General features: G+C 45.4%; 3 protein-coding genes and 1 long non-coding RNA gene across 22 annotated transcripts in view; 3 read left to right on the top strand and 1 right to left on the bottom strand.

Moving 5' to 3' along the window:
- Positions 1-460, top strand: part of LOC121820971 (uncharacterized) — a 7990-nt gene extending 7530 nt beyond the window's left edge. The window contains exon 4 of the long non-coding RNA XR_006061639.2: positions 1-460. This exon is cut by the window's left edge and continues 2330 nt beyond it. This is a non-coding gene — a long non-coding RNA (uncharacterized LOC121820971).
- Positions 461-112637: 112177 nt separating this feature from the next.
- On the top strand, positions 112638-198508 carry Tmem150c (transmembrane protein 150C). Of its 8 annotated transcripts, XM_076546707.1 has the most exons (9): positions 135110-135248; positions 136842-136945; positions 176496-176585; positions 178863-178916; positions 179008-179040; positions 179131-179198; positions 187420-187547; positions 189961-190138; positions 196312-198508. In XM_076546707.1, the coding sequence occupies exons 2-9, from the start codon at positions 136878-136880 to the stop codon at positions 196518-196520; spliced, it is 828 nt and encodes a 275-aa protein (XP_076402822.1). In that variant the 5' UTR covers positions 135110-135248; positions 136842-136877; the 3' UTR covers positions 196521-198508. The 8 variants fall into 8 exon arrangements, with proteins under 8 accessions (XP_076402825.1, XP_042113617.1, XP_076402826.1 ...); XM_076546710.1 differs by lacking the exons at positions 135110-135248; positions 136842-136945 and adding an exon at positions 112638-113017; XM_042257683.2 differs by lacking the exons at positions 135110-135248; positions 136842-136945 and adding an exon at positions 118598-118691.
- A 9840-nt stretch (positions 198509-208348) lies between these two features.
- Enoph1 (enolase-phosphatase 1) lies at positions 208349-249628 on the bottom strand. Of its 3 annotated transcripts, none has more exons than XM_076546714.1 (6): positions 249024-249628; positions 228669-228770; positions 227265-227467; positions 224934-225066; positions 221208-221331; positions 208349-209325 (listed from the first exon to the last, which is right to left on the bottom strand). In XM_076546714.1, the coding sequence occupies exons 3-6, from the start codon at positions 227423-227425 to the stop codon at positions 209189-209191; spliced, it is 555 nt and encodes a 184-aa protein (XP_076402829.1). In that variant the 5' UTR covers positions 227426-227467; positions 228669-228770; positions 249024-249628; the 3' UTR covers positions 208349-209188. The 3 variants fall into 3 exon arrangements, with proteins under 3 accessions (XP_076402829.1, XP_006975440.1, XP_076402828.1); XM_006975378.4 differs by having other exon boundaries at positions 248995-249396; XM_076546713.1 differs by lacking the exon at positions 249024-249628 and adding an exon at positions 238784-238806.
- Positions 249629-250098: 470 nt separating this feature from the next.
- Positions 250099-254881, top strand: Hnrnpdl (heterogeneous nuclear ribonucleoprotein D like). 10 transcript variants are annotated; one of them, XR_013043044.1, is made up of 9 exons: positions 250103-250681; positions 251517-251685; positions 251770-251931; positions 252313-252444; positions 252547-252661; positions 252905-253075; positions 253403-253494; positions 253850-253954; positions 254621-254881. XR_013043044.1 is itself a non-coding variant. In XM_076546700.1 (8 exons), exons 1-7 carry the CDS (start codon positions 250221-250223, stop codon positions 253471-253473), a joined length of 1281 nt encoding a protein of 426 aa, XP_076402815.1. In that variant the 5' UTR covers positions 250103-250220; the 3' UTR covers positions 253474-253494; positions 253850-254881. The 10 variants fall into 10 exon arrangements, 7 of the variants coding, with proteins under 7 accessions (XP_076402819.1, XP_076402818.1, XP_076402817.1 ...); XM_076546700.1 differs by having other exon boundaries at positions 253850-254881; XR_013043042.1 differs by having other exon boundaries at positions 250104-250681; positions 253403-253954.
- The last annotated feature ends 33477 nt before the right edge of the window (positions 254882-288358 follow it).

Raw genomic sequence — 288358 nt, 5'->3', positions numbered from 1 at the left:
GAAGCTGAGGCAGGAGGATTTCGAGTTCAAGGCCAGTCTAGACTACATTTTTTTAAAAAATGTGGTTCTTCATTAATCTTTTTTTTTGGGGGGGGGGGCTCGAGGCAGGGTTTCTCTGTGTAGCTTTGGAGCCTGTCCTGGAACTCGCTTTGTAGAACAGGGTGGCCTGAAACTCAGATCTACCTGGCTCTGCCTCCCAAGTGCTGGGATTAAAGGCGTGCGCCACCACCGCCTGGCTGGTTCTTCATTTATCTTTATGAGAGTCAGTGGGCTATCACTTCTTTCTATGTTCTATCACACAGAAATAATGATTGTTAAATAGGCGAAAGTGAGTGCTTTTGAAAGTACCTTTAGAGATCAAATTTGAAATATGCATGCTTTTTCAAGGTCCACATTAGAGTGAACTCTTTTTTTTTAAATTCACTTACCATAATTATTAAATATCTACCATATATCAGTCATTCACTGTGGTCATTACAGTGACCAGTAGTCACAATCCTGCCTTCACAGGGCTCTTCCATCTAGCTAGACAGTAGAATTATAACCTCCCAGTGAAAATTTTCAGGGCTTTAAGACAGGGGGGCTGGAGAGATGGCTCAGCTGGTGAGAGCATGTATCGCTCTGACGGAGGATTGGGGTTTGGTTCCTAGCACCTACATCCGGCGGCTCACAATTGCCTGTAACTCCGGCTCCAGGGAATCCGACACTGCACTCCTGTTTACATCTCACACACAGATATCACACACACACACACACACACACACACACACACACACACACACACACATAAATAAAAATAAAATTAAAAAAAAAAAGATTCTGGGGTCCCATAACAATGTCACTTAGACCTAGGTGAAAGTTGTTTATGTGGTTGGCGTAGGGCTGCTTCCATGACAACATATGGTGCTCCAGTGGGAACACAGTCTAGGAGAGTAAAAGAGAGTGGTATGGTCTGACAGTGTACGGAGCGCCCCCAAACACTGGCTAGTGCGGTCAGTGGTTTCTTTCCCCTTGGTCCCCTCCTGGACTCTTTCAAATATTCAAATATTCAATAGATGAATATCATTCATCTATTGTGTGTGTGCACGTGTGCATGTCTACATGCGTATGTGGAGTCAGAGGACAGCTTATGGAGGTCTGTTCTCTCCTCCTTTCATGTGGGTCCCAGGGATCAAGCTCAGGTCATCAAATGCCTTTACCCATTGAGTTATCTCACTGACCCTTGACTGTACTTCTTTAAAAAAAAAAATTAGTGCTTTCCTCCGAATTTGCAATGTCTTTATAACTACTTCAAGTGTGCGCTCACATGTGGGTGGCTGTCACAGGGCAAAACGTTGGGTGTCTTCCTCAACTGCCTGCCATCTTAGTTTTCACTAAACCTGACTCATGGATTTGGCTAGAACAGTCGGCATCACACCCAAGGGATCCTCCTGTCTAGCTCCCCAGCACTCGGGTTACAGGTTCACGCCATGTGCACAGCTTTTATGTGGGTGCTAGGGATCTGAACTCAGCTCTTCATGCATGCATGGGAAACTCTTTACAGACTGCACCACAAACCCTGGCCAGGTCAATAGTGCAAATTATAACATAATATCCCAGTGTCTCCCTCCTGTTCTTTATGACATTGATGCCATTCCGTCAACTTCTTCATAACCTATAATCACCATCTGCATTGTTGCTTTAAGTGTTAGGTCTGTTAAGAATAAAAAAAATAGGGGCTGGAGAGATGGCTCAGTGGTTAAGAGCACTGGCTGCTCTTCCAGAGTTCCTGAGTTCAATTCCCAGCAACCACATGGTGGCTCACAACCATCTGTAGTGAGATCTGATGCCCTCTTCTGACCTGCAGGCAAATGCAGAGAGAACACTATATACATAATAAATAAATTAAAAAAAAATAAGAAATAGGAGTCTCTGGCTGGGTGGTGGTGGTGCACCCCTTTAATCCCAGCACTTGGGAGGCAGAGCCAGGCAGATCTCTGTGAGTTCGAGGCCAGCCTGGGCTACCAAGTGAGTCCCAGGAAAGGTGCAAAGCTACACAGAGAAACCCTGTCTCAAAAAACCAAAAAAAAAAAAAAATAAATAAATAAAATAAAAATAGGAGTCTCTATTTACTTCCACGTATTCTCTCTCACATCTGGTTTTTCTGATTTTCCTTCCGTTTGAAATCTTTCACCATGTCTTATAAGGCAGGCAACGAATTCTTTCATTTTTGTGAGAAGTCTATCTTCCTTTTGAAGAGCAGCCCGCTGAGTATGGAGTCCTGGGTTGGTGGTTTCCATTTTCCTGTCAGCACCTTTGCTATTTCACTCTTTGTCACTGGTGTTGAAATCTGGTGCAGTTTTCCATCCCTCCCGTGAAACAGGCCAAGTGTTCCCGTCACCGTCTCTTCAAGGTTTTCCTCTTCTCTTCGGTTTCCTGCAGTTTGGATGCTCCTGAGTGTGGGGTCTTTGTATCCTGTCCTGCGTTCCCTGAGTGTTCTGTACAGGCATCCTGGTGCCCGAGCTCAGTTTTGAAGGATCTGTTTCTAGTTCCAGTGTCTCATGAATTCCTGTCTTCTTCTCCTTTCGGCGTTCCCACTAGACAGGCTCTGCCCTTTGTGAACGTCCCGCAGCCTAGACTCTGGGCCATCGTTTCTCTTTCTTTAGTTCTGAGCTCAGGGATGCCCTCAGCCAGTCAGGCTGCTCTGCTGGGCTGATTAACCCCCCCCCCCCCCCCGAGGCTTTTCCTTTGCCACAGCGCTCGTGACTCCTGGTCCTTCCCTGTCATCTGTAAGCTCCCCCCTCTCTGCTTAGGTGCCCATCTGTTCCTACGTGCTGTCCATTTTTTTTTTCTTGCAGCTGTTACATATTAATCATACTTGTTTCAAATTCCCAGTCTGGTCCTTCCAGCGTTTCTGGAAGGTTCTGATGCTGGCTTTGTCTTCTTGGGCTCTTTCTTTTCCTTTTATAATGCACTGTATTTTTTTTTAAAAGCTGGGCATTGTATACAGAAAAAAAGGCCCCGAGTTGGACAGGGTTTGGGGTTAAGTTTTATACTCATTGGCTTGGGCTGCATTTACTATTTGGTGTAAGCTGTTATGTCAATTGGCTAAAATGTCCTTGGTTGTCCTTGATTCTGTTCTCTTAGTGACTTCTTAAATATGGTGTAGACGTAGTTTCTTCTGTGCACAGTCCCCTCGCCAGTGTAGGAATCCTGCTGAACTGCTAGTCACTGGGGTGGAGAGGGCACATTCGTTAGTGAGAAGTTATCATTTGGATCAGGATTGTCCCCCAGAGGCCCCCGTCTCCAGCCTATGGCTCTCTTGGGAAGTGGCAGAACCTTTAGGAGGTAGGGCCCAGTGAAGGAGGTTAGGTCACAGAAGAGGTGCTTAAGGGTGGGTGTATAAAGACCCTGGTACCTCTTCTCTCTACTGTGCTTCCTGGCTGCAGTGAGGTGACCAGCCTCCATCACCATGATGCCGCAGGCCCACAGCAATGGAGTCAACTGATTATGGATTGCATCTCTGAGACTTTTCTCTTATTAATCTGATTATCTCAGATATCTTGTCACAGTCATGGAATGCTGACAGACAGACAGAAGGCAGCCTATGATTAGGTCTCTGTTGTATTGTGTGCCTCAGTTGGGTTTCTTTTTTCTTTTCTTCCTTCCTTCCCTCCTTCCCTCCCTCCCTCTTCCTTCTCCTCCTCCTTGACGAGGTTTCTCTGTGTAGCCCTGGCTGTCCTGAACCTCACTCTGTAGACCGGGCTGGCCTCAAACTTATAGATCCACTTGCCTCTGTCTCCTGAATGCTAGGATTAAAGGTATGGGCCACCATGCCAGGCGGATATTTTTCTTTGTCCAGGTTGGTTAGGCTTTGGTAAAACTCTTGTTGGTTAGGCTCCTGTAAAACCGTTTCTTTAGGGGACAGGACTTATTAAGGGGAATGGAGAACCCTGACTGGATTTTAAAATGGCTGACTTCATCTACTCCTGAAGAAACCCAAGGCCATTTTCCTGAGATTTTCATAGTGAGACTTTGACAAGATCCTGCAGGTAAAATTTATGAACATGCTGGGCTTCCCTAGGACTGGACACTCTTGTGGATTTAGCTTTTATCATCCACCCTGAGGGCCGCCATCCATCACTTACAACATAAGTGCTCTTTCTCCTGGCTCCAGATGCAGGCCTCTGTCCTGGGGCTATAAGCCTCTACACTGTGTTCATCTTGCTAGTTTATAGGGCTGTCGTATGACCGTAAGACTCCAATAGGTATAAGCATTTCTGGCTTTAGTTTGTTTGGCTTTTATTTACTGTGAAGGTAGAAAATAACCTCTAAAAAATGCTGGGCCAGAATGCAAAAGTTATAGTGTGATTTGCGAATGGACCAAACTCTACACATAAATACACCAAGGGAATCACATAACCATTGGCTATGAAATTTGGTGTGAATATAATAATTACAGCAATAACAGTATAATAAAAAAGCTATTAGTGCTACCTACATATAAGTGCTAAGCATTATCCTTCCCTGCAGGGGTCCCTGTCCTCATGGCACATACGTTACAGTGGGAGAGAGCACCAATAAACACGCAAACAATTAATCACTGGACACACCCAGATGAAGAAGAACACGAGGAATTTGAGGACAGCCATGTGACATTGCAGGAAAGTGGCTTCTTTAGAGAATCGTCAGAGAAGACCTGGTAGAGGGTACCTGAAGAAACAGGAGCAGGGAAGGAGCATTTGTGGAGTTGGGGGCGTAGCTCAGTTGGTAGAAAGCACTCTGTATGATCTTTAGTGCCAGATAAACCAGGCATGGTAGCACATACCTGTCTTCCAGCACTTGGAAGGTAGATGCTGGGGAAGCAGGAATTTACATCCTCAGACGCATAGTGAGTTTGGGGTCTGGGCTACATGAGATTCTGTCTCCGGAAAAAAAAAAGGGGGGGGGTAAAAAAAATAAGAAAGAAGAACATTCTTGTAGCCAGAAGGAAGAGCTAAAGCAGAGTCTGGGATGGCCAGCCCACGTATAGGGGAGGATGGTTTTAAAGGAGCCAGAGGGGGTCAGAGGCCACGCCCATGTAACACTTTGTCGGGAGTTTAGACATTGTTCTGAATGCCCTAGGAGGGCATGAGAGGGGAGTGACAGGGTCCATGAATCTCATTAGCATGAGCGAGACTCAGACCCTGTCACAGGACCCTGGAGATTTTGAGCTACGTTCAGGGTCACCAACTATTCCCTAGGGCTAGACTTCTGTGGGGTTGTGCACCAAGGAGGAGCCTACACACGGAGCAGGACACTCAGCGCAGCTTGTGTTGTCCACAGCAGCACACTACCGCCACCGTCTCAGGGTCCAGAACCTTCCTTCAGTGGCTCTCAGATCTGAACTCACGGACTCTCTTTCAGGTCTGGCACCTTCCCTAACCACAAGCGTAAGCTCCACATGGATAACTTCCGTTAGCATGCTAGCAACAGTCTGTGGTCCTCCTTTCCAGATGGGTGGGGGTCGTTTCCTCCTCCAGTAACCAGACAGTAGGTGGGCCTGACCCAGACTCCTGAGACGCTTTCCGTCCTGGGTGACTAAGGAAGGCCCCACCTTGTCTTCCTCCACCGTGGCTTGCTCTCCTGGGGACACTGGGAACAGATGGTAAGGGCAGGAGTACTGTGTCCTCCACAGTCCCTCTGTCCTCTGTTCAGGGCGGTGGTGATGAATCAAAGCATCACGCCAGTTTCTGACTCCATCCCTCGTAACAGGGGACTCCGACCGATGGAGTGGGGTGAGAGCGGGGAGAGTCGGAGCACCCGAAGCTGCTGGGAGAGGCCTTCTCTGTGTGTGACATTTTCCGTCCGTCTTTACCTGTGAAAATGAACTCCCCTTCCTACTGATACAAAGGTTCCCTTTAAAGTAGAGAGCAAAATGATCACACCCCCGAAGACGTCTCTCTCCCTCCATTGTTGGAAATCTAGGTCAGTGAAAATAGGTGAGATAAAATCGCCCAACACACTGTCACAAGAGATGAAAATGTGACCGCTAAAGCTGACCTGAAGAAAGGGATGCGTCTAGGCAGCCTTCTCTACGGAGGGCCGAGACTTTTCTCTTTTCCTTAAAAAGAAGAGTTCTTTAAAGATTTTTATGTGTCTTTTGATTGTCTCCATCCCTCCCCACGACTCCTCCCAGGTCCACCCCCTTCCCTACCCACCCCACTCTGTGTGTCCCCCCACACCCCTTTTTCCTTTTAAACCATCAGGACTGATTTGTCCTCTTGGGTGTGTGACCATTCTCAGGAGTGTGGTCCACCCACGAGAGGCCACAGCCTTAAAGAGAACCAGCTTTGTCTTTTGTAGCGGCTGCCAATTACCAGCAGCTCCTCTGACAGGAGTGTGAGTTCGTGCCCACTGCCCCCCGCTTTGTGCTAACCTTTTCCTTCCCGGTCTGATTTATTCCACTGTTTTTGAGGCTATTTTGAATGGTATTGGTTCTCTGATTTTTTTCTTTGTATCTTCTCAGTGTGTATAGCAGGGCTGCTGTGTGTTCGTTCCTTTTGTGTCCGGCTTCGCTGCTGAATGCATTTATCAGCTACAGGAGGTTCCTGGTGGGCTCCTTGGGGTCCTTTGTGTTTAGAGTCATACCATCTGCAAACAGAATATTTTGACTTCTTCCTTCCCTATTTGTATCCGCTTGATCTCCTTCCCTTCTGACTGCTCTAGCTAAGACTGGAACAGGACGGGGCAGTAAGCATACCTGTTTTGTTCCTGGTTTTAGTGGAAACCCTTTACATTTGGTCTGTTTAGTAAGATGCTCACTGGTGTGTCAACGTTTTTATGTTGAGATGGGTCTCCTGTATTCCTCGTCTCTCCGGGACTTTTATCATGAAGGGATGGTGGACTTATGAAGAGGACTTTTAGGGGAGTTGCAGATGTTAACCCCGTTACCCTGCACTGTCTTGCCAATTCCTTCTGCTAGAATACAGTTCAGGGTCCTGAGCGCCGAGGCTTTTTAACCACAGAGGGAATGAAGCCCAAATGTGTGGTTTTGTTGGTGTCTTCTTTTCCCAGCTCGTCTCCCACGGTGTTTATGGGTGTCAGGGAAGACTGCTGTAGCGCAGTCTTTGACAAACAATTTTTTCTGTTCCTGCCGCCTGCCCTTGGGCTGAGTTACACACTGTTCCTCACAGACTCTCTCCCCTTGGTTGCTGCTCCCTAGGTCTCCCAGCCTGCGGGTGAGCCTACATTCTGCATGATTTCTCCCATGGCTGCCCCCATTTGCATTTTTTTCTAAATCAGATCTCATTGTGATAATTTTTATTCATATTTCTCATCTCCGTAGACCCGTAAGTGTGACTTCCCTGTCCTCAATGATGTCTGCTGCACCTCCCAATTGAGAAGCAGCTCAAAACGTTATTAACCAAATGTGGAACCCCTGTTTCTGCTATTAATGAAGATGCTCAGTGAAACTGGGTCTCCCAGACACGGGGGCTTTCCACTGGCCGCGCATCCCCTCCCCCATTAGACACCATCCTCCTCCTCATTAGCTGGTTTTCGCCAGCAGTCCCTGTTAGCACAGTTCAGGCTTTTCAATTATCCCGCCCCAATTCCTCCTGTTGCCAACCTCAGGTCCCCTCGCAGGAGTGGTCCCGGGTGCTGGTGCTCTGCCTTTTTAAACTGTGAAGATACACTATCTGCAACGTCACTGAATAAACAGATTTAACTGATGGGAAAACTGAACTTCATGACGTATGGACATTTCTAACCTTGCATTGGAAAAATTATTTTAAAAACTAGAAACATTTGATTGTTTTCGTCCACGTTCCATTGAGTCGTTCATTGTTTTTGTTAGCTCCCTTGAGGGCACGTGAACCACTACAGCTTCTGAGGAATTAACATGGAGAGCTGTGTAAGAAATGGCTCTTGTCATAGGGGCTTACAGTAAGGACAGTCTCCTACAAGACAGCATGGACTTCAATTATTCAAAGGCTTCACACTGTTCTGGCTGCAGAAATATGAATACAGGCTGGGATAGCTGGAGAAAGCCTAATGCCGCACAAGGTTCTGAAAGGGCCCTTTGAAACATAAAAAGGATTGATCTAAGCAGAGAGAGGGGGAGGGTGGGGGAAACAACTTGGGCAGAGGTAGAGTGACGGCCATGTGTGGTGTGGAGTGACAGCGTGGTTACAACCCTGTCTGACTGAAGAAGCAAACTGACGGGCTTCAGTGTGGCTCAGATCCACTCAGCACGACATTTGTGCGTGCGTGCGTGCGTGCGTGCGTGCGTGTATGTGTACAGGTGTGTGTGTGTGTACAGGTGTGTACAGGTGTGTACAGGTGTGTGCAAGTGTGCACACGTGTGTGCACAGGGAGGCCAAAGGATACCATCTGCAGTCTTCTGTAATTGCTGTCCAGCCTGTTTTTAAAGACAAATTTCCTCACTGAACTGGGAGCTCACCCATTCAGCTAGATTGGCTGGCCAGCATCTCCCTAGGGTCCCTGTGTCTCTCCCTCCTTGGGGCTGGGATGACAAGCATGTGGCGCTGTGCCAGGTTTTTCTGTGGGTGCTGGGGATCTGAACTCAGGTCTACATGCTTTCTTGGCAAGCACTGTATTTTTTTTTTTTTAGATGAATCTTGAAAGATGCGCAGGATTTATCTAGACAGGAAAAGCAGGAAATGCAAGGCTGAGGGAGGGACCACTCCTCACTTGCTGTGTGACTGCGTCATTGCGGCCTGGCTTACTGAAGGAGTCAATGGATGGCGATCGCATGCTGCAGACCCAGCACTCCATGAGACATGTTTTGTTGTTACATCTTGAACTCACTGTGTTCAGAACCAAAGTCAGACCCCCAAAATGTTTCTCTTCTGTTTCCTGCGAGAAATGTGAGGTCACCATGATTCCACCATCTCTGTAGCCATCCCTTGCCAAGCTTCTGTCCAATTCCTTTATTTCTACTGTGCACCTTTCTCGTCTCCAGTTCAGGCCACAGTCCTCGGCTGGGATGCGATTCAGAGGTAGAGTGCTTGCCTGGCAGGCATGAGGTCCTGCACTGAAAACTAAAAGCCTCCCAAATGGGTCTTTTGCCTTAGTACTCACCTGCCTCATGTTACAACTGGGAAGAATTATTGAGAATTAAACCATTCTCTAGCAAAAGAAACAAAGCATTTCAGTGCCTTAGCCTTGCACATGGGTTCAAATCCAGCCTTCATGTTGTGGTCTAGAATCCTGTGCACGTTCAGGCTTTTGCCTATCAATTCTCGGCTTTGACCCCAATTTAGTGTACTTCAGTTCAATGGTGATACCAACCCAGTGTTCATGGCTCAGTCATCCATTGGCCCCATTTCAGATACAGATGGAAGAGATCCAGAACAGTAATGGAGTCTCTAGTCCGCCCATACTTCTAAGTAGTCGGTGATGAACCCAGGGCTTCCTGCAGCCTGCTAGTTTCGATAATACTTGACTGGAATGGCTCAGACCTCAGGGAAGCGATCCGATTTCTTACAAAGGCTGCACCTCAGGCAGCAGTGAAATCACCTCAGAAGGTAAGGCCTGGAAGAGTCCAGGGCTCAGAGCTGCCACACCTTGTCCCTGTGGGGTCAAGGAGCATCATCTTTCCCTGCACATCGAAGTGGTCACCACCCAGTAAGCATTAGCAAGCTTTAGCGTCCAGAGATTTTATCGTCTTTTGTTGCTTAGGCGTGATTGACGCAATCGTATGTCAGGTGATCAGATTCAATCTGCAGTCCCCTCCCCTTCCAGTGCCAACCTTCTCGTCATCTGATTCCTCTTTCTGGTGATCTGTCCCCATCTTGAGGCTCTCTAGGGGTCCCCTTGAGTCACTTCTTTAGCATGACGAAGACTGTTCTGGGCAATTAAGCAGCCCGGGCTTCTCTGAGCTAAGAACCAGAACAAAGACCACATTTGTTCTTTATCAGCATCTTTGTCTTCATCCCGTACCATCTTTCCTTAGCTCTGTGCTGCAAACCCATGACCTTCCAAGTCCTTCCTTTTACTCTGATGGCTTCACCGGCTCTCCCTCACTCTCATGCCCAGCTCCCCTCAACCTGAGGATTGCCGGGTGAGAAAGGCTTAGAGTTCCTCATCCGTGTCCCCGCTGATATTCCCCGCAGAGCTCACTTATCTGCCTCGTGACTCCAATCTCAGTCTGCATCATACTTGCATTTACTACATCGGCTTTGTGCTTGTTTTATCTTCCATACAATAGAGATTCCCTGAAGACAGAGTCCTGATTGCGCTGATCCTCTTGTCTGCCAGCATAAAACCAAACATAAATATTTGTCACACTGAAAGCCAAAATGGTGAAGAAGGGGGTAACGGGGCCAGATCTTCAAAGGTGGAGAGCACTGATTGCTGCAAGTTCAGCTTTGATCAGAACAGCAGTCTGGGCGGGTTGCCACATAATAAGCGAGAGCATGGCAGGTGTTTGGGGATGTGAGCGCTAGGAGGATGTCGGCGGAGTACCCGTGCGTGGTGCTGATGAAAGAACTGGTCGGGGAGGCGGTGGGAAAATCACCATAGGAGCCGTAGACGTGGACGAAAGCCCGAGACTTCACAGAAGGATGCCTTTGAAATTTTTCTCTTCAGTTTTAACTTTCATTTTGAAATCATTTCTGTTTAAAACTAGGGTTTGGACACTCCAAGAAATGTAAAAGCCTCATGAAGAACGTCTGTATCTCTTGCCCCTAGACTGATGATGAGCACCTCATCACATTTGCTTATTCTTCTTCTCACATTTGTGTGCACATCCATTCATCTGTACTTTTGAAATCCTTTGAGAGTGTTATTAAACATCATCCTCATTCGTTCCTGAGAACCTCAGAGTGCATTTCCTGGTAACAAAACCACTTAACATATACATAGCACTTACCAAGCCCAGTAATTTAGTGATGCAGTACTAATCAGAGTCCCGGTCCAAGACCCAATCTAGGGTTACACGTTATAGTGAGTTGTGTTGTCTCTCTATGATCTTTTAGTCTGGGGCAGTTTCTCAGTCTTTTCTTTATTCTTATGATGTTGACATCTTGGAAACGGACCGGCCACGGTCATTTTCCTTGTAGAACGGCTCAGTTAGGCTTTACTCATATTCCCTTATTATCGGACTAGGAGTGTGCATTTGGAGCAGGAATGCAACTCTAGCATCTCATGCTCTTCTCAGCATTAAGCAAGAGGTGTGTGATCCCATGCTGTCATGTGTTGGCAGCGTGAACTTTGATCACTTGGTAAAGGTGGCCTCTGCCAAGTTTCTCTGCGGAAGATGCCTAAATTTTTCCTTTTGTGATCAGGGGGCGAATTATGCGAAGCCTCCATGTTTAATGTACTGTGAGACCATGCAAATATTTTATCTTCATCAAATTTTTACCCAATAGTTTTAGCTTACATTGGCAATGCTTCCTAAATCAGTCATGCCCATGAAAGATGCAAAAATAAGGATTTGTAGCTATCATTTCTTCAGCATCTGTTGGTTGGCATTCTCCTGTAGGGAAGTGTTTACATTTTTTGTTGTTGTTGCTTATTTTGGGCCCACTGACTTCTTTGTTAAATGGATCATACTTAACACCTGTTGTTATTTGTTTTAATGGCCCAGTTGCCCTAGTTTATCAGTCTGAGGCATTACAGATACACTCATACCTCACTTTTGGCCTAATCCATTCAGACTATTTTCCCCCTTTCTTTGTAGTGCTGAGGATTAAACGCAGGCCCTTGTGCCTTGTAGGTGGGCACTTCATCTCAGAGCTCTGTTCCTAGCCCAGCCCATCATTGTTCAACCTTCCCTTTTCACAGTAGCATATGCCAATTCCTCATGAACTTTCCTGCCCTCATTCTGCGGCAGCTTTTTCTTCCAAGTCCCAGTTCCCCTGAGTGGGGAATAACATTTAAAGCCCAGGGTCTGGGAGCCAAGTGTGTTTCGTGCTATTGGAGGCCATTGTTTCCTAGGCCATTGCCTTCATTTTGTTTCTTGTTGCTATGAGAAAATACCCTGCCAGAAGCAGACTAAGGGAGCAAGGGTTTATTTGGCTAACAGTTCCGGGTATCAGTCCGTCATTGTAGTCAAGGTCGTAGGGACTTTAAACAACTGGTCTCATCCCATCCACAGTCACGAGCAGCGAGCAACGAACTAATGCATGGGTGCAAGTGTTCAGCTCACTTCCTCCACTCAGAACCCAGGATCCCTGCTCAGGGAATGGTGCCACTTGCAGTGGGCTAGAGCCTTCCACCTCAGCTAATGTAGTCAAGATAATTGCCAAGAGACAGCCCCACAAGCCACCCTAATCTAGACTACCCTTCACTGAGACTCCTGTAGGAGTAACCAACTGTCTTATTAAATAAGAAACACAGAACCAATGTAAAACAGAAAGCCGAGAGGTCAGAGCTCAGAGCTAAAATCTCACCCTTCCTCCTGCGGTGTCCCAGCTTCCCAAAAGAGAGCTATATCCTGTCTGTCCGTCTTTTTATAGTATTTTGTTCTGCCTTCTCATTGGTTGTAAACCCAAACACGTGACTGCCTCGTCACTGTCTGAATGTACAGCCCCCCAGGTCTTAAAGGCATATGTCTCCAATGCTGGCTGTATCCCTGAACACACAGAGATCTGTGGGATTAAAGGCGTGTGCCACCACCGCCACACTCTTGCTATGGCTCTAATAGCTCTGACCCCCGGGTAACTTTATTTATTAACATACAATCAAAATCACATTTCAGTACAATTAGAATACCGCCACAGACTCCTTTAAGGCAAGTCTAGATTGTGTCAAGTTGACAGTTAAAACTAACCATCAGAGCCGTTGTTTTTTCTATCTAAAGTAGAGGAGATCTAGCTCAGGGGCCTGGAATAACAGCTGCCCCTCTGAGCGACAATTCCTCCCAACTTGAACATGGAAATTTTCATCCAAAATATTTTTATTGATTTTTTTTTATTCTTTGAAAATTTCATACATGTATACAATATATCTTGATCCTACGCACCCAGCCACTCCTCTCAACTCATCCCTAAAACATCTCCCTCCAAACTTGGTCTCCTTTTCTTCAAAACCTGATGAGTCCAGTTAATACTGCCCATACCAGTTTGAGTGTGGAGTCATCAACTAAGGCACGAGTACCCTATCAGTAGCCAGTCCCCAAAGTAAAGTGACTCTCCCACCTCCAGTGGCCATCAACAGCCCACAGTTCCTCTGCTAGAGCTGAGGCTTTGTGACACCCCCCCAACCCCCCCCTCCCCCCCCCATGACTCATCCCTAACCGGCTTTAAGGACCAGACAGCTCAAACAAGTAAAAAAGATACTTTCTGAGAGCCAGCCTGGGTCTGCCTAAGGGTCTTAGCAACAGCAGCTGAAACATGATCTGGAGATGACCTGGACCAATGAGAGGAAGCCATGTCACACCAGCTGATGCATATTCATCAGACCTCCCCCCAGGGTGGGGGGGGAGGGTATATAAGGCTTGCCTCTTCCTGAATAAACTGAGCTTGTTGTTTCGACATTCTCCTGGCATCTGTATGACTTGACTGTGCCTACTTGGCCCCTGCCCCCAAAGGGAACAACAGCAAGGACCCTGCTACACCCCCCCCCCCCATCCATCCATCCATCCATCCAAGCCACTTTCAGAACAGTTTAAATGTTTTTGTGGGGCTGGAAGGTGGCCCAGTGTGTAAGATCCTGTGTGAAAACATGAGAACCTAAGTTTGAATCCCCAGAACCCACTTCAAAGACTAGGCACAGTGGCACACGCCTGTGACCCCAGCACTAGGAGTGGGAAGAGCACACAGATGGAAGCCTGAAGCTCACTGGCCGGTGGAGTGGCAGGACTGATGAGCTCAAGGTCCAGTGAGATACCATGTCTCAAAAGTATAAAGGTGAAGGGTGATTGAGGAAACACACCTGTGCTGGTTTGAAAGAAAATGGCCCCCAAAGGGAATAGCACTGTTAGGAGGTGTGGTCTTGTTGGAGTAGGTGTGGTCTTGTTGGAGGAAGTGTGTCACTGTGGACCTCAGACTTTCAGGTCTCATGTATGCTCAAGCCACATCAATGAGACAGACCACTTCCTGTTGCCTGTGCAAGATGTAGGACTCTCAGCTACCTCTCCAGCACCATGTCTGCCTGCATGCCACCGTGTCCCACCATGATGCCAATGGACTAAACCTCTGCAACTGTCAGCCACCTCAATGAAATGTTTTCCTTTATAAGAGTTGCTGTGGTCATGGTGTCTCTTCACAGCAATAGAAACCCCAAGACAACACCGTAGGTTAACCTCTGGTTCCTGGTGCGTATGCATACACTTATGCACATTAACAAGTACACCCCCCCTCCCAATAACATGCTTTTAAAAAGTATCCAGGAGTGGTTTCTACCATTAATTCTAGGAAACTGAGGCAGCTGGATTACTGCAAGTTTGAGGCCAACCTGGGCAACATAGTGAGTTCAAGGCCAGTTTGGGCTACAGAGTGAGACTTTAAAAAAAAAAAAAAGTATAAATGATGGGGACTGGAGAGATTGCTCAGAGGTTAAGAGCACTGGCTGCTCTTCCAGAGGCCCTGTGTTCAATTCCCAGCAACCACGTGGTGGCTCACAACCATCTATAATGAGATCTGGCGCCCTCTTCTGGCCTTCAGGCAGAACACTGTATACGTAATAAGTAAATCTTAAAAAAAAAAATAAAAGTATAAATGATGCAACATCCCTTTACTTCTTGGCAATCTTGAAATTCTACCTTTTAAACCACTCAGGTTGCCTTTTAAACTCATGTGCAGCTTCTAAAACCTGCTGTAGGCTGAGTATCCTTTTAAGACAAGTACTAGCAGGTGGCAGCTTCCCTCCCGGAACCACCGCCTGCCAGATGGTGGACACATGTGCCAGGCCCTGATGGAGACTTTCTGGACTAGTTTTACAGAGTGTAAGCATCATCTGTAAGTGAATTAGTGCTGACCCGGTATGAGCAGTGGGGAAGGCATTCGAAGTTCACCACAGTCCAAACAGTACAGTGTTGGCACGTGAGCAGGCCGGGATTAAGTTCAGACCCCCAAGATTGATTTCCAGTGACTTACAGCTCCCAGGAGATGTGCACCTTGCCTTCTCCTATTTTACCCCTTGACAGAACGATGCCTTTGCACTCAGAGTGCCGGCACACTCATGCACACACACCCTTCCTCTCCCAAACCTGCCTGTCTCAGCAGAGATTTTGACATATTGCATCTAGTTCCTTTTTCATTACTTACTGGAAGCACAGACAAGTTATGAATAAAAGGAATTCCCTTTGGCTGGGTTTCGAGCCCACCTGGAAAGTTCTTATGGACTTTTAAGCAACCAGAAAATTGAATTAGAGAACAGAACAGCCACACTGTGTCTACTCAGGAGCAAACATCTGTTTCCACGGGTGCCAGGGGAAACCCAAGCAATGATTCGTTTTCATCTCCTGGAAAGAGGCAAGCTCAGAGCTGTGTGTGGCCAGAAGCCTCCCTCTTGCTCACCAGTGGAAATGACATGGCCTTATAACACCCATGGACGACTGGACAGGAACACACAGTTTGCTTCCTTTGGAGGCAGGATCTCACTGAAGCCCAGGTTGAGGGGTGACATGTGTCGAGAGAATCTCTGGGTGATCAGCTTGGGTCACTGGGGTCCTTGCTTATGGACATTATCCATGATAGGTAGTACAGTCATGCAGGTTAGGACAGAGGACTGGTTTAAGACAGCACTTAGCACGTTAGCTGACGTGATGGTCATTAGTGCTGGGAAAACAAATACTGAAGGAAAGGCACAGTGATGTTAGCTGATGATGGGCTTGCTGAATGAATCGGTGCTTCATGCTGGTTCCACGGGACAGGGCCCACCCCAGAGCTGTGGCTATTCTTTCATATGCCTTTTTTCTTGATTTTGATTTAATTTTGAAAAACTTCAGGCCCAGGTAAGTTTCAAAGAAGGTATATTGAACCACTCTATAATTTTTATCTATGTTCACCAGATTTTAGGCTTTGGTTGAATTTTGAATGTGTGTGTGTTGTGTGTGTATGTGTGTGTTATAGTATGCATAGAAATACTTTTTAAAAAGACATTTGAAAGACAGTCACAAGCTTGCTACCTTTCCTTCTCAATACTCCACATCTAAGGACAAGTGCATTCCTACATAGCACAAAACAACAAACTAGGAAATTTAATTATTACATGACCGTTATCTACCACACAGTCCATATTCAAATTTCTCTTGAGTATTTTAGTAACATCCATCATAACTGCTTGATTTTTTGAAGATCTTTATTGAGGATCATTTTCCCCCTTTATAGTCCTAGGCATAGAACCCAGTGCCTTGCGTGACAGCCAAGTGCTTTAAACAGGGAAATTTGTTTCAGGAATATAGAAACTTTTTCAAAAATGATGTATTTCCCCAATATTATAAAAGAAAAATCCATACATCCAGCAGACAATTAACTCCCCCTCTCTCTCCAAGACAGGGTTTCTCTATGTAACAGTCCTGGCTGTCCTGGAACTCACTTTTGTAGACGAGGCTAGCCTCGAACTCACAGACATTTACCTGCCTCCGCCTTCCAAGTGCTGGGATTAAAGGCATGCGCCACCATCTCTCAGCCTTATCAGAGAAACTCCTATTTGCAGTAGATGATAATTATCACAGAGAACCAGAGATAGCCAAAACATGGATAAGAAGAAATTGCAGAATGCTCAGCCCTAAATAGAACATGTACACTGTACCCCCGCCCCTCCCAAGGAGGCTCAGAGATCATTGCCGAAGAGGAGCCAGGCAGAGTGCGAGAGCCAGAGACAGTGGGCAAGATCCTGTGTGAAAACATGAGCACAAGGAAGAGGAGTCCTCTGGACACTGCAGGGCAGCTGTGCATATGAACTCACAGTGGTTGTGACACCATCCACAAGACCTGTGCAAGCCCATGCCAGACCAAATCTCATCCTGGAGATGCAGGGGAGAGGAAGGGACGCGCTGGACACTAAATCCCACCCCTGTCTGAGGAGCTCCTGGCAGCTGATAGTTGCTGGGAGGGGGAAGGGCGATTTTCTCTAAGATTGTAGCCCTTGGTAAGTTGACCCTGCTCTAGAGGAAAGTCACTCATCCAGGACTACCTGGGCAGCAAACATTGGTCTTGATAGGTGTTTTAGTTCCTTTTCTATAGTGGGGAAGCACTGTAACCAAGGCAACTTGTAAAAGGAAGGGTTGACTTGAGCATACGGCCTCAGAGGGTCAGAGTCCAGGAAGACAGAGCAAAGGTGTGGTGTCAGGGGGCCGCTGAGAGCGCACACTGATTCCTAAGTGGGAGGAAGAGAGCTAATTCAAAGTGACAGATGCTGAGCATGGCTTTTGAAACCTCAGAGCCCACCCCCAGTGATATGGTTTCTCCAGCAAGGCCGCATCTTCTAATCCTCCCCAAAAAGCCACTAACGGAAGACCAAGTATTCAAGCATTTGAGTCGATGGGGCTATTCTCATTCAAACCCTCACAATAGGTTTAATTTCAAAAAGACACAAATTGGGTGGTGTAGCTGGAGAGTTTTTTCTCCGGGTCCCACCAAGCCCCGGCAATCCAACAGCCCACTTATAAAATAAACACACAAACGCTTATATTATTTGAACTGTTTAGCCTAATGGCTCAGGCTTCTTGTTAACTGTTCTTATATCTTAAATTAACCCATTTCTATACATCTATATTTTGCCACGTGGCTTGTGGCTTACCGGTGTCTTCACATGCTGCTTGTCATGGCAGTGGCTGACAGTGTCTCCTTGACTCAGCCTTCCACTTCCCAGAATTCTCCTCTCTCCTTGTCCTGCCTATACTTCCTGCTTGGCCACTGGCCAATCAGTGTTTTATTTATTAACCAATCAGAGGAACACATTTGACAAACAGAACATCCCACAGCAGGGTGGAAAGGGAGGGGTGGGTGGGTCTGGGAAGAGCTAGGAGTTTGAGTGAATATGATCAAACAAAGTCCTCAAAATTCTCAAAGAACTAGTAAAAATATTTTTTAAGTCTATATGTAATGGAAATTTAGAAAATGCAAACTAAAAAGAGAATCACCTAGAGACTCATACCTTAGAGAAGACACTATCAAGTTTGTCTTATAGATTCCCTTCATTTTCCTGTGCTTAAACACACATTTTGTTAAGAGTTGGTTAGTGGTACACATACTGTTTGGAAATCGCTTCACTGAACTACTCTGACCATTATTCTGTCATGGCACAATATCCTGTTTTGTTAAAATTTTAGCCACAAAACTAATAGGTAGATTTTTCAGTAATTCAGAGTATAAGATAAAGCAGAAAAAGCATTTCTTTTCATCTCCCCCTATAGCTGGAGTTTTCTGGTCCTGCCTGGCCCACGGTCAGGACAAATCTTTGTCACCCGCCAGTCCTGCAGCTGCTCAGACCCAACCAAGTAAACACACAGAAACTTATATCGCTTACAAAATGTATGGCCGAGGCAGGCTTTTTGTTATCTAGTTCTTATATCTCAAATTAACCCATTTCTATTAATCTATAAGTTGCCACGTGGCTCCTGGCTTACTGGTACCTTACATCTCACTTTTCATGGTGGTGGCTGGCAGCATCTCTCTGCCTCAGCCTTTCTGTTCCCAGAATTGTCTTCTCTGCTTTTCCTGACTATACTTCCTGTCCTGCCTATACTTCCTGTCTGGCTACTGTCCAATCAGCATTTTATTTACACAGAGCGATATCCACAGCATTCCCCCTTCCAATTTTTCTCTCTTGAAGCAACTTCAAGACTTAACTATTTCTTCCCGGAAACTGTTTATAAGTACATGTATACATTTTTATATATCCATAGAGAAACACAGTTTCTGTTATATGAATAGTATTTACTTGATCAATATGTCACAAAGTAATCGGTTGACATGTATTACGCAGCCGTTCAGAGTTTTTGCCAAATTCTCAATACAGTGACTACGTGTGGTCAAGTTTTTGTATACAGCCACAATTATGACTTAAGCCAGCTTCCAGAAGATGAACTGCTAGTTGAAAGGATACTCAGAATGGAAGAATTTCCACCGCCAGTTTGCCTTTTGTGCAGTTTTACATTCTTACCAGCAGGTAACACTGAAAAAACAATCTTTAAATAGGATTTCACCATGTAGCCCTGGCTGGTCTGTAACTTAACATATTGACCAGGCTAGCCTTGAACTCACGGAGATCTGCCTGCCTCTGCCTCCTGAATGCATCATCTTGGGGGCAGCATTGAATTCTTCAAAACTTGGAAAATTGAAACATAAGACGTCTGTGGGAGCTATACGTTAACCTGCACTGTCCAGTGTGGTAGTGACTGGCTATGTGTAGCTATAAAATACCTGAGATGTGGCCAGTCTGAGAAACATGCTACGGGAGAAAAATACATACCAAATTTCTAAGACTGGACACAGGGAAATAAGGTAAAGTTCCTCAATAATAATAATAATAATAATAATAATAATAATAATAATAATAAATAATAATAATAATTCTTTCTCTGTGGTGTGTAGGTACGTGTGACTATGAGTGTGTGTGTCGGGGAGGGTAGCTAACAGAAACATGAGCAGACTTCCTCTGTCTCTCTCCACCTTAGTTTTAGAGACAGGGTCTCTCACTGAATGTGCACCTCAGCAATTCAGTCAGACTGGCTGGTCAGTGAGCTCCAGGGATCTGCCTCTCTCTGCCCCCAGGCACTCAGGTTTTAGGGGTGTGCTACCACACTCAGCTTTTTACGATGGGCTCTGGAGATCTGAGCTCTGGTTTTCATGCCTTTATAGGAAGTACTGAGTCCACGGAGCCATCTCCTCAATTCTCTTATTAATAATTTTTACATTCATATTGAAATGGTAATATTTGGGATATATTGCACTAACTATATCACATTGTTAAAATTAATATGACTTACTTCCTTTCACACTCTCAGTATGGCTACCAGGGAATTCTTAAGTACACGTGCAGTTTGTATTATATTACATTGCACTTCTATTGGCCATCATAAAGTCGGACCACAACATGGCTTCTTCCTTAGTAAAGCCTGCCACCATCATGGTACCCTGATGTTCTCAGTTCCTGCTTCTGTCCCGCTCACTTACCTGCCAATGCCACAGTTATTCCTTAGAGCCAAGGTCCCTCCTTCACCACTCCAATACTATCTCAGGAGTAAGCAATCAACGTGTGGAGGCACCCGTTTACAACCTAAGTGTGGGTTCACATCAAGACTGCTCTATCAGAACCTACTGTTAAATGCAAACTCCAAATTGTAATTTTCATAATTTACTTGTTATTTTAGAATGTCTATGAATTTAGGCTTTCAGCCTTGTGACTGATTCAGGGCTACGTCCCTTTCAGAGTGTCCACCCAGGGCAGGCACAGATGGAATACCCCCATACGTGAGAGTCAGGGCATCAGTGGGAATTGGTCAGCTCTGTGCCTCTCTATTCTGTTCTGTTTAGTGACAGGAAGGTGATGGATTGGTGTCCATAGTTTTATACTAGAGCAGTGAACATTATACAAATTTGGGGAGGAAGGAAGTTCCTGAGGATACTCTAGGACTCTGGCTTCTATCCCCATCGCCTCTACTTCTGAAGTTCCGTTTGCTCATCTTGATCTTCTCACATCCCCAGCTTTCCCTTCAGCCTGTCTCTAATGTCCACACTGACTGTACCCCAACACACCCCGGGCGTGCGCACACACACACACACACACACACACACACACACACCTCTTTCCCCGTCACAGATGCTGTCCTCAGGTAGGCGCTTTTCTCCTCCACCAGCGGCTTCCTGTTGTTACCAGATCGGAGTGAAATGCAGGCAGGCTGAGTGGGGAGAGAGAGGCCCATGGGTCAGGCACACGACTCCTGTTTCTTTTCTCTGTTCTGTTATTGGCTCACAGGTCGTTCTTTGAGTCCCTGTCTCACTGTCTCAGCTTTACCGTTATAATCACAGCAGGAGCAAAGGTATACCTTGAAGTATTTGGGGCTCAGTTATGTGCTTATTTGGAATGGGGCCCAAACCTTTCCTTCATCCCATTCTTACAGTCAAAAGCTTCTGAAAGGAAGCCATCCAGTAAGAGGAATTAAAATTAATTCCTTTGTTCCAACCTGTCAGCATCACGCCTTGGTTTTGTTGTGTTTCGTTTCGTTTTGCTTTTGGATTATGCTTAATTAGGGGAAAACAATGTTTCTAGCCCTATGGAATGTCCTACTTAGGGACACAGATGCTGATATTATTTAAACTGTTTGGCCTAATGGCTCAGGCTTCTTGTTAACTGTTCTAATATCTTAAATTAATCCATTTCTATAAATCTCTACCTTGCCATGTGGCTCATGGCTTACCGGCATCTTCACATACTGCTTGTCATGGCAGCGGCTGACAGTGTCTCTTTGCCTCAGCCTTCCACTTCCCAGAATTCTCTTCTCTGCTTGTCTCATCTATACTTCCTGCCTGGCCACTGGCCAATCAGTGTTTTATTTATTAACCAATCAGAGCAACACATTTGACATACAGAACATCCCACAGCACAGGATGGCTCTAAAGATTAGCCTGTCTTCCTAGGTGTGCAGAAGGGCAGGGAACCCACAGAGAATGAGAGAGATGCTGCAATACAGAGCATGCTCCGAGGGAGCACAGAGGATCGGCTTCTAACCCTCACTGCGAGGGCAAAGGGTGGAGGGTCGGGGTAATTGAAAGCCTCATGGAAGGAACTGGTCTTTGAGCCAAGACCTGAACAATGAGGAAGTGGTCAAGAGAAGAATATGTATGTCAGAAGGTTTTTAAGATGTCAAAAGCACCATCATAGATTATTTAAACACACACACACACACACACACACACACACACACACACACACACACACGCATGCACGCACACACACATACATACACACACACACACACACGCATACACACACACACACACACACACACGCATACACACACACACACACACACACACACACGCATACACACACACACACACACACACGCACACACACGTACACTATAGCAAATGAGGAAAGTAATAAACCCATGTGACTAGCAAGCTGGAGCTTGATGTCCCCAAAGCTCCGGTTATTTGCTCTGTGTTCTCTTTCAGTCACATCTGACTGTTTGAAAGACACAAAAGCCCCTTGGGCAAGCGTTCTTGTCCTCTGGTAATTATTCAGCTGACAGAACACAGAGACCCATGGTCCCAAATAAACCTCACAGTCATTAACTGAATGAAAAAACCATCCAAGATACACAGACTGAACTGAAATGCGGATCTTCTCATATTCACGGAACTGGTTTTCCCAGTTGTACCGACAGGCCGTGTGGACCAGACAGGTTCTGTACAGGAATCGAAGTCATTGCATGTTGGGGGTGAGGAGCAGGGGAGGATCTGGGCCTGTCACATCAGCTTTCAGTCCTTGTTACCCAGGCTGAGTGGCAGGCTTCCTGGCTGACAGATCAATGTGCATTGGGACATAGTCCAGGGCCTTTCCAGGGACGTACCCTAGAGTTCCTTGCCTGATGAACTCCGACCTGCTCTTTTCCTTCTCTCTGTGGGCAACAGTTCCTGGTCCACACTGGAACGCTCAGTCTCTACCTTCTTCACTGTCCTCCCAGGGTGTGAGGTTTATGGAAGCATACGGATCCAGCTCAGAGCCTGTTGGAGATTTTCCCGGGTGTGACTGAGACAGAGGACCTGAAGGGCCTGCTTCAGTTCATTAACACAAAGTTGCAGTTGAGTGACAGCTAAATCTCTGCTTAAGCATCTTAACAACAGCCTACCAAGGCAAAGCATGGCAGAGAGCCAGGTTTACAGGCCTTTCCATCACAGTGCCTAGTGGAGGAAGACAGGATCCTTAAGAGTAACAGGAAAACACCAGAGCTCAAGCTTTAGACCCTGGATTCTCCTCTAAAAGGCCATTCACCAAGGCTCTAAAACAAGTCGTTAATTAGACTATGTCACGATTTGCATCCCAATCCAGTCAGAAGTGACAGTCATTTAGCAGAAGGAGAACACAGGGAGACTGTATTTGGACCCTGGAAGGCAGATCTCCTGTCTCAAAGGAGTGTTCTTCTCAGAGGCTGAGCAGATTACAGGGCCACCAAGGACCTTCTGGGGCTTTTATACCATGCCCGGGTTCTTAGGGTCTTAGAATTCCCTGCTCAGGTGGCTGGAGCCAATTCCAGAGCCTACATCAGTGTCCTTCATGGCTCCATGCATCCTGAAGGATGGCCAGGTGGTAGCATGCTTACTCAAGGCTGGATAACCATGCAATGGACAGACCTAGATGCAGGAAGAGGAGGGTGCCCGCCAGACTAGGGGCTCCACCTGTCCTGAGTGCTATTTGAGGCCTCAGCTCTACAAATGTTGGGGTTAACCTGGAAGTGAGTCACACATAAGGTTGAGATAGGTCTATCAGTTAGGAAGCGTTTGTTTCCCTACGATTAAAAGCATTCTGCCAGCACATTGCTGTAAGCACCGTGCTCTGGACTTGGGGTAGGAAAGTCATGAAGGGGTGGGGCAGGGGCAGGGGCGGGGCAGGGACAGAGCAGGGGTGGGGCAGGGCAGGGGCAGGGGAGGTTGATTGATGGATTCTAGAAACGGGTGTCCAAGAGGGCAAGAAGAGCACAGCACCAGCTCTGTGGAAAACTGGGTCCTCTTTCTTCAACTCAGCAGTCTTGTCCATGTGACATCCGCTCTCCGTGATCTCATGGTCCACGTTGTCCACTAAGCTCTAACCCGATGCTGTCTGGTGGGAGCAAAGAGACACACTTCTGAACTGTTTACTCAGGAGACCCGCACAGTCTGCCCACTCTACTCTTGTTGAGGCCCTCAGAAGAAAAGGGAAACGTGTTCTCTTGGCTGATAGATTGTGCCGTTCAGTAAAATCTTGATTTTGTTTCTAAGGAAGAAAGGGGGAGCAGATGTGGGGTCCCCCCCCAGCAAGATCTACCTGACTGCTCTCCTTTAAGCAGAGCGGTTGGCTACATGTTACCCAGTCATGTGACATGATGAAGCAACCGGAATGTCATCTCAGTTTTGAGATAGCAGGGTGAGGATTAAACCAACACACTATTCCTCTTGCTCTTTGCTTCTCCCCTCCGTTCCAAGTTAGGGGGAGAAATTCCTTCAGCGTTCACAAGCAGATACCACCATGTCCATTTCTGAAGTAATCGGGGAGGCTGCCAATCCAGACACATGGTGATGGGATCAATTAAGGAAATGAATGGGATGATGCAGAGCAGAAACTTACTTCTAACACCCCAGGAAGAGATGAGGATGCCTGATTTTACCATCCAGGACGAAGGGTAGTCAAGAGGCTGTGTCCCGAGACATCATTTAGCTGCCATGGTCCAGTAGAATCCTCACTTAGTCCTTTGCGATCCCCAAGGGAGGACAACCTTCCAATGACACACTCTTGTTTTCTTTGTGAAGACTATTTCTAAACAGCAGTTTAGGGCTGAGGAGATGGCGCAGTGTGCTAAAGTGTTTACTCTGTGAGCCTGAGGACTCAACTCCAAATCTCCAGCACCCATGTACATGGCTGCACATGCCTGTAATCCGGCACAGGGGGCAGAGACAGGGGGCTCCTCGGAGCTTGCTGACTACCTAGCTAAAACGTGGAGCTTCCAATTCAGTGACAGGCTTTGTCTCAGGCACCAAGACAGAGAGCAAAAGAAGAAAAGGAGGAGAAGACCCGATGTCCTGCTCTGGCCTCCACATGGAGTGCATGGGTGATATGTGTACCCTCAACACACACACACACACACACACACACACACACACACACACACACACACACACACACACACTTCCATACACCGTTACCCCACACATGTGTAGCATTCCTGTTACCAATGTTCTTCATTCTCAGAAGCTACAGCTCACATCAGGGTTCAGTCTTGGTGTCGTGTTCTATGGGTTTGGCCACATCTATAATGGCAAGGTCGCCTGTTCAGAATCACAGAGTGTTTCACTGCCCCAACAGCCCTGTGTACTGTCGCTCCACCTCTCATACCCCCACAGTGCCTGAAAACATGCATCTCGTGTCTCCATAGTTCAGGCTTTGCCAGAACGTTGCACACGAGCTGGACTCCTCTTGGAAGCAGCCTGTCAGGTCTCCTTCTTTGAGGGAGCAATGTGCATTTAGGGTTCCACCAGATCTTTTCATCACTAGCTTAACACATCTTAGCACTAAATAATGATCCACATACTGGTTCAGATGTGCCTCAGTTTATTTATCCAGTCACTAAAGGACATTTTGGTGGCAATTGTTAATGAAGTTACTGTAAACACTCACATACTGTGTGTATGCATGCGTGCGTGTGTGTGTGTGTGTGTGTGTGTGTGTGTGTGTGCGCGCGCGCATGCATGCGTGCATGCGTGCGTGCGTGCGTGCGTGTGTGTGTGTGTGTGTGTGTGTGTGTACATAAGTTTTAGACTCATTTGAGTAAATGCCAAGAAACACCATGTCTGGGTAATATGGTAAGACAATATTTAGTTTCAGAAAAAATAGTCGAGCTGTCTTCCAAAGTGTCTGCATCATTTTGTTCTTCTACTGGCAGTGAGTGGGAGGGTCTCTTGTCCCACATCCTTGTCAGCATTCAATATCGTCACTGTTCTGGATTTAGCCACTCTAGCTGATGTGTGGTGGCATTTCACCGTCACTTTGTTTTGCCTTTAACTGGATGGCATATGACTTATGGCCTCTTCCCATGTGATAATTTTCCACTGGTGTTTCTTTTTTAGTGAGAGATATTGTGATATTTGGCATGTTTTTAATTGGTCTGTAGTTTTCTTTTTTTGAATTATTTATTTTTTACATATTTATGGGTCTCTTGTCTGTGTGTATGTCTGTGTGTCTCATGCATTCAGTGCCCATAGAAGCCAGAAGATGGCGTCAGGTCCTCCAGACATGGAGTTACAAGAGCTGCCGTGTGGGTACTGAGGACTGGACCCAGGTCCTCTGCAAGAGCTCCATGTGCTCTTCATCTCGGAGCCATCTCTTCAGTCCCCTGCTTATTTTCTTATTAAGTTTTCAGAGTTCTTTGTGTATTTTGAAAATCAGTTCTTTATCAGATGAGTCTTTTATAACTGTTTCCCCTAGTGTCTTTGGTGGAGGAGAACAGTTCCATGTCAGCGACTGCTTATCGATTCTCTCTCAGATTCTATTTGGTGTTATAAATCTAAAAATCATCCATCAGATCCAAGGTTATTTAGGTTTGTGCCTTTGACGTTGTCAAATAGTTTTACAGTTTGGTGTTTTACCTTTGTGTCTGTGGCTAAGCACAGATGTTTGAGTATGAACATGTTTAGTTGTAGTAGAAAAGATTACATGTATGTGTTCTATTTTATTGTGCTTGCTCCTTTGTCTTACTCATTGACTATTTTTGTGGGTCTATTTTTGGACAACATTCTGCTCCATCAATCTGCTGGTTTGTTTCTCCAGTACAGTACTATCTTGATGACTGCAGATAGACAGTACATCTCGGAGCCAGACGGTGTTCATCCTTCACCGTGTTCTTTTCCTCCACTTTTGTGGTGGCTAGTCTGCCCTTGATTTGCTCACACAGAGGCTATAGAATCATTTTGTATCTATGAAAGATGTTACTGGGCTTTCAGTTGCAATTACAGTGACTGGATCAAACAGGAAGAGGTGGTGTCTTGACGATACTGAACCCAGGTACCCATAAGCATGGGGCATCGTGGTGTGTGTATGTGTGTGTGTGTGTGTGTGTGTGTGTGTGTGTGTGTGTGTGTGTGTGTGATGTTTTATAAAATTTACAGTCAGTGGTTTTATTTCTAGGACTACTAATGCTTCAGTGGTTCTGTGTTTTCAACTTAAAATCCCCCTTGTTTATTGCTGGTATATAGAAAACCGATTGAACTTGGTGCATGAACCCTGTAGTGACAACCTTGCTCTAATGTCTGCTTATAAGTTCTGGCAGGGCTGTTATTATTATCGTTCTCTTACATCCTATACAAAGACAACCATGCCATCTATGAACAAAGATGAAGTCTATCTCGACCAGTATACATTTCTTTATCTTGTCTTATTTCATTAGCTAGGACTTCCAGTATAACATCGAAAGTGTGTACTGAGAAGGGACACCCTGCCTTGCTTCTGGTCTTCATGGGAACTTGTCCTTTTTAGGACATTGAGCAGATAGAGGAGGCTTCCCTCTCTTCCCAGTTTACTGGTGTTTAACTTCATCAGATACTTTTGTGTGTCCCCCCCCCCCCCCGCCTTTTCTCTTTGGGTTTTTTCAAGACAGGGCTTCTCTGTGTAGCCCTGTCTGTCCTGAAACTCATTCTGTAAGACAGACTGGCCTTGAACTCACAGAGATTTGCCTGCCTTTGCCTCCTGAGTGCTGGGATTAAAGACGTGTGCCACCACCACCCAGCTTGTGTTTGTCTCCCAATAAGATCATGTAATTGTCTTTCTTTGCCTGTTTCTGGCTTTTGCAATTGATTTTCCAATATGGACTCAGGCTTGTGTATTTAAGATGAGTCCCACTTGGTCAGAGTATATACCATCTTTAGATAATGGTGTACTCAATCTACTTATATTTTATTGAGACTTATAGCATTTGTGTTCATGAGAGGTATTTTTTCTTGTAGCTGTCTTTTTGTAATATTTTTCAATGGCTTTGATATTATGGTGGTAATGCCTCATAGAATAAGTTTGGAAGTATTCCCTCAATTTTTATCTCCTGAAAGATTCTGGCATAAATAGAGATTTACTGTAAGTTGGCAGAATTCTCTAATGAACTTGACTTGGCCTGGTCCCTTTTGTTTTGGAAAGCTATTGTTAATTCTGCCTTTCTTAGTAGCTGTAATTCCACTGGGAATGTCTGACTCTACTTCTGTGAGTTTGGTGAGATTGTACCTTTTGTGATTGTTTTAATGTCCATGCGATCTTTAGTAACGGCACATCTTTGATAGTAATAATGCATTTGTTCACTTTGGGGAGCCCATGAGGCCAATTGCTTTTATTGAGCTTTATTCAAAGAACAAACTTTGGATTTTGTTAATAATCTCTATTGATTTCTAGAATTTGCAATTTCATTTGATGCTATTTTATTGCTTTTAAAGACTTATTTTTATGATTTTAAAATTGTGTGTGTGTGTACGAGCATGCAAGAGTTTGTAGAAGACAGAGGTGTTTAATGCCCCGGAACTGGAGTTATAGATGGTTGTGAAGCCACCTACTGTGGGTACTGGGAACCAAGATAAAAAGCACTCTAACTGCCGAGCCATCTCTCTAGCCCCTCTGTCTGTCTGTCTGTCTGTCTGTCTGCTTGCTTTCAGACAGGGTCTTGCTGTATGTGGCCTGGAACTTACGAGCCTACTTCCTCAGCCTGTAGAATGCTGGAATTACAAGCGAACATCACTGTGTCTGGTCCCCTTTTATGATTTAAATGTTCTATGAGTATAGTGTCTTTCTTTGAATAGCAGGTCAGTTACACTAAAAAAACAAACAAACAAACAAAAAACCACTTTAGTGGTTACCCTAAAGTTTATAATGTGTAATCTGAGCTCACTTTGAGATGGTTCTATTTTGTCTCACATCTAGTGTTCTTTCTTCAATGGAGACATTTGAATTCCTCCCCTCACCCCTTAGGTCACTGCTTTTACTCATTTTCATATCCAGAAGCACACAGATCCCGTCTCTCTATATAAACAGACATTTGTAATCTACATATGCAGATAAGGATACACAGGAGATCCATTTCTGCACTTATACTTCAAACATCCTGCTAGACCAACAAAGGACAAGACATTGGGGTTTCTTTTACAGTCATGACCCTTCTTTGGTACTTTGCTTTTCCCTCTGCAAATTGTGTTTCTGACCTGTGTGTTTCTTTCTGACTCATTTTCGTGTTTTGTGAAAAGCAGATGCAGGCAACAGACCCATCAGTTTTCTATGTCCGAGAATGTTTTCATTTATTCTCCATTTTCAGGGAGAGTTTTGTTTAATGTTTTGCGATTTTAAAGCTTTAAGTACTTCAGCTTACTGTCTTCTTGCTTGCTCAATGACATATATATATATATTTGCTCCCGTAGAGGTAAAGGTGTTTTTATTGTTCCCTTCCGGATGATTTCAGCATTTTTTCTGTGTCTTTGGTTTCTTTTGTCACCCTACATATAAGATTACTTATTTCTGTCTGCCCATCTTCTCCCCACCTCCATTAATCCTGCTCTGTGTTCTCCGTGCTTCCTGGAAATTCTGTCATTACTGCTTCTGCTGTCTCTCTTGCCTCTCTCTTCCCTTCTGCTGCTCTGCTGTCCCCAACAGCTGGTTACATCGTGTGCAGTTGGTTCAGGGCTCTTGAAGACTCTTTTCCCAGCCGTGTCTACAAATACTAAAAGCCCATCAAAGATCTTCATTTCGGCTGCAGCATCATTTCCGGTTGTTTTCGTCCCGCAAGGCTGTGATCATGATTTCTGTCTTTCTGCATGTACTCGCCGTGTGTTCTTGCTTGGTGCCTGTTTCGTGCCGCGGAGCACCTCGCTATTAACCCAGTTGCTTTCGATTCCCTGCACACTAACTCTACATCTCCACTGCAGCTCCTTCTGGTGCTTGCTCTGCCTCTTCCCACTGCTTTTGTCTTCAGGGTGCCTTGCACTTTTTCTTTTGCTCTCTAGACATGATGTACTGAGTAGAGGTTTTATGGAGGCCTGGCTTTTGGTAGCGTAGAAGCCAGGAGTCAGGGAAAGGGAACCTTCTGTAATTCAGTGACGAGGCCTTCGTCTTGGTGCACCTGTGCCCTTGGATTGTGAATGTCACCAGTGTTACTCATTTTTTTTTAGGTCTTCTTTTTTTTTTTTTAATAAATATTATTATTTTTACTTATTTATTTATTTATTTATTTATTTATTTATTTATTTATTTATTTTTAATTCAGAGCTGAGGACCGAACCCAGGGCCTTGTGCTTGCTAGGCAAGCACTCTACCACTGAGCTAAATCCCCAACCCCTAGGTCTTCTTTTAAAACAAGACAGAATGGCCTAGAGTTGAGTGTTCACTCCTCACATGTAGAAGATTGTATCTAGCTTCAGCTGGACATTTCTCTTTACCTAGGCCAAATAGATTCTGAGAAAGCACTAGCATGTCCTGGTAGCTAGTTTCTCTTCTGAGTGGACATTGTTAAAGAACAGAATGAGCTGGTGTATTTAAAAATGGCTCCCTCCAGAAACTGAAGTACAGGGCCAACTCGGGTCTGCACCTGGTCCTCTGCATTTAGAGTATAGCTTCCAGCTTAGTATTTTTATGGGACTCCTGAGTGTGTGAAGGAGTGGGTCACTGATTCTTGTGCCTTCTCTTGGGCACAAAGAATCTCTATTCTTTCCGCTGGTTTGCCTTGTCCAATTTCAATGTGATGGTTTTGTTTTATGTTTGGTTCTATTTGGTTATTATCTCTTAGAAGAAGCCTGTTCTTTTCTAATGAGAGACAGAAAGATCTGGAGGGGAGAGGAGGTGAGGTATGAAAAATGAAAAAAAAGCCCCCCTTTTCCTATGTATGAGGGAAAATTTTTTGTGAGTTCTACTATGGGAACCTACTCAAGCTCCTGGAATTAAAAGTCACAAAAGCATGAGGGCCACTTGTGGCTGGGTCACCTGGGAGTATCAACTCCCACATATATGTCCATCTATCTTATAGGAACTCATCAGTTAAGTTCAGGATTTTCTGCATCAGCAGCAGTTTCTGTAGAGACGTCTGCTCCGTGTGTTGGAACTTTCTGAGTCTTCCTGCTGTATTCTAGTTCAAGGACAGCACTTTACCCTGTGACCTCATTTATTTCTCTGGTCTAAGACTTGCTGGATTTTCAGCCTGTTCAGCTTTTTACTTTAAACCTCCACATTTGCCTATGCCCTGGGTATATCCCTGTGCTGTTGAGCATGGTATACCAGGGTGGAGCCAACTGGTATACCCGAGACAGAGCAGTCAAACCATCTGCACCAACACATCCTTGCTTCCCAGCCTGGCCAGCATTGTCTTCTACTTTGGGGATCCCTGTGGGGATCCCTTTGGGGAACCATTTGGACACTCATAACTATCATGGCCCCATCTTTCTTGGGCAACTCCTCTGCTTTTAATCTTGATTCTGTGTAGGTCTCTTAGGAAAGCTTCTCTTCCAAGACCATTTACTGTGGATCCTTCCCTACCAATGGTTAGTTGATAGGATATTTCTTATTCAGACAGCAATTTTGAATGGCCGAGCTTGGCTGGTTATTTGGATTTTGTGGAAACTATAGACATAATCTCCAAAGGAGGCTCGAATGATGAACATGCAGACACCTAAGTGTGTCTTGAGACTTAGGGGAGGTGTGAGACTGGAGGCGTCTCCATGCCCATCTTCCAACGCCACTTGCCCCTCAGCCACTCTTGGCTTTGCACACTGCCTGTTTCCTTTGAGTCCTGGGCTGTTCCTGCATTAGGGAAACCAAATTTGGCTCAGAACCAGTTCCTTGACATCCCGTCTGTGTACCTAGAGTTTAATGATGGATACCAAGCACTATGTGGTCCTTTCTCAGGGAATTTCTTATCCTCACTCTGTTTTCTTCACAGGTTACTTATTCAGCTTACTATGTACTTACTATGCTGAGCATTCATTGTACCCCAGATGCTGTTGAAGATGCTGGGGGGCTGAACAGTGAACAGGAGAGCAACATTCAGGAAGCCATTTGGTCTTTCCTTTTAGAGCTTCTCACCTTGGATCTGGGATACAAGAGGAGGATGCTCCAGCAGGCATCTGCCCACCACTGGCTGAGTTTCTCTGCTCATCTCCTTGTTTGGTCTGTCCCATAATTCCAGCCCTGCAGCAGATCTGTCTTTGGGTATCTGTCCCATCTGTCTGTCCTGTCTGTCTGTCCCTTTGTCTCTGCAGCTTTCATTTGCTCGTTTGTTTGCCCTGCCGGTCAGTTCTGCTCTTTGTTTTGCTCCCTTCTCTGCGTGGGGACCTTTTCCTTGACTGTCACAGTGTGTTCTCAGTCCCATAATGCTTTCCTCCCTTCCCAGCTCTATTAGAGGGAAACCCGCTTGAACCATCGCTCGGCGGCCCTGCTTTTGCGTCCGATGAGAAGACAGAGGGTTTCTGCTTCTCACCCTCTGTAGTCTCTCCTCACTTCACCATCTCGCTTTGACGTAATCTTTCCAAACATCCCTATGAATGTAGCTATTTCTTCTCAGTCTCCTGTCCCCTTTGAGGGGGGCAGTCTGTCTTTGGTTTCCAGTCCTGAATCCCAGACTCATCCCCATTCCACTTAACTTCACGTCTCTGCATCTTAGCCTGGCTCTACAAAAATGTTGAGAAAAAAGTCATTCTGTTTCTTGAAGTATTTCCCCTGCGCCCAGATAGAGTTGTCAAAGATGAAAATTCCAAACAAATTTGGCTCCAAAGGCTTAATAAATACCAGCTATCAAAGTGTATCCTGTGTCTCATCATTCCTTTCTGTTGAAAGTGGGTGGAAGAGGTGAAACATTTCTTTCACTACTGTTATTCAAAAGATTCTTGGTTTTTTGAAGGAGATTTTGATTGCTGTGGCCAAACAGCTGAATCATCTTGAGTGCAGGACAGAGATTATTTGGTACCCAGGTTACAGCCTCAATACAAAAGTTTCCCTCTTAGTGGTTCAAAAGTCAGGCAGACGTCAGTGTGGCAGACAATTCAACAGCTTGTTTTGACTTTTAAAAAATTTCCAAGTCAAAATGTCACTTGCCTCTCTCTGTGTGTAAGGGTAATTTCCATACTGGAGCTTTGGGAGTGTGTGTGTGTGTGTGTGTGTGTGTGTGTGTGTGTGTGTGTGTACACCAATTGCATTAATACTCTCTTTTCTTTTCCCACATTGTCTATTTCTGTGTACAAGAAATTCCCCTGGAGGGATGAGAGAGTGCATGGGAGAGAGTCTTCAGCAGGAGTCAGGGCGTGCGGGCACTGGTGTCTGTGGGGTGCTATCCCACCTTCACTGTGATAACAGTAAGAGCATCTTCGTCCATCACTTAAGTAGCCAGTGACAGCCTCATTTGTTAACTGTATACTTACATTTGTTCTTTACACAAATTATTCCTGATCCTTTCCATCATTTGCCATGCAGATGATGGTACTTGGATTCTGGACCTGAATTATAAATACCCTAGCGCTCTACTGCTTTGATTAACCAAGTCAAAAGAGCAAGTGAGTCTTTTCACTAAGCTATTCTCTTTCCAATAAATACTTACAGACTAAAGAGGGATTACTATTCTAATCTAGCCTGGATATTTTCTTAGAATGCAAAATCCTTCCAGGCAGGTAGATGGCTTTAGCTCCAAGCCTTCAGGCAAAGATTTGTAACAACATTCACGAGAGGCTTTATTTATTCCTTATTTCTTCTCTAAGATGTTAGATGTGGGTGAGTGAAGAAGCTTGCTGCTAAGCCTGGGTTTGATCCTGGGCACCTGCATGTTGCTAGGAGAGAAGTGACTCCCGAAAGCCGAATACTGGTCATCATAAAAAGGACACAAAGAGATCCAGGTCAGTTGTGTTTATTCTTGAGAATACCTCAGTGTTCAGGCTTACAGAAGGAACCAGCTAACCACAGGCTGACCGCGTCTAGATGTTGCTGTTGCTCTCATTAGCGTGGGTGCTCCCCAAGCTTCAGTGGCTGGCTGCTGTTCCCAGATGTGGAGCCCGGGGTGCCGGGGCAGTTTTCTCCATACTCAGCCCTCAGCTTCCAGCTGCCCAGGCTCAGGCTGCACCCGAGTCTGGCTCCCCTGGCTCCTGCTGCCCCAACCCCCCGACTGCTCGTCTCCCTGTTGTGGCTTATTGTAAGAGTGTGGGTTTCTTTACTGTCCTGTCCAGGATCAGCCTCAGCCACGGAGCTTTGGCCTGAACCTTGGGATCATGGTTCTCAGCCTACCTGTCTCCTCCCCAGTTGTCAACGACCTTTGGAGCAGTAGAGAATTCTGGACAAAGAGGCTCTCCTGGCTCTTCCTTAAGGACCTAAAACTTTTTTTCTTCTATGACTTCTTCAACAGTGGTGACTTGTTGTCTTTCTGGGCACAGTTTTCTTGTTTGTTTTTAACCCTTCTCCAAACCTGATTTCTTTTTATTGCTTGCCCAAATCAACATGCTTTTGTCTCATCCCAGGGGTCAGGTTTTCTACTTTCTTTGGGTGGCGCCATGACTTTTGCCTGGCGGGAGACAGCTCTGGGGGAGAATGCAAGACTTCCTGCTGGCCCTCTAGCACAGCCCGCCACCCCTGCAGGACTGTGCAGCCAAGGGCAGGTCTGGTCTCACACTCTGTCCCAGCCTTTCCTCTCATGATCCCGAAGTGGGGGTCAAGAGGAAGGAGCTCAGAGCACGCACTCCGCTTCTGCCGGAAGAAGGTAGGACGGGCACAGACTCTGCTCTGAGATCCCGCCTCAAGCGACCCAAACTCTGTATGTAACAGCAGGCACTGTGGTGCTGGTTCGCGCCACACGTTCTGAAGAATCCGGCTGATCCCAGGCTGGGAAGAGCAGAATAGAGAAGTTGTTTAAACAAAAGGCACTGGAAACCACAGTGCATTCGTCTAAGGAAGAGGTGAACGGGGTCACTATGAAACAATTTGCCTCACAGCTTCTTAGTTTTTCCAAGAAATGATTTACGAGGTTAACGTCCCTGTGACAGCTAGTTTTTGAGAGTACTAAATGACTCTGGGTTCTCCTTTAAAATGGAAAGGGTGTGATTCACGGGTATTTGTGCAGTTCAGGTACGTTTCTCTCTTCACTGATACAATGGCTGGGAGCCACTTATTGTGGAGACCCACTGCCAGTTGCCAGTTAAAGTGAAAATCTTGTCTTCCAAGTGACTTTGTTGATGGCTGTCCCAGTGCCCCAGATGGAGGTTCAGATCAGCCACCTGCAGGCTGTCACATCGGAGCTTCTGAGAGTGATCTTTTCCTCTGACACCATATTTTTGGATTCCTTGGTCCCATGTTGTTCTCTTACATCCCATCAAACATGTCACGGGAGCCTTAGGGTGAGCTGTATGGGGTTTTCTTGGGCCCAGTTTACACAGGAACACTGAAGAAGCCAATTCCTTCTAGTCTGAGAAAGCCTAGGCAGAACCGTCAGTCATTTTCTTTTTTCCTTATTCATACAAAAATGTCCCCCTGCCAGGAGGAGCCCTCAACCAAGAGGCTGTGCTATGACACACTTTATGAGGGGCATCAGAAGTACGTCTTCTCAGGGTGCACCATTTAGCTGCCACATACTCACTAAAGCCAATGCCACATGTCCCTCCCAGGTCCCTGGAGTTATTCTGAAGGTCATACCCACAGTGAGACGAGGTGAGAACATGGACTAAAGTAGCATGGGAAATGAAAACATCAAGGCAGCTTATAAATGGTATGATGCACGAACAGAATCATCATCTGGACTGGTCTTGGGATATTAGTTCACTTAATCAGTCCCACATGGGGAGGCAGCTGCAGAAGTATAAGATATGGTCTCAGAAGGAAAGTGTCCATGTGTTCATCCTCTCTTTGAGATTCTGTTTCCACAGTGATAAATGACGATAGTGATAATAGCTCCCATCTAAAATAGATGAATAAGTTACTTCATACGGGTCAACTTACTAAGGAGGTGAGCATGGAATATCTGTGTTTTTAACTGCATATACAGCTGTAGATGTAACCAACCATCTTATTAAATAAGAAACACAGAACCAATGCAAAGAAGAAAGCCAAGAGATCAGAGCTAAGAGCCTTATCCGTCTGCTGCAGTTAGCCTCTTCAGCAAAAGAGAGACCTCTCCAAAAGAGACCTACTTCCTGTCTGTTTGTCTTTATATAGACTTTCTGTTCTGCCTTCTCATTGGTTGTAAACCCAACCACATGACTGCCTCGTCACTGCTTGTCTGTACAGACCTCCAGGTCTTCTATGGTTGGTATTGAGATTAAAGGAGTGTGTCTCCAATGCTGGCTGTATCCTTGAACACACAGAGATCTACCTAGCTCGGCCTACCAAGTGCTTGGATTAAAGGCATGCACCACCACCACCCAGCTTTTGCTATGGCTCTAACAACTCTGATCCCCGGGCAACTTTATTTATTAACATACAAATAAAATTACATTTCAGTACAAATAAAATATCACCATACACAGCATTATAGGGTAGCTATTTCACATATGAAGAGTTTAGGGTCTAAAAGGTTATTTTTTTATGGCTTTCTACTTAAGACAAAATCTTACTACATAGCCCAGACTAGACTTGAACTCATGAACCTCCTGACTCCACCAGCCTGGTTCTAGGATTATAAACATGCACCCAGCTTCCATTTCCACTTTTTCTCCTGAAAGCATGACTCTTTTTTTTAAGGTTTGTTTGTTTGTTTTTATGTACATGAAGGGGGTTGGACACATGGGGATCTACATGGATGCAGTAGAAACCAGAGGCATTGGATCTCTCTGGATCTAGCGTTACAGGTGGTTGCGAGATATCCACCATGGGTCCTGGGACCCAAACTTGTCTCCTCTGCAAGAGCAGTACATGCTTTTAACTTCTGAGCCATATTCTCAGGCCCTAGATTCAACTTCTTAAAAATCATCCCCAAATGACTAAGATCCATTTAAGCTACTGTTGTCCAGACTCATTTCCATAGCTATAAGCATCAGGGGTCCCAGGAAAGCTTGACGTCTTGGAGCACTTCTCTTCTTTACTTTCTGCTGCATGCCTTTCTCACTGTGGACCTCTGCTGTCTACAGAATCCTTGTTACTGGAACGCAAAGCTTGGGCCCTGACCGCCCTACCCAGCTAGCTTTGGCCACTGGCCTTCAATATGCCAATTAAAAAGGCAGGCAATAATGAAAAGCAGAAAAAGGAGATTTACTCAATGTGACCACAATGGGAAGAAGAACAACGAGGTCCAACGGCAGCCTCCCCATCAGGGGTATTGGCATAGCATTTTTGGGTTAAATGGAGGGCAAAAAGAACAGTGGATAAACAGTCCTGGTCATGGTATGGTCCTGACCAAAACGGACTTAGCGTTGTCGCAGAATCTGGCTCCTGGTCTGTTCTACAGGTTGCCAACACTTTGTGAAATCCCTTTCTAAGAGACAAGTTCTTCCCCAGGTGGGCACCAAGCTTCAATTCTTTTCTCTTTTCCAGCATGAGACTGCTGAGGAAACCCCAACTCCTTGAGGAATTTCTAGTTACTGTCTCTGTAGTTGATAACTGAAGAAAGAGGCATGGGTGCCTCTTAGAACGTCTTCACTCCTGCAGGGATGGTTACAGCTTCACCGCCATCCAGCCACCTGCTGCTCTGTTGCTCTGAGGGCCTGCATGTGCAAACTGTCAGCCCCTGGAACTACCCTTGGCTTCCAGCCGATGTCTTAAGTTCCCTCCTGAACTCCTGGCCTTCAGCAGCACTGGAAAGGTTAGGCTGAGATCATTCATTGCTGCTAACATTTAGCTGCGACCTCAGCAAGTTGACCTTTTCACTTTTCCATTCTCCACTCTTTCCTTCTAAATCCTTGTTTACTCCTTGGTCTTAATTTTTTTCCTGTTTTGCTGCAGCCTCCTTGCAGCATTTAGCGTTGTACCCCTGCCTTGCAAATTTGAAAAGTTATCTTCGACTTTTGCTTCCATCCGAAACACATGCCTCTTTCTAGCTGTGTTTTAACAGATACTCGCTGCTTCTATACTCTTCAAACTGACCATGCACTGATGTTCATAAAACATCCCAGACTGAGTACAAATCCTGCTCTCATATTCGTGAGTAACCAGCAGCATGTGGCTGCTAACACCATCTGCCACAGTGAGCAGTGTGGGTGTCCTAAACTCTGTTTTGTTCATACCTGTGACCATCTTTAATAGAAAATTTATAAGCAGAGGTATTTCTGTACTAAGAGAGACAGTAGACACAAAGGGAGGAAAGAGATAGTCCTGTGATCTTATATCATGACTGGTAAGTAAAGACATAAGAAGACAAAACAGCTAGAGACACCACATTCCGCACATGAAAGTGTTACTGAAAACCTTGGAGAGGCCCACATGGGGTGCCATATAATAAGAGGAATATTGAATAATTTTAAAACAGAATCTCAAGTGCTGTGGGATGTTCTGTATGTCAAATTGCTCTGATTGGTCAATAAATAAAACACTGATTGGCCAGTGGCTAGGCAGGAAGTATAGGCAGGACTAACAGAAAGGAGAACTGAGAGAACAGGAAGGCAAAGGGAAACACTGCCAGCCGCCACCAGGACAAGCAGCATGTGAAGATGCCGGTAAGCCACAAGCCACAGGGCAAGGTATAGCTTTATAGAAATGGATTAATTTAAGCTATAAGAACAGTTAGCAAGAAGCCTGCCACGGCCATACAGCTTGTAAGCAATATAAGTCTCTGCGTTTACTTGGTTGGGTCTGAGCGGCTGTGGGACTGGCAGGTGACAAAGATTTGTCCTGACTGTGGGCAAGGCAGGAAAACTCTAGCTACACTCAACAACCAGATGTTGAGAAAAGCACAAGAGCATGCAAGCTACCCAGGACCAGAGGTAGATTCTATTAGGGAAGATCCATCCTAAAAGGTCTTTAAGGTGCCTGTCACATTGATCTCTTAATTGGGAACAGGCGCTAACATCATTTAGGAGATGGACTGAAATTGGGAAATAGATATAATCCATTTCCATCATGGAAATCCAGAGATCCAGTTCCCAAGCTATCCATCAGGAGAAATTCATGTCTAGACTGGAGTCTCAATGACACCCTCATAGAGAGCGTCTAGGTTAGTGGTTCTCAATCTGTGGGTCACAACCCCTTTGGGAGGTTGCATACCAAATAGATGTTTACATTAAAATTCATAACAGTAGCAACATTGCAGTTATGAAGTAGCAACAAAAATACTTTTACTGTTGGGGGTCAGCACACCATGAGGGACTGTACTAAAGGGTTGCAGCACTAGTGAAGGTTGAGAATCACTGCTCTGGGAAGAGTGCTCATTTAGGAGAGAGAACAAGGAACTAAGAGTCAGAGCTCTCTTCTGACCTTCAGCAAGGACTTTCCCAGACTCATGGCTTTTGGAGACCTTCCCTTAAGCTACCTAGACAGTTTTTGTCTTCTGTTCTCATCAAAAGTGACACTCTCAGATGATTTCATCAGAAGCTGAGACATTCCCTGCCAGCAAGGACCAAGGGGGATGGAAGTCCTTGCAGAAGTTTTATGGAAATGACATTCCTTCTGTCTATTCCCGAGTCCATCCTGAGTTGACTCTTTTTGTCTGCGTGCTCATAAGGGCTGTGGAGTGAACCCAGGGCCTTACTTGTGCTAGCAAGGATTACCATTGAGCTACGATGCCCAACCCCATCAATAATATCAATTTCTGTCTGTGTTCCAAGTCCTCTGGTATGGGTCTTACATGTTCCTTACTTGGTTTGTTCCCAAACAACATAAAATCATTGTCATTGTCAACAGGGATCACTGAATTTTTTCACACACTCTGAACAGATAGTCAGACATCTGGCCTTGCCTCTCTAGACAGCATTGGTTAACCACAGAACTATCAAGTGTCAAGTTGCAGAGCGCCATGGGGGTCATAGCCTGCAGAGGCTGCCATGGGGTGGCTGCCCAGCAGGATGCCTACAGGATAAAGAAGGCTCCCAATGGAGGCCCACTGTCTGGATAGCTGATGCCATCCAGCCTTGAGAATGAAAATTCACCCTCCTCTCTCTCTCTCTCCTTGACTTAAAGACATGTTTCCATGGGCTCATAAAATTTGACAAATTAAAAGGAGCATGGGCATTCTCCTTCTTAGGGAAAGAATGCCTCATTGCAGACCGCTCTAAGAGTTGAATTTTTAGTTACAATGCTACATTTACAAAGGCTAGAAAGGATCCCAAGTGGGTGAAAGAGAAACCAGAGCAGGCCCCACCCACCTAGCAGGGAGGAGCTGTGACAGAGGTTTTCTTAGGACCCGGCACTGGGTGCACTTCTCTTCACACCGCCTACTTCCTATAGGAAGAGTGAGACTCACTGAGAAGGAGCCGGTGTGAGATAATGCAGTTTGCCAGAGCGTGCTTCTCTCAACAGAAGTGCAGGGCCGGCTGCCACCATCTCCCTCCTAGACGGCTTTTAGCTGCCTTCCGTGACCGAGACAGTCAGAAGCCATTACCGTCAAGAGACTGGAAGAAACTGTGTGTGTGTGTGTGTGTGTGTGTGTGTGTGTGTGTGTGTGTGTGTGTGTGTGTGTGTGTGTGTAGGGGTCTGTGTGTGTGTGTGTGTGTGTGTGCATCTGTGTATCTCTTTGTATATCTGTTTGTGTCTCTCTGTGTGTATCTCTCTCTCTCTCTCTCTCTCTCTGTAGGTGTATGTGTCTGTAGGTCTGTCTTTCTTAGCAGACAGAACTTGAAAGCTTTTTTATTTAATCTAAAAAAATGCACACATAGACTTTTTTGTTTTCTTTTCTTTTTGAGATTATAATTTGATTACAATATTTCTCCCTTCCCCTTCCCCTCCCCCATATACCCTCCCTACACTCTTTCAAGTTCATGCTCTCTCTGTCTCTCTCTGTCTCTGTCTCTCTCATTATTTGCTATTGCGTGCATATAGATATGACACATAGACTTTTAAGTTCTGCTCAGTGAAGAACCTGGAGTTTGTGATGATGAACTGTTCATCTGACGGAGCAGCTAGATCACATCCTGAGTGACAATGGTTAACTTTGGGGCAAGTACGGAAGATTGAGCTCTCAGAATCCCAGGTGGTGATGCGGGGATTTCTGGACACTAAAGGCCAAGTGTTTCCAGAGAGAAATAGAAAGTAGAAAACTCTCTGATGTGGGTACTCAGGCAGAGGGTGAGTCTCAAAATTGTAAAGAGTATTTACCAGGCACTTTCTCCCTCTCAGCCCTTCATGCCTTCATACCAGGAGAGAGGGCAACAGGGAGGAAAATAAGATCAAACCACTCGTGTGTGTATTGAAAGCGGGGCCACGTTGTGTTTGAAGCCGGGCTGATTCACTTGAAGTCTGAGACTTTTTACTGAATCGCCAACAGCCTGTTTGCGTCCCCACTTCCTCTATTCCTGTGGATGACTGTGAGGGAAAATGTCTTGTGTATAAGTAAGCAAAGCGTACATGTGCAGGGTTCCCCTCAGCACGTCACCTAGAGCTTGCTCTCAAAAAATACAGGGCTTCTCCTAAGTGGCATGCAAGGTCACCTGTCACAGTGGTAAGTTTGGGCTCATTGCTCCCGTGGCACCATCACACTGACGTCCGGTTGACTGCGCATGAACACTAGACTGGCCTCGGTGCCTGTGAAACCTGCACCACACCTGTCTTTGCACGAGGCAGACTCGGGCTCGGCCTCGGTGTTGTCTTATGGATGACAGAACTGGGGTTTGCAGGCCGCTGTCAGGCCAGGGCACATCTTCTTCCTGCTGAGCCATGCTTTGGCAATACAGGGAATCCCATCTCTCTCCTTCCTGTTCTTCCACTTCGCCCAGTTGTTGACTGGCTTTGCTTTTATGTTTTATGCTTCATTGAGGTTCTGAGTTCTTCAGAGTAAAAAATTATGAATTGTCCACTGCTTGTCAGTAGCTTCCCCTTGGGAAAGGTTACAATCGTTTCGTCCATGATGTGGCTACAATCACTTTATCCTTAGATCCCTCTGCCACATTCTTCATGCTCAATCATTCTGTCCCTGTCGCTCTGCACTGCCTCTTTGTGACACCGAGGCTTTGCTCATACTAATTCTTGCGCTGAGCCCTGCTCCCTGGTGTCATCCTATGATCCATGGTGGCAGCAGCACCCGGGCTTCTGCTGGACGTGCAGCATTCCTGGACCCGGCCAGACCCAGTGACCTAGATGTGACCTCTGGCTTAGGATAACCTGGCCACACATCCACATAGCCCATTCTTATTCTTCAAAACCCACCTCCAGGAAGCTAGGGTCAGAAGCATCCAAACTGTGGTTCAAAGACTTGTGCGTGGGGAGGGCAGGGTTTTCAGGAGCATCTCTTCTCCCAGCTGCACGCCTGTGTGAGGCAGAGTTTCTTCATAGACTTCAGCAAAGACAGTCTGTTGCAGCACACCAGCTCCAGAAACAGATGTGAAGATCCGCTGTGCCTGAGATTCAGAAGATCATGTTCAGATATGGTGGTGCATGCCTGTACACTCAGTACTAGGAGATGGAAGCAGGAGTTGGAGGTTAGCTTCAGCTGACTGGTGAGTCTGAGGCCAGCCTGGGCTAGAGGTGACCCAGCCTCAAATAAGCAAGTATCAACAACAAAAACACAACTCAAAAGTAAATATATAAAAAACAGTGCCACGTTGGGTGGTGGTGGTACACGCCTTTAATCCCAGCACTCGGGAGGCAGAGGCAGGCAGATCTCTGTGAGTTTGAGGGCAGCCTGGTCTACAGAGTGAGTTCCAAGACAGCCAGGGCTGTTAAACAGAGAAACCCTCAAAAAAAAAAAAAAAAAAAAAAAAACAGAAACCAAAACCAATGAAACAAACAAAAACAACCAAACTAATACCAAGAAAAAAAATGCCACTCTTCACAATGAATTTTTTTATGAACTTTAAAAATGTACTATCTTTCATGAAATAAATATTGCTTTAATGGGTGGTTGACTTAATATGCATCTATCTTATGTTATTAACAACTATATTTTATATTTAATATTTCATGGATTACTGAAAAATTTCTGGGTTTAAATTTTCTACATAATAAATATTAAAGGCTGTAGTCCACACAAAAGCACTTTGGAGTACTCAGTATTTTTAACATGTAAAAGAGTCTTAAGATGAAAAGTTTGAGATCCATTGTCCTGGGATTAGCTAAGCATAGACCACCACCTAGTGAATCTAGCCATTGAACCCCATCTGTGGTTCAGCAGAAGGAAAGCAAAACTGAAGTTACAGCATGCTGAAAAATGGGAAATGCTTGGGGGTACCCATGTAATGTTTCCAGCTGGTGGTATGGCCCCTTTACCCATGAAAATGAATTTCCTTCTGAAGAAGTGATTGGAAATTAAAATAGTTGGAGTGTTGTAACAAATCTCTGATACCTGAGTATCTTAATCAATCTTAACTAAGCTAGCTACAGGGTGGGTTCCTCATTATGGTACTTCCTGTGCTAATGGACTTCCCCTGGGTTAAGAAATAAAACACACATGTCAACCCTCTAGCGCCTCACCCACAACCTTCATGTTCTTGATCCGCATACAAACGGAATAACCTCAGATCTCTAGTTTTCAAATTCTTCACAGATTAGGAGAACTGATTTCACAGGGGACAGAGAAAATACAGGAGGTGGGAACACCGGCAGATGGAAGTGGCAGCTCAGCTGTGTCTATGTGATATTAAGGGTCAACAGAATTTGCTAAGCAGGGGTTGGAGAGATGGCTCAGTGGTAAGGAGCACATTCAATGTGGACTTAATGCCAACCACTCTTCAGGGACTATCCAAGCTGTCAGTACTAGAGGGGGTCTAAAATAACCCCCTTCCCATATCAGGAGCCTGTCTTCCCACCATGCAGTGGGCATTGTCAGGCTACCCAGCCTCTGTTGTGTGAGCCAATCTGAAAAAAAACTTCATTTATAATATAGATACATTTTACTGTTTCTGCTCCTTTAGAGAACCCTGTCTAGTAATTCAGCTTTAGACTCTCATTAGTATCTGAGAAGGTCAAGTTTATTATTAGGGCAGGAAAGTGACCAATGATATTAACATATTATACATGTTGAATACACACACACACACACACACACACACACAAATATGGGGGCAGGGTCTCACTATATAGTAACTCTCAGACTCACTGTGTATTCCAGACTTGAACTTGTGGCCCTCCTGCCTCAGTCTCCCATGTGCTAGATTGCAGGTGTAATCCCTGCTCACAAATACTTGTTTTTGTAAGTTTATGTGACTGAGCATGTCAGCTGTCAACTAGCGGGAAAACCTTGGGTCTTGGCATAGTTGCAGCAAAGTCCACCGAGAACGTGTGACATCACAACAGAAAGCAGACCAAGCAGAGAGGTCTCCTGCAGTTTGGAAGAACAGCACAGCTTGAACACAGAAATGGAACCCATGTGACATGTATGGAGGGTATATCTTTTAAACATGGAAGGAAGTGGCCGTGTTGGATTCGCCCATTGACGTTTGCCCCGGATGAGAACAGTGCCCATCTACCTAATCAGCTCAGCTGGAGTGGGCTGACTAACCCTGTTACAGCTCGAATGACTGTTTTGACTCTTTCCCCTCGGAGCCTGGCTGGCTGCTTATCACTGATAGAGGTGACAGAGTTGGTCGGCCAGTGGTCCCTCCAGCACAAGATCTTCACATACATAGACTAGAATAATCGAGGGAACACACACACACACACACACACACACACACACACACACTGTTATCTAGTGTCACTGTAATTATGTCTCCATTTTTTTACTGCCAAAGAAATTGGGGATGACAATCTCGTTTTCAAAAGGATCACACTTTAAATTGAATTAAATTTCTTCTGTAAATCCTAAAACAAAGAAAATCACAGTTAAATAACAGCACCATCATCAAAGAAAACAGTAGTTCTGCTACAAATGCATTCCCTTGATTATCTAATCTCTCTGACAATATGATAAGAACCGTAGCTTTTGCCCCCAGAAGAATGGAAACCCACAGACAATCACATTCAATTTCATGGGTCCCAGATTAAGAAAAGCTGTTATGTCTTTTCCTGCAGCGATCAGTTTATCTCAGAAAGGGAGGGTGAAAACAGGATGAGGTTCCCAGGGTGTCGGGAACTGGAAATGCAGCCACTTTGTTTAAAAATTTACTTTGCGAATGATTTTTGCTTGTTTCGGTAATCCTGCGCTCTGTGCCATCAGCAGTTGGGCTACTGTTCATATAGTTTATTGAGAACAATTGATAATAAGAGGGAGGGGAGAGAGAAACAGAGAAAGGAGAAGCAGCCAGGAAAAGCCAGGATGATCCTGGAGGACAAGTGACCTGAAAAACGCTTCTTTATTCTCCCCGGTCAGTTGAAGCAGACAGATCAAGCCAAAGGGACGGAGAGGACACAATGGTGCCATTTCCCCACTGCTCGGAAAGGTTCTGAAACATGCTTTGGCTTGCCATCTTCCCTCCTGCAGCTGGAGAGGAGATGCAGCCAGAAGACCATGGCTGTGCCTCTAGAGATTCCATGAACGGAGTTCCCTCTGTGGGCATGTTTACTTTGTGTAAGTGATGTCCAGGGTTCTGATGACAGCATTCAGAGGACAGTTTGGACACAGTCACCGTTTGTGCTTTTACTTAAAGACACCGCACATGAAAGACAAAATCCTTTCAACATAAACGGTCCGGAGAGTCAAAGCTTCTCTGCCAAGCTCCACAGATGAGCTTCCATCTTAGCTGTGCACACGGCATATTCCACCCCAGCCCCACCCCAGCCCACCCCAGCCCTACCCCAGCCCACCCCCATAGGTGATGCAGGGAAGAGGATGCTCCATTCATTTGCAAACTGTCAGAGTGTCCATTTTGTCCTATAAATAAATGTTTAGTAAGCACTCGGGTTATTTTTCCTGATGCTCAATAAGATGCAAGAATTGAAAGGAAAGTGAGTTTCTGGTGATGCTTTAAGTGAAATCACAAAAGCAAACGTGTTTAATCAAGATTGTCCTGGCAGCTCATTGTTCATCATTACGATACATCCACAGGGCTGTAATCTTGCTCCCACCCATTGAGGTGTTTGCGTCTTCTCACATTTCCTCAGGCTGTCCTCTCTGGAGGCTGGCAGGTGCTTCCTCTTTACTTCATGCTCTAATACATCTCTCTCTCAAGATCTCACATACCACCAGCTTGGGACTGCCATGCTTAGGGGTAAGCAATCAGTGGGAAAATGCTACAGCAATTTCTTTTCTCACCAAAAGAATGATGAGAGTTTTTAAGCTTACCAAATCCAGGTTGGAGGTGGGGGAGAATTCATTCATTCCAGACTTCATTTTCATAGAACACAGTTTGGGTCTCCAGGCTGTTTCCAATGCTTCTGTTCTCTTCACTGCATCTAGGGAAAGATTCCAAAGAGCCAAAGTAGCCAAAAGGTTTAGCATCCCATGTACATTTGCACAGGATAGCCAACCCTCTTGGATCGGGGCCCTTGGTGTGTGACAGTATTTGGTTGTATGAAAAAAGTGGGATTTTTAATTGTTTTAGTATTTTTGGTTTTGTTGAGACAAGGTCTTACTGTATATCCCAGGCTAGCCTTGAACTCATGATCCTCCTGCCTCAGCCTCCCAACTTCTGGGATTACAGGTGTATACTACCCTGAGGTTCAAGAAAATAGACTCTTTGCCCTGAACTAAACTCGGAGGAACATCTTTCTAACTGTGGTATCGGTGTGGTAAGAAATGGCAAGCTGCTGGGAATGTGTCTGCCATGCAGCATAGATAGACCTTCCTCCGGAAAGCAGCTTTGGAATCACCTGTAAGGTGGTGTGAGTGCTTTTGCATTTCTGATTAAATATGTGAGTCTCTGGTTTCCAGTCTCTGAGGGTAGCCACTACATTCTGTGGGTCATTCTTGTTTCTGTATTTACCACCTTCTCTCTAGTCTTGACCTTGTTATTTTTCTCCTTAATTGATCTCAAAAGTTTTCTCCTAGTTCAGGGCCAAAATGTTCTCAGGAAAACAAACCTTGGTTTTACAAAGTAAAACTAAACACATGATGGTTAAGTCTCTATACTGTTTTTACATATTCTACTGACTGGAGAACAACCCAGAAGTTCACGGTCAGAAGCGGTTCTTTTCAAGGAGGGATAGGAAATGTCTCAATGAAACCTGTTGCCAGCAGTATGTAAGAATACCTTTACAGGTGGTTAGCTTTATGTATACAATCTTGAATGGACAGCTCAACAGATAAGCTTCTCATAGAGTCCCGGAACAGACTGCTCCTTTATTATATATGGTTGTGTCTTTAAAAAAAAAATCTTGGTACTTAATCTATTTGCTTTACTAAAATCACTGCAGTGATTTTATTTTTGAGAAGTTAGGAATTCATCATTTATTAACCAAGGTATTATTTAGTCAGCCCACAAATACTTAGGAGCACTTTCTGCATCCTTCATGGTGGCCAGAGTCTGCCTGTTTACCACCATATATCTATGAGGCAGGCTTAGTTACCTTAGTTTTCCTGGGGAGACACAACACACACATGTACTAACCCCAGATGGGGATCCCATGATAGACCAAAGTATGGACACCACCAAAGTCCATCTTGGTGAACCATGAGTTTTATTGGGATTACTTACAGGAATATGGGTGAGGGGTTACTTACAGGAGCAGAAATGACTCATAGACAGCTGCCCACCCCAGCACAGGTGACTGCTCACAGAGCTGGGAACCTGGAGCACACTGCCCAGCCTGCAGACAACTTAATAATTTGGAGCATGTCCTTTCCAGGTGCTTTGGTTGGTCTAAACCTCTTCCAGGAGCTCCTCTGGTTTCTGTCTCTTCAAAACAGCTGGTCAAGTCTCAGAGTCCTCTTTGCAGCTTGTCTTGTCTGAAAGGAACTCTCTGCTTTTATTGCTTACTCTGGCTGGGAGGGGCCTAGTGAGTCTGGTCAGCTTCAGGGACTTCCTGGAGCTATTTTGAGTTGTTTGCCTTCCTGCTTAAGTGGCTTCCTGCAGGATGGAATGTTTTATCTGGTAGGAAACTGTTATACAACAGTCACCTCAGAGGCTCACTCAGAAGTTCATCTGGAAACACCCTTAGGATCGATGCCCATGGAAGAAGCGATGAGAACAGAATGAACGAGAGAAGAAGCTCGTCTCTGTTCAGTGCAATAGCAGAATCAACCAGCACTATGGGACTCGGTCCAGGTGGTGGTCTCCCACCTTCATTCACTGCGTGGTCATTAGTGGAGGGACTGTACCTAGTGTAAAGTGCTTCTCTGCCAGTGGCAGCAGTGCCAGCATCTGGGAATTAAGTGCTTTCATTCTGAGAAGGGGTCGGTGTGGCACATGACAGTGTCCTTAACGTGTGCTTTCAGCTTCTCCTGAGAAAAGTCTTGATTCAACTGGCGTCAACAAAGAAAAGGCTCAGGGATCCAGCAGACCCAGACTGGTTAGCACAAGGGCTCTGCAACCTCTTCAAGACCTTTCCAGCGTTCCCTTCTGTCAGCTTAAGACATCCATTTTGTTTCCCAGGATGCTTCAGAGCCACAGTGGGTGGAACAAGGGGTAACTGTATGAAACAGGAAACCATGTTGGTCCCTGTGACTTTTCTGTTGTAGAAAATAGTTCCTCCTATCTTTCTTTCTGTCATGACATCACCCAAATGTTTATCATTCCCAACAAAAACCCTGTTATTTACTAAACAGTCATAAGTCTCCTTTCTCTTCCTCCCCCTCCTAACTTCTCCCTGAATCCTGAATAGTATTCTACTGTATGGACAGATAAACTTTTGTCCATGCATCCATCGATTGGTGAACACTTCGGTAGTTTGTGCATGTTGACTATTACGAATAACGTTGCTATAAACAGAGGTAAGTGCATATCTATTCGGGTCTCAGCTTTGATATACATCAGAATTACTGAGCAATGTCATCACTTGAAATTGAACTTTTCAAGAAAGTGCCAACATTTTTTTTTGCAGTGGCTGCACCATTTAACATGCCCACACTCCTAACAGCATGTGGGCAAGCACTGTGATTTCTCTAGACCTCATCGGCATTTGTTATTTCCTTTTTAAGAACAGTCATCCTTTCTCTCACACCCTGCTAGTCACTACTGTGCCACATATCCTTTCTAGAATTAATTATTGACAAAGTAGATTTGATCACCATAGGCTTTGAGCCAATGAACTGACTTGGATAGGATCAACATTCCCTGGCACATGGCCATGAAGAGGACAGATGAATGCCTGAACAAAACCAGTGCACGTCAGAAAGCCACACAGTACAGGCATCTATGTTTACAATGTAGGAAGGTCTTCAAAATAGAAATGCTCGCTAGAATTCAGTGGGTCTGCCATGTGTTCCCAATATTCATCCCTTCAAAATATTCTCCGGTTGCTTTTAACACAAAGTCAGAGCTAAGAACATTGATCTATACATGGGACTTCCCATTAACACAGCAGGTAGGAATATACTGGGAGACTGGAACATTACAGAGTACCTTTCCTGGGCCAAGGGGACTGAGGAAATCCCTGAGAAGTCATAACCAGGCCAATGCTTGCAAGAATTAGTCACCCAGGAGTAAGGAAGCATGCCATAGACTCACAAAGCAGGGGGATGTGGTTCAGGAGTAAGGAAGCAGCTCGGTCCACCTAGAGTTTGCCTGGAGTTTGACCACGAGAAAACAGAATTTTCACTTATACATGAACACCTTATAGCGGAAGGACAAGCGGGTCATCCTTGAGTAAGATCCCTTCACTCCCGTGACCTTGATGGCGAGCTGGGCAAGGGTTGTACTTGAGGTGGTAAGCAGAGGTTGGAATTCAGAGACTGAGCCTGTCTCTGGCTGCGCTCTGTACCAGTGTGACACAAGAATCTCCTGAGATCTCTCTGGACCACTACAGCACCCTTGCAAAGGAGAGGTAATAAAACTGCTTCTTGGGCTGTTGTGGAATTCAGATGGGAAAGCTCGTGTGCATGGCGCACAGTAATATGCTGCCATGTTCCAGTGTCTGTTCCTGTCACCTCCTCTATCTGGAGCACCCCTTAACTCCAGGCATCCATGTCACCGTCCCCTGCTTGGAATCCCTGGCTAACTACACAAACAGCACCTCTGACTTCTGTAGCAGGACTCTTAGAAGGTCTCGCCAGTTCCTCAGCTGATCCTGTTTCCTCAGACTGGAAGCCTCTGAGTTCTCATCCAGAATGAATCTCAGCTGAACTGTGCTGCTCAGAAGCCTGAAAGCTTAACCAGCTAAATGCTTCTAGTTCCTGGTCCTCACGCCTTATATACCTTTCTGCTTTCTACCATCACTCCCTGGGTTTAAAGGCTCACTTTCTGGGATTAAAGGCGTGAGTCACCATGCCTGGCCATTTCCAGTGTGGCCTTGAACTCACAGAGATCCAGAGGGATTTCTACCTCTGGAGTGCTAGGATTAAAGGTGTGAGTGCCACCATTTTCTAGACTTTGTATCTAGTGGCTGTTCTGTCTCTGACCCCAGATAAGTTTATTAGGGTGCACAATATTTTGGAGAACACAATATCACCACAGACTTCCGGTCCCGAGGCTGAGCTCTCAGGTGCTGCTCCCAGCCAGCTGCTCTTCCCCATGTCAGTTAATAGTGTCTCCACCTCCAGTGTCTCCCTTCACCCCACCTCTTCTCTCCAACATCAAACTGCCACAGACCTTTCCAGACCGCTTCCCCTTGCTCCCTCCCCACCCCTGCCCCCATCACTTGTTTCCTGCCAGCATCCTCTCCTGAGGGTCCCTGAAGTCTCCTGAGCCTTTGTGTTGGGTTTCCTCCCCCATACTTAGCCATATGGATAGTGTCTCGATTTCTTCCAGTCTTCACTGAGAAGCCACAGTATAACTTAGGCCTTCCCTAGACACCTTATTTCACAGTACTTGCCCTTCATGTATCATATTGTCCTTCATTGTCTCTCTTTCTTTTCTTTTTTTTTGTTTTTTTTGAGGGTTTCTCTGTGTAGTTTTGGTGCCTGTCCTAGATCTCGATCTGTAGACCAGGCTGGCCTCAAATTCACAGAGATCTGCCTGGCTCTGCCTCCTGAGTGCTGGGATTAAAGGTGTGTACCACCACTGCCCAGCTCACTTTATTTTTTGAGACAGCATCTTGTTCTATAGCCCAGGATAGCCTTGAACTCTTGATCTTTCTGCCCCAGCCTCCTGAGCGCTGGACTCACAGCGTGCCCTACCATGCTGAGGTTGTTTATGTTTTGTGCTGATTTGGAGTATAACATCTATCTGATGGCTAGAGAACCCCTTTAGTGGTGAATCATACACTGTTTTTTTTTTTTTTTTTTTTTTTTTTTTTTTTTTTTTTTTTTTAAGAATCATGCTTCTAAATTTATTTAAGAAATCCTGGCTGTCTCTTGAAATTATTCCAGTAAGCCTGACTATTGGGTTGACAGGTGGAGAGGTACCCAGGAGCTAGCTCAGTCTCACGGCAACAGGATAACCGTATCTCAGAGATGCATGGGGTTGGTTAGCATAGCGTTGGCTGTTTTACATGGAAATCCTCCCAAAGTCTTCCGAAAGGTTGACTACTTCCTACAACATTCTGCCCATCTCATTTCTCAAAACTGCACGACTTGACTCACTTTTGTAGCCATGTGGGCTCGTGACCCCACCCCTGCCCCACAGATCTGGTGCCCGGTGACGGTGTGGTGTTCTTCCTCGTAGGTACTGTAAGAGCAGCGTGGCGCTCATGTGCTTTGCGCTCCCTGCACTGGTGCCCTGGCACTTCTGGGGAGAGACTCTGTGGAAATCCTACTCCTTGGCTTCCATCTGCAATGCACCATTGCCCTCAATTGTACCTGGCTGGTCAACAGCGCTGCCCACATGTGTGGAAAGCAGCCTATGACAAGCATACCAGCCCTCGGCAGAACCCACTGGTTGCTCTGGGGGCCATTGGTGAGTGGGGTGTTGAGAGCCAATGGGGGAATGGCAGATGTTATTGACTTTGTGGGAGGGAAAGCTTTATGGCTTTATGGCTATAAGAAAGAGAGTGGAGGAGTGTGGAGAAATTGAACTTTGACCACGGCATCCTAGCTCTTAGACAAGTCGGGCAAGTTCTCTGCTTTATGGTTTTCTTATCTGTCAGTTGGGAAATAACAATGTCTCCCTCGTGGAGCACATAAACTGCTCAGTGCAGCACTGGAGCGTAGAAGATGATCAATACATGGTATAATAGTTCATTTCATCATGAAAATTTCCCTTTCTCTCAAACAGCCCTGACTACTCGAGACTTGGCTATCCAGTCATTTGTCAGAAAAAAAAAAAAGTCTTCAAGCAGGCGATGGCAAGAGAGGAGGTTCACGGGACCACAAGTAGCGAAGAAGAGTCAGGCAGTGAAGAGTCCAAGGTAGGATCCATCCTGGCTCCTCCATTGCCTCTCTGGGCTCTACCTGGCTCCTCGGCATTTTGTGTTCTTATCTGTAATAAGACAACAAGCAGCCCTTCCCTCCTCCCTGGTCACCGGAGGGTGAGATGAGTTAATGCACGGCGCTTGTAGAGGTGCTTAGCCCTTCTGGGGCGCTGCCTTCAGTGGCGGCTTTATGGTCTTCCGTGAGTTGCTTGTCCCTCCTGTGCATTTCTGTCCTCATTTTAAACCGGGGATGATCACCGCAGTTAGCTGAAAGGCGCGAGGGTAAGAGGACTTAATACCGAGCCCTGGATGCCGTGCTCAGCATGCAGTAAGTGAGTCGTAAATATTAGCTGCACCTCTCCAAATGCACCTCGGGCTCTTTGGTGAAGCTGAGCATCAAGCAGAGATCAGGCCGGGAAGGGAGGTCCTACCGCCGGGTAGGAGCGGTCTCTGCCACTCGGTGGTGAGGTACAGTTACCGGACCGTCAATCATCCGGTTGAGATCCTGGGGATCCTGCGGTCTCGTCAGCTTGTGTTGACAGCGACAATATAAGGCGCGGTGAACACTAGCTGTAGCTGTGCGGTCACCAGGCGGGAGGGGGAGGGGCTTTGGACTACAAAGGGAATTTTCTCCCCTCTGCGGCTTTCCCCTCTCTCCTTGAATCTTGAGTGGACTGAAGTAGGGGGTCCACAGCCAGCGTCAATCCTGGGTGCAAATGAAAGAGGGGCACAGCATAGACTGTGATGTCTTATATAGGCACATGTGGGTCAGGCACCCAAACAGCATGGCTCTGGCACAGGTCCTAAAGAGCTGGGCACTGGCTTTAAGTCTACCCAGACCAGCCGTGAAGGCCCAGGCACAACACAAAAAAACAACAACTGTAATTATAGATGAAAGATAAAGTGAGGAATAAGGGGGGAATCTGAGCTTCTCCGCAGTTAACAGCAGTCATTGTGTGAGCTTCCACTCCACCCCAGTGCCCAAGAGAAATGAAAATGTGCGCCATTAAGAAACGCAAATGCTCACAGCAGCATTATCATAGCAACTAAAAAGGGGGGAAGAACCCAAATAATGATCAGCGGACAGAGAGACGTGTACAGTGCTGTATATCCACACAGTGAGAGACTATCATCAATAAAAAAGAATCAAGTTAAATGTATGCTATGACGGGTGAACCTTGAGAGCGCCGTGCCCCATGAAAGCAGTCAGTCACCAAGGACAGACTGCTGTGATTTCATTTGCATGGACTGTCCAAAATGGGACTGCGGAAATGGCTCAGCCAGTAAAACTGCTTGCTGTGCAGACAGACAGACAGACAGACAGCCCGAGCTCAGTTCCCCGGACCCACAGCAGCAGAGAACCTAAAGTTACCCTCTGATTTCCACATGTGTGCTATGGCGTGCATACAACCCCATCTCTCTGCACACACACAGATGCACAGTTACAAACAGCATATCCATGAGCTGTCCAAGGCAGTCAGATCCATAAAGATGGAAAATAGGACCAGTGGGGGTACTGGAAGGAGGTGGGGGTAATGGCTAAGGAGGGTGGGGAGGGTGTAGGAGGTGGGGGGGGGTTTCTTGAGGAATACTGAAAATGTTCAACTCTATGAAAATTCTTAAAATCATATTTGTACTTGGAAGTGGGAATTCTGTGAATTATAACTCAGTGAAGCCCTCTCTTAAAGGATATGAACTGATTGTGGGGAAATGAAAATTAAAGCCAAAAGGAAACAGTGCTTCGCTTTAGTTAGTAAGACTGTTTGCGCCGGGCGGTGGTGGCGCACGCCTTTAATCCCAGCACTCGGGAGGCAGAGCCAGGCGGATCTCTGTGAGTTCGAGGCCAGCCTGGGCTACCAAGTGAGTTCCAGGAAAGGCGCAAAGCTACACATAGAAACCCTGTCTCGAAAAACCAAAAAAAAAAAAAAAAGACTGTTTGCGAAAAGATGAAAGACTAGTGTTGGCAGGAAAGAGAACCCTTGCATGCTCTTGGGACGCTTCCTCCCTCCCTCCTTCCCTTCCTCCCTTCCTTCCTCCCTCCCTCCCTCCCTCCCCCTCTTCCTCTCTCCCTCCCTTCCTTCCTCCCACCCTCCCTCCCTCCCTTCCTCTCTCCCTCCCTCCCCCCCTCCCTTCCTCTCTCCCTCCCTCCCCCCCTCCCTTCCTCTCTCCCTCCCTCCCCTCCCTCCCTCCCTCTCTTCCCCCCTCTCCCCCTCTCTCTCTCTTCCTTTCTTTCCTGTCTCCCCTCCTCCTTCTCCTCCTTCTGTAAATGAGTTTAGCCATTGTGGAAAACAATATGAAAGATTTTTATAAGTTAAAAAAAAAAACAGAATTACCATATGATCAAGCAAGTGTGTGTATATCCAAAGGGAATGAAATAATTGCTGGAGACATCTGCACGCCCATGTTTATTGAAGCACTATTCACAACAGCAAGATACTGAATGGATGTTCACCAACGGAGGGCTGCCAAAGACAAGAGGCTCCGTGAGTGTGTAATACACAGTGTTCTTCAGCCTTAATGAAGAAGGGCGTCCTGCCCTACGCAGTGAACCTGAAGGCCATAACACTTGGGGGAGTCCATCAGCCACAGAAAGACAAATGCTGCGGCATCTTGTGTGTATGTTGAACCTCAAAGAGTGGAACTCAGAAGCAGGGGGCAAAACAGGGTCACCGGGTACTGGAAAATGTAGGGAGGGTGAGAGGTATCGGAACACACACACACACACACACACACACACACACACACACACACACTTCCCATCAGATAAAAGAAATCAATTAAAATATCTGTTGTATAATATGGTGGTTATAGGTTTCAACAATGTATTGTGTTCTTGAAATTGTTGGTTTTTTAGTTTCTACCACAAAAACTAAAAAAGTATGGAGGGAATGTGCAGGTTAATTGGCTCAGTTTAGTCATTCTGTAGTGCACATTCATTTTCAACATGTGTTGTTATATGTGATGCATATGTTTTTGTTATTTAAAAAACAGAAGAACTCTCTCTCTCTCTCTCTCTCTCTCTCTCTCTCTCTGTCTCTCTCTCTCTCTCTCTCTCCTCTGTTCTCTCTTCCTCCCATCATCTTTCTCTCTCCCTCTGCACATGCTCCTTCCCTAGGCTGGTTCTCTTCTACCCCACCCCACCCCTCTTCCTCCTAATAAAGCTCTGATACAGAAAGAAAGAAAGAAAGAAAGAGAGAGAGAGAGAGAGAGAGAGAGAGAGAGAGAGAGAGGAAGGAAGGAAGGAAGGAAGGAAGGAAGGAAGGAAGGAAGGAAGGAAGGAAGGAAGGAAGGAAGAAAATGAGAAGAAAGACAAAGACAATCAAATGAGCAAAGCTCTCGGGTCTCTCGTGAAGATGATTTTCGGGAACTGTAGGGAGGAAAACAAGTCAGTCAGAGACCGGAATAATGTTCAGGAGACCGGACGTTTAAAGGCCTGGCCCTTTCATTCACTCACCTGTCTGAACATTTTCATTTCCCCCACCCAAGCTTGAAGGAAGTCTTGCTGTAGCAAGCCCACCCACAGAGACCACTTTCCTTTTATGAACACATGTCAAAATAATCACCTATTGTCAGCCTCAGAGCATTTACCTTGCGAAGGGCGGCCCCGAGGGAGCAGCGTCCTGCCTGCCGTCCACACTGGGAAGCCAATCTTGTGGAGCTGTGGAACAACTGCTGTGATTTTTTTGTTCAGCTTAGCCTGTCTGGCAAACTGAGTAAACGCTTCCAAGAGCTGGAGCCAAGTCCTTTGCCCAAACGCGCAGTCTGAAACAGCCTTAAACAAGCTAGAGCCTAAACAAGGATAAAACTTCTACGCAGGCATCCATGTTTACGGCTGCTCAGTTAGCAACACCCAGGAAACAGAGCCAGTCTGGATGTCCATCAGCAGATGGATAAAGCAACGTGGTCCACAGACACAGTGGGATTTCATGCACTTACAAGGCAAAGTGAACTCATGACCTTCACAGGAAAATGATTGGAACCAAACACTATGATAAGCAAAATAAGCTAAACTTGGAAAAACGAGTGTCCCATATTTTATTTTATATGTAGAACCTAGATTTAAAATATGTATGCACAGGTGTGTGTGTGTTTATGTACATGTCACTCATAAAACTAGAAAGGGGCTCATTACAAGAGGGGAGATTTTCTTTCTTTTTATTTATTTATTTTTAGGAGGGGAGATTTTAGGGGAGGGAGGACAGCAGTGGGCAACCGAGGACATTCAATAAGAAAGCAAAGAGGGGACTAACAGGAAGGGGGGTGACCAGCTGGAGCAAGGCAGAGGCCGGAAGAGAAGGCAGAGAGGGAGGGAGCAGTTGAGAATTAAATAATGACACATACGTATGAAGATGTTATAACGAAGCCCAATGCTTAGAGTCCTGGTCTAAAAAGTGAATTAAAAACAAACGCTAACGGCAGGCAGGGCACAGCCACGGGGTGACTTCAAGGCACACTTGGTCTTCCAGGTGAAGGCTTCCACAACTACCACCACACGTTTCCCTTCGACTACTCTGCAAGTGAGTTTGGCTTAAATTTCAACCCGACCACCTGGTTCATTGACTTCATGTGCTTCCTGGAACTGACCACTGACCGCAAACGGGCTACCAAGCAGATGATCTGTTATGCCCAGATTGTGACCCCCAAAGAGACCACCGAAGACCTTGGATGTCCAGAATGCAACAACAAGGTTTATTCTGTAGATACAAGTCTAGACAGGGAACTCATCCCTACACCCAATACAGTGAGGCAGGGAGGAGTTGCTCTTTCTTTGTGTGGCTGGCTTTTTAAAGGCAAAAACCACAAGCCCTTCGAGGGGGTTGTGGGGGTTTGCACGGGTGCAACTTGGATTGGTTTATTTTTATCTCTGTTCTCTTTTAATTGGGTGAGGGTGTGTAACCTTTGAGTTTACTGGTTGGTGGTTACAATGATCACTTTGGGGGCAGTCCAGCACAAGTCCCAGGTTTTGTCCTTGAGCCGCCATGGGGGCTGGCTGGCCAAGCACGTACTGACTGTGGGAGCTGGCTCAGTGGTCCAGGCTCTGTCCTTGACTCATGCACATAACTCTAAGTTGGTGAGGGGTCCCAGACAGTAAACATCTGGCTGAACTTTGAGCAGTCAGAGTACGTGCAGAAAGGGAGCTACAGAAAGGACTATGTCTTTTGTTCATGGCCCTCCCAGAAAGTGCTTGCTCAAGTCTCAGGAAACTGAAATTGAGGCCTGATCTCTGAGAGAAGACTGAGCAGCCCTTATGGCATCTGTTTGGTCCTTTCAGATCGAGGCCCACAAAGCCAAGACAGAAGATGGCAGTGCCTGAAGCCTGCCGAATGCTGTCCACAGTGGCTACCATGACAACCAGCTAGCAGCTTTTGTCTCTACAGTGCTCTTGTTCATTGGCTTGTAGGAGGGGGTAGAAGGTGGGGAGGGGATGAAATATATATATGGTCTGGGAAATTGTATTTGTCTCAAATAATGCCAACTATAACTGTCAATGAAAAAAATAAGTCAACATTAAAACTATGGTCCAGTATTGGAAAGTGGATGTGTGATTCATCAAACATACATTGTTATGTATTTGTGCTCAAACATGTTAACCTGGACAGGATGAACATGGGATTGTTTTGGTGTGGCCTAGGAGGTATTTCTTTTCCTTCTCACCCATGAACACAGCAGTGCTTCTAATCACACTGTCTGAAGGAGCAGAGAGGCGGGGCAAAGGTTCATCTGTGAGTGACAGCCGTGCTCCTGGCTTGCAGCCACAGTGTTGTGTACAGTTAAAGAAAAGGCTTAAAAACTGAAGATATAGAAAATGGGTCTTGAAGCTGGGTGTTGTGGTGCACACCTTTAATCCCAGCACAGAGGCAGAGGCAGGCGGAACTCTGTGAGTTCAAGGCCAGGACAGAGAAACCCTGTCTTGAAAAACCAAAAGAAAAGAAAAGAAAAGAAAAGAAAAGAAAAGAAAAGAAAAGAAAAGAAAAGAAAAGAAAAGAAGGGAAACGTCTCTATTATTTTCACTGTGCTATAACTTGTGGACCCTTTTCCTGTCTTTAGTGTAAAAGAGATGGTGTTTGGGGCTGGTGCAGTAACCCAGAGGGGAGGAAAGTCAAAGCACTTTCTGAGTTCGACCCTTGGGATCCACAGGATGAATGGACTGAATCCCACAAATTGTCCTCTGACCTCCACATCCACAACATGGTACAAACACGTGTGAGTGTGTATGTGAACCTATGCACCTGCACGTGCACACACATGATCACTTGTGTGCACACTCAGTGAATAAACATAATCTTAGAATGTTTTAAAAAGGGATGCATTCACTGCTCAGTCCACTCTATCAATCAATGCCTATTTAGATGTTTGAATTCCTCTTTGCAATTGCCATTTTAAAGGTGTATAAATCAGACATGCCAGACATCAAATTAAACACAAATTAAGCTTTCATTTTCATGTTTATACACCTAATTTGTATTCTAATTGATCTCAGCCACTGACGCTTGTTACTTCAGCTACTTCTACTAAATAAGTGTATTAATTTTCCACACTAGGCCATCACCACTTAATAACCAACAGTTCATCTAGAACTCTGTTTCCTAATGTGTCATGTGCATGTGGCCGTCATTGATTTTGCAGCAAAATATAAAGTGATCATTATGTAGCTTCTAGATTAGAACGATTTTGTATGTTAATTTGCCTTGTAAAGAGCATGTTGAATCAATGTGACAGCATGCCTGTTGTGTTAGATGTGAGGTTGAAAGGGAGGCCTGGCCATGTTGGCATCAGAGTAGGTTCAAGATAACTTCAGGAAAGACAGAGGGTTTAAAATTTAACTTTTTAGAAAAGGTCATGACACACCAATTAGGAATTATCATGATGAAGTTCTTCACCTAGCAGGGGTTATTTGACCATTACTAATGTGCAAACCACAAGCAATTTACAATAAATGATTATTAATTCATTGGTGTTCTTGTTTGGATATTTACATGCTATTTAGGGAATCTTCTCTGGGTGCTTGGTGATCACTTATGTTTGGCAAACTCTAGATTACCAATGGCCTCAAGACCTGGCATTGCCCATCCCACCTGCCCTTTGGCATAACCAGGGGTAAAAGTCAGCGTGTCTGTGTAGAATGGGGACCCCCAGTGGTGATATTATTCACTTCTTACCTACCGACACTAGCACTTACTCTATTTTTAACTAATAAATGGGAACCTGGTGCCACCTGTCACCAAGAAGAGCATGATGGACATCTGTTTCCTCCAAGCTCTACCAGTGGTGCCCAGAGGTAAGGAAAGGATTCATGATCTCACCCCAGTCCTTGGTCATCACATCTCTATCCTCTGCCCCCAATAGGAGCCCCTGACTCCTTGATTAGGAATGTTTTTGTGAGTCTTTGATGCACAAATGCCCTTGTCCATTAGTAGGACAGCATTACATTTGGAACAGCTACTTGGAAATCTCACCTCACCAGAGGAGGTTATTCCCCTACTGGTCCAACAAAACCTAGAGGCCCATGCCTCTGTATCTGAGTGGCATCTCTACAGAACTTATCAATGTCCCAGGACTGGCAGGGGTTGGAGAAAGAACTGGACAAAAGTTAGACCAGCCTAAAATCATCAGGATGTTCCCAACCCCACCTAGGACTTTCTAGAGAGCTTGTTGCAGATTTTGAAAGGGTCAGTCCAAGGCAGAGGACTACTCACTCTCCCATGCCGCCTTCTTCTTCTTCTTCTTCTTCTTCTTCTTCTTCTTCTTCTTCTTCTTCTTCTTCTTCTTCTTCTTCTTCTTCTTCTTCTTCTTCTTCTTCTTTTTTTTTTCCAAGACAAGGTTTCTCTGTGCAGTTTTGGTGCCTGTCCTGGATCTCACTCTGTAGACAGGGCTGGCCTCGAATTCACAGGAATCCTCCTGCCTCTGCCTCCCGAGTGCTGGGATTAAAGGTGTGTGCCATGCCCTCTTTAATCACCATCCCTACATGGCTCACTGCAGAAACACCCGTTTCTGAATCTGGTCAGAAGGAACCAAGGGAAGGAAGAAGCTCTAGTAGTGTATGTCCCCGGGTGTCATGGTGACTACACGGAGCCAGCCTGAGATGGTGGAGCCAACTCAGAAGCACTTCATATCCCCCATTCTACTACCCGCCAGCCGTGGGGTCTCTAGGAAAACCCACCTTTCTGGATCTAATGTCCTTATCTGCAAAAGAGGGAACTAAGCCAGGTTCTGTCTAAGATCCACTCAGTTCTAATATTCATCAGCAGGAAGAGAGATGAGGATATGTCTGACTTCTCAAGGTAGTGCCCACTTCTTTCTGGAACCTGGATCATCAAAACTCAGAAAAATAATTGTGTCTTGGGAGGACACAGACCGAGGCTGAAGGAACGGAGTGTGCTTGGTGGAGAAATCAATCTGTATTTCATTCATTCTGCAATTGTGATGAAGCAATAGTAACCCGCCAAGAAAAGCTCCCGGATGAGGAAAGCCAGAGGGTGTCCCGCCACAGCCCCAGATGCGGCATGGAGCCCAGGAGACATCAGCAGAGGGTGAGTGGTGCTGGCCGCTCAGATGCAAGCTGCCAACAGGTGTAGGGCAAGGGGCCACAGACCGGCAGCCTCCAGGCCTAATCTTGGTGTTCACTAGTTGAAATATATCATTCTGGAATTCTCTCTGTGTGAAGAAGCCTCAGCATTGAAGAGCAACTGTATGTGTTGGTCCGTTTTCACCATAGTGACAAAATACCCTAGTCAACAGCTTAAAGGAGCCATTTTTATTTTATTGTATTATTTTATTTTACAGTGGCGGTGGAGTTGAGACAGGAAGACACTGTGACAGGATTCCTGCAGCAAAAGCTGTCCCCAGGGGCTACGCCCTCCAACCAGGCCCCACCCCACTTACACAATCCGTCAATTTCTGAATCCACTGAGGAGGTTGAAGCCTTGTGGTCCATTCACTTTGCCCAAACCCACTGACTGGCCACCAAGCCTTTATCAGTGAGCCTTTGGGGTACACTTCACCCCAAAACTGTAGCACTGTGTCACCCAGCATAGTCTTTGTCTCTGAACCCTGGCTCCTCCTGCACCTCACTCACACTGTTCCTATCCCGGGGTTCAGTTGGGAGCTAGGATCTGTGATTAGGGAGGTCGGAGCTCACGGCTAAGGTAGCTTTGGGGTTACTTGTGTGAGGTTCATTTCTTTATTTCAGTCCTGTCCCCAGACGCGGGGACCCTGAAGTACAGCTGTGTCCTCATTGGCTGATGATGGGGAAAATGAGGAAGGAAACACAGGTCCCACTCTAACCTCTGCGATGCTTTGTTTACGTTTCCGAATTTCCAGGAGTCAGTCAGACTCCCTTCCTCTGCGTCAGGGCAGGGCTATAAATGAACTGGAACCTTTCGTCCATCCGTCTGTCCATCCCTCTGTGTGCTTGCTGCCATTCCCCTGCAGATCTCAGTGACCAAGGCCCCACCCCACCCCTACCCATGGGAGTATTCCTGACTTCTAAATTTGCAACATCGGAAGCAGGAGGAAGGAAGCCCTGGTCTCAGGCACCTGGGGACACAGTAAACCTGGAGCAGCCTGGTGGCTCTGCTCAGCCTCCAGCCGCCTTTCTTCCTCTCGCCCTCCACAGCATCCCCGATCCCACGTGGGGAAGGGCAGGCAGTCGTATCTTGATGGTGACTGTCTCACAGGATTTTGAAGTTCTTAGGAACGCCTTGACCTGAGTCAGGGCACCCTCCCTTTCAGCCCCTGACCTGTGTTTCTGAGGGAAAAAGCCTCAGGTTACTTGTCCATATTATTCACGATTTGGGGTCTATCTTGCGGTTCCCACCCTTCTATTTTCTCTCCTGCATGAGGAAACATGAAAATGCAGTTATTGGCAGACATGTCAGAAGTTGCTGGGCGATGGTGGTACACGCCTTTAATCCCAGCGCTTGGGAGGCAGAGGCAGACGGATCTCTGTGAGTTCAAGGCCAGCCTGGTCTACAGAGCGAGATCCAGGACAGGAACCAAAACTACACAGAGAAACCCTGTCTTGGGGGGGGGGAGAGGAAAAAAAGAAATGTCAGAAGTTGCTTCTCTGCCAATAGGCCTGTACCATCCATGGATAAAGCTACAGGGCCTGACTTGAATGAGGTATAGTTCCACTTTGATTACTGAATTTTAGGTTCACAGCCCCGGTCTCAGGGAACCTGTGTAGATGAGCAGCTCCCAGCTGAGGTAAAGGAGCAGGAGAGCTCCACATCAGCTCCTTGAATCTGCAGTTGCTGCTCACAGATGCAAGGACAGCTCCACCAGACTTGATGGGGCTCCTTCACTTCCCACTTCCGCCTCAGAACTAAAGGGCACTTAGGCAGCTAGCATGGGAAAGTGCTTTTTCCAGAGGTGCCAAGCAGTGAGTGCATCCATTTACACGGTTCTCTCCAGCTCCTGCTACTGAGCGACTGTGGCAGGATCGACATCCTGAAAGTCAGGGCCTTAGACTATGCACGTTTCCATTACAGCCGACCATGCAAGCGGGAAGGGGCAGTCTCAACATGGATGGTTTGGTCTGTGGGGTTTCAAGGCACCACTTAAAAAGTGAGGACTTCACAAAGCTTAAGGAAAAACATACAAAAACTGTTTCTTCATTTATTGTAAACAAAAGCTAGAACCAACAATTGCTTAGGTTTCTTTTTAGCTCACAAACTATGGGAAAAATATCCAAGATAATCAACTTACCGAAAGGAAATATTTATTAGGGCTGACAGCTTTCTCAGTCACAACCCAGGATTGATTAGTTCTGATGCTCTGGGCCTATAGTGATACATCGTAGCAAGAATAAATAGACAGAAAAGGCATGCCATAGCCAGGATGCAGAAGGATACAAAAGAGCTGGGCCTCTACTGTCCCCCCCAAGAGCATGTTCTCATTGACTGGAGACCTCCCACTGGCCCAGTCCTAAAGATTCCATCCTCATCCATACCAGAGGCAGTACTAAGGCTCTGACAGTCATGTATTCTGAGGCACAGAGTACTAACTACTAAATAGAGCTAAAGCACTGTTAACATAGAAGATTAACTCAATTGCAAGTACCCCTGTTAATGTCCATCTTACCTTTAAGTAAACTAAGTCCTTGGACGTCATAGCAATCTGACTCCCAAATTGGCAGTTGCCAGGCCCCTCCATTGGGCCTTGACCAGAAGACTGCCAGCCAAGCAGCCTCTCTCTGGCAAGGGGACACTGCCCTCAGAGCAGCCCGGCTGCTTGGAACTCTCCACAGATGAAGGGAAAAAGCCTCCCTGCAACCACAGCTGCCTGGCCCCTCCCCCAGGAGGCGCTCTTCAAGCCATGGTTTTTCAAATCGCTTGTACTGGACTTCATTCCATCACAACTCTCAGTGAACGCTGGCGCCCGTTTTCCTCCAGGCTAGAGAGGGAGCACTTCCTGTGATCAGCGCAGTCTTTCATCTACAGGGAGGACCATGCTGCCGTTTGTTCAGGCCGTCACAGCCCTTCTTTGGTATGAAAGTCTATGTCATGACTGGGACAAACATTCTCACTGTGCTCCATCCTGATTATAACAGCAGTCAGGTTGAGTCAGCCCAGAGACAACCCCTGCGGCTGCAATACTACCCCTGATTCATTGCTTTCGCGAGTGCCTTTTCCTGACTATTTTTTTATCTTTGTCATTAGTAGAGTGAGCAGAGGCGGTAATGCAGAGCGGAGGCAGTGGAGGCAGCAGGACCCCCAAGGACAGTGGCACCAGCAGTGAGGGAACAGCGGGAGAGTTCCAGAGAATGATTGGGACTGGGTGCAGAGGTGGCAGAGATGACGAAGGTTGTGAGGAGCCGAAGCAAGAAACCGTGGGCCTTAAAAACTGGGAGAATTCCGGGAGCTACACGCTGTCAGGACCAAGGATCCTAATACCCTGAGTATAGCTGGAGTTTTCCTGCCTTGCCCACGGTCAGGACAAATCTCTGTCACCTGCCAGTCCCGCAGCCGCTCAGACCCAACTGAATAAACACACAGAGACTTATATTGCTTACAAACTGTATGGCCGTGGCAGGATTCTTGCTAGCTGTTCTTATAGCTTAAATTAACCCATTTCTATTAGTCTATAAGTTGCCACGTGGCTCGGGCTTACCGGTACCTTACATCTCGCTTTTCATGGCGGCGGCTGGCAGCGTCTCTCTGACTCAGCCTTCCACTTCCCAGAATTCTCCTCTCTCCTTGTCCTGTCTATACTTCCTGCCTGGCTACTGGCCAATCAGTGTTTTATTTATTAATCAATCATCCACAGCACCTGAGCCTGTGAGAGGTGAGGGCCCCAATATCTGAGGATGTTCAGGACCTAGAACTAGCAGGTATTGCCTGCTGCTAGAACCCCAGGGTTACTGTAGCTGCTAAGTACTGGGGCTATTGATGGTCACAATCCAGAGGACAAGGAGCTTCCATCCTGAGTGTCTAGAACCAAACATCAATAGCTTTTAAAACCCAAAGCAGCAGGCCCTGCCCCTCAGGTTAGAGATGTGACCCTTTGAGTCTGCCAGTCCAGGGCCTGGGCATTGGATACTCAAGGACCTTGGATTGCCAACACTAAGAGATCCTCCTCATTTACTCATCATTTCTGTCTGGTTAGAGCAAAAGGATCCCAGGCAGCTGATTACTAAAATTTCAGATCCAAGGTACAGCATCCTAAGTCTGGCTCCCCATCTATCTTACAATGTAAATACACACAGTTCATCCTTAATAATCACTAGTTATTTAAGAGACTTCTTAACTAGTCCAGCATTGCATGAAAGTCCAAGTCAGTACAAAGTTTCCTGTTGGGGAACACTTGGCTGTTGTGTGCTAAGAGACGTCTGTGGGGGCCCACAGAGGCTCCTGAGTAAGGCCTTACATATTTTCATAAAAAATAAAATGAAAGCATGGCTGACTTGAAAAATCACTAGTAGAACCTCTGTGAATAGTATTTCAGACAGATCTCAGAAATGCTGTCTGCTACATTAGTTTTAGGGGGGAAATTGACCAAAAAAGAAAGAGAAAGAAAAACGGAAGAGAGATAAGGGAAGGAGAGAGGGAGGGAAGGAAGGAAAAAAAAGAAAGAAGGCTTCATTTGAAAGACAGCATTTCCCTAACTACACACAGTCTTAATCACATTTGGTTCAGTTTTCTAAATGTAACTACATCTATAAAACAGTGCACTAAGAATGTATTTCTCCTGCTGAAGAGCCGTGCAGACCATGAAGGTCTACTAGTTAGTGTTTTACTAGTCACACAACAGGGCCTCAGAGTTGGAAGGTTCTTGTTACATATTTACTGGATGGATTAATGGATGGATGGGTGGATGGATGGATGGATGGATGGATGGATGGATGGATGGATGGGTGGATGGATGGATGGATGGATGGATGGATGGATGGATGGATGGATGGATGGATGGGTGGGTGGATGGATGGATGGATGGATGGATGGATGGATGGGTGGATGGATGGATGGATGGATGGATGGATGGATGGATGGATGGGTGGATGGATGGGTGGATGGATGGATGGATGGGTGGATGGGTGGATGGATGGATGGGTGGGTGGATGGGTGGGTGGGTGGATGGGTAGATGAAAGGAGGGACATGTGGATAGATAAGGGGTGGGTAGATGGATGGATGAAGGGAATGAGTGGATGGATGAAGAGGTGTGTGTATGTATGGATAGATGGATGAATGGATGGATGGATGGATGGATGGATGGATGGATGGATGGATAGATGGACAGATGGATGAAGGGATGGATGACAGGTAGATGCAATTATATAGCAATGCAGAAGGATACTGTTTAGCATTGCTTTATCTCATCTTTCATTCATTTCATGAAATGAGAAATCTAGGGGCCCTGGTGGTACAGACCCGTAACCCCAGTTACCTGGGAAGCTGAAGCAGGAAGACTACAAGGCCCTCCTGGGTTACACAGAGAGTTGAAAGCCAGACTGGGCAACTTAGTGTATTGCCCTATCTCAAAATAAGAAATAGAAATAAAGGACTCTGGGCTGGAGAGATGGCTCAGAGTTTAAGAGCACTGGATGCTCTTCCAGAGGACCCAGGTTTGGTTCCCAGCACCCACATGGCCACTCACAGCCATCTGTAATCCCAGTTCAGGGAGATCTAATGTCTTCTTCTGGTCCGTCACAGAGGCAAACCCCTCATACACATAAAAGAAAAATAAATCAATCCTTAAAGTATACGTTTAAAAAATAAATAAAGGACTGGAAATATAGCTCAAGAATATTTGTTTAGCCTTTGTGAGGTCCTGGCTTTCATTTCCAATACAGCAGAAAACAAATGACAAGCCCTGGGAGAGTCCCCCAGGCTTGTCTTGTGCATAGGCATATTCCAAGTTCTTCCAAGTTCCCAAGCGAGAGCCATGTAAAAGGCCCTTGAAATTTTTGTTTGGGCTTTTGTTCTTTGTGAATACGGTTAGGCCATACTTTCAGAGAACTACTGGCCCAGAAATTCAAACTTAATGAAAGTAAATACATAAGAAGAAAATTATTTGTGTTATAGAAGCATTTGTTACAGGTTTCTTTTCACAGAAAGCATGCCACAGCTTTTAAGGGGCAGTGTGCTGGGAATGCAGAGACCCCAGTCTAGATCACACCTCCAGGCGGTCAGGGCTAGAGCCCTTACAGGTCACCCTTAAGCCACAAGAACAGGACTATATCCCCAGTAAAGCAGGCTAGGACAGAGCCACAGACTGGATGCCTTCCCTCTAGGTTCTCAGCTGAAATCCTAGCCCTCCAGTATCTCAGCATGTAACTGCATCTGGAGATATGGCCTTTAAAGAGCATTTAAGAGAAAATGAAGTTTCTGGTGGAAGCTCTAGTCAGCCTGAGTGGAGGAAGACCAGTGCAGGCACAAGAAGAGGGTCATCTGTAAGTGAAAGCGGGGATCTCAGAAGAATCTGTAGATGCTCTGGCCTCCAGCCTCCAGAACCAGGAGAGATAAATTCCTGTGGTTTCAGCGGCCGGGTCTGTGGTATACATTATCACAGGCATATACATAGGGAAAATCTTTTTAGGCTTCCTTCTACCATTTGATAAAGTTATAGTGCAGAACTTTTCAAGTTGGAGACTAACAGAAGACAAAGAGAAAAGATGCCCCTCACCCCGACCCCAGGCGGCTCAGCTGGGGCTTTCTCCACATCCTGAGGTGGTGATTCCTGGACAGAGCTGCCTGGCAGACCCCCACACTCCAGCCTCCCAACAGAAAACAACACTAATCCACGTTTTGTTTTTCTTGATGACTAGAGTAGGAATATGCAAGGCAGAAAGTGGTTGTTACTTTGACTCTTAAGGGAAAAAAAAAATCCCTTTTCAATCTCCTGCCTCACCACCTAAATGCAGTCAGACCATTTGGACATTGCGGTTGCTTTTGCAAACACAGCAGAAAAATAGGCAACTTAGAAAAGCCCTGAGCCTAGTGCTCCATTGCCAGCACTGCACCGAAACCAGAGGTGGAGGCAGGAGGATCATAAGTTCAAGGTCATACTTGGCTACAAAAAAATAAAAGGCCTTGGCCCTGGACTTGTGAGTGAGTGAGTGAGGGGTGGGAGAAGAGCCAGCCACTGCCACAGAGCGCGTTCCTCCACGGAGATCAAACCAAGCATTAGCAGCAGCAGCAAACCAATTTAATACATTACTTCCCTTTAATAGAAGTGTAAATCAAATGTCTCACTCAATCAAACCGCGTTAGGAGAGAAGCCCTCCGTCAGCCCCGAGTTCTGCTCCGGCGGGCCCATATCGAACTGTACTGGCTGAGTACTGTTTGTATCATTAAAAAATTATCGTAACTGCTGACTGCCAGAAGTCATTTGCCTGGCATTGTCCACCCCGGCACCAGAACTAATGCTTCCTGTGGCTGTGGATGTCTGGGAAATAGCATCCCAAGATAAAGGTCTGCAGACGGCCGGAGAGAGTGGGCTGACCCGGAGTGGAAGGGTAAGACCTGGGAGTAGCAGGGTGGGGAGGGGCAGGGATGCACAAGGCTGTGGTCCCCCCCCTGCCCCCCGCAGGGGATCAGGCCAGACCAGTGACCCCTAAACGTGGCCAGAGTGGGTAGAATATGGACTGCATAGTGGGCAGATGACTAGCATGAGGAATGCCCATGATTCTGATTCTGTTCCTCCTGTGGCCTCCCACCCTAGGGTTTAAGATTCAGGAAAGCAGAAGTGCACACACTGTGGAGTAGGTTGTGAGTGAGCTGCCTCTGCTTCTCACTTCTCAGTGTGAGCAAGTGCTCCGCTTCTCAGTGCCTTTGCAGTTCCATGCCCCTCTTCCCTGTTAGCCTCCCCTCCTCGACCTCCTCCCCCCACCCCTTTCTCTTCTCCCTCCCTTCTCTCCCTCCTTCCTCTCCTCTTTCCCTCCTATTCTCTTCAGGCCTCTCCTCTCTCCCTCCCCCTCCTTTTCTCACCTCCCTGCCCCCCCTCCCCCAGCCCTCCCTGGTATTCTGTCATTAGTTCCTGAGAACCTTGCCTTGCGGGTGAGAAGCATCTCATGGAAGCTGGCCAGTGTCTGGAAAGCACACAGCTGGAGAGAAGAACGTTCTGGCTGCCCAGAGGCACCTCACTGTACCAGTGGGCTGATGGGGAGGAAGAACAGGGAGTTTCTGTGGGCGGAGGGAGGAAAGGTGTGAGCACTTAGACCTCACCCCTCCCCATGTCATGATCAGGCTGCTGTTCCTTGGGGCACACAAGGGATGGCACCCCTCTTTGCTGGCCCTACTTACCCTCTGCTCTCTACCCTACCCAGTGCTGGTGAGCAGCCGCCCCCCCACCCCCAGACAGCCATGCAGTGATGCTTCTTGGGTCTTCTTTCAGGAAAGAACGGGGCTGCTCTGCAAGGCTGCACACACGGTCTACCCTCCAGCCTGGTCCCTTGTTCTGGCTGCTGCCTGGCCACACGCTTGGCCTGGCCATTTCCTCCTGAGCAGTCTCCTCCTATACGACCAGCCCTCTCTGTTTCCAGCTCCGCTCTGGGGTGGCTGGACTCAAGTTCAGTGTGAGAGGTGCTCAAGGCTCCCTGGCTCCTTCCTTTCACACACGTCAAATCTGCACCAAAGACAGAAGGCTTCTCCTTCCCAGCTTTCTCTTCCTCAAAGCCTTGCCCACAATAAATCTAGCATCTGCTTCATGGTCGTTCCAAGAGCATGGCTTTTTAAAAGTCAAATCTTGTCTTTATTTGTTGACAGTTTCATATGTGTAAACACTGTGTCTTGACCGCATCTCCCGCCCCCCAGCTTCCCTCTCCCACTTTGCTGGCACCCCAACATTCTGTCCCCTTCATGTGCTATCCTTTTTTAATTAATTAACTTTTCAGCCCACCGAGGCCGATTAGTGCTGCCTGTTGGAATGTTGACCCATCTTTGCTGCAGGGTGTCTTTCTGTACGCGGTGAACATCTGTGGCTCCCATTGGTTAATAAATAAAGCTGCACTGGCCTATGGCAAGGCAGAATAGAGCCAGGTGGGAAATCGAAGTCGAGAGAGACGAGGAGAAGAGGGCAGAGGAGTCAGGCTGGCGGGAGGAGAGGCTGCTGGACTGTGGGCAGTGAGTAGCCCTGGTAATGAGGAGCCCAGGTCTGCGGCTCTTCTCAACAGGACCTCAGAAAAGCCCTTTGATGCTAATCCGTTGGAAGAATCTGTCCAAAGTCATCAGTTCATGGAGGAGAAAGTCACACCAGGAAGCTCCACAGTTTGCTCGTTAATCCTAGCGCCCAGACTGCCTGAGAAGTGAACTGGGAGCCCAGCTGTTTGGCTCCCCCAAGCCTGGTCCATGTGATGAAGTGGGCACGATTCTGATGGCTTACGTTTAGGGTGCAGGATGGCTCGCTAATGCACTTTGAGGAAATTGCTAGGATAGTAATTCGTGTGTGCATGCATATGTGTGAGTGTGTATGTGTGAGAGAGAGAGAGTGTGTGTGTGAGTGTGAGAGAGTGTGCAAGTGTGTGTGAGTGTGAGAGAGTATGTGTGTGTGTGTGAGAGAGAGTGTGTGTGTGAGTGTGAGAGAGTGTGTGTGAGTGTGAGAGAGTGTGTGAGTGTGTGCGAGAGAGTATGTGTATGTGTGTGTGTGTGAGAGAGAGAATGAGTGTGTGTGTGTGTGAGAGAGTGTGTGTGAGTGTGAGAGAGAGAGCCTGTGTGTGTGAGAGAGAGAGCCTGTGTGTGAGTGTGTGTGTGAGTGTGTGTGTGAGTGTGAGAGAGTGTGTGTGAGTGTGAGAGAGTGTGTGAGTGTGTGTGAGAGAGTATGTGTGTGTGTGTGTGTGAGACACCATGTATTTTCTCATTCTGCCATGTGCCACATAATATGAAAAACAAAATTATCTCATTTCATAAAAAGAAAGTGGCACAGAGAGCCTGAGCACCCTGCCAGCATTTTCTAAGGCTGTTGTAATTTCAAAGACATTGTTCTGCTAACAAAATACATTTGTTATTGGACCACACATTTTCTTTAGGGTTCAGAAAATACGATCCAGTTTTTCATGCAGCATTTTCAAGACAGCAGTAAAGACAGGGAGAGGGAGAGGGGAATATGGCTGGAATATTTCTCAACATTGAAAACACTGATTCATTTCTGTTCTCTCACTTAGCTCGTGTCTCCCCACTCAAACGCTTAGGTTGGTGGTTGTTTATTGTCTTGAGCTGGGAGGACATAAGAAAATGCCAGAAGGGCAGAAAATTTTCCCAGTCTCTTGGCCTTAAAGCAAATGCCGATTCTCAGGCACTGATGTCCCAGGCAGTCATTCAGAGTTGGAAGGCGTCATTTGGATCCTGCTCTCCAGGATGGACTGAGCTGTCACATTGACAGCATGGAGGCAGGATCGGTTTTCTGAACAAGTCTCATTATTGCTACTTTGCACATTTTTCCCCCTGGAATAGCAGCAACATTTTAGGAACTCTTCAGGCTCCATGTCTGACCCAAATGGTCTTGATCCTCTCGCCCTACCCTAGTCCCTTTCTCTAGGTCCCGGGTCTGACATTCCAGCTGGGAAGAACCAGCCAATGGGAACCACTCATTTCATGACTCCCTTCCTGCAGAGGCAGCCTGTATTCTCCCTATACACCTCCCCTCCCTCCTCTTCTTACTCTTATTTTCTTCCTCTCCTTCATCAGTTAGGGCTCCCAGGTCTATTTCAGTTGATTTCCCCAAATCCCCATTGGAAACTAAGTTTCCTATTTTCACCTCCCAGGGGCAGGCTTCCCTGCTCCATCCATCCACAACCACCAGGGTCAGAGAAGAGGTCACTGTTGTCTTATTGGGCACCTTGCACTGGCATTTCCAACCCATTACTCTATATGCAAAACTTGTGCTTCTTGGACGCCCCCTCCCCCGACACCCCCCCACCCCCCCACATACACAGACACACACACACATACACACACACACACACACACACACTCACACGGCTGCCATCTCCTTCCTCATCCACAGCTTAGAAGACACATCCCTTTATGCCAAGTACTCTGCCACACGTCACTTATGTTCTCTCATTTCAGCCTTCAGATCATCTTGTCTACGTGTGCAACTTCCTCGTGCCAGTTAGAGTTGGTTCGGCTGGACAGGAAGCACTCAGACAAAAGGTTCAAATAATGCTGCGGAGAGGGTGTGTGGGGTCTTCCATACAGAACAAGGTTAGATGCAAAGTGGATCAGGGTTAAAATGGTGACCTCACAGTCACCCAGAGGGTCCACACTTCCCAGAACAGAGTCACCATCAGGTAACCAGGTCTTTAAACACATAGGCTCGTGGGAGACAGTTCACATTCAGACCACAACACCTGCTTCCATCTGTTCTTCCACCACGTGGAAATATATGGGAACCAGGCCTCTTACCCTCTGTCTTCTGCTATGAGATGTTGTCCAGCGTTGGTCCTCTAGGAAGGCAGTAGTTCAGGCCTAGGTATGGTGAGGGCTTATTGAGGAGGATGCCCGTGAAGATGAAGGGCAGGAGCAGCCAGCGAGAACACTGAGCCATGGCACAGTTACGACCTGCTGAAGGCTTGTGGGAATGAAGGATTCAGAGGAAGAGCCCCCCACTTGTGTTTGGTTCTGAGAAAAATCTCCACCCACTTATTAGAGAGTTTTGAGCCTGAATTGCTCATTAGCCAAAAGCTGTGTTGCACAAAAGTAATGGTCCAGATCCAAGTGCCTCTCTCTGTTTCACTTCCTGCCCCCACGTCCCCTGACATGTTTGTCTAGGTCCTGGATCATCTGTACACCTCTCCTGAAGTCTTAGCCAGGAGCTCACTTTCTGGCCTGGAGTGTATTCTGTCTTCTCTGGATCCTGGCTTCTGTAGATTCTCAGCTGACCCAGGAAGAGGAAGTGAAATGGCACATCAGGGCCAGGGGAATGACCAGGTGCTTTGTGCCTATGACATACATCACAAATACTCAATAAATGTGCATATGATGGACGTGTATTTTGTTCCCACCACTCTGTAAGTCCTCTGAGGATAAGCTCTGTGTCCTAGTCAGCTACATGCTCTACCTAATCACTCATAGGGATAGCGACTGAGATGCCAAGCTAGGAAAGTTGATCTGCTGATCTCTTCTGTCCCAGAAACACTTTGTTTTGAAGTTCCTCATTTCAAGCTTAATAGAAAGCCAGTTATACAATACATAACAAATAAGTGTTGGTTTAGCAGAGGTGGGTGGAAGTCTGTTTCCTTCTCAACTGTCAGAGACATGGTGATAGTAGTAGACATGGATGGAGAGAGAGGTGGGGACAGAGAGAGAGAGGGGGAAGGAGAGAGGCATATGAGATTGTGGTTTCTCCCTCTAGTCCCTTCTTCGCCTCCACATGTCCACCCTCAGATGCTCCATAGACCAGAACAGACCGATCTTATCACCGGTGAACACATTGTGCTGCCCTCAGAACTAACTATAACCTACCGGGTAGTGCAGAGGCATGCTGTCAGATCTTAGTGTCTCTCTCTCTCTTTGGTTGGTGATTTTCAGGGATCCATGCCCATCAGAGGCTGAAGGACTTGGTACAGATCCAAAGCCAGCACAAAGACTTCAGCTTCTGTGAAGGCAAAACCTCAGGGTGTTCTCTAGAAAACAGCCAAGATCAACAGTGAGCATGAATCAGAGACTGCAGCAGAGGATCCCAACTGCTGTGGGATGCCTTTCTGCATTCCGTGAATATGTGTTGCTATGGTTGGTTTATACATCATAAGGATATATTGGCCTATGGCAAGGCAGGTTAGAGGCAGGCAGGAAATACAAGCAGACAGGAAGAAGAAAGGCAGAAGGGAAGAGATGTGAGCCAGTCACCCAAGAAGCAACATGTAATGGGACACAAGTAAAGCCACGGAACATGTGGCGATACATAGATTAATAGTTATGGGTTAATTTAAGATATAAGAGGAGCTAGCAAAAGGCCTGCCATAGACTATACAGTTTGTAAATAATTTAAGCCTCTGTGTGTTTACATGGGTCTGAGTGGCTGCAGGACCAGGCAGGACACAGGAAAACTTCCAACAATACCCAACTCCTAACTTACAATAAGGAACTCATGAATAAAACCCTAGAATCTTGCCAGGACGAAACCGAAAGTTTCTTGCTGTCGAAATATCAGGGTAGAGCCTCTGGTGAGTTCAGACTGTAAGAGATTAGTGTCAGAAGACAAAGGGGGGGGGGGACTTGACAGTGGGACAGTAGACCACATGAACTGCAGGGTCTGCGAAGGTCTGGCCCCTCTGCTTAGATGGCATGCATCTCATCCACAGATATCTGACGGGCCAGCAGTTGCGTGCTTCTAAGCAGAGATGTTGACAGCCAGACTCTTAGGACCCAAAGCCAGTGCTGCTGTGGGCCGCAGGAATATATCATAAGAACTCAGCTGATTATGGCAAAGTCACTACCTGGAGGGATCAGGGAATTCCTCCAGAGGAAGCCAAATCCCAAGGAGTTTTTGGTGTTACTTTGCTTGTTATATATCAGCTGTCTTCTGTTATGAAAATCATGTGTGCCTTCATAGTTTTTCCAATTGACTTTCCCCTAAGAAGGACTAACAGTATAGACTGATCACTCTCTGGACATACACATTCCAGGTATTTGGAGAACAGCCTCAGGAAAGGCTTTCTCTGGAATCAGATTATCTCCCTTAGCCACTTTCAAGGACTACAGGAAACACCACCCAGGTGGGTGCCCAACTTCCGAGGACTAACAATGATAACAGCCCACCTGCAAGTCTCCTGACTTAAATTCCACAAGGAGACACCAGCCAGGGGGGGCACCCAACTTCCGAGGACTAACAATGATAACAGTCCACCTGCAAGTCTCCTGATTTATATTCCACAAGGAGACACTGCCGGGGGGGAGGGGGGGCGCCTAACTTCCGAGGACTAACAATGATAATAGCCCACCTGCAAGTCTCCTGACTTATGGTAAATTCCACAAGGACACACTGCCTAGGAGAGGTGGACATTAAGTAATAGCTTTACACAATTTAGCTTGGACCCTCCCTTTATATACGGAGACTTCCAGGGCACAGGGAGAGAAGAGAAAAGAGAATGGAAGAACTAGATGGGTAAGAACTTGAGAGGAACAAACTGAGATGGGGAAGAACTAGAATGGAGGGCTAAAAGAGAGGACTAGAGGAATGAGATGGAAGATGAGGAAAAGCCAGATGGGGAAGAACAAGATGAAGAAGAGCCGATGAGAGAGAAGGAGACGGGAGAGGAGCTGATAGGGGAAAGAACTAGATAGATGAGAACCTAGAAGGGACAGAACTAGATGAAGGAATTAAGATAGAACCTAGAGGGGACAGTAGATAAATATAGAGAAATCAGGCAAGAAAGGAGCTAAACATGAGAGCAGAATAGAAGCTGTGTAGAGAGAACTATCACAGAATAATAAAGTGTATGAACTAAGGAGTTTCATGTACATAGATTCATTTCTTCTCATTAAAGATTAGTTATCAGCTGGTTGTAGATTCTTCCCGGACCCTGGGAGGGGACTATCGAGGGGCTGGACCCCCATAGTCCTCGATACAGTGCCACATGGACCTGGGTTTCCTCTGCTCCGATTCAGATTCAGCATGCACTCTCTAATGATAGCTTGATTCCCCAACAATCTATGAGTATTACAATCTACGCATATATTACATTTCTCATTGTAGTTAATACCTCAGCCTTTGGTTTACTGCCCTCGTAAGTGAGGCCGCAATGAGTCTTTCCTCAAGGCGGACTGGTGTAGTTGAACATTTGAGCTGAGGGCAAGACCTGAGAATACTGACATTTCATGTTAGCCAGTGAAGCCTGTTAGATGGGCATCAGGTCTGCCTTTTACTGTGTCCTCCTGTCTCCTGAAGAGCTTTTAAAGATGCCGTCCTGAGAAGAGCTGCATAGATAGCTGTCTACTGTGAATGTCTACTAACAAAAGTGCAGTAGAAAAGTCAGTGGTGTGTGTGTGAGGTGCATGGTGTGTGTGTGTGGTGCATATGTGGTGTGTGTGTGTGTGTGTGTGTGTGTGTGTGTGTGTGTGTGTTATGGTCTGTGTGGTGATTTGTGGTGTGTGTGTGTGGTGCATATGTGGTGTGTGTGTGGTATGGTCTGTGTGGGGATTTTGGGTGTGTGTGGTGGTGGGAGGAATGTGAGGTGTTTGTGTGTAGTATATAGTCCTGATAAAGGTATCTTTCAAGCAATACTAGATACCTCAGAGTCATTTGTTAAGGTTACATGATTTTATTCCTGAAAGTAATTATTTCTCAAAGCAAATGTTGGGTGGGTAGGAGGACGGGATGGGACTGAAGTTGTGTAGCTCTGACTCTGTGTTCAATAGCTCGTGGGTGCTGATACCAGGTGCTGAGTTCTCAAGTCAGCCTGCTTTTTCACTATTGGAAACATGAATTTTCCAGGTCACTCACTTCGCTTGAAATATGACTTAGGGAATAGCTAAATTCAGAATACAGCTTGATGGATTTCCCCTGAACGAAATGAGAGTCATCTGTTTTAAATCCTCACACTTGAAGATATGGCTTCAGCAAAGGAAATCCTGGTAACTGAGACATTTGAAGACTCACCCTAAGGTGTGAAAAGCTTCTTTATTGAGTCTCTCACGATACCTGTAGGAAAATGGAGACTGTGAACAGTAGTTAACTCACAATTTTTATCTTTGCAGAACTGAAAATCTGGGTAGTTTTTGTGACTCACACTCTTATTAGAATAATTAGTTGAAATTCATCTATAAATATCTTTGGGGGCTGCTAACAGTATCCAGTATCTGTGAATTTTGTGAAGAGGTACGTCAATTAACGCCCAGCCTGGAAACAAAATGACAAGCTAATTTTTCTAGTACCTCCCCTTCAGATACAGAAAACACTGATTATTCATATTAGTCAAAAACAAAAGCTATAGGAAGGTACAGAGAAAGGTCTTACCATGCAGCCCTGCTGCAGTCAGGGACTGGGTGGGTGAACTACAGAAGAGCCATGCTGTACAGGTTTCCTTGACAACTGTTCCCATGGAAGCAGTGTTCAGAGATAGACAAAGCAATGAGAAAGATTAATTGATGATCGTGCCCCAGTATCTAGAATGGCATCATTTAACAACACTGTGGCACCTACTTCTAAATTTGGGTGACTGGGTATTTTAAACTTTGCTATTTAGTGGAGTTCCCCCTTCGTCTTTCCAAAATAAGAACTCGTCTTTAAAAAATGGGTAACAACCACAATTAAATTGCTGCCTTGGGGGGGAAAAAAATCTATCCTATGTCGTCACTCTCTCTCATTTCAAATTAACAGCCCCACCCTGGGGAGTCCTGAAGGGGGTTAGTTCTCAGAGACTTCACCGCAGCATTGTTAAACACCTCCTTTGCATGTGTGTGTGTGTGTGTGTGTGTGTGTGTGTGTGTGTGTGTGTGTGTGTGTGTGTGTGAGTGATGTGTACCTCCGTGATCCTGGTGTCCTGCCAGATACCTGGAAAATAATTCTTTACCTAAACCAGTGCGTAAAATGTCAGCACACATTGAGACAGAGAAAATAACAGTACCACTGAGGCAGGCCCTCTCCTGTTGGCTGCGGAACACAGACATCTCAGTCAGCAACTCCTCATGTGAAGAGATCTGTGTGCAAACAGTGGAAAATTTGAGGAAAAAAAAAAAAAGAAAAGCAGGGGTGGAGTCAGAAGTGCCGAGGATGGTAAGGGTAAGCAACACCAAGAAACCCAACAGATTGGAATGAAAGAACCTTGGAAGTGTTAAAATGGTATTCAGTGCTGGTATAGGAGAGATCAGAGATGTAATTATCCCAACCCTGAGAAGTAAATACAGAAAATAAGAAGCCAGGGGGAAGTATACCGAAATAAAGACTTAAATTAATAGAAACACCCTAAGAAATGGCCTTTCTCTTTTCTTGTTTTCTTACTGGTGTTTGAGATGCTTTTCCCAAATGTGCAATTACCTCAGCCGAGTGCAGGAAGAAATGAAAATGCAGTGTCTACAGGCTCCTGTGAGGAAAGGCAGCCGCAGACAGAGGGCGGCTGGAAGGAGCTCTGTCACCTGTGCAGCTCTGGGGCCCCAGGAGGCCTGGAATGCCACAAACTCATCAACTCCCTGTACTCAGAGCCTACAAACAACACTCACATGCTGTTTCCTCTTAAGTGAAACAAGCAACCTATCCCTCTATGGCCAGGAAACAGCAGCAGCAAGTCCACAGGAAGTCGGGCTCTGTGCATCGTGGGGAGACATGGAATGGCCAGCGTGGTTTGGCCTTGGCTTCCATCAAAGGCAGCGTTTGAAGCCAGAGATGTGTCTACACTACAGGCCATAACCAATGCTGGCCTGGCTCTCTAGCCATCCTGTGTCATCTCAACCAGAGTATGAAGGTTACAGACAGGCTGGCTCTCCCCTTCTGAGAGGCGGCGTCTCAACTCCAAGCATGTCTTATAGTTCAATCACTCCCCCAGATTATCGATTCCCCTCAAAGAGAAAGACTCAGAATGGCTTTTGTTAGCTAAGTCAGCTCTGGCCACAATATCACTGTCAGTCTGTTGATTCTACAGCATTACGATCAGAGGTTCTTGTTTGTTGCCGCCACTAATTGGAACATTTTTAAGCCTGACGTGTGTATAAGGGAATAACCCTGTTCGCCTTGATCAGTGTGTAGCCAGCAAGCCAGCTGATTAACATTCCCTTATAGTTCTCATCGTGCTCTATGCTACGGACTCAGCCTACAGCAAGGTAGACATCAGCCCCACAGCACCTGGAAGCCCTCCACCCCACCCCCTTACAGCAGAGCCCTGTTAAGAAAGGAGGGGCAGATAGAGTCTTCCTCGCAGGGCTGCATCACTGAGGAGAGACAAGAGTGAAGAAACACCAAGCTGGATTTTCTTGGCATGGTGGTGTGAAAGAACAGAATGTTCCAGAAACATAAGTATAGAAGTGGGAAGACGGGAAGGGTCTTGGAGTCCTCATAAAGTCCCCACCTCGTGTGTGTGTGTGTGTGTGTGTGTGTGTGTGTGTGTGTGTGTGTGTGTGTGTGTGTGTGTTGAGACGGGGTCTCAGTGTGTAACCCAGGCTGGTCTGGCACTCAGAGGTGCCCTCAGCTCCTGAGTGTTTGGGATTCACAGGCAGCAGCCACCATGCCTGCCATGGATGTGTTGACTTGATTCTTAGGGCACAGGAAGGGGATGGAGGAGTCAACCTCTGTACCGTGTCTTTGATATTCTGACTGTAAATGCCTGATCGTTGCCCTGTTATATGTAAGCAATTCTGCACCCTGTTTCCAGTACTACAGGAACCCACTTAGCCAGTCTTGTTCCTTACCACAGGGGTTTACAGGACATAAAATAGACATTGGGCTCTAAGCAACACCTAAAGACCTAATAAAAAAGTTACACTTCACATATGTATTCTCCTTTTGTGGCAGAAAGTGTTTTTTTTTTTTTCATTTTTGTTTTTGTTTTTGTTTTAAGACAGCATCTTGCTCTATAGCCCAAGCTAACCTGGAACTCACTATGTAGTCTAAGGTGCCCTTGAACTCTTGGTGATTCTCCTGCCTCAGTCTCCTGAGTGCTGAGATTACAGATGTGCTTTCACCACATCTGGCTTCCTCCTCCTCCTCCTCCTCCTCCTCCTCCTCCTCCTCCTCCTCCTCCTCCTCCTCCTCCTCACCACCCTCTGTCACTGTCAGTGTTAGGCCTCAGTACTGGCTCCTTAGGTGTGTGGAGTCTGGAGCCGGGGTCCGCCCGTAGCCCTGACACGTGCTTCTTCCCTGTGCAAGCTGGAGCAGGTTTCTTGTTTCCCTGCCTTGGTTTCCTTATATGTAAAATGGAGCTAACAATAGCATTTCATGGGGGTTTTGGAGATGGAAGGTTGTTCCAGGCCTGCAGCTCATGACTCAGAATAGTGCCCGACACACGGTAATCGTCATCGTCACTGAGGTAATGCCAGTTGTCGCTAAGAGGATTAGAATCAAAGGGGTTGCCTTCTGACAGACACCTAGGCAAAGGCATAAAGCACCTAATGCAGCCACATAGTGGTGAATTTAGAAAGACTTCCAGCGACACTGATGAAAACCAGAGTAGGCAATCCCTCGAAAGGGATTTATTGCTACCTGATTTGTAGATCGGGGTATTACTCTGCCCAGAAGCATCAATTAGATGAACACTTAATTTACATCAGATTATTAAAGTAATAACTTCACAGCACAAGATTTGAAGACAAAAAAAGACAGAAATCAAAGTCACTCATTCCTCTACCACTAAAAATAATTACTACTGGGGCTGGAGAGATGGCTCATCAGTTAAGAGCACTGGCTACTCTTCCAAAGACCTGAGTTCAATTCCCAGCACCCTCATGGTAGCTCACAACTGTCTGTAACTCTAGTTCTAAGAGATCTGAGATCCTCACATAGACATACATGCAGGAAAAACACCATTGCATGAAAAAAAAAGGCATCTTCAAACCTCCGTATTCATGCTGTGGTATGCCCTACACACACACACACACACACACACACACACACACACACACACACACACAAATAATAAAGAAACAAATGCATATTTAAAAATAGTTATTACTAACATTTTGCTACACAATTTTGTGTGTTATGTGCCACTTTCTCTAGAGTTTCCCCAGTGCGCACGCGCACACACACACACGTATGTGTTTATTTTTCAAAATCAAGGACTTTCAAGAAGCTCATATATACTAGCTTCCATGGTTGCCACACAAAGTCCCTCAAACTAGCTCACTTAAGACAACAATTCATTCTCCCCCCGTGCTAACACAGCCTGGAAACAAGATTCCAGCAAGGCCTGGTGGTCTGGGGGTGGGGTGAGGGGGTGGGGACCCTTCCTCGCCTCTTTCATCCCTTCAAGTTCCTGGGCTTGCAGCGGCGGAAGCCCCGACCTGCCTGTTTTCACATGACCTTTTCCCGTGTGTCTATTATGTGTTCACAGGACCTGTGAGGCTATCAGTCACCGGATTTCATTCTCAGCTCCCTGTGCAGTATGATCTCTTCTTCACTAGCTCATCTGCATATGCCCCACATTCCACAGTTCCAGATAAATCCAGCCTGGAACACCACTCGGCCAACAGAGCAGTGCAGAATGAAGACATCTGACTTCACCCACATAGCACGCTGTTCATCCTCCCATCCCACAGTGGCCCAGAGCGCAGGCAGTATTGGAATGCCCTTTTCACTCTGGCCTCTAGCCCAGGCTGTGTAGTCCAGCTTCATTCCAGACCTCACTCCCTTGAGCGTCTGTTAATTGACGTGGTCAGGTGTGGTGCGCCGGGGTGAAATTTGTTGCTTCTGTTGTTATCCAAGACCCACGAGAGGAAACTGGCCCTTCTAGAGTCACAGAACCCATAGCTCGAATTTCACCAATGCACCAATTACATTTAGCCTCAGAGTCAGCTGCTCTGGTAACCACAGTCATTGTAGGGTCACGTGACCTCCCCCAAATTGCTGCCCTTCCGTGGATTCGTGTCTGCTTGTTCATGGGCCCAGGGTGCGCTTTCATTTTCCACATTTGTTTATTGTACAGCTGACCACCAGGCCATCTCTATCCACCTTCAATGTAAAGTTATTTCAAGACACCTTTGTCTGCCCCGGCGATGGATTTACTTAGGGTCCTCCCGATTTACCCCAGAGAAATTATCTAATGATGAACTTCTGGAAAAGTTATCATCTCAGCCTCTTTCCAGGCAGATCATCCCGGGCTCCTTCTCCTCCGTAGAAAACCTGCAGAAGCAGTGGGCGAAACTGTTGGCTCCACAGGAAAGGCGCTGTCTGCCCCTGGGCAATGGCTGTCTGTCCTCCGGTGCTTCAGGTAAACAATGGTGGTGTCTCACTTTCCCCCAAAGGAAGAAGAATGTGTTTGGGGGTCCTGCAGACCCAGGGGCACCTGCTGAAGTTCTCAAGTCTCCTCTGCTTTAGAAATGGCGGGTCATTGTCTTACACAGGCTGCTTCCCTTTCTCGTGAATACATAACTTCCCTCACGTTTTCATATCTTGAGGGGATTTCCCACCATGAATCAACTGGATGGAAATCCTCATTCATTAACTATAAATATGTTAGGCACCAGTGTGCTAGCCATTCTTTCAAGCCTGGTGGGATTTGAAGGTCTTTTCTAGCCCACACTTAGTGCTGGTGGAGAAGAAGAGCAAACAACCCCAGGAAAGATGGAAGATGGGGCTTGGATGATCGCTCAGTGGTAAAAATGGTGCCATGAAAATGTGAGTCTCCACGACCCTTGTGAAACCCAGATGGGTGGGGCCTGTACCTAATCCCAAAGTCCCTACAGGGAGACGAGAATCCTCAGGAGTTCCCAGGCCAGCTCACCTGCTGCATGCAGCAGTGAACAACAGAAAATCCTCAGAAATGGTAGATACCTGAGCTTGTCCTCTGATGTCTACCTTCCGACTGTGGCTCACACATTTACACACACACACACACACACACACACACACACACACACACACACACACACACCACTGAAGCGGCACTAGACGATGTCACCGCTCTTTGATGTCACCTGTCCCATCTGCCGGACTGTGAAAGGGTTTTTAGTAAAGCAAGTCACACCCACACATGGATTTGTCTCTTTTGTTTCCTGTTTTGTTAACAGAATCAGCAGAAATCAATTCACACTGCGAAATTCCTACCTAGAGCAGTGTACATTTTATAAAGGAAAATGATAAATATGCTGGGTCAGAGAATCAACAGCCACTCACAAAAAACAATTAAAAGTGTCCACTCCACACCCCGTGAGTCCGTTGGAAAGGACGGCCGTGAGGACTGAAGAGCAGTGGGCAGACCACATCCTGGTGAGATGTGGCGGAGGGTGTTCACAGCAGCTTCTGTTTTGTTGAGAGATTCCAGAATTTTATGCTTCTCATAGCCCCGTCAACAACCAAGTTGGCACGGAATGAAAACTAGCAGAATTACCTAGACTCTGAAAGCAAATTTCGGCAACCTCCTAATTCAATTTCTTTACTGAAGAGACCCTGCCTGTCTGCAAAATGCTGTCCTGAATTTCAAACACATAAGTATTTTTGGCCCACCAAGAACCAAGTTTTTCACAATGTAATGTTTTAAATGGCCACATGTCTAAGTGTCTAAATGTTCTCAAGCTGGATTCCTGCACTTTTTAAAAGTGTGTGCGTGTGTGTGTGTGTGTGTGTGTGTGTGTGTGTGTGTGTGTGTGATGTGTGTGTGTATGTGTGTGGTGTATGTCAGAGATGTGTATGTGTGTGACAGAGAGAGGTATATGTGTATGATGGGTACTGTGTGTGATGTGTTTGCTGTGGTATGTGTGTATGTGTGGTGTGTATGTTGTGATATGTATATATGGGGTGTGTGTGTGTGTGGTGTGTATGTGAGAGATGTGTATGTATATGATGTGTGTGTGATGTGTGTATATGGTGTGTGTGTATGTGTGTAAGATGTGTGTGTATGGTGTTGTGGAAAATTATTTTTAGATGTGTCACATTCATTTATGGTATGGGATATTTGTTTAATGATGCAAAGATGTGTTGCATTCTTTTGTGTTGCATTTGTTTAACTCTGTGAAGCTGTGTTACTTTGCCTGTCTAAAGCACCTGATTTATCTAATAAAGAGGTGAAGAGCCAATAGCTAGGCAGGAGAGAGAAATGGGCGGGGCTGGCAGGCAGAGAGAATAAATGAGAGAAAGAGGGAGATGGAGGAGAGAAGAAAAGGAGGAGAGGAGGACACTAGGGGCCAGCCACACAGCCACACAGCCACACAGCCACACAGCCACACAGCCAGCTACAGAGTAAGAAGGAAAGAAAGGAATATAGAATAAACAAAGGGAAAAGCCCAGAGGCAAAAGGTAGACGGGATAATTTAAGAAAAGCTGGTTAGAAAGCCAAGCTAAGGCCAGGCATTCATAAGTAAGAATAAGACTCTGTGTGTGATTATTTGGGAGCTGGGTGGTGGGCCCCAAAGAGTTAAAAAAAAAAGCTATAGTGTGATGTGTTTGCCATGTGCGCGTGCGCGTGCGTGCGTGCGTGCGTGCATGTGTGTGTGTGTGTTTTCACCTATCTATTTAGGGTTGTGTAACAAACTACCTCAAAACTTGGTGGCCGAAGACAGAAGTCACATTTGATTATTCTTGCTGTCTGTGGACCAGGACTTGGGCCTTCGCTGGGTAATTCCTACGGTCTGTGTCACAACAGTTCAGTCATTCAGTGGAGTCCAGCTGGTGGCTGATGGGATTGGAGTGACTGGGGAGCTTCCATCAATGTGTGACTCCTTGATGGCTAGAGAGCCCGCCCCTTTATCACTAAAGAGGTCTTTCTAGCAGGGTAGGCGGTCTCTGGCCTGGAGGCTCAGGGCTCCAGACCAGCATGCCAGTAAGCAGGGGGCAGGCAGGAGCTGCTGTTCTTTCATGCCCAAGCCAGGCCCTGGTATAGAGTCTTGCATTCTCTTGGTCAAAACAGTTCGAGAGCCCACTAGGGTAAGTGGAGGTGATACATACACCTTATACCTCAAATTAAAAAACATGTAAAAGAATACGTAGGCCTGAGCACATAGCTCAGGGAGAAGAGGTCCTGAGTTCAACTCTCTAGCAATAAAAAAGAAAAAGGCATCTATATTCACTTTTCATTTTCTACAGTACACACTAGTTGTTCTCAACCTGTGGGTCGGGACCCCCTTGCGGTTATTCCTAAAAACACCCTCACACTTACATGTCTTTGGTGGTCCCCATGTTTACGGTGAGCAGCAGTTAGTACAGAGACTCCTAACTGCTCGAAGTGCTGAGGATAAAGGATTCTGATGTGCTCGGTCCTAAACCAGGAGTCTATCACCTCCTCAGAGGCCCCTAGAACATCACAGAATACGTTTTCAGGACTAAAAAAATCCCAAAGCTGTAAAACAGATTCAGATCCCTGGTCTTCTGTCTCATCCCCCTACCCACTTCCTCTGTATAGATAATGCTTCAGTACTTACATCGTTTATCACTTAAAATATGAATATATAGGCATATGTATATGTACACATATTTTTCCTACTTGCCCCATTCCTACACAAATGACAGTGTCTTTCTATGTTCTGACTCTAGTGAATGTATTCCTAAACTTGCTATGTAGCCCAGGTTGGCCTCACACTCTTGGCTGTCCTCCTGTCTCAGCCTCCCAACTGCTAGGATTCCAGGCATGAGCTGTCAAACCCAGCTATTCAATTTGTCAGCCCCTAGGGTAGACCAGCTCTCTCTCTCTCTCTCTCTCTCTCTCTCTCTCTCTCTCTCTCTCTCTCTCTCTCTCTCTCTCTCTCTCTCTCTCTCTCTCTCTCTCTCTCTCTCTCTCTCTCTCTCTCTCTCTCCCCTGTGCGCGCACATGCACGCAGAACTGTTATTATTACGGAACCACGGGAGAAGTGGGTGGGAAGGTAATGGTGTCAGAGAGAACTCTGGCGCGCTGAAGCCTGAGCACTCCAATTCTCTCATTAATGAAAAGGAAAGAATTAGCGCTCAGAGACATGGGGAAGTGGGTGGGCGGGCACCCAAAGGAACGTTGCCTCCTGTCTAATTCTGCCCAGGCGCGGCTCTGCCTCTACGGATGCCTTTACTACGGACTGAACTGTATGGGATGTGAACTCCGAATCACACCGCTGAGCTCCAGCTTTGCTCCTCCGACCGTAGATCGGCATCTTCAGGGAATACGCCAGGAAGGAAGCGCGGGTCGGTGGCTGGTTAGGGTTATTGATAGCACTGTGGTTTAACACAGAACGTTTTGTTTCACGATCGGGTTTTCAAAATTCTCAAACATATCATTACACCCACACCAGGAACACAAAGAAACAGCTTATCTCGGAGCTAAGAGTGTGAAGGAGGCGCGACTCGCAGGGAACGGAAGCAAAGGGCGGGCGCACTTTCAAAGAGCTAAGTGAACCGTTTCCAAAACTCAACAAAGATCCCAGCTTCGAGCACGTCTCAGGTCTTTCCTGTGTAACCAGGCATCTGTTAAAGCTTTCACAGGGGGGGCCACCCTGCCCTATGTATGTCCCAGTGGTCTCACCCATCATGGGTGTTTGGACAGATTCTTCGGGATTCAGAAGCCCGACTGTGTAGCACCACATGTCAAAACCTTTGAACCTTGACACGTACAAGAAATAGTGTCCTCTGACCTTCCTCTCAAGGATTCCGCTGACCTACGTGGATAGTTTGTGGGTCTGTCTGTTTTTACTTCTTCTTCCTTGTTTTTGTTTTTTGTTTTTCAAGATAGGGTTTCTCTGTGTAGCCCTAACTGTCCTGAAACTCACTATGTAGACTAGGCTGACCTCAGACTCACAGAAACCCACCTGCCTCTACCTCCCAAGTGCTGGAATTAAAGGCAAGCGCCATCACCGCCAGGGACTTCTTCCTGTCTTAAATGACTTGAGTGTTTCTTGCACTCATAGTTTTATTAAACATGGCATGTTGATATATATATGTTTGGTTTTTCAAGACGGAGTTTCTCTGTGTAATAGCCTTGGCTGTCCTGACACTCTGTAGACCAGGCTGGCCTCTGCCTCCTGAGTGCTGGGATTAAAAGTGTGTACCATCACCACCGAGCCCATGGAGAATATCTTAAGGAGCATGCCGGTCAACTGTGGGGAACATGGGTCAATGATTCAGACAGCTTCTGAAGAGGACTACTTGGAGAAACTAGAAAACAGTATTTAGCTGTTCTTTTTTTTTTTTTTTCTGTAAAAGAAATTTTAAAGGTGATTTTAGAAACAGTACCCAGTCTACACACTTTTGCATACTATTGATTATATTCTTGAGGCAGCCTCATTAGGCCATCTTCTCTTCCTTCCCACAAACCAACCTGACTTTAGGCCCTGTTGGTGCCGAAGGCACCATGGGTTCCTTCAACCCTGCCAACAGAACCCTGGACCTTCAGCTCTTGTGCCCATGGTAAGAGTGACTTCCTTCTCTTGGGCCAGGAGGCCTTTCGGGAAACTTCTGGACCTTAAAAAGATGCAGAATGAGACTGTCTTCGGGGGCCTCACCCCTGCATCGGATGCCTAGAACTGTGGAAAGCCTCTTGAAATTGTAGGAAAGGAGGCAAGAAGAACCCGCGCAAGCCGGAATGGTAGTGGAAAGTGGAGAGGTGATGTAGACTCAGTCAACCGAGCCTAGGTCTGCGCTACTTTAGCCTCCACGCTATGTGACGTAACAACCTTGCTATTTTAAGCAGCTCGTTTTGATGGCCAGGGTTTTCTATTCTTCACAGCAGAAGGCAACCTAAATCCCATGTCCACCTATACAAGCTTAGGCTTGGTCCTTTGGCTTCAAGGGGACCACCTGCACCCGGGTGAGCTCAAGTCTATTTCTTCCTAAAGCTCCGGATGCGGTCCTCAGGGTCACCTGAACACTGAAGTCACTCGGCAGCACTAAGAATGTGTTATTCTGGTCTTCACCCTGCACTTCTGACACAGTTAGCCTAACTGGGATCTGCAGCGTAAGACTATATTTCCAAAAAGCGACTAGGCAATTTAAACCTGAGAACCATTGCTCTCTAAGGCCCAAAGGACACAGAGGGTACATTTGGGGACACTGCTGTGGTGTCTTCCTGTCCCCTACCCACTGTTCTTAGGTCTTCTCAATTAGTAAGTGAACCAGGAATTCTAGTTTACCTACGACAATGCCAGTTTGTAACTGTAATTGAAAAACCCTTTATTCTTTAAAAAAAAAAAAAAACTGTTCTTATTTAGGTGACTAGAGGACTCTAATCAAGATTCTCAACACCACCACTCCCCAGCCCCAGGATGGTATGTACCAAGGATCCTTCAGTTTGCCAAGGTTTTTCCTAAATGTTGGGATCTCAACCATGGAGACTTGATTTTAGGGCAGGTTGTTGGTTTGGAAGACTCTCAGACATCTCGAAGAAAGCCGTCTTTCCTAGGTCCTCGGTGTCCTGATTTGTTGCTGGTGCGCATGTACTCCCACCTAAAGGTAAGGGGATGTTCTAAAAGATTCCTGGGTTCGCCACCCCAGGGGTCCCTGTCAACACATCCTGTTGCTGTCCTCAGAACTGGGAGACAAAAGTGTGCTGCAGAGCTGCTGAAGAAGGGAACTCTTGATTGGCGGCACTGGGATGATGCTCAAAACTCTGAAGAGTATCGGAGAGAGGGAAGCACATAGAAAGCAGCACCCAAGGGGGAGATGTTCAGCTGCCCTGCCATAAAGCAATGCAGTGATGGCAGCTTGTGTGGACTTAATGAGATGTCGTGCAAGTAGCCAAGGTGTGGGCAGGAGACGGAAGCTGACCACCTACGAGGGCAGGCCCAGATCAGAGAGATCGGTGCGTTCCTGGTGACTCTAAAGAAGTCTTGGGGGACTGCTCATTGACTGCCAGGAAGCTGTGATGAAGACCCCTAAATGAAATGGAAATACTCAGGCTTCCCTCATTCACTCTCTTTGTGGTTTAGATGTTTAGAAGTTAAAAGTTAGAAAGATTATTCTGTTACAGGACAAAGTTAAGGGCTCTTAGAATTGTCTAGAAACGTTGATCAGTCATTGAAGACACTAAAATGTGAGGTAGAGGATGGCTCGGTGGTTATGAGTGCTAGCTGGTCGTCCGGAAGACCAGCACTTTTATGGTGCCTCACAACTCTATGTAACTCCAGCCCCATGGGACCTGACCCCCTCTTCCAGGACTGTATGCACACAGTGCACAGACACACACAGGCAAAACATCCATACACACACAAATAGTAACAGAACTTTTCAAAGAGACTTAAATGTCAGAGAGCTTAGGAGTTTACATTAGGACTGGAAACTGGATGTTCCAGTTTCCTGCTCTTATCCAGGGACAAGAGCTCTCCTGTCCCCTAGGAAAATACCGGAGCTGACTAGGGGCCGTGTCCATTTGGCATTGCTGTGTAATTGACTACTCAAAGCCAAGTAGCTTAACACTGTCTCCACGGTTTAGTTGCTCATAATTTTGATATTAGGCCAGGGATAGGTTGGTGCTACCTAGGGATGCTTCATGTAGCATCTGCTGGGACACTTGATTTTCAAGCTGACTAGTGGTCAGGGGCTTTGATTCTTTTCCATGAGAAAAGTGGCCACTTAGGTCCCTCACAGCACGGAGAGCAGATTCCAAGGATAGAAGAAAACTGCATGTATGCTTTATAGCCAAGGCCCAGGAGAGGCATGTATATCACTTTCACTGTCTTCATATCAGGCCCAGACCACATGCAGAGAGATGGGAAAACTCTGCCTTTCAGTGAGAAAAGTAACAGAGAATGTGCACTCACTTTAATGGACCCCCATGGATCATGGGAAAGGTTAAAAGTAGAATGTCAAACCAGGCATGGTGGTGCATTCCTTTAATCCCAGCACCCAGAATCAGAAACAAGTCAGTCTCTGAGTTCAAGGCCAGCCTGGTCTACAGAGAAAGTTCCAGGACAGACAGGGCTATGCAGAGAAACCCAGTCTTGAAAAACAAAAACAAAAATAAAAAATAAAAAAGTAGACTATCAGAACAGATGACAACTTCAAGGCTGTTAATAAGGAAGTGTCTGTCCTTACAAGGAGGAAGGAAAAATGAACTTGGGGAGTTTGTTTCTGGCAGTTCACTGATGAAGCAACAAAGAACATCATTATCACCATCACTACCACAGTTCATTGCTCACCTGCTCCTACTGAATTTGCACAGCCAGATCAACAACAGCAAGATGCATACCTATGTGTGGAAATGAAACAAACAAATGAAAAGATTGACGTGGCAAAGAACTTGAACCTGGAGAGAGCAGGCCTTTCCTTATGTTTGAAATAGTCTAGTGGAACTTAATACAGACTCAGCAAACATGTGGTTGATACTTTTCATTTTGTGGATACAAGCTTGAATCACCCTCTTATTTAGAAAAAACTCCTTACTATGTATGGCTGTTGGGTCCCTAGAGATTTGACCCCTTCAGGGAAAGATGGAGGAAAAAAAAGACTTCATTTCCTTCCTTGGAGGAGAGTGTACACATATGATTCTGTCTCTCAGACTCCCTCGGCCCAGGATATAGACTCTGGTCTAGGGGACCGGAGAAAGGGTGGATAGAATTCCTTTTTACTTTTGGTTTTAAGAGACAGGGTTTTTCTGTGGTTTTGGTACCTCTCCTGGATCTCACTCTGTAGCCCAGAGGTGTGCCTAGACGTGCCTCCTGAGTGCTGGGATTAAAGGCATGTGCCACCACTGCCCAGCCGATAGAATTTTGAACAGTAGATGTGGAGGGATGTGATGATGGCTTTAAAAAAAAAAAAAAAAAGACAGCCAAGAGCAACAATGCCAGTCTCAGGGGTGTCAGAATCCCAGGGAGTGCCATGTGTTTCTTAAGCACCACCCTCCTCAATCTCTTGTTCCTGTTGCTCTTCAAGCCTGACAGGTTTTGATGTCTCAAACCCTTCTAACAATTCCTCAAGGATAAGCAAGGTTGCACTCCATTGGCTGAAGCACAGACTGATAAGGGAGCCGCCTAGTCCAGAGTGGACGGTAGTGAGAAGTCACGGCACAGACAGGGAATGGCACACAGGACATCTAGAAGGAAGCCCATGGCTCAGATATAGATGTTAGGTTTTAAAGTACGTGCTCAGGTTGTGGGCATGTGCAGGAAGACACAACCACTCCCTGATGGTTGTTTAGCAAATATGCAGTAGAAAGGTGAGTCTACTTGATAGTTGGAAAGGAAAACAGTACTTATTGAAAACAGACAGGAAAATATATCCTGACTGGAAAGTCCACATGTGTTTAGCTTTCTAGTAATACAGTCATTCAAATTACCTGAAGCATGAAGGACTGGCTGAGGGTTCGGAAGGTTTGTGGTTACTACATCCTAATGATGTTGGAGGCTAAGGTCTTCTCCGCTTTCTGTTGCTCTAACAGAATGCCTGAGGCTGGGTAAAGAACAGCAGGTCATATGGCTCACAGTTCAGAAGCAGTGGTCCAAGAGCACAGTGCCAGCCTCTAGCGGGGCTTTCTTGCTGCTATCACGTGGCAGAGGACATCAGTGTTAGAGAGGGGAGCACAGATGCTTCCCCTTTCTGCTTCTTACAGAGTCGCTTATGCTACCACACAGGCCTCACTCTCCTGACGTCTAATCCTGATTATTTCCCACAGGCCTGACCTCCAGGTTTCCAGCTCGTGAAGTCTGGAGGACAGTGCCATGCACTGGAACATAGACCTCGGACTTTATTTGGTTGGTCCAATGGAATAGAGAATGCTGGTGTTCAGGAGCATCCCTTGGCCAGGGATGCATTCAAGGATGCAAATCTGGTGGCCATGGGTGAGGTGGCCAGTGAGGACCCTGCTGAGGGCCCGGGTCACTATGAAGTGTGCTGATGGGGGTAAAAATGGGAAGAACCAGCGTGCAAAGAGGAAATAGGGATTTGTAAACTGACGGCTCCCCTGCTTCAAACACCCACAGAGCTGACTTTCAGCACGCGGCTACACAGTCTCTGTGTTTATAAATACACTGTATTTACATACAGCGGAAAGAAAGATGTAACACTTTCATATGCTGCCATAAAAATAATTCTCCTCAACTATTTGACTGGAGAACTTGCTCCATACATTAGTTAAAAAAAAAAAACAAACCAGGATAAGCCGTCAGAAAGTAAACTCTGTATCCTTCTATGAAAGTACTTGTGTGTGTCATGTATTTATGTGTGTGTATGTATCTATGTATGTGTATGTATGAGTATTTGCATGTATACACACACACATATATATAATGCAGTATACAGCAAAAATCTTAAACTTCAAAGGATTTGTCAAATTCCTGAGGAATCGGACTGCTTCCTGGAACTCTGTTCTTGCTGCAGTTGGAACTGGTGATGGACACCAGGGAAATTCATTCACTGAGTGTGTCAGCGGAAAATAATCTTGGTACTTCCCGGGGCAGTGACATTTTGGAGACTCCTTAAGAACAAGTGAAAGCAACCACGTGATTTGCAACTTTCCTCCCATAATCCGGTCAAGTCTGTTGATTCTGCTTTGTAATTTAATTTGGAACTGGAACCTGGTCACTATGACCCACAAAACTCAATCCCAAACTACCCTCCGGGTATATCCCATCAGAGTTAGCCCCTGGCTCTCCCGGGAAGAGAGAGGCTGGTCATCATTGTCTGTTTCCCAGTCTCCCTTCTCTCCCTTTGCTAAATCAACACACAGCAAGCAGGTCCCTGACTCCTGCACCAGCCACACTGTGACCAGATCCAAGACTGACCTACACGGTTTTCTTCTTCCGGAGTTTGGAATTAGGACTCAGTGACGCCGACAAGCTGTTCAAGCGTTGGGTCTGAAGACTGTGGGGGAACTGGTGGCCATTTGAGGGGAGCCAAGGAAACAGAGAAAGCAGGGTTTATCCGCAGCAAGAGTAGGGATGCAGAATGGAGGATGCATTCGCCCAGAAGGAGCAAGAGAGAGGAAAGAGGAGAGAGAGAGGCACCTGGGGGGGGGGGCAGGAGAGGAGGGGGAGACTCTTGGCTTAACTACCTGGTTCCTCTGGTATTTCTCCTTCCAGCTCCGGGATCTGGTGAAACCAGGGTGTACCTCCTAACCTGGGGTCAAGCTATTTCAGACAGCCTTGAAACACCCCTGCCTGACTTTCAGAAGCAATTTTTGTACCAAACATTCTTGATCAGCATTCTATGGTATTTAATCCATGCTCGGTCTTAGCACTATCATATCACATGGTAGCTGGTAATTCTAGGGCTCAGTTTCCTGGCTGGCTTTGAGCTTCCTGGAGGGTTAGATGCCTGCCTGCTTGTCTTTTGAATCCCAGAACTTAGAAGAGTGACACACAGCAGACACTCAGCAAATTATCTAGAAAGTACTTTTCAAGTTAGGAGTCAACCTTTCACGTCCTGTATCGATCCTGTCTTGGTATGCCTCTGTTTTCCCATTGAGTTTTGACAACATATACATCAAACACAAGCTATTGCCTCTGACCCATCAGAGCCTCTGAGTGCTGCAATGGGGACTGGAAATGCCCAACTCCTGGGCCGTGGGGGCTGTGAGGGCCATGGGCGGTCACTGATGTCTGGAAACATGACATCATCTGTCATGGAGCATTAGCCATTTGCTTTTATTTAAAAATATTTAACTTCACATACATGAATTGTGAAGCAATACTAGTGGAAATATTAAACAAGAAAAATTCCCTCCAATGTTGTCTCTACAATAGAGCATGTGTCCACAGCCCCAGCTAACCCTTGTTCATATTTATTCATTGATTTACAGGGCGGGAGTCATCCTTCTGATAAAAATGTACTTCATGTAACAATTAGAGTTTGGGTTTGGTTTTGTTTTCTGTTGCTGTCTAGACTTCCTAAGTTTTAATATTAGCTAGTGATATCTAGCTAATTAAATATACATTAAAATTCTTGAATTTTCCTACTATTAATATTCAGATAGCTTCACTTCCTCCCTCCTTCCTCCTCTCTCCTCCTACTTCTCTCTCCTCCATTTTCTCTCTCCTTCTCTTTCTCCTTTCCAGCCACCACTGATGTGGTTTCTTTGGAAAACATCACAAAAATTCTTCTCTTCTTCTAGTTTGGTTCTTTTAGAATAATTCTGCCCACATCCCTGGGCTGGCTTTTGTTCAACAGCAGACATTTACTGAGAATCTAGTGCTCTGGCTGCTGGATGCCTGAGCCACGATGATGCAGCGCCCTGCCTTTCAAATGTCCTCTTCTCATCTCCTTCCTGCTGGCATGCCAGAGGGTGCCCTGCAGGATGCAGGGGGAGGCTGTCATCAAAGTCTCCCTCGGCTGTGGTCCCTGTGTGTTACACTGTTGCCTGGGCAGGCAAGTGTCTCCAGTGCAATGGTGGCAGGTCTGGTATAGGGTAACTAACTGCGGTCTACTCAGAGCTGAGGCCTGCTACACAGGACAGAATCCATGTCTGGGGCTGTAAACCTGGTCAAAAGCTGGTGTCTGGGTAGGGTGGAGTCGTAGGCAGGACTAGAGAATCTACTTCTATTGTTCTTCTAAATGGGTATAATGTGTTCATCAAATTGTCATGGAAATAATTGTGTTTATATCCATAGATCAGTGCTACTGTTAGCTTTGGTCAGAGACACTCCTTTTTGGCATTGGGCAGTGGCAATTGCAGAGACTCGTAACTCATCACAGTGATGAAAATAAGAGACTATTGAATGCTCAGGCATGAATGGGAGACTCTGTACCACCCTAGCCAAGACTCAGAGACTATCCTGGAAGATGGGCCAGAAAAAAAAATGTAAGAGCCAGAAGGAGTGGAGAGAAGCAGAGCACTTATCGGAACATGACATGACCGTCGACCTCCTGGTCTCCCAGCAGTTGGGATTTCTCATACAAGATCTGTGCAAGACTGGACCTGTCAACATCCTGCCATGGCAGGGGTGTGGTGTCCATGAGGTTTCCAAGGAGGAACCATAAGCAGATAATGGTAGGTAGTGGAGAGGTCTCATGAGGGCCCTCCCCTCCCCAGTGTCTACAGACAGTTAATGGTTGGTTGTGGGGGGGGTGGTGGGGGGGATAGACATTTTCCATTTTCTTCCGTGGTGTAGTCACTGGTAAAAATCTCATGCTGCTAAAAAATAACCCTTCACCCACTCAGGACTCTGTAGGCAACCTAATGAAACCCACTGGGCCATCAAAAGTAATTAACAATAAATAAATAGACATATGGAAGCAGAATGAGGATGAGGTAGGAAGAGGAAGGAGACTAGAGGGAGCAAGAGGCAAGCAGAAAAGGGTGATGGGTAAAGATAAGATACATTATATATGTATGACAATGCCATCGTGAAACACACGTCATTCATGCACGCTAATAAAAATCAAATATTAGAAAGAGTTCTCTTCCTGGCAATAGACAGATAATAGAAGATAAATTAGAAAGTGCTACCACATGAGGAACAACAATTAGCCGTGAAGCCGACCCCCTTGTCTTGGAGCTGGCTTTATATGCTATCTTTCTTATGGAAGGATGTCATGTTCTTTGCCCACAGCAACACATGGGCATGCCAACTTCCTCGTGGGCTCTCTGACCCCAGAGTCATTACCAAAGACATTCCAAGGAAGGAATTTGTGACTCATAATATTACTAGTAATAATGACCATTCATTTACTGAGGACTTACGTTCCTGGATTTTATGATGTAGTACAATGTAACCCTCTCAGTAAAAGTGTGAGCAGGTTACTTTTATTATCCTTTGTACTTCACACAACCATGGCTCAAAGATGCAAAAATAACTTGCCAGGCTCACACAAGTGAAAAAAAAATAATGGAGAGAGAAGCTGGGTGCTGGTTCACACTTGTAACTCCAGTACATGGGAGGCTAAGGCAGGAGGATCATGAGTTCAAGACCAGTCTGGGTTACACAGAAGTTCAGGAGGCGGGCTCGGAACTCACTCAGTTCAGCTGCATAAACGCCAGGTCACTACATGCCAATAGGGTTATCCTTGGTGAACCGAATTCCCCTCTCCTGGGCAAGGGGTGCAGCTGGGATCCATGCTCTATAAATGCAAAGTCTTTGTTCAGATGGGGCCACGGGAGAGCATTGTTTTGTTGTGGAAGCCTTGCAGACCACATCTCAAATCTCTTCAATGTGTCTCTCTTGTCTGTCAACCCTCATGGTCAGGCCTAACCCTCTCTCTGTTCCCAGACAGCATTGGGGTGATCACTCAAACCTCTTCGGATAAGGCTGCTCTTCTGGGGTACACACGGGAAGACACACATTCTTCTAGTCTTTATTATTCACCAACACGATCTTCCTAGAGGTAGGTTATGTCCTCCTTGGATATTTTGACTTCCAGTCACAACAAAATCTGTCGGACTGCATACCGAAGTGTGCAGGCGGCCATGACCTTCTGTATATTCCAATTTCCTCTGTGAGGAGTTCTTAGCAATGAACCTGAATCCAAACAGGGAGAAGTTGTCTTTGGCTGGGCTCCCAAGAAACAGTCCCTGAATAGGGGTCATGAGCAAGAGATTTACCGAGGAAATGTTCCTGGGGGAAAGCCAGTAACAGTAAGGAAGCCAGACAAGGAAAAGGGGGGCTCTGAGCAAGGGTGTGTGAAACTTCTGTTCCTGTCTGACCCCTGGGGAGCTCAGGAGTGTTAATTACATATCAGAATTGGTCTCGGCAAGGCAGGGAATTGAACTTTGATACTTTCCTGCCAGGCCAGCACTGGCTTTCAGGATGTAACCCTGCACATCTGGATCCTGTAGACTTAAATAAACTGGGCAGCTGCTGGGGAGTCCTCTGGAGAAGATTATAGGTGTGAACTGCTAGAGAAAAAGCAGACAGAAGTGGGCTGGGCATACAGAACACACAGAGGCATCCTGCTTATATCGGCATGCAAACAATGTCCAAACCGCAGCCCAGTGGTTAAAAGGGCGGTCAGTGGAAGCTGATCTGGATTCACATCCCAGCTTGGCTATCGCAGATACACAACCTGGTTGTCTAAGACTTAGTTTCTTTTGTAAGATGAGAATAAAAACTTCTCAGTGAGGGGGTGGACTTGAGATCTGTAGTTGATTGGATTATTCTGATGATGGCCACACACAGTTTTCCATAACTGACAGTTAGCTCTCACCTCTGATTCAATACAAAGGTAAACTGTGAAATGTCCGAAGCCCAGCAGGATCCCATGACTTTATCCTGGAAAGTTCTACCACGTTTTATCCCCCCCCCCCTTTTGTCTTTTTGGTTGCTGAGGCAGGATTTCTCTGCATAGCTCTGGCTGTCCTGGAACTCATGATGTAGACCAGGCTGGCCTCAAACTCAGAGATCTGCCTGCCTCTGCCTCCGGAGTGCTGGGATTAAAGGCATGCGCCACCACCTCCTAGATACTTTTTTTAAAAAAAGTTCTGCTAATGCTACTGTAGCTATGGATATTTTTGAAAGTCCACAGGCATAGTAAGACCTAACAAACTTTACAGAAAGTTACGTAGTCTTTGTCTCCTTTGTCTGTGTGAAAATGCCTTGTCTGAGAGACAACCGTAGGTCCAGACAGCAGCTTCTCTTAAGTTCTGCTCACCAGTGCTTTCTATTTTTAACTTTTTAGTATGGAAATCTTGTAACAGATTTTTTTTTTTTTGAGGAAGAGAACATAATGAGCCCCTGGAGAGTCATATAAAAAAAACCAGTTTCAACAATTATCAGTTCTCAGTTTTATCTGTACCCCAGCTTGCCCCCTCCTATTATCCGAAGCAAATATTGGCTACGGTTACCATTCCATCCATGAATATTTTACTACGTACTTCCAAAAGACAAGAATGCTTTTGATTTTCATTTTAAATTAGCATATGCTAGGACTGCTCTTGTTTTTTTAATGCAATGAGTTCATGCCTGTGAATTTTCACGCTTGTCTGGATTTATGTGAGCCTCCTTGTGATCTCAGCACAGAACAGTCCTGTCGCCCCATAGGAGGCTTCATTCATGGTGACAATACCACCATCACCAAGCCTTTTTAAAGAGCAGCAACAAGTAAGTTTTCAAGGATAAATGTGACTCTGTCTCTTTATAACCATGAGTATCACCCAATATGCTCACAGTCTGATTCATACTGTCACTCTTACAAAGGAAAGGCTCCTGTCTGGGCACTTGAGAGTGTCCTACACAGAATGTGTCCTAAGCCCTCTCTACCCTTGGTTCTGCAAGAGGTCCAACTGAACACAGCACATCTCTGCTCCCCAGAGCTGGAGACTCAACTCAGGTCTTCATCCATGCTAGGCCAGCTCTCTATCAATGACAGTGTTTTGTTTTGTTTCATTTTGGGGAGAGTGTCTCTTGCTGTTACCCAGGCTGGTCTTGAACTCAAGATCCTCCTAATTCAGCCTCCCTAGTTGCTGGAATCACAGGTCTATGACACACTGCACCCAGCCAAAATGAAACTTTCCACAATTCGCTTATTCTCTTCTGCATATAAACGCCTTCCTGTCTAATGCAGCCCTCTCTTTGATAGACATTTCCCGACACCCTCAGTTTTCATATAGTACAATTAGACATGCTAACACGACTTTAAATTTTTAAGGGATGGAGTACTTTAAGATGGTTTTGCCTGTTTGTTTGTTTGTTTGGGTTTTTTTGGGGGGGGAGGTTATTTGTTTGATTGTTTTAATGACAAAGGATTTTATCTCAACTCAATACTGGTTTTATTTCTCATGACAATAGCTTCAAATGTTAGAGCTAAAAGGGAGGTTAAATCTTTCACCAAACTAGGTGTGATGGTATATACATGCCTGTGATTTCAACATTTTGGAGGCTGAGGCAGGAAGATCTTGAGTTCAAGACCAGTCTTGGCTACATAGTGACATCCTGTCCAGAAGAAGAAAGGGAGGAGGAGGAGGAAGAAGAAGAAGAAGAACAGGGAAGAAGGAGGAGCAGGCAAAGGAGAAGAGGAGGTGGGGGGGGGGGCGGGGGGAACACCTCACCTTGCTTCACAGATGAGGAAGCTTTTCATTCCACAAAAGACACCGGTGGGAGGAAGCCCAGCACAAGGCTGGCTCGGACAGTTGGAAGCGCTGTTTCTGTTGAAGGGTTCTTTCCACTGCCAAGGGGCAGGGCGGCGTTGAGGTATTTCCACCCCCTGCCACCACCCCTCCCCAAAGACCTCTCCTATCGGCTGGCGGTGAGCTTTTGTTCTCACAGACTTGGGAAAGCTAATCTGCCTGGGTCCACAGACGGCCTTCTCTGGATGTCCCATGAGGCACTTCCTGCCTGGTCCTCATGGCCTATGGATACGCCTGCAGTAAGGGGACCACAGTCCAGTGACAGCAGGAATGACGGGAAGGGCTCCTCTAAAAGCCAGCGGTGCGTCCATATTTAGCAATCTTGTACAAGATGTCTGGAAGAAGCCGTGTGGCTTGGTTCAGCCTCTCTGCAGGGTCTCCATCTTCCTCCTGTCTCCAGTCCTGAAGAGCAACCAGATCTCTCGCCCACCGCCACCCCTCCCCCATGCCGCTCTGAAACAGACCCACAGAAGGGACAGAAAGGTGGCCCCAGTGTGCTCTCAGTGTCTCATCCACGCAAGCCCACCACAGCCGGCCTCTTCTTGTTGCTCCTAAAACAGAACGAAGCCATGCCCCTGTCCCCACGCCATGCAGGAAGGACTGAGAACATGAATAGAGAGCCACAGGAATGGAGTGGAGTTACCAAGTCTTGGAGTGCTGAAGCTGGCCACATCGCCTCCTGAACCAAAGCCAGGTTGTTGGCAAGGAAAAGAGGGGGAAGAGGGCTGAGACGGATCGTGAGTGGGCAGCGGAGAGTGTCTGCCATGCCGGGAAACTCAGACTGTGCCAACTGTTATGAGATGTTCAGCGTTTTCATGGCATGGTGGGTCCAAACAGGAGCGCTGGAGAGAGACGGCTGAGGTGCGGTGCCAGCCCTGCTCCTAGGCCTGAACTGTAACTCCAGATTCCTACGATGGAACCCCAGTGCCAGGACCTCAGAATGTGGCTGTTCAAGGACGGAGAGCCTATACAGAGGTGACTGAGTTACGATAAGGCTACTAGGGTTGACCCTCATCAACCCTGGCTGTTCTTACGAGACAATCAGGACAGGGTCGGGTGAGCACAGAGAAACAACCATGCAAACAGACAGGAAGAGGCTGGCTACCTGCCCACCAAGAAGGGAGGCCCTAGATGAAGCTGTTCCTGCTGGCATCTTAATTTGAACTCTCCAAACTCCAGTACTGTGGGAAGATTCTTTAAGGGGTCCAGTCTATGGCATCTCATTATAGAGACCCCAGAACCCTAGTACAGTCACTTACTTAGACCTCATTAACTCTCCTGTGCCTCCGTTTCCCTCAGTATAAAAGGCGCTAGCCACACTGCCTGCTTAGCAGAGTTGTGTAAGAACTAAATGAGTTATCTATATGAAGAACTAAGAACAGTACCTAGCACACGGTAAGCACTATGTGGGTGGTTGTTTAGGGTATGTGTGTAGTTACATCTATATGTGTAATCTTGGCATATCTACTATTCACTGTCACTCTTTCATTAGCCAACAGGGAATAAATAATCTGATATGAGCCAAACAGTGGCGTAGACATGGATAAAACCCCGAGCAAGGCAGATTGGTGTCTTACGATCTTATTGAGCTTGTATTCTGGCAGGAAAAAGCAACAATAACTAAGTTAAAAACAAAGGGGGGGGGGGTGTAACGGCTGTAATTCCCGAATGGTGTGAAGGAAACACACAGGGATGAGAGAGATTAGAAGGTGAAGGGATGGTCAAGGGAAGAGCCAAGGGAAGAATTTCCCAGACGGGGAGAGCAGTTGGTGTGAAGGGAAGGACAGAGTTTGGCCTGAGCCAGACCAGCCCTGAAGGCCAGTGTGCGGGACCATGGTGAGGGATGGGTCTGGGGCCGGTATAAGGATGAAGACCTGCCCAGGCACCGGGCCACACAGCAGCTTGGAGGTAGGGGGATGTATCTGAGTTTTGTTTTAGTGCAGAGGGGAGCCACTTCAGAAACGTGCGTCTCTGTTTGATACGCTTGTGTTTAACCACTGTGGCTGCTGAGTGGAGCACGCACTGAAGAGAGGGGACAAAGAACACAGCGAGGAGATGAGCTATAAATAACCACAGGTGGAAGAAAGGTCATGATAAAAGAAGAGAGATCCAGGGGGAGAGGCGAGCGTGTGTGTGTGTGTGTGTGTGTGTGTGTGTGTGTGTCTGTAAAATACCAGCCTTACACTCCAGTATCGTGTGGTTGCTATGGAGGACTTCAGGCTGTCTTTTCTCATAGACACAGGCTGCCCTCCATCTCACTTCATTCCTGGGGTGTCAGTACACACACCTCACCTCTGGATATCGCTTTGGTGTTCAGCAGAGCCTGGGGCTGTTGTCTAGGGAGTCATCCACAAAGATGTCAGGGGAGAGGCAGCACCCCTGACCGAGGGATGGGCTGGTGTGTGCTCGTCATTGCCCAGTGAAGGTAAGCAGGCACTGGATGGAGCTTCCTCTGGAAGAATCAGTGTCTCCCAGACTGAAACACTCCTCGGCCTTGGCTTTGCCTTCTCCTCCCCAGCCCTGCACCACAGCCGTGGAGGGAAACCTGCATTGTGGGTATCCACCTCAGTGCCCCTGGTTAGGCTAGGTATAGTAAATACATTTCTCACTGACAACATTTTAGATTTATGATGGCCTTAGGGGATAACCTTATACTCTGTCACCCAAGAAGCGTCTGCATTTGCAGCCATGGTTTTCCTTCTCTGGTGGAGATGGCTCTTTTTATCTCTCTGTCTAGGGCAAGGGTAAGCCCCGAGGAGCAAATGGGGGGGGGGGGAGAATTTCATGAAGTAGATGTTTAACCACGTGAACAACGGAAATGAGTGGGGTGTTCATATAGAAGTAAGTTCCTCTGTGTTCACTGCGAACGTCGGGCCTGAGGAAGAGCAGGAGTTCCTCCATCCAGCAAGGACAGTGTGGTTAGAGCTCCACATGACAGCTCTGGCCAAAGGAAGGTCACAAGTAGCCTTGCCAATTATAGCTAAAAAGACCTGAGCCCCTCTGCCAACAAGGGCCCAGGCTGGTTGCCTGGCAACCCGAATGCATTCTCCTTGTCCAGTGTTGGAAGCTTGAATGCACCAACCAAGGCTGGTCTTGATGTTATTTCCAATCAGGATTCATCTGCTGAGTACCTCTCCCGGGGAAGGGCTTGTCTCATCCCCCTACCCCATGGGGAAATGGTCGTCTGTGGGATCTAGAAGGTTGTCTCAGGTCCACCTCACAGCGGAGAGGCAGAGAACACAGCTCACCCAAGGTGACATGGCCAGCTGACAACACAAGACCCCCCTGTGCTAGTCTACCATCGGGAGGCGGTTAGGTCATTTCATCACCCTCACTTGACCCCCAAGCAGACCTCACCCAGCACTCAAGGGCCTGGCCTGCCTATGGATCATGCAAAATGGCCCCGAATGCTTATGTATTTAGACTCAGTCTCACCAACTCCCAATCAGCACGAATCATGCTGAACCTGTGGAAAACGTCACGCAAGACTAAAATGAGGGCACTTGTTGCTCCCACATACTGTATCCATATTGACAAATACTGCTGGCAGAGGGCAGCCGAGGAGTGGTCCAACCAGCACCCCTTAGGGAAATGGAGTCAGCCTGCCTCGGCGAGGCTGAAGGCTCTGGGTTGAAAAGGGACACCTGAGGGAGCGTGCAGGAGCTAGGATCTGGGGAGACCAGGGCCCAGACCGCAGGTGGTAGTGCTCAACACCCACCTTTTAGTTAGTTGGTTAGTTAATGTGTGTGTGTGTGTGTGTGTGTGTGTGTGTGTGTGTGTGTGTGTGTGTGTGTACACGCACCGGGCTGAGCAGCACAGCTCACTTGACAGTCAGGGGCAGCCAGGGTCGGAGACTGCAAGGCAAGGGGGCCTGGTTTTCAGGGATCTGTTCTTTAAAAGCAGTCATCAACGTTTATTGTTACTTTTGTTCTGGGAAAAAGACCCCAAGTACAACTTAGGATTCACGGAGCCTGGTGCTGACTTTGCCGGCCACCCTCCACACATCACTATGAAGCCAAAAAGAGGTGTGGGCACCCTTCAGGGAAAAAGGGGGTAGGGAGGGGAAACAAACAGCTTGGGGGGGGGGCGTGTTAAAAATCCGGCTGTGTGAGTCAGGAGGCAGCCTCGGCTTTCTGAGAGGAGAGGCTGGGAGGGTTTGTCGCTCAGTGAGCAGCAGCTGAGTGCCTGTCCTGAGCGTGGGAACGGGATAAGACAGAGACCTGCTGACCGGGCAAAGCAGAGGCTCTCTTTGGAGCCCACTCGGAGATCTAGCTGCAGACATCTTTTTCAAGGCTCGCTTGCCTCTTAGTGTGAACTGGTTCTCTGCTTCTCACCTCCATTTTCACCTCTTTCCCATCCGCCACCACTGCAAAGCGGACACAGGGGTGTGGGCTGAGGGTGGAGTACTAGCAGATTATAGAATATTGTTAAGCTGGTACAAAAATATTTAGCTTCACTCCTTTACTGAGACCTGTATTACTCATGATACCAAGCCAAAGACATTACAAGAAAATAACTATTAAAGTTCTTTAATTGGTTTTTAAAGATCCTATTCAGTTCACGTGCTTTCTTAATTTCCCTGATCAATGGTTTATCTTTGTATAAGTACATCTTTAAGAGGTTAGAATCCATAATTTATCAACATAGCCTTAGAGTCTATTGTTTACCAAAAGCTTCTTCATAGATGACTAGGGAACAGGCAGTGTGTGTGTGTGTGTGTGTGTGTGTGTGTGTGTGTGTGTGTGTGTATTTGTGAGGACATTCGTCTCATCTCATTGACGGGATGTGCTCATGAACCTGTATCCACGCTGAAAGTATGCTGTCTCAGGCAGCATTCATCTCAAATTCATATTTGTGTCTCCATCACCTTGCAACAGGCAGTTCCCACTAAAGGAGGCATTTAATATGTCATATCAAAATGCCTATGAAACTTTAATATAGGGCTGACCTTTCAAGGGTGGAAAGAGAATACTGGAAACTTGCAGATGAGGTAAGTTTGGACGTGTGTCCGGGTGGAGGGACAATAATAGTGACGTGAGACTAGGAAATGATCAAACCATGCCACACTGCTGGACAAGTTTTATTTCATTTTGTCTTGCATTTGAAACAAGGTTTCATGTAGCCATGGGGGCCTTGAACTCATGGTGTAGGTAAGGAAGACCCTGAGCCTCTGATACTCCTTCCTCTCCCTCCCCAGTGTTAGAATTACAGGTGTGTGCTGCCACGCCTGGCTTACACGGTGCTGAGGATGAGCCCAGCACTTAGTGAGTACTAGTTGAACACTCTGTTGACTAGTGACACCCCAGACCATCTACTAGATTATCATTTTGTAGCCTGTGGTAAGGATGAAGATTTGGAGGATAATAAAAGATCATTTTCATATTCATTTTTAGAAATAAAATTCTCATAAAGACCAAATGTGTACTATTTAGAATGACTTTTTCCTATAACAACCCGTGTGTGTGTGTGTGTGTGTGTGTGTGTGTGTGTGTGTGTGTGTGTGTGTGTGTGCATGTGTGTGTACTCACATACATGTATGTGTGTCTGTCTGTTGTTGGGGATAAACCCAGCACCTCCCACATGCTAGGCAAGTATGTGTCCAGTCAGCTTTTCCCTCAGCACATGACCTGACTTTAAATTTAAACAAAGAAAAGAATTTAATTATTTGTAAACTTAAAAAGCAGAAAAATGAGGTGGGCTTCAGGTACAATGTGACATAATTTGATCAGGATCCTATCTTTAATTCTCTTTGATGATCTTGAGGTTTTTTTCTATATTGTTTTTTCCTCCATATACAGGTATCATCTTCAACCTGGCATCTCTCTCTGTCTCTGTTTCTTTGTCTCTCTGTTTCTGTCTCTTTCTGTCTGTCTGTCTCTGTCTCTCTCTGTCCCTTTCTGTCTGTCTCTGTCTCTTTCTCTCTCTTATACACACACACACATACACACACACACACACACACACACACACACTCCACATTTCCTGGACAGACATGAGAAAACACCTAGTCACCCTACACAGGGAACCAAAAACAAACCAAAGAAATGATTCCTTCCAAATCCAGCCTGGTGAAGCCATGGATTTATTGGGCTTCTAGGAACCCCAGACAAGGGCGACTCCACAACAGCCACATTGCTGAGAAGTCCCACCCCACAATGGATTCCTACCTTCCACCCCCTACAGACTCTAGTAGTATAATATAATCCAGCACCGCCTCAGGAGACCACGCACAGCTAAGGCAGGATTTCAGCTGGGGTAGACAGCAGAAGGGAGTCCATGGAAGAAGCTTCATACAAGGGCCTGATGACCTTTCTCCCACTCCTACCTGATCCTCTTAATAGGCCTGATCCTCTAAGGGCCACCTTCAGGTAACCACAGTTGTTCTGATTACGCTATACCAGCAACTCGGCATTCTTTTTGAGACAAAGTCTCTCACTATGTAGCCCAGGCTGGCCTTGAACTCATGGTCTTCCTCCCTTCCATCCTAAATGCTGAAGATTCCAGGTGTGCACAGTTACATCCAGCTACCAACAAAATACAAGGGTATTTGTTTCTCTAACCATTAACAAAAAGTCCCAAATTTCATGTATTGGACTAATTTAATTCTCATTGTCCCATGAACAAAGTGATGTAGCTGGAGATAGGACTGAGCTGACTGGCCTGGACAGAGGGACGAACAAGCCGCTGCCAGGATCAGTCAGCTCAGATTACAGGACAGCCACACAGTGGGAGTGAGCGCTGAGGAAGCAAATGTCCACTGCGATAGAGCAGCATAAATGCTCAGGACGTGGAAGAGAGGTCATGAAAAAGAAGACTACGTGGGAGAAGCAGCCTCCTTCGTTAGCATTAGCAAAGCAGAACGGCACAGTTGACGAGAACCCAAACAAGCTGCTATTAAAACGGCTACCACCAGTTTGGCCAGGAAAAGTAGTCCGAGGTGGCCGAGTTGGTACACACACGTCTGTAATCTCAATTGTTCAGGAGGCTGAGGCTGGTGGGGGGACGGGGACGGGGTGGGGGAGATTTAGAGAATTAAAGGCCGGTCTGCTCACCGCGGTGGGAATATTTATGCAATTAAAGGTGGTGAGATAATCATCAATCAAACTGTAAGGAAACCAGCTAGGCAGGCTACTACCTTTAAATATGCTTTAAAAATTATAAATAGATCAGAGTATTAAGAGTTAAAAATAAAGAAAAGCATTCATGTACATAGAATGAAAAATTAAAAACATTAAGAATGTCTGAATAACTTTGGATGAAAAGAGGCTTTCCCAGTAATCCTAGAAACACAGAGGTCATTTTTTTAAAAAAGAAAGAAAAACATCTGACCTTAAATTCAAACTATTTTATGTCAAAAATCATCAAAAACTAAAGTGAAAATAAAAGAGAGAAACTTCAGTGAATTTGTTAGATGTATAGCAGACAAGGAATGCTAGCCCTAGTTACTGGAAAAATAATAGAGAAATGGGAAAAAGCATCATGATGATTATTTTAAATCTTTAAAAATAATAAGAATCAACCTTGGGGTGTCCAGAAACTAATATTTTTTTATAAATTGCTACAATCTTTTAGAAAATGACCTGAAAATATTAGTGAACACTAAAACTGTACACCTCACATTCGGGAATCTCCTTTTCTTTTCTTTCCTTTTCTTTCCTTTTCTTTTCTTTTCTTTTCTTTTCTTTTTTTCTTTTCTTTTTTTTTGTTTTATTAGACAAAGTCTCTTATAGTACCGGATGGTCTTGAACTTCTGATTCTCTCACCTCCACCTCCCAATGCTGGGGTTGTAGGTGTGTACACCACGGCCACTTTGTGCTACTGATGAAATGCAGGGCCTTATGCACGCTAGGCAAGCACTGTCAACTGAGCTACAGCCCAGCCCCACATCTAGGAGTTTGTTTCAATATTAAAAGCACACAGACTTAAGTATATTTATCCTACATATTGTTAATTGTGAGAAGAAAAAGGAAACCATCTAAATGTTTATCAAAAAGGTTATGGTTAAATAAAGTGTGATACATTCAAACTATGGACCGTCTGGAAGGCTCTGAGATGTGACTTGTTTATTTGGTAGTGAGAGTTGTCTCCACTTTTGTTTAGCTTACGAAAAGGCCAGCTACAAAAATTCCACAGCTGATACTGTATTCAGTAGCAAGGACTGAATGTTTTCTCTTAAGATCAGGAGAGAAGAAAAATGTTCACTCTGGTCACCTCATTCAATATTATGTTCGATGTTCTATGTAGAGCAATTAGTTGAGGAAAAGAAACTAAAGCATCCCATTGGAAAGGAGGGTGGAAAACTGTCACTGTCTGCAGAAGGAAATCCTAAGGAACACACACACACACACACACACACACACACACACACACACACACACACACACAGAGAGATAGAGAGACAGAGACAGAGACAGAGACAGAGACAGAAAGACACAGAGAGAGACAGAGAGAAAGAGATTGAGAGAGAGAGAGAGAGCTAATGAGTTCAGCCAAGTATGGGTTACAAGGTCAGTAGACAGAATCAACTGTGCTTCTTCTTGGAAGCAAAGGACAAACTAAAATCAGAACTAAAGAAGCATTCCTGTATAATGATACCAAAAGATGTAAAATATTTAGGAATGAATTCAGCAAAAGAAGAAGCCATACTTTAGAAACTATAAAACATTGTTGATATAAATTAAACTTAGGTAAGGGCTGGAGAGATTGCACAGTGGTTAGCGCACTGACTCTTCTTCCAGAAGACCCAGGTTTGATTCCCAGCACCTACATGGTGGCTCATAGCTGTCTGCAACTCCAATCCCAGGGGATCCAATTCCCTCTTCTGGCCTCCAAAGGCACCAGGCACATATGTAGAGCACACATGTACAGACATACATGCACCAGCCCACATAAAACAAATTAAAATTTTAAAAATATAAAACTTAGGGAAATGGGAAAACATCACTTTTTCCATGTATCTGAAGAATAAACAAGACAATATTCTATGCAACCCAAATAAAAATAGCAACTGGCTTTGCAGAAACTGACAAGTTAATCTAATTACTCACATGCAAATGAGAGTGTCTGAGAATAACTATCTCAAACTGGGAAAATCAAGGTGGAGGCCGACTGAGCCTGTAACACAACAGCACAGGGTAATTTGTAGTGAACAAAAACGTATTGGCTTACACTTCTGTGAGCTGCAAAGTCCAAGACCAAAGGATTGGCATCTAAAGAAGCCTTTCAGCATGCTGCAACAACAGCATTAATCCACTCTCAGGGTCAAACGGTTTGGAGCCTAATTATCTCTGTTGTGACCTACTTCCCCAAGTTTGCAGCATATGGTTTTTGGGGGACACATTCAAACCAAAGGAGAAGACTCATACATCCTGATTTCAAAACCAGCTCAGTAATTAAGACAGTGCGGTACCGACATAAGGTAGACACATGGATCAATGGAATAGAGTTAAGAGGCCAGAAATAAACTCTTACATTTGCAGTCAATTGATTTTCAATAAGGGTGCCAAGACTGTTCAGAGGGAGGGAAATAGTGTTTTCAACAAATGATACTGGGCCAGCTGGATAGCTACATACTAAAAGTGAAGTTGGGCCCCTTCCTCATCCATAAAATAAGGCAAAGACTCAAATGTAGGCGTTTAAACTATAAAAGTCTTGGGAGAAAATCTAGTAGCATATTTTGTAACCTTGGGTTAGGCAAAGTCACCTTAAACATGACACCAAAAGTATAAACAACAAAGAAGTGGATAATTAGGAACTCATAAAAATTAAAGATGCTGGTGTCTCACAGGATGCTGTGAGGAGGATAAAAAGACAGGTGACGTCATGGGAGGAGACATTTGTAAAGCACGTGCCTCGTTAGCACCCAGCACAAAGAACTGTCACGACTCAATATCTAGCAGTCAAGCATCCCAATTTAAAAATGGGCCAAGATCCAGATAGCTTCCAAGAAGATAAGCAAAGGCCAATAACAACATGAAAAGGTTTTCAAGGTCATGACCATTGGGAAAGAAAAATAAAACCACAGGGAGACAACATGGAATCATTACAATGGGGCTTTAAATTTTTGATTATTTACTTACATGTATGAATGTTTTGCTTACATGTATGCCTGTGTACCATGTGTATGGCTGGTGCCCAAGGAGGCCAGAAGAGGGTGATGGAGCCCCTGGAGTTATAGACAGCTATGAGCCACCATGTGGGTATGCTAGGAATCGAACCCGGGTCCTCTAGAAGAGCAACTGGTGCTCTTTACTGCAGAACCTTGTCTCCAGCCTGGATGGACTGTGTTTTTATAATAGACAATAGCAAGTGTTGGTGAGGATGTGGAGAAATTAAAACTCTCATGCATTGCTGGTGCTATTGTAAGATGGTATAGCCACTTTGGAAAAGACGTAGGCAATTCCCTAGAAATTAAATGTGGAATCACTGTATAAACAGCATGTTTCTAAAACAAATGAAAATACTTATCCACAAAAGAACATGAACATTATTATTTACAACAGCATTGTTCACATCACCAAGAGGTGGAAATAATCCAAGGCTCCATCGAAAGACGGATAGGCGTGTTGGGCATATGGCCCAGGGAGTAAAGCGCTCGCCACACAAATGTGAGGACCCAAGTTCAGATCCCCAAGACCCATGTAAAGCTGGACAGGCTTGGTGGCCCCCTTGTACATCCAGTGCTTGGGAAGTGGAGACAGGGGGTCTCTGGGACAAGCTGGCTAGCTAGACCAGCCAATTCAACACTCTGAGAGACGCTGCACCCTCGTTTGCTTTCTGTTGTTGTGATAAGACGCTGACAAAATCAACTTGGGGGGCGGGGGAGGATCTCTTTGGCTTTTACTTCCATGTCAAAGTCCGTCACTGACAGAAGCCAAGGCAGGACCTGCATGAAACCGAGACCAAAGAGGAACGCTGCTTCCTGGCTTGATCAGTAAGCCCCTACCCACGGCTTGATCAGCTTGCTTTCTTATGCAACACGGGACCACCTGACCCAAGGGTAGCACTGCCCATATAGGCTGGACCCGTCAATCATTAATCAAGAAAATGGCCCACAGATAGGCTCACAGGCTAACATAATGAAGGCAATTCCTCAATTGAGGTTCCTTCTTCCCAGGTGACTCTAGATTGTGTGGGGCTGACAAAAACGACCCAGCTCACTCAGCCATAACAGGTAAGTGGAGCTTGATCAAAGTAGATGCCTGATGTAAGACTCCAGCTTCTATATGCATATCCACACATGCATCAGCACCAGCATACACGTGCATCTGCCTATATGCAAATCCATATACACATGTGTACACACATATGTACCAAAAGATGCATGACTACATAAAATTGTGTATATCCATTCAATAGACTATTACTTGTTTTAAAAAAAAAGAAATTAAGGATTGGTATAAACTATAACGTGGATGATTATATTAAACAGTCTAGACACAAATGGCCACATTTATTATTTCAATTATGCAAAATACTCAGAATGGGAAAATTCATGGAGACAGATTTCTAAAAGTGGTGGAGGTGGAGCAGTATGGGATTTTTTTGAGGTAACAGAGGTGAAGTAGAATTTTTTATTGTTGTTGTCAGCTGTAAGAAGACAGAAAATCGTGCTGTATCTGTAAATGCTATTTTGTGTGCTATGTGAATTGTATCTCAAACTATGCTGTCTTAACGGGTTGACTGGGTATCTATGGTAGACTTTGAAGTCAGAAAGGAGAATGCCATAATAATGCATGTTTGGATGAGAATACAAATATTTCCAAAAGGTACACACAGGCTAACACTGGAAGGGGCAGAGGAGCTTGGAGAGAATGGAAGTTTATTAATTTTTTCATTATATACATCCGGAAATTTCCAACTTTTTGACTGAAGATGTAGGGCCCTATGTTTTATTTCATTTCCTTTCTTCCCCTCTGTCTTATTTCTTTCCCTCTTCCTTTGCTTTTTTTAGTTAGTATACAAAGTAATGAGTTTCATTGTGTCATTTTCATATATATGTATCATTATAATCTGGTAGAACTATATATTTTTCAAAATGAAATTGGCCTGGAGAGATGGTTCAGTGGTTAAGATCTTTTTTTTTTTTTTTTTTTTTTTTTTTTTTTTTAGATTTACTTATTTATTTTATGGTTATGAGTGTTCTATCTGCATGTACAACTTCATGCCAGAAGAGAGCATCAGATCCCACTATAGATGGTTGTGAGCCACCATGTGGTTGCTGGGAATTGAACTCAGGACCTCTGGAAGAGCAGCCAGTGCTTTAACTGCTGAGCTATCTCTCCAGCCCCAGTGGTTAAGATCTTAACCCAGCGTCTTGTTCCCAGTACCCATATCAGGCGGTTCATAATTGCCTGTAACTCCAGGAGTTCTACCAAAAGATAATGACAGGTTTAGGGGTGAGGAAGACTCCAGTGACCACCAGGACAGCCCGGGAACAAAAGAACCAGTGAGATTTTTTTCCTTCCTTCTCTCTCTCTCTCCTTTTTTTTTTTTTTTTAGACAAAGGCTCACTGTGTAGCCCAACCTCCAGCTTGTGAACCTCCCAAGTGAGTCTCCCAAGGGCTAGGACTTCAGACCTACAGATGTGCATAACCAAGCACAACTGGCCAGTGAGTTTGAAGAACAGGGACGTGGGGTAGGAGGCCTAGAGCAGGACAAGGTGCCTTCAAGGTCATTCAGTGTGGCTCTTCTAGGCCACATTTTACCAGAGGAGGAGCGGAGCCCAGACTTTTAGCACCCAAAACCTACTCTTTTGAGAAATTTCTCACTAAAGATGAAATGGGAGTGTGAGTCAGAAAGTGGGTATGGAAAGTGTTTTTGGAATGGAGGAAATATGCTTTGTAAGCTGAGGGTGTAGAATCGTGTGTTATATGAGGAGGGATTAGATATACATAAGAAAGAACTGGGAGAGAAAGAGTAACAGGTGGTAGGTTTAGGCTTGAAGGTAAAGCTGGGGTCCTCATCTTTTAAAAGTGGAAAGAATGGAGAGGAGAGAGCATACAGGGGGTGGGAAGTTATTTGGGTTAGAGAGAAGGCGAGAGCATTTTTAAGGAGCCTGTATCCAGGGCTGATATTTAAACTGATTAGCAGCCCATGCAGAATGGAGACCCCAGCATCAGACACCGACTATGTACCTCCTGGCAGGATCCAGGAGCTCTCTCTACTTGACCACTGTTAACTCTTTAGTTGCTGGTGCGGCCTCAGGGTAGACAGAGATGGAAGGTACCTGGGTAGCAGACCGCAGAGTAAGGAAATGAAATCTTATAACTGAAATGTCTCTTGGTTAGAAATTTGAAAGTCTGAATAACACTTCGTTAAATTCCTCAAAAGCAGCCATTTGTGATGAAAAGAATACCACACCATAAAATTATTCATCTTTAGCTCTCTGCTTTTTAAAAACCCAAGTCAATAACGGATGCCTTACGTAAATGAAACACATGTTGCTAAAAGGTCCCAAGAAAGCATTGGCTGAAATTAAAACCCTTCACACTTTCTTGGCTTGTGTTCTTCACAGCAAACAACCGACTCTTAGCTAACAGGGAATATGGCACCACAGTGAACTCAACATCGTGGAGTCTGTTCTTTATCTGAGGTTCTCCCCGGGAACACCAGTCCCAAATGCCTTGTAACTCAGCCCCGCCCACCAGAGCAGAGCACCAAGAGCGATGAGCACTCGGGAGACTATGGGGCAGTGTGTGGGGATTCCCAGGTGATGACTGGTACACAGTGTGGAAACTGTCACCATGGCAATCACATCAGACCTAGCCACGTGTCTGCCTCTAAAGGCAGACACTGCTGTCCTTGTCAGAACCCCATTTTTGGAATGACTGAGAGAGATATGCCAGTGAGATATGAGGGCTGAGCCTGATAGAGGAAAACCTGAAAAATTGGTCCTTGATGAATGATTATGCACTAGTGTTCTTTGAAATTTTCTAACTGATAGAGACCTTGGCAAACATCTAATCTGGGCCCATTAGAGATGAGGAGACCTCTGTGGACGTGTATTTACTAGACAGTAAAACTTACATTTAGAAGTCTGGTTCTTTTCATCCAATGTCCTTGCAACATTTGTGCCCAAAATCCTAAATTATCATTATACGCCCACAAAAAGGGATTTGATGACATATATCACTTCCTTATGATTCGGTAAAGACCCAGAGGAGACCTTAGAGGCTCACAGTGTGATACGGAATGCACTTCGCCAAGGCACATGGGTATACTCATTAACAGTCAAATTCTTTTCCACTGACCCTGTAAACTGTTCGTTTTCTACCTCCTGATTAATGAAGGCATAAGACCTGCTCTTTTGGGGGACACTCTCAGGAACGAAACAAGTCTGTGGTTACATTAGCCAAAAATACAGACATTTCAGTAATTAATATGGCTGGAACGGGATAATAACAAAAACCACCTCCGGGGAGAAAGGGGGTGAGTAGGCACCCCTGAGTTTCTTCCAGCCTGGTACTTCTCCCCTTCGGAGGCTGACCAGCTCCTCCAGGAAGAAGTGGGGGAGGAAATGGAAAGATTTGGAGGGCTTGCATGCAGGATGCTTCTGCCCACAGCCGCGTTTCCACACTCTCTCCTGGTATTTTCATTGGCTTGTTAGAATTTGGCTTCTCACCAGTGCCCACTGGGCGGGTGCTGACCATCCGGTCCTTCCTTTGGTACAGGAAGATCATGTTGCCCCTTATGATGGCTTTAGCTTCCAGCCCTGGACATGCAGAGGTAAATTTCTTGCCTCTTTCTGCTGAGGTCACTTGCTCTTTCAAAGCAGTCACTGAGTGGGATCATGGTCCCACACCATGGCCCTCTCTCAGGCTTAACTTCTGTGGGACTAAATTGCTTCCCCCATTGATAGGCAGGCTTTTTTTTTTTTTTTTTTTTTTTTTGGTCAATTTTGGTTTCTCAGACCTGAGCCACACCTCACTCTGGCAAGGGACATACACTGGGTTGTGTGAGAAGACGGCCTGAAGTCTCTCGCACCAGAAACATCTTGGCTTCCCTGCCGTGAGTGCAAAGGAGGAACCTCTCAGAGCTACAGCTGCAGAAACCCTCCCTAATGCTCAGCTACCCTGCCAGCATCCACACATAAGGTAACTGGAATCCTGACTGGTAATGGATAGCACCTTGTTTGGTTAGAGTGTTGACAGCTATCATCTGGAAAGGGAGCCTTGCAGACTGGTAATAAACTGATAGCTTTGGTTAATACCCTGTACCAAAGGATTCCACTCTTCCTAACACTACTTCCAAGTTTTCTTTTCTTTCTTTTTTCTTTTCCTTCCTTTTCTCTTCTTTCTCTTTCTCTCTCCTCCTCCTCTTCTTTCTTTGTTTTGTTGATTGCTGTTGGTGGGACAGAGTCCTTTTTTGAGACAGAGAACCTAGTTATCTAAAGTAGTCCAGGCTAGCCTCAAAATGCAGGCAATCCTCCTGCCTCAGCTTCCCGGGTGCTAGGATTACAGATATGTGTCATTGTAACCAGCTAAGGTTTTCTTTAACAGGTAGATCAAATGCCATTTCAATAAACTTTGTGTGGTTGCTGAGTTCCCAGTTGTTGAAGAGTTGACTATACTTCTGGTATGCAGGGGTTTTTATCATAATGGGATTCAATGCAATTTCCCCAACAGCCTGGATTTCCAGAATCTCTGGGAGTGTTATTTATGAGCTGTACAAGTCTGATGTTTCAAATAAATAAGGGGAAGTGATTTGAATCTTAAACAATAACAAACCAGCTGCCCTACAGAAAGAAAATGCACAAGAATGTAGAGTTCCCCTGTAGCTCTAAGTCCTGTTGTGATTTCCGTTAAGATTCACTTATACTGGAAAAGCCAGCATCCCTACTCCATTGCATGAACCCCTGTACAGGTCACCAGAGGTCAGGCAGCAGACCTATTGAGCAAGATGGTGCCAAAATCACGATGTCTTGTCATGGTCCTATAGAATAATGTCCCTGAATACTCATCCCCATTGACCCTGGGCATGTACAGCCAAATAGGCCTAAGATCTCCTTCCTGCCACACTTGGGCTCTGACTCTGTCCTTGGCCCTTTCCATACAGTATGAAGTGTTTTAGAACTCCATCAATAATAGGTCACTTGGAGGCACAAGAGGAATCTTACATAAATTAGGAGATAACCAGTGCTGGGATGGTAGTATTTTTATTTTTTGAGATAAATCATACTATGTAGCCCAGGCTGGCCTTGAACTTGCAATCCTCCTGTTTTCACATTATGAATACTGCTATTACGTCATGGACCACCATGCCCTGACTTAGCCATGTATGGATTTAATGTCTAAAGCCATACCGATTGCATAACAGACAACAGATTTTAATTAGTGGGATATCAAAGGAATAAAAGAGTGTGGCCAAGCTAATATTTTGTCTCCAGTTCTCTTGAGCTGTAGAGCACAGAACAGAAGTCCCGTAAATGAGTCTAGAATCCGCTAGAGTGTCGAGCTCTTCTCTGTAGCCGGTGCTTTAGCGTATTATTACAAACGGTCGACATCACTGTCAGGACTGCGATCCCTTCGCTCTCTGACTTGATCTGTATGGACATTTTGGAGATGAAGGTGGCGGTGACGGAGTACTGCTGACAACTGGCACTCAGCCTGCTTGCTGTCCTCCTCACAAACTCCAGCTGCTTCCTAAAGCAAAGTGGGCGGGGCTCGAAGCAAAATGAAGAGTCAATGCGGAGCAAGCTGGGTCAGCCCTTCCGCGGAGAACCAAGGGAGGAACTCTTACAAATTGGAGACCTCATTCCCAAAAAAGCCTGTGACTCTCAAAGTCACATCAAAAACCACATCTGGTTCTTCATCCAAATGCCCTGGGGGTGGAGAGGTGGCCTGGTGGTTAAGAGGCCTTGCTGCTCTTGTAGAGGACAGGTGTTCACCTCTCAACACTCACATAATGGCTCACAGTCATCCAGGTCCAGGAGGATCCAACACCCTCTTCTGACTTCCTTGGGCACCAGGCATGCATGTGTACAGACATGTATACAAGCAAAGCACTCAAACACATAAAATGAAAGAAAGAAATCTCAAATAAAATACCTGTGTCCTATTCAGTCATGGTGGCACACATTTATGGTATGTGCTTGTGGTCCCAGATACTGAGAAAGCCGAGACAAGCGGATTGCAAGCTGTGGCCTGCAAAAACCCAGCATGTGCCTCATGGGTCGTGATTTCCTATTCCTGGAGGGAGGGCGAAGTTCATAGTTAGAAGGTAAATAAAGCAAGTGGGAGAAGGCTGTAACTAGATTCACAAGCTGGAGGGAGGGGGAAGTTCATACTTCAAAAAGTAAACAAAACTTACAACTGTGAGGAAGCTGTAACTAAATTCACAGGCCCCGCCCCCAAGGATTAACAATGTAATAACAAGAAATAACAGTGGCCGGGAAGGGGAATCCACTCTGTCCTGGGAACTGCTGCAGATTGTCTTCTCTGCGTACTTCTTGTCTCCTGACATACAAGAATAAGGAACAGAGAAGAGTGAGCAGAACAAGGGTTTATTAAGCCAAAGAGAAAGAGAAAGCTCCAGATGGGCCACAAGGCATCAGCAAGGAACTTGGAAAATGTCCACCACCAAAACTAGGAACTCCATGCCAGAATTAGAACTAGAAGAACAATTAGCTTTCTAGCCTCTTTCATAACTCCTGTCTATTACCTGCATTCCCTCCTTGGTGGTGGATAAATGCATAAAATATATTCAATACTGAAAGTGTAAAATTTAATGTGAACCTATACACCTTCCATTTTGAATGCCTATTCTAATCTATATAAATTCATTAAGTTGTAGAGACTTTGAATCTGGTTAATTTTGGTGTGTGGTCTTTCTGTTTATTTGCAAGGTTTTTTTTTGTTTGTTTGTTTGTTTTTGCTTCTTTTTTGATAATAAAGTTCATTTAAAAAGAGGAAGTGTGCTGGATGGCAGTGATGCATGTCTTTAATCCTAGCACTCAGGAGGCAGAGCCAGACAGATCTCTGTGAGTTCAAGGCCAGCCTGGTCTACAAAGTGAGGTCCAGGACAGGCGTCAAAACTACACAGAGAAACTCTGTCTCAAAAAACCGGGGGTGGGGGGGGGGCAGAGAGAAAGTGTTTGCCATTCAAGAGGCTGGGTCTAGGGGTTTTTTTTTTTAGCAGGTTTAGGAAGGCCCTGGCTGGCTAGTGTATGTATGAAAAAGAGGTGAGAAGTAGAAACCAATCAGAGGGAAGCCCAGGCAACTGAGAAGGGGTCTCAGTGAAGGCCTCATCTCAGTCCTCTCCTCACTTAGGGATGTTTCGTGGATGTGGGGAGGTAAGGTGAGGAAGCTGGGCTATACCCAGGGGTTTTCATGTCCACTCGGCCACTGGCTCCCACCACAGCCTGGGGTCTCCTACGGCTGTCAGAATGCAGTGTCTGAGTTGGTCACGCTGGGCTGGGCTTCTTTTGGAGATGCAACCGTCTCTGAGTCATTCTTGCCCCTGTAGGTAGCTCTTTACGCAGGCTCTGTCAGTAAGCCCAATAAACATACTGTTTTACCAACTCCAACTGAGAATCCTTGCTTCAGCCTGTTGGTAGTGAAATGTTTGCTCACTTCTCCCAGGAAAGGCCATACAACAGGGGGCTGTTAGTTACTTTTCACTTTGTTGCCAACAAAATACCAGACAACGCCACTTAAGGAAGAGAAGGTCGGCTGATCTGGAGTTCCAGGTAGAGCCTGTCACCGTGAGGAGTTGTGACGGCAAAACTTGAGGTAGACAGGTGCATTGCGTCTGCAGTCGGGAAACGGGGGGAGGAATGATAGGGCCTAGATCACGGCCTCCTTTTTATTCGGCTCAGGACTCCAGCCCGTGGAATGGAGCCCCCTACATTCAATCAACTCAGTCTAGAAAATTCCTACAGACATACCTGGAGGCTAACCCAATCTAGGAAATCTCTCACAAGCATGCCCAGAGGTGATTCTAGATTCTTTGGGGTTACAAGCAATGCTAACCATGACAGAACCCGCCTCAAAAGACAAAAACAAGGCTGGCCATAATCCCCCCACTCCGGAGGTGGAGGCAAGAGTTCAAGGCCAGCCTTACTACATAATACAGTGAGTTCTAGCCTAGTTTAGGCTACATGAGGCTGTGTCAAAGACCACACACACACACACACACACACACACTGACTCCCCCTCCCCCCCACCTCCCCCACCCCCCCACCCCCGGCTCTAACTCAAGGCTTTGTACTGCTTTTTAAGTTCCACAGGTGATTCTGATGTACAAGTTAAGAGGAAACAGCAATTCTTTAGATGTATCTAGAAGATCTAAAATAATTAGGAGGTTGTGAGGAGGAGCTACCACCACATAGCTCAGTGGTAGAATGTCTGCCCAGCAAGTGCTGGGCTCTAGACTCAGTACCCAGCACATGCACACATGCGCGCACACACACACACACACACACACACACACACACACACACGAATAAATTAAGGAGCTAACCAGAAGGCTCAGTAGTTGAGAGTATTTACTGCTCTAGAGGAAACCCAAGTTCGGTCCCCAGCACCCCATCAGGTGGTTCACAACCATCCCTAACCCCAGTTCCTGGGGGCTTGCTGGAAGCCTCTGGGCTCCAAAGGCTCCTGCTCTCATGTGCACATACCCAAAGAGAGGCGCTCTAATATGCACATACTTAAAAATCATTTTTAAGAGAATGAGATAGGAACAAGTCTAGCTAGAGTGCTCTTCCAGTCGACTTAGAAGAGGAGCAGAAGCAGATGAGGTACCACGGGAGACTGAGGCGGGAGAGAACCTCGAGGATTCTAAAGCCAGCTCTCCAGGGCCAGCTTGCTCTTTTCCTCTCATGGCTTAGTCATAAAAAATGTATTCATCAGCATTTTAATAACTTCTCCCACCCCAACCTCCCCCCACCAGTGGCAAGCATGTTCACGACCCCTAGCAGCAGCATGGATCAATGATTTTTTTCCATGCATACCCAATAAACTCATGATCAAAATGCAGTCTTAATAGCCTCCCACAGAAGGCCCTCTGGTATCAACATGCCAGCCTGGCCATCACAGGCTTCTCGACCAAACAAGGGGGCGGGGAGTAGGGGTATAGTCTTCAGAACTGGGGTTCATGGTGGGCCTCAAGCAATTCTTAACTTCATGGGACTCACAGGTTCACTTGGAGCGTATGAAGAAATCACAGTAAACTCTCTTCAGGAAAACTCCCACACCGTTCAGCATACGCTTTCGGGGGACTCTATACCAGAATTAACTTCTGGTTTTGCTGCCCCAATTGACTAAATAATAGCCCCGTTCCTTAATGTATGGTAAACAGAAAGTCACGCGCAAGTCCTCAAAAATCTTCCGGTAGTCCGAACCAAACAGTAGCCAGAAATCAACGCCTGTGTGGGTAATTACAAGGTAGTGGTGGACACTGTGGACAGGTTGAAGGGAGGAGGAGACCTTACCAGCTTGTGCTTTGAGGGGCAACGGTTTTAAACAGACGGGTGTGGTAGGTTCATCTAGGGGGCCCTGTCGTACATAGCACAGGCTAGTTAAGTAAGTTAGCCACGATTTTAAGATTAAAATGGCACTGGGCTACGGTGCTTACTTAGGGTTAGCGACAGCGAGCGACTGCGGGAAGTTGGGGTCTGGGAGGGGGATGCTACAAAAATGCTGATGACTACATTTTTTATGACGACTCGGCCAGGACACGGGGGAAATGAGCGAGTCGGCTGTAGGAGAGCGGCCTTGAAGTCCTGGGTTCATTGTCAGGGTCAGAAGTTGGCCCTGTGTCTGTTCGGTAAGATGAAAGAAAACCACGGGAGGGCAGCGGGTGGCGGCGAACAACACAGGGCTAGAAGCGGGCCTGAAAATGAATTGTAGCTGCTCTGTGCAAAGCCCTGGGTGTGAGGACAGAAGGGAGCCCGCAAGGAGGTTACCACAGGTCAGGAATAAATAACCAGCAGGCGGAGGATCCCGGATTCCGTCCTGCCTTTTGTTGGGTGAGGAGCGCCAGGCAAACGCATCCACCTTGGCTTTGCAAGGAAGCGGCTGGACCGTCCACCCGCGGCGGCCGCAGTCCCGGGTGACTAGGAGGGACCCGGGGACTGCGGGAGGTCCAAGCCGGGACCGCGGGGCTCCGCTGTCCACCCGAGGCCCCGCAGCGGGGACCCCGGAGTAAGTCGGGGGACGGCCCGCGCTGCGGCGGGAGGGGGCGGGCGGGCAGATCCCACCCCTTCCTGAAGGAAGCGCCCTCCCCACCGCGACTGCCGCCACCGCCGCTGCCGCCGCCGCCGCCGCCGCCGCAGGTCACGGCCCGGGAGCCGCCGCCGCCGCCGCCCGGAGCAGGTAGGCGCGGCGCCCTCCTCCGCCCCTCGGACCCGATGCCCGGCTCGCTCGGCTCCGGGTCCCCGCGGGGACCCCACCCGGGCGGCGGCGGTGCCTCCCCAGCCCCCCCGAGCGCGTGCTCCCGAGCCCCGGGCGGCTCCGCGGCTCGCCCGTCCCGCTCCCCGCCGCCGCAGTGCCGCCTGCGGCCCCCGCCCGGCCCCGGTGACAGGTGTCCCACCGCCGCGGCCGCTCCCGGGTGGGGACCCCGGGGAGAAGCGGCAGAGCCGAGCCGGCCCCCCACCCCACCCCACCCCAGCCCGGGCGCTAACTTGCGGTGCCCCGCTGGGCGCGCGTTCCTGGGAAGAATCAGGGGTTTCGGACTGAGCGTGGGCGGGGGTGCCGGTCGGTCGCCCGTGCACTAGGCGCTCTGGTTATCCGTGGTCATGGTAATTGGGAAAAGTCGGGTTATGGGGAGAGCCTTCGCTGAGTGGTTTTCCCCTCCTGAAAGGAATCAAGGGGAGAACGGGGGGGGGGACTTCCCAGTTGGAATTCGTGTTCCTTCGCCCCCCCCCCCCCATTCATCCGTGCACCCCTACCTCCATGGCACTTTATTATACCCTAAGCACTTGCTGGGCTTCTGGCTGCGGTTATTCCGACCAGGTCTTTCAGGGCTGGGGCAGGGTTGTGATTGCCAGCATGTGAACACAGCCCAGGTGGAATGGAAGCCGGGCGATCTACCGGGGCGATCCCACGCTGACCTCCTACATGCGTGGTCCTGTTAAGAAACAGAAGTATGCTGATACATTTTTTTTTTTTTTTAAAAAGCAGGGCAGAATAAGGCAGTTCTTAGATCTATTACAGTAACACAGCCTAAAGGGCAATATTAGTTTCTGCTTCTTGGATTCTCTGCTTGAATCGAAGACAGATTTTAATAATGCAGGACTGAAACTCCATTCTGGGCTGCAGTTAATAAAAAGGGTAGGCGAATGTGAATGTATGAAGTCCGTGGTAGCAGTTAATAAGTTGGCCCACTTAGTTTCCCATGTTGAGGGTAAACCGCTAGGCACATACATGTGATAAATGCGGAGTGCATAATTTTACAATCTCAACTTTAATGCACCAGATACCTAACTTTTTCTTACACGTGACCTGGAAAGGACCTTGCTGCCAACATTAACCATAGCTGTAACCTCCCTCCCCTCCCCGCTGTGCGTTTGTCTGTGTCTGTCTGTCTGCCTCCCTCCTTCTTCTCCCCCCCCCCCCAGACAAGGTCTCTATTGTGTAGCCCTGGCTGTCCTGAAACTTACTATGTAGACCGGCCTCGAACTCACAGAGATCCACCTGCCTCTGCCTCCCAAGTGCTGGGATTAAAGGCGTGTGCCACCACACCTAACAGCTGTCATCTCTTAATAAACTAGAAATGTGGATTTAATCTTCATGGCATAAGCATGGGGATGTTAATGGTTTGTCCTTGATATATAAATTGCTTAAATGTTTTGCAAGCCTCCCAAGCTGGTAGCTCACAAACTGGACATCGTAAATTGACATTGAGCAAACAGAAACTGTCTGAAAAAAAAAAATGCATGCTTATAATCTGCAGTTAGCTGAATGAGATTTGTTTGGCTTATTTAAATTTGCATTATAATATCTCTGATAGCAATTGCTTAATCCGTGTGCTTCTCTTGAAACGCGTTGTGAGGGGGGTAGTTTGCCTTGCAGGATCATCGCTTTCCATGAACAAGATCGTGCTTTCTGGTAGCCTTTGCTGCAGCCTGCCACCGTCTTGCTCAAAGTTGTCACCGTGCAGGACAGTTGTGTTCACCTGGCTGCTTTGTGATTGTCTAGAGCAAAGGCCCTTTATCTTGGTTTTCCTTGTGGCCAGTACCTCTGTGGTCCAGTGGCCAGATGAGCAGGCCATCTGGAGCCCCAAGAGAGGGAAGGGTAGATGGCCACTGAGGTCTTAGTCATTTGTGTCACCGTGATCTGGCCCTTGAGGATTGTTTCAGTGGCCAATTACTCAAAACAATACTTAGACGATAATGCATTACCAGCTAGGCTTCCTCTTCCTGGAAAGAACCTGTAGCATGGGACTCAGGACTCGGTAGTAATGAGGATCTTGCCAGGCCCAGGTGACTATCATTATTATAGCATGTGGGCATTGAGTGTGAGTGTGGTATGCACAGGTGTGTACATGCATGTGTGTGTGGAGGCCTGAGGTCAACATTGCATGTCTTTCCTTAATTTCTCTCCACCTTTATCTTTTGAGATAGAGTCTCTTCACCAAACTTGAAACTCCTTGATTGACAGGCTGTCTGGGCCAATGAGCTTCAGAGGTCTACCTGCTTCCCTTCCTCTAAAGGCTTGGGTTATAGGTACCCAACACCCATGCTCAGCTTTTTACATGGGCATTAGAGCGTGCAAACTCAGGTCCTGATGCTTGCATGCCAAGCACATTATAGGTTGAGCCAGCCCAAAGTGGAAATACTCAACACGGAGAGTTCAGACAGGGCAATTGGAATGCTACGAGATGATGAAGAATTTTTGGTGTTCACTGTCGGATTCAGCATCATGCTGTTCTGGGTCGTGCCAGCTCTAATAGGTTTGGCAAGGGTTAGAGTCTATTACCGAGTGAGAAATGAATAGTTTCCTTTTTAACATCTCTATATAGCCTTGTCTAGATCAGTACTACCCAGCATAACTTTCTACATGGACGGGACTGTTCTATAAGTCTGTCCTAGAACCACCAGTCACATGTGGCTGTTGAAATGTGGCCAGCACACTTGCAGAACAGATTTTAAATTTTATTTAACTTTAATTAATTTAAATTGCCACATAGGGATAGTGGCTACCATATGAGGTAGTGCAACTCTGAATTCCCACCACTCATTTCTGAGAGAGATACATTTGATGGCAATTATCCCTTCATTAGGAAGAAGTAGAAATTTGTATTATACTGCTGGGAATTAAGATATAACTCAGGAATCCTATTTTATGAAAAGGCACTTGCATTTGTGCTGGAGTTCGTTTCTACTCTAAAAACAGTTGGCTTTTTAAATTTCTGTCTCTGACAGTCCCCCAAAATAAGCATCACTCCTGGGTGCTAGCACCGTGTTTGGGTGGGTGTTCACAGAGGAGCATTTGGTGGGTGATCACAGAGGAGCACTTGGTGGGTACTCACAAAGGAGCACTTGGTGGGTGCTCACAGAGGAGCACTTGGTGGATGCTCACAGAGGAGCACTGGGTGGGTGATCACAGAGGAGCACTTGGTGGGTGATCACAGAGGAGCACTTGGTGGATGCTCACAGAGGAGCACGTGGTGGATGCTCACAGAGGAGCACGTGGTGGATGCTCACAGAAGACATTATTTGCTCATTCATTCTCAGTTGGTTCCTTCACTTGGTTAGTTTTAAAGCCGAGGAGGAGAGATTTGGAGAAAGGGATGTAACCGCCTGGCTGTTCCTTTCCTCTCACACAGTCAACCCTGAGAAAAGCGACAGAGGTCTTGCTCAGGAACAGCTGAAGTCTTTGCTTCAGAGCCCTCCATGTCTGGTTTCTCTCTCTGGAGCTTCAATCTAGACACTTCTCCCCCGCCCTTGCGCCACGCCGCCTGTGGGGTTTACCAATTCCACTTAAAATACCACCTACTATCATTTTTAGTAGAGTGGGATTTGATTCAGCTTCTGCTGGATGGCTTCCATTTTTAAACTAACTTGCTTTGACTAAAACCGTTATTTTGATGTTGGAGAAAGCATGCTTTTAATTAGATGGTTTCATAAGACATTGCCTCTCACATTTCTTGAATGAGTGACCTTCACCCAGCCCAGAGACCTAAGATCCTCTCTACAGGGGAGAACTGAGAGTCTTGGGGATTTGCAGTCTCTGGCAGGGACTACCCTTCAGTCAGTTATTTAGAAATTGTTGAGTATGTTGTGATATATTAGAGTTAGGTTAAAATAATCCTAAGGTATTTGTGCCTTGAAGGTATTAACAGAAGGGCAGTATTCCATTGACTATTCCACAAGGTGATGGGGATGCTTAAATAAATTTAATAAATGCTTCATATAATTCCAATACCATGCCAAGGCCTCTGAAATAAAGTAACACGTCTATTTAGCTTTTAAAAAATAACTTTGTTAATGTTTTCATATACCACAGAATTTTTCAAATTTCTCGTCTTGGGTCTTAAAATCAATTTGTAAAGGAGGATCAGCATTTTCCTTCTGAAAGAGAACCAGAAAAGTGTCTGTGTATCGTCCTCTATGAAACGTTTTGTTTCCTCCATGTATAATAATGACCAGGCCACAAGGAAGCAGGCAGATATGGTCTGAGCACTGGAGAAATGAGACCTCTGGGTTTCAATCTTCACTGCAAGCCCAGTTCATCGATGCAACATGAGTTATGCATGGTTATTGTTTGCAGTTATAGTGTGTGTGTGTGTGTGTGTGTGTGTGTGTGTGTGTGTGTGTGTGTACTGGTTCAGATGCAAAGTCCTCCTTGTGAAGTTCATCTTGAGACCCCCTTTGAGAAGACACATGTGGTCGCTAGCAATAACCGGTGCTTAACTAGTACTCCATGCTGAGTGCCCCGTGTGAGTTATCCTGGTTTTCCTTCGACTAGGGGAGTTCTGTTTCCCACAATTCCTACATCTCATTTGGTAGTGAAGGCCACCAGTCTGGAGACAGGCCATGGATTCGATCACCTTCGCCCCAAAGGTGATTGTGTCCCTTACACAGACGGGACATCTGCAGACCTGTGGCACTCGGGCACTGTGCACCATTGCGCTTGTGTAAATATAAGCCAACAGTGGTGATTTTCTGCAGGAGACTGAGCTGATGGTGAGAGGGGAGTCACCACAGTTCTAGGGTGAAGAGACCTCAATGCTGCCAGCCAGTCGGCTCTGAAGGTTAATGCCCTTTGAGAGGCATCCTGGCGCCTACAAAACCCGAGCATCCTGGAGACCGACTACAAATGACATCTCCAGAAATGTGTTCTTCCTGTCTGCATGCCCTCACTCCTACATTGTGGTTTGCAGCAAGCAAATGACAAGCTCGCTGAGAAAGCGAGGACTCTCTTAAGTCCCCCACTGTGTACAATCACCTACATTTTCTTTTCAGAATCACTCACCTGTGGATATCACTTCGCATATTCCTCACACAGCAAATGGAAAAACACCTGGGAGGTTAACCCAGCCCTAGAGGCTTACCTAGTGCTGGAGAGGCCCTGGGTTTGACGCTCAGCACAGCAACTTAAAAAAAAGGAAGAAAATCGGTGTCTTGGGGGGTCTTAAAATTGAGGCTGGAAATCCTTTCCCTTTACTGTAATCTAGAAGCAGATTCCAGTTTTCCTTAAAGACCAGGCTAAACACGAGGGATCACTTACCCAGAGACCATGCTGGGTAGAGTAGGAGAGGCCACAGCTCGCCACCATGCTTATTTCCTTCTGTTAGAAGTCCAGCGGTGTGTGTAACATAGTAAAAACCTGCAAAATATTCCCTTTGTTCAAGGCTCCAGAACCGTCTGTCCCTCTGGACAGTGGTATGGACTCTGCCTACGGAACAGAAGTCTTTGAAAAAAACAGTGGAAGTCATGTAGACACTGCCTAAGAAGTAATCGTGCTTAACTATGGCAGCGAGGAAATTAGCCTGTAGTTGAAATGGCATTCTCTCTCTCTCTCTGAAGCATTCATAATGAATGATCACGAGAATCAACCGACTATAAATGCAAGTGTCTCCAAACACAGCTTAGGAACACAGCCTACTTCTCATCAAATGTGTGGGTGGGTGGGAGAGTGAGCCGTCTCCCTAGCCCCTGATTAAACGCTGTTTTTTAAAAAACCATTTCGTGTGTTTTTCAGATACAGTCTCATGTAGCCCAGGCTTGCTTTAAGATACATACATCTATATTTCTTCTCTCATACGTTACATGGAGATTGCAGTTCCCCTCCCTCCACTCCTCCCAGTTCCTCACACACCCCCTCTCCCTCAGATTCACTCCTCCTGTTTCCCTTGATCTCTTTATGTATTAATACTAGAAGATGACCCAGGATTCCAGATCTCCTTCCCATAGGCTGAGATTAAAGCATATGACAAAATTAAACATTTTGATTAGATTTATTCTATTTTTCACATTTGTGGTGATTTCGCTGACAAGGAAATGTTTTAAATGACATTAATTGGAAGTTTTAGGACATATGTTAAAATTGACTTTCTATAGCTAAAATGAGTGTTGCACCCTGGAAAGCTGTACTAGTTGGTAAGAGTCTTTCAAATTGTCATTCACGAGTGAACAGAATAGTTAAGAGATGGTAATGCTGGGGGGTAGAGAGATGACTTGATGGTGTTTAAAGTGCTTGTTTTTGCAGAGGACCTGGGTTTGACTCCCAGCATTCCCATGGTGGCTCAGCCATCTGTAACTCCAGTGTAGGTTATGGCATCCTCATCTGACCTCTGTCTGCCCACCAGGCCCACACATGGTCTACATGTAGGCAAAACACTTACACACATGAAATAAATACAATGGTGACATCATTGTAAAACAATTTAAGCATTAGTTTTAAGTGAACTTAGAAGCGTTTGTTTATTAAAATGAGACTACTGTGACGTACCTCTCTTAGAGTTCCTAACAGAAGTGTATCTTAAAACTTCTAACCCCAGTTTCACCAAGACCTAGTGATTTATAAAGAAACATGAAGATACACCAGTCAGTAATGGGATGTTAAGTTAGGGGTAACAGTTTTTCTTTTTTTTATGACACTATGTTCCCACATGCCCTACACTTCAAAAGGCTAACATTTTGAAGTTTTTACCATTCTTGTCAATGACAGCACAGTGTCTGCAAGGACCATATTTATATCCTTGTAACTTTAGCAGTTAATGCGAGTGGTCTTTAAAAAGACAATCATCTTCCCTATGACATTTTGATTGGTATTTCTCCCTTTTAATTTCAGCTTACATGTGGCATAAAAATTGATTTACGTGGAGAGGAGCGGGTTGCCATTTCATATCGTAATTTTGATTGTATATTATGTTTGTAGAACTAAAGAGATAATTTCCCCGTTAACTGAATTGCAGAACAGACCCAGTGATCAGAGAGGGACAAGCTGTGATCTTTTAAGATCAGGCCACTTACCCAAGTCATGTCTGCTTGCAAAGCCGTAAACAGAGTTCAGATATGTGACTTCTAGCTGTAGTGATGCTTGTAGCATGGTCCCTGGCTCAGAATAGCTGTTTTGTGGGAAGGCATGGGATGTATGATTGTGTATGTGTGCACACATGTGGAGCCCAGAGGTCAATGTCAGGTAATGCGAGAAATCCACGGAGTCTATTTAATGAGCAAAGGAATTTATTAGGGGTTAACTCATTACCACAGGAAATTTATCGTAGAGTCTGGGAAAGCCATGCTGTGTCCCACACTGATCTGCCTGGTCTGAGATCTCAGCATCCAAACCAAGAAGGAGCAAAGAGAGGGCGGAGTATGTGCATCCCAGGTCTTAAGGGTCCTGAGCGGCCACACCCCAGGGCATGTACTTCAAGGTCACAGGCAGGTATAACAGTTACCTGCTACCTCATTAGGGGCAGTGCTTCAAGATCATAGCTAGAACAGCTACCCACTACAGTCAGGTGTCTCCTTCGTTTTGGTTTTTGAGACAGGGTAACTCACCTTTAGATTAGTCCAGCTAGACAGCAGACTGCAGGAATCCCTCCCGCTCTGCTCTCCGAGCCCTGGCATTACAGGTGTACGTGTGTGCAGAGGATCTGAACTCAAGTCCTCAGCTTGCATGGCAAGCACTGTGCTGACAGAGCCATCACCCTGGCCTCTCAAGATGACTCCTTATCTCCCTGTTACTTCCATCTTATTAATAATGCAGATCTTTAACTCATTTTTTTTCAACATGGAAAATTAAAGAGAATTGTTCTAACTGGTGATGGTTTCCCTATAGAGTGTCTAAAAGCTAGACAAAGCCTTTGGAAGTCACGTGATTTATTTCTTGGAGTCTTGGCGCAAGTACAATCACCACAGAAGGAGGAGGCTTCTTTATTCTCTCAGACCATGACTGTTTTACAGGAGTCCTTGACATTCTGTTCATCCAGGCTGTCTTAACATGATTCCCAGTCTATACCTTAAGACTCACTTCAGCCTCAGTCTATGCTTGCATGCTCCCCTCTCCTTCCAGTAAAATCATTGTCCTTCTGTGTTTAGAAGTTATAGTATGCAATTTAGTTTTATCTTAGGGCATTTGACTATCTAATGGCAGAGGCCAGCACAATACTGTAGTTTTATTAGACATAACCACCCATCTGTCCCCACATTGTCTGGACTGCCTCTACACCATCGAAGAGTTGAGTAGCTGCGTCAGTGAATGTTTGGTTCCCAAAGCTAATGATGTCTACTGTTGGGCCTGTTGTGGGATAGGTTTTTAATTTTGATTAACTTAAATTTTACCAGCCATATGTGGTTTTAGATTTAGTTAGCATGCGACTTGCTGCCTTGTGCTGTCCAAGGGGAAGCATCCTTCCATTGAGTGGTCCAGAGAGCCCTTGTCCATAACAGGCATGGGCATGTGCTGGACTGGTAAAGTTCTTAATGACCTGCTACCTTGGACAGCGCCACCCTCATGAGGCTGGGCAGGCAACCCAGGGGCAGAGGTTCCTAGCCTGGTTGCACGGAAAAATCATCTGAGGAGCTAATAATCAAGTTGTACCCTTGAACAGTTAAATCAGAATCTCGGCGTGGAGTGGGAAAAGCTGTTTATAGACACCACACTTAAAAAAAAAAACAAAAACAACTCGTGATTCCATCAGGTTTGGCTGGTTAGGTGGTTTCAGAAGTAGTCAAGACAATCTGTGTACCATAGTGTTCCCTCAGGGCATCACAGAGTGTGCCTGTGGGCCAATGGCCAGAAATGAATGCATGAAGGCTAATGGAACCCATCTTATCTTAATCAGAAAGTCTCTGACAAATATTTGGTGTTAGAGTCGGGGCCATTGTCCCATCAGGTTGTCATAGCAACAAGGGCTCACTTACCCCCTAGTGTCAAAGTGTCAATTTGTGTATTACAGATTAGCTTCAAAGAAGGAACCATGGATCCTCTTCTGACTCATGTCCAGTGCTTTCCATTTACACCTTCAGGACACATTTCTGTAGTGTCCACATGTTTGAGATAAGCAAGTGCTCAGTGCAGGAGGAGGCAGGCATGTAAAGAGAATGTGGTAAGCATAATAATGAAGAAACATGGGCTATTAGAAAGTTGGTATAAAACTAACCAACACAGTTGATCCCTTGTCAACTTGACATAAGCTGGAGTCAGTTGGGAAGAGGGACTCTCAGTTGAGAAAAAAAATCCCTTCATTGGGTCTGGAGAGATGGCTCAGCAGTTAAGAGCACTGACTGCTCTTCCAGAGGACCCAGGTTCAATTCCCAGCACCCACATGGCAGTTCACAATTGTCTTTAATTCCAGGATACAACACCATCACACAGACTTACAGACAATACTGGAATACAGACATATGGGCAAAACCCCAATAAAACAAAAATAAATCAATTTTTTTTAAAAAAAAGTAAAAGAAAATCCCTTCCTAAGATTGGCCTACAGGAAAGTCTGTAGAGCATTCTCTTGGTTAATGATTGATGTGGGAGAACCTGGCCCACTGTGGGAAGTGTCACCCCTGAGCAGGTGGTCTGGAAGTATATGAGAAAGCAAGCCTGAGCAAGCCATGTCCTCAAGCTAGTTAGCATTTCACCATGATTTGGCTTCAGCTCCTGCCTCCAGGCCCCTGTCTGAGTTCCTGCCCTAATTCCCTTCAGTGGTGAAAGTGGCCCGAAAGCTGTAAAGTGAAATAAATCCTTCTTCTCCAAGCTGCTCTTCGTCTTGGTGTTTTATCACAGAAAGAAACCCCGAGACACCCTCTCCTCCAGTCTGCTCCAGAGCCAGGGCCTCTTCACTCCTAACATTTTGTCTCCTGGGTGGCCTTGTACCTCTCTTGTTCTCTATTGAAGCCTTTCCATTGGTCACACCTTTGTAGATCCCATTCATCCACTTTTTTTTTTTTGATGTTAAATAAATCAGGTAGATCACCACAGTGGAATACTCTATTGTTGCTGAAACGCTGGTAGAAGTGTGCATACCTTGAGTGAACAATTAATCACAAAAATAACTGAAAAAAATGTTCAAAGAGCTTTGCCAAGTGAGTTCTTTTACAATCTAGTATGACTCAACAACCTTAGGTACTTTATCAAAGTAGAGTCAGGCCGGTGACTTTTTCGTTTTGTTGAAAACAAGTGAGTGGGGCTCCTTGTGGCTTGGAATCAAGGTCCTCCTGCCTCAGCCTCCATAGCACCAGGATTGTGCTATGCACATCTTACTTGGCTAGTCTGTTCATACATAGATGGTGTGCTTCACTTAGTGTAATTTCCTAAGGTTTACTCACATGGCCACGTATGAGAAAAATTCCTCCTCTTTAAAACTGAGAAATGCTGCACTGTGTGAATATACCATATTTAAAGTGAAATGATTTCAACTTTGAAGGAAAGCAATGCTTGTTAGTATATGTAAGTATATTAATATGCATACACACACACACAGAGAGAGACAGAGAAGGAAAGAGAGAGAGAGAGAGAGAGAGAGAGAGAGAGAGAGAGAGAGAGAGAGAGATTACCATCTATCAAAGTGGATTTTTAAAATAGTAGTATAGGGCAAAGGCTGTTACTGTTAAGGGAAACATGTCTAGATAGCTGTACTTTTAAATCCACAAGACTTTACCCATTCTAGTTTATACACATTTCTTCACTATCCACCCATAGCTGATGTCTTAGTCAGGGTTTCTATTGCTGTAAAGAGACACCATGACCACAGCCACTCTTATACAGGGAAACATTTCATTGAGGTGGCTGACAATTTCAGAGGTTTAGTCTGTTATCATCATGGTGGGACATGGCGGCATGCGGGCAGACATGGTGCTGGAGAAGGAGCTACATCTTGATCCCCCAGGCCACAGGAAGAGGTCTCCATGCCACACTGAGCAAAGCTTGAGCAGAGGAGACCTCAAAGCCCGCCCCCACGGTGACGCACTTCCTCCAACAAGGCCACACCCACTTTAACAAGGCCACACCCCCTAATGGTGCCCCTCCCTATCCTGTGAGCCTATGGGAACCAACGACTTCAAACCGCTGCTGCTGTACTGGAGGGTTAAGAGCCAGAACACTGCAAGCATCTGAGTGTTTAGTGGGAATCCAGCGAGTGCAGACGGTGATTTGCGGTTTATTGCAGGCTCTTCACTGATTTTTGGCTGATTTGTGTCTGTCTTTTCACCTTCCTGTACGAATTTAATACCTCCTCTCAAATAAGATTTTATTAACTTTAACACGTAATGAAATACAATTTCGCTGCCACTGCATACTGGGCCTGTATCATTAAATGTGCGTCACCGTTCTCCTCCTCCCTCCTACCCTTTCATGGTGGGCAACTGAAATCAGGAGACGCTTATATTAGGAGCTGTGTAGATGTGTGGGAGAAGGAGACGCCTTCTAAGAAAACACAGCTCGGCAGACACAGCCATGGGCCGGTGTGAACCCATGGTGATAAGCGATTGACTCTGATGAGGATTTCGTTAACTGCTCAGGTGAACTTGGTACAGAGAACAAATTACAAGTTTGTCTCTCACACTTATCATGCTCTTAGTGTATGCCATGCCCTGAGCTAGGTGAATCACGTGACTGTATACATATGTAAATAGTTGAGACAGATTCATTAATCTACTCAAACATGAATGAATTGGCATGTCCTGTGATGATATAAATCTAAAAGTCAGACAGCTAGAATTCAAGGCACCCCATCTCCTCTCCCAGAAGACTAAATCCAAGGTGTTTATTGTTCAGCAGGATGACTTGAGTCGATAACAATATAACAGATATTTGAAATTTTCTATAAGAGTGGATTTTTAAGTGTTCTCACCAGAAGCAGTAGTATTGAAAGTGTTGCACATGTTAATTAGCTTCATTTAGCTTCTCCTCAGTGTACACACATGTTAAAACATCAAGAAAAAGTAAGTACATATCGTTTTTTAACTTGGCAGTTAAAAACAGCACACAACAAGAAAACAACTTTATGTTAACATAATATCTTTATGTCAACATAAAAATATAGCTTACTAGGCTGGAGAGATGGCTCAGTGGTTAAGAGCACTGGCTGTTCTTCCAGAGGACTTGCATTCAATGCCTATCACCCACATGGTAGCTCACAACCATCAATCAATAATGGGATCCCTCTTTGGCATGCAGATACAGCACTCATATAGATAAAATAAAATAAATAATAAATATAGCTTACTGGACTGGGAAAGTGGCCACTAAGCCTGATGATCTGAGAGAACCAACTCCCAAAAGGTGTCTTCTGACTTCCACATGTACACCCTGGCATGCACGCGCGCGCGCACACACACACACACATGCACGCACATGCACTGGCATGTACACATGCACACAGACATAGTAAACAAGTATAAAATATGTATTCAGTGTGGTGTGTAAATTAGAAGGTATCACTGGTGCTTTTTGTAAATGATCATAAGGCTGTGCAGAGGTTTGCCTTTCCCTAGAGGACAGGAGCTGAGCTGAAGAGGAATAAGGAATAAACACAGTAATAGTAACAAGAGTGTGTGAGGGGGAAGCTTCCTTAGTGACGAAATGCTAATTAAAGTAGCAGGTGGGGGCACTGACGGGCTTAGCTGTGAATCTCCATACAGAACTAGCTTTCAAGATTATTAAGTAGGTTTAAGATAATTTCAAAAGTGGCTTAGTTGTAAACTTCCTGTAGGTGTGTCTTAAAACAGGCACTCCAGGTGAAGGACAGAAATCATGTCAATTCCAACATTGACTCCTGAGTCTTTGAAGTGTCCTGTGGGGTCTTCTCATGTCTGTTTCTTACTGCAGATAAGCCCTACATTTTGGGGTGAGGCTGATGCTTTTATACATTTGTATGTTTCCATTTCTGCTGTATTATTCTGAGATGAGTGGATTTCTGTGCTTTATCTAACCCTCTATATGAATGCTCATTAACTTCTGTAAGAGTTTGGTTTGTTCTCTGGACTTGCTGTTTTTGCTAACAATCCCATGTCCATATGTCTTTATTTCTATCTCTTGCTAGAATGATGTTAATAAATACAATAGTATTAATTTACTCTAGTTTTGTTTATAGGGAAAGCTGTCTTCTCATTCCAAAGAATAATATTGACTGCTAGAGTGGGGGGTAGGGAGATCATAGAACCCTTCTGACTATAGCTTCTCTGGATATTTTCTAAGGGCTAAGCACTGTTTTATTAAATTCATTCGGCATCCATGGAGTTCACCTTTGACTCATGAATGCTTTATGCTGATAATTGTAGCTGAAAGTTTTCCTGGTCCCACCCGGCTTGCAGCTACTCAGACCCAAGTAAACACACAGTTATTAAAACTGTTCAGTCATTAGCTTAGGCCTACCACTGACTAGCTCTTACATTTAAACTAACCCATAATTCTTATTTATGTTTAGCCAGGTGGCTTGGTACCTTTTCTCAGCTTTGCTTTCATATCTTGCTTCCTCTATGTCTGGCTGGGGACTCCTGACTCAGCCTTTCTGTTCCCAGAATCCTCCTCTCTCTCTTTGTTCCACCTACACTTCCTGCCTGGCTACTGGCCAATCAGCTCTTTATTTATTAACCAATCAGAGCAACACATTCACAGCATACAGAGTGATATCCACAGCAGATAATAAGTATGTATTTCCCACAATAAACTCTTTTAGGTTATGAGGGTGTTTTTGAGACTAAATCTGGTTATGTTGTCAGACTGGCCTGCGACTTCTGAGCCATCCCCCTGCCTTAGCATCGTAAATATGTAGGGCAAAAGGCATGCATATTCTAGTGTTTTGTTGACTTCATGTGTTGTTTCCAATTTGGAGTTTTTCACCATGTTGTTCATAAGAGTGGTAAACAGGTATAGTATATGCAGTTACCTTTGGGGATTACATTGCACACATACTTTTATGTCCTGAATTTTCTGTCTCTATGCTATATCAATCTTTAGATTGTGTGTTCTTTAAGACACATTTTAATAGTTGCATTATATACTATGGGTTCATTATAACTTAATCCTTCTAGTTTTAAAACATAAATGCTATGTTTTTACTTATTTATTGTGAGTGGGTGATGCAAGGACAATTTGCAGAAGTTGCCCTATCTCCTTCCACTCCGTGGGTCTTGGGGATCGAACTCAGGCTCTCAGACTTGGTGAAGAAAAACCTTCACCACCGAGCCATCTTGTCAACCACTTAATGCCTGTATTTTTTTTATTGTCTCAAGTTTTTCCTGATTGTTTATTGCTACAACGCATGCAGGTTTCAGTACATGTACATATAAACCTTTGTTCCTACCTCTTGTTATTTTCTTACTGTGTTAGTTTCCAGAGGCCTCAGCGAATTGCCGCCAAAGTGGTGGCTTAAAACAGCAGAGCCTTATTTTCTCACAGCCCTGGAAGCCAGCAATCAAGAATTAAGTTGTTGGCCCTTCAAAGGCTCGTGTTCCCTCTAGAGATTCCAGGGAATAGTTTCTCTTGCCTCTGCCAGCATCTGGTCTCGCTGGTTTGTGACACACTGTCACTGCTGCTCCTGGCTCTGTCCCTGCTGTCTGCCCGTGGCACCGTCCCTGCTGTCTGCCCGTGGCCGTCCCTGCCGTCCGCCCGTGGCCGTCCCTGCTGTCTGCCCGTGGCCGTCCCTGCTGTCTGCCCGTGGCCATCCCTGCTGTCTGCCCGTGGCGCCATCCCTGCCGTCCATGGCGCCGTCACTGACCTCCCCTCCACAAGGACGCCAGCCACACCGTGAATCCGTGCTGACACCTCGAGATTGTCAACACCAGCCTCTACAAAGGTCCTGCCTCAAATAGTCACATTCACAGGAAATGGGGATTGAAACCTGGACGTGTCTTTTTGGTGGTGGCCAGATTCAGCCCTGCTCTCAATTTTTGTTGGAGGACAGGTTCCTTCAGCCTCTCGATCCCATTAGCCACTTGGGTTCCAGGTGCTGTCCAGAAGCCTGACATTTTGTCATCAGGGTATAGATTACCCCCATTTACCTACATTCTCCTTTGCATTAGGAATCTATTTTTAGAAGATCTTTACCTCTTGGACAGAGGAAAAAAAGAAAACTTTGGTGAGTTCTGCAGAAATTCCTGTCTGCAGCTCGACATTTGTTTCTTTTCCAGTAACTCCTTGTTTGCATCCTTTCTGCCCACTTCCCCCGTGCGGTCACTGTAGTCTCGTCACACTGTCATTGTCTACAAAGCCATTGCCTTCTCATGCCATTTATAAGAACCCTCACAGATTATCACTGACTTTTTAGTCCCTCCAAAAATTTAGTCTCTGTGGTCAAAATTGTTCATTTGTGATTTCTTCCTATATTTTAAATTTAAGAAAATACTTTCTCGGGGCTGGAGAGATCGCTCCATGGTTAAGAGCATTGGCTGCTCTTGCACAGGACCCAGGTTGGGGTCCCAGCACCCACAGTGGCTGACGATGACTACCTGAAACTCCAGTTCCGAGGGCTTCACTACTCTCCTGACCTCCACGGACCTCCACGAGCACTGTGTGCACAAGATGCACATACCTCCCCGCAGGCAAAACACCCATGCACATAAAAATAAAGCCAATCTGAAAAAGATGGGCAAAAGGAAATGCTTCCCTAGCCAGCACTTAGCTAAGTGTGTCCCCGGGTTTCCTGGCTGTATTGCAGCTCCAGGTTTTATATTAACCTGTCACATTCGCTGCTTTTCCCTTCGCTGTGATCAAAAACCCGACAAGAAGCAGATTAAGGGATAAAGGGCTTGTTTGCCTTCAGTTCACAAATACAGTCCGTCATGGCAGGGAAAGCCAGTGGCAAGGGCTGGGAACAGCATTGCATCCACAGTCAGAAACCCGGGGGAGATGAATGCTCACGCGCTGCCCCCTTCCTTCCTTTTACTCTGTCTAGGACTCCATCCTATGGCGTCATGCTGCCCACTTACAGGTAGGTCTTCTCCTCCCAGTTAACCTAATCTAGAAAATTCCTCACAGACACGGCCCAGGGTGGTCGTAAATCCCATCAACTTGACAGTCACCTTATTCCAAGGAAAACGTTTATTTGCGTGGTACGCCAGGATATAAGCGCATGGTTATCTTTCCCATTTGAAAATTTGTTTTTCGCAGCACATGTATTGAATGATTGCTGTATTCATCCTTGATTCCTTTAAAAGTTATTCTCCATGACAGGTGATTTTTGCCTCCCCTGCCCCAGGGACATTTGGCAGTATCAATAAGCATTTCTGTTGTTACAGCTGGGTGGGAATACGATGAGCAGAATCCACCAGGCAGAGGTGGGGATTCGGCTAAGAACCTTACAGTGCGCGGGGCGGTCCTCCCAGACCCAGGAGTTAGCGGCGGCTGTACTGAGAACCTTTCTTTCAAACTTTACTGTAGGCTTGTGGGTCTTCTTCACTGTAGAGAATTTTAAGTCTATAAAAACCCCATTGCTCATCACTCTAGCACTTGCTATGGCGAGTGGCCCATTTGAGACACAACCCAGGTCCACATCAGTACCTGCGTTTCCTTAGGTTGAACTGAAAACCCTTGCAGATATCGGCCTTTTCACCTGTGGGACAGGTCTCCCGACTTGAGGTGGTGTGGCCTCTGCCTATTCTGGCCTGCACCCTCCCTCTGAGATGTACTTGTCACCTCCCCACCACACACCTAAATTGCTTCGGTGCCCCGTGGCTTCAGACCATTCCCAGCAAACTCTCCCAATTGGTCGGGCGGAAGTACAGCGCTTTCCTGGTGATGCTGTAATGGACATAAAGCATTTTACTTCTGCAGCGGAACAGAGGAGTTTGTCTTAGGGCTATGGTTTCTGCTCTGTTGATTTGTTGGTTTCTGTGCAGGACAACATTATTTTTATTGCTGAAGTTTATGATACACTTTATATCTAACACGTGTGAGGGCAGCTCGCTTTACGGGCCTTCGGTGAAACCCGCGTGAGGAAAGGTGTGGTAGCTTAATTCCCAGGTGTGCTAGCGTCGCACAGTGGGTGTGTTATGTGTCAAGACATGGCCCTCCTTTTTTCAGGGGTTGAGCTTTTTATTCGTTTGTTTTTCTTCTAGTTTTGTTTGGACAAAGAAAGCACTGCTGTGTAGCCCAGGCTGACTTTTTCCCCCTTTGCCTCAGCCTCCCCACTGCAGGGATTATAGGGGTGTGCTGGAACACCTGGCCTAAGACACACTGCTTGAAAACATTCCTTCCCTCCCTTCTCATTACATTAAGTTGGGGTGAGGCCTAGGAATCTGCATTCTGAGAAGTGTGGGCTGTGACTCTGAAGCAGCGCTCCCTGGGCCCCACTCAGGGAGATGCACTGTGAAGCGCTGTGTCCGACCTGGGCAGCCTTTTGCTGCCCCTTATTTGATTATCTTTCAGCCAAGTTTGTCCTCTATATCATACATCCTGTACACAGTAAATGGATTCTTCTTTCCTATTACATCTTGTAATTGTTGTTGTGGATATACAGGAAAAATATTGATTTTTTAAAAATGTTTTGTATCCAACCAATTTGCCCGGCTCTCTTGTCAAACAGTTAAACCTTCTGCAGAAGTGAAGGAAGGTGCGGCTGATGGACGTCTTCCCCTGCAAACCCGTCATCTTTACCTTCTTTACAATGTTGCTCCTATCGTTTCCATGGTATGTAAGGTAGAAGTGGCACTGCCTGGTGATTGTTTTGTTGACTTTTGTCTCTTCCCAGTCTATGTTTTGGGGGAGGGAACAGGTCTCACTGTATAGCCCTTAATGGCCTGGAGCTCACTATGTAGAACAATGTAGACCAGACAGGCCTCGAACTCACAGAGATCTGCCTGCTTCTGCCTCCTAAGTGCTGGAATTCGAGGTATGTGTCACCATGCTGGATATCCCAAGTTGTCTTACTGCGGCCTTTGTCATGGGGATGTGGGGGTGGGGCGGGGCACGGCGTCCCCTTTGCAGGTCTCGTTAATAAAATTAGTTGCAAATGGACTCAGAATGGAAGTCCAGGGTAACTTATTGGAGTCAAAGAAGAAGAAGCAGGGCAGGCAAGGTGAAGGAGAGGAGGGAAGGGACAAAAGGAGGAAGTTATGAGGGAGAACAAGTGAAAGACAGGCCTTGGAGGACCGGTGGGCATGCTGGGAAAAAAAAGCAACCCATGTCCACGGCCTTTGTTCCTTGTAGTTGGTATTCAGGGGTTACAGGATTGCTCTCCTCTGCGGTGACGTGGCTCTGGGGCGTGAAATCAGCTTAGGGAATGCTTATCTCGGTGTCACCTGAGTCAGATGACAGGGGCTCTGCTTGGCTTGGAGCTCAAGCCGTGTCTAGGAAGGAACGGCCGCGAACTGCCCAGACTGTCGTCGGCTCCCCTTTGAGCCCCGGGGCCACTGTCAAGCCCCTGTATCCGTCCATCTTCCATGTCGCCATCAGCTTCAGGCTGCCTGTGCATCTTTATCGCCTACGGAGAGGCCAGCACTAGCCATGGAGGCCAACATTTGAAAATGTGTTACAAGCAACTTGGATATTTTCTTGTATACAATGTTAGAGATCTGCCTCCTCGATTTTAATTCCTTATCTACCAGGATATTTCTGACCACAGATATTTCATTTGTCTCCAGGAAAACTAACATTAATATTCATATCTGAAGTAATGCTTCAGAAGGAGATAGCTTTAAAGAGGGCCTTCCTTCCCCCACCCCCTCCCCCATCTACCCTCCCCTCTTTCTAAAGCAACAACAACAACAAAGATTGATTTTACTTTTATCTGTGTGTCTGTGTGAGGGTATGTGCATGTGAGTGCAGATACCTGCAGATGCCAGAAGAGGGCGTCAGATTCCCCTGGAGCTGGAGTTATATGTGCAGTTGTGAACTGAGCAACATGGGAGCTGGGTACCAAGCTCCAGTCCTCTCAAAGGGCAGCAAACTCTCTTCAGTGCTGACCCATCTCTCCTGCCCTCCCCTCTTTTAACCAGAGTTTTTGGGGAAAAGCCCTTGCTCCAGCTGACCTCACTGGCTAGACTTGGCCACCCATTCCCACATATCAACTAAAGAGAATAATAGTGCTAAAAAGCAGAGAGAGAGAGAGAGAGAGAGAGAGAGAGAGAGAGAGAGAGAGAGAGAGAGGATTCAGTAAATAAGCACTGGGAAGAGGAACAGATGAAGGGGTCCAGTGACCCCCTCCAGGTTCATTTTCAATGTATTGACGATAGTGTTAGTCTTATCTAGAGAAAAGATTGGGATGGGGACAAGATGCATGGGTAATTAAACACCTGTTGTTGCTGCAGCTTCGGTCCTGTGAGACGGTCTGATAAACTGTTCATCTGTAATTGCTTTCCTCACCTGAGGGGACTAGTCTGGTTCCTACATGATACTCTCTCCTGTTCCAGGGTGCAGCCTGGCTCTCACGGGTAACTGCTCTCCTGGTGTATGTGTGTGTGCACACATGTGTGTCAGGGGGCTGGAAGGGGCGTCCTCTGAGGTTCTGCTCTTCCTAGAATATAGAGTGACAGCTGGTTTAGGACAGTGACTTCTCTTCTGTCTTGCCCTTTGCAGGGGAAAAGTAAGTTGGGCAGATAGAAGTGGGCAGGATTCTGGTCCAAAGTAAAGGAGCCCTTCTTCATACTTGTAAATTAATTTTTAGTGAGTATGGGAAATAGTGGTTTTCTTCATTACTCATTCTTACATATGTATCGTTGTGTTTTGCTCATACTCACCCCATCACCCTCCTCATCGCCCACTCCTGCCTGCCGACCCTCTGCCTCCTTAACAAGCTTCCCCCCTGCCTTTGTGTCAGTCAGGAGCTGATGCTCTACAGCTAACACAGTTTCTATGCCTGCTTCCATAACATGAAAGTTTCATGACGGGCCGAGGACATGGATCAGTATGTACAGGGCATGTGTTGCATGTATGAAGCCCTGGGTCCAGCCTCCAGCACTGCATAAGCCGGGATGGTGGGAACACAGCTGTAAGGCCAGCACTGTTGAGGTGCAGGCATAGCAAGAGTCAGGACTTCAAGGTCATCCTTGAATACAAGACAAGTTTGAGGCCAGCCTGAGATATATGAGGCTTTATAAAGAGGGGGAGGAGGAAAAAGAGAAAAGGGAATGGAAGAGAAGAGGAGAGGTTGAAAGCAGGAGCAATTTAAGGACATCCACAACCATGACTGGCCCAAGGTCTTGGAAAAACATCTCACAGATAGCAACTGTCCTTTCAAGATCCACAGCTAGGGATGTAACTCAGTGATATAGTCCTCCAGGATTTAGTCTCCAGTTCCTCAAAATAATAGATATATGACAAAAGGATAGATGGATTGATAGATAGATAGATAGATAGATAGATAGATAGATAGATAGATAGATAGATAGAAACATATATATGTGATAGAATAGATAGGTGACAGATAGATGATAGACAGATAGATAGATGGATGGATAGATAGATAGATAGATAGATAGATAGATAGATAGATAGATAGATAGATAGATAGATAGATACATGATGGATGGAGATAGCCAGACACATACATACATACATACATACATACATACATACGTGATAGAATAGATAGATGATAGATAAATAGATCGATAGATGATAGATTGATGGATGGATGAATAGATAGATAGATACATAGATAGATAGATAGATAGATAGATAGATAGATAGATAGATAGATAGATAGATAGATAGTTGATGGTTGATAGTTGATAAGAAGTATTGACAGTGCACCTGGAAATGCAGAGCCATTGACTAATGTGGATTTTATTTTAAGGCTGGTATACTGGCTTTGGCTGCTCCTCTTCAAGATCACGATTGCCTGGTAATGCCCACAGCAATTCACATTTTGGTTCAAGAGCGGCCTAAAGGATTCAGTTAATAAAACAATTCAGACAGAAAGGACCTGTCTATTGCTTTAGACAAATACCCTTGGTTTTGACTCAGGAAGTGCAGTTCTCTATGTAGCTGCTCAGATTCTGGGGTAGTGAGACACAGAGCTCAGAGAGCTATAGACAGAAACAATGATCCTATCGTGGCTATTGAGACAATGATTGCTGATACAATGACAGCCACAGACTTGGGAATGTGGGATGATGAACTCATCAAGCTTTCAGCCTCTCACCTCTTTAGTACATGGGTAGCCATGTACATTTTCATCTGCTGTTGGGGGACCAAGTGTCACACTTTTGAGGCAGGCATCCAGAAAACTGACTTATGTTCCTTCTATTCCTTTTTTCCCCCCGTCTAATGGAGTTTGGAAAGTGGCCATGAGAGGGGAATGGAAAACTGCCATCAGTTTAAAATCATGAGCATTACTTTCATCTTTATTTGGAAATAAAATTGTCCTATAGTTTTTAGTTTTTAGAAATAAACTTACTGATTTTGGGCATCAGAAATAGTTCGTCTTCAAAAAGATTTGGATACCTTACCATATTTTTCCATATTCTGGCATTTATTTTTTTCACATTAAAATGAGCCCTTCCATAAATGGTTGTAACCGTTAAAGAATAATTTTCAGAAAAAGATAACTTTGTTATTCTCATGTGAATATAAATGGGTACCAGTTAAAGATTCAGAACTTGCTTACCATTGCAGGAGCCAAGGGGGCACTGGAGCCAGACAGGCGAGTACTGGGAAGAGTACACTGTACAGCAGCAGTTCTCAACCTGTGGGTCGAGATTCTCGCAACAGTCACATGTCAGATATGTACCTTACGATTTAAAACCACAGCGGAAGTACAGTTATGAATTTATGAAACCCTAAGGGGTTTCTATTGCTATAAAGAGATGCTATGGCCACAGCAACTCTATAGGGGAAAACGTTTACTTAGCGTGGCTCCCTTACAGTTTCAGAGGTTTAGTCCATTATCATGGTGCAGAGCAAGGTGGTGTGCAGGCAGACATGGTGCTGGAGAAGGATCTGTTACATGTTGATATGCAGGCAACAGGAAGGAGACTAACACCCTGGGAGTGTCTTGAGCATATAGGAGACATCAAAGTCTTCCTCCACAGTGACACACTTCCTCCAATAAGACCACACCTACTCCAACAAGGCCATACCTCCTAATAGTGCCACTCCCTTTGGGGGCCATTTTTTTTCCAAACCACCACATTCCACTCCCTGGTCTCCAAAGGCTTGTAGCCATATCATAATGCAAAAATGCATTAAGTCCAACTTAGTCTATAACAGTCTCAAACTTATTTAAAAGTCTAAATTTCAAAGTCTCTTCTGAGATTCATGCAATCTCTTAACTGTAATCCCTTGTAAAATTAAAATAAAAAAGCAGATCACATACTTCCAACATATAATGGCACAGGATATACATTACCATTCCAAAATATAGGAAAGGGAGCATAGTGAGGAAATCCTGGATCAAAGCAAGACCAAAAACCAGCTGAGCAAACTCCAAATTCTGCATCTCAATGTCTGATGTCAAAGGGTTCTTCAGATCTCCAACTTTGTTCAGCTTTGATGACTGCAACACACTACTTTCTCTTGGGCTGGTTCCACTCCCTGTTAGCATCCCTCCTCCACTGCAAGAAGGATCCAACACTTCTGACATCTATAACATCTTGTGGTCTCCAAGACAATCCAGGCTTCACCTTCACAGCTTCATGCAATAGCCCCCCCGCAGGCCTCTCCATTCAGGGACAGCCTTGACACATGCCTGGTCTCAGTGGCCTTCTAGTCATGGAGGCAAATTCCATAGCCCCTTTCTTCTGTCCTTAACTCCAGAATCACATGGCTGAAGCTGCCAAGTTCTGCAGTTTACTGGGGCTGCAACATGGCCCCCTTGTTTACATCTTTATCAGCTTTCTGTTTCGTACAGTTCCCTTCACTGCCTAAGCTTGGCTGTTCTGGAACTTGCTCTGTACAACAGGCTGGCCTCAAACTCAAAGATCTGCCAGCCTCTGCCCTCTGAGTGCTGAGATTAAAGACATGTGCCACCACACCCAGCTCTAAGCTTTTCTTTAGTTCCTTTTCTCAAGTTGGGAACTTAGCTGAGTGGGATCTTGCCCTGAGGTCAGCACTCCCTGTATTCCATTTCTAAATCTGTTTATCTCCTTAAACAGAGAACTTTGCTCCATCCCACTTCCTGGTGCTCTTATTCTCCTCCTATCTTTCCTTGATCAGCTTTCTCCTTTTCATTATATGTCATCATTAGAGTTAACACTAGTAACCATACAATAGCATCAATACTAGGCTATTTTGAGATTGCCTTTGTCAAGGGAATTAATTAAAAACTCTTCACTTTAGCCACAGGCAAATTTTTCAGACAGAGGCAAAAAGCAGCCACACTTCACTAAAATATCACAAGAAGGCTCTCTAGACAACGTACTAAAATTCTTCTTCTCTGAAACCTCTTGATCCAGCCCCTCACAGTTCAAATCACTCTTAGCACAACTGTCTTCCATGCTCCTACTAGGATGACCCACTAGGCAGCACTTAAAGCATTCTACTGCTTTCCTAACCCAAAGTACCAAAGTCCAAATTTCTCCAAACAAAATCACGGTCAGGCCTTTCACAGCAATACCCTATTCCTGGTACCAACTCCCGTCTTATGGTTTCTATTGCTGTAAAGAGACACCATGACCTTGGCAAGTCTTATAAAGGAAAAACATTTAATTGTGGCAGTTCACTTACAGTTCAGAGGCTTAGTCCATTATCGTTATGGCGGGAAGCAAGGCAGCATGCAGGCAGACATGGTGCTAGAGAAGGAGCTGAGAGTTCTTACATCTTGACTCACAGGCAACAGGAAGTGGTCTGTCTCACTGGGCATGGCTTGAGCATATATGAGACCTCAAAGCCCGCCTCCACAGTGACACACTTCCTCCAACAAGACCACACCTACTCCCACAAGGCCACACCTCCTAATAATGCGGCTTCCTTTGGGGGCCATTTTCTTTCAAACCACCACATGAAGTAACAATGCAGTAAGTTTATGGTTGGGGGTCGCCACAGCATGAGGAATCGTATGAAAGGGTCACGGCGTTAGGAAGGTTGAAAACCACGCTGTAGAGCAGCAAGGCTGAGTTGCAGGTAAACAAAGTGAAAATGAAGGCAGACATGGTCCCTCTGTGGGGGAGAGAAGCAGGAATCTGTCCAACTTGTACCTCACCAAATGGAATCTGCATGTCTAGAGACAAGAATTGCTTTGTATCATTCCCAGTTACCTAAAACTTAGTTTTATGTAATATGTGTAGTTACTGATGTAGGTTTATGCACACACGTGTGTACACTAATGCTCTGATGTGTGGATACGTTACAGACACTGCGAGCACTCGTTTGTTTGTCTTTATCTTCAAGGTATCGGATGTGTCCATCTTCTGAACTAGAAGTGGTGACTTAAGAAGCAGCTCTCAGATTTCCGTATGTCATTTTGCTCCTAGTAAACGGCTGACATGGTCCAGCACGAGTTCAATGCCAGACTAAGGAAGATGGGACAAACCCTGCCCCTCCATTTTTTTTTTCATCATAAAAATGAGCTCTTTTTTGCTTTTGCTTTATTGTTGGCACCTTCATCATTTCCTCGTCTGTCTTCTTCTAGATGAATAATGAGACCCCTAAGTTCTTTTCTTCCTTCCTTCCTTTATTGTAATGAAAACACTGGCCACTAATTTATCCTACAAGTAGCCTGGGCTGCATCATCCAACCTACTCAGCAAATATAGAAAGATTTGCAAGTCCGCATGCATTCTCACCAGCAGGGTCATCTTTATTAGATGTTTGCTCATTGCTAAGCATGTTACTTCATTCTCCTGCTCTCTCTCCCTTTTCCATTCTCCACGGGCTGCTTCAGACTGGACAGACCACCTGACTATGCTCAGATGCTCAGTTCTGCTGTGGGTCTCTCAGGAAAAGCATCGTAAGAGCTCTTTGTGATCCTGACCCTTCTCTCGACTTTCTCCATGTGTTTTCAATCTGTTCCTCCCATTCTTTCCTCAGCCCAATTGTAACCCACTTTCTGACCCCAGTGATCTACAAAAGCCATTCAAGGCAGTGCTGCAGATGGGCATGGATTGCCAAATCTTATGGCTGTCTCTCACTCGTGCTTCTAATTGAGCTTTGAGGTTACATTATTGCCTTGCACCTTTCTCTCCTTGGCTTTCATGACCCCATCACCTCCTCTGTTTCTTCTACTTCCAAGACTGCCTATTAGCTGCTGTTCTCTATTGCTTCCTGATGTGAGGGTTTTTCCTGCCTCCATCCTTTGTTCTCTCTTCTTCCATAGTTTACCTGGGTGAATCTGCCCCTTGATGATGCTGACTCCCAAGCCTGTGTACTTAACCAGCTCTTCTGAGTTGTACGTGTGGTGTGTGCCTCTCTCTTGGATGAGGCATCAAAATGCAGGTCCTCCAGACTGGTAGGCTTGCTCATTTCCCAGGGAATCTGCATTTTCATCGGCTCCTTTTTGTTCCGATGCTTCTGACCCACCTGGAATGCGTCGGCCCTGGCATTGTGCGGTTGTATAACAGCTGCGGGTCACTGGTGGAGAGGAAATGTCATGCCTCTTAAAACACCCCAGCCTGAGATGATGGCGGCAGCCTTGTCCAGCACCTCACTGTCTTCTCTCTCCTTCCCTCCCTTCCCCTCCCTGTCTCTCCCACTTACCCTTATCTCAATCCCTGGATTAGAAGAGGTGACTTTGCCTTAGCTTTGCAGGGAAATGGAGATGAGGCAGGAGCTGAGGTTTTTTACTCTCATGCCATGTGATTCCTCCCTCCTGTGGCTAATTAACTTTCTCCTGTGTTCTCCCACATCCTGAGCTGTTGTCTAGTCCCTCAGGCTCCCAATTTTCAGCTTCCCATCACTTTCCCAGTGGCCAGTATGGTCAAATCTGTTATGTTTTGAAGAACAAACTCTCTGAGTGTTTATTTAGACCTCCCTTCACTTATAACTAACTTTTAACTTTTTTATTAATAATATTTTTGGGTTTTGTAGGAATATTCTCATTTTTTTTAGATGCATCTCATATTGCCCAGGCTAGCCTTGAACTTGACATATATGTAGCCAAGGTTAACCATGAATTCCTGATCCTCATCCTTCCCCTCTCAATCTCAGGTATGCTCCACCACACCTGGCTAGTATCGTTTGCTTTAGACATTTTAAATTTGTTGTGTGTGTGTGTGCGTGTGCGTGTGCGTGTGCGTGTGTGTGTGTACATGTGTGTGTATGCATGCGCAGCACATGTACATTCCAAGGGTTGAACTTAGATCATCAGATTTGACGTCAAGTACCCTACTGTTGAACCATCTTGCCAGCCCCAAGATGGTTCATACAAGTATATAATGTGCCTTGAGTGTATTTCCCCAATATCTCCCTCTACTCTCCCATACCCTCCATCCTCCCCACTCCTTAGTCCCATGGAGATATTCAGAAGGCAGGAAACAGGTTCCTAGATTTCAGGCCTAGAGTTCAGGCAAGTGCAAAGTCTGACAGGGTTGATTTGAGCATCTAAACTTAGTGGTGACAGAGAGGGAGCAGGAGGCAGAAGGCGAAGGAAGTGGGTGGAACTAGTGAGGTAGAAGAACAAGAGGAAAATCTGTGACTAGGGACTATGTTGTAAGTGAGTTATGCCTCCCTGCATTTGTCCCTGCTCTTTGGAATGCTTACCACCCCATTCCAACCATTCTTTAGTATGGCTATGGCTCTCTAAATGTGGACACCTGCCATTAATATCAGCATTACCTGGGAACTTAACATACAAACTCTTAGACCTGCCTAATCTGCTGTACTAGATTATCAGGGCCAGGGCCAAGTAGGTGATTGTGATACCTGCTGAAGTTTACAAACCCCTACACTCAAGAAATCTACACATGGGGCAGAGGTTAAGAGCAGTGACTGTTCTTCCAGAGCTCCTGAGTTCAATTCCCAGCAACCACATGGTGGCTCACAACCATCCGTAATGAGATTTGGCACCCTCTTCTGTATACATAATAAATAAATAAATCTTAAAAAAAAAAAAAGAAATCTACACATTCTCCATGGTGCAGCATCAGTGGTACCCATCTGTTCTCCATGGTGCAGCATCAGTGGTACCCATCTGTTCTCCATGGTGCAGCATCAGTGGTACCCATCTGTTCTCCATGGTGCAGCATCAGTGGTACCCATCATCTGTTCTCCATGGTGCAGCATCAGTGGTACCCATCTGTTCTCCATGGTGCAGCATCAGTATCCTATCTATCTACAGAGCTCTTATTGACCCTTCCAGACAAAATTAATGACTTCCTCCTCCATGTCCCCACAGCATTTCATTCATGCCAATTATACAGCACTTATTCTATTACAGATAGTCTTTCTTCTCCTTAGATTATGTGATCTAAGTTTGTTATCGATCTTCGTATTTCCAGCACCAGACATGTGCCTGGCACCAAACAGACAAATATCACATTATCACAAATTACCTTTCTGTTTTCTGCACCTGGAATCCCTTTTCATTTTCTCCATACTCTTCCTTCTTTTCCTGAAGTTGCCTTCTGAGTATGAATAATCAGAACAAGATCTTGCTGTGCAAAGGGCAAATTTTCATAAATTTCAAGCTTTTAGCCCTCTTGTCTCTCTGTTATCAGTCAGGGTTCAAAGAAAGAAGCAGACCACATGAGTCTCTGCACTCACATGTGGTAGGTTCCAGGCATCATACAGGGTCTCTGCACTCACATGTGATAGGTTCCAGGCATCATACAGTCTTTACACTCACGTGTGATCAGTTATGAGGACCCTACTAGAGAGAACAGGGTGCCATTCATTACCAAGTGTGGGAGCCCATTCTTGGGTTCCTCATGGCCTTACCTAGCAGGTCTGAATAGAGGATGATCAGGACCACGGGCCTGAGTGCAGGTGTCTGAGATGGTCTGCACTTGGCTGTGCTGGGGGAGGAGGTCTTTTGCTCCACCCCTTGGCGTCTCTATAAAAACCCTGGGCCAGAGACAGTCGGGGCCATTGGAATAGGTTCCAGGCCCTCTCGAGGCTATCCTTTATTTTCTATCTGTTTATCTCCACAAGATTCTCCGCTATAAATCCTTCTATCTAATATTTCCTGCTGATCGCACTCAAGAAAACTCTGGGAAGCTGTGGGGGTGGTGGGTAAACGCCCCACAACCAAGACAAGCACATTCTGGCGTAACTGTGAGGGAAGCTGCAGAGGATCCAGAGAAGGGGACCCGCTGCAGATCCAACAGATGTCCAGTGTCAAAGGAGAGATGCCAGCAGACACACAATGAAGTGTTAGCTACAAAACACATGCTCGGCATTCCAAGCATAGAAGCCAAATCGTTTACATGTAGGAATCATTTTACAATAATTTTTTAATATTCTTCCAGCAGTTACTACTTCACCTTGCCCTCCAAATCTCCTGTGTGGCTGTTTCTTGTCCTCCACATTTACCAGAAACACACAGAAGGGAATTCTGAGAAACCTAATTCAGATAAGCCAAGCCAGACTGACCTGACATGTGTCTGATTCTGAAATAGTAGAATCCTAGAGGCTTAGTTGCTGAAGCAAAAGATCGGAGATATGGGTGATTTTCTCTTTTTGAAAAGGAATACAAACAAAACAAGATGCAGTATGGGCTAGGTAATGAGAGAAACCCTTCACAGGTTCACTCGCAGTGAAGCTGGTTCCAGAACAACGAGTGAGAATTACATGGGAAAGACTTCCCTGGGAGCCAAAACCTGCTTCTCCACAGAAGTCTTTAGTAACCAATGAAAGATGACAATGTGCTCAGTATATTGTCTTACCAGTAAGATGGATTTTGGAAAGATTATCAGTAAGGGATGAAAGCAAAGCATCTCAATTTAATCAATTAGAGCGTCATCTAAGCATCAGAGTTAACTAAGAGGTTCTGGCAAGTGTTGCGTGTAATAAAGGGTAATAAAGTTTAGTAGAATGTCCTGGTGAGAGTCCAAGAGCTTGGACGGACTCCACCGCTTTTAAGCTGCATAGCCCTGAGTAGAGTCCTAAAGCTTAGTAGGCCATCGTGGTCTCCTGTAAATTGACAGTAAAGTTGGTCTGCGCATCATAGTTAAAATGTAATGGATGAAGAATGGAATCCATGTAAAGTAATTGCCAAAACCACTGCCAGTAGTTCGTTACCATCATTGCTGCGCCTATTACTTCTATTGCTATTATTTCTCCAGGAAATGCTTTCCAGGAAGGTTGATTGCAAGGACCATATAGTACTTTTGGCCACTCTACAGCAGGCCAGTTTGGTAGGTGGTGCCTGCTTTATCAGAACTCGCCTCTACTTACCTTTTGTGGTTTCTTTGAACGCAAATACAATTTCCAGAGCCCAACCCCAAAAAGTGTCCCTGAGTTTTCCTGTAAAAAGTCTTTCATTTGCATTTTTGTTCCATGCCAGCTCTACCAGGCCCTTGGATGAACGTGTAGATCAGTGGTTAGAGCCACTGCCACCCTGTCTGCTTGGGAGATGGGTGACTGTGTTTGTGTACATGCGCATGTCACCTGTGGGGAGGAATGATCACTTGGCCACCTTATCACTGAGTTGGTAGCCATGGAAAAACAAACTCATGATCTTCCACATCTATAGTTACCATTTTAAGACCGTAATTAGAAGCCGTTAGACATAATGCTGCCTGAGAGAAAGGACTAGATATCTCCCCGTGTTTGCTAAACAATGAAAAACAAAGAATGGAATGTTGTCCTTTAATTAAGGAGGTGTTCTAAATCACTTTCTTCATCTTGATTACCATCAGTGTTTCATAAATCTCTATCTCCTGTAAATCTTCATTCTCATCCTCCCCCTCTCCATCTTTAATTAGATTTTTCTGGTGTGCGGCCACTTGAGCAGTGAAAATGACTGAACTAGACTTGGAAACAATACAGTCCCTCCGGCTTTATTACTCCATTTCTGTATTGATCAGCTCCCCCAGCTGTACTCATTTACATACATCTTTTGACACAGTCTACAGATCCTATCAATGCTGTAACTTCCCCCTCTTTACCCAACCCAAACTAACTTTAGTCCGAACACATGAATTCCCTCCTAATTGATGGAAGGATTTCCAGTTCTTGGAAGGTGTGCCTGAGCCCAGCTACATCCTGAGATTAAAATGCCTCAAGCGTTCTTTGTACTTTCTCTTCTTACCTCCAAACTAGTTCTAGAGTTTAGCCATCTTCAGTGTCTGAACTGCTGGTGCTTTGGTTTGGGGCACCAGCTCTTTCCCCAGAATTGCTGCGTCCCACACTCACAGTCCCACAGCTGCGCTGCGACCCACCTTGCTGGGAAAACCTGCCTCATTTCCATCCTGTTTCCATATCTTTGTTCACACCGTGCCTCAAACCACCACGTTCTTTCTGCTTCTCCTGGCAGGGGAATTCCTTGTTGTCCATCTTAAATGTCACTGTGCTGTCCACCTCAGCTTCTTGGCGGGGTTCAGCTTGCCTTGCTGTGGACTCCGGAGTTGTCTCATTTTGGGCAGCTCTTTCTTTTTCATTGACATGTCTGTCTCCTTTGAAGTCCTCCTTGAGGACTCAAGGCTTGCCTTCTTGGAACTACCTTCTGCAACACCCTGCACAATTCCTAATCCAGAGAAGGCCCTGGAATATTTATCCAGTGAATGAAAGTACAATCTCCTTTTAGGATGAGTGTCTCTCTCTCTACATAATACATAGAGAGTTCTCTATGTAATATATATATATATATATATATATATATATATATACTCATTTACATATAATATGTATATTTATATAGTGGCTCTCTATATAATAAGGAAAGACTAATAGAGGCAATTAATTGATTTTTTTCTGAATAAACTGGAGATGGATGTAATTTGTTACAATTTGAAAGACATAGGGTAGTCATTCATAGCTAAAAGATGAAATGCAGGGTTCCCCAAACACATCACTTTAGAAACAGATATCTACTTGAATGTTGAATGCAATGGATGTCTGTGGGAAAAGAAAAAGCTAGAATTTTTACAAACACACACACACACACACACACACACACACACACACACACACACACACCAAACAAAATACGTTGGTATAACTTATATTCTACAACCTAATTTTAAATTATGGCCATGTTTTTACTTGTGCTTTAATAAACCTGGTGACCATGACCTAGACAAAGATTCTTTGCTTGACTATACTCTAATCAGACTCCTGAGTTTTTTTTTCTAGGCCCATCTATCTGTACATGACTATAAAAATCTGTGCTTAATGAGATCCTCCCACCCTCACTGTCTAAGAAGACCACAATCCTCCACCCTCTCTCACGTGATTATTAATTTCATTGTGAGCTTGACTGGGTGGAGAATCACCGGGGAGACACCTCTGAGCATGTCTGTGAGGATGCTTCCACTGAGGGTTAAGAAGGGAGACCCACCCTGAGTGTGAGCGGCACCATCCTGTGAAATTGGGTCCCAGATGGGAATAAAAGGGGGGAGAGGAAATTCCCAGAGCAGCAGCACCCAGCTCCCTCCACTTCCTGACTTCAGATACTTCCCGTCCCTGTTAGCATGCCTTCTCCACCTGATGGACCGTCTCCCCTCAAACTGTAAGCCAAATGAACTTTCATTCCTGCAGTTGCTTTTGTGTGGGGCATTTTGTCATAGCAACAATCAGTAGTACCCCTCACCGACAGCTGATCATACTGCTCCGTCTGCAACGAGACTCCTGTTGGTGCATTTAGTGAGAACCTTGCTGCTGGCCTGGCCTTTGTTCACAGTAATTCCCACACACTGACCCCCTCTGCTCCTTTGTGTTGATTCATACCTGCCCTGGATGGAGAGAAGGGCCCCCTCCCCACACTGCACACCCCATTGCAGGGGCCATCGTATTATGCCTTCAAATTTCATGATGTCATTGTTTTTAATAACTGGGTAATACTCCATTGTGTAAATGTACCACATTTTCTTTTCCATTCTTCAGTTGAGGGATATCTAGGTTGTTTCCAGGTTCTGGCAATTGCAAATAAAACTGCTATGAACATAGTTGAACAAGTGTCCTTGTGGTATGATTGAGCACCCTTTGGGTATATGCCCAAGAGTGGTATAACTGTGTCTTGCAATAGATTGATTCCCGATTTTCTGAGAAAGTGCCATATTGATTTCCAAAGTGGCTGTACAAGTTTGTACTCTCACTAGGAATGGAGGAGTGCTTCCTCTTGCTCCACATCCTCTCCAGCTGTCTTCAGTGTTTTTGATCTTAGTCATTCTGACAGGTGTAAGATGGTATCTCAGATTCATTTTGATTTGCATTTCCCTGGTGGCTAAGGATGTTGAACATTTCTTTAAATGTCTTTTGGACATTTGAGATTCTTCTGTTTAGAATTCTCTGTTTAGATCTGAACCCCATATTTTAAAATCAGATTATTTGGTTTTTTGATGTCTAGTTTCTTGAGTTCTTTATATGTTTTGGAAATCAGTCCTCACTCCTACAGCTGATAAACACCTTTAGTGAAGTGGCTGGATACAAAATTAACTCAAAAAAATCAGTAGCCGTCTTACATACAAATGATAAATGGGCTGAAAAAGAAGTCAGGGAAACAATACCCTTCACAATAGCCACAAATAATATAAAATATCTTAGGGTAACTCTAACCAAGAAAGTGAAAGACCTGTATGACAAGAACTTCAAGTCTCTGAAGAAAGAAATTGGAGAAGATACCAGAAGATGGAAATATCTCTCATGCTCATGGATTGGTAGGATTAAATAGTCATCTTACCAAAAGCAATTCACAGATTTAATGCAATCCCCATTAAAATCCCAACACAAATCTTTGCAGACCTTGAAAGAATATGTACTTTCATATGGGAAAAAAAAAACCAGGATAGCTAAAACAATCCTGTACAATAAAAGAACTTCCAGAAGTATCACCTTCCCTGATTTGAAGCTCTACTACAGAGCTATAGTAATAAAAACAGCATGATATTGGCATAAAAACAGACAGGTGGATCAATGGAATCAAATCAAAGACTCAGATGTAAATCCACACACCGGTGGACACCTGATTTTCAACAATGAAGCCAAAATTATACATTGGAAAATAGAACGCATCTTCAACAAATGGTGCTGGCAGAACTGGATGTCAGCATGTAGAAGACTGCAAATAGGTCCATATCTATCACCCTGCCCAAAACTCAAGTCCAAATGGATCAAAGACCTCAACACAAATCCAGTTACACTGAACCTGATAGAAGAGAAAGTGGGAAATAGCCTTGAACACACTGGCACAGGAGATTCATCCTGAATAGGACACCAGTGGCACAGATACTAAGATGGACAATTAATAAATGGGACCTTGTAAAACTGAAAAGCTTCCATAAAGCAAAGGACACAGTCAATGAGACAAAACAACCGCCTACAGAATGGAAAAAGATCTTCACCAACCCCACATCTAACAAGGAGTTGGTTTCCTTCTGGCTTTTTTTAAAGTGTATGGTACATCATCATTACCTATTGTCACCCGGCTCCCCAATAGTACATCAGAATGTATTTCTTCTATCCGACTGTAACTTACTACCTGCTCCTAGCCACGCCACCCCCACCCCACCTCTGGAACCCACCATTCTACTTCTTATTTCTATGAGATCAACTGTTTTAGATCCCACATGTGATAAGATCATGTGGTATTTGTCTTTCTGAGCCTGGCATGCCATCTAATATGATGATCTACATAAACTACAGGTTCGATTATTAAAAACTGAACAGGATTTACTGCTATAAATATACATTTCCCTCATCCTTGTATCAGTTGGTGGATGGGTAGGTTGTCTCTATTTCTTGGATATTGTGACTAGTTCTACAGTAAACATGGGAATGCAGGTATCTCCTAGGCATATTTGCTTAATTTCCTTTAGAAAGAGTAATATCTTTAGGTCAAGTGGTTTGATTTTTCAAGGAATTTCCATACTGTTTTCCATAATGGCTACTAGCTTGCATTTTCACAATGCAAGGATTCCCTTTTCTCCACATCGTTCTTAGCATTTATCTTGTGTCTGTTGCATAACAGGAATTCTTACTGGGGTGAGAGGGAGATGGCACTTAACTGTAATTTGGATTTGCATTTCTGTGACAATTACCAGAGCTCTTTCTCAGACACCTGGTAGCTGTTGATACATCATTTTAGACATGTCTCTTTAGATCTGTTACCTGTCTTCATGGGGCTGGTTCTCCTTTGCTCTTCTGGATATTAAGTCTATTAAGTCTACTGGGATGGATATAGTAGGTTATTCTGGAGCTTAGCCTTCTTCAGATGTGTAATTTGCAGAGAATTTTCTCCCAGTCTGTAGATCATCTCTTCACTCTGTTGATTGTTTCCATTGCTGAGTACAAGCTCTTAAGTCTGGTATACTCCTCTCTGTCTATTTAACCACTTGTGTTTTGTTTTGGACAAGGTCTGACTGTGTCACCCCGGCTGGTTTGGAGCCATGATCATGGTGATCCCCTTATCTCTGTCTCCCAAGCACTAGGTCAGGTTATTGTTCGTCACTGTCATTTCTTCCCAGGAAACTAATCCATCTTCTCAGCACTGAAGCAACCTTCCCCTGATACAACACTATTCTGACACACTGAGAGGCCTAATGCTTCCATTCCCCTAGTCAGTGAATTCACCCTTCATTTATCCTAGACAAGGAACAGCTCAAAATATTAGAGGGAGTCCAGCTGATTTGAATATACAGTTAGTGTTCTTATCAAAAGAAAAATGGATTACCCAATCATTGATGAGATTTCCACCCCTCTCTCTTGTGCTGGCACCCAGGTCTTGCATATGCTACCTCTGAGCGAGCCCCTGGTGAGCGATTTCTTTAAGTTAGTTTTAAATGTTATTTATCATTGTCCGCATGCACATGCCTGCTACCGTACAAATGCAGGAAGGTCAGAAGAAACTTAGAGGAACCAGTTCTGCTGTGGCACCAGGGATTATGCTTAGGTCATTGAATTTATACCAAAGCAGGTTTTCTCACTGAGCCATGTCGCTGGTCCCTGATGTGGAATATTCCTAAGAAATATTTATCCTCTCAGTCTGTTCTTGGTATGCTACCAAATTCTGTAGCTCTGCTGTAAGCGTGAACTATGCAGTCTCTGGAGAGGGGAAAAACCGCATAGGCAGGCAGCAGGCTGAGAGGACCATGAGCACCCACCATTGAGAAATCAGGCTACTAAATCACAGTGGAGAGAGCCTGGACCTCTAGTAAGAGTATCAGACAAAAGGGAAGAGCTTGATGCCCACCTGTGTGTCACATGAGATGGTCCCCACCCACCATCCTTTGCCTGGGAGAGGAAGAGGATGTTGATATCTGACCCACCTTCCTGGACAAGTAGACAGGGCACTGAAAGGAGCTTGTGTCTGAGCCCTTGAAAGGGACTGTTAGGTGATGACTGCCCAGGAAAGTAATCTAGATCTGTGGTGGTTTGAAAGAAAATGGCCCTGAAAGGGAGGGGCACTACTAGGAGGTGTGGCCTTGTTGGAGGAGGCGTGTCACTGTGGAGGTGGGCTTTGAGGTCAAGCCATGCCCAGTGAGTCAGACCACTTTCTGTTGCCTGTGATGAGTCCCAATGCAGGGACTCTGAGCTAAGTCTCCAGCACCAAGTCTGCCTGCAGGATGCCACATTGTACCATGATGATAATGGACTAAATCTCTGAAAATGTAAGCCACCCCAGTTAAATGTTTTTCCTTCCTAAGGGTTGCCTTGGTCGTGATGTCTCTACATAGCAGTAGAAACCCTAACTAAGACAGAAGTTGGTACCAGGGACTGGGGTATTGCTATGATAGGACTGCCCATGCTTTTGTTTGAAGGAATATGGACTTTAGGATTGCGGATTAGAAAACCAGTCCTTTCAGTCCTGCTTAATGGGCCGCCCTAGCAGCAACATGGAAGACAGTGGTGCTGAGGGTGATTTGAACTGTGGGTGCCTGGCTCAAGAGGTTTCAGAGGAGAAGGATGTTTGTATACGGCCTAGAGACTGGTCTTGTGATATTTTAGTGAAGAATGTGGCTGCTTTTTGCCCTTGTCCAAAAAGTCTGCCTGAGGCTGAGGTAAAGAGTTCTGGATTAATTCCCTTGGCAGGGGAAATCTCAAAACAGCCTATTACAGACTCTGCCGTGTGGTGATTAGTGTTAACTCTGGTGAATATGCATAATGAAAAGGAGCAAGCTGAGCAAATAAAAGTACAAAATGTACAGATTGAGGAAGGGGGCACCAGAAAGTGGAACAGAGCTAAATCCTGTGTCCAAGGAGATAAACAGATTAAGAAATGGAGTGATGACCTCAGGGCAAGATCCCACCCAGCTAAATTTCCAACTTGAGGAAAGGAACTAAAGAAAAGCTTAGAGCTGGGTGTGGTGGCACATGCTTTTAATCCCAGCACTCGGAAGGCAAAGGTTGATGGATCTCAGAGGCCAGCCTGGTCTACAGAGCAAGATCTAGAACAGCTTAGCTTAGGCAGTAAAGGAAACCATGGAAAACAGAAAGCTGGTGCAGATGTAATTGAATGAGGGGGCCATGTTCCAGCCCCAGCAAGCAGAACTTGGCAGCCTCAGCCACATGGTTCTGGCTTTAGAGTCAAGGAGAGAAGAAAGGGGCTATAGAATTCACCTCCATTACTAAGGAAAGCTACTGAGGCCAGGCATGTATAATGGGTTCCCTGAACGGAGGCCCAGAGAGGCCATTGCATGAAGCTGTGAAGGTGAAGCCTGGATTTCCTTGGACACTCCAAGATGTTGGAAATGCCAGAGCCATGGGACACCTGCCAAGGAGAGCTGCTAACAGGGAGTGGAACCAGCCCAAGAGAAAGAAGCATGTTGCAGTCAACAAAGCTGAATGGAGTTGGAGATCTGAAGAAGATTTTGACATTAGACATTGAGATTCAGAGTTTGGAGTTTGCCCAGCTGGTTTTTGGTTTTGCTTTGGTCCAGTATTTCCTCACTATGGTCCCTTCCCTGTGTTTTGGAATGGTAATGTATAACTTGTGCCATTCTATGTTGGAAGTATGTGATCTGCTTTTTTATTTTGATCTTACAGGGGATTGCAGTTAAGAGATTATATGAATCTCAGAAGAGAATTCAAACTTTAGACTTTTAAATAAGTTTTAGTCTGTTATAGACTATGGGGACTTTTGAAGTTGGATTGAATGCATTTTTACATTATGATATGACTTCAAACCTTTGAGGATCAGGGAGTGGAATGTGGTGATTTGAAAGAAAATGGCCCCCAAAGGAGTGGCACTAATGGGAGGTTAGTGTGGCCTTGTTAGAGGAATGAAGTGGGTGTGGCCTTGTTGGAGGAAGTGTGTCACTGTGGGAGCGGGCTTTGAGGTCTCATATATGCTCGAGCCACACCTAGTGAGACAGACCACTTCCTGTTGCCTATGAGTCAAGATGTAGGAACTCTCAGCTACAACTCCAGCACCATGTCTGCCTGCATGACACCATGTCACACCACGATGATAATGTACTTAAACCTCTGAAACTGTAAGCTGCTACCCCAATGAAGTGCTTTTCCTTTATAAGAGTTGCTGTGGTCATGGTGTCTCTTCACAGCCACAGAAGCCTTAACTAATGCCACTCCAGGGCTCAGAAGTACTACAGTGTGCAGTCTGCGGCATAGAAACCGGGACAAGTCCATGGTATTTGGCAGCTAGAGCCAGCGGGCCCAGGAGCCAGGAAAGTCACTTGAGCTAAGTGTAGAGTTGCAAGGCTAAAGAACCCAGAGTCCTGCTGTTCAAAGGTAGCAAAATGGATCGTCTAGTTCCAGAAGACACAACTGGCCTCCCCTCAAGCTTTTTGATCTCTGGGCCTTCAGCAGACCGAGCAGTGCCACTCAGAGGAGTGGAATTATAAGATTCTAGTGTTCCGCCTTCCTTCTGGTAAAACACCGACCAGTAGCCACTTAGAGGAGAAAGAGGTTTACTCAGTCTTACACTTCCAGGTCAGAGTTCATCACTGAGCGAAGTCAGACAGGAACTCAAAGGAGAAACCTAAAGGCAGGAACCATGGATCAATGCTGCCTGCTGGCTTCCTCACTGGCTTGTGCTTAGTGTTGTATATATTCTAGGACCACCTGCCCGCCCAAGGAATACCGCCACCCACAGTGCACTGGGCCCTTGCACGTCATAATCAAGAAAACCCCTCACAGAAATAGCTACAGGCCAACCTGATCTAGCAGTTCCTCAACTGAGGCTTCTTCTCTCACATAACCCAGGTTGTGTCAAATTGACAATTAAAGTTAACCAGGACACTTAGCCTCCAGAAACCTCTCAGACACACCCACTTGTTATCCGAGCATCCCTTAGCCAAACCCCCCTTGATCTGGGATGTTGCTCAATGGCAGAGTGCTTGTCTGGTAGGCGTGAGGCACTGGATGTGATCCCCGAACAGCAAACAAATCAACAAAAATCAACCCCTGCAGTGATCAAGCTGGTTTTACTCTTTAATCTGCAGTCACGCCCTTTGTAGCGCTCTGGGTCTGGGAAAGGTAGAATTAGTCATGAGCTTGGTTCCGGGTTGCTTTTGTACAGAATACAAAATGAAGGGAGAATCTGCCTGAAGCCTGCTCTTACCAGCTGGGTGCGGTGATCACTGGCTTGGGAGGAGCAGACATTAGGCACTAATTACACTTCGCAAGCCCCTGCCCCTGACTGTTGCCATTCTGTTGATGGAGTGTTTCTGCATGTGTTCAGCGGACTGGAGTTCAGAGTGGCTGATTAGTTCTTGCTGAGGGAAGGACGCAGGATGATGAACAGCCTGCTTCAGGATCCGTCTGAACTCCAACAAACAACCTCTGGTCTGGTGAATTTCATGTGCTTTCTGCCCTTCCAGCGAAGTCATCAGCATAAAGTAATTTCCAAGAGAGTGCTTGAAGATTTTTCTTTGTTTGTAAAGTCATACCCTGTTTCTGTTTCTCTGAGGGAGCTTTGAAAGCCTACCCAAATTCCTAAGTGGAATACCATTAGGCTGGAATCTACGGTTTGGCTTTCTTTCCTTGGGTCAAAAATGGGGTGGACATCAGTGGTATTAGAATAGCCATTTATAATGATGGTTTCCAATTAGGAAGCTGTTTTAGTTAGGGTTTCTATTGCTGTGAAAAGACCCCATGACCTTGGCAACTCTTTTAAATTTAATTGAGGTGGCTTACAGTTTCAGAGGTTTAGTCTATTAAAATCACGGTGTGGAGTGGCAGTGTGCAGGTAGACATGGTGCTGGAGAAGGAGCTGAGAGTCCTACATCTTGACCCACAGGCAACAGGAAGTGAACTGTCTCACTGGTGTAGCTTGAGCAAAGGAAACCTCAAAGCTCACCCCCACTGTTGTTGACTGGTTTTGTTCTTATGCTCCCAAATAAATCACATGCAGAGGTTTATTCTTAATTATGATTGCCTGGCCTTAGCTTGGCTTGTTTCTTGCCAACTTTTCTTAACCTTAATGATCCCATCTACCTTTTGCCTCTGGGCTTTTCCCATTCTCTTACTTCTGTAAATCTTACTCTTACTCCACGGCTTGCTGTGTAGGTAGGTGAGTTTGCCTCTCAGATCTTCATCTCCTGGCATTCCTGGATGTTTTCTGTCCCCTGGGGACCTGGGTGGGGCAATTCTTGTTTTGCTCTGATTTGTTTCATGTTTGGTTGTTTTCTCTTCACTGAAGTGGGCATTGATGTCAGAGCCTAGCAAGAGAGAGTCTGCATCTTGAGGGTCTAGTGCTTGTTCTGGCGCTTGGAGCTGGCGCAGTACACCAGAGAGGCTGCTGAGGTGGTGCTGTTTCCCAGCTGGGGACCGAGGCGTGCACGACAGCCTGTGGTCAGACTGTTGGGTGAGCTTTTTGGTTTTTGCCTTCGGGATAGGCAGATATATTAAACAACTGCATCTGGTGAGAGGACCAGGAGAGAGAATCACCTCACCACTTACAAATGACGTCAGTACCGAACCCCAGCCTCTCCCCTGCCTCGGAGGAGGTTTGAGTGCTGTCCTGACTCAGGGAGTATTTGACGAGTAGAGAAATGATTTGTGTGTTTATGAAATCTCTGTGAAAATGGAGCTGAGGGCATGTCTCAATTGATAGAGTGCTTGTCTAGCATGAACCTTTGTAGATGGTGGTGTAAGCCTGTAATCCCAGGACTTGGGAGGTGGAGGCAGAAGGATCAGGAGTTCAAGGTCACCTTGACTATGTAGCAAGTTTGAGGCTAGCCTGGGCTGCATGAAATCCTCTCTCCCGGAAAAAAAAAACTGAAAAATTTACATATATGAAAAGTCATCGTTGGCTGGGCGGTGGTGGCACACGCCTTTAATCCCAGCACTTGGGAGGCAGAGCCAGGCGGATCTCTGTGAGTTCGAGGCCAGCCTGGTCTAAGGAGCGAGATCCAGGAAAGGTGCAAAGCTACACAGAGAAACCCTGTCTCGAAAAACCAAAAAAAAAAAAAAAGTCATCGTTAAGTCAGGAAGTCATTCATTCCCTGGCTTCAGTTCTACCATGGACTTGGGGAAACAGCCTAGTCACTCTGGTCTCTTGGATGTCACCTAATTCCCAGGCAAGGCTATGTTAGTGTCCCCTAAGAATCACAGAACTTTTCAGATAGCTTATGAACAGAGTGACTTTGCCATTTGATGAGATGTTTGGGCTTCAGTTGCTGGTGCATCTGAGTGTACTGGCTGTAGTCAAGGATTCTGCAGATTCAATAAGAATCTAATGGCACAATGGCTTTGAAATGGGAGGGCTCGTCTGTCTTTTTAATTTATGTAACATAGAGGGTGGGTGATCCGAATCAGCAGGAGCGGAGGGAGGGATTGGCAGTGAGGCCGTCTGCAACGTAGCATCTGTGCGTTGGTCGCTGCTGTCTTAGATCAGAGGGAATGAGTGAGAAATCCATTGTTTGTACCCCGTTGGTAAGGAACGAATCATGTGGCTGTGCCACACATAGCCGGGCAGCTGCGTGCCTACCTAGTCTCCTAATACAGTGGAAGAAGCAGGAAGCTAACGTTCATAGATGGCTGGCGATCTCTGCCGCAGCCAACTCCTCTGGCTCCCAGCAAATCTGGTGTTGCACCGTTGTAACTGGAGTGTGTAAGTGTGAGTGTGGACGGTGGGTAACTTGTGATTTAGTTTACAGCTTGTTAGACTTTCAAGAACTACATCTAGGCTCCGTGGGTAGAAGGGTTTCCTATGCAAGCCTGTCAACCTGAGGTGAGCCCCAGAACTCATATAACAGCAGAGGGAGAGAACTGGCTTTATAGTGTTGTCCTCCACATGTGCCATGGCGTGTGTGCATGTGTGCGCGCACACACATATTATATATGCACAATAGTAATAAATATAAAACAATTGCATTTGTCCTGGGTAGAAAGGACCATGTGTTACCCAGGAACTGTAACTTTCAGGTGGAAGCGCTCATATTCAGGAAATACAAACACCATTCTCTAACTCCACCCCTAGCTAGCCGCTGCTTCCTGTCCACCCCACTGTCTCCGCTGGTTGGACCGCTTTGCTACCTCGTAAGTGAAATCATATAACATGGTATGGCATTTATCAGAATTTCCTGTTTTGGCTGGCCTTGCACTTGTGACAACCCTCCTGAGTGCTGGGATTGTAAGTGTAAGCCACCATGCTTGGTTTTTGTTGTTGTTTTGTTTTGTTTTTCCTTTTTAAAGCTAAATAATGTTACATTGTATGTAAAGTGCCAAACTTTTTCATCCACTGAAAACTTGTTTCTGTCTTTGGCTGTTGTGAGTAACGCTGCTGTAAGTGTGGGATTACATGTATCTGTGCATGTCTCTGGTTTTCATTTGTGTGGTTTGTATTAGGTCCCTCTCTGTTGCTGTGATAAAATACTATGACCAAAAGCCACCGCACCTAGGGGGATATTCTGCATCATGTGCTAATTTTATTTTTAACTTGTTGAGAAACCACTATATTATGTTCTAATGTTATGTTACATGATTCCATTTTATCTTTGTGTGGTGTACAGGGGTGGGGAAACACATATGTGCGTGTACCACAGCATGCTTGTGGGGGTCGGAAGTCCATCTCAGGTATCAGTCTTCATGCTCCGTCCTGTCTGAGGCAAGAGCTCTATTGCTTTTTGCTGCTCCATACACCAGGCTACCTGGCTCAGGGGTCTCCAGGGTGTCTCCGACCTCTGGTTCCCTTCTCAGCATAGGAGTGCCGGGATTCTGTGTCTACAATCCCAGCACTACTGATCTAACTTTATGTAGCTTGTGGGGATTTGAACTCAGGTCTTTTGAAACTTGTGCTTCAAACACTTGACCCCCTGAGCCATCTCCCCATCCCATGAGCCATGTCCCCAGCTGACTCTAACATTTTAAATTCCCAGCAATAGTTCTAATTTGGGGCTAGGCATGGTGGCACATGCTTGTATTCCCAGCACTGGGGAGGCAGAGATGGATTTCTGTGGGTTGGAGGCCACGCACGTTAGCCTTCATAGCAAGTGCCAGGTCAGCCAAGGACAGATTAAAAAGCTCTGTTTTTTTCATATCCTCACCAATGCTGGTTTTGTTTTTGTTTTGTTTTGACACAGAGTCTCTCCACATAGCCTTGGCTGTCCTGAAGCTTATAATGTAGACCAGGCTGGCCTCAAACTCACAACAATCTCCCTGCCTCTGCCTCCTAAATTCTGGGATTAAAGGTGTGTGCCACCATACCCAACTAACTCTTGTTAATTTTATAATACCCATTCTAATGGATGTAGGATCGTTGATGTCTTTCTTTTTTATTGTGGTGAAATACACATAACAAAGTTTGCCATTTCAGCATGTTTGAAATTATGTTTTATTTGTGTGTGTGGAAGCATGCATGTGTGTGCCTGTGTTCATATTTGTGTGTGTGCATGAGTGTGTGCATGTGCAGACTCATGTGCAGGTGTGTACACAGACCAAAGGGGGGTCAGATATCCTAGAGCTGGAACTGTGAGCTGCCTGACGTGGGTGCTGGGAACTAAACCCATGTCCTCTGGGAGCGCAGCCACAGCACTGTCAACCACTGAGCCGTCTGTCCAGACCCGACTTTCAGTGTTTTTAAGTACACAGTTCAAAGGCAGTGACTATATTCACAATGCCATGTATCTATTGCACTTTATTCTTTTTCATTTCTCTGTTGAAAAAAATTTAAATCAATTTTATTGGGTGACAATTGGTGTCTAAATACTTTGGTATTCATCTCTAGAAAGTAAGAACCTTGTCCCTTTGTTTCAAAAGGAATCTTTCTTCAGATTCCTGTGGAGAGAGGGAGTTTCCTCACAAAGCCACACTGACAAGAGAGGCTGCTTATCATAGTCCAGGTCACTTGCCCTGTTACAGTGGGAGATGAGCGGACAGAGTTGGGTGCTGTACCAACCTGTAATGAAGACTTCCAGTTGACCTTCCTTGTGTTTGGAGAATGGTGGAATTGGATGATGTCACTAAGGGACTCATTCTTTCCACTGGTTTTGGTTTTTTGTTTGTTTGGTTTTTGTGGTTTTTTTTTGAGCTGAGGATTGAACCCAGGGCCTTGCGCCTGCTAGGCAAGCGCTTTACCATTGAGCTAAATCCCCAACCTCTTTCTACCTTCTATTCAACTGGCCTCAATATGGTGGCTCTGGGTCCTCGTGTTTGTTATCTCGTGTTACATATGGATGCCGCGACACCAGGTACTGTATTTCCACTGTCCCGAGTGAGAAGGACTGTAGGTAGAAAAGATTTTCCATTACCGAGGATGCCAACCCTTCCCATTTGCTACTCAGTCGGCTTCCTTTTGCATCTCAGGGCTCGGTTCCGGAGTCTGCTGGAACGGTACTTACCGAAGGAAAATGAGGTGACTGCCTTAACCAGCCATGATGCATGCGGTATCCTTGGGCTGAGCACCTTGCTGTCCCAATAAAATGAGACTTCTCTTAACCAAGGAAAACAGAAGTTGTATCCTCCATATATGGGCAGTGTCTGTTATTATTCTTAAAGATTTGAGTGCATTTTGAGATGTAAGTGCATTTTGAGAGGCCGTGGCACAGAAACTCTGAGACTATACTGAATCCATGTGCTAGTGGAAGGGAATTTGGGATTTATTCTTTGGATGGTATCAGGACAGTGACTTCTGTTGTTTCTAAGAAAAATAATCCTCCGGGCCATGAGTCTGAGAAGACCCCTGCGGTCACCTGTTGGGTGAATGAAGGTGACTTAGAAATCAAGAGAATGGTGGAGAGAAACAACCAGTGCCGTTTCTGTTTAGAAGTCATATTTGGGGAAAGGTGATATTTTACAGAGATTCTTCACTGCAGGCGTGTTGAGGTTTTTGCCAGTACTCTCAAAAAAAAAAAACAACTTTGTAGTGGGGACCGACCTTGTAGCTTCAATGGTGCTGCTTATGTCTGCTGATGAGGGCAAGTCGTCACAGACTCTTAAGGTGACACCAGGTCACCTGACTTGTGTCCTCCAAAACTTAGGATGCAGTAAAAACAACTTTTATCTCAGGGTAGTGACTTAATTGTTGGCTCTTTTTCCCTGCCCATTTGCATCTCAGAGTCTATAAAAATTATGGGGGAACCAAACAAATAGCCCTTGTCATTCTCATTTATAGTGGCAAATGGATTTCAACGCAATATAAGCCCTCCACGTTTGCCCAGGACAGGCATGGCAGAGACTCCCAGGAGGCCCCTGGTTCGTAGACACCGTGACAGCCCTAGCCATTAGTGACCGGCTCATTCATCGTCTCTGCTCCACACTAGCCGGCCCGGAGAGTGTATGAAAAATTGCTGTGGCACGGAACTCATCTCCTGATAAATTACAAAGTGAGAAAAGATAAGCAAAGAGCTCGGGTAGTGCTTGCAGTGGAGCGAGGAATCAGGTGTCACTTAACAGCAGAGACAGACCCCGAGGAGAGTGCCATTTGACGATTTCATCCTCATGGGAGCACACTTATACAGGCTGACTGCAAGTCACCAGGTGCTATAACCTCAGGGGACTGTGGCTGTAGACAAGGTTTGTCATGAACAGAAATGTTAATTCATGATGCATTACAGCAGTTAGCCGTTCCTGGGAGACTGACTAGACAGTTAGGTGTGTTTTCACTGTATTTTCAGTCCTTATAAAAATGTGGGATTTTTTTCCCCCTATTCCACTATTTTCCCCTTTTACTGATGAAGAAACTGAGGCACAGTGTAAGCTTAGTCAGTGTCACCTAGCTAGAAAGTAGCAGAGCTGGGACTCTAAGCCCGAGCAGATTAGCTACAACTGCCTCTCCCCACTGGCCCAGACAGACAGACAGACCTTCTCTTTAGCAGGCCAACACTTTCTGGTGCTGTGAGTACCGTTTGAACTTCTGCACCCTGCCGGTCACTGGGAGAAGTGCTTTCAAGAGCCTCAAACAATGAGGAGCTGCTGGGCTTCCGTTTTCCATCTGTAGGTGGAAGGTGTCTTTCCATCATGTGGTACAATGGAAGATTTGTCCTCGGGGATGGTGTACTAGCCACAGGAGGCCATTTCCCCGGGCTTTGATAGCCTCGTTTGTGCTGGAAGAACCACATGGCACTTGATAACAAAAGTGTGAATGATAATATCACTATTATTGTCCGCCACATTATGAAGCCCTTGCTGGTCTCAAACTGCCTCAGTCTCCCAGTCTGAGATGACTGACATGAGCCACCACATCCAGTTGTGACTTCGACTTATAAAGTCCCCCTTTTTGAACAAAAGTGCATGGGGTCTTAGGTGACAAGCTCTTGTGGGCGTCCAAAACATGCTTTCAATAGAGTATAACTTTTGAGGCCAGGAGACGTCTAGAGCATCAGGATTATAAATGGTGGGAGACACCACAGTCCTTTAGCTGTGGTTCTTTTTTCCTCTGGCAAAGGCAAGGGTTTTGGAGTGCATAGAGAGCTGAGGGAGCAGGATTTTCACTGTCTCACTCCGTGCTATGCAGCCTGCCTCACACACGGGCTGGGTAAGAGTGCAGATCACTCACACTTGTGGAATGACGTTTATTAGAAGAGAACACATGGTGAGACGTACAGAGCTGGCAGCCCCTGACGTTGCGAGATGTGGCCATCTGGGTAACAGCTTAGCAAGTCATTTCGATAAATAATGCCATTTGGAGGAGAGTTTCAAACCGAAGCTCCATGCCAGAACCCTTTCAAGAAGGTTTTTGCAATTCTGGCTCTCTCCCTCCTTTTGTCAAAAACTCATTAGATCTCGTTCCAGTTATGCTCCGCTCTTTGGGGGCATGGGAACATTTGTCCTTGGCTTTTCACTGTGAAATATTATTGGAAGATTAATATCAGTGGAGTAAATACTACACAGAATAAAAAGAACCCAAATTTATTATACAAAGATAAAATACCTTCTCTAGACTTTCATTTTCTGTGTCTGAGTGCTTTGCCTGCTTGTGTGTATGTACACCACGTATGTGCCTGGTGCCCACAGAGGCCAGAAGAGGGCATCAAGTCCCCTGGAGCTGGAGTCACAGATGGCTGTTAGCTGTACTATTCGTTCTGGGAGTTGAATCTGGGTCCCTCTGCAAGACCAGCAGTGCTCCCAGCCACTGAGCCATCTCTCCAGCCCAAAATAAAAGTCTTGGGATTGTGGAATATCTCCTCTCTTTCCTTGAAGAGACTTCTTCATTTTGCTCAGTAGAAGAAGGAAACATCCTTATGTCTTAGTTAGGGTTACTGTTGCTGAGATGAAGCCTCATGACCTGCTGTGGAATAATGCTTTTGTACACTGGTTTAATAAAACGCTGATTGGCCAGTAGCCAGGCAGGAAGTATAGGCAGGATAAGCAGACAAAGAGAATTCTGGGAAGAGGAAGGCTGAGTCAGGAGACACCAGCCTCCTGTTCAGGAAGCAGCATGTAAAGGCACACAGGTAAAGCCACTGAACACGGGGCGACATATAGATTAGCAGAAATGGACTGAGTTTAAATGTAAGAGCTAGTCAATGGTAGGCCTGAGCTAATAGCTGAGCAGTTATAATTAATATAAGCCGCTGTGGGGGACGAGAGTGGGAAGATTTGTTCCAACCGCTGGCTGGCTGGGACACAGGAAAACATTCAGTTACAATGACCAAAAGTAACATGGGGAGGGGAGGGTCCATTCTGCTCACAGTTCCACATGACGGTTCATCATCGAACAGTGAGGGCAGGAACCTGGGGGCAGGAGCTGATGCAGAGGCCGTGGAGGGGTGCTGCTTACTGACTTCTCCTTATGGCTTGCTCAGCCTGCTTTCTTATAGAACCCAGGACCACCAGCCTAGAGATGGCACCACCCACCATGGACAGGGACCTCCCCCCTGGATCAGTAATTGAAAAAAAATGCCTTACAGCTGGATCTCAGGGAGGCATTTTCTCAACCGAGGCTCCTTCCTCTCTGATGACTCTAACTTGTGTCAAGTTGACGCAAAACCAGCTGGCACATCCTGCTAGTAAATGAAAACTTGGAGTGAGGTTTTATTTTTATTTTTAAAAAGTTATTTACTATTAATATATGTGTGCGCACCTGCATGCATCAAGTGTGTGTGTGCGCACATGCATGCCATGGCACATATGTGGAGGTCAGAGGACAATTTTGTGAAGTCGATTCTTTCCTTCCACCTTTATTTGGGTTCTGGGGATTAAATTCAGGTTACTGCAGGCATACATGCAGGAAGAACACTGTCTACATAATAAATAGATAAATCTTAAAAAACAAAACAAAACAAATTCAGGTTATCAGATCTACACAGCAAGTACCTTTTCTAGCTAAGCCCTTTCTCCAGCCCCTAGTGACATCTTCTAATCTCACTGGAGCAATGGACCAGTTTGTGTTCAGGAAACATGGGAGGATGGAAGGCAGAGAACTACCTCTCAGTCTTTGTTTCAATTCTAAGGATACTATTACGTGACCAAGAGAAAGCTACACTCTATTGAAATGTGTATTCTGTGTCCCCATGAGCTTGTTACACAAGACCCTATCCAAATTTTAATTCACTCAAATTCAAAGAGGACTTTGTAAAGTCAAAGTCACAACTGGACATGGCAGCTCATGTGAGTATCTCAGCACTTGGGAAGCTGATGCAGGAGATGTTCGAGGCCAGCAAGGGCTTTATTCTTGGACAATATGGAGGCACAGTTGTGAGACCTGGTTATTGTACTCAGGCCAGTTATTGTACTCTGAGGTTCTTGCTGTCAAGTTCATTTTCTGAACTTGCCCTTGATCCCGTGTAGCACACAGTCATTCCTGGCCATCTTCTGGGACCCCACAGACCTCGGACACCAACAACAGAGAGCACATCATTTGTTTGTCTACCAGAAACTCTCTGGTCACGACTGTGGACTAAGAGGATCAGTAGATTCTCTGTGACAATAAAAGAGATGTGTGTGTGTAACAAGGTGTACCAGGAAGGCAGAAAGAACTGAAAACATGATTTGTTACATGGGACGTTGATGGGCTGATGAGAGGAGAAGTTGGTCTTAAGCTTTTCATTGTAGTCTTCTGGTTTCTAGATGAGTCTTGACACTAACAGGGTCCTTTGCAAAGGAAAGGTGGGTAGGAAGATGGAGTAAGTAAGGGGACTTTCCCCTTCTACACACCACACACACCACACACACCACACACACACACACACACACACACACACACCACATACACACACACACACCACATACACACACACACACACACACCACATACACACACACCACATACACATACACACCACATACACACACACCACATACACACACACACACCACATACACACACACACACCACATACACACACACCACATACACACACACCACATACACATACACACCACATACACACACACCACATACACACACACACACACCACATACACACACACACACCACATACACACACACCACATACACACACACACCACATACACACACCACACACAAACACACACACACACCACATACACACACACACACACACCACATACACACACACACCACATACACACACACCACACACACACAAAACACACACACACACACCACATACACACACACACACACACACACACACACACACACACACACACACCTCTGGTCTTAAGCTCATACCTGTTAACTGCCAGAAGAACACGACATGGTGGGTTCTACTGTGTCTCTGATTTATGTCCTTCAGTGTAAGAATTTTTTCTTTGACTTCATCTGACTTAGTTCATCACGTTTCTCAAGTCTTACCAAAGTAATTTATAAACTGTCTAGGAGCTAGCCAAATTCAATCAAACAGTTTTAAAAGATAAAAACCAGATCACAGATTTCAATATAAAACCACAAAGCTTTAGTAAAAAGGACATAGGAAAAAAAATCTGAGATCAAGGGATAATGAAGAAGTTTCTAGGTTTGACAGTTAAAAGTAGGACCTGTAAAAAGAGAAGCGTGCAGGTTAGATTTTGTTAAAAGTAGAATTTCTTGCTTTGCAAGTGACTTTGTAAATGAGCCAGGTGTGTGACACATGCCTGCCTGTACCCCAGCTCCTGAGAGGTGCAGGAGGGGAAGGAGCTCAGGGCCATCCTCGGGCGTCTTGTGAGTTCGAGGCCAGCCTAGGCTATGTGTGACCCTGTCTCAAACAAACAAGTGAGTAGAAGATGTGTCAGTGGGTAAGAGTACTTGCTGTTTAAGTGTGAGGGCCTGAGTTCGGTCCCTAGCACCCCAGTAAAAGCCAGATGTGGTCACGTGAACCTGTAAACCCAGCGCCAAGTGTGAGGATTTCTGGGGCTTGGTGGCCAGCTAGTCTGGGGGCGAGGAGGATGGTCAGCTCCAAGTTCAGTGAGAAACCCTCTTCCAAAGGGAAAAAGGGAGGGCGCAGAGCAGGTCACCTGACACGCACCCTGGTCTCTGCACATATGTGCACAGATGTGGGTATCCATGCATGCATGCATGCACACAGACACACACCATACACAAAGGTCTTGTGAAGTGCCGTTCAGTGGTGAGAGATGTCCTCTAAACAGATGCTGTGTGCCTTTAATATGCAAAAAATGAAAAGTTACTTTATACTACATAATTTGAACTCAAATGGCCCAAAGCTCTAAACAGGAAGAGCTAAAACTATACAAACAGTGAGAGGAGACAAGAGCAAAAGCCTCAGTACTGGGCTTGGCAATGATTTCTTGTTTCGGGACACTAAGACTCAGGCAACAAAGGAAAATGTAGATAAATTGGACTTCCTCAAAATTAAAAACATGTGTGCCCCAAAGGATACTATCAACAGTGAAATGGTGACTTATGTAATTGGAGAAGTTTGGATATGTGATGGGGGATTAATGTCCAGGACAGACAGGGAACAATAAAGCATTGAAAATGTGAAGAGGGGCCATAGATGTAATGCAGGGGGAGAGTGCTAACCCAACATGCACAGGTGATAGCCAATGCTGAAAAACAAAAAAGTGCAAATTAATAGAGTAGGCATTTCTATAAAAAAGATACACAAATGACCTGCAAGTGTGTGACCACACCCATCCATGAAGGTGGGACATTTACATAAAACTAACAGTTGAACCGTGAAAAGGGTCGATACAAGATGGATGCTGAGATCTAGTTGAGGGGTCATATTAAGGTTGGTTATTAGTTGAAGATGTTAGACATTGGTATGCTGGGGATGGCTGGTGGGGAGATGGCGTGATGAAGAGACAGGGTTTCACTGTATTATTTCTTACCACTCTGTATGAATTTGCAATCATTTTAAAAGGGAAGACAGCATAGTCTGCGTGAAATACTTTGGAAGAAGCACCAGGGTAGTTCCGCTGCAAGCTACTAATACAACCGTTCGTAGACATCTCCCCAGGCCTCTCTTCATGCTAAGAAAGGGCAATTTTCATCTAACCTCGGGCAGGGTATAGAGAATGTTTCCCATAACTTAGACATAAGTTGTCCTAGGAGAGCTAAACTAGTTAAAAAAAAAAAAAGAATTTAGAAACATTGGCCACGTTAGGTTTTTCTAAAGCCAAATAAACAAGTAACACAATGAAAAACAACAAAGCATACCCTGTATGGTGAGGGAAACCTGAGATCCCAGCCTTCGGGAAGTTCAGGCAGGAAGATGGTTTTGGGGCTAGCCTGGGCTAATGAGTGAGACTGTTTCAAACCAAAGCACAAACAATAACAGCAACAACTACAAAAATTAAGGAAAGGGCCGAGGAGGTGGCTCAGTGGATAAAGTGCTTGCCACACAAACACAGGGATCTGAGTTCGGATCCCCAGCACCCAGTATCAATCCGGGCCTGGTAACACTCACCTCTGACCTCAGCACAGGGGTGGGATGAGGGCACAGAGACAGGTGGATCCCGAGAACTGCCAGCCAGTCTGGCTGAAATAGTGACCTTCAGGCTCAGGGAGAAACCTTGTCTCAAATAAGGTGGAGAGCAACAGAGGAAGACATTGGTGTCAACCTGTGGCCTTCACACCTGTGTGCACATGTTGACACTCCCCTTGCCCACATGCAGAAATAACCAGGAGAACACACGTGGCTCCGTGGAAGAGCGTATCCCATCACTAAAAAATAGATAAAGCCACAGAAAGACAGACCTTAAATATTAAGATGGTAAGATTTTTTTTTTTTTTGGAAAGCCATTTGAAGGAAAAAATTATTACCAGAAAAGCTATCTGTGCCTTTCTAGAAAAAAGTGGTACCTGGAGAAGAAAGTTTGTCGTCCCGAGTCCTGCTCTGCAGATAGGAGCCCAGTCCTAACACATGGCTCCATCTGCTTAGCCACTATAGTTATAGCACTTCCAGAACAAGGACTATGTGTAAGGCTCTGCCTACACCACCGTCAATCCTCAGCACACCCTACAGAGCAGAAACAGCTCTATGGTTAAACTAAGGTGTGAAAGACGGGATAACCCATCGGAGATCACATGGCTAGTGACTGGCAAAGTGAGTTCACATCCGGAGTCTGCACAGGCCGTTTCTGTCCTCCTGCCTCTTTCAAGGAAATGATTGCAGACCACTAGCTTGTCGCTGTTGGACCCCAAAGGTTTAGGGTCTCCAGTGGGCACCCCAAGAACCCAGACTCTAGTCCAGTTGATGCAACAGCACGAGGTTTTTATTGAAGCGACTGTACAGACGGGCTACTCTTGTCCTGAGAGCAAGATTACTGCAGCCCCATGGGGGCTTTTAAAGGAAAAACCCACAAAAGCCATAAGATTACAATTCCCATACAATTTCGTTTCACAAGATCATGGCCTGATCACAGAGTGGGTACAGTCACGTCCACATGTACATTCTTCCTGAAACCTCAAGGCGGGTATCAGGGCGGGAGTGGAGTTTACACAAAGGTCACAGTGGTCCTTCCTGGAACACCTGCAACTGTCCCAGTCACAGTTGAGCATATCTCTTAACAGAAATCTTTTCACATTGTTACATTGTGGCAGGGGAGGTTGAACAATGGCTGAGTCAGCTTGCCCTTGGAACTAGATTTTTAGTTTCTCATTTCCTGGGGCTTAGGGGTGGTGTAAGCCTGAAGGGTTAGGGTCTTTCATCACCATGGTCCTAGATTGGACTTAACTCTTTTTTATGCACCCCCCCCACTTCCGAGCTCTGATCTCCCACAGTCCTAGGAGAGGAGCCAGTGCGTCGGTCAGTCGACGTGACTGTTCTGTTTCTCACTGTACATTTGCAGGTGGGTATTCTGATTTCGTCACCTGTCTAATGCAAGCATGGTAAATGCCTGTTGTACCGGCTTCGTAAATTGTCTGTGCTGTTTAACCTCAGCAAGGAGCTGGCTCAAGCGCCAGGATTTGTGCCTCTCACTTCAGACTCAAGATGATTCATCTCCAAGCATCCTTCAGACTCCCCTGCCCTGGGTCAGGCTGCTCCTTGACTCCGGAACAGGTTGAAAATAGAACAAAACAGCTCAAAGTGCAAAGTGAAAGCAGTGTACCTTTGAGAGCACTAAAAGGTTGTTGTGTCTCCAGAATATAAAACACCTAGAGAGGGAATGGCTAAGGGGAATCTTCTCTGCCCCCAGTCGGTGACTCTGACATCACGGTTTAACAGGGCTTCCTTAGCTGCTTTCTGCTGGATGTTGGAAACATTCATTGGGAGATGTCTGTATGTTCTTTCTACTTGGTGTAGGGGTATATTGTTTGTAATCTAAGAAATAAAGCTTGCCTGAAGATCAGAGAACAGAGCTAGCCACAGAGTTAGCCATAGAGGTCAGGCAGTGGTGGCACACTCCTTTAATCCTAGCACTCAAGAGGCAGAGGCAGAGATCTGTCTGAATCTCTGTGAGTTCAAGGCCACACTGGGCTACATGAGATTAATCCAGTCTAAAAGAGAAACAGAGCCAGGCAGTGGTGGCATACACCTTTAATTCAGCACTTGGGATCACACACCTTTAATGCCAGCACTAGGAAGGCTGAGACAGGAAGTGATATGGCTGGGCAGAGAAGGGACTATAAGGCAGGTGGAGACAGGAATTCACACCCTTTCAGGCTGAGGCGTTGGTGAGGTAAGAGGTGTGGCTGTGGCTGCTCGGCTTCTCTGATCGTTCAGCTTTCACCCTGATAAATGGCTCTGGGCTTTTATTAAAAGACCAATTAGGATTCATGCAACACTTGGGCTCCTTCAAAACCAAAAGTACAGCAATGGTAGATCTTTCTTCGAACTATGAAAAACACAAAAAGACTTTTCATTGTCCTGTGTTTTCTGTGGGACTTGCCTGGGAACTTGCAAAGTCTCATACTCCTACAGTATGTATACAGGTAATATTAACTTAATACATTATGTAAAGTTTGGATTCAACTCTCTTTTAATATAATAATAAGTTTACTTGTTAATGTTACTGTGCCTCATGTTATTAAGAGAAAATAAAAAGGAATCAGTAAGTAGGGGGAAAAAAAGAAATGTCAGAAATATGTAAGGATTGAAATGCTTTTAGTAAAGATGGACTTACGTTTGGGGGTTAAGACAACAGATGTTTTCCAGAATGGGCTGGAAAGCCTAAGCAAGTCACAAAACTCTAATTAAGTTATGTAAGACATTGGAAAATGAGACTCCGATAGCTAAGAAAGATTATTTATTTAAGAGCATTTGGGCTTTGCCTCAGCTTTAAATAGTACACACTAGCTGGAACTGTGACACTGGTATGACTGACCTGGCTATTTAAGAAACTTACTTGGAGGCTATCCTAATGTGGAAAGAGGAATTAAAGGGACATTCTGACCCTTGTCCTCCAAAGTCAACTAGGTCCCAGGGACTGGGAGATGTCTCTCAAAATACCCTCTAAACCTGTGGAGTCAACTGTTCTTTTGTTTGGGGAGGCCATGGAGACTGCACTGGGTGGACTCGAACCAGTCTGCACTCTACACAGAAGGTCAACATGGAGGAAAACCTTCCTCCATCCTCCTGGTGAAGCCATTGCTAAGCAGGGCTTGAACTAAACCTCACAGCAATGGAACAACCATAACAGGAAGGCCAAAGGAGTCAGGGGCTCCTCAGCAACCCCGGAAGACCAGACCTTCACCAGCCTTAATAAAAAATAAATAAAATGATTGATTTTAGCCTCCTCCATGGTCTTAAACACACAGCAAGAAAGTATTACCACAAGTAAGATTACTGACAATAATATAAAACAAACAAATAATAGGCCAGGCCTCCCAATGCTCTGGATGGTCTACTGACAAGCCACCCCAGTTACAAGCAAACACAGGACTCTCATCCTTTCCTTAGCCGTAAACACATTGCTGTTTTTAGATTCCTGGTTTTGTTTCCTTCACTCTACAAAATCAGACTAAGACCATGTCAACATCCTCATCTCGATGGTAAAAAGCCTTAAAACTGGAGATCCAGGTCTTCAAGGTGAAATTGGTTTAAGTCTATTATGAGCTTAGTACTGATGCTGTTAAACTCTAAACCGTGTGCACTCCGCTACTGTCTTAATTTTATCTACTCTTCACAGTTTGCTCACACTCAGATGGTCCTGGAACCATCTAACTATCTTATCTCCTTGATCACCCCCCCCCCCAGTGCCTGAAAGTCAGTTGAGTGGGGATACTGAATCCTTCTACACCCCCAGTATCAGCTAGAATCAATCAGATTGATTCTGTGTCCATCTCCTAGATGACTTTAGGCTTTTAATCTTTAGTGGAGAATGTTAGATAGCTAGATAATTATTAGCAGGCTTGGAAGCCATTGAGGAAGGAGCCCTCCTTCATGGCATCTTCTCCCTCCAAAATTTACATTAGGTAGCTAACTGGCAACTTTGGAGACCATTGAAGAAGGACCCTTCCTTCACAGCATCCTTGTCCTCCAAAATTCTGATACCACAGACTGCTCCAAGAACCCCGGATGAGGATGCCAACCTTGCCCAGCAGGAAAAAGATATACAGACCACAGCTCTACCTTCTCCACCCATCTCTAGAAGCCAAAATCATGAATGTTAGCTGTGGGAGGCCAGCTCCCACCTTTTCAAGGGTTCTTATGAGGAGGATAGAGGGATAAAAAATATTAAATAAAAAGATAGTGAAGAGGAGAAAGACAGAAACACAGGATAGCTTCAGGAGGACCTGGGTCAATACCCAGTGACCTTTTCCATTTATTCAAAGGGGCTTTTTATAACAATGCCAAGGGGTGCGGCAAAAGACCCCCTCCCCTTGCTAGATACAGCCAAGCATAGACCCTTCCAAACACCTGGCAACCACACCCATCGTCAAACCATTCCCTTATGTTGCCCTTCTGGGTAAAGCAAGTTCTTACTAGGAAACCTCTGTGAGCTTTTATAGTTAGCCATGGCCAACTTCATTTTGAAAAGTTCTTATATTTTGGTTAAATAGTAGTTTCTCACAAACCACAGTAATTAGCATCCCAGAACTAGATTCCTGTCCCATCCCACCCCTGAAGACCCTTGATATTGGCTGTTCATAAGTGATGATTTTTGGGTCACCTGGAATTCCTTTTTTTCAAGACAGAGTTTCTCTGTGTGACAGTCCTGGCTGTCCTGGATCCCACTCTCTAGACCAGGCTGGCCTCGAACTTGGAGATCCACCTGCCTCTGCCTCCTACGTGCTGAGATTAAAGGCGTGCGCCGCCGCCGCCGCCGCCGCCGCCGCCGCCGCCGCCGCCACCCGACAGAATTCTTTTACTGCTCACCATTCTGTTGCCACTCTTAGTGACAGCCAATCTTGAGCCAAAATAAAAAGGGGGGGGGACTTTCACCGTTGTCCCCCACACCCTGCTTCTGCCCTGTAACCACCCCAGTTTGTAAGTGTTTGAAGGCTCTGATTATTACAGAAGACCTCCCCTTCCAGGTTCCTCTCAATAAAGACCTCCACTGTCTTTAAAAAAAAAAAAAGGCGGTATCCCTGTGATAGCTAGTGTTTTGCTGTCAAATGGATACAATGTAGAATCGCCTGGGGCAGAGTATCAGTGGGGAATTGTCTGGCTGATGCTGGCCTGAGAGCGTGCCTCTGAGAGCTTCTTAGTTGGGTCAGTTGAGGTGGGAAGACCCACCCTGAATGTGGCCGGCACCGTTTCATAGATGGGCCCTGGACTGCATGAAAGGGAGGAGCAAGCTGAGCTCTGGCGTGCACGCGGCAGTTCAATCCATTCCCTGGGGCTCCTGCTGCTGTGACCTCCCTGCAACGATGAGCGGTGACCTGGGACTGTGAGCTGAAACGAACCTTCTCTCCTCTACCTTGCTTCTGTCAGGACACTTTGTCACAGTCACAGGAAGTCACCCCAAATACCCAATGTCTGTAATTTCTCCAGCGTGCTTGCTGGAGCTAATTGAAAACGTTGTTTTGCGGGGCGTTCATCCTGAGAATCTCCTGGGACCACTCAAGAACACGCCACCAGGGAAGTTCAGATTTGCAAACTATCTGTCATTTCCCCCTGAACTGCCAGTTTATTTAGTAGACATTTTGTTTCTAACACTCTCTTCTGCAGGCTTAAGTGCGTGTAAGATCCATCAGGCCATTTATATTAACAGTCGTGCTAAAAGAACTCTGGACTACACTGTTGGTACCCAGCCCTTCTACGCTCCACGTCTCAAAATGCTTTGTCCCTTCTTAAACATATCACTGCGTGTACGAAGTTGAACGTTTTCATGAAAACCGTCTGGAATCTTTATGCTAGGACCAGACAATGATGACCTATTTTAATCCTGGAATTTCCTACTCAGAAGGTGGCAGTAATAAAAGATTTGAATGGTGGTTTTATAAAATACCTGGGGGGTTTTGTTGTTGTTGTTCTCTGTTGGACTTTCCATCTTGGAAGAGTTTAGTGGATTCTTGCCTTAATTATTAATACCCGCTCATTTGATTTCAGTGGTACAGGCATGGATGGGAAGAAATGCAGCGTATGGATGTTTCTACCTCTTGTATTCACTTTGTTTACCTCAGCTGGCTTGTGGATAGTGTGAGTATGCTCTAGTTAATAATTAAGGATTTAAGTGTAATAAAGAGAAAATCCAAGTTTTAGTACTAGGACATATTTATATAAATGTATTTATGAATAACATATTATATATATATATACATATATATAATGGTTAGTTTTTCTAAAGTTAATATCTATATGCTAATTCAACCTTACTGAAGTTCCTTTTTTTCTCATCTTTTATTACTTAAAGTAAAATAACAAAACTGAATAAAAATGATTTAAAGTAGATAATGAAGACTGGTTTTGTCTCCCCCCCCCCCCAACATCCTCCTCTAAAGCAAGGTCTTGCTATGTAAACTAGACTGGCCTTGAACTTGCAACAGTCCTCCTGCCTCTGCTTCCTGCAGGCTGAAATTACAGGCCTGTGATGCTTTTCCTTGTTTTCAGGCCAAGTCTCACTGTACAGGCTGGCAGGAAGCCTGTACTGGGATGAGTGGCCTGTACCACTGTCATGCATGTTTGGAAAACTGGTTATATGAGTTCATATTTGCAAGATTTTCTCATTTAACACCGATGGGCTATGGGCTCCATTTGCAATCTAGTTGTGACAAGACCTGAGGTGTTTTTAAAATAGGTATCAGTATGCCAGAAGGCCTGGCTTACCACCAAAAACAAGCACCCATAGTTGCTGATTTCAATCAATATCCGTCTTAAGAAAACTCATGAAGGCTGGGTGGTGGTGATGTACGCCTTTAATCCCAGGGCTCTGGAGGCAGAGCCGGGTGGATCACTGTGAGTTCGAGGCCAGCCTGGTCTACAGAGTGAGATCCAGGACAGGCACAAAAACTATACAAAGAAACCCTGTCTCAAAAAAACCAAAAAAAAAAAAAGAAAGAAAGAAAGAAAGAAAAGGAAGGAAGGAAGGAAGGAAGGAAGGAAGGAAGGAAGGAAGGAAGGAAGGAAGGAAGGGAACTCATGCAGAATGGTCTCACTGGACTGGGCTGTAGGTCAGTGAGAGAGCGCCTGGGTAGCACATACAAGGCCCTGGACTCTGTCTTTGCTACTGTTCTATTGCTGTGATAAAACACCATAGCCCAGGCAACTTATACAAGGAAACATTTGATTTGCGGCTTCCAGTTCCAGAGGATTAGAGGCGATGATTGCAGAGCAAAGGCTGGGAGGCTGGAAAAGCTGGGAGAACACATCTTGATCCCTAAGTAGGAAGTAGAGAGAACTGAATGGGAATGGTGTGAGTCTTTGAACCTCAAAACCCACCCCTCAGTGACTCCTTCCTCAATAAGACCACACCTCCTAATCCCTCCCAAACAGTTCCACCAACTGGGGACCACATGTTCATTCTCATTCAAACCACAGGCTTGATTACCAGGAGAGGAAAAAGAAAATAACAACAGAAAAAGGAAAAATGGTAGTCATATATTCCTGAGAAATTTTATTAAAGCTATCATGTTTATCTCCCACCCCCAATTTTCAGATTATAATTATCACTGTTTGGGGTCTCTTTTGAAAATTAATAACTCTTTTAAGGAGTTTTTTAATTATGCATATGTCTCTGTGTGGTATGTGCATATGAGTGTAGATGTGTAGGGAAGCTGGAAGCATCAGATTCCCTGGGGCTGGAGTTACAGGAGTTGTGAGCTCCTGACATGGGCGCTGAGAACTGAACTCAGGTCCTCTGGAAGAACAGCACATGCTCTTACCTGCTGAGCCACATCACCAGGTCCTGATAATCACAACACTTGAGCCTTAAAGAACTAGTGATCTATGGGTAAAGAACTGCAATTGGCATGGTTGTGGTGATGCACACCTATAATCCCAGCCCTTGGAAGACTGAAACAGGAAGATTGTAGGTTTTTAGGCTAGCCTGAGCTACATAACAAATTCCACGGCAGCCAGTGCTATAATGAGATCCTGTCCCAAAAAGAAAAATAAATGTAGTTAAAGATCTTTTTCTGTTTTCTGGTTGGTTGGTTGGTTGGTTGGTTGGTTGGTTGGTTGGTTGGTTGGTTGGTTTGGGATAGTCTCATGTAGCCCAGACTGGTCTTGCACACCCTATGTAGCGAAGGAAATCCTGTTCCTGCTGCCTCCATATCCCAAATATTGGAAATAGTTTTATATGTGCAAACATGCCTAGCTAAAGACATTTTCTTAGTTAGGAAACAATGGATATGACATATACCTGCGATACGGGTAAATTACATGTTAAACCCAATTAAAATGAGAAACATTAATTCTCAGGGGTTTTGTTTGTTTTAAATTGTTTCGCTTTATAAACTGGTCATTCTTTCTTGCTAGGTACTTTATAGCCGTGGAAGATGACAAAATCTTGCCATTAAATTCAGCTGCAAGGTAAAGATTGCATCTAGAGAATTCGCCGTTTCCCCATAGAGTTAGCAGCAGCTCTGCCTTAACCTGTGCCTCCGTGTTTTTTGTTATCTAGGAAATCTGGTGTGAAGCATGCTCCGTACATCAGGTAACTCTGGTTCCACCTGACCTGTTGAATTGTCAGATCTGTGAGTTCCAGGTCTGCAGAGCCAGTCTCTAAGGCTGCGTCTTTTTCCAGTTTTGCAGGCGATGATCCTCCTGCGAGCTGTGTGTTCAGTCAAGTGATGAACATGGCCGCCTTCCTAGGTAAGACGAGCAGGAACAGGGCTGGACGGGCTCTGCTGCATTTCTGTTTCAAATCCCCCTGAATCCGTATCAAAACAATGGGGGACCTGGCCTACAATTTAGTGTCATGTCGTGTCCGTATGCTGAAGGCAGCTTTTTGTGTTCAGGACCCTTTTCCCCTCATAAATCCTTCTGCATTCCCTACCTCTTCCCTTTACCATCTTTATCTGGGGCTTCATACTCTGAACTTCCTTTTGCCGTGTGAGACAATACATTTCACATGTCATAAATCTTGCTGAGAGGGTAATAGGATGCCACATGGTAGCTTTGAAGAGGATGCCTTATTTGTTCCTTCCCTGGTGAAGATGAGTGTAGCAGGCTTTCTTTTGGGCAGCCAACCAGCCCCCAAATCAAGACACGGAGACTTATTATTAGTTATGAGTGCTCAGCCTTCTCTTATGCTTGCCTCACTAGCTCTTATAACTTCATTTAACCTGTTTCTCTTCATCTACATTTTGCCTCGGGGCTTTTCACCTTTCTTTCATTCTGTAGGTTCTACTTTCCTGCTTTCTCCATGTCTGGCTGGCTGGTGGCTGCCTGGCTGGCTAGACCCATGCAAAGTGTGTATGGGGGGCGGGCATTAGGTATGGGATAAGGTTTTATGTAGCTCCGGCTGGCCTTAAACTCACTATGTAGCTCAGGATGACCTTGAACTTCTGATCTTCCTGCTTCAACCTTCCGAGTTTTGGGATTGCAGGCATGCACCACCATGCCCAGTTTCTATGGTTCTGGAGATCAAATTCAGTGCTTTGGGCATGGCAGGCAAGCATCCTACCGACTGAACCACATCCCCAGCCTTGTGTGTATTATTATTATTATTATTATTATTATTATTATTATTATTATTCCTTCCCCATCCTCCTCCTCCTCCTTGAAGCAGGATCTAATTTAGCCCAAGCTAGCCTTGAATTGACTATGTAGCCGATGAGTTTAAACTCCTTCTCCTCCTGCCTCCATCTCCCAAGCATTGGGTTAAAGCCATGTATATTTTTTTAAAGATTTATTTGTTTTTATTATTATATGTATATGACTTTTGCCTACATGCATGTATGTGCACCATTTGCATGCCTGGAACCCATGGAAGTTAAAAGGAGGTGTCAGATGCCCCGGAACTGGAGTTTCTGACAGTTGTGAGCCACAATGTGTGTGCTGGGAATCAAACCAGGTCCCCTGCGAGAACAGCAAGTGCTCTTAACTGCCACGCCATCTCTCCAGCGCCCATGTGTACTTAAAAAGAATGTTTACTTTAGGGAGGGGAAGACCTATCAAACACCCTGGAAGATTGTTGGTTCAGTATGCAACATGGGCAGAATCTCAATTGGTCCAAAAAGCTCAAACTCCGAGAAACACGAAGAACACTCTCAGAGAGGGACTCTGAAGAGGAATTCTCTGAAGTTCACAAAGTTCTTCCCTGGAGCTAAATGTATTTTTGTCAGTGCCTTTTCCTGCCTAGGTGTCGCCTAGCCCAGAAATGCCTGCTGCACAACCTCCAGATGATGCTGGGTCACAAGACCCTTAAAGCAACATTTCCTTCCCACCCTTGACCACGAGGGTTTTTGTGTCTCAGATGGTCACAGAGTTTAAGGACACAGCACTCAGTAGAAAGTACTTGAGCATGACCAGGGTTGGCCTTCCCAGCCTTTGGTCTCATAACTCACAATGTTACACTCCCCTTCCCTTCTCTTGACATCCTCTTCTAAACACACCCAAGCCAGGCATGGTGGCACAGGCCTTTACACCCAGAAATCTGAAGGCAGAGGCAGATGGTTATCTGAATCCAAGGTCAGCCTGGTCTACATAGTAAGCTCTAGGCCATCCTGGACTACATAGAAAGCCTCTGTCTAGGGGCTGGAGAGATGGCTCAGTGGTTAAGAACATTGACTGCTCTTCCAGAGGACCCAGGTTCAATTCCCAGCACCCACCTGGCAGCTTACAACTCTCTGTACCTCCACTTCCAGGGGACCTGATACCCATGGCAAAACACCAATGCACATAAAAAATAAATAAATAAAAATAAATAAATAAATTTAAAAAAAAAAGAAAATATCCATTCACAAATAAATAAATAAATAGCCCAGTAAGCTCATTCATTCCATGGCCTAAGTGGGTACTAACAAATTCTTGCAGTTAACAGAACACAGGCCCCAAGAGTGAACTTGAACCGCAGGGCTGAGACCTTCCACAGACCCCCTGCAATCATGGCACACAGGCCTACAGGCTGACAGTCTCTGTGCAGAGCATCCCCTAGGGCCCAACACAGACGTTAACAGCTGTGATTTCTACTCCAGAGCCATGGCTGGGTGCTCGCTTCACACTGCCTCATTTCCTCATGCCTTCATGCAAACGCTGTCACAGCCTGTCCCCACTGGGCTCCAAAGAAACCAGGGAGCACGCTGGAAGCTACACACTGTTTCCTTTGAGTGCTGTGGAAAAATTGATATTTCCCAGTAGTCTTTGGTATAGGATCTAAAAATGGCCAGTTTGCACACTTCCCAAGTGACGTCGCCACAAAGCCCGTGATTAACTAATTATAAAAGCATTTGCAGAAACCAGCAGTGCAGGAGAAGCTCTTCTTCCAGGTGACATTCATCATCATCTTATTCTCTAACTCTCTCCGCCCCACCAAGAAGCAATTAAGCTTTTACCAGCTTTTGCTGGAAGGTACCAAAGCAGCCAGCGCAGTCTTTATTATCTTTCATCATGTTTGATGCCATCTGGTAGACACAAAACTGATTAAGATTGGTGTTCAGTGAGAGCAAAGCAGCAATTACTTACTTATCAACCCTGGGAGTGGAAAAGAATCCATTCCTTACCAAAGATTATTGCTATATATAGTGGGCGCTTTCTTCACCCCAGGACTGGTAGACCTCAGGCTATCACTTTACACTCTCCCACTGCCTTTAAAAATAGCCTTCACTGCTTATAAGTCACTGTTTTTGACAGCCATATAGAGCATAATTTATAGTCTAAAAAGGAGTCCATGTGGCATTTATTAAAATTAGCTAGCAAAAACCTTTTATCTTTTTGACAGGCTAATCAAAGATTAAATGCTCGGTTATTTTCTTCACAGAATTAGCTACAGTTGTCGTCCTAAATGTACACTCTCCTCTCCACTGCAGGAAAGGACCTAAGACAAATGTCTTGAGAGGAGTGTTATCCTGGAGGACATGAGGGCAAAGCTAATAAATAGCTAAATGGTTTCAGTCACCTAAGGCAGACGCCTCCCTCCTTCAGCCAAAACATACTGGCTGTCTGGCTTTAGCGCAGCCATAAATAGGAATCATTGATGCATACACAGTAAAACTAACAAAATAGAAGTTGGCCGGGTGCCAGCTGAGGACTGTGATGGGGAGATGCCATTGTGAGTTTCTGACGTGAAAACGCTAGTCAGTTTTTAAACATCTCATTTGTAAAAGTCAGCTGTGTTTCTATTTTTGTTCTCTTTAAAATATAGAAGGAAATTAGGGGGCACCCAGACAACAACAACAAACTTAGGTAGACTAAGAATAGCCGAGGGGTAGATTTTAACGTTCTTTTTCTAAGCCAGGCGGTGGTGGCGCAGCCCTTTAATCCCAGCACTCGGGAGGCAGAGGCAGGTGGATCTCTGAGTTCGAGGCCAGCCTGGTCTACAGAGCAAGTTCCAGGACAGCCAGGGCTACACAGAGAAACCCTGTCTTGAAAAACAAAACAAATCAACAAACAAACAAAACAAAAGTTCTTTTCCTAAAACTGTTAATGAAAATCTAAATTTATTACATCTTATTGAGGGGTGTCAGGGTTGGGGAAGGTAGCATGTACATGTCACAGCATGTGTGGAGGTCAGAGGACAACTTTTAAAAGTCTTCTCCTACAATGCGAGTCCTGGGGATTGAACTGGGGTTGTCGGGTGTGGTGGCAAGTGTCTTTACCACGCCATCTCACTGGCCCTAAATTGAAAATTTTTAATAAAACTTAAAGGTATGTCTATTAATCTATCAAGGCCCTGCTAGAGGGATGGCTCAGCTGTTAAGAGCACTGCCTTCTCCTCCTGAGGACCAGGGTTCAAGTCCCACCAGCCACATGGTGGTTCACAACTATGCAGTCCTAGGGAATCTGACGCCCTCTTCTGACCACTGCAGGTACTGCATAAGTGTGTGCACAGGCACCCGTGCAGGCAAAACACTTAAAAATTGTAATTTTTCAAAGTTTTAAAGTATATCTACTGGTCAAAAGTACCTATGGTGAGAATAGGTTAGCATATGTAATATGAAGATGTCTTTAAAGCTATCATATTCCTAGAAGTTACTTTTATGAAGTTATAACTTGATCACTGTTTGGTGAACATTGACTTTTTTGGCAGCTAATTTGACTGGAGAGCAGATTCGGTTCATAAATTCTCCTAAAGCCAAATCTTCATTAGTTGCATCTTCCTAACTAGAATCTCTATTAAAGGGAGAGTTTGTCTCTTACTTGATTAGCATAGAGTTGGTGGATGAAAAGGACAAAGCCTGGTGTTTGGAATATAGCTGTCGAAACTGAGTGAAATTATTATATAGGTCTCTGTTCATGAGAAAGTGACTTCCAGGAGATGAACATGCCCATGTCTCTCCTCAAGACATGCGGAGTGTCTAAAGTAACTGAAACCCTCTCTGCGGGCAGAGAGGAACACAGTGTCAGGTGAGTACGGGGGTCTGGATTTAGGGTGCAGACTAAAGTTCTCACACAATGTGTCCCACAAATGTAAATGCCCAACAGAGAGTTCCAGGGAAATGCTTTTCCCTAGTTGGACTTTAAAAAGATCAAATGTAGGGGCTGGAGAGATGGCTCAGCAGTTAAGAGCACTGGCTGCTCTTCCAGAGGTCCTGAGTTCAATTCCCAACACCATGGTGGCTCACAGCCATCTATAATAGGGTTCTGATGCCCTGTTCTGTCCTTCAAAATATGCAAATAGTGCACTCATATGCATAAATAAACAAATCTTAAAAAAAAAAGATCAAATGTGCTGTGTCCGTGGTTTCCCCTCCTGCAATGGCATCATACAGTGTTAATGAACAAGTGTTCCCGGGGGGCCCTGCGCTGAGCCCCTAGGTCCTCATCTAAGGCTTTTTTGTTACCTCTCCCTGTAATTAGCTCCCTCCCAACACCTTCCTCCTGTTCACAGCCTAAAAACGAATATAGCATCATGTCTACTCCTTATCCCATAGGATTAAGCTGTAATTAATAGACTCCCAGCATAACCCCAGTGATATTGGTTGGAGAACCCTTGTCAACTTGTTTAGTCTCTGACCAATCATAGACCTTGACTGGAACATGTACCAAAAGCTGTATCGGGAGGAGTAATTTGCAGTTTTGTAAATCATGGTTTATCCATATTTTGATTACAAAATCCAGATATGAATCGTGTTTTATTCCCATTGCTGGTCAACGGTACTCAGCTTGACGCAGTGAAATCTAGTGACTTGGGGGATGCAAACGTGGGGTGGCTTTTCTCTATTACTGGCTAGAGAGACAACAGTCGGAGTCAATGTTAAACCCTTAGTAAGTGATCTCTAATTTAATTGCCATATAAATAGGGTAATTTTGTCTTTCCTACTGAAAATATAATATCAGAGTAGTCATAGGAAGTCATTAGTGCATTCCCTTATTTGTAGATATGATTTAAATTAATTGCCAATTATCTTCCATATATATAACACATATGAAACTATCTCTGTGCTAAAACTATCTCTGCGCTAAGTAATAAAAGGTGACTTTTAGGTTAGTGGCTTGAGTGCAGAGTGCCCCTAAGGCCTCTATTAGAAGTGGGGTGTGAGAGACAGCTGACCCAAGCTCGTGGGAGCTAATGGACTCTGGACTGACAGCTGGGGAACCTACATGGGACCAAACTAGGCCCTCTGAATGTGGGTGACAGTTGTGGCTTGATCTGTTTGTGGAGCCCTTGGCAGTGGGACCAGTATTTATCTCGGGTACATGAACTGGCTTTTTAGAGCCCATTTCCTATAGGATATCTTGCTTGCCTTAATGCAGGGGGGCTTGGTCCTGCTCCAACTTGGTATACCAGCCTCCCCAAGGGAGGCCTTACCCATTCTGAGGAATGAATGGAAATGGGCTGGCAGTGGGGGGTGGAGGGAGGAGAGAGAGGGGGAACTGTGGTTGGTATGTAAAATGAAAAAAAATTTAAAAAAGAAGTAGGGTATGAAATCTGACTTCTCCCATTCTGCCTTTATATTCTCAATTCACCTTTTTAAAGTGTCCATTTAAAAATGAGTGATTAATGTTATTTGAAAAAATTAATTTTTAGTGAATGTGGTTTATCCAGATGTAGTTGTTGTGGAATGTCATTCTGTATGTTGTGAATGTGTGTTGCTCTGATGGGTTGATAAATAAAATGCTGATTGGCCAATAGTCAGACAGGAAGTATAGGCATGGCAAGCAGACAAGGAGAATTCTGGGAAGAGGAAGGGCAGAGTCAGGAGTCACCAGCCAGACACAGAGGAAGCAGATGTGAAGACAGAACTGAGAAAAGGTACCAAGCCATGTGGCTAAACATAGATAAGAATTATGGGTTAATTTAAGTGTAAGAGCTAGTCAGTAATAAGCCTGAGCAAATGGCCAAGCAGTTATAAATAATATTAAGCCTTTGAGTGTTTACTTGGGTCCAAGCAGCTGTGGGACCAGCAGGTGAGAGAGATTTGTCCTGACCACGGGCCAGGCAGGACACAGGAAAACTTCCAGCTACATGCAGTAGCCTTGTTCTGGTTCCCATGTCTTCTGCCCAGGAGTGACAGGCACCCACTGGCTTATCCAGATGTGGTGGCCTTGTCCTGGTTCCCATGTCTTCTGCCCAGGAGTGACAGGCACCCACTGGCTTATCCAGATGCGGTGGCCTTGTCCTGGTTCCCGTGTCTTCTGCCCTTCCTGTTCTGACCCTGCACTAAGCTGTGACTGATCAGCGAGCCCCAGCCATGTCCTTTGTCTCTGTCCCCTTTGCTTGGTGCCTTGCCTCTGCAGTACTCCCCCAGTGCAGTCTGTCCCCTGCCAATCTTGCTCTGGAAACCCTGAGAACAGCCCTGTTAGCAATGCTGGAAAGGTCACATTCAGCCTGGTTGTGGCATATCCCCTCTGAGTCCCCAAAAGTTAAGAATAATAAGGCATCTGAAAAGTCTAAGTAAGCATTGAATGGAAAGTTTCTTTGAAAACTGTCTGTCTGTCTGTCAAGAACTACAGGCAACTGAGTGTAGCTGGAGTTTTCTCCAGTTCTGCCTGGGCCTGCAGCCACTCAGACCCAAGTAAACACACAGAGACTTATATTACTTACAAACCATATGGCCGTGGCAGGCTTCTTGCTAACTGTTTTTATAACTTAAATTAACCCATTTCTATTAATCTATAAGTTGCCACGTGGCTTGTGGTTTACCGGTACTTTTACATCTTGCTTCCTCTGTGTCTGGCTGGTGACTCCTCAATCAGCCTTCCTGTTCCCAGAATTCTCTTCTCTGCTTGTCCCGCCTATACTATACTTCCTGCCTGGCTGCTGGCCAATCAGCGTTTTATTTATCAACCAATCAGAGTAACACATTCACAGCATACAGAGCGATATCCACAGTAACTGAGGAATGCTAAGAGGGGGAAAAACAGTCTTCCCCAGGGAAGAGCACAGGATTTGGTTTTCCAATACCAAGTAGTCAGTCCTGAAAACATACATGTGAGTAGCATGATACAGACCAAGCAGGTTACATTTATATATTTAGGAATATATATGTACATACATATGCATGCATATATGTGTCTAACAACGATTGATGAGGAGAAGAAGCCATGAGTTTGGAAGAGAGTATATGGGAGGATCTGGAGGGAAGGAGAAAATGACGCAATTGTATTAATCTCAAAAAAAAAAAATCAAAGAAATAATAAAGAAAACTTCCGTGTGGTGAGATTTAAGAGGTGCTGTGAGAGCCACACATGGTGGCACATGTCTGTAATCCCAGCATCCAGGAGGCTAAGGGAAGAGGACCCTGAGTTTGAGTCTGGACTACACACTGAGTTCCTGGCCAGCCTGAGCTGCATAGCAAGACCTTGTCTCAAAAAAAATAAATAAATAAAAGAGAGAGAGGGATTTTTTTTTTTTGCACATTATAGTTTTAGACTTCTGCCTTAGTGTAGGTGGGTGATTCACATTCTTTAAGATTTTTTGTATTCCCAGCCCTCGTGGTAGCTGTTCTGCGCTTCATCCAGCTGAAACCGAAGGTTTTAAACCCATGGCTGAATATCAGCGGACTGGTGGCGCTGTGTCTGGCTTCCTTCGGAATGACCTTACTTGGTAATTTTCAGGTACTTCCTCTGGCTTTTTCGCCTCCCTCTCGCGCTGGTAAGATTATGTGCTTCTAGATCATTGCAGCCTAAGGTATCGTCTCCACATGGCCCGTATGATTCTGCACGAACCCCAGGAACAAGCAAACACTTTGTACTTAGATTGCGCCTCCGCTGTCCCCAGGGTCTCTACGTACGCCTGTTCCTGCCAGGCGCGTGAGAGCTAACTGCAGATGCAGATGTCGTGGCGACTGGGGAAGTAGCTCAGAACAGCTGTGTGTCTCCAGAGCGTTTCCCGCTTTCTTTCATTATAAAGCGTATCCCAGTGTGCTATTCCAGAAAAGTACTAAGATCGCTGCCTCTTGATAATTAAACACTGACTAGACATCTTTGATGGAAGCTCACATTTCAGAGTAATGGGTTCCTAGGAAAAGTCAGGACGGAAAGCCCAGGATCTCTCCAGAATCCCTGACTCACCCTCCCAGAACTCAGAAGCCGGTGGGCACACCCGGAAGAATAATTCCTTTTGCCAGTCCGACATCTTCCTCCTGCTCTGAATGGCTTCACTTATTCCCATAATTGGCTGATTTCCCTGCCTCCGTGAGCTCCACACTGTAGTCCACCCTTCACCGCCACAAACTTCTTTTGTGAGCAAACGAGAAATATCCGGTCCCCCCCCCCACCTGCTAAATCAACTCCAAGTGGTATAGGCACTCAAGACCCTGGGCATTCTAGCGAACACTTAGTTGTGTTCTTACCAAAACACACTAATGGGTTTTCGATGGCTCTTTCTCCTTCTAACCCTCACTCTTACTGACTCATTAAACCAGGACCGTCTATGCCTCAAGACTTCACCTCAGCACACAGTAGCAAGTAACTGCTTTTTGCATTATGAGTTGTTGGGCATTCCCATTCCATATCAATCTGGATAACCAGAAAGCTGCGTCCTTAGAGCACATGGCCTGGGATGATAGTCAAGAGCGCATCTGTTGAGATTGCTGCTGAGGTCTGGGTGGTGGCCCTGCTGTGCTGCCGATGTGGTCAGAGTGGACAGTAAATACCGTTCGCTCCACCAGGGCTTTGGGTATTGATGAGTAGTGACGTGCGGATTTCCTTCTAAAGTCCTAGCAGAATCCCAGAGATGGGTGGTCTTGGAAAATGACGAAATGTAAAGCTGTGAACGATGACACTCCATATGAAGAACCCATGCTGGAGTCTTCCAGGAGTGCAGTCATCAACCCTCTGGAGTGTGGGATGAGAGATGTTTCAATTGCTGCCTCTTTTTATAAATTTATACAAGTGTGAACCATATGACTGTATTACCTATTTTAAATTCAGGTGAAAAACTGGTAATAAATGAAATGGGTTGCATTTGACATGAGAAATTGATTTCCTGGAAGTGAAATTTAACTTGAGAAATCATAGTTTTTAAATAAAATTTGAAAATATACCTTTTGAATTATGAGGGGGAAAGTGGCTTCCTAGCAAAAGGGGGGAACTACAACCCAAAACAATGGAAAAATTAGAAGGGAAAAGTAACATTGATTTTATACGACACTTCTGGCCACACTGTCAGGCAGTGGAAACCCTGAGGGTGATGTCAAGTTCTAAAGTCGTATTTCACCGTAGTTTAGAAGCTGTCTCGTCAGAAGGTTTCAATTTTTTTTTGTATGTGCAGTTAAAAATGCAGATAATTTCAAGAGGAGTTTTTAGTGATAGGCGCCTTTTATAAGATAGCTAGGTAATGACTCGGAGAGCTTTTTACATCTCCAAGAACCAACTGAGGCTGAGTCTTTGGACTCTGTGGAAGCCGACAGGTCTTCAGACACAGTTGTTCTTTAATGGCTGTGGATCTGGCTGACACTCAGAGCTTTCCGTTTTCTTTATTACTACAGGAAAACAAAGACCAGAGAATTCCTATTAACACTGAGTAGGTTGAGTTCCACAGACAGGGCAGTTGTCCCAAGGGCTATCACTGTGTGCCAATCAAACCTCCCCGTGCCAGAAATGTCGATTCTTGGGAAGCACATAGCCACACCCTGAGCTTTGTTCTTTCTGCTTGGAAAGCAAAGTCTGGGATGTGTGCCTGTAGAAACTCGACATTTCCCTTTTTATATAATTCTCCTGCTTTTTAATTTCCTTTCCTTAAAAGATTTTTCTGGAAAATAAATTTAGGACATAGATCCCTGCCTCCTGCAGGGTTTTCTAAACGAATGTTTTTAAGGTTGAGGAAAATTGTTTCTTGTTCTCCATCTCTGTAGATTCTCACCATTTGAGAATCAACACAAAGAGTCAGCAGAGATGAAAAAGTCTAATTTTTCTAAGCTCTCTGGCCTCACTGTTGAAAAGTTTTTTCCCCCATCTTTCCCCTCATATTTTTCATCAGTCTACATGTTTTCAAAATGAGCCTCCACATAGCTTCTCTGTTCCCTAGCTCACAAATGATGAAGAAATCCATAATGTGGGGACATCCTTGACCTTTGGGTTTGGCACACTGACCTGCTGGATACAGGCTGCATTGACACTCAAAGTCAATATCAAGAATGAAGGACGGAGAGTTGGAATTCCACGAGTTATCCTGTCTGCCGTCATCACTCTCTGTGTGGTCCTGTGTATCCTTTGAAGGTTCTTTGCCAGGGACAGTAGGACACAGGTAAGTTTTATATGGAGAAGAAGAGACCATTGCCCTTCCTGGTGTGTAGAAAAACTGTCAGATCAAAAAGTGTCAGACTAGCCGGGCGGTGGTGGCGCACGCCTTTAATCCCAGCACTCGGGAGGCAGAGCCAGGCGGATCTCTGTGAGTTCGAGGCCAGCCTGGGCTACCAAGTGAGCTCCAGGAAAGGCGCAAAGCTACGCAGAGAAACCCTGTCTCGAAAAACCAAAAAAAAAAAAAAAAAAAAAAAAAAGTTTCAGACCAAAAATGCCATGATGAACCCATCACTTTGTACACTAGCTTTAAAAATGAATAGCCAAAGCCAAAGAGATGGCTCAGTGGTCAAGAGCACTTGCTGCTCTTATAAAGAACCGGGGTTTGATTCCCAGCACCCACACGGTGGCTCACAACTGTCTGTAACTCCGGAGAGAGGGGACCCAACATCCTCTTCTGGCCTCCTCAGGTACTAGGCACACTAGGGCTACACATGTATACCTGTAGACAAAACACTCACACACAAAAAGTAAAAAATAAATCTTTTAAAAATGAATAAATAAAAACTAATAGTCAGGTATGGCGGAGCCTAGATGTAATCCCGGAACCTGGGAGGAGAAGGCAAGAGAATTGGGAGTTAAGATCATCCTGGGCTACACAGTGAGTTCAAGGCCATATTGCACTACCTCGGACCCTGTCTCAAAAATAAAAGTAAATTAAAATTAATTTTTAAAAAAACTTTAAAATCAGATTTTTATGTCAAAGGGAGACAGGGAACTGAAACTAAAGCAGGTTCTGCTGCCTGAGGATGGTTTCAGCCCATGGGAAAGGTCATGCATTCTGTCTGCAGCCCATGGGAAATGTCATGCATTCTGTGTCCAGCCCATGGGAAATGTCATGCATTCTGTCTGCAGCCCATGGGAAATATCATGCATTCTGTCTGCAGCCCATGGGAAATGTCATGCATTCTGTCTGCAGCCCATGGGAAATGTCATGCATTGTGTCTGCAGCCCATGGGAAATGTCATGCATTCTGTCTGCAGCCCATGGGAAACGTCATGCATTCTGTCTGCAGCCCATGGGAAACGTCATGCATTCTGTCTGCAGCCCATGGGAAATGTCATGCATTCTGTCTGCAGCCCATGGGAAACGTCATGCATTCTGTCTGCAGCCCATGGGAAATGTCATGCATTCTGTGTCCAGCCCATGGGAAATGTCATGCATTGTGTCTGCAGCCCATGGGAAATGTCATGCATTCTGTGTCCAGCCCATGGGAAATGTCATGCATTGTGTCCAGCCCATGGGAAATGTCATGCATTGTGTCTGCAGCCCATGGGAAATGTCATGCATTCTGTCTGCAGCCCATGGGAAACGTCATGCATTCTGTCTGCAGCCCATGGGAAACGTCATGCATTCTGTCTGCAGCCCATGGGAAATGTCATGCATTCTGTCTGCAGCCCATGGGAAACGTCATGCATTCTGTCTGCAGCCCATGGGAAATGTCATGCATTCTGTGTCCAGCCCATGGGAAATGTCATGCATTGTGTCTGCAGCCCATGGGAAATGTCATGCATTCTGTGTCCAGCCCATGGGAAATGTCATGCATTGTGTCCAGCCCATGGGAAATGTCATGCATTCTGTGTCCAGTCCATGGGAAAGGCGTCATGCATTCTGTGTCCAGCCCATGGGAAAGGCGTCATGCTTTCTATCTGAAGCCCATGGGAAAGGCGTCATGCATTGTGTCTGCAGCCCATGGGAAATGTCATGCATTCTGTCTGCAGCCCATGGGAAAGGCATCATGCATTGTGTCCAGCCCATGGGAAATGTCATGCATTCTGTCTGCAGCCCATGGGAAATGTCATGCATTCTGTCTGCAGCCCATGGGAAAGGCGTCATGCATTCTGTCTGCAGCCCATGGGAAATGTCATGCATTCTGTCTGCAGCCCATGGGAAATGTCATGCATTCTGTCTGCAGCCCATGGGAAATGTCATGCATTCTGTGTCCAGCCCATGGGAAATGTCATGCATTGTGTCCAGCCCATGGGAAATGTCATGCATTCTGTGTCCAGTCCATGGGAAAGGCGTCATGCATTCTGTGTCCAGCCCATGGGAAAGGCGTCATGCTTTCTATCTGAAGCCCATGGGAAAGGCGTCATGCATTGTGTCTGCAGCCCATGGGAAATGTCATGCATTCTGTCTGCAGCCCATGGGAAAGGCATCATGCATTGTGTCCAGCCCATGGGAAATGTCATGCATTCTGTCTGCAGCCCATGGGAAATGTCATGCATTCTGTCTGCAGCCCATGGGAAAGGCATCATGCATTCTGTCTGCAGCCCATGGGAAATGTCATGCATTCTGTCTGCAGCCCATGGGAAAGGCATCATGCATTGTGTCTGCAGCCCATGGGAAAGGCGTCATGCATTGTGTCTGCAGCCCATGGGAAATGTCATGCATTCTGTCTACAGCCCATGGGAAATGTCATGCATTGTGTCTGCAGCCCATGGGAAAGGCGTCATGCATTGTCTCCAGCCATACAATGTTTCCATTTATGAAAATCATGGCACAAAAAAATTCCAAAAAAGTATTGTGATTTTTTTTTCTTGCCATCTTAAAAAATTCACCTATGACTTTAAGTCCTATTAGGATTAGGTCATTTATTATCCTTAAAATGAATTTCAAGGGGCGAATGTTTATATCTTTCAAGATTATAAATTTCCCTGGAGAACAAATTCAGGAACTAGATAACCTATATGTGTGTCGTTTTCCTGAATAAATATTTGAGGCTTTGGGGTGCTGCTGTTCATTTCCTTTTCTCCATGTGGAGTTTGAACCGATGGAGAACAGACAAAGAAGAGCTAGGTGAAAAATCAGCTTTCATTCCTAGTGAACTGGGGAAGAAATGGCTCAGGCCCCATCCACACCCTGTAGTCAGCCCACCTGCCATTCATAAGCAGAAGAGAAGGCCTCACTCCCTTCAACCCTAGACAAGTCCCAGAGAGACTGCCGGCTAGCTCAGTGCTCAATGACAGCATCAGCAACCTGGCCCAGGAGAAGTTTCCAGTTCCCGTCTGTGTTGGCCACTTTTCTGTTGCTATGAAAAAAAAAACATCCTAAACGGGGCGGTGGCGGCTCATGTCTTTAATCCCAGCACTTGGGAGGCAGAGCCAGGCAGATCTCTAGGAGTTCAAGGCCAGCCTGGTCTACAGAGTGAGTTCCAGGACAGTCTTCCAATGCTACACAAAGAAACCCTGTCTCAAAAAACTTAAAAGAAAAAAGAAAAAAATACCCTGACAGAAGCCACTTAGATGAAAGGGTTTGTGTTAGCTTACGGCTAAATGGTTAGAGTTCATTGTGACGGGAAAAGCATGGCAACAGGCAGGGAAGCATGGTGGCTGGAACGGGAAGCTGGCCCTTCACATTCTCACCCAGACACAGGAAGCAGAGAAAGGATAGAATTAGGCAAAGCTTAGACCTTCAAAGCCTGTACTCAGTAACGTACTTCCCGCAGCAAGACTCCATCTTCTAAGGGTTCTGTAACCTTCCCAAACAGACCAATACATGAGCCTAGGGTTGGCATTGCTCACTCAATCCACCACCCCACCCCATCCCACCCATCAGTTACCCAGGGCACAGAGTAGATGAAAAACTAAATCAGCCTTTATTCCTGGTAAATTGGGAAGGATGGCTTAGGACTCATCTACACACTGCAGTAACCAGTATTTACTCATACAGGTTCTCCTTAGAAACCGGAAGAAGGAGCCGTGATTCCTAAGTGGTCAAGCAGTTAAAGCTAATGTTACACGCCTCGGTGATAGTCGTCACCAGGGTTTGCTGAGTGTTTACCATGTCTAGGAATCACGCTAAGCACTTGATGTGTAGTGATTCTTTTAATCACAATTTGAGAATCCTAGGTAGGTTAATTTGTCACAAAGATTGTAGCAACCTGATAAGATATGATCAAAGAAATCGAAGCTGCCACTTCCCCAGCGAGTTAACACCGGCCTGGTGGTATTTTCTACCCTCAGTCAGAAGAATGTGCGCAGACTTGCAGTGGCTCGGGCTGACAGCTAACGGTTCTGATTGTGTTGCGTCTGAACACTTGGAAGCGTTAATTAGTATCTGTGTTTCCTGGATCCAGGCTCAGTCAAGAGACCAAAGACTTCCTGACATGGCTCCGCCTGTCCTCTTAGTCTCTGATGTCCCTGAAGATTTTAGGTCTGTAATTTAAAGGTAGAGCACAGATACAAGTTCTCAGATATGTCTCAGGATGTATCTGGTTTTTCTCAATGCTTTTGGTTCTCTGACTCTTCACATTTCACTAAAATGTGCAATGAACTTTTTGCTCTTTTCTCAGCCCCTGTGCTTCCATATACACAATCATATGTATATATACACACACTATATGTATCACATATGTATGTCTTTTATATAGTTGTATATATGTATATATATATATATAGAAATAGGACCGTCATGATTTTTAAGGTATGTATATCATATATAATATATATATTTAGGAATAGGACTGTCGTAATTTTAAGGTATGTATATGTATATATATATATGAACAGAACTGTCATAATTTTAAGGTATATATATACATATACATACATATATATTTAGGAATAGGACCATCATGATTTTTAAAGTGTATATATATGCATATATATATATATATATATATATATATATATATATATATATATATATGAATAGAACCATCATCATTTTTAAGGTACATATATTATAATATATATATATTTAGGAATAGGACGATCATGATTTTTAAGATATATATGAATAGAACCATCATCATTTTTAATATATATATATATATATTTAGGAATAGAACCATCATTATTTTTAAGGTATATATATTATATATAATATACATATATATATATTTAGGAATAGGACCATCATGTTTTTTTTATTAGCAGTTATGATTCTTTGTTTTTTTAGGTTTTTAAATTTTTATTTATTTTTATTAGTGTGACTGTTTTCCTGTGTATATGTGTACCACGTTTGTGCCTGGTTTCCTTGGAGTTCAGAAGAGGGAGTCATCCCCTGGTGCTAGAATTATGGATGGTTCTGAGCCATCAGGTGGGTGCTGGAAACTGAATATAATAATGGGCATAGAGGGGCCTGGAAAGATGGCTCAGTGGTCAAGAGCACTGGCTACTCTTACAGAGGACCTGGGTTCAGTTCCCAGAATGCATGTGGTGGCTCACAACCATTCATAATTCCAGTTCTGGGAATCCACTGCCCTCTTCTGACCATGCATGTGGTACACATACATACTTGCACACCATGTAAAATGCATACTTCTTTACATGAAAAATAAAATGAATCAGTGTAATTTTAAATTTAAAAAAAAAACAGGCTTCATTATGGCATTTCATGCATATATAATGTATCTTGATCATATTCACACACATCCCCTTTCGTCCCTTCCTACTTTTGTGAACCTTTTTGTTTTGAGACAGGTTCTCATGCAGCCCAGGATGACCTCCAACTCACTGTATAGATGTTAGCCATGAACCGTGAGTCCTCCTGCCTCCGCCCTCCAAGTGCTGGGTTACAGGCACACACCACCACACTGGGTGCTCACTAAGGCTTTTTAAATGGCTTCTCTTCATTGGGTCACGCGTTTTAACCTGTGACCAGAAATGAGACTAACCTATACAGTATTGCCTAAAAGAAGAGGGGAAAGGTCACAGGTATTAGCATTGCGGAGCAAACACTGCTGTATGGAGGTAGCTGGGATGTTCAGGAGGGTCATGGTCCTTTTGCTACCCACCTTTAATGGGGCAGGTGTAGAGTTCACGACTGACGCATGGCCAAGGCATTTGTGTGAATCCCCCAACTCATACCTCTGTGAGAATGACTTCAGGTAAGTTACCTACCTGGCCTCAGTTTCTTAACTGTCAATGAGGATAGGCTCGCTGGGAGGGTTAGATGGGATTATCTGTGGAGGCATCTAGAAATATGCCCAACATGGCACACAGCTCAATAATGTTGTCTAATCATACATGCAAATACCCGCTTTCAGCTTACCATGAGCGTGGCCCTGGCTACCAGCTTTGCCAGTGATGAGGAAACTAATACCTGATTACCTTCCTTGACCTCTGCTCCCCAGACTTCATCCTCATGGCCCAAGATATCCACATGTACGCAGCCAGGGTCCAGTGGGGCCTGGTCATGTGCTTCCTGTCATACTTTGGCACCCTGGCTGTGGAGTTCCGGCACTACCGCTATGAGATTGTGTGCTCTGAGTACCAGGAGAACTTCCTGAGCTTCTCAGAGAGCCTGTCAGAAGCGTCTGAATACCAAACCGACCAGGTGTAACCCGTCAGTTTGCCCTTGGGGGTGCGGTGGGTGTGAAGACAGGAGAGGGATCGGGATGATACACTCACAGGACTCGACACATCACCTCATGATGGACGCGTTTCACACACACACGGACACATATTCGTGGCCCTATTTGCCAAAAGAGCTTTTCAGGGCAGGTTATTTCTTTCATGAACAAGCACAAGCTCTCATGTGTGGAAATACACGCTGTCACACTGAAAATATATGCACGACAGAGCCAGAAGCTTGTGCATGATCACCTCCCCGTCCCACCCGCCCACTATGCTCTTCATTCACATCTTCCTCACGTTTCGAACCTGCCGTCTTCCTCCAGCAGAGTAAGGCAGGCTGAAAGGAACATAAGAATGAAGCCAGCTCCCTCCACCGCCGCCGCCTTCAGCTCCGAAGGGCTTGGAGTGAGCTTGTGGGGAGTTGTGGCCCTGGGATATTCTCGAGCGGACACCAGAGGAGCGTCTGTCTGGATGCACACTGGACCGAAGCTGTGAGTGTGGCCTTTGAGGGGCACGGGCAGAGCTTTCCCGCCAGGCCGCCTCCACCGCTGTTCAGCCGTCAGCTTTGTGGGTCCGGGGAAAGAAGCATGGGAAAGAGGCCCGCCACCGGCATCTGGACTTGACTCGCTCTGCCTGAGAAAGAGCTCCAAGTGTGACTGTCCATGGGGACGGGGTGCCAGGGATGGCACGAGGCACAGCCAAGAGGGCATGGTTTCATTTCTGCTTCCACACTGTGTCGTGCACAATTCTGGTTTTATAGCTCATGGCTGGCCTTTTTCTTTTTCTTTTTCTTTTTTTAATGCAACTCCCCGTGGGTTTCTGTAGGCCTCATGGACAAAGATGTGGACCAAAGGCAAGAACCTTGTTTTGGTTTCAGATGAGACAGGGGATGATACCTATGGGCTTATTTTAAATTTGAAGCAACGAGAAGAAGACAAAAAAGAATTCTCAAAGAAGCACAAAGAAATCTGCGTGGGGGTGGGGAGGTATGAGGGCACCTGTGGGCTTCAAGGAGGAAGGACAGGAGGTTGGTTAGGACTCTTGCGGCAAATCCAAGCCCGGGGAGACATTCACAAAACCAAATTTTTAGGTGCCCCCAAAGTTTGGGAACTAAGGACTTTTCAAATTTGGAATTTATAGAAGCCAATTAAGACATTGCCCTCCCCAAAACCACATTGGCACAGACAGAGCCATGGCACTGAACGTGAGTCTCTCACCTGCTGCAAGTCCAGATGTGAGATCGTAAGTGAAGGAGTTCGAGGCCATCCCAGATCCCTCGTACCAAGGTGCACAGCAGTGTACCAAGTGCACAAGCACCACCACCACCACCCCCAACCAAGTGCACCGTTTCAAGAAATCCCCAAATTCTTAGGGGCCTGGGACACCCCGGTGATGATGTGGAAAATGCTATTTTGTAAATTCAGCCCAAAGCGTAGCTTCCCAAGGAGAGGCTCAACTCGTTTCATCTAAATCTCCGCCCCCAGCACAGTGCCTGGCGCACAGTGGGTGCCCAGTAAGTGTCACTGAATAGGTGGTTTCCGAGTGGAGGAAAGGAGTATCAAAGGGATCAGGAGGTGAGGGACAGAGAATGGAAGCTGCCTCAAGTGAGGAAGGAGGGGAAGAGACCGTCACTCCGGCAAAGAACGGGGTGGGACTTCCTCAACGGTGAGTGTGAAGCCCTGCGCAGAGTGTTCTCTTCGTGAAAAGGCATATTACTGTAAATAGTACGGGGTGACGTCTCTTAGTTTTAAAACTGCTTTGGGCATTCTTTTCCTTTCTTTTTTATATTTTAAAGGTTTAATCAAAGAACAAACACAGTTTTGTTTTACTGTACACACTCCGAGTCAAACAGCGTTTGGTGACCCACTTGTCTGTTTTCTTAAGAGTGTGTAACAGCACACCCTAGCAGAATCAAGCAAAGGCTGGCATTACTCACTGGGATCTGGCCACTAAATAAAGTTGTTTTATGCAAAACTGTGACTTCCCTGTTTCTTACACTAACTGTTCTCCATGGGCGTGTAGAGGCACGGCCATGTTGGCTGATAACAGTGGGCAGATCACCGTCTTTACGGTGGCTGTTTTATTATGAAGGATACAACTCAGGACCAGGTAAATGGAAGACATGCGTGGGAAGAGAAGGGGGCCAGGGGCTCCTGTACCTTCAGAGCATCCCACTCTCCTGGCTTCCCACAGTGTTGCTCAGCCTGGAAGCTATCCACAGCTCATAACACACTGTTGATAGTTCTCTATCCCCCAGCTGCGCCCCCCGACCTCCTGAAGTGGGCGGGGTGGAGGTCTAAGCTCTTGGTATTTGAGGTAACCAGCCCTCATCCTGAAGCTACCTCAGTAGCATGAATTCTGGTATGACCAGAAGAGGTTCATTCTGAATGAAACATTGCTCTTATGTTCTAAGTGGGTTAGGAATTCCAGCCAGGAATAGAAACAAAAGCCAAACATCTTATTTGAGAAAATGTTTTCATACAATAAAATTGTATCATACTTTCTCCTCTCCGACTCCTCCCAGATCTTCTCCACCTCCAGACCCATCCAATTTCTCTCTCTCTCTCCACAAAAAGCTAAAAGCAAATGAAAAAGAAAACCAGTAAGAAAAAAAAACCAAAAACCAAAACGAAAAGCTCATAAAAGAACATGGAGTCTTTTTGTGTTAGCCAACTCCTCCTGGGCATGTGACCTGCCCTGGAGTGTGGTGGATACACCCAGTGACACTCCATTTCAGAAAACTGGCTTCCTGTTTCCAAGCAGGTACCAATTATGAATAACTTCTTGGTGAGGGCTGGGACTTTGTGCCCATTTTCCCTTCTCAGTGCTGGGATTCTGTCTGGTTTGAACCCATGTGGGCCTTGCTATCATCATCTCTTTGAGTTCCTATCTGCATCGGCCCTGTTGTGTCTGGAAAAAGAGTTTCCTTGGAGTCCTCCATCACCTCTGGCTCTTCCAATGTTTCCGCCTCCTCTTCTGCATGGATCCCTGAGCCTTGAGGAGAGGGTGTTTGATAAAGACATCTTATTAGTACTAAGAGCTCCAAACTCTCTTACTCTCTGCATATTGTCCATGTGGGCCTCTGCTAATTACCATCTCCTGCAAGAAGCTCCTCTGATGAGAGGTGTGTGTGTGAGTAATGAGTATAGCATTGCGTCATTCCGAGTCATTTTAGTGCTATCATCTTCCTTTCGCGGAATCACGGCAGCAGGTTTTCCCCTAGGCTCATGACCTATCCAGTCCCAGTTCTGGGCCACTGTGGCAGTGTCCCATGTCACTGAGCAGCCCTCAAAGCCGATCAAAAGTGGCTGGTTACACCCATAACATTTCACTGTTGCACCAGTATATCTTGCGGTATTTCTCTGTTTTAGGTCACAGAGTTTGTAGCTAGGTGGTCTCGATGCTTTCTCTTCTCTGGTATGGAGCAAAGCGCTTCAGCACCATGAACACCTCCACGTAAAGCCAGCCATGGGGACATGATAGCATGCACCACTGGTCCCCCACTGCTGCTACAGTGAGATGGAAAGCCAAGAGAGGATCCACGGGAGCTTGCAGGAAGGCTAGCACGGCACACGCAGCACTGAACAATCAGAGTTCATTTTAAGCACGGCTCCCGTGGTAGCTGTTCCAGCTCTGACCTTGAACCACTGCCCCAGTGAGGCAGCTGGTAACTGCCTCGCTGACCTAGGACCTGCCCCTGGGGTGTGGCCGGGACAGGAGCCCTTAAGACCTGAGATCCAGATGTGCCAGCCCTCTTGATCCTGGAGGCTGGATGGCAGGCCAAGTCAGAGTTCTCCAGAGGACCCCGCTGGACTGCACCTCACCTCTCCCGGATCCTGTAACCAACCCCTGGCTTACTGGCTGTAAGTTACCCCAAAATAAACCTCCTTTTAACTATGTGGAGTTGCCTCGTTAAATCCCCACATCACACAGGAGAAGCCAAGGACGGACACCCGGGTTTGCCCTCTACCCTCTGCACGTGCGTGCGTCTGTAGTCACACGAACACACACACACACACACACACACACACACACACACACACACACACACACACGAAAAATAACCTAAACAAGCGAAAGCCCATAGCTTACACAAACCCCTCTCCTCTCCTCTCCTTCTGGGAATATTCGTCCACTGCGAGCGGCCTCGCGCGCCAAGCCCTGAAGAAAGTGTCCCTGTGGTCAGCTTTCAGGGGACACAGCAGTCCCCCTGCTCAGCTCAGCCAGCAGCCTTCTGTCTCGAGGAGCCAATGCTGTCATAAAAAGGCCAGTGTTTTCTAGTGTGTGCAGCTACCTCTACAGGCCACATTCCCAAGATCGAGACGGGACTCGTGTCCTCCCATGTGGCTTCCTATGGAACGCTGATGATAACTGGGTCCTGGCTGCGGAAAACTGAATGTTTTTCATGTTTCCCAATCAAGAAGCTGGTTTGACTTTGGGTCAATCTCAACTTTTTTTTGCCTTACTGCTCAAATACAGTCTCTGCAAGTGTGGGGGTCAGAATGAAGACATGGTATTCCAGCAGCATTTCTGGAGGAAGCTCACTTGCTAGTCAGTATTAGAATAACACCGAGTATCTCTAGACTTTGGTAAGCCAGATCAGATTTGTAGCCAGGGTAGGGTAGAAGCTGGAGAGAAGGGTTTTGACTAGACACGGATGAAGTGATTCAGTGACACCGAATGTTCTCCAGAACATTCAGAACAGCCAATGATTCAATTTTTTCTGTTGCCTTGGTAGTATTCTTTCTCAAACTACAGTGTGCTTCCTATCTATAAACATCATCATTCCTTGCTCTGGGGTTGTTTGATATTAAAGATGGGGAGGGGTCTTGGATAGCCCAGGATAGCCTCCAGCTTGACATGTAACCGCTTCTTCCTGAGTGCTGGTATTATAGGCATGGATCACCATGCCCAGCTTTCTGAGGTCTTTGCAAGAACTGCCCTTGAATGAATGAAAACCTGAATGCACACCTGCTATCAGGAGTCCTTCTACAGGGCATTGCATTTATAACGTAGGTAATGGATAAAAAGGCTTTCAGGCACGGGAAGAACAGGAGCGGCTGTGAGGAGGGCAGTGGCTGTGTCCGGCTGCCTGGATGAGGAGGGTGAAGGCAGGCCAGACACCCCGTGGTTTCAAGCCTGCGTGATTGTGGGGCCAGGGACAACCGCATCACCCCGGAAGAAACGTGATGCCGCCGTCGTCGTCGGGGAGGAAAACGAGGTTCTTGACGTTCCTAACTGCACGCTGTGGCACGGGCCTCTGTGCTGTGCGGGAGAGGAAAGCCCGTCCACTGCTAGATGACTGACTCATGTGAGGACTGTTCTAGTTGCTGTGACTGCTGGACATACTGTCACAAGACGCAGCTGCACAGCCATTGACTGGACTCCCAGATGCTAGGCCGGCCCCGACGGCACAGCTGGGACAATCTCTCCCCTGCTCCGTGGTATCGGGGTCTCGGCAGGATGACTCAAAAGCTAGAGGCTGGAAGCAGCGGAGGGCTGATTTGTTCTTATGTCTGGAAGTGGGGGCCGACTGTCTACTTGGAGCCTCTGCTCCAACGCATGCGCTGTGAATCTGGGTTCCCACCCAGCATGGTTGCTGGCTTCCCCGGAGCAAATTGCCAACTCCAGCATTTGTCAAGAGCTCTTGAATCAACACAACCTCAACAGCAGAGCATTGGGGCAGGAGAGTTGGCTCAGGGGGTAGGGTTTTGGGAGAAGGCTTTTTCTGGCTTATAGGCTGTACCTTCTCACTGTGTCCTCACATGGTAGAGACAGGGAGGAGAGGAAGAGAGAGAGGAGAAAGACACAGAACTAAGAAAAACATGAGCTGGGCGGTAGTGGAGTACGGCTTTAATCCCAGCACTTGGGAGGCAGAGCCAGGCGGATTTCTGTGAGTTCAAGGCCAGCCTGGTCTATAGAGGGAGATCCATCCAGGACAGGCACCAAAACTACACGGAGAAACCCTGTCTCAAACAAACAAAGAAACAAACAAAAAACAAAAAGATGAAACTGAGCACTGTCGCATCCCCTCCTCCCCTATTGGATTAGGGCCTTATGCTTCTGACATTTATTTATTCTTTCTTCCGTTATTGCTACAGAATCTTACTATGCATCCCTGCTGGCCTGGAACTCACATTCAGACCTTCCTGCCTCAGCCTGCAAAGTACGGAGATGACAGCTCTGTGCTGCCACCCTTAGCTTCATTCAATCTACTTACCTCCTAAATGCCTACCCAAAATGTGGCCACATTGGGTTAGGACTTCCAGGAGTTTAAAGGAACAACTCAGGTGGGCCACCATGGCAACCAGTCTGATAATGCCTTAGAATGGCCCCAAGGGATCGACTTTAACCGTCCCTGGTTTGGAACTCTGCCAGTTCCCAGGCAGCTACCTAGGACCATTTGCTGGAACCGTTCAAGACAAATGTATTAACCACAGCTGTGTGAAATAATGGGTAATGGCGGAGCAAACAATAGACTTAGCCAAAAAGCTTGTTAGGAAAGATCCAAAAGTGAGATGCTTCCGTGAATTAGGGCTTTGAGAAGTCCTGTTGCTTTCTTGGCTGATACGGGTTTATATATGTCCCCTTCCCCCACCCCTCCAAGACACACTCAATGTCTAACACTTAGTAACTCAGAATGCAACCATATTTAGAAAGTGTGTGTGTGTGTGTGTGTGTGTGTGTATTAAAATGAAGATAGACCCCCCCCAACCATGACTGGTGTGCTAACAGGACAACACGTGTGTGGGTGTGATGCATGCGGCACCAGAGATATTAAAATATGAAGTAGACCCTTGCGTGCATTACTATCAGGACTTGTGCATACCCTCTTTCTCATCGGCCTGGCTTGCTTCCTTCCATGGCTTGATCTCAAATGTTAAAACTTCAGAGTGCTCTGATTCTTCTCCATCCATAGGTCTTTCCAAAACCCAAACTACACGACTTAACAGCACCTCTCTGCCGGGCAGCCTCAGTCTCGGACTGCTCCTCAGTCCGGCCAGAGCTTCGGGCTCTGGGCTTTGTAAGCATCTCACTGCTTTTGGTTATCCCTGTCTGCATCAGCTTTCCACTAAACACACTAAGTCCCTGTTCGTCCAGCACCGGTATCTGTCCGGTTACTCAGGCTAAAAACCCAGGAGTTGCCCTTTCAAGTCCTGTCAATCATGTGCAGTTATCACCACCTCTATAACATCCCTGATGTGTGCACATCTGTCTCCACTGTTTCCACTCCAAAGCCAGCCACCGCTAGCCCTTCATTACAACAGTCTTCGATAGTGGATCCAGCAAACAGAGTAATTAGAGGAGTTGGAAAATTAAAAATCCTTCCCCAGACACACCTCCATGTGGTTCTGGGAATGACTCAATGACATGTGGTAGAGCAATCCTGCAGAGAGAAGAGAAGTCCTGCTGCTGGCAAGTAAGGTCACTAGAGCACAAGTAAAGCTACCTGGCCAGCGTCATGGGTGAGCGGCCATGACAGCCGTGCCAAGCTTCCTCAACTCACCACGGTGGCACTTCCTGGGGTAGTCCCCCTAGTTATCCCCCCACTAAGCCTTCCATTGGTTTGTGTGAGAGCCTTATTCCTTGTCTCAAATTCCTTTGTGATCACAACCCCTAAGTAGGGGCTGGAGAGATGGAGCAGTAGCAAGACCACTTGCAGCTCTAGGAGAGCACCTAAATGTTGTTCCCAGCACCTACATCAGATGGTTTACAACTATCTCTAACTCCAGTTTCAGGGGCTCTGGTGCCATCTTCCAGCCTCCACCCACAAACACATGATGGTGTGCTGTTCAAATCTTAGGTGGTCTTTTAATAAAAAAAAAACCAGAGCCAGATATCAGGGTGAAAGCTGAAAGATCAGGGAAGCGAACAGCCAGCCACTAGTTCTTACCTCTACGAAATCCTCAGCCTAAAGAGAATGAGTGTAGTGGTATTGTGTTCCCCAAAATATTGTGTACCTTAATAAATTTTTCTGGGGTCAGAGAACAGACAGCCACTAGATACAAAGGCTAGAAAATGGTGGCACTCACACCTTTAATCCTAGCATTCCAGAGATAGAAATCCCTCTGGATCTCTGTGAGTTCAAGGCCACACTGGAAATAGCCAAGCATGGTGACACACGCCTTTAATCCCAGAAAGCCAACCTTTAATCCCAGGGAGTGGTGGTAGAAAGCAAAAAGATATATAAGGCGTGAGGACCAGAAACTAGAAGCTTTTGGCTGGTTAGGCATTTGACTGGTTAAGCATTCGGCTGGTTAAGCATTCAGGCTTTTGAGCAGTAATTCAGCTGAGACCCATTCCGGATGAGGACTCAGAGGCCTCCAGTCTGAGGAGACAAGACCAGCTGAGGATCCGGCGAGGTGAGATAGCTGTGGCTTGTTCTGTCTCTCTGATCTACCAGCATGGACCCCAATAACTCTCCTCAGGTTTGGTTTTATTAATAAGAACTTTTAAGATTCCTGCTACAAATGAGTTGTTTCCTCACACCTTATATACCTTTCTCTGCCCTGCCATATTACTTCCTGGGATTAAAAGTGTGTGTGCTTCCCAAGCAAAGGCTTGAGATCTCATCTGCTGGGATTAAAGGTGTGTACCACCACTGCCTGGCTCTGCGTCTACTCTAGCGGCCGGCTCTGTCCTCTGTCTTGACCCTCAGGCAAGCTTATTAGGACACACAATGGTGTCCAATATGGGGTACCAAAAAATGTAGCCAGAGGTTTCTCTGGTCCTGCCCAGCCCCATGGTTGGGACAAAACTTTCCCACCCACATCCTGCAGTCACTTGGTCCCAAGTAAAAGAGGCTTATATTATTTACAAACTGTATGGCCTATGGGTTAGGCTTCTTGCTAGTTAGCTCTTATAACTTAACCCATTCCTATTAATCTATATGTTGCCATGTGGCCATGGTGTTACTGGTCTGTAGACATCTTGCTGCTCCTTGAGCAGTGGGCTGGTGTCTCCGACTCCACCCTTCTTCATCTTGTCTTCAGTTTGAATGGACCACCTAACCTATCCTGCCCTGCCATAGGCCAATGCAGCTCTATTTATCAACCAATCAGAGCAACACATTCATAGCATACAGAAAGACATCCCACAGCACTGGTGTGCGTGCACACACACACACAAATACTAAATCATTTAAGAAATACCTAAGTGCTCTCTGCTTCCAACTCTCCACTCATAGGTCTTACCCCAATCCATTCTCCATCAAACACAATTTCTTAAAATATAGGTCACTTCTGTTCTGAATTCTCCAGTAGCTTCCCACATTTAAATTGCAGTCTAAATGTTTTACTAGGTTCCAGAGACCTAATGATCAGGTTGGTTTTTGCATACCTCTCTAACAGTGTCTAGCCACTGGACTCCTGATTCCCTGGTCCAGGCAGAGCTATGTTTAAATTTCTACATGTAGTCTGCATAAAATGTTCTTTCTTCCTCATATATTTCATCTTTCATGCTTAGATTACAAGCTCCACCCCCATGCCTTATTTTGTGTTGTCTTTATTTAGTTTTCTCACACCTCTAAGAACATCTGCATTCTGACCATAAGGAGAATGCATCCCTTGCATCAAACCCAGGACTCACATCTTGACAGAATAAATTGGAGTGAAACTCAAGGGTAGATTTTATTCATTATTCGGTTAGCAAGAATTGTGGGGGATTTTTTTGTGTTTTGTTTTTGAGACAGGGCCCATGTAGCCCTGGCTACTAGCCTGGAACTCCCTATACAAACCAAGTTGGCCTCTACCTTCAGGGATTATAGATGTAAACCATCAGGCCAGGCTCTGCAAACTACTGTTGAATACTACTTAAGAGAGTGTAATTTTGACATGAAGGCCCAAGTGGTACTATAGCAAATTGTTATGGGACATATTATATTTACTATTTTTTTCTGACAGGAGAAATATGATATGAAAAATATATGAAAGCAAGCCCTTTTAAACACTGCTGCTCGAACAAAAATCAAGTTGTTTTCTTTTCTTAAAATGTGTTAGATACAAGAGGGGAAGAGGAACTGGTGGGTAGGCTGCAGTTGGCATTATTGCCAAACGTCTGCCCAACGATCCTGCTCTTACAAACCATGCTATTGGCTTTTAAAGACAAATGAACTGCGCATCTCCCCTCTCCCTCCCCGCTCCATCTGATGGGATGCTTCCATTTGACAAGGTCCATGGGGAAACAGCGCCACCTGCTGGGCAGAGCCTGTTCTGCACCTATGTTAGCCTTAACCCTGCCTGTCAACCTTCCCTCTGCAATTCTATAAACATCAGTCAGGCTTAGCAACCAAGGCCTGCAGGCCTCTCCACTCCAGAACTACTGATTAGAGAATCCTCTCCCTAAAACACAGAACAACCAAGATGTAGAACTCTCAGCTACCTCTCTAGCACCATGCCTGCCTGCCTGCATGCCCCCATGTTCCACCAGGATGACAATGGACTAATAAGCCTCTGAATTGTAAGCCACCCAATTAAATATTTTTTCTTTTATAAGAGTTGCCGTGGTCATGGTGTCTTCACTGCAGTAGAAACCCTAACTAAGACACTTATTAAAGGATAATCAGTTGTCATCTGCCCATAAACCTGTCTACAAAAATAGAGTTAATCCTTTCATGAGTTTATGGTTTACAAATTATTTACAAATTATTCCCATTTCTATGACTTACACGAATTTGATTCTAATTCTAGTCTGTCTGACCCAAAATCTGAATCAACATAACATTTTTTTTCTATCTCCTTCCCCCCTCATATTTGCGAGACTTTTCCTCATATTCAATGCATCCCCAAAATTATTCCTCCAGGATTTTGAGTAGTTAGAAAAGTAACCGTTTCCTTCAAGCATTTTCTTACATAGGTTTAAAAAAAAAAAATGAGGTAGTGTAGCTAGAGTTTTCCTGCCTTGCCCACAGTCAGGACAAATCTTTGTCACCCGCCAATCCCACAGCCGCTCAGACCCAACCAAGTAAACACAGAGACTTATATTGCATACAAACTGTATGGCCGTGGCAGGCTTCTTGCTAACTGTTCTTATAGCTTAATTAATCCATTTCCATAAATCTATACCTTGCCACGTGGCTGGTGGCTTACCGGCATCTTCACATGCTGCTGGTCATGGCGGTGGCTGCAGTGTCTCTCCCTCAGCCTTCTGCTTCCCACAATTCTCCTTGTCCCACCTACTTCCTGCCTGGCCACTGGCCAATCAGTGTTTTATTTATTGACCAATCAGAGCAACAGATTTGACATACAGACCGTCCCACAGCAAGGTAGTGCCAGGTGATGGTGGCACACGCCTTTAATCAGCACTCAAGAGGCACAGACAGGTGGATCTGTGAGTTCAAGGCCAGCCTGGTCTACAAAGAGAGTTCCAGGACAGCCAGGGCTACACAGGGAAACCTGTCACAAAAAACAAAACAATACTAACAAAAAAACGAGATGGCTCGGTGGTAAAGGCTCCTGCCAACAAGACTCCTGACCTCAGTTCAGCACCCAGGACCCCAGACGGTAGAAGGAGAGAAGCAGCTATCATAAACTGTCCTCCTCATCGCCCAGACAATTAAAATGTGGAGAGAAAACATGGTTATAAAAAATTCCAAGAAACTTCACTCACACATGAGCGCTTACTGTTGGAATTAAGCAGTAACAACATTCAAACACCAGCTGAAGCTAGGTAACGATTTTCATTCCGTCTGTTAAAAGAGACATGCGCATCACACACAGTGCGGAAACTAAAGAACGTCCAGCCGTTCAGCTGCTCCGGGCTTACTTTCCTGTTTGCTTCTGGCGCATGAGGTACAATCCACAATCTACACGAAACTGAAAGAGGAAAACGCCTTTATTAATTAACTACACGAAGCTGACAGGAAGTCCTGTCAGAGTGGCATCGGGATAAACAATACTGTTATAAAACGTACATCTTCACATCCATTTCAGAGGGAATATTACACATTAGAGCTCTTTGTGGCGTTATACTGGTTTCAATAAAACATTTTTTAAAAATAGTCATCAACATATATTCTCAAACTATGCTAAGACATAAAAAGGCAACTATCAAGGGGTGCTCACACCGGCAGGGTGGCACGGCCTCCCGCCACACGGGCTGCCCCGGGACCACCGCTCCGGAGGCGGACGCTGCCAACGCCTACGACACCTGACTGACCAAACCCACGCTGTCTCCGGGGGGAAGCGAGACCTGTCTCCTGTACACAGGGGTGTGAGTCTGGGCGCGGCAGGGAGATGGAGTCCACAAGGAGACAGGGCCGGTGGGTCCCTCTTACGGATGCCTGTGAAGCACTTCCAGTTTTAAAATAACAAGGTCTCTGGATAACAACTTCTCAAGACCGCTTCCCACTTGAGTGAGGGATGTGATACCATCACACATTTGGTCTGTACTTTTGCAGTTTCTTCTATCAAATGCACTCTCATGCACTGGTAAGACTTAAGAGTTACGGTCTACATAGAAAGCATCTTTACATGAATTTGGTTCTCACGGAACTGACATCTCTTCTCACATATGTGCCTGTGGAAATTAATCTGAGCACACACGCACACATGTGGATACGCTTGCATATCTCTGTGTGTACACATAAGTTACTTTTACAATTAGAACCAAGCTAGACAGTGGGGACGGGTGGGCCTTGCTCAGAACCCGCTCGCTCTATGTTGACGGCAGGTAGAGCTCGCTGAAGGACGTGATGAGGTTGTAGTATGTCTTCTCGTCGTCGGTTAACCCCGCATTGCCGGGTCTCACCACCACGGCGACATGCACGTCGGCCTCCTCCGCAGCACTGGCCTCTGGAAAATCAAAGCACAGGTGAGACACACTGAGACCTGCCTGAGATGAGCTGAGGCCGGGAGAGAACCAGGGTGAGTTTAGCTTTTGCTGCAGCTAAAAGACGGGCCCCGTGAGGCAGGTTCTATACTCTTTATATGTATTAACGCTGTGCTAAAAAGTACCTGACTGAACACGAGAGACAGGAACACAGCCCATCCTATACTGCGCTCTAATTAGCGCTACTGATGACTCAACACAGGCTTGCTCTGGCCCACGCCCTTTGTCCGCTCCTACAAATTAGCCCCAGACAGCTGAGCCGGCCGGTCTCAAAGGGCAAGCTGCAGGGTCCAACACCAATTAAGTAGACAGAGAACGAGGGTGGCCTATGATCTAATCTGGCCAAAGTACACGCTCTAACCTCAGGTCCCAACATGTCATGTCCCCTGCCTAGATGCCACATCTCTTCTGCCTGACAAATTCCTACTCTTCAGAATTCCACTCAAAACATGACACCATCCAGAAGCGCCATCCCTGATTACAGCAGCCCGCGTGCGCCTCACAGTCTATACTTAGCTGTCCCAACAATGCACTTTATTACCGTTTACCCTCCTCAGACTGTGGGTGCCTCATGATCAGTGACTGGGATGGTGCTGGGTGGCAGAGAGTGAAAACAAGGCCCGTCATCTTCACTTAGGTAAGCTGGGTGTTACAGGGATATCTCTAATATTCCTTGGCTTACGTTCATATCTCCATGTTATTTTTATTTGAAAAACAACAGCTAGTTTCATCTTGAAAAGCATCTGCTCCGTGCTAGGAGCCGGACGTGGACGAGAGACAAGTGAAGAAAACAGGGCTCCCGCCTTTGTGTGCGGCTCCCGTCCTCACTGTCTTCCCAGGCACTCAAAGTCCTTACGCTGTTAGCCCTGTCCCCGTCTACAGACATGGAAACAGAGCAAAGCAACTGTCGGCCTAAAGCGTTTAACTGTCAGCCTGACTCAATGCTCAGCACTCAAAAGCAGTGGTTCTCAACCTGTGGGTCATGCCCCCTTTGATGAACCTCTACCTCCAAAAATATTCACATTATGATTCATAACAGTAGCAAAATTAGTTATGAGGTAACAATGAAACTAATTTTATGGTTGGGGGTCACCACAACTTGAGGAGTTGTATTAAAGGGTCGCAGCATTAGGAAGGTTGAGAACCACTGCTCTAGAACAAAGACTGGCAAAGCACAGCACGCAGCCACTTAAAAGTTGTATTGGCACACGGCTACACCCGCTCATCTGGATCCTGTTTGTGACTGCTTTTGCACAAGAGAGGGCTGAATAGCTGTGACAGAGACTCTGTGGGCTGAAAGCTACATATTTGCTATATGGTGCCAACTCTTCATCTAGGCACCAAATACTGCAAGTGCACTCTGCAGACACCGCACGCTACAATTCCAACAAGTCTTCTCGTTTCCTTCCCTTCTTTAGTACCGTTGGGACCATCAGCTTGGTTTTCTGCCCTGCCCTGGATGTGACGGGATGGACACATGGTACAAACCCCACAGGAACAGAGCTGACAGAAGGGCAAAGCAAGCAACCTCCACCTCTCCCATCCTAGCTACAGATCATCCAAGTGCTGGGCCTCCTGCCTAACAGGAGGGGAGCTGGGGCGGGGCTTACTGGACACCCAGATAAAGCTGATTTCATTTTAAGGCCAATTTAGGATGGTATTCCCAGTCTTTAACATTGGGACTATAGCCAGGCATGGTGGCACACACCTTTAATCCCAGTACCTGGGAGGCAGAGGCAGGTAGATCTGAGTTTGAGGCCAGCCTGGTCTACACAGTAAATGCCAGGACGGCCAGGGTTACAGAGATGCCCTGTCTCAAAACAACAACAAACAAACAAAAACAGAGTTGGGATACATACTCCAGTTTCTTCAGACTGTATACATTTCCTTTTACTCATGTTAGAAATTAACTCCTTACACTTCAACCCTAGGAAACGGCTTAAATCAAACAAGAAAGACTTGAGTGCAGGTCAGTTTTTGAGAAGTACCTAAAGACAAAACTATGAAGAAAGGCTAAGTAGTCTTGAAGGAGTTGTGGGCCAGTGAGATCGCTCGGCTGGTAAGAGCACTTGCTCCCAAACCGATGACAGGAGCTCCGTTACCCAAATCTACACGGTGGGAGAAACCTGACACCAACTCACCACCAGCCACACCCACTGTCTTCTAATCTCAGTGCACACAGAACACATCCCGACTCTGGCATAACAAATGCATGTACACGTGAACAAGAGTTAGAATTAGTTAATGTGCACACGTGTGTGGATGCATGTGCCTGTGCAGGCATGCCCACGGAGACAAGAGGACAACCTAGAGTGTCGTGCCTCAGACACCGGTCACCTTTTTCTTCCTGACGCAGGGTCTTTCACCGGCCTGGAACTCAGAAGCTAGTGTGGTGATATTTTATTTGTATTGAAATGTTATTTTAATTTTATGTTAATAAATAAAGTTGCCCTGGGGTCAGAGCTATTAGAGCCATAGTAAGAGCATGGTGGTTAGAAGAGCTAGGTAGATTTCTGTGTGTTCAGGGATACAGCCAGTATTGGAGACATACGCCTTTAAGACCTGGAGGGCGGTGCTTACAGGCAGTGATGAGGCAGTCATGTGGTTGGGTTTACAACCAATGAGAAGGCAGAACAGAAAGATTATTTAAACAGGGACACAGGAAGTACCTCCCTCTCTCGGGGAAGCTAGGAGCACTGCAGGAGGTAAGATTTTATCTCTGAGCTCTGACCTCTCGGCTTTTCTCTTTTACCTTGGCTCTGTGTTTCTTATTTTAATAATACGATTGGTTACATCTACATCTGGCGCCCAACGTGACAAGAATCCATTAAAAACTGCTTGGGGCCGGCTCCCTAGCCGGAGCAGCCGGCTCCCTAGCCCCAGCCCAGGTCTGCTTGGGCTCAGGCCGGACTGTGAGCTGCTTGCTTAAAGCCAGTGCTACAAACAGCTCAGGCCTGCCCTGCTAAACAGGGCCCCTGGCTGTAAAGCCAAGCCTTGACTCGGCTCAGAGGGAACAAGTGGCTGGCTTTAAGCTTTAGCCGGCTACCCCTTCGCTTTCACTTTCACTTTCACTTTCGCTTTCGCTTTTGCTTTCTCTCTTGCTTTCTCTCTGTCTCTCTCTCTCTCTCTCTCTCTCTCTCTCTCTCTCTCTCTCTCTCTCTGGATTTACACCTAGGACTCTAGGTGGCTGTTTTGAAATTCGCTCGGATTTCTACTGTTCTACGCAGATTTGGTAAGTCATAAAGGAAACTATTTAAAAGACAAATTTTTTCCACATTTAAAAAAAATGGGTTTCCTGTGTACATTGGAAGAAAATTGGGTTTTGTTTGAAATTTTAGGCAGTCTGACAATGGAACAACTATATGAAAAGATTAGTATTATGGGAATTATGCAGTTAATCACCATGCTTATTCTCATTTTACTATTTAAAAAGATAGTCGATTTAAGTGCCAGGATAACAGCTTTAGAAAAACCTGTTAATTTTAACAGTGAAGTTGGTTCAAGTTTGGATCATAAGGTTACAGAAAGAAAGCCTGTTTTCACACAATCATCCTTAATTTATCCTGTAACCGTACAGCAGATGCCTGATCAAATGGCTACACAAAATATCTGGGCTCCAATTGAACTGATGGATTTTAAAAGGTTTAAGGAGGCAATAGTATCTTATGGCATGCATTCCCCATATGTAAAGCAAATGTTAAACTCTTGGTCAACATATAATAGGATTATACCACAGGACTGGCGGGACCTTGCACAAGCTGTTCTGGAACCCAGCCAGAGAATTCAATTTCTGACTTGGTTTAAGGAGGAAGCTAGAAACGTAGAAACACAATGGAGGGATAAAGGAATACAAGTTTGTCAGGATCAGCTTATTGGAGAAGGCCAATATGCTTCAATACAAACACAATGTTTATATGATGTTCAAACCGTAATTTTATGTCGAATGGCAGCCTTGAATGCATGGGACAGAGTTGATGAACCAGGAAAAAAACATGAGTCATTCACAAAGGTTATGCAAGGCCCTAAAGAATCTTTCACAGATTTTTTAGAAAGACTGGCTTCAGCAGTAAACAGAATGGTCTCAGGATCAGAAGCTAGTAAGGCAATAATTGAAGCTTTGGCATTTGAGAATGCGAATGCAGCATGCAAAAGAATAATCAGGCCGTTAAGGGCAAGATCTGCACCTTTGGAAGATTGGATTAGAGAAACAATTAATGTTGAGGTTGATGAGCATGATACGTGGGTAGGAGAAGTAATTTCAAAAGGTTTGAGGAGTGTTAGATGTTTTGGGTGTGGAAAGCAAGGACATTTTAAAAGGGACTGTAAACAGGTCAATCCTAGAAGCAATATTTCTTCAAGGAACAATGGCAACAGAATGCCCCTTCCTTCTGGAGTATGCAGAAGGTGTGGTAAGGGAAAACACTGGACCAACGAATGTAGATCAACAAAGGACAGACAGGGTAATCCTTTGCCTCAGTTTTCGGGAAACTCCCGGAGGGGCCTCATGCAGGCCCCCATAGCAAAACCAGTTCAAACCTTTCCTGCAGCTGTAGAGGAAATCCCTGCTCTGAGCGATTAAATAACCAAATGACGATTGGAATAAATCAGGCTGGTCAGGATGATGAAAAAGAGAGAATAGAAAATTCAGGAGAAAACATAAAGAAAATTTTTTGGCAAACTTCTATTAATGAACAGAGACCAAAATTAACGATAAAAATAAATGGTGTTTTGTTGTCTGGTCTGGTAGACACAGGTGCGGACATTACCATAATTGCACCAGAATTTTGGCATCCAGCTTGGCCTCTTCAGGAGGTAAACGTTCAACTGTTAGGAATTGGGACATTATCTGGAGTGAAACAGAGTGCAAGATGGCTGGAATGTATAGGTCCAGAAGGACAGAGAGGAAAATTAAAACCATATGTCGCTAACATAGCTATGAACCTGTGGGGTCGAGACTTGTTGCAACAATGGAATACTCAGATTAAAATCCCTCCAATCTCAGAAACAAATCATAAACTAGCACATGTTTCTGAGAGAAATATTAGAAGGCATTATTTTGAGTGGTCACCAGCCATCCATATTATACAGGAACAGGGCACAACAACTGATAATCTTCCAAAAATACCAACAGCTCTACCTTTAAAATGGTTAACAGACAAGCCTGTATGGGTTCAGCAATGGCCTTTAACAACAGAGAAACTCCAGGCTTTAGAAGAGCTGGTAGAAGAACAGTTAAATGCTCAGCATATTGAACAGTCAACCAGCCCTTGGAATTCTCCTGTATTTGTTATTAAAAAGAAATCTGGTAAATGGAGAATGGTAACAGACCTTAGAGCAATTAACAAAGTAATTCAGCCGATGGGCTCTCTACAATCTGGAATTCCTTTGCCTACTCTGTTACCAAAAGGATGGCCTCTCATAGTTATTGATTTAAAAGACTGTTTCTTTTCAATACCCTTACAAGAAAAAGACAAAGAAAGATTTGCTTTCACAGTGCCTACTTATAATAATTCTCAACCGGTTAAAAGATTTCAATGGAGGGTCCTCCCACAGGGAATGTTAAATAGCCCAACTCTGTGCCAATATTTTGTACAACAGCCATTGGAAGTGATACGTAAAAAATTTCCTAAATCTATAATTTATCATTATATGGATGATATTTTACTAGCTGACTCAAATGCAGATACTTTAGAAAGAATGTTTGAAGAAGTAAAGAAAATTTTGCCTTGCTGGGGATTACAAATTGCTCCTGAAAAAATACAAAGAGGAGATTCTATTAATTATTTAGGATATAAAATAGAGCTACAAAAAATTAGACCCCAAAAGGTGCAAATTAGGAGAGATAGACTACAGACTCTTAATGACTTTCAAAGATTATTTGGAGATATTTCTCATCTACGAACTATTGTTGGGGTAAAAAATAATGAACTGACTAATTTGTTCAAAACCTTAGAAGGTGACAAGGACTTAAATAGTCCAAGAGAATTATCACCTGAAGCTGAGAAAGAATTGGCCTTGGTAGAAAAGAAAGTACATGAAGGGCACGTGGATCGTATTGATCCAAAGCTGGATTGCATTTTGGTTATTTTACCCTCTAGGCATTCCCCTACTGGAATATTAATGCAGAGGGAAGATATTATATTGGAATGGATATTTTTACCAAATAAACCAAATAAAAAATTAAAAACTTATGGGGAAAAAATCTCTGACTTGATTTGGAAAGGAAAATTGAGGCTTCGTCAATTAGCAGGAATAGACCCAGCAGAAATTGTCGTACCTTTAACTAAGGAGGACATTGAAAAATTATGGACAGAAAGTGAACCTTGGCAAAGAGCTTGCAGTAATTTTTTGGGAGAAATTAACAGCAAATATCCCAAAAGCAACAGAATTGATTTTATAAAGAGAGCTGATTGGATCTTGCCTCGAATTGTACGGCAAAAACCCATATCTGGAGTTCGTACATTTTATACAGATGCCAACAAACAAGGAAAGGCAGGTTACAAATCAGAAAATTTAAGTAAAGTGGTACAAAGTCCTTATAATTCAGTGCAAAAATCAGAATTGTATGCTATTCTGTTGGTATTAATGGATTTTTCAGAACCTCTCAACATAGTAACTGACTCTCAGTATGCTGAAAGAGTGGTATTACATATTGAGACTGCAGAATTTATCCCTGATGCTTCAGAATTAACTTCACTATTTATTCAATTACAAGATACAATCAGGAAAAGGAGTCATCCTTTATATATAACTCACATCCGATCTCATACTGGTCTGCCAGGCCCTCTAGCACAAGGCAATGATGAGATTGATAAATTATTGATAGGAAATGTGCTGGAGGCCTCAGAATTTCATAAAAAACATCATGTCAATAGTAAACGTTTAAAAAAGGATTTTCCCATAACCTGGCAACAAGCCAAAGAAATAGTAAAGAAATGTCCTACTTGTTCCTTCTATAATCAAACACCATTACCAGCAGGATGTAACCCAAAGGGTACTCAGAGGAATGAAATCTGGCAGATGGACGTGTTTCACTTTGCAGAATTTGGAAAACTGAAATATGTACACCACACTATCGATACTTATTCAGGATTTCAGTGGGCAACTGCTCTGAGTTCTGAAAAAGCTGATTCTGTAATCACTCATTTGCTAGAAGTTATGGCCATTATGGGTATACCTGCACAAATCAAAACTGACAATGCTCCATCATATGTCTCTGTTAAAATGAAACAGTTTTTTGCTTATTACAATATAAAGCATATTACAGGTATACCACATAATCCTACAGGTCAAGCAGTTATAGAAAGATCAAACAGAACTCTAAAGGATATGCTAAATAAACAGAAAGGAGTAACAAAAACCCCCAGAAATAGACTGCATAATGCTCTATTAACTTTGAATTTTCTGAATGCCAATGAGAAAGGAACAACAGCTGCAGAGAGACATTGGGTAATAGAAAAAACTACAGAATTAAATCAACCTATATACTTTAAGGATGTGCTGACCTCAGAATGGAAGCCAGGGTATGTATTACGTTGGGGACGAGGTTTTGCTTTTGTTTCTACAGCAGAAGATAAGCTGTGGGTACCATCAAAATTGATAAAGGTTCGATTTGAACAAGAGAAACCTCTTAATTAGAGGAGGTGATAGTTCATCAACCAGCATGAACATCCAATTTAAACTAACTTGTACCTATAACACATGTCTTTTCATTTAATCAGATAATAACTTGCCAAAAAGGAACATCCCCAAAATTAGTCTTGGGGGAAGGTTTTTGTTTTTGTCTTTTAGGAGAATGAAGGTTAAGGAATCTGAAGGACACAAGACAAATGAGACAACTGAAGAAAAGGGACAAATCATCTATCCCCGGAAACAGAGTATATGGGAGTATATGGCATATGGGTATATATTATCTAAAAAATTTTATGTCTTCTTAAATGTTTGTTTCTGCTTTTCTCTAAAGATTTAACACTATTGGTTTTCTAATAGTCCCAGTTCAATTAAAATTTAAAGCTGACTTTGGAGTTGGAGAATGGCTCTCTCCTTCTTTAAACTCAAGCATGTTGTTAAAATGAAAATACAAACTCCCTGTATCATGACAGAATAAAAGAGCCATTTTCTGCTATGGGACAGGACAAAAGCCAAATTAATTAAGGGACTATTCTATTACTAATCTCAACTCTTTGATTCTATTCTGATTCTTTAAACTTTTCTTAAAGTATAAATTTTATATCAAAATTTACAAGATTGATATATATATATATATATATATATATACATTTTAAACTTTGTTAAGATATGAATGGTCATATAGAGTACTAACTAATTCTAGAAAAAAGGCTTCAATTAGCTGCATATATATGTCTTTGTGTTCGAGTCTCTTATCAGTTTTCTGCAGGAAATCATGGCCAGGCCTAACATCAACTGAAGTCTCCGGAAAGAAGATGGGGCCCCACAACAACAACAACAACAACAATTCCACGTGGACAATAATAATATCACTAAGCTGACAAACATCATCTACAGATCAGCTTTGAACTACAAGGTGCTCAGAACAATTTTGAGATGACTAGCTGAGATGATCCAGTCTCAAAGACTACTTGAATAAGGACTTGAGATAAACCCTGAACTTTGGCATTATACACAGACTGGATAATAATGAAGGATATAGTTACCTTTCCTAGAATTTGACAATTAACTTAAATTTTTCTTTCAGGATAAAGATAACTTCGCCCATACCCAGCAGGAAGCAATTTTAAGAATGACGCCCACATTCCCAAAGAGGTGGTGTGGGGCGGGTGGTTTTTTGGTTCTTTTAATGGGTTTTGGGTCTGGGATAATTTTCAATTGTTTACGGGGGTTGGTTACAAGTTGTTGTCAAGGGTTAGGAAAAAGGCTAAGCAAAGGAGATTAGATTTAAGGTTCTTGTTTAAAAAAAAAAAAAAAGAAAGAAAGAAAGAAAGAAAAGAAAAGAAAAAGATAGTTACTAGTTTTAAATACTTTACATTATTACCAACTATTAGGATATAAGGAAATGAAAGTTAGTAGTTAGACATTACAATAGAAATTGTAGTCATATTAGATATGTTTTAAAAATTGAGCAGATATATTTTAGACAGGTCATCTTCAAACCCTTCAGAGATCTAACGAATATGGCATTTAAAATATTTTAATAACTTAGAAATTTTTCTTTTTTGAGACATGTCAGCTCCTGGCAGTACCAATCTACTTCAGAGAAAATATGGGCATTGAAGAAACTGCATATGGAGTTAATTTTCATTGTGGCAAAAGTTAGCCACTGGACAACAAAGTATCCTCAAATCAACAGGACAAAATGGACAGACAGAACACGAAACAAAGGACTACCGATTCCTGCCAAAACAAGTATGGTTATGGCTTTATCAGAAGGCATCTTCTGAGGCCAGGACAATATGGCCCCATCCCTGAAGTGGCCTTCACAATCTGGAAAAGGTACAGTGCCCTTTTCTTCGAAGGCAGCTGAACAGGCAGTGGGCCGATGGCTTCTGTTGTGCAATGGAACAGCAACTGAAAGCTCACGCCTCTCAATAGTAGACTGGCATTTAATAGAGGGATGTGGAGAAGGGCATGCTTAGATGAAGCCATATATACACAGCCAAGAAGAATGGACAGCTGAATTCAAAAACCATCAACAATTTCCAGAATTTAAAATCCTGAATCATGACATGACACTAGTGGAATTCAGGTGTTTCTGGTACATGGACTGCTCTCACCCAGTGTGAGGTTGAACTGTTGACCTTGTGTACAACCTACTTCACAAATGAGTCTGTCAGATATGCTAAGCCTATAGGCTGAAGATGATGCCCCAACACTGCAGAGAAACCTCAGGTGACTGTCCAGGCAGCTGGCTGTTTCTGTCGACTCACAAAATTTTTGGAAGTTGCTTTTGTGCACTTCCTGTTTTTATTTTTGTTAGCTAATATTATTTCCTTCTTGGGTCTCTGAGGGAGTTGAAGATTAGTTAGTTATAGTTGAAGATTAATTAGGATAGAAAGTGAATTAGATACATTTTGGACTTACTAAAATAGGATAGATAAGGGAATTATTTTCTCTGATTTGTCAAATACAAATGGACTAGACATCGTTTAGGTATTTGTTACTTGTATATATTGTATATAGTTATTGTACTTTTGTATATAGTTTTTCTTTTGTTAGTTATAACCTTTTGCCTTTTTTCTTTTTATTAAAATAGAAAAGGGGAAATGTGGTGATATTTTATTTGTATTGAAATGTTATTTTAATTTTATGTTAATAAATAAAGTTGCCCTGGGGTCAGAGCTATTAGAGCCATAGTAAGAGCATGGTGGTTAGAAGAGCTAGGTAGATTTCTGTGTGTTCAGGGATACAGCCAGTATTGGAGACATACGCCTTTAAGACCTGGAGGGCGGTGCTTACAGGCAGTGATGAGGCAGTCATGTGGTTGGGTTTACAACCAATGAGAAGGCAGAACAGAAAGATTATTTAAACAGGGACACAGGAAGTACCTCCCTCTCTCGGGGAAGCTAGGAGCACTGCAGGAGGTAAGATTTTATCTCTGAGCTCTGACCTCTCGGCTTTTCTCTTTTACCTTGGCTCTGTGTTTCTTATTTTAATAATACGATTGGTTACATCTACAAGCTAGGCTGGCTGGGGAGGACACCCAAGGATCTCCCTGTCTCCTTCTCCCAAGAACCAGGATTACAAATATGCACAGCCCACACCAAGCACTGTTTCTCCCCCAGTGCACTTAGGTGTGGAAAAGGAGAACTTGCCAGGAAGTGGAAGGACCTAGGCGGTTTATAGGAAGGACCTAGATGGTTTATAGAAGTCCAGCCCCAGCCTAGACGTGCAAGAGAGCCCGGCTCGCACCAAACCTCAGGGCGACAAGGCCCTATGAATGGTACTATCTGCCCAGATTACAAACTTCAGCCAAGCTACCGAGGAGTGAAAATGTACTTTTGTTTCTATTAATATGTATTAATTACACATGGTAGCAGGGACCACTGTGACATGCATATAACCATTTTTATCACATTCACCCACTGTCCTCTCTTGTCCCCCATCCCCTTCCTCTTATAGCTAGGCCCCTTTTCTACTGTCATGTCTTTTTTGGGGGGTAGGAGGGCTGCTCTCCCATTCTTTTTTTTTTTTTTTTTTTTGTGTGTGTGTGTGTGTCTGTGTGTGTGTGTGTGTGTACATGCATGTGCAGAGGGGATATGGTATCTGTGTGTGCTTGTGTGTATTACACGCCTTACTGTCTTGAAAGAGTCTCTCACTGAACTAGAACTCACTTGGGTTAGGACAGAAAGCTCCCAGAGCACACCTCTCTTCACTACAGCTATGATTTCAGGTAGATGCAGCCATACTTGGTTATGTGGGTCCTGGGGACCGGAACTCAGGTTCTCAGGACTGCACAGCAAGGGTGCTTCCCACTGAGCAAGCTCCCTAGCCCGGAACCCTTCCATGAGGGATGATTCAGACATCCAACAAGATACTACACATATGAGAACTACCCGAATGTGACTCTGAGCGGTCCCCCACAGCTCAGGCATCCCATCACTGGTCTCCATCAGGTGTTGCTAAGCTTGGGGAGGTTGTGGAACCTTCGGGAAAGAGGGCCTCCCTGGAAGGTGTGGGCTAGGACGGGGTACGGTCCAGGCCCGCTTTGGTCTCCTGTGCTTCCTGCTCTGTGACTGTGTGAGAGGTGACATGTGATCATGATGGTTCCATCCACTGGACTATGAGCAAAACCAAACCTCTCCAAACCGCTTAAAGCTGCTCCCTCTGGGTACTGCATCACAAAGACAACAAAAAGCCAGCTTCTTACCTAAAGTGACATCTGTGAGGAACAAGATGTTGTTGGTCAAGCACCCAATGCTATCTGCAATCTTGCGGTAACTCTCGCTCTCCACTTTGTGTCCAATCTTCGTATCAAAGTGGCCGTCAATAAGCTGAACAAGAGAATGAGGACTATTCAGTACAAATACACATGCAACATATCACACCCGTTCACTGCAGGCCTTCCCCTGAAATGCATGCCAGTCACAGTGACTTTATTCCATAAATGTTTGCTGAAAACGTAGCTAATGGAGAACTTTATGGAAGCTATAAAAGAACAAAGACTTTATGGTAATAAATACTTGGAAGAAATCTACTAATTCAACCTATGTTTTATCTGGTTGCCATTAGCATTGTTTTGTGCCCCAAATCACTTCAAATACGCATGCCCTACCACACTGTTTACATTCAAACTACTTAGACTGGGTTTTGCTCCAGATGAAAAAGAAGGCTGTGTCCAGGTGGCAGTGGCACATGCCTTTAATCCCAGCACTCAGAGGCAGAGGCAGGCGGATCTCTGTGAGTGTGAAGCCAGCCTGGACTACAGAGTGAGTTCCAAGACAGCCAAGGAAGTTACACAGAGAAACCTTGTCTCAAAAAAAGAAAAACAAAACAAAACAAACAAACAAAAACAACAAGAAGATTGTGACCATTAGCCTTCTGATCCTAGAATGAAAAGATGTCTAGCCGAGTGTACTGGCACATGCCTCTCATCACAGCAATTCTAGGCAAGCAGGAGATTCACTACCAAGGTCAGCCAGATTCACACAGCACAATTCAGGCCAGCCAGGGCTGCACACCCAGACCCTGCCTCAAAACACAAAGCGTGAAAAGATATCTGTAACCAGAACCTTTATTAATAGGTTATTACTCTGCTTTCAAGAAGGTTGCACTTTTCTTCCGAGACAGGATGACTAGAGCTGCGGCTGGCCTTGGACCTGAACTCCTGACCCTTGTGTCTCCGTCTCCCAAGCTAGGATACAAGTAAGCACAGGCACACCCAGCTTCGTTTCTAATTAACACATCTTGGAACACTACCCTTGAGGGCTTGGACCTAACTGGGATCAAATGCTTGCTAATTTACCCAGTAGTAATTAAAGTAAGTCCGTATTTAGCAGGTTCAGCTTTGACTGTCTGGATGTCTTTCGCCAACTAAAAACAAGTTTGACCATCAAAGACAGAAAGGCAATATTAAGGTTTGAGGTGGTTTCTGCTACGGCAGGCAGCCTAGGCTAGCTTCTGGGTGGTCCCCGTCCCCCCCTCCTAGTCACTGTAACAGCGCTGGGACGACAGTGCTGCTCCCAGTCTGACTTTTTAAATGGTCCCAGGCACTGAACTCAGGCCCTCGGGTTTCCTGGAAAGCACGTCTACCTGCTGAGCCGTCCACAGGCCCAGGGTTGGTTGGTTGGTTGGTTTTCTAACTATTAAAAAAGTTGAGACCGATTCTGCACACTTCTTTTCTCTATTTGCCGCCCCTGTAATCGGAGAATGCGACTTTTACTCCTGAAATCAGAAGGTAATTATCATGCCATAGGTATGTTGACCTTACTGTCTATCTCACTGAGTAGAGTCTGTCTGTACTTAGAAAATAGCCATCACTGATTAAAAGATCCCATTACTGGTTCGGTATCTGATATAAAAGACAAAAAGAATATATACTAAAACTAGAATATGGCACTATCCAAAACCAAAATGTACCCTACACACCCAATATGGACCCAGAAAATACTAATTTTAGAGATGGGGGTACAGCAACTGGCCTCCAGAAAGTTAAAGTTAGTTAGCCAAACTAACTCTGTTTAGTCAGTCCTTCCGGGGAGGGGAAGAGTTTCTTCTGATTTGCTGATTGTCTGAGTTGGTGTTTCTGTTGCTGGGAAGAGGCACCATGACCATGGCAACTCTTTTTTTCTCCTCCTCCTCCTCTTTTTTTCTTTTTTCAAGACAGGGTTTCTCAGTGTAGTTTTGGTGCTTGTCCCGGATCTCGCTCAGTAGCCCAGGCTGGCCTCGAACTCACAGAGATCCGCCTGGCTCTGACTACTCCTGGGTGCTGGGATTAGGCATGTGCCACCCCCGCCTGGCTCCATGGCAACTCTTATAAAGGAAAACAGTTCATTGAGGTGGTGGCTTAATTAATGTTTCAGAGGTTCAGTCCATTATCACCATGGCGGGAGCATGGCTTGAAATCTACGTTTTCTGAGTTTGTGTGTGCAGGTGCATGTGTGGTTGTGTCTGAGGAACAGCTAGAGAGCTCCTCCTCCACCACTCTCCACTTACGTTTTTAACATTATTATTAATTTTTTGTCTGCTGTGTTTGTGCGTAGGCCTGCTACAGAGGACAGCTTGGGGAAGTTGGTTTTCTTCTTCTGTGTGGGTGCCAGGGATCAAACTCAACTCACTAAGCCTGGAGGTGAGTGCCTTTACTCATGGACCCAACTCACCAAGCTTTCCCTATTTTTTGAGACCTGGTCTCTCCCTGACCCTGGAGGAAGCAAGCCCAAATGATCCTCCTGTCTCTGCACCCCCAATGCTGGCATGAGAAGCCCGTGCCGTGACGCTTGGCTTCTGCATGGTGCTGGGAATCAAACCCGGGTCCCCAGGCCTGCAGGGCAAGCACTTTACCAACTGAGCTGTTGTCCCGGCCCAGAACCCATTTTACACAAAGATTTCTGGTGATCCTTATACACAAGAAAAATGTAAGAGACTTCCAATTCAAAAGCTGGTACTACACAAAATATTTCTCCTGCTGAGAGCCAGTCAGAGCCAGGCACTCTCAGAGGCCCTGAGATAGCACGAAAGGAACCAAGCTCTGTCTTTGCCCACGCGCAGACTTGACAAGGTCCAATCCGGGGCTCAGAACAGGGCCTCAAAGTAGTTATGGTTTCTGATCCTGGGAACTTGGCTTTCCTGAGAGACTGGAGTCATCAGTCCCAAGGCCGATGTGCTCTGGCCCATCCAAGATAGCCTGTGTCCCCTGGGCAATGTGCCTGACTAACTTCCTGCTGGCTTTGTCCCATTCTCCCCCTTGCAAGCTGTAAGTAAGATGCGGCATTCTTAATGAACTTGCCTGTGGGAGCCATCCTCTTGTGCAGGACCTCCTGACCCCAAACTTTTCTGGCTTCTCCATCTTCTCATCCTCCGGTCACCTCTCTCTAAGGAACCTGTTACTGAAGAATGACCTGCTGGCCAAGGTCATTCATCCCTCTATAATGCACCCTCGGTTTTTCCACATCTTTTTACGACAGTAAGTACAATTGTCTAGCTGTCAATTTAGCTTATTTAGTAGATTTTTTTACTATTCAATATTTCATGCTTTGATAGAATCAAAACAAAGTAATCCCAGTGTGCTGGTTAGTTTTTGTCCACTTGACACAAACTAGAGTCATCTTTGAAGAAAAACCCTCAATTAAGGGACTGTCTCCATCAGGCTAGCCTCTGGGCATATCTGTGGAGAGCTGTCTTGGTTAATGACTAACGCAGGTGGTGCCACCCTTGGGCAGGTGGCCCTGGGCTGCATGAAAAAGCAGCCCTCCTTTGTGGTCTCCACATCAGTGCCTGTCTCCAGCTGCCCGCTCAAGTTCCTCCCTTAACTCCCCCAGATGACTTGATATGGATGTGGAAGCCAAAGAAATGCTCCCCCCACAACTCCGGTTGCTTTGGTCATAGTATTGATCACAGCAATAGCAAACAAAGTAGGACACCAAGTAAAGTAACCTACCTCAAGAATATCTCCTTCTGTGGAATGCCCAAAGAGCAGCTTCTGGGCCTCTACGCTCCCTGAAGAGTAGATGTACACCTTCATTCCAGCCTCTCTCCACCTTTTGACCGCTGGAACCACATCTGAGAAGAACCTGGAGGAAAATCAGCAAGTTACAAAGCAGAAACTCACCATCAGACAGTACATAGGTGCCGTATCTCTTTGCCCCGGCTCGAATGGTAACCTGAGAAGCAACTCCATGAAACAGGAAATCCCTGCGTTTCTAATGAACAGCCATTGGAGTTCCAGGATCACAGAGCAGAAGCAACAAGTTTGGTGGAGAGAAGAGTATTTGACAATAAAAAGCATGAAGAGATGAAGTAAGGAAGTAACCAGTGGGTAGAGAGACGGCTCAGTTAAAAGCACTTAGTCTTCTTGCAGAGGACCCTAGTTCCGTTCCCAGCACCCACATGGCGGCTCACAACTGCGGATAACTCCAGTTCCAGGGAATCCAATGCCCTCTTCTGACCTCCACGGGCACCAAGCATGTATGTGGTGTACTTACATACATGAAGACAAAAAACTTACACAAATAAATAAATAAATCTAAGAAAGTGACTATGTTTTAATTCTCAAGGAGCCAAAATAACATAAACAATATGTTACTTAATGGATGCAATTTGTTTATAAGAAAAGACTAATTTACCTTCACTGTGCTTTGAGAAGCCATGAAAATGCCTTCCTCTCAATTTTGCAAAGATTTATTTTAGTGTTTTTCTTGCATGTAAGAATATTTCTTGCATATACATAAGAACATACCCTGAAATTGCAATGCTTCCTTTGAAGGGCAGATCCTTGAAGCAGACATAAACATCTCATTTAACAAAACAAAGTACAAGAAATACATAAGAAACACAGGGCCGGGCAGTGGTGGCACACGCCTTTAATCCCAGCACTTGGGAGGCAGAGGCAGGTGGATCTCTGTGAGTTCCAGGCCAGCCTGGGCTACCAAGTGAGTTCCAGGAAAGGCACAAAGCTACATAGAGAAACCCTGCCTCGAAAAACCAAAAAAAAAAGAAACACAGGCAGCTGGAAATGGTCTTGAATCTGAGGATTTACATAAGGCAACTGACTAAAATCCTTTAAAAAATGAAAAGAATCTCCGAGGTCAGCTGGGTGTGGAAGCACACATCTACATTCCAGCACTGAGAAGGCTGATGCAGGAGAATGCCAGCTTGAAGCCACGCTGGGCGACACTGCCAGTCCAGGCCAGCTAGGAGATATATATATACATGATGAGACCCTATCTTTAATTTCTTTACAGTGTGTGTGTGTGTGTGTGTGTGTGTGTGAGTGTGTGTGTGCCTGCATGTACGTGCAAGTGCACACACCTGCACATCATAGCACACATATCAAGGTCAGAGGTCAATTTGCAAAAGTTGTTAATCTCCTTCCACAATGTAGATCCCGGGGACTGAACTCAGGCTGTCAGCCTCGGCTGCACTCGCCTTTGCTCACTGAGCCATCTCACCGGCCTGAGACTTATGCTTTGGTTTTCAACCTCAGCAGTACAATACTCAGCAGGAGGGCTGGCAGAAATCCCGTAACTGAGACTCAAAAAGCAGAAGTAACAGTGCCGGCGAGTGACCTCAAAGTCACATGACTTCACGGCCTTCTTACTTCGCTCTTTCTCTGATTTTACTATGTGTTTGAGTGTTTCGCATGCATAATGTACGTACGTGCCTAGTGACCGTGGCGGTCAGAAGTGGCACTGGGTGCCCCAGGACTGCTAACCGCTGAGCTCTCTCACTTCTCTCATCAGCCAGGAGCCGGCTGGGAGCAGCAGACCCACGGTGCCCTCACCGTGTGAATGCCACTGGTGTGCTGCAGGTTAACTGACCTGGCTGGCTCACAGAAGGCTCAGGAAGTCCAGCTCCCAAGTGCTGATACCACAGATGTACACCACACCAGGCTGAAGCTGCCACTTCAGGAAGCTGTTCTAAAATAGAACTAAAAGTCTTTCACCCACCCACAGAGCCCCAGATCTAGGGGACTAAGCTGAGTAAAATGATTCTGGAAAAAAGAAAACAAATCATATGTGCTACCATAAAAGCAATAATAATTTTATCTTTTTTTTTTTTTTTTTTTTTTTTTTTTCTGCGATAGGGTCTCTGTGTACGCTTGGTTTGCCTAGAACTCAGAGATCTGCCTGCCTCCTAAGTGCCAGGATTAAAGGCGTGTGCTAGCAACTTTATTTTTTACTAATTGTGCAACTCAGAAGGCAGAAAGGGGAACAGTGAGGGGTGTATGTGGACTGGGGCCTATGAAATGTTGTATCATTAGAGCACATACTCTGCCTTCATGCGGCCAGCTGTGAATGCCGCCTTCCACATGTGGCCCTGCAGTTGTTTGAGCGCTGTGGTCTTTCTGTCATGAGACATCTGCCAGTACACATTATCTACCACGGCCTGGATCATCTGCTGCAGATCATCCACTGCGTCTCCAGACGCCATAGGGATTGGAACAACCCCATCTAGGTGTGCATCTTCTTCAGCCTTTAAATCAGAAACAAATCAAGTTTATTTATGTGTACATCTAAAGAGCACTATACACATATGCTTGCACACACACATACACCCATGCATTCATGTATTTAAAAAAAGATACAATTTCTTAACTATCAATTATCCTGAGAACTGCTAAATATTATTCTTAAAGAAATGATCTAGCAAAAATGGATCACTAGGTAAAAAGCACTTGCCACTAAGCCTGAAGACCTGAGTTCAATCTCTGGGACCCACATGATCAAAAGGAGAGGAAAGAACTCTCTCAAGCTGTGCTCTGACTTCCACAAGTGTACACACAAATACCCACACACCCCTACACACACACCCCTAAAATAAATTCATATACAAGGACTTTGTAACAATGCGACGCATTATCTGAACATAAAATATGTATGTATGGAACCTTTGTTGAGACAATAAAAAAAATTGAGTATTTCAGAATAACCTCAAGTTATCCAGAAAACTCAGCAAACCCAAATACTGCATGATTCAATAGATGTTACAATTATTTCGAATCCTAACTTATCACCATAACTAAAAGACCCGTGGACAGCATTCTACAATCCGGTGTAGGAAAACTGCTGGTCAGGGCTGCACTACATGCAAGGTCTTTGCCACTGAATTCAGCACACCATGAGAAGAAAGTCCACGGACCGGATAGAGGGCGGCAGAGAGCAGCGTGCAGCTGGGCCAAGGTAAACTGGCTGAGAAGTCTGGAGGACGCAGGATGCGAGGACCCAGGAGCACTGTAAGGGGGTAGCTTCATGCCATGAGGTAGGACAGTAGAAAATGACAAGGGGCTAGCACTTTGTGACATTTATGAAATGTGATGGGACTGCACAAAACCTCGTGTATTCCACCAGAAAGGCTTCATTTTTCAAATACTCAAGGCTTTCACACAATTTAAATAGTTGCTGAAAGAAGCAATTCTGCAGACAACAAAGTGTCTTGACTTGCTTGTTTTACTACATGCTATGAACTGCTAGGCAGGTAAGTCCCTGCACTCCTATCCCCGGGATCCGGGGCGCTGACTGCCTGTGCGCTCACAGTGAACTGCTGGGCAGGTAAGTCACTGCAGCTCCCATCCCTGGGATCCGGGGTGCTGACTGCCTGTGCGCTCACAGCATGTCCTGAGTCTCCAGGCATCCTCCACTCTGAGACTCTGGGAATGTGGAAGGCGAGTCCTGACCTGTTTCCTCAGCAGGCTGACATCCTCCTGACATTCTTCCTCGTCCCAGTGTGTCTGCAGGTACTCCTTGACATTTTCTTTGATGTAAGGAAATAAAGTGTCCTGGGGGGAAAAAAGGCAAAATGAAGAAAAAAAGGAGTATTATTTTTTAAATTGCACCACATGATCTGTGTTTCATGATCTCACCTTAACTAACAAATTCAGCAATGGAAATCTCAATGGAAACTGCTGCTGTGGTCTCCTAGTGGGACACACAGGAGACTGTGAAACAGGTACACTAGACCAGGAACTGGCGAGCTGGTCCTGCTTCTATTTATGAAGTTTTGTTGAAATTCAGCCACAATCATTTACTTACAAATTCTCTGGCTATTTTGGGGCCACAGTGGCAGAGTTGAGACCATTTAGCCCACAAAGCCTAAAACCAGCTCCCCAGCCATTTCCACAAATCTGCTAACTCTCAGACTACACTGTCAGACCACGGAGTCTTTCTGTTTGCTCACTTTGCTTTTGTTTTGTTATTATTTATTTTTATTTTATGCGTATGGGGGTTTACCTTTGTACGTATGCCCACAGAGCATGTCAGATGCCCTGGAAATGGTTTTTTGGGGGAGGAGGGTTGTTTTGTTATATTTCACTGCTTAAGTTTGCTATGTAGTCCAGGCTAGCCTAGAACTCTCATCCTCCTGCCTTGGCCTAGTGAGTAATGGTACTATAGGCATAAACTACCATACCCAGCCAAGAAACTGAAGGGAAAGCTTGGGGAAAATGGTAACAGAACCAATCAGAGGTTCTAAAACTATTAACTCACAACCCTGGAGTGTTCCGAGACCTTCTGGGGAACCTGAAAAGTCAAGTACTTTCCTAGAACACTAAGATGTTGACATTGTCAATGATGATAAACTTTGATAGGTAAGTTAGCAGAGTGTCTAATTTAGCAATGGTTGCCAGTCACCTTCAGACAAGTTTCTGATCAATTTTAAGAGGTCACCTCCTTCTTTCCTTCCTTCCTTTTAGTTAGAGTATGCAGTGGGGTTTTCCACAGGCCATGGAGGTACCACAAAGACCAAATACAGATATAAGGACCCAGACATCAGGGCTGAAGAGATTGAGAGCTCTGGCTGCTCTTGGAGAGGACCCAGGTTCCAGTCCTAGCTCTCACATGATGGTTCACGACCACCTAACTCCAAGTACAGGGGATACACCCCCTCTTTGGGGGCACTGCATGCACACTGTACACACACATTCAGGTAAAACACTCATACACAGATAATAAACAAAAATTAAAGAATCCAGATATCTTCAATAACAGATGTTCGAGGGATGTACAAAAATGCTTTCCTTTTATTCAGCTTTAAATGTCACATCTAAATCAACCCCACCTTTCCCACGACACAGGGAACATCTCAGGAAAGAGCAGGCAGGAAGAGTGTCAGAGCCGGGGGACGGGAAGGGACTGGCACTGCTGTCCTCTGCACGGCCTGCAGTGGTCTGTACAAGATCAAGCCAGTCCAAGTTCCAGCATCGATGGGGGAAGGGTGTGCCAGAATCCACACCTAACAATGGACCTATGGGCTGCTGGCTGCCAGGGGGCAGGGAGCTCATTTTTCCTTGGGGATATGGCCACTGGCAGGTTGCTCCGTTCCAATTTCTGTTGCTGCGATAAAACATTCTGACCAAGACCAACTTAAGGGAGGAAGAAGGATTTATTTGGCTTATACTTCCAGGTCACAGTCCACTATAGTGCTGGCTAGTTTTATGTCAACTTGACACAAGCTAGAGTCATCAAAGAGGAGGAAAGCTCAATTGAGGAAATGCCTCCATAAGGTTTCGGCTGCAGGCAAGCCTGTAGGGCGTTTTCCTAGTGATTTACAAAGGAGGTCCCAGCCAATTGTGGGCGTTGCCATCTCTGGTGGTGGTCCTGGGTTCTATAAGAAAGCAGGTGGAGCAAGCCAGTGAGCAGCACTCCTCCATGGCCTCTACATCAGCTCCTGCCTCCAGGTTCCTGCCCTGCTTGAGTCCTGTTCTGACTTCCTTCTGAAGCCAAATCAACCCTTTCCTCCCCACCTTGCTTTTGGCCATGGCGTTTCATCACAGAACAGGAACCTGAGGGCAGGAACTCAAGCAGGAGCATGAAGCAAAATCCCTGGAGAAGGCTGTTCTGCAGGCTGTTTGCTGGCTTTCTTACACAGTCCAGGGTCGCGGCCAGGGATGGTGCTGTCCACAGTGAGCTGGGCACACCCCGTCAATGAGTAGTCAAGCCGGTCAGTCCCCTCGGGCCAATCTGATCTACACATTTACTCAAGCCGGGCTTTCCTCTCTGATGGCTCTAGGCTATGTCAAGTAGACAAGGCTAGCTAGGCTGGCCACACCCATTACCATGAGCACATAGGCAGCACTAAGTGGACCCAATGAGGTATTATTTTCTAAAGAGGAGAGAGAGAAGACAAATGTTGGGAGACTATAGAGTCCAGGATAGTTCAAGAAAAGAACTGGCCGGTGGTGGGGAGCCAGACCAATCCAAGACTTTTTTCAGAGGCCCTAATGAAAGGACAATGGGAAGCTTGGTTCAGTGTCCTTGTCTAGGAGACAGGAGTGTGGCTTCTGGGGACCCCCTCTTCCCCTGGGCTGTTGTTATCAGCCTAAGGCAGCTGAGTCTGAGATATCCTATGCGCTCTTTGCCAACACTGTCTGATTTGGCTCTCTGCTGACCTTGGCCATTTTTCTCTTGCAAACAGGATATATATGGTGCTGTACTTCTTAATAAACTTGCTTGGCATAAAACAAAGCTTGTGCAAGACCACCAGAGCCCAGCATTTACCCCCTGTCCCTGTCTTCTCATCCCCTGGCACCTCTCCATCAGGACTCCGTCACTGAACAACGGCCTGCTGGACCGGGTCAGGGTGGAAGTGACTAAAATTGTCTATGTATATTAATAGATAAAATATTGCTTAAAAATGTACTCTGCTAACACGTTTCCCCAAACAAGCATTTTTCATGCTGATATTCAAGTTAACAAAGTACTGAGGTTTACTGTTCTTATTTAAAATGAAAAGTCCTTAGCAGGGTGTGGTGGAGCATGGACTTCTATGAGTTCTAAGCCAGCCAAAGCTACACAGTGAGATCTTGTCTCAAAACAAAACAAAGTAAATAATAACAGTAATAATTAATAGGCTGGAGAGATGGCTCAGCTATTAAAAGACTGGCTCACAACCAAAAATATAATAATTAATAATGAAAAGTTCTCTACTGCTCAGTGTTAATTCCAATATGATAAATACATAAGTAGGACTAGAAGTTAAACAGATCAATCCAGAGTAATTTCCACACAAATACACCGTGATCAGAAAAGGTTCTCAGGCAAGGTGACCTTATCTACTCACTGTAAAAATTACAGGTTTTCAAATATCTCCACACCACACCAGAATAGTCAGAAGGCCCTGAAAAATATACAATCCTCTTCCTATTAGTTATGTAACTAGAAGAGGTATGGCAAGTTACACAGCACCAGCACATGCTGCCATCATGTGTGGAAACACAAACTCACACCTCTTCTGATCCCCACCTCCAGGACCAGCCTCCACCCAGCGTGCTGCGGGTAACACTGCCTGCTCTCCTCACTTGGCCTCCTCCATAGCTTTTGAACCACTGCACTGATAGATGTGTGTGCACGCACACACACACACTCACCATCATGCACACACACAAATACACATGGGTAGTGTGCAGAAACCTGAAGTTACTAGTAACAGCCATGGAATAAGGTTATGATAGCTAATAGTTAGATCAATATGAACAAAACTATCTTCTTGGTGTACATAGTTTTCCCTAAGACCAAAACAAAGGTTTGGGTATATAATTAGAAATCTAGGCCAGGCCATGGTAGCATACGCCTTTAATCCCAGCACTTGGGAGGCAGAGGCAGGCGGATCTCCGTAAGTTCGAGGCCAGCCCTGTCTACAGAGTGAGTTCCAGGACAGGCTCCAAAGCTACAAAGAGAAACCCTGTCTCGAAACAAAACAAAAGAAATCCAGGCAGGTGTGTGTAGTGCTGAGGGATGAGTCCAGGGCCTTGTACATAGTAGGAAAGACTCCACTATCGAGAACGCCCAAGTCTGAGAACTTAAAAATATATATAAAACCCAAAATCTAAGTACAACTCCCAAATGAAAATAACCAAGTTCTTCTGACCTTTTCATTACCTCCCTCACAATCCATTATCCACACTTTACCTACTCCAACAATGCAAAGAAGTCAGTCACTTGGACGTTCTCACAAGGCGTCCCAGTAAGACTCAGAGGCACACAGAACAGTGTGATAAGGTACATCCCAGCATACTTGACAGAGAAGCCTCCAATAAGCTCATGGAAATCACAAAAGCCAAGAGCCAAGCACCGCAGACATCTGCAAGTCCCTCTTATACTGACACTCTTCCTATTTCAAGTACGTCATTTTTCCGTTACGTTCCGCATCGCGCCTCTCTCTTTTCCTTCCTTTCCTCTGCTTACTCTCTCCCCTCCTCCAGCACATGCTCTGTGGTAGGACAGTAAACTGGTTCTGCTCTTGAGAACACCGCCTAACAAGGTGCTGCAGACAGCCACTCCTCTGGAGCAATGCATCAAGAAGGCTACAGGAATGTTTACTGCAGCGCTGGTAGGAACAGCAAAGGACCCGGAAGCTGCCTAGACCTTTAGCAACTGTAAAACAGTACACAGTCCACGTGGCGGGGGCTGCAAGTGCAGCACTCAGGAACCTCGGGAGGAGGACCAGGAGGAAGACCATCCCGGAGCATCCTCAGCGACACAGCGAGCTTCACTGCAGCCTCGTCACGTGAGACCCTGTCTCACAATCAGGAAACACTGCCCAGCCCTTGGAAGTGAATGTGCTAGTTACATTTATCGGCACAACTACAAAACAGAATGTACCTAGGGTCTCAGCTAAATGCAACATAGTTCTTTAAACTAAGATCTAAAACAAACATGGCGTGACAATCTTTGTGTGGGAGAAATTACAACAGCCTTTATTCTGGCCTCTTAAAGCACAGTCCACAATTACTAACAAACAAGCCAACTTATGATGCTTTTTTCTTCTATGGTCCTCCAAGGTTTTGCCTCCAACATTCCCAACTTCTAACAACTGGGAAGCCTTCCTAGAGAACAATGCAGGTTAGATTCTGGAATTGCCAGTAACTGAAAATTCACAAAATGACACAATGTTCTACAGTCCAATTTCCTATTGCCCACTTTGTTGGTACCAAAAACAACTCCTGACATGGCGCACACAGGAAGGTGCATGAAGTGCCTACGATTTCAGAATTCCAGGTCTCTGGCACCTGTTGGAGGATGTAAGAAGTAGACTCCAGGCTGGAGATGGACTTGTGCCTTTTCCTAGCTATGGAATTTATCTCCGCTGCTCCTCCGTTTCCTCACTGGCTACGTGGAAATGGTAACATGAGGCAAAGTCATGGCAGTAACCAGAGGTAGTTTATAGAAAGCACCTTGTACCTTAGTCATTACTGTATTCTCTAGCACAAATATTTGAACTACACACGGATCATCTCTGGCTCAGATTCCAGAGAGTAAATCATAAGCACAAGTGTGCAGGCCAGCATTTTGTCTTTCACAATACATTCGAGAAACCAACTCAACAGAGGAAATGCCTGTTTGGACTCATGGTTCTTGGAGTCTCATGACAAAGACTACAGGAAAGGCAGAACACCAGGGCCTCAGCCACATGTCACAGAGAAAGACTGCTAACCTCAGGGCAGCCAGGAAGCTGTGGGTAGAGTGGGGCATGGCCACCAGGGCCTCAGTATCCCCTCTTTAAGGGAATGCACCCAATGACTTCCTCCAGTGAGGATGCACACTCTGAGGTTTCCATCACCTCCCAACAGCACTGGGTGGTTTGAAGGACAATGGTCCCCACAGCTCAGAAACCTGGATGCCTGGACCCCAGTGGGTGGACTGTTTAAAAGGATGGGGAGAGGTGGCCTTATTGGGGGAGGAAGTACAGAGTAGGGGTAAGCGCTGATGTTTCAAAAGACACCATCACGACATAAGGGATTTCTTTTTCTTTTTCTTTTATGGGTGTTTTACCTTTTAACACAAAATTAAAATGGTCTTTTAATAAAAACCCAGAACCAGATATTGGGGTAAATGCTGAAAGATCAGAAACAAAGGATCTAGCCACAGCCAACTCTTACCTTCAGGACTCCTCAGCCTGAAAAAGCTTCTTCTAGCCAAAAGACCTCTAGCAGAAAAGCTTTAGTTCCTGTCTCCTAGCACCTTACCTACCTTTCTTTGCCCAGCCATATCACTTCCTTCCTAGTGCTGGGATTAAAAGCGTGTGGTTCCCAAGTACTGGGATTAAAGGTGTGTGCCACCACTGCCTGGCTCTGTTTCTCTCCTAGCCCGAGTCAATCTCATTCCAGGGTAGCTTTGAACTCACAGAGATCAAGATGGATGTCTGCCTCCCGAGTGCTAGGATTAAAGGTGTGCGCCACCACCGCCTGACCTCTATGTTTAATCTAATGGCTTGTTCTGTTCTCTGATCTTCAGGCAAATTTTATTAGGCTACACGATGTATCACCACATACCTACATGTACATCTGTGCATCACATGCATACAATGTACTTGGAGGCCGGAGAGGGCATCAGGTTCCTTGGAACTAGAGTTATAGTCAATTGTGAGCCATCATGTGGGTGCTGGGAATCAAGCGTAGGTCCTCAGGAAGGTCAGACAGCATTCTTCACTTATGCACCATCTCTCCAGCCCCAAAGGATATAAGCTCTTAGTTACTGCTCCAGCACCATGCCTGTCCGCCTTGCTGCCAAGCTCCCTGCTGTGATGGTCATGGACTCACCCTCTTAAACCAGAGGCAAGTCCCCAGTTAAATGCTTTCTTCTATAAGTTGCTGTGGTGTCTCTTCACAGCAACAGAGCAGTAACTAAGACACACCCCGGCTGGGGACGAGGCCTGTAACACAGGAGCTTGTGGGGAATGTTCAAGCACAGCAACCTCATCCATCCAACATTCACCAAAGGCCAATAATGCAGCCACTCTTCTCAGAGAACTCCCAGAGATGAGGTGCAAAAGGTAAAACAATTCTAAACGTTTGGAGAAAGCTTGAAAAGCTAGAGACTATTTAAAACAGCCTCTCATCCATCCACCCCATCTTCACCTCTAAAGCCTCCCCATCCCCATGCACTGGATAAACACAAGGCTAGAATACAGTATAAGGAGAAAAACACCCAGAACATTCACACCGTCTAGTGACAATGTATTAGCTGTCTGTCCTACTTGGGTGAGAAGGTATTACCGCACGGCAGAAAAATACATACACAATTCATCCATTCTTTGAACACACGGTGAGTTTCCATCTAACACAAAAAGTCTTTAAGGAACTTACAAAAATGGCCAATAATTACATCATAGTGTGACAGATATCATTACACACATATAAGAATGCTCTAGAACACGCTTTTTAAAGCTAGCAGTAGGGCTGGGGATGCACATGGTTGGGGTGTAAGAGGCCCTGGGCTCCATCCTCAGCTCCACTAAAAATAAGTGTATGTGTGTACATATGGGAGCTGGAAAAAATGGTCGAGTGGTTAACAACACACATTGTCCTTTCCAGAAGACCTGAGTTCAATTCCCAGAGCCCATGTTAGGCTACTCTATAACTACAGCTCTAGATGTGATGCCTCTGGATTCCATACACCCTCTCTCTCTCTCCCTTTCTCTCTCTCCCAGGCGGGCGCATGCACGCACACGCACGCACGATTCATACACCCTCTCTCACACACACCACACCATTCATACACCCTCTCCCCCCACATGTGTACACACATACACACACTATTAAAAATAAAAGAAAGGGGGGCTGGCTGGCTGGCTCTGGGTGAAGGCACTTGCCACCAAATCCAGTACCCTGGGACCCCTATGGTGGGAGGAGAGAACCGGCTCCACCAGGGACCCTCTAACACATACATGCAAAGTACACACATAGAATAAAAAATTAACATACGCCGGGCGGTGGTGGCGCACGCCTTTAATCCCAGCACTTGGGAGGCAGAGCCAGGCGGATCTCTGTGAGTTCAAGGCCAGCCTGGGCTACCAAGTGAGTCCCAGGAAAGGCGCAAAGCTACACAGAGAAACCCTGTCTCGAAAAACCAAAAAAAAAAAAAAAAAATTAACATACAATCCACTGAAATTTTTAGGCCTAAAAATTCCAGAAATAATCATAACTTTTAACCCATTCATTGGTAGTTTCAAAACATTCTAGTATGAAAAAAAACACACTGCTGTTAACCCTGGAGTCTACAAATAAAGCTATGAATATTTTTAGTGTACAGACATCTAAGGATTTAGATTTAGCAGCACAGAGAACAAAAGGCTGTGGGCAGGGCTCCAGCAGAGTGGCAGGGTGCTGGCCCGTCAGGCCAAGGGCCTGGACTGAAACTCTGGGGGTAGGGAAAGCTAGAAAACGAAATGAACGTGCTTGCTTTTCAGGGAGCTATGATTAAGCTCCACTAAGTGCTGACGGGGATACCGTGCAAGCAGCAATTTATATCACTCCACACAGCTCAATGACAGCTCACGGAGAGAGCGCCATTAAGGCACCGTTACTGACGCTCTAACTGCAGAAGCTGCCTCGTAAATGTTTAGAAGTCAAAATATGGATGTGCTTTATGGCTGTGGTTGTTTTAATGAGAAAGTCACAGAATCAATAAAAATAAAATAGTGGCTGTAATATTTACTTAAGTTCCCTTAGAAGAAAATGGGGGATGAGAAAGATCCCTCCTAGGAACAGAGTTCAGCTACTTAAACAAAGTACATTAAAAGTCCTTCAAGGGAACCACAGAGTACAAGTGATAGTAACTGAAACCTGAAGAACGCTTACCCAGAAAACGAGATAATAATGCAGATAATGCAGATGCAATTCTGAGAGGCCACTATCTCACTAGGCTCAAAGGAGAAGGGAAATGAAATGGCTCAGTGATCTTAAAAACAAATCAATTTCCTAAGCAAGAAATAAAACTCGATAGTAAACAGTTTGCAAGGTAAAACCCTGTTGTAGGCGATATAAGAAGCAGAAGGGAACGGAGGAGGACAGGGCTCTGCTCAGAGTCTCTCTGGGCTGGCTCACTGGCGGCAAAAACACCTTTTCACTCCACCTCTGCCTGCAGCTCTAAACCAGTCCGTGGGTGCTGGGGAGATGAGGCAACCTTCACTAAACTCAGTGGGTCATCGAAACAGACAAGCCATGACCACGGAGGGGGGCTGGTTAGAAGAGGCAGGGGTCAGCAATCACAGGGCGGTGGCAAGAAAGGGTTATGGGGAGTGAGGATGGTCAAAACACACCACAACCACGCATGAAACTGTCCTAATGAAGCCCATCATTCACCGCTAATACAGTCCAGTAAAAACTTTCCAAAGATAAACCTTCTCTACCTTTCTTTTCAGGCCAAGGTCTCACTCTTGCTCGGGCTGACACGGAGCTCCCACTACCTCTAGCTCTCCTGACCACCTCCCTAACTGGGCCTCTGTGGTGCTGGGAGTACAAGCTGAGCTACCTACCATACCTCACTCTACTTTCTGCCGTGTGCGTGCGTGCGTGCGTGCGTGCATTCCTCAGCATGTGTGTGATGATCAGGAGTCGGTTCTATCCTTCTACTACATGGGTCCTGGGGATGAACTCAGGTCATGAGGCTTGGCAGCGAGTGCTTTACCCAGTGAACCATCTCACCAGCCCAGAAACATATAATTATAATAGAGCACAACAACTGATATAATTAAAGTTTAGTTTTTAAAAAAAGTCAATCTACGTGTGACAGCAACATATCTGTAATCCCAGAACTCAGCAAAAGGCAAAAGAATCAGGAGTTTAAGGTCATCCCTGGCTTCGTAGGAAGCCTGAGGCCAGCCTGAGATATGTGACCCTGTGTCAACAACAAAATCAGATTTTAAAAAATATTTTTTTGGTCAGGTATGACACTCTTATTACATAGCCCAGGTTGGCCTGAAACTCAAGAACCTCCTGCCTCAACCTGAGTGCTGGCATTATAGGCACAAGCTACCACACAGGGCTTGTTGTTAGTATTTAAATAAGCCACTCACCATAAAAACAAACCAGAGGCCATTTATCCTGCATGAAATTAGGAGAAAAAAATATAAATGCAATGACAAGAGTAGTTAGCCATACATAACTATGGCTAAAGAGTTTGCTAAAACCCAAAGTCCTGCCAGGCAGTGGTGGCGCACGCCTTTAATCCCAGCATTTAGGAGGCAGAGGCAGGTGGATCTCTGTGAGTTCGAGGCCAGCCTGGTCTACAGAGCAAGTTCCAGGACAGGCACGGTTACACAAGTTTGTCTTGGAGAGAGGGAGAGAGGGAGAGAGGGAGAGAGGGAGAGAGGGAGAGAGGGAGAGGGAGAGGGAGAGAGAGAGAGAGAGAGAGAGAGAGAGAGAGAGAGAGAGAGAGAAGCATTCACTTAGCTCAAAGCAAGCAGAAGTGTTTACTGTAGGGCAGCTCCACCTGGCTGAAAGGCACATGTTCCGCATGTCTTTACATGTTCTGCCTTTAGCCAGCATGGCAGGAGTCATCACAGGCAGCTTCATACAGAGGACTAAGGAGTCCCTGTGACTCCAGAGAAAGCTGCCCACCCCTGCAAGAACAACTGAGCTTTATCATATATAAACTGTAATGTTGCCCTTCTTTCTCTCCCTTCAAAAATAGTTCTGTGGGCTGAGGGCGTAGCTCGGGGGTGGGTAGCATGTGTTCATTTATCATGCCCACACAGTTTCAAACCCAGCAGATGCAGGGAGGGGCACAGGAGGGGATCGATTCAACCCCAGCCTCTGAGCCTCAGTTCATTCATTCATAACACTCACCGCACAGAGCGGTTGCAGGGTTTGAATTAGACAGTTACCTCATTACACTCTCTGGTTCTCCAGGATCTACTACCCGAGTCATCGGACCACTGGCTGCTCTGCAGACAGTGCCAGGGAAGAAAGCAACAAGCCTGAGGCCATGATCCAGGCACGCTCTGTCGTGGAGAGGGAGGCGCCATCTCCTAGGCTGCTGGCCACCTTCCTCAGACTGGCTCCCTGGCCAACGAGCTCCACTTTTACTGTGATTTTTATTTTTATTACAGGAATTTCTTCAAGGTAAGGACAAATTGCTGTGGGATGGTCTGTATGTCAAATTGCTCTGATTGGTCAATAAATAAAACACTGATTTGCCAGTGGCCAGGCAGGAAGTAGGCGGGACAAGGAGAGAACGAGAATTCTGGGAAGTGGAAGGCTAAGTGAAGGAGTCACTGCCAGCCGCCACCATGACAAACAGCATGTGAAGACGCCAGTAAGCCATGAGCCACATGGCAAGGTATAGATTTATGGAAATGGATTAATTTAAGCTATAAGAACAGTTAGCAAGAAGCCTGCCACGGCCATACAGTTTGTGAGCAATATAAGTCTCTGTGTTTACTTGGTTGGGTCTGAGTGGCTGTGGGACTGGCGGGTGACAAAGATTTGTCCTGACTGTGGGCAAGGCAGGAAAACTCTAGCTACAACTAATAACCATAAACTGTCTTCCAACTCATGATCCTCCTGTCTCAGCCTCTGGGATAACAGGGATATGCCACTATGCACACTAAAATAACTCTTAGACGGCCTCCCAAGCTTAATCTAGACACTTCTGACAATGGGAATTACTTCACAGAACAGCCACACCATCTTCCAGAACCTCTCAGCAGGTAGAACACTGCAGACTAAACATCTTTCCTGAGAACAGGACCAGAAACTAAGAAGTCTGGGTTGCTGCGGTGCTCTGGGGGCCAGAAGGGCTCACCAACTGCCCCTCTACGTCCCCCGGGGTGAGTGAGGCAGAACCCAAACAACGGATGTCCCTTTTGAAAACTGGTATCTCCACTCTAAATAAATCAAGAAATGTGCCCAACTCGTAAATCCCGTTAAGGAGGTTAACTGTAACTAATGAAAGATAAACTCTAATCTAATTAAGTGTGACGAATCACAACCAAAAAGGGAAGTTATCATCACAACTGGCTAGGAACTGGAGTAAGGTTCTTTAAAAAAATTCAGAGTGTCAGACTCCTGTGAGCTCCTGAGAGCCAGCCAGGCCCAGGTTCCTAGTCTCTAAGAGAAGGGGGTCAAGAATTCACATTTATTCCAAGGAAACAAACTCTTTTTCAGTAGATGAAGAAGCCGAGGTTCCAAGAGGCTTTACTGCTGGCCCAAAGTATATCCAGGGCTCAATGAACAAGCCTCTCAAATCCCAACACCAAGGTGAGGTCATCCAGGCCTCAGGGGTGGCTGTCTTCACGGTACAGAGCTCTCTAGTGCCAACGCCCTGGGTTTTGATACCATATTCCACCCGAAAATCAATAACCAAGCTTTACATCTTCAAGAGACCTGGGAGAGGGGGATGCATGTTCCTCTGGAGACAGAAGCCAAAGCTAAGCACTGCTCTCTCTAAACCTGGAGCTCGCTGTTTTGAGGAGACTGGCTGGCCAGCAAACCCCTGAGCACCACTGGTCTATGGAGCCCCGGTGCTGGGATTACAGGAATGCTCTGGATTTGGGGTGTGTTGTTGTTTTTAATTTTTACATGTGTTCCAGGACCAGAACTCAGGTCCTCATGCTCATGTGATCAATACTTACATACATGGCTGACTAAGCCATCTCCCCAGCTCTAAGAGATTTTCAACTGAAAAACTGAGAATTTTTGGTTAACTAGGCAGCTGTAACTATAACCATATTAGTAGCACTTTCCTGTGGTGGTATTTTGTTCCCCAAAATATTGTGCACTCTAATAAACTTATCTGGGGTCAGAGAACAGAACAGCCACAATATTAAACATAGAGGTTAGGCGGTGGTAACACATGCCTTTAATCCTAGCATTCCAGAGGCAGAGATCCGCCTGGATCTCTGTGAGTTCAAAGCCACACTGGAAACAGCCAAGCATGGTGACTCTCGCCTTTAATCCCAGGAAGTAATGGCAGGAGGCAGAAAGGTATTTAAGGGGTGAGACGAGGAACTATAGCCTGGTTAAGCTTTTAGGCTTTTGAGCAGCATAATTTAGCTGAGAGGCATCCAGTCTGAGGAAGAAGGATCACCTGAGGAATTGGCGAGGTGAAGTGGCTGTGGCTTGTTCTGCTTCTCTGATCTTCCAGCATTCACCCTAATAACTGGCTCCGGGTTTGATTTTATTAACAAGAACTTTTAAGATTCATGCTACACTTTCCCCTCTTCTGTTCAAAACCAACAAGTATCTAATTCCAGCCCCGAGCTCGGTCTTTAATGACCTCACCATCAATCCTTTCTAAAGCAAAACCGGGCCAGCAGGATGGCTTAGCAGCTAAAGGAGCTTGTCTCCAACCTGACAGCCACAAGTGGTCCTCTGACCTCCAGACACACACACTGTGGCACATGTACACCCACACATACACAAAATAAATAAAAGTAAAAAAAAATTTAAAGGATTATAGATCATATTCAATATCACAAAAGATAATTTTATAAAACACTGAACCACTGTTAGTCTAACTACAGTATAGCCAAGAACTAAACTGTAATCTTGAACCACATGGTCCCCAAGCCCTTTCTTGAAATTATTACATTACACGGATACTTACTTCTTCTCTTTGGAGAGAAAGTCTCGATATGCACCCCAGGCTGGCCTAGAACTCACAATCATCCTGCCTCAGACTCTTCCACACTCTTGTCATGATGTCAAAAAAACAAAAACCCACTAAAGTTTCCCAAGGACAAGATGCCCACATCCCAGCGGACAGTTGGGGATGAACAAAGGCTGCCTATTTGAGCTGGCACACAATGCACAATTAGCCTTTCCACATTTTTGTTGGCAGCTCTGCTTTGAAAATGGCCTCACAGCAAGAGCCCAAGTGCTGTCTAGTGCTTCCTCAACTCAAGGCAGCAGGACGTACTATGGAGGACTTGGGGGTCCAGCCCCTCGAGAGTCCCCTCCCAGGGTCCGGGAAGAATCTACAACCAGTCTCTCTCTACTTCTGCTTCTATTCTGCTCTCGTGCCTAGCTCCTTTCTTGCCTGATTTCTCTCTACACTATCTGCTGTCCCCTCTATGTTCTATCCAATTCTCTCATCTTAATTCTGCCCCATCTAGGTTCTCATCCATCTAGTTCCTTTCCATCTTAGTTCCTCTCCCATCTCCTTCTCTCTCTGATCTTGTTCTTCCCCATCTGGCTCTTCCTCATCTTCCATCTCATTTCTCTAGTACTCTCTTCTAGCCCTTCAATCTAGTTCTTACCCATCTAGTTCTTCCATTCTCTTTTCCCTTCTCTGTCTCCTTATTCTCTCAGTTCTCCCTAAGTCTCTCTGGAATCCAGCTACAAACCCAAGCAATAGCAATCCTCTGGCAGAGCAAGGCTTGAATTCTCTGGGGTCATAAAGGCAGGTAAGAATTTTCCTCAGGCAGTGACCACAAGGCTTTCTTTTACAATCCAAAATGGGAGTGGAAAAGAGGAGGTCAACTGGGTGCTAATGACCCTAATGACCGGTTAGTAAATCAAAAAGGGGATCTATGTGCTCAGTCTACATTCCGAGAAGTGGTTAGGTAAGGAGTTAGGGGTCTGTTAGTAAGGTTGTATAAGAAAGGAGGGTCTCACCCTAAATTGCAAAAGAAATAAAGCTATCCCCTGACCTAGGAGACAGGTGTTGTTTCGTATGGCCTTGGATGCTTGATAGGCATTTTAGAGAAATACACTGCTAGGAGTTCTTGGAAGCACACAAGAAAATCATTTTAGGAACCAGCTAATATATATACAAAAGCTAAAATATCACCAAGACTCCTTAAGCCATGGCTTGACCTCTGGAGAAGGCCTTGACTTTTCCAAGTAGTAGCTTTTGTGATAGCAGCTGAATTGCATTATGTTTTCCTGCGGCTTGCAGCAAACTCAAATGGCTGTACTGCAATATTAATGAGTCTCTACACACACACACACACACACACACACACACACACACACACACACACACATTAAATAAGGCAAACAAACACATAAAACAAGGTTGTGCACTGATTGTTGATACAAACAGGACCAAACCTGGTGGGATTTCCCTCAGGGGCAATGACTCAGGACTCACTAATACTGCTCACAGCAGCCATAGAGAAGGAAACTATCACAACTGTTTTGACACACAATGAAAGAAGCAGCATCAAACAGCAAGCCTTTTATCAAATGAGAACCTTCCCCAAGCTCAGAAGCGCTAGCTGGTTTCCCAAGTACGATAGCCACAAAAACTGCTGACTGGTGCTAGTCTGTATTCACAGGCTAAAAACAATGCACAAGAAAATGCTCATTACATCACCACTGACAAACAAAGGCCAAGTGGTTGTTCCACAGCATGCGTGCACCCCAACAGTCACGAAAGATGCTAGTAGGGTAAAAGAAAACAATTCATTAATACAAACCATTAATTACCACTTGATTACGTTAAGTTACTCTTTAAAACTTATTAGTATAGAAACACGAGGCCAGATTTTATTCTGGCAATGCCTGCTCCTGTCCTGCTGATGTACCTGATCAAAAAAATGTTGACACATCAGCAATGCAAAAACACTGACAGATCCAGCAGCTGAACAAACCAAGCTCCAGAGGCACGGAGGGGCAGAGCTGGTGGCATTCCGGACAAGGAAGCAGTGGGAACCTGGAAGGGGAGCCAGGGTCTACAGTTGCCGGCTGCCCAGCCCGTTGGATGAGCCTTACACAGGACAGCCCTCTAGGTTCCGTGTCCCCAAGAAACTATTGGGCCCCAGGAGCCCATCCTGCTCCAGAACCATGTGAATCAGAAAATAGGACAGTAAGTAAAACTGCCTGTAGCCTCAGGGCTGAAGCAGCAGAGACAGCAAGAAAGCACACCACTTCCCAAACCCGGAGAGTGAGACCACACATGCAGGGCTGTTGATGCTAAGTTACAGGTAGTTCCATTCAACAACAAAGAGAAAGAGAACAAATAGTACCAGCAATCTGTCTGCTGCCCCACCCGGTGAGGGTGCTCAGCCCATCTCAGGTCTCCAGTAGGGAAGCCGAAACAACCTGCTATACCCAAAGCTCCCAACAGCTTCCCCATCTGACATCAAGGAGGAAAGGAGGGTTTATTCCAACCTTCAATGACTGGCTGCAGTTGACTTTCTGGGTGTAGCTGCTCACGCCTTTCTCCAGCACTGGGGAGGGAGGGGGCAGAGGCCAGCCAATCTCTGTGAGTTTGAGGCCAGCCCAGTTTACACACAGAGTCCAAGGAAAGCCAGGACTACATAGAGAGACCGTCTCAAAACAAAACAAAACTACCAAAAAAGAAAAAGAAAAGGAAAATCAGCCTTTCCAAAGAGTACTGACACACGAAGTGTACCTTCAAAGGCAGTTCTTGACAATATTCCACGTTCTCAGTGCACGCTAACCAGAGTCAAATACGCAAATGAAGGGTACCTCTACTCATTCTGATCCAGGTTCATCATCAAATAGCAACATAAACTGGATTATTCTTACCGTGTACTTTTATGGTATTTCATAGTGATTAACGTGTTCTCATGTCAACGGTTACAACTTAACAAACAATAACCAAGCAGAAGAGACTGGGCAGGGGTGGAGAGCACTTGTTGCTCTGTCTGGCAGAAGGGCCCAGGTTCAGTTCCCAGCATCCACAACCACCTGTTAACTCCAGATCCATATCTGACACCTCCTTCTGGCCTCTACAGGCACTGCATGCACAGGGCCTACACACATACTCACACACATAAATACATACGTCAATAAAAACAACCATGGAGATGGGACAGAACACTTTCACAAATGTTAGGTGAAATAACAGAAATATTAAGAGGGGCTTTTTTTTTAAGAGAGGGTCTCATGTAGCCCAAACTAGCCTCAAATTTGCTCTGTAGCCAAGGATGACCTTGAATTTCTGATTCTCCCGTGCCTACCTTCTTAATAACAGGATTACAGACCTTCCACACCACACCTAAAGTGATGGTTTGAAAGAAAATAGCCCCCAAAGGGAGTGGCACTATTAGGAAGTGTGGCCTTGTTGGAGGAAGTGTGTCACCATGGGGGCGGGTTTTGAGGGCTCTTTTCTCAAGCTTCACTCAGTGTGACAGTCAGCCTACTTCCTGCTGCCCGTTAGATGGAGAACTCTCAGCTATTCCTCCAGCACCACATCTGCCTGCATGCTGCCATGCTCCCCACCATGATGATAAAGGACTGAACCTCCCAAACTGTAAGCCGCCACCTCAACTAAATCTTTTCCTTGTAAGAGTTACCATGGTTACCAGGCAGCAGGGGCACACACCTTAAATCCCAGCACTCGGGAGGCAGAACAAGGCAGACCTCTGTGAGTTCGAGGCCAGCCTGGTCTACAGAGTGAGATCCAGGACAGGCACCAAAACTACAAAGAAACCCTGTCTTGAGAAAAAAAAAAAAAAGTTACCATGGTCATGGTGTTTCTCTACAGCAATAAACACCCTAAGACACCTAGTGCTGGGGCTGGTTTTACACTGTGCTGGAGGTGTATGCTTGGTGAGCGCCTACCAACTGAGCCACCCCAGCCAAGAGGAAGAGGTTCTGATCCTGACAATTTGGGCTCAAATCCCAGGCATTTTGTACAGTTTTTTGGAGCCTTATTCAATTCAGACAATTCTGAAGACAAGTTCAGTATCTCGTGTAAACACCACTCAACGTTTCCTTCCGTCATTCCTAGGAAACAAGACTAAAAGTTCACACACCTACTTGACGAACAGTGCTTTAGGAGAACACCTTTAAACTCCCAGCTCCACTCATGACTCGGCCATTCCCTTTAACGTGTTCAAAAAGCTCAGTCCCTCAGATGCTCTAGACATTTCTTATTCAGAAAATGCCGCCCTCCCGAGGACTCAAGCGTATGCATACATGAGCATGCAGCCAGCCGTATGGGCTCTGAGGAGTCGTGCTGTAAAGAAAGCGAGCTAAACTTGTTCAGACAGGAGCTCTCAAGTATGTCTAATGAAATTTCATAGACACCCACGGAACTCAAATTCTTCTGAATGTAACTCATTCTTCTGAACATGCTTTCAGAAATACTGATTTTGATAAATTTGTGTCTAGTAGTAAAATAACAGTAGACCCAAGAAACTACCTTATTTATATTTTACTTTTTAAACTCTACTTTTATATTTTGTATTTTTTGAGACAGTCTCTCTCTCTCTCTCTCTCTCTCTCTCTCTCTCTCTCTCTCTCTCTCTCTCTCTCTCTCTCAGCTGTTCTGGAACTGGAGACGTAGAACAGGCTGGCCTCAAATCTACAGTGATCTACCTGCTTCTGCCTTGGTCTAGTGCTAGGATTAAAGGTGTGTGTCACCATGCCTAGCCCTGAACTTTTTTTAAGAATTTTCATTTTATGTGCAGTGTTTTGCCTGCATGTGTGTCTGTGCACCACATTCGTGTGCCTGATGGCTGCCAAAACCAAAACAGGGAATCTGAACTCCTGGAACTGGAGTTACGGGGCAGTTGTGAGCCACCATATGGGTGCTGGGAACGGAACCTGGTTCCCTGGAAGAGCAGCCAGTGCTCTTAACTGCTGAGCCATCTCTCCAGGCCCTATACTTAGTTAATTTTTGAGATGATGTCACACTGTGTTGCCCTGGCTGACTTCAAACAAGCAATCTTTCTGCCTCAGCCTTCCTAGCAGCACCACATGGATTGCTAAAAGCTATCCTTTTGTAGAGATTCCCAAAACATTATTTTGTAGGTGCATATATTCTGGTATCAAATTGTATTTAGGTCACTAGAGCACTTTTATTACAAGATTTCATAATAAGACTGCCCAGGGATTAAGAAATGGCTCATAGTGATCTAATGGAAGGCAGGGAGAGAGAGGTGGGGGGGGGGGGTGGGGGAAGTTTTACTCTTTGCTTCCAAACTGATTTGTATGACCTATCTTATTCAACAAATCAATTTTCCAAAAATGGTGCAAATCTATTGCGACATCATGACCTCAGCTGCCACTACTCCTGGTGCCCTAGTGGACAACAGACAGGAAGAGAATAGAGCTAGTGAAAGATAACCAACACCCCCCCAACACACACACACACACACACACACACACACACACACACACACAGAGCAGCTAATTATGTAACAAGAAAACAGACACAATTATCAGCATTTAAGCGGTCTTGAAATTTTCCACTGATCTCTATTGTAATTAAAATTTTGGGGAAATGTCCAAATAGACTTGTTCAGGACCTCTGTTAAGTGTCCAAAGCACCACAATTCTTCGGGGGGGGGGGGGGGGAGAACGGACACAAGTAAACAGTTGCCAGGTTTGGTGACACTTGTCTGGAAACTTCAGCCCTGGAGATAGAGGCAGGATTGCCGGGAGTATGAGGCCAACCTGGGTGATATATTGAGGGAATGACGCTGCCTTAAGAAAATAATAAAAAACAAAAACAAAGCAGCTATTATATTTGGAGACCTAAAATTGTGTACAAAGATTATGACCTGCACCTAGAAAATCGGGTAATTGTAAAACGTGAACAATCAAAATAGAACTTAAAACAGGCTGCACAATTTATTAGACGATGGGTTTTCCAACTGTTTTCCCCTAAATTATCTCAACTATTCTACATAAATACCTGCGGTTAATACGGGTGATTAAATTAAGCATATGGAAGAAAGCAAAGTCCTAAGCCTGTGAAACAGTGTTAACGGGGCAGATACTTAAAAGTTTCAACATCTCGTGGTTTTCTAAGGAAAATAAATGGACTTTAGATGTGCTCTGGTCGTCAACTGAAATAAGTATGCATACAGCTCGGCCACTAACCAGCGCCAAGTGAGATGGTGCGAAAACCAACTGTTATTGCCCAAGGTACCAGAGCCATTGAAAACTCCTCTTCTGCATTGGGAAGACCTAAACCTCAAAGGCCACTACCTCTCCAGGCCGCAACCCGGCACATGGTGGACGCTCACGCACCGGGCGACAGGGTACACACCTACCTGCCCGGACCGTGGGCGCTCCCGTCATCCCGACTCCTCGCAGCTGACCTGCCTTCCCCCAAGCCTTTGCTGAGACCACCTCCTCTTCCTCCTGTCCTTCTCTACCTAACCAAAAGCAAGGACAGGGGAGGGAGAAGACGGTGGCGCGGGGAAAAGCACCCCCGGCAGCCTCGCTCTCTTCCCCATTCCAGAGACGCAAAGCCACACCACCTCTCCTCGACCCCGCAGGCAAAAATCTGCAACACTTAAATTCCTTTTTCAGATGCTTTTAGGCGCAAATAACTTCCCCGCTCCCTTCCGCCCCTCACCTTCACGAAAGCAATCGGGGTTGTGGTACCTTCGATATCTAACAGGATAACTGTGACTTCGGCGGGCACCGAAACCACGACCATTTCCCTGCCGGATGCTACCACGGGGCTCGGCCTCGCTGGCAAAAAGAGGACAGCACCGCCTGCGCCCTAGGACGCCTTTGGGCTCCCGACGGCCCAGCAACAAATCGGAGCGCTGGCGACAGCGAGCGACCCCGAGGCGCGAAGAGACCGGGCCGGCTCCGGGTGGGGAGGGGGCGGTGGAGACCCGCAATCGCAGAGGAAGCCGCCCAAAAGCTGCTGCACCCCGAAGAACAGGCGAGCCGCCGCGCAGGCCCAGACCGCGTGGGCAGCCCGAGGGGCGGCGCCTCCGGGTCCCGAGGGGGCGGGGGAAGCGGGGCGCGCGCGCCTATTGGCCACCGGCGGGCCCCGAGCGCCGTCCGTCAAAATGGGCCTCGCGTGGGCGGGAACAAAGGAGCGAACGCCCGAGCTCGGAGCCCCGGAGCCCGGAGCGCGGGCGCAAGCCCTCCGCAGCCTGGTGGAGCCGGCGCGAGCGGCCCGGGGCACGTGCGGACGGGAGCCCCCGGCGTGGCGCGCCGGGGACGTGAGTGCCCCTTGCCTTCTCCGGCCCCTGACCTCCTCCTCCCCACCTTCCCCGCCCACCGCGTGCGCTCTGGCACCGCTTCAGTCCTCCGTGCAGGCCCCGCCCTCCGCCGCGGTCTCAGCCAGCCCGGGAGGCCGCACGGACCCGGGCTGCGGCGATTCCCGCCGCCGAGGGCGCCTGAGCCGACACCGCCCCCCACTCTGCCAGGACCGGAGCGGGGGGTGTCATCGCGCGTCCGCTCTCTGCCCGGCCGCTGCCAGCCCGCGCGGGGACAGAGCACGCGTGCACCGGGCGGGCGAGCGCGCGCGCTGCAGCTTCCTCGGCGAGCCGCGCCGGATGCACGCCGCCTTTTGGCCCGGAGCAGCCGGCCAGCCACCCAGCCGGGCGGGCGGGCGGGCGGGCGGTCCCAGCATCTCCGCCCTGGGGGACTGACTGAGGGCGCAGGACGCGAGTGGGCCGAACGGGGACGCGCGACACCAAAAGGCTCGATCCAGGCCAGGCGGGACCGTGGCCCCTGCCTGCGACGCCGCGGCCCCGGGATCTCCTGCTCGTCGGATTGCTCCTGCTCCACTCTTGAGCCCGGCCACCCGGCGCCACCTCGCGCCTCCCCCGGCGCCCCGCGATGGAGGTCCCGCCCCGGCTTTCCCACGCGCCGCCGCCGCCGCCATTGTTCCCCTCCGCTCCCGCGACTCTCGCCTCCCGCAGCCTCTCCCATTGGCGGCCGCGGGCTCCCCGGCAGCTCGCCCCGCTCCTGCCTTCGCTCGCTTCCAGCGCCGCCCGGCAGGGGGCGCGCCGGACCCCGCGCCACGTCACCGCCCAGCAGCCCTCCCGATTGGCGGGCGGGGCGGCTATAAAGGGAGGGCGCAGGCGGCGGCCGGATCTCTTCCGCCGCCATTTTAAACCCGGCTCCATACAACGCTCCGCCGCCGCCGCCGCTGCCGCCGCCGGGACCCGGACTGCGCGCCCGCACCCCGCCGCCGCCGCCGGCTCAGCCACCATGGAGGACGTGAACGAGTACAGCAACCTCGAGGAGTTCGCCGAGGGCTCCAAGATCAACGCGAGCAAGAACCAGCAGGATGACGGGTACCGCACGCTCCGCGCCTCCCCTCCCCCAGCGCCCCGCGCGCGCCCCGCGCCCCTCCGGATCCGCGCGCGCGCGGGCGGCCCCCCCGCATGTCCCCGAGCCGAGCCTCCGCGTGGCCCCCGCTGGACCCCAGTAGCTTCCCCGCTAGCGGAAAGTAAGATGGGAGCGGGGGGGAGATGACTCGAGAGGCCCGCCGAGGGTGGGGGAAGGGAGGAGGGGTCGGGGGAAGGAGGGCGGCGCCGTCGGCGCCCCGAGTGCGCAGGCGCCGCGCGGGGCCGGGGCGGGCGGGCGGGTGGACTGGGGGGGGGGAGGAGAGGGGAGGGAGGGGACGGGCCGGGCTCGGTGCGCCACATGCGGCAGCTGCAGCCGCCGCCGCCGCCTCCTCTTCATTGTGCGTGTTGTTGTGGTTGGCTGCTGGGGCGACTTTTCGCTGGGGAGGTTTGGGAGACTTTTTGGTTGGGGCGCCAGTCGCTCGCTGGTGCTGAGAGTTCTTGGGGGTTTTAGCGAGTTGGCTTGAGAGCTACGGACGGAAGTCCACGTAAGTTGTGTGCGGGGTTCGGTGTGGAAGTTGTGCTTGGCGTCCCAGAGTCATCGGAGCAGAACCTCTGCCGGATTTCGTTTTCAAAGTTTTGTCTTTGGGCAGTAGGAAGCAACCTGTCTGCTGGTTTGAGCAAGTGATCTTAAGGTTTTTGTGGTCTGTGAGTGTTTGTAATCAAAGTAGATGGCTTGCCCTTAGTAAGTTGCCCTGTACTTGTTTTATTGTTTAATTACAGGGTTAAAGTAATCACTGAGTTACTGTTAAGTCTTTTTTTTTTTTAATAACTTTATTTCTAGTAAAATGTTTATTGGAGGCTTGAGCTGGGATACAAGCAAGAAAGATTTGACTGAATATTTGTCTCGATTTGGGGAAGTTGTAGACTGCACAATTAAAACAGATCCAGTCACTGGAAGATCAAGAGGATTTGGATTTGTGCTTTTCAAAGATGCTGCTAGTGTGGATAAGGTAGGGGTGTGTTTCACCTTGTGCCTTTTGTGTTGCTTGCAAATTGCTGTGGGCTTCTAAGTTCCTGTCTAACTTGTCTTCTAGGTTTTGGAACTGAAAGAACACAAACTGGATGGCAAATTGATAGACCCCAAAAGGGCCAAAGCTTTAAAGGGAAAAGAACCCCCTAAAAAGGTTTTTGTGGGTGGACTGAGTCCAGATACTTCAGAAGAACAAATTAAAGAATACTTTGGAGCCTTTGGAGAGGTGGGCTGTGTTTGTACACGTTTGTGTTTTTGAAATATTTGTGCTTGGTCAAGTTTGCATAGGGTTCATTAATATTAAAGAGGATAGGATTGAATTACTGCTTGGGTGCCTTCTAGTTACTACATCTTGATTGCTGCTTCCTGTGCTATAGTAGACACTTAACATCTAATCTCATATGGCCAAAGCCCAAGGCCTTATAGAGTGATGGGTGTTTTACCAGCCGGTGGCCTCTGGGGTAAAAGATGCTGTGAAGGAATAAATATAACAGCTTTTTAGAAAGCAGTGGCCAGTAGAACGTGTTTGAAGTTTGTAAAGAGCCTGTAGCATTCTGCACTACCGTTAACGAGTGGTTTTGTTTGTTTTGAATACACCTGCTTTCAGATAGAAAATATTGAGCTTCCCATGGATACAAAAACAAATGAAAGAAGAGGATTCTGTTTTATCACATACACAGATGAAGAACCAGTAAAGAAATTGTTAGAGAGCAGATACCATCAGATAGGGTCTGGGAAGGTAAATCCATTGAATTACATTGTGTGTGAAAAACCTGTTTGAAAAGAAAGCTGGTTTTGTGTTTGAGCTTAGAACATCAGCAAGAATTCTGTTTGTTTTCAGTGCGAAATCAAAGTTGCACAGCCCAAAGAGGTGTACAGGCAGCAACAGCAACAACAGAAGGGCGGGAGAGGTGGAGCGGCTGGTGGACGAGGTGGAGCGAGGGGGCGTGGACGAGGTGAGGCTTCGTTTTGGGGGATACTGATTTATCTTTTTTTTAACTGAGGCAGTACACTGCTGGGTAAAATGGCCCATTAGAAAGCACAGCCAGATTGAAACTTTTAAAATGATCCCACATGATAAAGGCTGGTTTGTGGGGAGGTTTTTAAAAGTCGAGTGTAGGGGACAAGAATGCATCATTTTGTGTTAGGATTGGAAGGATTCAGAGTGGTTTCCTAACAATCATTGTGCATTGTTTCAGGTCAGGGCCAAAACTGGAACCAAGGATTTAATAACTATTATGATCAAGGATATGGAAATTATAATAGTGCCTATGGTGGTGATCAAAACTATAGTGGCTATGGCGGATATGATTATACTGGGTATAACTATGGGAACTATGGATATGGACAGGGATATGCAGACTACAGCGGTAAGAATACTTAACTTAATTTTATAAACCAGTGGTACTAAAATTCAATTTTGAAGTACTTTCCCATTAAGTTGTTTGTGTGTATGAGTTTCCTATTGAGATGTTTGGAGTTAAGTCTTTGTGCTGTATAGTCATAGGATAGTAACAGACAGTGATGGTTATCTTAAAGTACAATTTACAACTGTTGGCTCATAAAGATGGCTTGATATTTTAATGTTCAGCATGCACAGTTTTAAATACTGGGTAATTTGGTCTTCGTTTTTTTCATGTTTAAAAGGACAGTTTTATAGGAAACTTCTTAGTAAAGCTTGTGTCCTTTCACACTAGGTCAACAGAGCACTTATGGCAAGGCATCCCGAGGGGGTGGCAATCACCAGAACAATTACCAGCCCTACTGAGGAGGACCTGGGAGAAAGCAGGTGTGTGAGCTTACAGGACAGCATTGGCAATGTCTGATTTCATTTAAAGATCAATAGACAAATGGAAAAGAGGAGTAAACAAAATATTGTGTAGTCTTTACTAAATTGTTGATTTCTTAATTGCTTTATGAGCCTGTTTTGCCTAAAGTGTCTATAGATCTTTAACTTTAAAGTCTTACCTCACCTTTTTTAGAATTACAGAAAAACTTAAGAGTTTTTCTGTTTGCTTTGTGTACCAGGAGGTTTAAACTTTTTTAGAACTATTAACAGGTAAAGTACTGAAATGGGTACAACTTAAGGAAAACAAGAATGTTGTCTTCTAACTCTGACATTATACCTTGTTTGTACCCGCCAGCGGGAACTTCATTGCAGGCCGTGTGTCACCCTGACCACGTCTATCTCTGGGGGTCGCACGTTGCGGGCAGAGCGCAAGGCATACACCAGAAAACGCTGTCCTGTGGTATGGTCTCTTCCAACTTCATGTACCAGCGTAAAGATTAAAAGTGGAAACTTCAGACTTTGGCTTCTTTTTAATCTTTTTGGAGATTAAGTGTCTAAACTTAACTTAAATGGTTTTTTGCAGGAGTTAAAGTACATAAATGCCTTTTTACAGCTTAATCATTTTGGTCTTCTGTTTAGTGTTGTATTTCAATTGTGGAGCCTCATTTTAAGTGTCCATTCTTTAAGATTTAATGCTTGCTTTTTCTTTTTATAGCTAATAGTGAAATCTACAAACCAAAACAAGAACTTTTAAATCTGGGATATAAGTTAAAGATCACATGCACAGAGCAATTCGTTGTCGTGTTACAATCGGAACCTGAAATCTGCATTGGTGACAGCGTCCTCCTTGACTTACTAGAGCTGTGCTTCTAGTTGGTCTTTGTCTGCTAGGCTTGTAACTGGGAAGATTGCATTCCTGTGTTTTCCAATAAATCCTCCTAATACCATTTGGGAACTCCAGTGAGTTTTTCAAATACCCAAACTACACTTTGTTAATGAATATGCATGTGATCTTTAACTATTGAAGAAAAGAATAAAGTGAGGACTTAAAACAATTCATGAAAGTGGACCTTTGCAAGCTTGTGAGGATTGCACACATCTAATGGTGGTTTTGTTTTTGTTTTAGGAGGTGTAAAGAAACCATCTTACAGGACGACATTGAAGATTGCTTGATCTTCTGTTGACCTAAGATGATTATTTTGTAAAAGACTTTCTAGTGTACATGACACAATTGTGTCCAACTGTATATAGCTGCCCATTAGTTTCTTTGTTTTCACTTTGTCCTTTGCTATCTGTGTTATGACTCAATGTGGATTTGTGTTTATACGCCTTTTTATTTGTATGATTCATGTTAAACCTCCAATAAATGCTTCCTTATGTGATTGTTTTTCTGCGTCAGGTACTGCATAGTTCTGTGGAAATGTAATTTTATAAAGAAGCAATAATTAAGGCACAGCTTTTTTTGTAGGGGGTATTGGTCCACAGGAAGAAACTGGTCCTAGTGTCCCTTGTTCCTGGTTTCTGTAGACATAGTCTATAATTAAAGTCTAAGGCTTCATTTCTGTTAAGTGAGATTGATTCTACACCTTTTGAATAATGTTCCCTCTCCAGGTATCTGGAGACTAGCACTACAGTCTATTGTGATTGGTGAAGCTTTCTAGCTTCTAGTGTGAACTATGCTTTTAGAATCTTTCTGAGGAAAAATCTCCTTCCTGAGCTAGGACTGCCTCACTGGCACAGTGCTGTCTGAGCATAAATGAAGCCAGGGTTTCTATCCCCATCACCACAGAAAATGAAAAGCCTGTTAGCAGCACAGAGCTTGTTAAGTGGCTATCTTTGCTTGTTCCTGTCTGACAAACCATGTATAATTCATAGATGGCTTTGGCTTTAAGAGTTAATGACTTGTCTGTAGAGAAAACTTTAGGTGGTCACCATGGCTGTTGGGGTTTTAGTGCTATAGGTAAATGCAAGGGAAGAATGCTGTCAAATGGTAGGAAGGGCTTGCTCAGATACGTCTGGGATTCTCCTGAAGTTTGGATGTAGTGGGGTGAATTTAGGAAAGTTAGCACTCGTGCGTCCATCCCACCATAGTGCGGGAGCTGAGTAGATTTAATCAGTTCTGTATTCAGGCAGAGGAGGGGGCCAGTGGAAAAGATAAGTCATGTGGTCTATCTTCTGGTGCATTAAAAACAATTTTTAAGGTAATACAAGCTTTGAGTTTTCCATTGAATGGTTGGACTTAGAAAAGGGGTTTCCATGGTTCCACAGACGCTTCTGGGTTTGGAATATGTTCAAGTTTAGAGTACTTGGTCTTAGAAGACCATTGTAAGCTTTTTATACTGATAACCTTTTTTAAAAATGCCTACAACTTTGTTCTGACAGTATTTGTACTTGTTAGGCTATCGAGTTACAATGCGTTGGCCTCGTTTACTATGGCCAAGTACCAGTGTTGGCTATTAAAAATTGTTTGTTTTGACTTGCAGCCAAGACAACAGAAGAGACCATTTCACATTATGTTAGTAGGTACAATATCCAGAATAAGAAATACCTGTGAGTTCAAGCTTACAATTAGGTGACAAGTTGACATTGAGATTGTCATTTTTCCCTGATCAAAATGAATAAAGTCTTTTTAAAATAAAATTTCTTTCAATTAAGTCTTTATGTATGACTTTAAGAAAATATAAAGATGATATGGTTTACCTAGAATGGAAGAGTAAGACTGTACTTGGTCACTGAGGTGCCTAAACCTCAACCCACAGAAATGTGACATTGCCAGGGCTAATCTGCACACTTGTAGTTGAGTGACAGGTTAGTGTGGTTTTTATTCCTAAGTAGTAGTTTAGAACTAAGCTGAGTGAATATTGAAGTGGGAATTCTGAAGTTCTGTGATGGAGGAGACAACCTATACACCTTCCTGTTTTATTTCAATAGTTTCACTGCTACATCTGTAGGATGAGGGCTTCGTCGTTGCTGGACTGTTACCATGAATAAGCAGAGCTAGAGAACCTTTGCTAAGCAAATAGAACGCATTTCAAGTCATTACCAATTTAAAAAGGTGCCTTACTCAAGATCTGGGAGGTCCTTCACATTCGAGACAGTGTGAAAGCAGATTGGAAGGGTATAACAGTAATCACCTGGCTTGGACTGGGTGGAGGTAAGTGGGTCCCTAAACCTCATTACTCGCTCCTCCATCCTAGCTAAATTAATAAGCTTCAAGCGCAGTGAAAGATCTTGTCTAAAAGAGCAAAAGGTGGACAGGCTGGTAAGATACGCACCAGTTCCCTACAAACCTGAGCACAAAGAAGGAAAGAACCAACTACAACACTGCCCTCTGCACCCGGCCACGGCACGGGCACAGTTTTAAGTGGGGAGTGGTCAAAGCAGAGCCAACAAAGCCTTGGCCCTGCCCACATGAAGTGCACACGGCACAGTCACAACACGTGATGAACATACCTGTGTGGACATACCAATAATCAGAAATATCAGAAAATAGTAGTTCTGAAAAAAAGGCCTCTCAAACCCTGGCCTAAGGTTACCTATGGTCTTAGCTTCTTCCTGGCTTTCCTGGAACTAACTAGCTTTATAGACCAGGCTGGCCTCAAACTCGGATCCACCTGCCTCTGCCAACCCAAGTGCTAGGATTAAGTGTGTGTGCTGCCACAGCCTGGCTGGTCTCAACTTTTTTAACAATGCAATCTCTATGTTGCCTTTTTTTTTCCTTTAACAAGTGTTTGAAAATGTATTCCTTGAGCCGGGCGGTGGTGGCGCACGCCTTTAATCCCAGCACTCAGGAGGCAGAGCCCGGCGGATCTCTGTGAGTTCGAGGCCAACCTGGGCTACCAAGTGAGTTCCAGGAAAAGGCGCAAAGCTACACAGAGAAACCCTGTCTCGAAAAACCAAAAAAAAAAAAAAAAGAAAATGTATTCCTAAAAATACGTATTCCTAAAAAATTAGAATCAGTTGGGGTTTTAATGTTTTTTCTTCCAAATGGCCAAGTTGAAAATAGGATTTTAGTAGGATTTGATTTTATAGAAAGTAAGGATGCAGCCGGGCGTTGGTGGCGCACGCCTTTAATCCCAGCACTCGGGAGGCAGAGGCAGGCGGATCTTTGTGAGTTCGAGGCCAGCCTGGGCTACCAAGTGAGTTCCAGGAAAGGCGCAAAGCTACACAGAGAAACCCTGTCTCGAAAAACCAAAAAAAAAAAAAAAAAAAGAAAGTAAGGATGCACCATGACTTCTCAGTGACTGAAAAAACTACAAGATGTGATTGGTGGTCTGGGTCTTAGTGTAATGCTGAATGAACAGTGAAGATTTCTTGTGCTCCTCGAATGCTAATTTAATCTCCAGCTTTCCCTTTTAATCAAAACTCAAAGTACTCATTTGAAGAGGTGTGTTCTTCAAGTGGTTTGTTTGTGCTTTGAAAAAACATATTCAGTTAAAGAAGTTTCAGACAAAATACAAGGTTTTGGTTTCTCAAAGACCACAAGTTAAAGGTCTTGAAATTGGGGGTGGGAGCAGTTTCTGGAGAGGACCTGGGTTCAGCACCCACACCAGGCGGTTTACAGCTGCCCGTGACTCCACCTCCAGGAGTACCAATAGTTCTGGCCTCCTTGGGCACACATGTACAAGTATGCACATACACAGAGGATACGTGTAGTCCTGTGGTTTAGTGAGAAGAGAATGACAGCCCTACCAAAGGCCCTTCTCAAACTTCATTACCTCCGTGGTTCTCAAGTCAGGCGGTTAGCTGGTTTATAAGCACTAGCCCTGATGACGTTTTGGAATCTTAAACTTTAAACTCCTTTTATAACTATTAGCCATATCTGAGGCCTAGGTTTACAGATGAAATATTTGAGAACTAGTTAGGCATTGAGACTGGTCAATGTTCTTTAATACCATCACTGTGAGTGCCAGGATCTCGTGTAGGGAAGTAGAATTGGCTACAGTGGACTCACTTCTCTGATGAAACACCCAGGAAATCAGCTAGTTTTTCTGTGAAAGATCTGTCCTTGGATATTGACAGTGATTCCCATTGTCCTTGCATCATTAAGGTACTTAGGTTGTATATGTGTGCATGTATGTATACATACCAAAAGAATTGGACTTTGTGTGTGTATTGTTTGCATGTATGTCTGTGCACAACCTGTGTGTGGTGTAGATGTAACCAATCGTCTTTTTAAAATAAGAAACACAGAGCCAATGTAAAAGAGAAAGCCGAGAGGTCAGAGCTCAGAGATAAAATCTTACCTCCTGCAGTGCTCCTAGCTTCCCCGAGAGAGAGCTACTTCCTGTTTGTCTGTGTTTAAATAGTCTTTCTGTTCTGCCTTCTCATTGGTTGTAAACCCAACCACATGACTGCCTCATCACTGCCTGTAAGTACCGCCCTCCAGGTCTTAAAGGCGTATGTCTCCAATACTGGCTGTATCCCTGAACACACAGAAATCTACCTAGCTCTTCTAACCACCACGCTCTTACTATGGCTCTAATAGCTCTGACCCCAGGGCAACTTTATTTATTAACATAAAATTAAAATCACATTTCAGTACAAATAAAATATCACCATAGTGTGGTGCCCATGGAGGCCAGAAGAGGGCAACAGATCCCCTGGAATTAGAATTATACACTTGTAAGCCGCCCTGTGGGACCAGGGAACTGAACTCGGGTCCTGTGCAGTAGCAAGTACCTTTTTGTGTGTGTGGGGGGGGGGGCGGGCAGGGGGGGTGGGAGGAGCAACACGGTTTCTTTGTGTAGCCCTGGCTGTCATGGAACTAGCTCTGTGGACCAGGCTGGCCTTGAACTCAGAAATCCACCTGCCTCTGTCTCTGGAATACTGGGATTAAAGGTGTGCAAGACTACCATTATCGGTGTTGCCTGGCTGTAGCAGATGTTCTTAACTGCATAGCTGTCTCTCCAACAACCTCACATTTTTGAGACAGTCTCAGTGTGTAATTCAGACAGACCTTGATTCTTGACTACTTGGATCACAAGTGTGCACTACCACGACTATCTGCAGGGTTTTTGGTTGGTTGGTTTAGGGGGGCGGTGTTATCATGCCAATTAAAATCAAATAATGTTTTTTGCCATGCTGTTTTTGGTTTATTTTGTTCCGGTTTTTTTTTTTTTTTTTTTAAAGACAGTTTCTCTGTGTCACAGCCTGGCCTCTGTGGATCCTTTAATCCCATGTGCTAGATAGAGTTAAAGACGTGTGCCACCATGTCTGGCGCCCTGTAGAGATTTATATTGATGGTCATTTCTGCCACACTTACTAAAATACTGAAACCAAGAAATGTCCCTCTTGCTAAGACTTTGGAAGCACACTTAGCACATTGCTGGGATAAGGACAAAGATGGGAACTTAGGAAAGCTTTGCTGCTGCATCTGCCAAAGGAAAAGCTTTAAAGCACAGAAAGCTGCATAGGTACGAATTTAGAAGTTAGCATTGACAGGGCTTTGGAAAGACAGACAGACCCTCCCAATTCTGTCCAATACTCTTCTTTCTTCCATAGTTATTCTTAATGTATGTGCACCAGTCTTAAGGGTCTATCAAAAGTAGTAACTCAACTCTGCCTAGTTCTTCCCTTGTTTAAATCATTTTTTTACATTTTGTTAATTAAAATTATTTAATTGCTATTGCCCTGATGTTTCGGGCCACCAAGATACAGAAATTAACAAAAAGGGTTTTTTTGTTTTTGTTTTTTGTTTGTTTGTTTGTTTTTTGCCCTCTTACTCAGTACTGACAAGTTCAAATGCTTTAGAGCTGAAGAGATGGTTCAGTGGTTAAGAGCACTGGTCGCTCTTCCATAGGACCTGGGTTAGAATCCAGTGCCCACGTGGTGACTCACAACTACCTGCCTCTGCAGGCACTACATACATGTGTTGCATAGACATACACACAAAACAAAAATCTCAAAACTTTTTTTAAAGAACATGAACTGTACTTGCAAAGAACCCAAGTGTGATTCCCATGATAGATTTTTCCAGTGATGTTGCTATTTATCTTCTTGGTTAAGATCAAATGAGGATTTTTCCAATGACACACAGCCATTATCCATGATAGTAGGATCCAATCTAGTAGGCTAGAATTTTTAAATTTTTGTGTGGGGATGCAGTTTGAGGCAGGGTTTCTCAGTGTATCTTGGAACTCACTCTATAGACCAGACTGGGGTCAAAAGTCTGCCTGCCTCTGCCTCGCGGGTGCTGGGATTAAAGGCCTGCACCACTGCGGCGCGCTCCTCGGCCAGCGAGGAAGAACGACCACCATGCGAGGATCCGTCTCAGAACACACTTTATTGGAGCGCCTCTTGGTTAAGGGAGAGCGGGAGGTGAGGGGCCCCGAGAACTAAACTGCAGCTGCTTATAAAGGGAATCAGGCAAACGTGCCGTACTATGATTGGGTCCCGCCAGAATGCTAGCACGGGGAGCCACGGGATAGGCTGAGGACATAAGGCCAATTACCATACTGGTGCATCATAGCCAAATATGGAGTTGTTTACAGCTAGGCTCCCAGGAAGCCAGCGCCATCTTTGAATAGCGGCTCCCTACATCTCCCCCCTCTTTATTAATTAAGCCGCAGGAGAGAGTATAGGTCTGATTTCTGCAACACAAGTATTTCATCCAATCAGGTCCCCACCTCATGATGTGTTGACCGATCAAGGATGAGTTAACTGTGCATAATTGCCTGCATACCTTCCCGAGTGCAATGGACCAACCAGTCCCTGGGGTACAAAGGCTATGCATGTAACAATTGTCCACATACCTTCCCAAGTGCAATGGACTAACCAGTCCTAAGGGTGCAAAGGCTATGTGACTCCATGTGCAGTCAGACTTGCTCTCCTTGAAGGAAGGAAAATGTCCTACACTTCAAGTGCAGTGCACGAGCCTGGCATCCTGTGCTTAATTGTCCACACACCTTCCGGAGTGCAATGGACTAACCAGTCCTGGGGGTGCAAAGGCTGTGTGGATATTAGGTATTTGGGGGGAGGCGCCACACTCCAAAGCAGCCAATGCTTGAGTGATAATGCCCTTGTCCTTTTTGTACATGCTCGCAAACGGCAGACCAACCACAGACAAAATACGCATCCTCCAAGGCAGCATGCCAAAATTAAATTCTATCTCCCTTAAACCATCCATACCCAGCCTTAGTCAGGGGGATACAATCCCCAGACTGATCTAACTGGAAACATAAAGATCCTCTCTCGGGAAAGATATGGTTTTCTCCTAAGGTCGCTTGTACCATATCTAAATTCAACAAAAAGGAAGATTAATTGCACTATTGGGAGTAAAGTATCTGGGAACGACTTTTGCATTATGTTGTATCGGCATCGGCTTCGGGAACACAGACAGTATCCCCCATCTCTGTTCCATCATCCCTGGCTGCAGGCTCAGCAGAAGCATCAGCAGGCCCAACCACGGAGGCAACCTTGATGATTCGCGTCAATCGACTCGGTACCCAAATTGGATCCTCCTTGTCCTGTGGAAGAACACAAACAGCTCCCCTGGATCTCGATATTACGGGATCCGGTCCATGCCATTTGTTATTTAATACATCTTTCCACATCACTTTTTCCTCCTGACAGGGAGGTGCCACAGTGTGTCTGTCAGCCGCTGAATCGCCAGCATCATTCAAGATTAAAAAATTAAGAGTAAATAGCGCGAGAGATATTTTCTCTCTGGGAGACGCATGCTCTGCTATCCCCCGTTTTTGTTTTAGAATCAGTTCTTTAATACTTCTGTTGGCTCTTTCAACAACGCCTTGGCCCTGAGGATTATAGGGCAGGCCTAACGTGTGCACTACTTGAAGTTGTGCACAGAAGGCACGGAATCCGCGAGATGTATATGCGGGGCCATTGTCTGTTTTCATACGCTGAGGCTTTCCCCAGGCTGCCCATGCTTCTAGGCAATGAGTCTTGACATGAGTTACCTTTTCTCCCGTTAAGGGTGTGGCATGAATGACTCCAGAATAAGTGTCAACGGATACATGAAGATATTTTAACCTTCCGAACTCAGGAATATGAGTAACATCCATTTGCCATAACGCATTCGGTTTGAGTCCTTGAACAACAAAAGCACCTTTACCAGTCTTAGATCCATCAGTAAATATTGTTAATGCAGAAATTATTGGCACCTTGGAGGTGATCTTTGGAAAATAAACTACATTATTATTAACAAAAGTAATCAGCTCATGTTTTGGGAGATGGTTATCAATAACATTAGGGAAGGCACAAGTAAGTATTGCCCAATCATCTACCGTACCAGCCAAAATTTCCACTTGATCCTTTGTATAAGGAATAACTAATTTATCAGGCATTTTGGAAAAATGTACTAAGCTATATTTCAGACCAGTCAATGCCTGAGTAGCAACCAAGGTAGGATAATGTTGGATAGTTTTTGCACCCAAGGACACAGGCCAGGCTGCCTCTGAGGTGCGGACAGGCGTTCCCTAGTCTTAGGGCATTGCCTCTTAAAGTGTCCCTTCTGCCCGCAGTGAAAACATCCTTCATTCTCTCTTCCTTGTGCGGCTCGTGTGGCTGCAAGGACTGCTGCCGCTAGGCCAGCATTACTTAGTGGTCCCCCAATTTCTCGGCAGGCTTTTAGCCAAGCTTCTAATCCCTTTCCTTTCCATGGGGTAATAGCTCTACGACATTCTTTAGTGCTTTGCTCATACACTAGTTGTTGAACCAGAGGCATAGCTGTTTCTACATCTCCAAATATCTTTCCTGCTGCCTCCATCATTCTAGCTACGAAATCTGAAAAAGGTTCATTAGGTCCTTGAATGATCTTAGTCAAATTCCCCGATACTTCTCCTTTATTTGGTAATGATTTCCAAGCTTTAGAATAAATCTCATTTATCTGCTGATAAACTTCAATAGGATATGCCGTCTGATTTACGGTCCATGGTCCTTGACCCAGTAGCATGTCAACCGTCCACTGTGGTTGATTATTCTGAAGATTAATTCTAGCTTGTACCTGGGCTCTATCTGTAACTATAGATTTGAAGTCCAGATACTGTCCTGTAGTTAAACATGCTCTAGCTATTTCGAACCAATTTGTTGGAGTCATAGCCTGAGTAGTGAGCCTAGTCAATAATGTTAAGGTATAACTGGCTGTTACTCCATAGGCTCGAGCAGCCTCTACCAGGTCTTTTAATTGTTTATAAGGCACAGGTTCATGATATCTGTTGTTTGTTTGCGGATCTTCAAAGACTGGAAACGCGGACGCTAGCCGCGCCCAGGTGTCTCTCCTGATAAAACGACAACCTCCACCTGTTTGCAGATACGAAGGTGTTGCCGAGGGTGGATGTGGTCCCGAAGGCGCCGTTGGTTCCACATTCACCCCAGCAGAAACATTATAAGGAGGAGGTCGCTGCCGCCCATGTCTCTCTTCCTCATATTCAGCGGCAGCTTCCTCTAAATCCTCCTCCTCATCAGGGTCTAACTCACTGTCTAATACTGGATATCCTTCCTTTTTAGGCCTACTTAAGTTCTCCCCTTTAACGTCTGATTCTGATAGACTATCCTGGTGCTTAATTAATGCCTTGCGTCCCTTTCTAATGATTTCCACATTGCGTTCTTCCTTGAGACATGCATATACAAAACAGCAAAGAAGAACAACAATTGTCATAGGAATGAACACAAGAGCAAGCACAAACGGATTTATCCCAGCAATCAGCATACCTGGAGAACTTACCGACGTCATCGCCGTTCCTGGCGAACTTACCGACGTCACCGCCGTTCCTGGCGAACCCACCGACGTCACCATTCCTGGAGAACTCACCGACGTCACCGCTCCGTGTGCTGAGTTCTGAATCCTCCTCGACCCCTCACCTGGTGTCCAAAGTTTCCTTCCCGTCCCAAGTTTCCTTCCCGGGTTTCGGCACCAGTTGCGGCGCGCTCCTCGGCCAGCGAGGAAGAACGACCACCATGCGAGGATCCTTCTCAGAACACACTTTATTGGAGCGCCTCTTGATTAAGGGAGAGCGGGAGGTGAGGGGCCCCGAGAACTAAACTGCAGCTGCTTATAAAGGGAATCAGGCAAACGTGCCGTACTATGATTGGGTCCCGCCAGAATGCTAGCACGGGGAGCCACGGGATAGGCTGAGGACATAAGGCCAATTACCATACTGGTGCATCATAGCCAAATATGGAGTTGTTTACAGCTAGGCTCCCAGGAAGCCAGCGCCATCTTTGAATAGCGGCTCCCTACACACCACCATGTCTGGCTTGTATTATTTTGTAGCTAGAGTTTTCCTGCCTTGCCCACAGTCAGGACAAATCTTTGTCACCCGCCAGTCCCACAGCCGCTCAGACCCAACCAAGTAAACACAGAGACTTATATTGCTTACAAACTGTATGGCCGTGGCAGGCTTCTTGCTAACTGTTCTTATATCTTAAATTAACCCATTTCTATAAATCTATACCTTGCCACGTGGCTGGTGGCTTACCGGCATCTTTACATGCTGCTTCTCCTGGCGGTGGCGGCAGTGTCTCTCCCCCTTCTTCTTGTTTCCCTAATTCTCCTCTCTCTTTGTCCCGCCTATACTTCCTGTCTGGTCACTGGCCATCAGTGTTTTATTTATATAGAGTGATATCCACAGCATTATTTATTTTTGAGAATGTGTTATGTGGAAGCCTGAAGTCTGCTCAGCTTTTCCATTGGTGCTGGAGATCCAAATGTGGGTCCTCATGCTTTGGGGGCAAGCACTTTTATTGATTGAGGCCAACAGGTTACTACTTTAAAATTACCTAAGTCATTTTTTCTTGGGCATAAATATTCACCTCTTGGTAAAAGCTTTCTCTGTCTTAAGGATATCGAAGAGGAAGCTTCTAGTTCTGCACCAACCAATATAAACTCAACCAGGCCGGGCGGTGGTGGCGCACGCCTTTAATCCCAGCACTCAGGAGGCACAGCCAGGCGGATGGATCTCTGAGTTTGAGGCCACCCTGGTCTACTGATCCGAGATCCAGGACAGGCACCAAAACAACACAGAGAAACCCTGTCTCGAAAAAAAAATTATATATATATATATATAATATTATATATATAATAGTATATATATATTTTATATATAATATATATATATTATATATATATATATATGAAGAAAAAGAGACTCACCAGAAGAAGTCATTGCTGACAATTTCAGGAAAGCATGCCAGCTGGGTAGTATAACTTGATTAAGAACAATGGTCTGGGGTGGGATGTAACTCAGTTGGTAGAGTGGTTGCCTAACAGATGAAGCCCTGAGTTCAATTCCCAATATCCCACAAATGGTACTGTTTATTTCTAGGAGTTAGCTTTTCCTCAAAATGTCAGAAGTCCTAAGAATTAGCCCAGAATTCACTCCTAAGATAACATAATTTTTTGTTTAGAACTACATATTCACATTTACATACATTAGAATTGACTAATATATACTTTTCAGAGTATATATGTGGGCATATGCACATATGTGTTCATATCATTATTTTTCAAGAGAATATATGTGATTCTGCTTCTAGTAGCTGTGGTCTAGGTAGTTCTCTTTTTGCAAACAGAATGAGATAGAAACAAGAAAAACCTGAAAGCACTGAAGAACTAACCAGCCACTGGGACTCACCCGACAGAAGCCTGCGGGGCAGCCGCAGGGGCATACTCCTGTTTTCCCGCTGCGCAGGAGGCTACCACATAGGTCTCAAGTTCAGGCCAACATGGGAAACTTCGGAAGACTGTTACAAACAAAACAAACTAGCTATGCCTGGACATTTCCTGTGCCAAAGAAATTAGTTCATTACTTTCGAATGCAGCCTCACTCAGATTCCCAGGATGTGCACAGAAGGCAGCCAGACTCTGTCATAGTGTGACATGAATGGCCTCTAGCCTGGGACACAAGTGAGTCCTTGTTCCTCTCAGAAACCATCTTCCACTGCATTTCTCTTGGCATTCTGATCTTCCAGACTTTCAGCAGAATAACCCATTAAGTTCTTGTAACATTCTAGAGCTTTTCTTGTCCAAAGTTGTAAATGCTTTGATGTTCCTTCTATCCAGCTCCAAAGGCCACGGCCCTCGGCAGTTTTGTCCTGGGTGTAGTCCACTCTTGACACCAGTGTTCTGTGTTTACTGTTCTGGGTTCTGTGCCAGAATACCTGGCCAAAGCAGCTTCAAGAAGAAATAGTCGGTAGTTAGCAGCACTCGCCGCTGCTACAGAGCACCTGAGTTTGGTTCCCAGCACCCAGGTGGGGGCTCACAACTAATTCCAGTTGCAGGAGATCTCACGCCCTCTTCTGGCCTCCATGAGCACTGCACACACGTGGTGCACAGACATACATGCAGGCAAGCACTCATACACATAAAATACCTAAAAAAATTTTTTTTGAGATAGGATCTCTCTGGCTGTCCTGGAACTCTGTGTGTAGACAAGTCTGGTCTCAAACAGAGATCCACCTGCATCTGCTTTCCAAGTGCTGGGATTAAAGGTGCATGCCTTTAAAAAAGAAGAAGAGGAGGAGGAGGAGGAGAAAAGAAGAGGAGGAGGAGGAAGAGGAGGAGGAGGAGGAGGAGGAGGAGGAGGAGGAGGAGGAGGAAAAGAAGAAGAAATTTTTAAAAATTGAAAAGAAGGATTTGGTTTGACTTAACAGTTTGAGGGTACGGTCCATATGGCAGGACAGTCACAGCAGTGGGATAAAAAGCAGCTTGTCACACTGCATCAGCAAGTGGGATGAATTCATCAGTAGAGATGAATGCTGTTTCTCAGCTTCCTTTCTCCTCTTTTTTTTCAGCCCGAGACTCTAGGCCATGGGTGGTGCCGCCTATATTCTGGGTTGGTCTTCCCCCTTTAAGTTAAATCTTTGTAGAAACACCCTCATAGACACAGAAATGTGTTTTCCATGGTCATTTTAAATCCAGTGTAGTTGACAACCAAGATCACTCATCACATAAACATTTAGTCCATAATAAGTATTGCTGCAATTTGAATATGGTGGATTGTGTTCTCCAAAAGAATTCCTGTATTGGAAACTTGGTCTCCAGTGTAAGATGTTGAGGGCAGGAGACCTTGAAGAGGTAACTCATGCTGCAAGTGTCTCTTTACCCACTGAACCTCTCACCAGCCCTCAGGAGCTGTTCATAACACTGTATGAACATGGTACATGTTTTATGGGAAGGGGGGCTTTCATTGTGGAGGCTGTTTTAGGGTTTCTGTTGCTGTGAAGAGACACCATGACCACGGCAACTCTTTATAAAGGAAAACATTTAATTGGGGCTGGCTTACAGTTCAGAGGTTTAGTCCATTATCGTCATGGTGAGAAGCATGGCAGCGTGCAGGCAGATGTGGTGCTGGAGAGGTAGCTAAGAGTTTTATGTCTGGATCCACAGGCAGCTGGAAGAAAACTGAGACACACTGAGACCTCAAAGCCCACCACTTAGTGACACACTTCTTCCAACCATGCCATACCAACTCCAACAAGGCCACACCTAATAGTGCTACTCCCTATGGACCTATGGGGGCATTTTTATTCAAACCACCACGAGTCTTAGTGAGAATCCATGTATCATACAATATAGAGAACCAAGAATCGCCTTCCCAGACTTCTTTACACCAGAATACAGATGAGTGACACCAGCTATGTCAGAATTCTCTCAGAACAGACCTTGAGCAGAGTAGTGGTGAGGCAGAGAGACAGGAACAACACCCAGTGTTTAGCCTTGATCATGTCAATGCTGAAAGCAGTGTTACCATTGTGTATCAAGAAGAGCCACGGTGGAGACTGGTGTCTGTGTGGAGTCAGTATTGTGTGATGTTAGAAATAGTTCCCAACCCTTTTTGAAAACCAGAATAGTCCATAGTTTCTCTCTCTCTCTCTCTCTCTCTCTCTCTCTCTCTCTCTCTCTCTCTCTCTCTCTTCAAAAAAGCTTGCTCTTTAATGGAAATAGGGGAAGACTGTCTAAACTGGAATGGTTCTAGGGTATCAGGAACACAGCCCCCTGTGTGGCTCAGGCCTCCTGGCTCTGGCTTGAGACCTCAGGTGGCATTCCTGTAAGTGTGAAAAGTGGCCATCAGTGGCCCACAGTTCCCAGAGCATGGCAGCCAGCTGACAGAGGCAAGTAGATAGAGAGTGCGCCTAGACCTCCTGCAAGATGCCAGCAGCTCCAAACTCAGAGTGCCAGGGATCGTGGTTGTCCCCAAACCCTTTGTCTGAGGTTGCTCCTCAACTCACAGTGGAGCCAGGGGTGACCCTGAACTCCTGGTCCTTCTGTTTCTGCCTTCTAAGTGCTGGAGTTGGATATGTGCCACCACACCCAGCTTGTGCACTGCTGGGGATTGAATGTGTTCGATAACAAGCAAGCATTCTTACTCATCCAGCCATATCGCTGGCCCCTCGTGCTCACTGCTTTCACAGGCCCAGCTATATCATAGCCATTTTATGAAAGTCGTTAAATAATATTGGGAAAGAAGAATGGAAATATAATAAACATATTAATCAGAAGCATTTCCAGGGGCTGGAGAGAGGCTCTGTGCTTAAGGGCATGGATAGCAGAAGACCTGAGTTTGGTTCCCAGCACCCATGTCAGGTAGCTCACATCCCGTAACTCCAGCTCCAGGGGATCCTGGACTCTGTGGGTACCCACACTCATTCTGCAATTGAAAAGTAAAAATAAATCTTTAAAAACAAAAAAAAAAGTGTTTTCGTGAGTGTGGGGGCCCACAGAGGTTCCCTAGTAAGGTCAGAGAATCTGAGCTTGCTTTACCCAGCAGGGCTGCATAATGGGATGATTTGGCCAAAGGCATGGTTAACAGGTATTTTAAAGGGTCTACAATTGGCTGTACATTGTGCTCTGATCTTGAAAGAAGGAGGTCTTTTGCCTCTTCCCTGGGTAGTGTATAAAAGGCTCATTAGAATAAACCTTGGGGTGGCTGGGTATTGACTCGGCCCTCCCGAAGCTTTCTTGTGTATCTGTCTTTCTTGTCGTTTCTGCCTACATTTCTAATACTTCCTCATTCCTCTTTCCTCCCTGCCCCCAAGAACCCTTCAACAGGTCGGAGCTGGTCTCTCACACATGAAAACAAGAGTATGTCTATCCAAAAGTATGGTTCCACACCGGCAATAAGGAAAAGAAGAAAAAAAAAATGCCTAAACTAGTAATTTCCAGGACCCTGGAAAGTAACATCTTACAACAACCTGAAAAATGTTTGCTTTTTTCAAAACTTGACTATATTTCAGCCGGAAACATGAGCCTGGTGACATTTAAATTTTAACTTTACTGTTCTGGTCACCCTTCCCAAGCTCCATAGAGGCCTTGAGCGGCATCTCGGGACAATGGTAAATGCAAAGCAGGTGCTCAGGAACCACAGAGGGAAAACCAGCGTAAGCTTCTACATCCCTTCCCTGCCGCGCTTCACCTAGGATAAACACAGCTCTCCTCCCCTCCTCTGTCTTCATTTCACCTGACTCAGTGTTTGCTCTTTACACACACATACCCTGAGGTCATTGCTCAAACACACACCAGTGCAGGAAGAAGGTGAAAGCATAGGGTTAATCGTAGGCTGTCAAAAAAATGGAGAATGAATGAACCAGTAAGGGTTCTTTAAAGCTTCAATAAAGTCCTGGAACTCTAGAAGTCACAAGGGTCAGAGGGAGGTGTACATATTTCCAGACAATATCAGCGAGGACATATAATAGCTCACTGGGGCTGTGTTTGAGCTAGATGGATCATGTATCCATTTCCTCGGAGCTGAAACATTCCATCCTGGAATGTTGACTCAGGAAGTACACAGACCTGTGTCTGGGAAAGCAGAAACTTGTAAGTTTCACAAGGTCTTCTCCAAGGCTGCAGACTAAGCAAGTGACTACTGAAGGAGCAGACTCTGGGCAGATAGCCTGGAGGTTCTTCAACAGGTTGAGCTGCCTGCAGGTCTTGCTGAGAGCTCCAGTGTTCCAGCTGTCATACGTGCTCAGGGACTGGGCAGGTGTTTCAGGGATTCAGCTGTCCATGGGTCATTCATGCTCCCATAAGTAACCCACACTAGTGTAAATAATCCCAATAACCTCATTAGTTCTCCAAATTGGATTTGGTGAAATGGTACTTTGATGTTACTGGTTTCCCATCTAGGGTAGGCAGCTGTAGTAGAGGATGCCTTTAATCTCATAACTGGGAAGACATAGACAGATGGGTTTCTGTGAGATAGGGGCCAGCATAATCTATACAGCAAGTTCCAGGCCAGCCAGGTCTACAGAGATCTTGTCCCAAAATGGGGAAGGGAGGTGTCTTAGGTTTTTATTGCTGTGAAAAGACATCATGACCACAGCAACTCATATAAAGGAAAACATTTCACTGGGGCTAGCTTACAGTTTCAGAGCTTTAGTCCATTATCCTCATAGCAGGAAGCATGGTGACATGTAGGCCGACATGGAGCTGGAGAAGGAGCTGAGTTTTACATCTTGATCCACAGGCAGCAGCAGGAGACTGCCACATTGAGCATAGTTTGAGCATATAAGACCTCAAAGCCCACTTCCACAGTGACACACTTCCTCCACCAAAGCCATGTCTCCTAATAGTGCCACTCCCTATGGTCCAAGTATTCAAGCACGTGAATGTATGGGGCTGTTTCTATTCAAACAACCACATTTCACTCCCTGGTCCCCATAGGCTTATAGCAATATCATAATGCAGAAATGCATCCAGTACAAACTTCAAAAGTCCCCATAGTTTATAACAGTTTCAAACTTGATTCAAAGTTCAAAGTTTCCTCTGAGATTCATGCAATCTCTTAGCTACAATCCCCTGTAAAATCAAAATAAAAATAAAAAAGCAGATCATATACTTCCAACATATAATGGCACAGGATAGACATTACTGTCCAAAAATGGAGCACAGTGAGGAAATACTGGCCCAAAGCAAGACTAAAAACTAGCTGGGCAAACTACATATCCTGCATCTCAATGTCTGATGTCAAAATCTTCTTCAGATCTCCAACTCCTTTCAGCTTTGTTGACTGCAATACACTTCTTTCTCTTGGGCTCTTTCCACTCCCTGTTAGCAGCTCTCCTCAGCAGGTATCCCATGACTCTGGCATCTTCAACATCTTGGGGTCTTCAAGGCAATCCAGGCTTCACCTTCACAGCTTCACACAATGTTTTCTCTAGTCCCCTATTCAGGGACACCTTGACACATGCCTGGCTTCATTGGCATTCCTTAGTCACACAGGGAGATTTTATAATCATTTTCTTTTTTTTTAAGATTTATTTATTTATTATGTATACAGTGTTCTGCCTACATGTGCCCGTGCAGGCCAGAAGAGGGCACCAGATATAATTGCAAGTGGTTGTGAGCCACCATGTGGTTGCTGGGAATTGAACTCAGGACCTCTGGAAGAGCAGTCAGTGCTCTTAACCACTGAGCCATCTCTCCAGCCCCATAATCCCTTTCTTCTATCCTTGACTCTAAAGCTAGAAACATGTGGCCAACGTCAAGTTCTGCTGCTTGCTGGGGCTGGAAGGTAGCCCCCTCATTGAATTATATCTTCACTACCTTTCTGTTTTTGATGGTGTCCTTCACTGCCTAAACTTGGTTGTCCTGGAACTCACTCTGTCCATCAGTCTGGCCTTGAACTTAGATTCACCAGCCTCTACCTTCTTAATACTGGGATTAAAGGCCTGTATCACCTCGCTCTGAGCTTTTCTTTAATTCCTTTTCACAAGTTAGAAACTTAGCTGAGTGGGATCTTGACCTGAGGTCACTACTCCCTTTATTCCATTTAACATCAAGCTTTTCTTTAATCTTTTACCTCCTTGAACACAAGACTTAGCTCCATTCTCCTTCCTGGTGGCCCCTTTTCCCCCTCCGATTGTACATTTTATATTTTTTCCTTTCTCAGCTTGCTCCTTTTCATTATAGATCTTCCTAAGAGTAAACACTAATAACCACATAACAGTCTATACTATGCTATGGGCCACAGGAATATATCATAAGAACTCAGCTGGTTATGGCAAAGCCACTACTTGAAGGGATCAAGGAATTCCTCCAGAGGAAGCCAAATTACAAGGAGCTTTTGGTGTTACTTGGCTTGTTATATATCAGCTGTCTTCTGTTATGAAAATCGTGTGTGCCTTCATAGCTTTCCCAATTGATTTTTCCCTAAGAATTGGTAACAGTGTGGACTGATCACTCTTTGGACATACATATTCAAGGTATTTGGAGCCTCAGGAAAAGCTTCCTTCCCACCAGCTGATCCGTTTCTCCCCTTTCAGCATTGGAATCAGTTATCTCCCTTAAATACTTTCAAGGACTAGCAGAAATAACAGTCCAGACCACCACATGCTAGTCTCCTGATTTAAGGTAAATTCCACAAGGAGACACCTCCTAGATCAGGTGGACCTTGAGTAATAGCTTTACACAATTCAGCTCAGATCCTCCTTTGTTACAGCCTTACAAACTTTATAGACCTCTAACTCCTCACCTAACCACTTCTAGGAATATTTAGATAACCTTCTGCACTGACAGCTATGGACAGCCAGAACCCAAGTTCAAGCCTCCCTGTAATTATCGTTATTGGCAGCATCCAGCCAGGTCCATCCCCAGATGGAGGAAAGTACCTTATCAGAGATACCTCTGTACTCTCTAAGATAATTTGAGAAGGCCTGGTGGATTAATCTTAACTTCTTCCTTTCCCAAACCTTACCTCTAGTTCCAGATCTCCCTTTAACTATCACCAGAGGCATGTAGCTGTACACAGGTTGCCTAGCGACTGAGCACACTTTCCCCCCACCCTGCAGAAAAACGGCAGATAGCTTGGACAGATAGGAGCCACAGGAAAAAAGAAAGCAGTTTTATTTTCTCCCATTGACCTAGCAACTTATAGATTCTTAACATTTTCTACCAATCACATTTAAGACTATAGTGGAGCACATAAGATCCCCCTTCTTAGATATTACCTGAATTTAGCCTTTAGTTAATTCATTTCCCCATTAGTCACTTCCTTTTTGGGTTGTAAATGATAATTAACAATTACTGCCCCTCTTAGTGATTCTTATCAACCCTCTGTTTGACCCTGGAAGCCTGGCTTTGCATTGCCAAGGGATTACTGCTTTTAAGTGTATATATACCAGGACTTTCAGGGCACAGGAGGATGAAGAAGAAGATTTGGAAGAATAAATGACTGGACTAAGAGCTCTGTGCACTGAGATTCTATTTCCTGAAAATAGTCCTCGCCTGCCGTTCACAGTTCTCTCTACTGAGCCCCTGGGATGTATAATATTAAGGCTGGTCCTTCTAATATTATACAAGAATACTAGGCTGTTTTGAGATTTCCTTTGCCAGGAAATCAATCCAAAACTCTTTACTTCAGCCCCGGGCAGACTTTTTGAACAAGGGCGAAAAGCAGCTATTCTTCACTGAAATATCACAAGAGCAGTCTGTATGCCACATACTAAAATTCTTCTCCTCTGACACCTTTTGAGCCAAGCCCCACAGTTTAAATCCCCTTCAGCACCACTGTCTGCATGGCCAGTTAAGCAGTGCTTAAAGTGTTCCACTGCTTTCTGAATCCAAAGTTCCCAAAACCAAATTCCTCCAAACAACAACATGGTCAGGCCTATCACAGCACTACCTCAGTCCCTGGTACCAACTTCTGTCTTAGTTAGGGTGCTGAATTCCCTGGAAATAGAGTCACACATGGTTTTGAGCCACTGTGTGGTTGCTGGTAACCAAGGCCAGGTCCCCTGCAAATCGCCACAAATGCTCCTAAGCACTCATCCATTTCCCCTGCTGGTGCCTTTCATTAAGAGTCATTTTGTGAAGTAAAGTAAAAGTTTGTCTTTACAATTCTATTTAAATATCACATAAATCAGATATGTATTAAAAATCTAGCATGGTACCCATAAATATGTAGAAATGTGTTTAACTGAGTCAATTAAAAAAAAACATTCAAAATATTTTTACTTCCAAGGGGCAAGAGAGATGGCTTAGTGCTAAGAGCGCTTGCTATTCACCTCCCAGCACCCGTATGGTAGCTCGACTGTCTGTAACTCCACTTCCAAGGAATCTGGTGGCTTCTTCTGGCCTCTGAGGGTGCCAGGCAAAACAATCATACACATAAAGGTAAAATAAAACAAACAATTTTTTTACTTCCAACCACAATTCAAACTTTCAGAGGAACCCCCCCCCCCCCCCCGCCCCCACAAAACCCAAAAAACAAACTTCCCTTCCTCAGACCTCTCATCTGATGGAAATATGGCGTCGAGTCCATCATGGTATGCCAGGACTCTTGTAATTTTTCCTTTTATTGTTTCACTTGCAGCTACGTAATAAATTATAATAAATTTTTTATGCCATGGGTAAATATTTAAGTTTGACCAATTTCCTACCTGTAAAAGAATACTGTGTGGGTACAATATAAGTTTTGTATTATTTTATTTATTTATTTTGTGTAAGTGTGCATATGTTTGTGAATGTAAGTGCACCTGTGCCTACATGCACATGTGTTGTGGTGCATATATGAAGGTCAGAGGACAACTTAATGCAAGTTCCATGTCATGCATCTGCATGAGCACATGTGCATGCACACACACACACACACACACACACACACACACACACACACATACACACACACACATACACACACACACACAATAACTAGATGAAAAAAACTCACACACAAAAAATAAATAAATAAAAGAGATCTGGGGCTGGCAGCACATGCCTTTAATCCCAGCACTTGGAAGGCAGAGGCAGGCAGATCTCTGGGTTTGAGGCCAGCCTAGTCTATGAAGTGAGGTCCAAGACAGCCAGGGCTATACAGGGAAACCCTTTCTCAAAACAACAAATCAACCAAGCAATCAATAAACAAACAAATAAATAAAAGAGAACCTTTGACAATAGATAGTAATGCACTATAGAGAAAAGGGGATAAAAGCATGCACAAAAACTGCTTGCATAAATACATGCACATTTCTCTTTTCCTATCATGAGGACCTGAGTTTGAGTCCTGGGAATCCACATAAAAAAACAGATGTTGTGGCACACACTTATAACCCCAGCACTGAGAGGCTGACAGGCCAATCATGGGAGCTTACTGGCCAGCCTGTCCAGCCAAAATGGTGGCACACTATAGAGGAGGACACTGATGTCATCTTCTGCCTTCCACAGGCAAGTGCAAGGGCACACCCACCTGCGTACACACCTGCATACATCACACACATAAACACACACTACCCTGTTGAAGGTAGAAGAAAAAGACAGTGGCACTTGTAAACCTACTAAACTGACTGGTGCTGTGGGATGTCTTTCTGTTCGCTGTGAATATGTGTTGCTACTATTGGTTAACAAAGAAGCTGCTTTGGCCTATGACAACACAGGATATAGCCAGGTGGGAAATCCAAGAGAGAGACAGGGAGAAAAAAGGTGGAGTCGGGGAGATGCTGCAAGCCACCAGGGAAGCAAGATGTAATAGAACACAGGTAAAGCCACGAGACATGTGGAGATACACAGATTAATAGAAATGGGTTAACTTAAGATGTAATAGCTAGCTAGCAATAAGCCTGAGCCATAGAGCAAACAGTTTGTCATTAATATTAAACCTCTGAATGATTTTTTTTTTTTTTTTTTGGTTTTTTGAGACAGGGTTTCTCTGTGTAGCTTTGCGCCTTTCCTGGATCTCTCTCTGTAGACCAGGCTGGCCTCGAACTCACAAAGATCCGCCTGCCTCTGCTTCATAAGTGCTGGGATTAAAGGTGTACGCTGTAGCTAGAGTTTTCCTGCCTTGCCCACAGTCAGGACAAATCTTTGTCACCCGCCAGTCCCACAGCCGCTCAGACCCAACCAAGTAAACACAGAGACTTATATTGCATACAAACTGTATGGCCATGGCAGGCTTCTTGCTAACTGTTCTTATAGCTTACATTAATCCATTTCCATAAATCTATACCTTGCCATGTGGCTGGTGGATTACAGGCGTCTTCACATGCTGCTGGTCATGGCGGCGTCTGGCAGTGTCTCTCTGCCTCAGCCTTCTGCGTCTCAGAATTCTCCTCTCTCCTTGTCCCACCTACTTCCTGCCTGGCCACTGGCCAATCAGTGTTTTATTTATTGACCAATCAGAGCAATTTGACATACAGACCATCCCACAGCAGTGTGCCACCACCACCTGGCCTGAATGATTACTTTATAAAAACGCCTGCTGCCTGGGCAGGACCAAGAAAGTTCAATCTACAGACTGGGCTGGTGGTATGGCTCAGTGGAAGAGCATTTGCCTGGTATGTATTAACTCTGGTTTGATTCTCAGCACCATTAAATTAATTGATTAACAACTGCTTCTATCTAAGTTTTTCTCAGAGAAAGAGAGAGGTGGTATATGTGTATATATGTGTAAAGGGTACTATATATATGTATAGTGTGTGTGTGTGTATGAGGAGCATACACATACCTATCCATGATCATGTACATTGCTGCCTGGGTGGCCAGCCTCCAGACAGCTCAGGGCTGGAAGGGAAATCCACAAGCGTCAGCACATACTAGAATGTTTTTATCTGAGGGGTTAAGGGGGAAATATGGTGATATTTTATTTGTGCTGAAATGTGATTTTATTTGTATGTTAATAAATAAAAGTGCCTGGGGGTCAGAGCTAATAGCAAGCCATAGCAGAAGTCTGGCAGTGGTAGCACATGCCCTTAATCCCAATCACATGACAGGCAGATATCTGTGTGTTCAAGGACACCACCAGCATGGAGACACATGCCTTTAATCTCAATACCAACCATAGGGACCTGGAGTTCTGTATAGACAGGCAGTGACGAGGAGGTCATGTGGTTGGGTTTACAACCAATGAGAAGGCAGAACAGAAAGTCAATAAAAAGACAGACACACAGGAAGTTGTGGTGGTATTGTGTTCCCCAAAATATCATGTACCTTAATAAACTTATCTGGGGTCAGAGAACAGAAAAGCCACTAGTTAGGCAGTGATAGCACACACCTTTAATCCTAGCATTCCAGAGACAGAAATCCCTCTGAATCTCTGTGAGTTCAAGGCCACATTGGAAAAAGCCAAGCATGGTGACACACGCCTTTAATCCCAGAAAGCCAGCCTTTAATCCCAGAGAGTGGTGGTAGAAAGCAGAAAGATATATAAGGCGTGAGGACCAGAAACTAGAAGCATTTGGCTGGTTAAGCATTCAGGCTTCTAGCAGCAGTTCAGCTGAGAGCCATTGGGATGAGGACACAGAAGTTTCCAGTCTGAGGAAACAGGACCAGCTGAGGAATTGGCAAGGTGAGATAGATGTGGCTTGTTCTGGCTCTGATCTTCCAGGGTTCACCCCAATAACTGGCTTCAGGTTTGATTTTATTAATAAGTACCTTTAAGATTCCTGCTACAGGAAGTAGGTCTCTTTTGGAGAGGAAGAACGGCAGTGGCAGCAGGTGGTAAGAAGGTGGTTTTAGTCTCAGCTCTTAGCTACTTCTCTGACCTCTTGGGCTTTTAACTCTGCATTTGGCTCTGTGTTTCTTATTTAATAAGACTGTTACATCTACAAATGGCACCCAACGAGGGGCAAGAGTTTCCACCTAAAACCTAAGAATAGATTTATAGAAATGGGTTAATTTAAGATGTAAGAACTAGATAGCTAGAAGCCTGAGCCATTAGGCCAAACAGTTTAAATAATATAAGAATTGTGTGTTTATTTTATAAGTGGGCTGTGGGACTTCCGGGGCTTGGTGGGAACTGGAGAGAAACTCTCTGGCAACAAATGGCACCCAACAGGTTGGCAAGAGTTTCAACCTAAAACCTGAGAAACAAGACTGTAAAATGGAGTTAAAAACAGCTTCCTAGTTAGCTCTCTCAAGTTAGTGGCAGCCTGCAGGTTTGAGCTTCTCTATGGCGGGTTCATGGTATGCATGTGGGCTTGACCTATGCTATGTTACACAGAGGTGTCTCCAAGCTGCATACTATGCTGTGTGTTCGATATAGTTTTTGCTATTTTTAAAAAAAGAGGTTTCTGGCCTACATGCTGCTTTGATAAAAGCATAGACCCACTGTTTCTAAGAGTTGATGGTTCCCAGAGCTGGCAGAAAATATACCACCGCCATGTTGGGAAGCTGAGGTGAGTGGAGCCAGTAGCCAAAGCTGCTATTTGAGCCCTAGTAATGCTGCAGTTTAAAACAATAGATTCACAATAAGACAGATTCAGATGGAACAAGACTTTAAATGATTTACAATGTGTGTAAAAATGTTTGTAGGCTTGGAAGAGAGAGAAAAAGGAATATATACAGTTATATAAAGAAATAGTTTTTAAAAATAAAGTCTTTAAAGAGACAATAAAGGCAGTATAAAAATAAACCACATAAAGATGGATATTACACAGAGAATCTGGATTGTGTTGCCTTTGGGATTCTTAACTGCAGAAAGACATTTGATTGTAAAAACTGTTGAGTTAAGCCAATATGTATATTTTAAAGATATCTTGACTTCAAAATTTGAATCTAAGGATATGTTACTTTGGAAAGGAGGCTCTGCTTTTGTTTCCACAGAAAGCAAGAGGCTATGGATTTGTTCCAGATTAAGATACATCAGGTTTGACCAGCCAAGACCCCCAGAAAAGTCTCTGATGACACCATGGCCCTGATGATCCAACATCCAGAATGGTTTCAAGGCAACTGGCTCATAGAGCCTTATGGACTACTCCATAATCCTAAAATTTTCTTTGTGTCCCCATAAGATACAGTGCCCCCCTCCAGGAGGAAGTAGTAAGAGAAGCTACACCCAAATTCCCAAATATACCAAGCTGGCTTTGGAGATGGAATTGGCTCACTCCTTCTCTAAACCCAAATATATTACTAAAAAATAGTTGAGAGATTCTTTTGTCCCATATCAGAAGAGCCCTTTGGTGTGGGAAAGAGAAAAACCAATATTTTTATTTAAAACAGGTTGATTATAAATGCAATCTCTTTCTAAAGAAAAAAAGGGGATATGATATGATAGAATGAAAGGGTAGATTAATGAACCTACTTTTAAAAAGCAACAACTTGTTTGAAATGTTTTACATTGGTACAGATTTTAGTTTATTGATACACAATTAAAGTTAATTTTGTTACACTGTGTGTATATTTCTACTCTTGTTAAGGTATTATGTTTGTACAGTTCATTTAAAATTGTAATGGATAATTAAGAAATAGATTAATAATTAGTCATCTATGATAATCAAACTTATAGTCATGTTAAGTTTTCTAGGTATACATAGATATAATTCAATTAGGTAAGTAATCTTCAAACACTTCAAAGACCTACAGGATATGGTTAAAATGTTTTAAAAAGTTAGACTTTCTAGACAGTGAGACATGTCTGCTCTTGGCAGCACCAATTTACTTCAGAGAAGAGGATGGGCATTGAAGACATTCTATATGAAGATTATCTTTTTCTTAGCAAAAATAGCCATTTGGGCAAGAAACTTTTCTTGCTTGGACTGCTTGATCGACTGGACATGCAGGACCCATAGGAAGGTGACCACTGAACTTTGCTTGGTGAAATGGTCCTTCAGGTTCCTGCTTTGTAGAGGAAACTGCCAGACATTCTACAGGACACAGAGAAAAACGACTGGGAGACTCTAAGCCTATGGGCTGAAGACAGATGCCCCAACTTTACAAAGGAACTTTGGATGACTGTCCACGCTGCAGCTGTCTCTGTCTACTCTCGCAAGACTCCCAAAAGTTGCTTGTGTCCTTCTCCCATTTCTCAGGTAATATTCTATCCTTCTGAGGTCTTTTATGTAGTTGAAGACTAGATAGTTATAATTTTCCTTAATTATGATAAAAGATAAGTTAGATATGAAACCTTAGATTCACAAATATAGGATAGATAGGATATCTTCTTTAATTTTGCCAAATAGACTAGATATTATAAATAGACTAGATATTGTAACTGTAGTTCTTGCTTGATAATTGTTTTGTTATATGTAATTTTACTATGCGAAAGCTAAAACCTTCCTTTTTGAAAAAAAAAAAGAAAAGGGGAAGTGCTATAGATATCTCTTTGTATAAATAAAATGCTGATTGGCCAGTAGCCAGACAGAAAGTATAGGCGGGACAAGCAGAGAAGAGAATTCTGGGAACAGGAAGGCTGAGTCAGGAGATGCTGCCAGCCGCCACCATGAGTACCAACATGTAAGGTACTGGTAAGCCATGAGCCATGTGGCAAAGTATAGATGTATAGAAATGGGATAATTTAAGATGTAAGAACTAAATAGCTAGAAGCCTGAGCCATTAGGCCAAACAGTTTAAATAATATAATAATCTGTGTGTTTATTTTATAAGTGGGCTGTGGGACTGCCAGGGCTTGGCGGGAGCTGGAGAGAGACTCTCTAGCAACAACACTCACAAACTTTCTTGATGGTTTCCTTCAGACCTTTTCTTTATTCTTCTTTTGAATTCACTATTCTTTATTTTCCTGGTGATTTTCTTCTCTCATTTTTGATGTTTTCCTTCTAACTCTCATTCTCAGTGTTTTCCTTCTAGCCCATTTTAACTCTGCCTCTGTTCTTTCCCTTACAGCTTATATACCCCAGAGAAATCTTTCAGGCAAAATAAAAATTACAAAGTGGTTACATTCTGTTTTTCAAGTGAATGATTACAATGAATACAAAGCAAACGGTAAAAAAAACAGCATGTTTTCCATATCCCTTACATGATTAAATAGTTTATGTATTACAGGTGAAAATCAAATTATCCAAAGAACCCACATACATTCATACCCAAGCAACTTGTTATAGATTAACTGTGTAGGCAAGCAAGATATTCTTCTCAGCCAGGTCTTTCACTGGCAGGCTGCATTTTGCAGTTACAAAGAAAGGGCCAATTACTTTATTACTTATCTTGAAAAGTAATCTTATAAGGAATCACAAACCTAAATTTTATATATGAAAAACAATCAGTCAGCTCTACTTTAAATCTTTAGGGTACATACCCACTCATCAATAGTTTCTTATATCAGAAGATTGAGGGCAAAAATGGGTAAAAGGAATTAATTATCACCTTTGATCACCAACCAATCCTAGTAAGAAAAGTACGTCAGCTAGTAATAATTAAGCTGCTTTGTTCTTGTTCCCTGACCTTAATGAGTCCCTCACTCAACTATGTGCCTTTCTAAAACTTTAGATTGTCTTCTTGGGTTTTTCACCTCAAAGCTATTTGACAAAACATCTTAGTCTAACTCTAATTATTTTCAAAGCTTTGTTTCAGCTGTGATGCTGTCTAAAATCTATGACCACATCTCCTAACATTAAGATTAAAAGAATTTAAACTAGCTGGGCTACTGAGACTCAATTGTTTTTCTTAATCATTAACCTAAGTCACAGTCTATCTATATGGCTCCACAATAGAAACTCATGTATTCTAACTGTGTGACACTTCCTTGTTTTATTTTTTATCATCAAAACTCTATTTAAACTAATGTTATCAATTATACAGTACAGTTTAAGAAGAAATCATCTTCATAGTAATCTACAGGTAAAAATGCCCAGTAGAACAGGATGTTTCCATGAGATAAACACACTACATTACAGGCAGTGGGGATCTCCCCACACCCATTCACACCATGCCAGATACCAGAGAAAGATGGCAGCAGCAAACATGTGAAGGCACAGCAGAAGCCAAAGACATTTTGGGGTCTGTGGTCTCACGGGCCTTGCCTATCTGAGATTCACCCATCAGGGAGTTTCCTCCTGGTAGGCTGACGCCTTGAACCTCAGTTGCCACCTGTTGCTCCTCTGATGTGACCACCAGCACAGGTAGAGGACAGAGGTAGGTTCATGGCAGGTCTCTAACTAAACCTGGAGCTCAGAGTCTTAGTGAGACTGCTGGCTGTCAGGCCCACCCTCCTCCAGCAGTGGGGCTTACAGGTGCATGCCACCTCAGCTGGCTTTTAAAGTGGGGATCTGAACATAATGAGCCCTCCTCGTTTACTGCTGGCGGAAATGCAAACTAGCACAGCCCCTCTGGAAGAGTCTGGCTGTTTCCTAAAATCAAAACATGCCATCATTATATCACCCAGAAACATTTATTCTAAAGAAATTAGAATTTTCCAGGTGGTGGTGGCACACGCCTTTAATCCCAGCACTCCGGGAGGCAGAGGCAGGCGGATCTCTGTGAGTTCGAGGCCAGCCTGGTCTCCAAAGCGAGTTCCAGGAAAGGCGCAAAGCTACACAGAGAAACCCTGTCTCGAAAAAAAACAAAAACAAAAAAAAAAAAAAAAGAAAAAAGAAAAAAGAAATTAGAATTTACCCCACACACAAAACAGGTGTGTTCATCACAGCTTTTTTAAAGCCTCCTCCCCGCCCCCCCCAGGAACCAAGAAATCTCATTCTTGATAGGTAGCTTAAACGGTGGTGCTGTATACCATAAGATATGACTCAGTATTAAGAGGGAACAAATTGTTGATTCAGCAACCTGGATGCGTCTCCAGAGAAGGAAGTGGGGGTGGGATTTGCCTAGCACATGTAAACCTAAACAAACAAAACCCACAGCTTCCTAGGCCAGGGGGGAGTGAAAACTGAATAAGGTAGAAGTAGGGGGTTTCAAAAATTAAAACCAGTATTTCTGTCTGTCTGTCTGTCGGTCTCATGGGGCTCAAACCCAGACCCCTACATGTGCCAGGACAGTGCTCAGTTGCTGAGTTGTATCTCCAATCCCAACAATTTCATTCTAGATCAGATTGTTTGCCACTGGAGACCAATGGCCTGGCAGCCGCTGCGGAATGCTGATCAGATACTATACCAGGTGTTTATGGAGCATGGGATGTGTTTTAAGAAGTCATCGGTGTGAGGCAGTGTTTGGAGCCACGCCACTTGGAAAGGGCAATGGTAATTAAACAAAAGGGAGCAAAGGACAAAGTCCTGGTTGAAATCAGTTTAAAGGCAGCCAAGGGAGGCAGACTGTAAGATGCTAAGAGCCCAGTTCAAGAATGCCGGGGGAGCACTGCACCTCCTTCTTCTGAGGATGAAGCTGGAGTGCAGAGACTTCTCTTTGGACTTTTTTCTTTTAATTTGAGGCAGAGTCTTGCTATATACCTCTGGCTAGCCTATACCTCTGTGATCTGGAAGGTCACAATCTTCCTGCCTCAGTCCCTTAAGTGCTGGGATTACAGGTGTGAGTCACCATACCTGGATCGCTCTGGAGTTTGAGAATGAAACTATATTCATATAGTTCTGGAGTCCTTTAGAATAAAATTAAGAATAAGAGGCTAGTACAAAATAAAACAACAGGGCTGGAGAAATGGCTCAGGGGTTAGGAGCACTGGTTGCTCTTCCAGAGGTACCGAGTTCAATTCCCAGCACCCACATGGCAGCTCACAACTGTCTGTAACTCCAGTTCCAGGGAATCTGACACCCTCACACCAATGCACATAAAATAAAGTTAAATAAATTATTTTAAAAAATAAATAAATAAAATAACAGTGGTAGCATGCAAGGATACTGGCTAGTAAGCCCAGGAAAATGAGATGGCCATTAGACGGGGCTAAGCCTATCAGATTCCATGCCTGAGGCCACAGCTAACTGCCTGTAACCGAACAGTGTTTGGCAACCTGCTGCGGAAGAGCCAAGGCAGTCCCTTCCACAGGTCCCTCCTGTGGCTCATGGTGCAAAACTCTTCTCCTTGGAATATCTCGTGGTAAAGATTCTGTTGTTTCATCAGCTCTGACAGTCACTCTCAACTTCACTGACTTGTGAGGAAGTTCATCCACCTCTTGTTAAGGAGACCCAGGATGTACAGTAAGACAATTTGAAGTAGTGCATCTTTGCTAGATCTTGAAGGATTAGGTAAAAACAGGGTTGTTTGTTTTCTCAGAAATATGTCAAACTGGTAGAGACAGCTTTCAGTTAATCATTGGAGTAGGAAAACACAGATAATGGTGAAATCTAGAATGGATGAAGTTGTCACCGTAGGGTGGCATTAGAAGGGGTGAGTACAGGTGGTCACTCTATCCTCTTCTCAATGACTCTGCAGTTGTGTGGCTGCCTTTTGTCGGCTTCTACTGAGGCTTGTCACAGTCAGTATCTTAGCGTGCCCGCTATGACTGGTGGCCAAGGTCTGGGCTTGGTGCTTGCAGGTTCTTGGCACATTATTCAAGGATAAGATAAGGGCACACAAGGATACTTCACTCAAAGAAAACCAATTGAACAGATTAGAAAGGAATGTGTTGTTAAGAGCAACAGCGGCGCATGTGGTCAAGGTGTTCAAGTTGTACCAAATTAAAGCTTGGGGCTTTTATTTATGGGGTCTAAAAGAAGGAGGGGCTGCTTACTACGGGGCATAGTTTTGGAGTCTTTTTGATTGACAGAGTGAGTTATATACTTCTATTATAAGTTATAACCATTTCTCCACTGTGCATGTCCTTTCCCATAATGCATCTGACTTTAACACATGCATGCCCAATTATTCAAAAGCATAAGATGGTAAGCTGGGGATTTGCCCCAAAGGTTTATCCACATAGAAAATTAGTCCAGGCTAAATCAACCCTCCTAGCATCATATCTAATGTACTGGAAAGAAATTTGAATTGAAACTGTTTCAAGTTTGGTGTCATTAAGGTGAAGAGTAATGTACTCCATTGTTCAGAGAGTGTCATGTGTTGTGGAATATTATTTTAGCTAGGCAAAGATGTGTTACATTTGCTTATGCTGGGGAGTATTACTTTAACTGTATGAAGGTGTGTTACACTTGTTCCTGCTGCCTTTGTTGATGATGTAAAAATGTGTTACATTTGTTTTGTCTTGCCCGCCTAAGGCACCTGATTGGTCTAATAAAGATCTGAACAGCCAATAGCTAGGCAGGAGAGAGATAGGTGGGGGATGGCAGGCAGAGAGAATAAATAGAAGGAGAGAGAATGGGGAAGAAAGATAGAAAGAGAGGGACACGCCCAGGGCCAGAAGCCAGCTAGTCACCAGCCAACCAGGAGAGGCAGTGAAAGGAAGGTATACAGAAGGAAAGAAGGTAAAAAGCTCTGAGGCACAACATAGATGGAGAGAAACAGGTTAAGTTATAAGAGCCAGTGGGACAAGCACAAGATAAGGCCAAGCACTGATGACTAATAAGAAGTCTCATGTCATGATTTTAGAGCTGGCTGGTGGCCCCAAGGAAAGCCTGGTACAGTAGTGCATGAACTTGATGCAGGTGCAGGTCCTATGTTGCAAAAATTGACCATGTGCATCGTCTGGGAAGAGATGTGTGTGTGCATAGTCTACGCAGATAAGGGCTTCAGGCTGACAAGTGCATGGTTAGAAGAGGGGTGTGTTGTGGGATATTTGTACACTGTGTGAAGATCGATTGCTGTGGTTGGTTTGATAAAGAGCTGGATGGCCAATAGCTAGGCAGGAGGTATAGGTGGGACTTCTGGGCAGAGAGAGAGAAAGTAGGAGATGTATCTAGGCACTCGAGAGATGCCAGGAGACACTAAAGAAGCAGGATAGGTGGTACGTGACAGAACATAGATTAATAGAAATGGGTTCATTTAAGTTATAAGAGCTAGTTAAAAACAAGCCTAAGCTAAGGCCAAGCTTTCATAATTAGTAAGAAGTCTCCATGTCATAATTTGGATGTTGGCTGGTAGGACATAGAAAGTCTTGTTACAAGGGTGTGTGCATAGCCCAAACCAAGTAGAGTTAAGGTTGCTAAACATTCCCTGTGCTTGGTGCCTCATGACCGCAGGCCAAGCTTTGGTGCTCAAACCTTTTCTTGTCAAATTATTACATTATATAATTTAATATGAGATGAGATGGATGTATATATAGGTACACATAGACAGACAGACAGACAAGTAGTTAGTATGTCAAGTTTTCACCCTATATACAGTTCAGATTAGCCTCAAACTCTCAGCAGGTGCCTCTGCCTCCTGAGTGCTAGGATTACAGACTTGAGTCATTAAGATTCTTTCCTTCCTTCCTTCCTTCCTTCCTTCCTTCCTTCCTTCCTTCCTTCCTTCCTCCCTCCCTCCCTCCCTCCCTCCCTTCCTCCCTCCCTCCTTCCCTCTCTCTCTCTCTTTTTCTTTCTTTCTTGAGATAGGATACCACTGTGCAGATGTGGCTAGCCAGCAATTCCCTGTGTAAATAAGGCTATCCTCAAACTCATAGAAATCCTCCCACCTCCTCCTCCCGAGTGCTGGGAATAAAGGCACGCACCACTATACCTGGCTTAAGATAGTTTTGGAAATAAGAATTAGAGACCCCCCCTTCCCCCACCCCAGACAGAGTTTCTCTGTGTAATTTTGGGTTCCTATCCTGGATCTCGCTCTGTAGACCAGGCTGGCCTTGAACTCACAGAGATCCGCCTGGCTCTGCGTCCTGAGTGCTGGGAGTAAAGGCTTTTTGTTTTTTGGGGGTTTTTTAGAGACTCTTTTTGATAAAATATCACCCCATTATCTCTACCTTCATCTGTCATCTGTATTAATTATCTCTGTCTCTGTCTATATGTATACCTACATAATATCTATGATCTATCTATCTATCTATCTATCTATCTATCATCTATCTTTCTATCTGAATCCATATCTATCTTATTATAGAATATATACATGGACACTATGTATATATCTATATTATGAATAAATTAAAAAACATTAAGAAGTATAACAGAAATTCATGGACTACTCTTGTAAGGTAGAAACAGGGTGCCCAAAGAGGTGTTTTGCCTCTGTACTTTTAAGTAATTTAAACTTCATTATCTTGTGACTTTCTGATTTTATCAAATAAAATTGCTCTATACAAAGTGTTTTTCAAAGATTATAATAACCTGTACAGCAATGTTCTTTCTAAGCAGTTTGGATGGGAAAACGATTTCTCTAGACTATGACTGTTTTGTGTATTCTTTTTTCCCCAACATAATATTTTTATTAATTATTTGGGAAATTTGTACAATGCATCTCAATCACATGCAATTCTACCTTCCCTCACACACACACACACGCACACACACACACACACACACACACACACACACACTGACACACACACACAAATACCCCACCAAATCCAATACACTCACTGGAGCATGGTCAAACTCCCAATGCCAGCCCCTTAAAGAAAACTGAGGCCTTCCCTCCACCCCCGGAAGCCATCAACTGTGAAGAGCATCTTTATTAGTTTTAAATGGCTTCCTGTCTGGACTCCGTGTGTGTGTGTGTGTGTGTGTGTGTGTGTGTGTGTGTGTGTGTGTGTGTGTGTAGGGTTGTCACAGAAGCCTTCAGTGTCTCTCATTCTCAGTTAGGAGTCTACAGTCATTGATACACTGCAAACTCAGCTTCCTAGCCCATGGCAGCCGGCAGCAGCAGGCATCACAGACTTCCACATGGTGTCCAGTGGCAGCTCAGATCACGGACATCAACATGGTCTCCAGCAGCAGCTCGGAACACCAACAAAGGTTCTTATCTAATCGACGTGAACTCTGATTCCGTGGGCCTGGTGAATTTTCCTTCCATATCCTTAATAACCCTCAGTCTCTTTCCCTGTCTACAGTGAACAATGGCCTTCTTAAATGACTGAGAAATGTTGAAGGCATCACCACCAAGCCTGTGACTGCCCTGCCTCACTCACAGGGTCTTCCTTTGGTCCCACAGAACAGATCCACATACCCCTTCTTGTATGTGGGTCCCAGTCCTAGTCACCTGTATCAAAATTTGGCACCTCTGATTACTACCCCTGTGGTGATATTTTATTTGTATGTTAATAAATAAAGTTTGCCTGGAGATCAGAGAAAATAGCATGCCATTAACACAAAAGTCAAGCAGTGGTAGCACACACCCTTAATCCAATCACGTGGCAGGCAGGGTCTGTGTGCATGCGTGCTGCATGTGTGCGTGTTCAAGGTCACACTAGGGAACAGAGCCAAGCGTGGTGACACACGCCTTTAATCCCAGTAC

This window comes from Peromyscus maniculatus, chromosome 10 (assembly GCF_049852395.1).
Source record: "Peromyscus maniculatus bairdii isolate BWxNUB_F1_BW_parent chromosome 10, HU_Pman_BW_mat_3.1, whole genome shotgun sequence".
Classification (NCBI taxonomy): Eukaryota; Metazoa; Chordata; class Mammalia; order Rodentia; family Cricetidae; genus Peromyscus; species Peromyscus maniculatus.
Note: the sequence above shows the minus strand (reverse complement) of the source record. Positions and strands in the feature narration are given on the sequence as shown.

What these genes read in the sequence shown, in the direction of transcription:
- Enoph1 (XM_006975378.4), bottom strand. Translation starts at nt 249,078, where the DNA reads ATGGTCGTGGTTTCGGTGCCCGCCGAAGTCACAGTTATCCTGTTAGAT. An exon ending in CAGAAGGAGATATTCTTGAG is followed by an intron (nt 221,332 to 224,933) that starts GTAGGTTACTTT and finishes TCTCTTGTTCAG; the next exon opens with CTTATTGACGGCCACTTTGA. An exon ending in CCTCACAGATGTCACTTTAG is followed by an intron (nt 209,326 to 221,207) that starts GTAAGAAGCTGG and finishes TTGATTTTCCAG; the next exon opens with AGGCCAGTGCTGCGGAGGAG.
- Hnrnpdl (XM_076546700.1), top strand. Translation starts at nt 250,221, where the DNA reads ATGGAGGTCCCGCCCCGGCTTTCCCACGCGCCGCCGCCGCCGCCATTG. An exon ending in ATGCTGCTAGTGTGGATAAG is followed by an intron (nt 251,686 to 251,769) that starts GTAGGGGTGTGT and finishes CTTGTCTTCTAG; the next exon opens with GTTTTGGAACTGAAAGAACA. An exon ending in ACTTTGGAGCCTTTGGAGAG is followed by an intron (nt 251,932 to 252,312) that starts GTGGGCTGTGTT and finishes ACCTGCTTTCAG; the next exon opens with ATAGAAAATATTGAGCTTCC.
- Tmem150c (XM_076546706.1), top strand. Translation starts at nt 135,100, where the DNA reads ATGGCAGGGAAAGCCAGTGGCAAGGGCTGGGAACAGCATTGCATCCAC. An exon ending in CCATTAAATTCAGCTGCAAG is followed by an intron (nt 178,917 to 179,007) that starts GTAAAGATTGCA and finishes TTTGTTATCTAG; the next exon opens with GAAATCTGGTGTGAAGCATG. An exon ending in AAGCATGCTCCGTACATCAG is followed by an intron (nt 179,041 to 179,130) that starts GTAACTCTGGTT and finishes GTCTTTTTCCAG; the next exon opens with TTTTGCAGGCGATGATCCTC.